General features: G+C 42.6%; 3 protein-coding genes across 4 annotated transcripts; 2 read left to right on the top strand and 1 right to left on the bottom strand.

Annotated features, from left to right (window-relative positions):
- Positions 1-39,082: 39,082 nt before the first annotated feature.
- Positions 39,083-153,891, top strand: ARID5B (AT-rich interaction domain 5B; the record flags this gene model as incomplete). Of its 2 annotated transcripts, XM_082286662.1 has the most annotated exons (10): positions 39,083-39,136; positions 39,317-39,577; positions 52,341-52,566; positions 85,742-85,972; positions 118,259-118,371; positions 124,604-124,808; positions 127,134-127,186; positions 134,452-134,549; positions 146,832-147,030; positions 150,927-153,891. In XM_082286662.1, the coding sequence occupies 10 exons, from the start codon at positions 39,116-39,118 to the stop codon at positions 153,075-153,077; spliced, it is 3,558 nt and encodes a 1,185-aa protein (XP_082142788.1). In that variant the 3' UTR covers positions 153,078-153,891. The 2 variants fall into 2 exon arrangements, with proteins under 2 accessions (XP_082142788.1, XP_082142787.1); XM_082286661.1 differs by lacking the exon at positions 39,083-39,136 and having other exon boundaries at positions 39,287-39,577.
- A 25,310-nt stretch (positions 153,892-179,201) lies between these two features.
- RTKN2 (rhotekin 2) lies at positions 179,202-227,186 on the bottom strand (the record flags this gene model as incomplete). Its single annotated transcript, XM_082285814.1, has 15 exons — positions 179,202-179,755; positions 181,727-181,834; positions 183,766-183,931; positions 190,548-190,679; positions 191,698-191,804; positions 193,301-193,395; positions 197,978-198,178; positions 199,565-199,682; positions 200,608-200,661; positions 204,244-204,302; positions 206,129-206,328; positions 207,600-207,633; positions 208,732-208,912; positions 209,249-209,448; positions 226,957-227,186. 15 exons carry the CDS (start codon positions 227,184-227,186, stop codon positions 179,202-179,204), a joined length of 2,439 nt encoding a protein of 812 aa, XP_082141940.1.
- A 304-nt stretch (positions 227,187-227,490) lies between these two features.
- ZNF365 (zinc finger protein 365) lies at positions 227,491-242,602 on the top strand (the record flags this gene model as incomplete). Its single annotated transcript, XM_082285915.1, has 4 exons — positions 227,491-228,215; positions 237,226-237,406; positions 239,422-239,459; positions 241,911-242,602. 4 exons carry the CDS (start codon positions 227,491-227,493, stop codon positions 242,155-242,157), a joined length of 1,191 nt encoding a protein of 396 aa, XP_082142041.1. The 3' UTR covers positions 242,158-242,602.
- Between the last annotated feature and the right edge of the window lie 17,626 nt (positions 242,603-260,228).

Here is a 260,228-nt window from a genome sequence, read left to right as displayed (position 1 = left end):
CTCGTGCACCGAGAAAAATTCTTCCCCTGGTATGTGATAAGGAGAAGTAAGGCCTGTAATGATTCCCTTCCAAGCTCTCTTGATTGCTCTTTCCAGTGCTGGCCAGCAAATTAGTGAGAGCTTCCTTTCAGCTATTAAAAGCTGACTGTTGTGCTTTGAACATTGAAGGAATTTGTGAAGCATTATTAGTTTTACCTTTAAAAAAATATTTTGATTCCTGATTATGTTCTTTGTTGTTTTATTCCTATGAAATATGACTTTTTTGTTAACAAAACTTTCTGAAATCAAAATGTCCTTTATTTCGATACATAAATCCATCTCCCAAGACATTATGCTAATGTCACCATTTCCCTAGTTTTGAACTCAAAGGTGAGAACAGAACTTTTGAAGAGAGCTGTCCATATGACAAAGAGTATTTTAAATACTTTTTAGTGAAAATGTGTTATTGGCAATTTAGCATTGTTTAGCACTTCAGACCTAAATCTGAGGGCTGCAACATTCCTGCTGTAGTGCTAAGCAGAAAGGGACTAACTGTGGTTTATATTAAGACCAATGCTAAACAAAGACTTTTGCCCAGAGCTCTTTCTCCCTCTCCCAGATTTTGTAGAACCTCTGGGAAATTTTAAAGTGCTTTGAAGATGAGAAATAGTATATGAACCTCAAGTATTACTGTGATGATTTGTTAGCAGTCAGTCTTTGTACATATGCATAACAGCTGAGGTAGTGCAGAAATCCAGAGTGAAGTCCAAATCCCACAAACTGTGTTTGTAACCAACTGAACTAAATCATGCTACCAATAAAGAATAGAGCCTGGGATTTTTTTGGGAGTGGGAAGGAGGATGGTTTGGAGCCTGAGGGAGGGAAGATGAATAAAAGGTAGACATAGCATCTCTCTCTAAGCAGTCAGAGTGTGAGTTCTGACACAGCATATGAACATAGAATTGAAGAATCCTTTAATGTCTTCAGAATGTTAATATGAAATGCAAAACGTCATTCTTTGGATAGATGGGTAGGAACAAAATGTTCAGATGCAATATGGTGCATTAGGAACAGTCTCCATTCTGCATTCCTGGCTTTCTCATTGGTTTAAATCAGGCTTGCTGTTTCTCCAGTCTCTCATGTCATGTTGAGTTACTGCTATAGTCATCTCTAAAAATAATTATGCTGTCATTCCTGGGACCTAGAGTTGAGGCTTTGGTATTACTATCTTTGATTTTTTTTTTCTGCCACACTGTGGATTTAACAAAGTTCTTTACAATGCACATACATAGCATAGTTCCTAACAGGTTCCCACCCTATAGAGCTCTCAGTTTAAAGCAGATAGATCTTGTAGAAATGACAGGAATAGGTGTTGCATTCTACCTTGTCTGCCACAGAACTGGTGGTTTTCCAGGGCCAAAGGACAGATGAAACAGTATAGTTTCTCCTATTTAAGGTATAATATTGGTGCTTTTTAGCATCTTCATGGCAAAATCCTGGTCTTTACTAGAATTTTCTAATGAGACAATGAACAACTAGTAATTATCCTCTGGTAAAAGGAAAGCTCTATTTTCAGGCAGTGCTTTTCTGCATTATACTGACAGCGTGATGGAAGTTTAGATGGAAAGCAGCTTTTCTAGTAAGAAGCTGCCTTGAAAGTGATGGGATAGGAGACAAAAAGAGAAGACAGTTTTTTACCTGTTTTGTAGTGTTTTGTCATGACCTTTTCTTCTCAAGCCTTGCTTCTCTTCTTTTGCACCGAATTTTGATTTGAATTTGAAAATTGCCACACTGTTTCCTTCCTAAAATTGTAACTGGCATTCCTAGAAAAATTGTTTTCCCAGAAAAGCCACTGTGCGTAGGCTTCAAATTCTGCTTTTCGCAAGTGAGAATAAGACATTTTCTTCAATAACCTACACTGCCAACCTGACCACAAAACGTGGGCAAAGTCAGCACTGGCCTGTTTAAATCAGGCTCTTCAGCACGTGATCCAACTGACCAGTCAAACACGTCCATCCAGATGGGCATGTTGTACTTACCTGAAAAGCCTCTGGAGCACAGATTTGGCCATGGGCTGACCCAGAAGGGTGTACAAGAGAACCACAAAGTTCTGTCAGCTGGCAGTCTAGGGAGGGCTATGTTCAAGGTGAAATCTCCTCTGCTTCTCCACCACCCTTCGCAAGGAAGTGACAGCAGTGACAAAACACTGTGCTGCTTGCCACGAGCAGCTCCAAACTAAATGTTTGGAATGAGCATTTCAGCCCATTTTGTGTGGCACTTTGAGTGTGCAGAGCAAGCTTCGGGCTCCAGCAGTTGTGGATTCAGATCACATGTACCAAAAAAACAAAAAAAAAATCAAAAGATGTGGTGACTCATGTAATTGAGACTCCCATTCAGATGCAGAGCCTTAAACAGGACATGGAATTCGTAATGCTGCAAAAAGAACGGAATGTAAAATATTTGCCGGGTAGAAACAACCTGACATTTTACACAATGGACTGCTTTAAACTCAATAGTGCTACTTTAAAGCCTGTGCCTGAGTCGTTAACTCAACAGAGAGTGCACTAAACGGGAGGTTTGTTCATGCAGAATTCTTCACTCACAGAGTTGCCTAGGCCTGCTGGGAGTTGTGTGTCTTTTGAATGTGTTTTTGAATGTTTCTGCAGCTGACTCAACAGAAAAAGAAAAGGTGAGTTGCTACAAGCACCCCAGCCGGGTGGGGTAGGGGGGAACAAGAGGGGAGACCTGTGGCCTTGACATCAGCAGGCTGTGAGGAAGAATGGTCCAAAAAACTTACTCTCCTAAATGAGCATGGTACTTCTGTGTTCCTGGAGAAAGGCTGGTGGAGCTGTATCACTTTAGGATGCCGATGTGGATGGTCATTCATGGTGGGAGCCTCTGGAGGTTGCTTGCAGCACCTTTTTAGGTGAGCCTGTTCCTCCGGTGACTGCAAAGGCGGCATCAGGATTTTGCCTCCCTTCACTGAGGTTAGTCTACATGAATATCTCAGAGTTTTCATTTACCTCTTTCCAGCCATTTCTGAAGATCTTGCATACAAGATTTTCTTGACATTTGAATCTTACATCTTTTAAAGTTTAGCCAAGACAATTTTCTTGCTTATTTTTATGATTGCCTTGACTGTTGCATGAAAAATGTCATATCTGGACAGAGCAGGATCCAAGTATCCCAGGCTGCTACCTTTGACATTGGCTGTGGGAGATGCTTAGGAAGAGCATAGGAACAGGGCATTCTAAGGGCATACCCCTTCCATGGATTGGTACTTTAGAGACTTGTGGAGCCAGAGTATGCACCCATCAATTGAAATTGAAGGACATCATCAAAGTCATCATCTCTGTGAGTTTGTCTGGTCCTTTTTTCACCTCAGCTGTGCTACTTGCCCACCATACTATTCAATGGCAATAAGTTCCACACTGTCATTCTGTGTTGTTGATGAACCTCAGCTGCAGTGGATGCTGAAAGCTCAAGTTTCCTCAGCTCAGAGGCTTCCAAGATCCTCAGCTGTATTGGTGGCTTGTGTATGTTGAGGTGGTGTGAGTGGATAACCAGGAAGATGCTGACTTTTTGCATACAGCAGGAGCAGCTGAGATGCAGGTAAGAGAAAGCATCTGTCAATTTCTGCAAGACTCAGCCAGAATTTATGCCCTGTTACTGTTTGTCACTGCTTTTCATGCCATATCTAACTTGGATTAATCCTCCTGAGCAGAGATGCATCATTCAGTCTTTATCTGTGTGTCAAGGGACACACGCGTGGCCCTGCCTGAACAGAAAGATACTGACAAAGGGAGGAAAAATGACCATCTTTGGTCTGCCAGGCAGACAGCAAATAGTTTGCTATTCTAATCATCAGAGCAGCAAGTTTCTTTGGAGCATGTAAGTCATGAATTACCACGCAGCTCTGAGAGGAAAACTTTGCCCTTTGATTGTTTTCCAAAGAAATGTTCTCAATTTCTTTTCTGCCAAATTCATATTACAGATCATGCTAACAAATTTTCCCAAGCCTTCTTGACCTCCTCCCTCCTTCCCAGTAGTAAAAGAAATTTCACTCATGGCAGGAAGATGTTGAAGGTTGTTAAATTTTGCTGATTTAGGAACTGAGTGAATGAAACAAGCTTAAAAATATGTAGATAGCCCATTTCAGAATGCAGTTAGCTCCACTGGTAAGGAAAATGGAACTTGTTATAATTCTGCTCTTTGACAGTGTGTTAGAAAATTGCCTGCTAATGGGTTAGTAGGTAGGGGGGCTGCACGTGCTCCCTTGTGATGAGGGCAGAAGTGTGTGTATGGCCCTTGGGAGCCCTCATTTGGGAGGATATTGGTTTTGGTTTATTTTTCTCCTCCTTTTTCCCAGTAAATCTGAGCCTGCTCTTGCCAAAGTAAGACACGGTAACAGCAATGCTTTGCTTTAAAAAGGTGTTTTACATTGATTGGAGCATGGGGTGCTCAGTGTTTAGTAGCACCACTTCCTCTGTTACTGACTCATTTGTAAACATCTGAGTAGTGAGCCTGAGAGGCCTCTAGCCTGAGTTAGGATTTTGGGGTGTTTTCTGAATGAGCAAGGTGAGAGGAAGACAGTCTTCCCTGCTGTTCACAGTTGTGGCGTGCAGTTGTCACAGGGCAGTTTTGGTACTAATCCAAATTTTTCACAGAGTTTTCTTACCAGGCATCTGTTTGGATAAAAGAGGGATGCAGATTTTTGTGTTGGTTGCTGTGAGATCATTCCAACCTTTTTTTGAAATGTCACATTTCAACTTAACAAATTGCTGGATCATGCAGCTCCGATGCCCCAGAAACCATTTCCAGTGACATACTACAAAAGCAGGACTGATACAGGTCTCCTGACTGCATTTCAAAGACATACCTTTGGATTACAGGGTTGCAGATGAGACTTTAATTCTGTAGAACTCAGTGGAAAGATGTTCATTTGCTACCAAAGGCTCTCACTTTAATTTTTTTATCTTCTACTCTAATTTTCTGTGAGTAATATAGATAGGGGGCTGATCTTCTATTGAAGTAGTGGAATCAATTATCAAGTGAAGTCTGTTACTATCAATGCCAACAGTTCTGTGAAATTATTATTATGTGGGGCTAGATGAAGGTATGTCTTTGTTATATATGTCAGTTTTCAATGCCGTTTCCCAAATATAAATTATGAGGATGATTTTTAAGCCCTCAATCTTAGTTTTACTAACTCCCTACTCAGATGAAATGCTTCTTGATCTCACTGGGCATATTTACCATGGCGTGACTCAGGTGTGACAGAGCTCGGCTGGGGCAGTAGCAGCAGCCCATGATGAGCCAGGGCAGCTGGGCAGGAGCCAGGACAGCCAGGATAAACCCCTGCTCCTCCCACACACTGAAACGTGGGTGCTGGTGCTTCCACACCACGGAGGAGCCTCACTTCTGCTGGGGGTTTGCTCGGAGTAAAAACAGAGTCTTAAGCATGAATCCATCAGGCTCAAAGCAAGAATTGGGATCTGTTTGCACATCCCTGGGATGCGTTCCGAGCAGGTTAAACACGTGTGTGTGTGTGACGTTATTGAGAAACAGAGTGATTTAGATGGATGCACATTATTCCTCAGCTCTGTGTCAACAATCAAAAATGAGCTTTTGGATTTATTAGTTCCCAATCCTGCACCTATCTTAAATCATTACCATATAATAAGGACTCTATATGGTGCATTGTCAATAAAACCTAATATTGAGAAGATTACTGATCGTCTAGTGCAAATGGAGAGCGCTGTAAATGATTTAGAGAATACGTGTCAAACGTTAAAGCTATCTAATACCTTCTAAAGTAGGTTGATACTCATAAATCTAAGATAAACGACCTGTAAAACCACTTAAGAAGAAATAATACTCATTTAATCAGGCTTCCAGTGGAAGGACTGGGTAGCAGACCAATTCATAAGGAATTACGAAATCTCTTCTATTTCAGGACTTTGTTGATAGAGAATGCAAACATACATTTGATAAGCAGTTTTGGTTAGTTGAAACTACTGTTGTAATAGCACTAAATTATGGCCCCACTGAAAAAAGAAAAGATCAAAGGGCATTTCTTTCATGGTTTATTGAGCTCTTATTTTTCCAGATTCAGCACTGTGTGTATCAGATGGAGATATAAAGAGTATTCATTGGAATTACTGTTTTGCTTAATCACAGGGATGTGGTGTTGGATTGGCTTCTGTCAGTGTGGCTGTCCGTGTTCACTGATAACAGTACGTCCATTATTGCATTTCCCTGGGAAGAGCAAGTCATCATTTACTGGGAGAAGCCTGGTAAAAATTATGTATTTTCACAGAGCTGAGTGGTAACTTGCACAAACTTGTTGAGTTTAGTGGTATTTTCTGCACTTTGATCCTGAAGAAAATTCTGTTTCCTTTTCTACTTTTTTTTTTTTTCTCCCAGACCCATTTGAAAGGTTGCTAAATGTGTGTGGTGGAAAAATTAGGTCATGATTTTCACCACCAAAGGTCTGATTGTTCAGTTCTTGCACAGACAAAACTTCCATTTCTCTTCAATATGTGTTTAAGGCCACTTGTTAATTCCTGTTCATTCTTTTGGCTTTATGAGTGCCCAGAGCTCAGCGTCACCACCAGCATTTATTAGAAGTTGACGCAGAGCTTTTCTTGAAGCGACTGTAGTGGTATATTTAGCCATCTTTCCAAAGAGCACTGTGCTGTGACTCATGTGACTCCGCTGCTCTGCTGACCCTACCAGACTTACTCATCGTTTACATAGTGGCAAACAAGATCAGCTTCTGGCTTGATGCCTGATTTCCCTTGATGCAATAAATGTGCTACTTGCACATGCGTTTTACTTCAGTTCACATTTTTTAAGATAAACTGGGAATCAAACTTTTTTTCTCTTACTGTGAAAAATAAGGGCGCTTAACTGCTTTTCTGAGTGGAACCGGTGAATGAAATGCAAATGCAGTTTATCCCTACATAACTCATTTGTACTGCAAAAATAACCAGGAGATGGCATGGTTATGGTTAAAATGCATTATCCATCACCTTCTTTCTTCTTCCTTGCTCTCACAGAGGGCAAAACAGATGCAAGCACACCTATGCAATAGCTGTAGTCTCAGCCAGTCAGAGCAGTGGTGTTTGGATTGGTTGGGTTTGTTACAGGCGGGGGGGGCAACCTTGGCAGCACATTCCCACTGGTGAATTTCTGAGATACTGAAGTCTATCTGAAAGAAGAGCTTGTTGATTTACTTTCTACTTTCTTTTTAGCTGGCATAAAGAGTCATTTTACTAAAATACCAGTTAAACCGAGCATACGTTAAATAAAGATCATTTCAGAAATCTGTCAGCCTTAAGAACATTGCTTTTCCATTTCCTGAGAATACCTTGGAGTAACTGGCTTTGCTACTCTGAAGCAGAACAGCTGTTGCATGTATGTATTGTATTTGCATTGTGTGTGGGAGGGTCTTGGTTATTAGTTTAAAAACATGAAAAATCAGAGGCAACAGCTGGAGAGACTTTTACCTGGTGGTTACAGGAACTGTTGTGTTTGGCTGTTGACAGAGAGCAGAGGAAAATTCACACATGATTGAGAGCTGGAGAAGCCTCTGAGAACTGGGAGCTGAAGCCTTCAATCATGTAAAATGGCTTGTGAAGGGTGAAATTGCTTGGAGCTGATCAATTTTTATTTAGATGTCAGTGCTTTTTAAAATCGATGGGTTTTTTTAAACAAACTCTAAGGCACAATAGGAGGAGGGTGATGCCAGATAACTGGTTATTAGTTATTTTATTGCAGCCCAGTAACAGTTATTTTATGGCAGTCAGGTAACCAGTTAACCAGTTATTTGATGGCAGTTAATCTGGTCCCAGACATGTCTGGGAGATGCAGATGGCTTGGGATTGGATGAGGTATCAGTAGTTTGTGTTGTTGAACCATGAAGGGCACCCAACAGGCAGCTGGGCCATGGGCTTTGCCCCTCCTCTGGCACATGTGGGAGACCCCCATTCCTCACTCATAAGCAGGCAAATCACACATGCACTCCTCAGTTATAATTAAATTAAAATCTCACTAATTTGGCAGCATACCTATCACGTTCTCTCCTAGCAAGAAACTATTATTTCTTCTTTTATTCTTTTCTGCTTGAATCCCAAGCTATCAATGGCTTTCAAAGAAAAAGGAGGTTTTTTTCTTTAGAAAAAAGTCTATTCAAAATATTCATGATTTATATCAAGAAGGAACCTTTCCTCTTTCAACTAGCAAAAAAAAGGGAGAGTTTGATCTTCCTCAAAATCATTTGAGAACCTTGTACGTTTCTTTCCAGAAGTAAAACTTTCTTACAAAGCTTTGGATATTCAGTGGAATAATGCCTATTACATAATTGAAGCTCAATACAATACCTTGGGGCTAATAAATGATCTCCTGGTTCTATAGAAAATGTAACAAATCATAATAGTACTTATTGGGACTAGGCCAGGCATAAATGACAAAGCTGCTTTTGAAAGTGAGTTGTGGCCAGAAATACTCTTGGACCAAAATCATTCTCTTGACTGTCAGGGGGACATTTACTCCCTTTAATTTTCAGCCCAGATTTTATGTTGATCCTGCACACTGAATAAAATCAAGTCCGACAGAGCTGCTACTGCAGCTGTTACAGCTGTAAATATGAAGAAGGCCATTTAAGACAACTCTGTTTCACTATGTTACTTGGAAAGTATGCAGATTATATTAAAAATGGCTTAATATGTCTTTATTGTGTGGCCTTTGTTTTTTTAAAGGAAGCAAAAGATTCTGCACTATTGAGTAGTTTATTAACATTTCTGATCACAGCTCTTTTACTTAGAAAATAATTGTTCTATTGTGTGCTATGAAGCTGCCTGTAAACAACTGGCAAAGGAGTACACTGGTTTGTATTCTCCATGAAGAAAAAATCAAATTCAATTGATTAATCAAAGGGGACATTCTTTGATGGAAGGGAACCTTTTCAAACTTTATTAAAAATATTGAATAAACCATGAGTGATCAAAGTTCATAATCTGAACTCCTGCTTCTACCTGAATACAGTAAACCTTCAAAATAACTCATAAAGCAGGAGATGAGATGTCTAATAAAAAGAAATGCTCAGAGCAGCCTATTTCCAGACCTCTGTCTTCATCTGGATCTTAGCTACACCATTGCAGTCCCACTGATTTTACTGGAGTCACCCTGTGTTTCCACTGGAAAGACTGGTAATAAGAATTGAGCCTTAAACCTTTTTTCTGTGACTAATTCAGAAGTATCTTTGCACTCCCTGTCTTTTCATGGAGGGTTTTTCCCTCATTCTGAAAGAAGAAATGAGATTGCAGTCAGCAAAGCTGCACAGTGATTAAAGATAATCTAGGTATGACCTGCAGGCTGAATGACTGTCCCCTCTGTTCTAGGAGGAAAGCAATCATATGGCCAAATGCAGGATGGCTGGTGGGAGTGAAGACAAGTGAAATGGAAATTCCCAGAGCTGCAGAGAAAACAGAACTCGAACAGGTGGGATAGCATGGCTCTGTCCTGCAATCAGCACCTAAGTCATGGGCCCTGTGTGAAATACTACTTGTAAAGCAAGCTCAGGTGTGCTAGAAAATAAAATGCTCATATTTAGCAGCAGGAAAAAGTTACTGGAATGCTTCCAGGTATTTTGATGTTAAAAAAAAAAAAAAACCAATTGAGGATAATAATAATTGAAAGTATACAGGCAAAGAGTGAAGGAGAAGAAGCAAACACACTGATTGATCAGGGCACAATAACCTGATGTCATTTTAGTTGGGTCACAAGGTAGAGCACACTCAGCACAAGAAACATTGAGACAGCAATCAGGTTTTTTTTCCTGGTACCTTCCTTTATTGTTCATTTTAGTTGGGTCACAAGGTAGAGCGCACTCAGCACAAGAAACATTGAGACAGCAATCAGGTTTTTTTTCCTGGTACCTTCCTTTATTGTTCCTCCCCATCCATATTCCAAGCAGAGGTGGAAGGATGGGCTGGACCTCACAGGGGGATTTTCACAGCCACACCAGACAGGGAGGTGGAGGTGGGTACCTGCTGCCTGTGGTACCCTCTGGCTGGGAGGTGGGATGGAGGGCAGGGAGAGGACACCTGATGGTGCCCAGCACAGCCTGTCAAAGACCTTTGCAGTGAAGGGGGCAATTCATAATTTTTAAGAGTAGCATCCCAGGCCCAATAGAGGTGAAAAAACCCAAACCAACAAAAACCCAAAACAAACTCCCAACCTGAGAGCTTTTGGGGGGGGTCTATCACAAAAACCTCTGTCCCTTGTGGGTTTGTCCTTTGCTCTGGAAATAAAGACTGCTTAGAAGCAGAGAGATTTGCAGTGAAGACCCTTTGACAGTCCCCAACCAGGGTAAATATAAAACCTCTAAAACTCTTATTAGTTGTTTGGGTCAAAAGAGATGATACTCTGTAAAAAGCTGCCTTCTTACATGTCATCCCATCCTGTGCAGCACTGCTGTTGAAAGGGCTTATCCTAAATACTCCATTCTGATACAGCAGCACATGAAAAAGAAAAAAAGACAGTTTATTAAAAAAAGGAGCCCTTTCAAAGAGTGACAGATGAATGTAGTGACAGATTAATATAAATTTTAAAACCTGAACATTATCCTCTAAGGGGAAAAAGCTCCTAAATACACATGCAAAACAAAAATGGCAGAGCAAAACCTCTGACAATGCCTTGCACAGAATCATTTATTAGGTCTCTGTAAGTGATCATTTACATGAAACTTGCATTTAATCTAGTATTCAACCATTCCCTTTTATCTTCTGTCTCTGTGTGTTTGTGGGAGACAGTGGTCCCTCAAGCTGCTTTTTTTTCACTGGAGTGAATATGCAGGGGACATAGGGCAGAGAGGGGAATTTGAATAGCCCTGTTTCAAGCTCATCTCTCTGATTTTAGCTTAGACCAAAAGAAGAAAATTATCACCTCTGCTTTAGAGCTGAGCAAATTTGTTCCAAACCAAATAAACCATCAGCTGTCCTGTCAGCAGTACAGCCCTTTGGGTCAAAGCATGGGGGAGCAGTGTGTGAGCTGGAGTGGGGTCAGGGGTGCACAGAAATATAACCTTCATTTCACTGTGTGGAGATGCTCTTTCTGGGATGTTGGCAACAGCATGTGGGCTGGCTACAGCAATTATTTACTTGTGCTTCTACTGCCAAATCACCCAAGCAAGGGCTTGCTAAACTAGCCCCGTATATCTGCCACACAGTGATGTGTGGCCATCACTGACATGGTTGCACTGTGAACTCAGCTCAGTATCCTGGATTTCTGATGAAAACTGTTGTGCACCTGGAGTATCATCTAAAGCCATCTCCTTGACCTGCTCCTAGGACTGCCTTGCTCAGGGAGGTTGCTGTGATGTGAAATTGCCTCCCCTCTCACAAGAACGTAGTTCACTGCTTCTCTAGGCCATGTTGACATCTCTTGACAAATGTGGGTTGATGGCACAAGTATAATATTCACTTTGGAGGTGTCCAGAACTCTGACTGCATTTTTCCCTGTGTATCCCCTTGTGGTGCATGCCCAGCTGCCCTGCCAGGCTGCACTGCTGATTTCATTTGACTGACAAAGGCATTTCAAACTGAAAGGAGGTATTTTAAATACAGTCAGGAACAATATATAAAATGACCTCAAACAATCCCACATAAAGTCCTTTGTTATTTTCAAAGCACTTTCCCAGCTTGACACTCTTGCTTTTTTTATAGCCAATATAAAATTCAAAATGTTTTATTCCAGGGCAGTACATGGATATAAAATATAAATATATTGAACCTCAAACTACCTTTTTTGTGCTTCTGCTTTGAAACAGGATCTGAAGTAAACTCAGTGTAAAGATCCAGAAAATTATCCAGAAAATTCCATTTCTCAAACTTTTGTTCCCTGTGGTCTTGAGCATATTTAGAAGAACTTCCCTGAAGCAAGCATGAGGAGTGCTGATAGCAGTGAGGAGCAGCCTGGGTGTGCATGGCTGTGGGCAGCAGCTCAGGACTGCTCGGGGATGAGCACGCTGAGATGCCTCAGGTGTCCCTTGCATAGCTCAGAACAAGTCAGCTCTGCTGCTCAGGAGCAGGGGAGAGAGCTGGAATGAGGAAGCGCGGTCCCACCTCCCAGAAAATCACCTGGATTTGCACAGTGAAGGCCAACACAACCCTGCAGGGCCTGGCAACCCCTTCTGTTTCCTGACACCTTTTTCTATGATGCAAAAGGTCAGTGGAAATGGTCTGTTGTGGTTCTGTGCCCAGGAGGTTGATATCTGGTTTCTGCTTTCTCTTCTGTTAATTGCTGTTATTAAATGGCTTTGAAATTACCTCACAGTAACTGAGTGGAGGTTTGGGGCCTGTGTGTACACAGAGAAGTTGAAGTGAATCAGCTCAGAGATGTTTGGAATAGGCATAGCTGGCAGCACGCAGCAAAGCAAATGGCCGGGTAAATTTGCATCTTGTTTAATACATCAAAAAAAGTTTTAAGCTGTGACTTGTAGAAGTCAAGCCAGGAACAATAAGCTTGCCTGGAGAATTCTGGTCTTAGAAACGAAAGGATACGGAACCACATCCAAGGTAAATATTGACATGACTCAGGATGAACTAGTAAAATGTTTAATGAAGCTGAAAATAAGGCATCTGGGATAGATGTTTATTGTTAAAAATGAAACATTCGAGCAAAAGTAGCATAGTGATGATGGAGGTTATTCATAGGAAAGCCAAGTTGGGGAAACAGCATCATCTGAAAGAAACTGACTCCAGCTATCCGTGAAACATGGAAAAAAGTTAGAATTATAAGAGAGCTAAAAATGTAGGTGAATAGCAAACAGTTATTAAGGATATTCAGAGTGGATTTTGGAGACTGAATCATACCAAGGGACGAATTACTCAGGTGTCCAGAATAACTCTATTGGCTTTGACAGATTTCTTGGTATTTGCCTTCGTGTAATTGAGAGTTTACTCCCTTATGCCATATGAGGACTGAATATTAAGAAACTTGGAGGAAAAAAAAGCACTTTTTTTCATTCCAGTATCATTCTCTTGATGATAGAGAATAAGTCACATTAACGCCACAAGGCATTTTAGGAACACATTAGGAGCTTTTCTGTTTCATGCAGCAGGAAAAGAAACAACCCTTGCAGAATGCCATGAAAATAATCAGAAAGGTTCCATTGAACTGGGCACGGAAATGAATTGTGCTGCTGTTTTGGAAGTCTTACACCTGAGTCTGTGGTGTTACTGGAATGCTCTGTGGTGAAATCCATGGCTGGGTGAGGCAACACTACCTTCACATGCTTACCATTGGTGCAGATACTGGGGAAGAGATACCAGGAGTTGGAATTGCCTGCTTAGGTGTGCTCTATAAACTAGCTTTTTCCTACCTCAGAAATGTAACCCTAACACATAAGAACTGATTGTGTGCAAAAGGTACCTTTGATCTCTTCCCAGGTACCATGCCTATAGTTGCAGTGGGACAAATCTCAGTTCAGAGCTATCTGGCGATTATGCACACGCAGCTGCAGTCCCTCAGATGGCTTCATAGTACAGTACAAGAGCACACATTCTCCTAGCCCCAAGGCACAGGATAATGCACACAGCTGACCATGTGGCAGGAGGAGTAGAGGCAGGGACTCAGGAGAAGCAGGGAGGCATGCCTGGGGAAGACAGCAACGGGGAAAGCCTACTATGCTGAGGCACTGCATGTGCCCTTTGCTCCTTTGGCTGCTTCTGATGGATTCAGGAAAACTGTAATTGTAGGGTTTGGCTCTGCACCATCTCTCAAAGCCTTTATCCAGGGATGAAGTGAATGCTACAGTCTCTCTTAGTCCTCCAGGCAGTCTTTTGGAAAGCTGCGGTCTAAAATAATTGAAAACTTTTAATCATAATCATCAACTTCTTGGACTAGATTTAGAAGATCCACAGTCAACCCATCCTCTTCCTTCATCTCCTATTCACTGAGGAGGTTTCCTTTGGCCAGCCTTCTTGTTAAGGCCACAACCAAATAGTAGTTGATGGTAGATTTTATTACTAACATAAACAAATAGCAGGTTATTTTGTTATTGTCCCAAGCTTCAAAGCTGGAGCTGGTCTTTGCATCAATAGGCTCTACCAGTACTGACATGCAATTGGAATACAAAGAGGATGTCGATAATATAAAACATATGTTGCTTATGCAGATCATTCAGCGTCACTTCAGTGTTCTCTGCAAAGCACCTCAGCCTGTTGATCCTCCAGCAGCCTCAGCCAAAATAACTCAAGAGCTGCACGTTCTCTGAGCCACTGCACAGCGGCACAGGATGCACACCCTGGAGAAGGATGTTGACACAAGCAGCAGATACCAGTAGGATCATATGCCGGCATTGCTGTCTGAAACTCAGTGCAGAAAGGTCTTCTCTGGGCAGAGCAAGAAAGATTTAGTGAATATAAAAGCACATCAAAAGCAAATAAGGAATTTTTATTGTCATTTATTGTCATTTTCTCCCACACCATTTTACTGGTTTTGTGCTCATAAAAACATTAGCTGATTAACTCACTATCAGAATGGCAAAGCTGCTAACCAGAAGCTGCGTGCAAAACCAGATACATGCAGTGCCTTGATAGCGGTAGGGTGAGATTTTTCTTTTCCTGCTTCCTTACTTTTAAAGCCTGGCCAATATAACTCTTTTCTGTCATCTTACATTTGGTACTATTCCCATATGTACAGATTGCAACATCTGCAAGTTTTAAAAATTAATATAAAGTTCCGTAATTGTGTAAGCCTTGCTCGTTTTAATGGCCCTGAACGAGCAGCTTTGATGCAAGCGAGACGCAGTCAGCAGATGAAGTGCTCTGCTTGTACCGAGCAAGCTGCTCCAGTGGGGCAGGATGTCCGTGTAGTCGGTGCTCGTGTGGGGATGATCACAGTGTAGGATTGTGCTGTGGAGGAACACAGGGTGGGCTTGAGTTGCTGGCACACAGAAATTCAGTAAGTTACCAGTAAGTGCAATCTTGGGTGCCAAATTGCAAAGCAATCACATTTGGTAGAGCTCATTTCTGTCACCCCCCTGTCCATGGAGATCCAGCATAAAGCTGTGAGGTTTCATTTTGTCCATTTCAAAACCACACTGTACATGGACATGTACTGGACTTTTCACAGATCTTACTGAAAGCCATAAAATGACTTAGTCATTACCTACTCAGATATGTTGGAAGTATGGTTCAGTATTTCCAGGTTTACTGAAATAATGGTCCCTTGTTTGTTTTTCTAGTGGCAGGCAAAGTAGAAACAGAGCTGTGAACAATAACATAAACCTTGCTGTTACCAAGCACTTGGCAAGGAGTTTTAGGAATGCTTTACTTTTCCTATGTGTATATAAAGCCTTAGAGAACTCTCTGATTGTGGCATATTTCAGCATAAAGGAAGCAGAAATAAAATCAGGCCCTATAATTCATGTGTTCAGTAATGGAGGACCGAAGCAGGAAGAGACAGGTGCTTTTCTGAAAAGAATGAAAGATCTGAGCAGCTGATTCATGGTGAAGTAATATGCTTTTAGCTGAGAACGTTTATTGTAGCTGAACCTCATGCCATCCCTCAAGCCAATATCTTAGATGAATCAGCAACTTGCGAGCTTTATCTCAGCTGTACCAATAGAGTTTATAATATTGTTCTGTCAGTGCTATTTATACATCATCACATGGCTGACTACTCCAGGCTGTGCTTTTTTTACACAGCCTTGGATGATGTCACTGTGGAGTAGGCAATTGTACTGAACAAAGGCTTTCTTCAGAGCAGCAACAATTAAAGCTGATGGCAGAGTACAACACCGGAGCCATGGAAATACAGAAACAAGCTCCCCAGTTTTAAGGTAGCTCTAGACAGGGCTTTCAGTCCTTCAGTAACTGGTCCCACTGGGAAATTACTTGAAGTGGTGTCCTACAGCTGTCAGTGCCCACCTGGCCTTGGAAATGTGTAGGGAGCAGTGTGGTCTGAAGCCTGGGGCTGCCAGGCACAGAGCACTCACTAACCATGTAATTATTTGGGGGGTTGGGGAAGAAAGAAAGCTCCTCCAAGAAGGAAGATCTGTGGATCCATTCTGCATCAGTCATTGACTAAGAGAAACAGAGTCAGCCTGGAAGCCTGCAGCCATGCCATGTCCCCTAAAAGCCAGGGGACTGATGGCCATTGTAGTATGAGGCAGTGAAAGGATCTACAAATGATTTGTAAAGGAAGAATTCAGCATCCTCAGTTGATTGCCCTTTCATTTGTGATGTTCCAGTGAGCCTGAAATTCTTCACTCTATCCCTATTCCCCAGTGCATCACGTGCATTTTCAGCTGTTTATCATCATTCCATAAGGCCAGCAACATGTCAACATCAACAGCTGTGTTCTTCTCATCTGCTACTTGTACTGGAGCTCTCGGAGTTTAACCACCGACACTGTCGATCAGCGCTGTTCGGACATGGCGGCTGTAACTCTTCCCTAGAAGCTGCTTCTCAGGAGCTCCCTCCCTATGACCTGCAGCCAAGCCGTGACAAGCACGTCACTGGGTCACAGATGGAGGCAAGGAAAAGACAGTGTTACCCCCCGCCCCCGCCTGTGCTTTGCAGAATGACTGCAGTAACTAAGTGGTTTATTTCAGAAGTACTTATAAGTTGGACACAATTACTGGCTACCTCAGAGACAGAGCTGGGACATGCTTATGCTGTAGGTTCTGACCTCTCTTGCTTTGCAGACCTCTCTCTCCATTTTCCAATGGAGGTTCAGACTCAGGTGTGGAAAACTACTGTCAACGAGGTTGGTTTTTCCCCATTAGGTCTCACAGACTCTCCAAGTTCATTCCAGAGACCCTCAGGGACCTACATCTCCAGGCAGGAGAGCACTGGCCTAGTCCTAGGGACTGGTCCATTTGCCTTTTTGCAGTTACAATGGTCACCCCTCACTAGGGATTGGCCCTTCCCAGAATTCTAACATTTTAAAATCCCCCCCCTTAAAATGACTTCTTTCCAAAGCCTCCTTCCAAAGTTTGGCTCTGTGCAAAACATGCCAGCATCTGATAAAGGCTCAAAACAGAAGCAGAATGGCATAAATAGAAATTAAGTAAATTAGGAAGAGATGCCAAAACAGCAAAACCCTAACGATAGCTGTGGCTGCATGTGCATGTGCCGTGCAGCTTCCAGCCCCTGCCAGAGTGCCAGGCTGCCCCTCACTATTCCTGGGAACATATGTATCCACTGTGTCACTGGCACCGCCTGCTCAGCCTTGGACCGCATCTTCTCGCAGACTCTTTAGAAAGCTGGGGTTCGTGCAGAGAGTTGGTGCCAGAGCCCCAGCCAAGCCAGCAGCAGCCTCTCTGTGGCTGGATAATTTTTCCTCACTTGGTAAACTGCACTTGTGCCATCTGGTCAATGCAAACACAGCCTTATCCTCTATCCAGCCACATTTTGTGGAAATTGTGGTCTACCTGCGTCGTCAGCTCAGCCATGATACTATATGGTTTATTTCCCTCACGAACCAGAGGAAACCTGGGCCAGATTCCCAGCTGGTAAAAAGCAACATGACTAAGGTGAAGTAATTTTGGACCACCTGATGCTCTTCGTTAATGGCCAGGGCTGCAAAGGTAGAGCACATCTTTTGCTACTTACTCATTATTGATGCTGTTTTTCCATAAGACCATTGACCACAAGTGAACAGGAGATAAATATGTGAGAGCTGTTCTCCTAAGCAGCATAACAACAGTGGGTTCCAGGCTGAAGTCTTTGCAGAAATGGCTGTGTGTGGTGCTGGCTCTGCTCAGGTAGCCCTGAATCCCTCGGCTGGGCTCCTGCCACTCTAAGCTTTCCCACAGAGCACAGCTTGCAGCTTGGTCCCCCAGAGCTGTGCTGGAGATACCCTAACCCAGCCTTATGTTGGTCTTGGTTTTGATCCCTGGTCTCTTTATTCCACAAATTAGGACATTCTTAGTTTGAAAATACAGGCAAAGTTTTAGAAAACTTTTGGAATGAGAAGAAAATGTGGAGCCAGTTGAGAAGGGATGTAATAACATGTCACTCTTGGGTTGCTCTGCCTATGCATATGTTTTTGGCCTTGCTGTATATCTAACTCTGGGGACCTGTGCTTTTGAGGGAGGAAACCTAGAAAGAGATATTTAACAGGTCTTGTGCTGAATCTTTCTTGCCTTTTGCTGAATCCTGATGCCCTTCCTTGCCAGCTTGGCTTGCTGGTCTGTAGGAGGGGAGGTTCTGAGGCAAGGGAGAGATAAAATTTGCACTTCTGCAAAGAGCTGTTGGTCTGAAGCTCACAGGAACTCCCAAGTGTGAGCACAGTCAAACTGGAGTTGTTCTTCTGTACCACAAAACAAATGGTGAAGCTCTAGTGCGATGATCTGTTTACCCACTGCTTTTCTGATCCTGTATTGTTCCCCCCTTCCTCCCAGTTTCCCCTGCTTCCAGCCCTGGCCACTCCCTCGGGCTCTCCCTATTGGTTCCTGTACTCCAACCCCGCCCCTGAGCCCCTGACAAAACCCCCCTGCACCCAGCTCATGAGGTCTCTCTGCCTCTCAGGGTCATCGGGACAACATGTGATTAAAGTCTTCTTAAGCCCTCATAGGAGACCCTTCTCTTCCTCCTTTGCCATCACTGGTTGTAAGGCTGATAGCTGACCAGAGCAAAACCACGGAGCCATCTGAAATGGACTATGGAGGGCGAAATGATTGCACTGCCCTAAGCAGCCCCGCTGAGCTCTCAGGAAAGCTGCAGCCTGCTAAACTAAATCTAGTGATTACAGCACTCTAGAGTGGTGGTTTAGAGAAAGGTAACATCTCCTGTCAGACCAGCTGACATGCTCAGGAGAAAGGGGATGAGGTTTAGGGCACATGGGTCTGAAGGAGTGCACTGAATGAATGGGCCTGGAGCAAGGGAGGTAAAGATAGAACCAGCCATCTGTCAGTGCACTCCAGGATGGCTAATTGGGAAGCCTCAGTGCTCAGCTGCTGAATGTCCTGCCTGGTTTCCTCACAGAATAGAGGTGGCTGTAGCAATCTCTCCTTGCGGGCTGGGCACAGCTCAGATCGATGGGGCGTCTGGGTGAGCTCCCCCAGTGCAGATCTACAGCCCCTGGGGCTCTGTCCTGTGTGCCAGAGGCATCTCTGTCCTGAGGATCACCATCTTCCTGTGGGCAGGCGACAGGAGAAGTCCTCATGGCAGAAAAGGTAGGGAAGGACTTGAGGCAGGCTCCTATCTGTTGTCTCCTCCTGCATGGGCAGGAGAATTTCCTTCACAGCGAACAGCCCAGCTGCAAGGGCTGGAACAGACAGGAGGCAGCCCAGCTGGGGCTGTTGCATTTATCCGGAGGAGATCCTAAAATTACTTTGAGATGTTACCTCTGCAAACGGTAGTCGAACATTATAAATATATATGTTGCATGTGTATATAATGATTGATTTCATAGTCACCACGCAAGTTGGAAACATTGCTAATGTGATGCTTATAGGCAGGAGTTAGTCCAAATTAAAGGCAGGAAATTCCAAGGTATTGTTCTTATGGAAGCTGTGACAGCTGAATTATATGGGCTTGTTGAGGAACTAAAGATAACCTCATTCAGAGTAGATAAAAGCATTATGTATGAGCAAGGAAACTGAATTACAATTGCAGTGGGAGCCATAAGTCTGAATATCTTGACTGTTGTGTGCAGTAAATGGAAACTCCACCGTGCTGTTATATTAATTTGGTACTTTTTATTTAGGGACAAATCTTCAAATTCTTTATCTTAAAACTCCAATGAAGGCAATGGAGAGTTTCAAATACAGAAAGATTCAGACATGGGGATTCAATGCCTGGTTCATAAAGGTAGGATGAACTTCCATCTTGATTGTTTCTGCTGTCATGATTTGGTGGTGGATGTAACTGTGGGAAGCATCCTGCGTTGCCTTCAGACTCACGAGGAGGAGATTGTAGAAAGTAAACAAATACTGGAATTCATTTCTTGATGATCACAGATTTTTTTGGAACAAAAACCATGGTGGGATCTTGGAGAACAGAAGCCTGATCTGGTAATATCCCTGGCACCCCTCAAGGCCCCAGTACCCCTTTCCCACCACAGCACGTGTCCGCTGACCAGCAGGGGCACTGACAGGCTGTGTCCCACTGCCCGCAGCTCTCCCTTGGGATGAGCACTGGGGTGAAGGACCAATGTACCTGGCTGCCATCAGCCATGTGCCTGCACTCTTGCAGCTGCCAGGCAGTGGGCTTGGCAGGAGATCTCGGGGAGCCCTTTGGGCTGAGGAGAGCATCCTCAGTCGAGTTCACTGCTGCCTTTGTTTGGGGAGCACTGAAAGATGCCCTGGGGTTCTGTACCTGCTGTCCTTCATCAGTGCCCATCCCAAGGGAGCATCCTGGCAGACACTAACCTTTGCTCCAGGCAGGCGTAGGGAAAGCACGTCTCTGCTGGCAGGTCTGGGAGGGGATGCTCTCCATTTAGCATCAAGCTGAAATTTTACAAGATGAATATCTGATAAAAACCCCCATATTTTCAGTTGGCCTTTCTTCATCCAGTATTTGTAACCTGGCATCTGTGTGCAGGCTGCACTTCTGAGACCCAGTGGAGCAGCTTTTTGGAGATGGGTCGGGGCTGGACTGGATCACTGCCCCAGATCGGGCAGAAAATAGTGGCCGAGTTTTCCAGAGTGGCTATCAGAGATTTTCTGTAATTTTATTGCAACATCTCTACCTTGCCACTAGTTTTCCTGCTCTGAGACAGTAATTGGTCTAGGTTTTGTTGCCACAACATTACACACCTGGAATTTGAGACATTTTGCTTCTGCTTTGCTTTGTTTTAATCAGACTTGCTTGAAATGTCATACTGAAATGAGAAAAGCAGCAAGGCTGTAGAAATCTCAGCCATAGACTGCGAGGCAGTAACTGCATACAGAGCTTGGCAGGAGGCACTGGGACTACCTGAGAGCTCTAATTGCCTCCTATAAATATCAAATATCAGTATGTGTAGAGAAGGTGAGTGCAGAGGACAGAAAATAGTTTTACTGTATGCTGTAGTATGATTCATGCTTTTAAGATCAAGATTAAAAGTCTCCATTAGGTTCCAGAGTATGATTTTATTTTCATTTACATCAAAGGATTTAAGAGCCTTCAAACCCCAGCATTTTTAAAAATAACTTTTAAGCATACTGTCTGGCAATGTGAGTCCCAGTTAGCACAGAAGAAGCCAGGCTCTCCTCATATAAAGCAAATAACTGAAAAATCGGAATTAAAGAAATACCTTGTCCTCAATTTAACTCTGACAGCTTGTATTGTATTTTGTGTCAGGAAAAAGACTTTATGAAGTGTGGGCCCTTGTAGACAGGACATAGCCCAGGGTGATTAGCCCTACAGATCAGCAGAAACCATGCACCATAAAAGCTTCTGGTTTTATGCAAGGTTCAGAGCCTTAATTTGAATTTTTGGGCTTGTTTGTATTTCAAAAGCAACAGCTACTGAATTGCATCTTGAAAATCATATTTCAGGGCAAGTATCCTCAAAACACAGCCCAGGTTTGATCAAAAGGTTCTCAAGTCTGCAAACCTTTTGACAAACCCAATGAATGTTTACACTTTCTAAGTAAACTCCAAACCATGGGCTGGCATGTCACGATGGAGTTTTTTTAGATTTTCTCTCTCTTTCCCCCCCCTCCCCCCTACTTCTTGCAAAAATCCAATCTGTCCTCTGGAACTGGACTTTCAAGATGGGCATTTTAATATTTTTATGAATAAACACATGAGCAGGCACAATAAATGAATATCTACATGCACGCAAAATATTGAGCTGTTATTTGTAAAATGTTAAATAAAAACCACTTTTGTGTTTTGCCTTTATTTAGTGTCCATTCCTGTGGATCAGACTGCACAGTGTTCACTTCTCCAAACCACTAAGATAATCCTTACCACACATAGAAATAGATTTTAATTACAGAGCAATAAATACTGTATCTCTTTTTTGCTGCATGCATTTTTCTATCAGCAGACAAAAGCTGACATTTATTTTACTGATAGCCCTATATTTCCCCTCCCGCTACCACCGCAGCAGAATTTCCCTTGCCTAAGGAAATTGAGAGGATCAGAGCACATCTGATGTTCCATTAATTTAAAACGGCTGCCAGGACTTGCATATTGTAGCAGCTTTAAAGTGATTGAATTTGGATTATTTCAAACTCTGGAAAGTCCTGCCTTGCCTGACAGAGGTGTCTCGAGTGACAAAATAAAATACGAATATGCCTCATCTGTACGTCCTCATCCTCGCACGCAGCATTGCAACAAGCACGGTAGAAGCCATGGAAAGAACAACCCTAATTTTTTCCCCTTCTCTTCTAATTTTTTTTTTTTTCTTTTTTTTTCTTTTTTTTTTTTTTGGTAGCAGGCCCCTTTTTTAAGCTGTAGCCCAGCTAAGTGGAGACACCTGGTGTTTGCTGCAGCAAGTTCACTAAAAATATGTGAAAGGGGAGGAGGAGAGTGGGGGTGTCCGGGGTGCCCTGCCTGAGGCACAGCCAAAAAATTCCTCTCCCCTGGCAAGGGCTCCTCCTGTGAATATAGCCGTGCCCTGACCACAGATGGGCTGCTACAGCTCAGCTCTGCGTGTCCTGGGGGGATACTTCGCCCTGTCAGGTGTTAAATAAAACACCAGCTTTTGGGCAATATCTGTTTTGTAATGCTTAGTGAGTAGCTTATGCAGCGTAATTCCAAAAGCAGAAAAAGTTTATGCACGGCCAAAGGAATATTAAAGTTTCACTACAAAAGAAATATTGTGGCTGCCAAGGCCTGATTACTCATAAACCCCACAGCATTATCACCATCCATCACTGCCGAGCTTTAATGACCAAACTAAAAGGAGAGACATCAAAGCGGGGGGGGTGGTGTCGTTGTCGTTTCTCAAGAGTAAGACTCCCTAAATATAGGACCAATAGTAGAGCTTGACATATTTTTTGACCAAAAAACTTGAAAAATCATTTGAATGAATCACAAAACATATGTTATGTTTTGCTGTAAAAGCCATGAAGTTTGTGCAGTGCGCTATTATGGTGACTGCTTGGCTTTTCATGCATTCCTAAATTACCATGTAATCTAAAACCTTGTTTTCAGCTGCTCTATATTGGAAAGTCCCTTGCAATAATCAGGATGATTACAGGCTAGTGCAGAGAACAAAACTTGTTTGTATTGTTGCAAATAGAAATGTAGTTTATCAGAAATTTTACCTTTCTAGGGAAAAATAAAAATAATAATAATAAACTTTCTCTTTTCCCTGGCTGGAAGTATTTTAAGCATGGGATTAATTTTGGCCACTATACAACTTAAAAACACATGGATACTTGGTATAAAAATATGTTTCTTTCCTGTAGGGACTTGACTCTAATTGGTGTGCCAAAACTATCTCACAGAGATTTCATTGTCTTATCTACTTACATCATCTTAATGCGATTTTATTTTACTTTGTCAAAGTCATATTAATGTAAATGTGTTCTTGATGGCAAACAGAGTTCTTTTTTATGCTAAACAGGATTCAGCTGACGCTAATAAAACAGCTTGCAATCCATTAGACTATAACTGTAATATAGTTATTTTGTTTCCCAAATAAAGACCGTGTCAGAAAGCTGTATAAGGATTTTTGTCTTGTTTTTCCACAATAATTGCTTGGGTGGGGTTACATTCTGATCTTTAAATGAATAGTATCGCTTGGAACAAACACTTCATATATCTTTTATCTTTCTCTTGCAATACAGTTCTGAGTTTTCTTTGAAAATGCAAAGCTACTTTTCCAGATAAGTCATCAAAATGTTTCCAAAGTATTTTAACTGCCAGATTAACTATATCTTGAATACAAAGATAGATGGCTTACATTCTTTATGCAGAAATCCTGCCAATGCATAGCAACTAGCAACAAATTAATTTCTTTTGCAACAGTGGGAAGGAAATAAAAAAAAGAAACCCTGCTTTGCTATGCAAAGCTCAAAAAGGTAAATAGATATTTAAAAAGAAAATAAGGTTACTTGTTCTGAAAGGGTAATCTGTAAGCAAAGAACAGAGGATTAAACATACATTTGCTCTCTTTATGGAATCTGTGTTCCAGCCTTCTCTTAATGTATTCAGCTAATTAAGGACTGCGGTGACCCTGTGGCAGATTCTGAAATCTAGGAATGTCTATTTTTTAATTTTATTTTATTTTTATTTCTTTTAATGCTGCCTCCCCCACAGAGCCTAATACAATCTGTTTCAGGTCAAAGTCTGTTTATGTCAGCAATGTTCATACTACGCAACTAAAATGTTTTAGTGCATTTATCAACTGAAAATATTGCAAACATTTCATTTCCTTTGATACAGACACAAAAAACCCTCTGCCTTCACTGCAAATTCTTGTTCATATGAATCACTCTGAGTAATATTTGCTTTAACTTTCGTGTGGTTCTACAAACAGCCTTTATATGGCTGGACTTCAAAGCTGGTAGAAATAAAGGTTAGAAATGTGATAGGAGTAATCTATTATTAGGCATGAAACATTAAACCACTTTTAGTTATAAGCCTTAAAACCTGAATAATATAGATTTTAACTTGCTGCATATTTATTGTGTTTTCAGTTACTTAAGTCATTTAGCATGGAGGGACTGTTTGGAAGAGAAATATTTTCCATAGGAACACAGACCACAATTGGGTTTAATTTTTCCTAATATTTAATTTAGAAAAACTGCAATATTGTAACAGACATCTCATATGTCAAAGCTGAAATACTCTGCTTGGTGTTCCTTGCGGTGTAAAATTAATCTCTTACCAGCATGCTGACCTGAAAGGCAGGTTTTAGTGGAACTGGCATGGGGTGACGGGAGGGGTGTGGGAAGGGAAGATAAAATCTCCTTCAAATAGCAGGGAAGGGGAAAAAATTAACACAGAGGAATGTCACAGAGTCTGCCATCGACATCCAATGACATGAGCTGATCCAAAGGTGTGTATGTGAGGGGTTGCTTTGACCAGTGTGCCCCACACTGGTGCATCCCTGTCACCCCGCAGTGGTTTGTGGGGTGTCAGATCTGCAGGGGGATATTGCTGGGGAGGGATGTGCCCATGAGCTCTTGTCTTCGCCCCGTCCCTCCCCATGATGAATTCATGTGCTCGTGGTCCAAGAGGAGCTGGACAGGGAGGTTGCCATGGCTTTGGGAGACTTCAGCTTGTGCAGCCAATGGGGGCTCAACAGTGTTGGTAACGTCTTGTTCTTGGTTAGGTTTGTGTACTAACACAGCAGCATAAAAATAAGCTGAAAACATGTAACAGTTCAAGCCAAACAGGTCAGCCAGAAATAAAACACCATTTGAAATCCAGAATTTTAAATCTTCATGAGCCTGGGAAAGAACAGGCAGGCAATCCTGTTCCCACCACTACCAGTGGGAATTTTACCACTGACAACATGAGACACATTGGCTTTTTCTAAAAATCTGATTTTGTTTCCTTAGGTCCAGCTCTGCCAGCTTGCCATGGCTGCTGGCTGCCCTGCACAGGTGGGACGAGGGGATCTGCCTGCCCTTTCCTGGTAGGCTCAGCAACAGCACGGGGACATCAGCCACCTCTGGTTACATCGCCAGGGAGACTTCAGCAACGTGAAAAAGGAACCCATTGCATCATGAGGAGTGGGTGATATCCAGATTTACAGCATGTGAGTGGGGCAGGTGGCATCTCTGAGCTGCCCTGCTCTCCCCTCGGTGTCACGGGGGTTTGAGGGATTTGGTGGCTTCTCTTGCAGCTGCCTGCAGGGCAGGCACAGGGGCAGAGCCCAGGTCCCACCTGCGCCAGCTCTGAATGAGGCAGGGGTCTTGGGACCTTTAGACCAACTGAGCAAAGTTGTGAAATGTGTGAAACTGGAGAAGCCAAGTGAGACCCCTCCGGCGTGGAGTGGGGAACGGCTCACTCAGCGTCAGGGAGTGGAAAACTCTCACTGTTTATATTTTGTCAGTGGAAGAAAGGGTCACACCCATCCATCTCATTAGTATGAAAAGGCATTGACAACACCACAGTCCCCACCTTTCCTTCTCCCATGCTTCTCCAGAGCACCTGGTCCTATGCCAGAGGGTTTAATAGGTTACCCTGCAAAGCCTGGGACTGCGGTGCCACGCAAGGTTGCACATTCCCGGGAAGTGTATATGCACAGAGCTGTAACAGATGCAGAATAAGGAGCGATGGCCCTGGCTGGCAGGGCAAGAGGTGTTAATATTGCTGGGGAAGGTGAAAACATAATTGAAACCGTTTATTTTGGGGGGCATGCAGGACACAATGAGGCAATAGCTTCTGAGCAACAAATACCTGTAATTTGCCTATCCTGGTCTTACAGACTTTTAATTTGCTCTACAAATTTGGCTAGTCGGAGAACGCATAAACACCCAGAACTGTATACGGCAACCTATTAAACATTAACTTACTGTCGACTTAAAAAAAACCCCACTCATGATATTAAAAACATAAGGGGAAAGAGATGCCAAGCTAGTGAATGAAGCCAGCTGACTGCTGAGAAGAGGCTATGGGGTTTGCTCCATAGCTTTGCTGTTTTCAGTAATCTGACTCACCGAGATATTTTTAGACACAGTAACAACTTCCATTGTTAAGTAATTTTTCATTTGAATTTTTCTCAAATTATGCTGTCCTCTTGGCCTGCAAATCCCTTTCTTCAGCAAGGCAGTGCTGCTCTCCACACCCCAAGGAGGAAAGGGAACTGTGGAGGACTCTGATGATTTGGACCACATGGTGGAACAAGATAGATCTCAGCGTCAGGTTGGCAGGATATTTCCCTTTCTTCAAAGGTCTCCAAACCCAGCAAGATTTTCTTTGATACCTCTCCAAAGGGATTTATCAGCATTGGGGCATACATTTGTTTAGATTGTTCCTGTAGGGTGGGACTTTCAAAGGAGCAAAAGGATGCCAAGTGCCAAATTCTCACCAAGTTCTCCATAAAGATTTCCTTAACTTCCTTTGAAAATGCTAGCTGTGCTCCCTATTGCTCTATGCATCCCTGCTGGAAAGGTGCCCAATGGTACCCTCACAATGTGGGCACAAGGGATACAGGAAAGATTGTGACATTTTAAAAGACAGGAGGAAGAACTGGCCTGAGAGAGAGGAAATGCATGAAAACGTGGAGGTTGGGGAGGAAACAAAGAGGGAAATGGAGACCAAATTCCCTAGACCCATCATTGTTTGGTATTTTTTTTATTCATCCTCTCTGCTTATTATTTCTCTCAGGTTTTCCCTGATGTGTTTTAGTTGAAACAAGAGATGAGCATGTATTGAGAGCATGGGCAGAACTCAGGCCCTGCAACCAACTTGTGCCTGTGCTCTGGGCTCGAGACAGTTGGAACAGATGCAGGTGACCTGACGGCGCCAGGCGTTAGTCTGGTCCCTCACAGGGCTCCCATGGGAAAAGCAGAGGCCGTGCGCTAGGACAGGGCCAGAGGGAAGTTAGAGGTTTGGCACCTGGTTGTCTTATGTACTTTTCATGAAGCAGGTGCTAAGTCCTCCCTGATGGTAATGCACTGCCTCAGAAGTAAGCAGGAGATCTACAGGGAGCTGCAAAGAGACATTCAGGCCAGTAGCTCCTGAATAACAAATGCACTGATGCCCAGGCGAGGACTGCCAGAGCAATTTGTTCTCCTGCCCCGGGGAAAGGGCCTGATGGGGGCTGTTTGGAGAGGATGCGAGAAAAGGAATTTTTATTTTACAAGTAAGGAGATACAGAGGCTCTTTCTGATCTGTTATAGGTGTGTTAATGATTTGTGAGCTGCAGCAGGGCTTGTGGTCCTCTGGCTATTTTGCAGACTGAGAAGATCCTTCCAAGTTCTCTAATACCATATTTGTAGTCATGTACCTGGCTGTTTTTTTAAAATGATAAGTACCTAGAGATTACTCAGAGCCACAACGCATCTTAAACCTAGTTTCTCCTTAGTGCTTGTTGGTTTCCAGATACAATTTAAGATGTTGATTTTGCCCCCAAACCCCCATGGCTTGGTGTTGCAAAAAAAAGTTGTTCTGTTAAAATTTGTCTTACATGACAAGCTAAGTAAACCTCAGCACATCCCTTCTCATCCCATGTTGATCCAAGGATTAGATGTCAGCTCCCTAATTCAGTGAGGGCGGGCACAGACCTGCTGCAGTAGCTCTGCCTGGTGCTTCTGAGGAGAGTGAGGGCAGCAGGATACTGAGGCAGAGAGGGTGCAGGGGCCCTTGAGTCTTTGTCTTTTGCAGAGAGCTGAGGGGCAGAGGGAGGAGCCTGGAGAGACTCCCAGTTTGTCACTGGGGCACTGAACAGGGCCAGCAGCCACCCTGGGAAATCCTCAAATCGCAGCCAGGAATGGTTGTTGAAAGGAGCTTCATCAGGCACTCCTGACTGTAAGTTTTGGGAAATCAGAGTTTTACTTTGATTTATTTCAAACATTCAGCTACCAAGAATAAAATAAGAACCTGTCATATGTGTTTTGGAGAGCTAATAAAACGTATTTACAGGTCTGCGAAGTCCTCTGCCATGTGCAATTAAATCAGCATTGCAAATCTATCCGAACATGGTGCTCTGGCACCAGCCTCCAGATGACATGTAACATGTTTGTGGTTTGATGGCCTCCACTCAAAAGGCTGGCTACACTATTTTTATATTTAGATTTATTTTTGGAGTTTATGGTTGAAAGATTTCAGCTCTGGGCAGCCTTTCACATGGCTTTTAGCAGCAACACTTGCAGTTGTGTTTCACATAATTAAACAGCCAACAATACTTAATGAAGAAATAAATAACATCAATAAAGTAGTAAATAATTATATGCAGGCAAACACCAAAGACATTACCATCAGGCAACAGCTGTGAGCATTAGTTTTGATTAATCAATAATGTTGTACAATAGGAGCAGGAATGCTGGCCAGGCCTCTGGGGGAATCACCTACGCTTTTCTAAGCAGCAAGCATTGTGATTTTAAGCAGAACTTTCAGCAGAATCTTTAATTAAATGTAACAGCCAAGAGCTGTACCAGCAGCAATGCTGCACTTCTCAAAGCCCACCGAGCAGCTGGAGTTTAACCAAGACCCATTTAAGGAATTGTCTGTAGCTGGGAAGGTTTCTTGGTACGTCTGTGTTTGGGGATGCCAGTAGGGTACCACGTCCATCGGTGAAGGCACCGTTGGGCCAAGGGTGCTTTGGGGAGGTTTGGTGACCTCCCGGCAAGGGGCCAGCAGTGCCTGGCTTGTGCCACCTGGGAAAAATGAGCTGGAGCTTTTGGCTCTGCCTGCAGCAAGGTGGCAGCAGGGCACGCCTGCCCCGCCTGCAGCTGGAGCCCACGGGGCCTCATCCCGGTCTGGGCAGCTCTCGGAGCAAGCGCCTGTGCTGTATTTTGTTTCCAAATGTAAATATGGCTGAAATTTCCCAGCCATGCTGCGGCTCCTCGGGAACCTGATGTGGGCAGGTTCATGACAAAATTGGCGAAGTCTAGTTCATCTTTATCCGTACCTCCTGGAAGAGGAGCCTTAATGAAGCTTCCAGGAGAAGTGGATCTCCTCCCAGGCATACCCCTCTTCCCGAGTGCTCCTGCCTCCAGCCCACTGAATTCCATGGCACCACTGTCTGCTCAGGCAGCATCCCTGGATTGTGCTGAGAGGTTCCACTGCAATCAGCCAGCCAGAGCATGGACTTCTTCCTTTCCTTTTTATTTTTCCCCTTCTTTAATGTATAAAGAGCTTTAAAAGAAGGTAAACCATTGAGAAAGGCTGATCACGGCACCAGATCCCAACTTAGACAAAAAGCACAAGACTTTATAGCCCTTACTCCCTTAAAAGAGAAAGAGGAGAAGGGGCAGGAAGGGTTTCTGGTGTGTCAGGGACAGGTTTCCAGAGCCTGCACTCACATCTTGATGGTTTGTTCCTCATGAAACCAATTGCTGATGACTTCTTGGCATCTGAATAAGCAACAGCACCACGTTGCTTCCACTGTGAGTCCAATGCTGGGGACACCTCCCCACCAGCAGAGACAGGAGCATGAGAAGGGAGTGAAGAGAAGGCTGTAGCTTGGCTTGACATGAGCAGAATAGATGTGCAGACCCACTCCTGAAGGGTTACTTTAATTCTCTGAGATGGCAGATGCACATAGGAATTTTGCAAGCATAAGGCACATGGGTTTGTTGAGCTAAAAATGGCAAATCTCCAGAGAGGGATGGACAGGGAAAGCCCTTGGCTCTTGTTTGAGAAATGGAGGTTTGCAGAAGGCAATGGGGGGAACATCCACATGGCTTAAAAACTCAAACAGTGCCCAAAGACCAGTCTTGAAGCCTTTTTTTCCAAGCCTTATCAGCGGGAAAACCAGGAACAGAATCTCGCATGATAATTGCTGATAGTGCAACAAACCCCAGAGGGTTTCCTTACCCGCTTCTCAACATGCAGGCACTAATAAACTCCTGTGTTAACATTAATATTCCTGATAGTCTCTGTGGGCTCCTTCTCCCAAACGTGAATCTCATTAACATCTGCAAACCCAAAGTCAATTGTGGGCGTTTAAAGGTGTATCCTGTAAATTGGGGGGCTGCTGCCTGCTCACAGCCCCTCAGAGCACCTGCCAGCCAGGTATGGTAGCACTGACTGCACTTCTGGGGTCTGGTATGGCAAATGGGTACTGCCAAATCTGCACAAATCTGGTTACGTCCCAGATAATGCCAAGTGAAAACTGCTCACATTTCTCCTTCAAAATCAGCAGATATGATTATGGTCTCCTCTCTCGCTGTGAAGGATATGTAGGGTGTTCCCAGGGGCACAGAGCACACATGTGCATTTCTCTGTGGATGCTAAGGCTGATGAGGACAAATTGCCTGTGTTTCTTGCAAAATAAAATCTCAGTTTTGTGTTGTTAAATAATTAACACAGTGTAGGTAGCCTATAAAACTCGTGGCTTTTCCTTTCCCTAGAAGACTGGAAAGCATATAAATAAGCCACAGGTAAAGGCAGGGTTTGGAGTTCTTTTTTTAGTGTTGTCACATTCTTTCACAGAGTACCCCTATTGCCTTCTTCAGGAACAGTATTTATGGCAGATACTAATTTGGTCAATGTGATAAATTAAGAAATTACACATAAAGAGTAAGTTTTTGGTACGGTATGGACCTCTCTCCAGAAAAGCAGCAACTTAATAACAGGTAAGATGTTGAAATGACTTCAGAATAAAGACTTATTCTAGGTCCAGTTGTAAAGTACCTTAAATACTACTTTTTCCTAACTGGAATAAGTTTTCTGCAGACCTTTTCTTCCCAAGCAGACAATACTTGACATCTTATGCACTGCATCAGATAAGACAAGTGGATGATGTTCAGGTATTTCTCTGCAGTCCTGTTATTCCTGCTTTGTTTTATTGAGATGAAGCTCTGGATTCCTAAACCTGGGAAGTGCAGAACTCATCAGGCCTCCTCCTTTCTTGCTATGCTGAGCCTGTGGTTGCCACTGACTCTGCTCAGAATGGGTTTTCCCTTGGTTTGCTGTTTTCTGGTAATTTTGGTAGGGGTGGACGCACTGCTGCCAGGCGCAGTGCCCAGCAGCCAGCTCTGGCCTCCCTGTGGCTGTCACCAAGGATCACACTGTCCTCTGGTTTCACAAAATTCAGGGCTTGGGAGTGAGCTCTTTTTGAGGACTGCAATTTTTAGATCCCTTTTTATTGCTAAGATAGGTAAAGCACCTCTCAAACTCATTATTCAAATGTGGCATATGTTTTGCTGTGACTTTTCAGTAGAACTCTTTCCAGTGATTTCCAAAATAAATGAGACTTTGCATAGTATTTTTTCCGTATTTAACATTGCCTTCCTGGCTTTGCAGCCAAGGCTTCCTTTTAAAGGCATGTGCATGAGATTATGCAATCATAGTATTCCGGATACCCAGAGCAATTAAAATAAATCAGGCTAGGTATAATGAAGATGAGCCAAAGCATCTGTTTCTCAAGAGGATTTAAAAAAACCCCACCAACACTATCATCCCCAGGGGCCTGAATCCATGGTGGTTAGACCTCAGAGATTCTTGTACTTCACAAATGTGTCCAACACTCACTTGGATAAGAAAAGGAGGAGCTGCAAAGGAGGAGAGGACTCTCTGGTATGGCAACTATCCTGCTCCCTGCAAACAGCAGCTGGATAACCCCATGTGTTTGGCAAAGCTGGACTTGCAGATTAATTCAGTTTCCCTTCTAGTGTTTTAGTTTGATGTGTGTACCTGGATGGAGAGGAGGAGGAATGATTTCAGCATCCTCTCCAGCATTTACCATACACATCTTGTGTTTATAACCTGTAGTTATTGATGGTGGTGCCTCAGCAGGAGGTACAGAAATGTCCATCCCCCCGATGCCAGTGAGAGGAATCACAGTGACCTTGGGACACAGGAGCAGTTGCTTATTGGGCCACTTGTCCTGCGAGACAAGAAGGAGCCTTCAGGCCATAGAGTTGAGGTACCAGGAGCTATTCTGATTTGTTTTCCCCTCCACAGCCATTTGGCACCAGATGCCAAAAGCTGTTTTCAGGCAAAACCAGGAAGGGGGCAAAGTGTGGGACAGTCCCCAGCAGCTCATCTGCTGAGCTGCCTTGCCTAGGTAGGAATGGCTCAAAGACAGCTTAGCCAAAGGTTAAATGTTGCTAAACCATACCAGATGATTGACTCATCAGTTTTGTGACATTTGTAGCTCAGGTAAAGGATGAAGACGTGGGAATAACTGCAGAAGAGACTGCCAGCGCTTACTGGGAACAAATCTGCATGCAAAGGGAAGAGCAAGTCATGGTGAGGGACACACCAGCCCTGCAGGTAGTCAGGGGACCTCAGGAATCCTTTCTCTGTGTCACTGCATCTCATCCTAGTGCTGGCAGGAAAGATCTCAACAACTGGGAGGTCAAATGTCCTTGCGCAAACCAGACTGGGGAAAACAGAAAAACTCAATCCCAAAACAGGTGAGCAAGAGTTGTCATAAGCACTTAGGCATTAGGAAGGCAGTCAAAGTCAGTAAGGAGGTGGAGTCCCCTGCTTTCATATGAGGGCAGGGCAAACAAGGCAAAATTTGAGTTTGGCTGGTGCATCCCCCTGCCTGGGAAGCCCACCTTGCCCTGACTTGCTCCCCAGCAGCACTGGCTGCTCCCTCTGAGACAACTGCTTACCATTATCTGGGGCCCACCAAATTTCTTAAAAAAAAGGAATTTTCTCAGAAAAAAAAAAAAAAGCCATGATAGCTCAGACCTGCTAAGTGGAAAGAGGTCAGCTTGTTTACTTAAACCGATTCAAATCCGGCACATTGAGAATAGCAACTTGCTTTGACCACTGACTTGGGTAAATATGGCCTGGCATTCTTACGGTGATATTTCTAGCCCCAGCTATCCCCATCATGCAGGGATATATATATATACACACATATTTATATTTTCACTAAAAACAGTTGAGGTAAATTATTTGACAGGAGTTGGATGTGAAATGGCTGGTGTGCGTTTCCTGCGTGTCGTTCGGAAAGTGAAGCCCATCTAAAGTCCTACCAGGCAACATCCCCTTCCAAGCTTTATGATTATAAAAGGAATAGTTTGGTCACATTTAGGAACATTTCCAATGACATTTTATTCAGGATTTGGTGAGGAGGCAGCTATTTTTAGCAGATAAATTTTTTCTGAAGCGATCCACACAGGAAAGGATAGCCAGGGATTGCTCGCTGGACAGTATCAGCGTTTCAGCTTTGAAATGACAGTTCAGCCCTTGTGACGTGAGATGAAATGATCTCCGTGGCCTCAGCTCCCTCTTCCTTCTGCAGCTGTCCACGCTACCACCACACGTAACAAGACATTATTTTACATAAGTAGAAGACTGTGCTCTGAGTCAGTATACAAGTCGTACCTGATTGAATATTGCCATTTCAGAGCCACCATCTAATCACATTTTTCAGGCCGTGTGAGCAAAATAATGTTGTTATAATTACACAGAGTGTTTGTGTGTATGCGCGCATGTGTATTATATATGTATAATGACATTAGGATGATAATATAGCTGTTTCTATTAGCTCTGTGGTATTAATAAGGTATGACAGAAAGTTATTTGATACCATTTGAAATCCCACTTGCATTTCATATTGCTCTCAGATGTAATTCAGGGACTTGATTTTTATGAGTTATGGCTCTGATGTCACTCGTGTTTTTGCGCGTAATAGGTCCCACTGGAGCAAAATTCATCAGACTCAATTAACAGCCTCTGAAAAGTATATCTTGGTTAGCAACCGATCAGGCAGAAATGGCGTGGGCTCTGTTTTAGCTGACCCATCACCCTGTGCCACTACATGAAACCGGTTTTGCAGGCAGCAGTTAGCAGCCGCTGCAGCTCAGTTACTGTGAGAGTAAAGCAATTATTTTGGGGGCTGCTCAGCTGCTGGTTCTTCCCATCCCATGGCTGCACCCCTTGTTATGGGTCTCAGAATACTCTGCAACCATCTGGGCACCCTCCTATTTTTCTGCAGGTGCAGGTGATCCGTCCCACCAGTCACTATTTTATTGGTGAATATCTTGCTACTCAGTGGTGATTATTTTCCTTAAGCAGCCTGATCTGGGAGCCCTGGGGCAGTGGGGTGCTCGTTCCAGGCGAGCTGCTAGCAGTGCTATGGGGGAATTAAAAACACAGTGCCAGGGCAACAAAAAGAAATGCAAGGTAAATAAAAATAACTCCAAATGCACATATGAATGGAAGAATGGGGTTTGAAAGCTGATCTCACGTAGGGTTTTCTGCTTGGTTTGGTCACTTATTGGGGCTGGTGAATCTTTTGAAGGGAAGATAAATGCTCTGACTCCTGGTATTATTAATGCTTTGAGCTGGTGATTCGAACATGTGATCTAAAGGGCTCCCAAAGTAAGAGACTGATCCCAAAACCTGCTGAAGTGAAAATGGGGCCTCATGGCAATTTCACAGGGCTTTGCATCCCATCCTGTGTGCGGAGCAGGAGCAGGGGCTGGCATCACCCTCACAGCCCCGCTGTGACTCCATCTCCCACCCTGGGCACTCCGCATAAAACTCTTCCGTGTCTTAAAAGCCTGGAAGGGAAGAGCTCCGAGCAGAGAATCAGTGAGTGAACTGGAGCCCCCCAGCACTGCTGGCTGCCCCCCCGTGCAGGCACAGCCCCGTCGCAGCGTGGGTCAGGCTGCGTTCCCTTCCAAGCACAAAGCCGGGCTTGAAGACTCCAACTGCTTCCTGTCTCCCAACATGCCTGACCACAACTATTTTTAATTGTAAGGCATGAAAATAAAGTTATTTAATAAATTAACACTTCAAATGCTTTTTGGTTCAACTTTGGCTGTTTATTAGGACCAGTCTTATTTTGGCTTCTATGCAGTCATTTCCAGCTACCACTCTGTTTGATCCCCATCTTATTTCCTTTGTAATCTACTGATCTTCTGTTGTTATCATTGCTGTGTTTTATGGTTTTGCACTACTTTATTGACTCAGTGTACTGTAGACTGCTTTTTTTTTTTCCCCCTTTTCACTGAAAATAGTCTTTTATGAGAAGCTTAAGCAAAAGCCTGGAATGTCCAAGGAAAGCACAGAAACATTACAACATTTTGCACATTTCTTTTGGCCAGAGAAAGTTACAAAATATTCATATGAAGAAACTTATTCAGTGCCTGGAGGACAAAATCCAACTTTTGATAATATGAGGAATTTCAATTTCTGCCATAAACAGGCTCTGTATTTTTTTTTTTTATTTATTATTTTGTAGTATAAAGAGTTTTCCAGGGGGAGGGGAAGGCTCTTACACAATTGATGTCAGAGCAGTGATGAGTATGCATACCCTCACTGCTGGGAATATGTACCCTTCTGCAGTGCCACAGCCTCTGTTGCTATCCCATTCCAAATGCTACCAACATTAGAAACTCAAACAGGATGCCGATGGTCCTACCAGCCAGCAGCACTGGATGAAGCAACACCAAGGGCTGGGGGCTGGAGCCATGGGGGTAGGAGGTGAACCCTCCTTTTGTTCACACTGGGCCCATTTTCCTGCCCCACAGACAGTGAGCTCCTCTACAACTGAAGGTTAGGTGGGGTCCTGCAGGAGCTCAGTGCATGGAATAGTGACTTGGGTCATCCTGCATAACCACTGCCTCCCAGCGTGCTGCACGGATGGATAATCATCCCTCCGCTGAGAGGACCAAAGCATACCCTTGCCTGGTTATTCAGCCTCACCACCTTCTTCACAGTGGTTGTAACACCATGGTTTGGAGGGATGCTTGGAGGAAGACTGTGGCTGGTGGGAAGGATGGGGCTCTGCAACTATCAGAGCTGTGAGTGATGCTCCCTGAAGTGGGGAGGAGCTCAAGGCTGGCACGGGGGCCCCAGCTGCTGGGGTACAAGCAGAGGGATTTGGGCATAAATGGAGATGGGAAGTTCTCTTTGATACTTGATTATATATTGTGGGAAAGGAGCAGCCCTACCTGAGATAAAGAAAATGAATAAACAACTAAAAACCTGTTTGTGCCCAATATATTGTAACAATCGTTTGAGGACGTTTTTTCCTGTGTGAGAATAAAACTGATGAAACATGCCAAGGTCAGTGAAAACAAAGGTGAATTGCTGAAGAAATGCGTGTTATTCCAGCCAGGAGGTCACTGCGCGTGAAACGGAGCAGCACTCCCTGCTTTGCAGGGATGTGTGGAGGTGCGGGTCTCGCTTGCATCACCTCCCATACCTGCCCAGTCCCTGACAAACATCCTCCCCCCAGGGGACTGAGCTCCCAAGCACAAAGTGACAATACTTTAGTGGCCAAAAGTGCTGCTATTCGCAGCTGTCTTGAGCTGTTCTGCTGGGTTTGCCCATCCAAGCCGCGCTGTTGCTGGGTGGAAGCCCAAGCACTGGTACCCGCTGCCTTCCTGCCGTCCTGAACAAGTATCCCAGCCTGCCCTCGGTGCTCACAGCATTCTCACCGCTGTACGAGCCGTGAGGCCGCAGACCGGACAGGCACTCGGAGCATCTCAAAAGAATATAAGGGGGGAAAGGTGAAACCTCTTACAAACTGTAAGGATTGGTAATTCCTCAAGAGGAACCAGCAGGAAAGCAGCCTGCCCCCGGAGAAGCACCAAGCATCCCAGCCAGGTGCGGGCGCCGAGGATGTCAAGGTGAATCCCTCACCCTCATGGCACCGGTGCGAGCCTTGCCCAAATTCCTGTGCCTGCTCCGTTCCCGCTGCCCTGGGCCAAGCCAGTCCTCGCCTGCGCCTCACATAGGGGTGCCCGTCACCGAACATCACGGCTTGCAGCGGGGTTGGCCTCTCGTTCCCAGAGGGATTTGTGCACCGGCCGTCCCCCGCTGTCCCTCTGTCCGGCACCGCTGTCCTTCTGTCCCGCCCCGCCGCCCGCGCCACGGCCGGGGCAGCATCCGCCCGCCAGGGGGCGCCCCGGCCGCGGCTCCGCCGCCCGCACTTGTTGCTGCCCCCCGCGGCGCGCGCTGTGTCGCGATGCACGCGGCGCTGACGTCACCGCTGGCGTCATTATTAACGATTTCATTCATTTATTTATTTATATGCTCGTTTGTTTATTTGCTTATTTAATTATTTTTTTGTTTCCGTTTCACGGCGCCCCGCTGGGACGGCTCCGAGCCTGTGCCCGCCCTTGCCCCCCTCCCCCTGGGATCAGGACCCGCGGAGGGGGCTTGGGAGGGGAATGAGCCACAAATTGGGAAGAAAGTGCCACTACTGAGGAAGGCGGGGGGCCTGGAGGGGGAAAGACTTGGTACCCGCGGAGCCGCTTTGTAGTGCCCCCTCCCCTCCCCGCCCCGCGGAGCTGGGTTGGCTGCGCTGGCGCGCAGTGATGGAGCCCCCGGGGAAAAGGGCGAGAAGGACAGAGCTCCCCCAGAATGACCCGCCCGTCCCTGTCCGGGGCTGGGCGGATGTGGGCTCCGCGGGCGCGGGGGGCCGCGCAGCCCGCTGGCCGCAGCGGCATCTACCTGCGGGACTGCAGCTCCCGGGGCCCCGATGGGAACTTTCCGTGCCCGGCACTGCGGGCGGCCCTTGCGCCGGTGCGGAGCCAGTGCGGAGCCGGCGGTGCCCGCCCCTGTCGCCGGCCGGGGCTCTCCGCGGCTGAGGCTCCCGGCGGCGCCCCGAGCTTCCCGCGTCAGGATCGCGGAGGCTGCGCGGGATGCGCAAAGCCGGCGGCTCTCCCCGACGTGCGGCTCCGCCGCAGGGGGCGGGCGGGGCGCAGGTAAGGGGCCGCCCCCCTCCGCGGGGCGCGCAGCCACCTGCCCGCCGCCCCGCGCCCCTCCGCGCCTGCGGAGCCATTGCCCCGGGCCCCGCAGCGGCAGCACCGGCACGTCCCGCTGCGCGCCCATGTCCGCGGGCGCGGAGGGAGCGCGCCCATCGCCGCTGCCGCGCTTCCCCTCCCCCGGCTGCGCTGTCTGTTCCGGCCGAGCCGCGTCCCTCCGCGCAGCGCCATGAATATTGATATGTTTATATAATCGATAACCCACTTTCCATCCTTTCCCGGGGAACAGCGATAAATAAATTAGGGACGTGCCGCCCGCCCTCCGCGGGCCGCCGGGGGGGCGGCGGCGGGGGGTGCAGCCCCTGGCGTGGGCTCCGCGGCTGCCGGCGGTGGGAGCGGGAGCGGGCGGTGGGAGCGGGAGCGGGCGGTGGGAGCGGGCGGCCCCGCCGGGCGCGCGCGGACGAGCAGCGCCCCTCGCGCCGCAGGAAATGGTCTTTATATTAGACATATACGGGCAGGTCCTGTCAGATCCGCAGCGCGCCCGCCCGCCCTTTCGGCCCCCCAAAAATCGCCGAGCGTGGGCAGAGGCCCCGCCGCCGCGCCGCCGCCTCCGCGCCGCCCCTCCGGGGCCCGCCGCCGCCCCGCGGCATTTTTGCCGGGCCGGAGCGGGCGTCGGGGGCCCAGCCGGCGTCGGGTGGCGCCGGCGGCGGGACGCGGCGGGGCGTCGGCGGGGCGGCGGAGCGGAGGGCGGGCGGCGGGGGGGGGCGTCGCCGCGCGCGGCGGGGCGGGAGGCGGCGGCGGCGGCGGGGCGGCGCGGGGGCGGCGGCGACGGGGGGCGGCGGGCGGCGGGGCCGGCTTTGCCCTGCCAGGACCTGCCGGGCTCCATTCACGCCAACAAGTTTGGGAGAATGTTGAGTTCAATCGCGCCGGAGCCGCGATGGAGCGCAGCGCACTGCAGGTACCGCGCCGCCCCGCGCCCCCGCCCCGCCCCGCGCCCCCCGCCGCCGCGGAGCCCCCTCCCTCCCTCCCGCGCTCCCCTCCCGCCGCCCTCCTCCTCCTCCTCCTGCCCCTGCGCGGCGCGGCGCGGCGCGGCGCGGAGCCGGCGCTGATGCCGCTGCCGTGTTGTTGTTCCCCGCAGTGGGTCGGCGCCCCGTGCGGCTCGCACGGCCCCTACGTCTTCTACAGGGCGTTCCGCTTCCAGCGCCGCGGCGGTGGCCGGGCGCGGGTCCTCTCCCTCGGCGACTTCTTCTTCGTGCGGTGCCGCGCGGAGGAGCCCGCCTGCATCGCGGAGCTGCAGCTGCTCTGGGAGGAGCGCACCAGCCGGCAACTTCTCTCCAGCGCCAAACTTTATTTTCTCCCCGAGGACACCCCCCAGGGCAGGACCAGTGACCATGGCGAGGTGGTAAACGCGGCGCCGGCCCCCCCTTCCCCCGCGCCCGTCCCCACCTGCATGCCCGGGCTCGGCTCCCCCCTCTCCTGGCTCCCCCCACCTCGTCCCCCTCCCTGCGGTGCGTGGCGGGGCAGCGCGGAGGGGCCGCGCCGTCGGGGCGCACCGGTGCGCGCTGCCCGGGAACTTGTGCGGGCGAAGGGAAGGAGGGAGGGGGTCGGGGTGCGGGGCGCCCCCGGCCCGGCGGGCAGCGGAGTGTGTACGGGGCTCGCCCAGTCCTTCCCCGTCTTCATTAACACAAAAAAAAAAAAAACCAAAAAAAAAAAAAAAAAAAAACCAAAAGAAACAACAACAACAACAAAAAAACCCCACCAAAAATTAAAACACACGGAAAAGCGGGGAAAAAACACGTTGGGGGGATTTCGATATTGTTCGGGGCTTTTTTTAAGTATTCGATACGTTTAAGAGGGCGGAAATTACGAAATGGAGGCAGAGGGAGATCAAACGCTCTCGAGCTGGCAGGGACGTGTTGAATAAAGTGATAAATGACAGGTACGGGAATAATACATTCAAATAACTTGCAGATATGCCTGGGCGTATTTCGGAGCCGCCGCGCTCCCGGCGCAAATACGCTGCGCGCCGGCACCCTCCGCCGGCGGCCGCGCAGCCCCGCGCAGCCCGGGATGGGGCCGCGCAGCCCCGCACCGCCCCAGCCCCGAGCCCTCCCGCTATCTGCTTTTCAAATTCACTGCTTCAGTCCGTGTTCTGGGGCGGGGGACGGGTGAGGTCCCCAGGCAGAGCTGCAGGGATGGAGAGGGTCCCCGAGAGGGGCTGGAGATCTGGCGGGAGGAGGGACGAGATGTTTTGGGGGAACTTGTGTTGGAGATGCCGGGGGGTGGGTCCGGGGGGGGCTGTTTGCGGAGGCACGCGTGGCTGTAGGTGCGGACGTAGCCGTGTGCCCGCACACACGCGTACACAGCCGAAACGCGTTTCAGAGCCACCTTCGCTCGCTGCCACCTCTTCACTTTAATTTTCTGTGCGTGCCGCTGAGATAAGGGAGCCTTTTCCTAAGAATCAGGGAGATGACAGTGAGCAATGGATGCTCTGAAATTGCCCGTGGTGACTATTTAAAACTGTGCCTCTGCGTGTCTCGAGTGTGTGTAAAATGAAAGATATTTGGAAGGGAGGGGGGTGGGGAAAGGGACACAAATCATTTTAATACGCCTTAATGATCAGCTCATGTTACTGTGGTAGGAACATCAGAGAAAATTAATCCTACCATTACGAGTAAAACACTGCTCCGGTACGAGAGTTTTCAGCTGCGTGTACCTTCCTAATAATACGCACAATTTTATTTATTTTTACGTGCAAACACCGCCAGTAATTAGCCGTGTGATTATACTTGTGCATTTCATTCGGGCTTTAACTGATGTCATTCTGCATTATTCAACCATATGAAAACAATTTTCAATTAAGATAATGGCACGCCTTGAAATTATGCAAATGCCGGCCGTATTGTGTAGAATAATTATGACAAATGTAAAACAGGTAAAAAGTTTCCTAATGCAGTTGTGTTTTACACCCCGGTGATGTCATTTCCCCTCTGGCCTAAGTTAGTCATTCATTAGCAGAGTAGCAGCAGCAGCAGCAGCAACAGCAACAGCTCTGAGTGATACTTCTCTGGCAGGGAGCCTACAGAAACCGGCACTGAGAGCCAGGGCCTAGAGAGGGCAACATAACACTCCCATTAAGAAATGTACTTTGTTTTCACTTACTCCATTAACTTGTTTATAGACATAGGAATGATTTTTTTATGATCGATTTTTAATAGTTTGGAACAATCCGAATGGTGCTTGGGGATGTGCAGGCAGCAGAGAGACAAAAGGCTGGGTGCTGGCTGGGTGGGGGTAACCGCTCTCACTGGGGCGCACAGGCAGCTGTTTACCCTAAGCACCCCGAGATCCCGGTCCCTTTGGTAAATCACATCCATATCGGTTCCCAAAGGGGCAGCAGGGCCTCCTCTGGGGTCACGGGGCTTCCTAACTGTGGACTGGGCTCCTTCTGCGGGAGGAGAGGTGGCTCTCGAGTCAGATGCACCTTATAGCTGTCAGGGCGGACCTTATTCACAGTGTGGGACTGTTGATGGGGTGAAACACCTTGTCTTGTGTTCGGGGAGTGGGAATGGAGTGAGCCAGTGCTTAAGCATGTATTGCAAATCTGTGGTGTCTGGGGCAAAGGGGGACAGGACTCTTGCTGTCACAGAAATTGGTGGTGAGGGGAGTGAGTGGCTGAATTGCAGGCTTGCAATTGAGCCCACCGGAGATTTAGGCACAGTCTCCAGCAGCTACCTGCGCTAGCGGCGTGATTAATAGAAGCAGCTGGCTGCCTGTTTTCCGTCATGGCAGCACTGACACTGTGACAATATTCAGCTAGTGGCTGTGAGGAGGGAGGAGAAGCAAGGAGGGATGTAATGCTTCTGTTACTCAGAAATTTCTGATGGCGTATTTTATCTGATTGCCAAATGTTTGAGCTAATCAGCAATAAGTGTAAATATAAGTCTTTTTATAGCTAGCTGAATTCATCATCCAGATTTAAATATAACTCCGATTGCTGCTAAAACCGGATGTTTCTGTGCACTGCCCAGACCCAGGGAAGGTTCAAGCCCAGGTGTGCTTCTGCTGCAGTACCCTTCCCTCCACCTAAGGCTCAGCATCTCCATCGCCACAGCGGAGAAAAACTCCCTTTCAGTGCCAGGAGCTGGCCAGAGGTTGTTTCCCAGGGAGTCTCAGTGGATGGTGAACATGGGATGGGGCTGCTCACATGCAGCAGGTATGGTTACTCCTGGCCCTGCTGCTCATTGCATCCCAAAAGAGACACGCATGGAGAGGCTGGGACCACCTCTGGCATCACACTCAGACCAGGAGTCTTGCTGCACAGGAGCAGTGAAGACATTTTTGTAAGAGCAACAGTACTTGTGGGGCCACTGCTAGGTGAACTAGAAGAGTTTTGTGCTACTTCACTGAAAACTTCGTTGCTGCTTTTGAAGCACAGTGGCCTGGGCACGCTGCTTCCCACCTCACCATCAAGCCCAGACACTGCAGCAGGTGCAACACTGGCCAGAGAGCAAGAGCAGCCTTCTCTCTCTTCCCTCCAGCAGGGAAAAAGTGATTCTCCTTCATCCCTGCAGGGCCACTGCCAAAACGGAGTCCTTTGCTGGAGGAAGTCACCACCTTGCCTTGATTTTCTCATTCACTCTGGTCCGGCGCAGTCCCCTGTGTCACCTTGCGCATGGGAAGATGTCCTTGATGTCACACAGGGGTCAGAGCAGGATGCTTGGGGACCTGCGGAGATCCAGAGGGAGCGGCTTTAAGGGCACCCCATTGTATTTGAAACAGTTTCATGTGGAAAGCAGCCCCCCAGCTTTGCTGGCACCCAAGTGTGAGAAGCTGTGTGCCATCAGAAAGCGGCTACCCAGTCCCCTCGTGAAGCACCCTGCTCCTGTGGCATTCAGGGGGCACAAGGTGGGCTCACTCTCCAGCCCACAGGGTCTTGGCCAAACCCTCCTCCAGCTCATTTACTGCTCTCTGCTCCAAGAGGTGGTGTGGGGTTGTGGAATGACTGACCTTTGCAGAAGCAGCTGTAGAGTAAAATGCTTGTTAGTGCCTTGTGTTTTCATGTTTTTAAAGGTGTTGGCATTAATTAGACTAGGCTTAAAAATATATTTCAAAGTTGGTACTCATTAAATCCAGGAATGGTATTTGATGTGATGCATACAATTCCTAAAAACCCTGAACAAGCAACTAATTCATTTTGCATGGTATGACATTCCCTGCATTGCCCTGCATCGTGGTGAGTGCTGCTTCCATTGAGGCCAGGCTGTCAGTGGGGATCTGCCTTTGGTTCATTCATCAGCAGCAAAGTTTACTACGAACTCATGTTGATTTCATCTCTTCTCCCAAACTGGGGGATCTGATGCAATGCTTTTCACTTTGCAAATAATCCTTACTCATGCAAGTAATTTACATGAGTAAGCGTTGCTCATACAGAGGAGAGGAGAGAGCTAGTTTCCTGTAATTATTTCCCTAGAAGTATTTTGCATCTTCAGACTAATTGGGGGAAAGGAAAAAAAAGAAGTCACTCCATAAATGTGTGTCATTTATAACTGCAGAAGAGATTCTTCCAGAAAGTTAAAGGAGGCAGCGTGTTCGTTCTCCCTTCATTTTGGGATAGGTGCTGACAGCATCCCTTGAAAGCCTGCTTCATTTTATAGGGCCTCTCCACATGTGGGGGTCCTACCCCAGTGCAGAAAGGTAGCATAGGCTGGCCTGGGCATGGTGTCTTATACCAACAGTGCTTTTTTGCCACCCCCCTAGAAAAATGTGCTGCTCTCTTTGCACAGTAATAGATGTTTTTTTGTTTTTTTTTACAGACGTAGGAATCTGTACACTCTTATTTGAAATGAGAACAGCCCCGTTTTAGTCTCTACGGTGTGTGCCTTATGCTCATATCTGTCAACACTGGTAATGGCAACACGTTTCAAACATGCAGATTATGATTATTAAAGGGTGCTTTAAAAATCATGCTAATAGCATCAATCTCCAATGTACACTTGCTCAAATTAATTCAGCTTTGGAAATCAGGCACACTGTAATAGCAGTGTTAGGGAAATGGCATTTGTCATAAAATATCGTGGGTTTGGTAATTGCATATCCACTCTGTATATTTTTATCTCTCTCGCCACCAGTAGCACATGCTGGCAAAGGAAGGAGAGGGCAATGATGTTACTCAGACAAGCCACATGTTGCTAGCCATTAGCCTGCAATCTGGAATATCTGGTCATTTAAGGCAGATTCCTTTAAAAAAAAAAAAAAACAACAACTTTTTATTTTATTTCCTCTTTCCCTCCCCTTCCCTGTGCATTCAGACTGTAGAATACACCCACTGCTTTCCAGAGTTGCTGTTCCTAGTCTGATCAGTGGCACTAAACATTAAACTCTTGTCTTTGGAGAATAATAGGCCTCACATGGTACACCCTCAAGCATGTTGAGATACTGTGCAGGCTGGAAAATAAAAATGTTCTAATTGTGTCTTTTAAATAAGCATAGGAGTGAATTAATTAGACTATATTTTGTCTTTAGTTGCTTAGTTACACAATAGTATTCCTAAGCGCAAGTAAGATAAATTGGCTCTTTTTGTGCTGCTTGTCCCTTAATCATAATTACTGTATTGCTCAGGAGAGTAACACATACATAGATTTTGCATTTTTAATAATATTCAAACAATATGCGAATGATATAGAAAGTATGTTCTGATTCAAGCTCTCGTATGCTTTTATTCGGGAAGAAGTTCTACTGCTATGGGAGCAATATTTGCATTAGTTGCTCAGAGATGTAGTTCTGGGAAATACATAATTGAAATATTCTTGCAATGCTTGTTCTGGCCCTTTCATTCGCATTCAAAATAACAATGCCTTAAGTCTCTGAACAGTCATCCACTCTTGATTTAAGAGCTTTTTTTCTTTGTGTGCATGTGTGTGTTTGTGCGTGTGCAGTGTGGGTTCACACCCAGCATTAACCCTGCACAGCCTAGACGCTCGCGTGATTCATAGTGTCGGATCAAGTTGAGCTTTTTATTTGTAGCTAAAATGCAGTCAGAAGGTCAGATGAACATCGGCATTTTATGGCATTAATCCAATGACCTTAATGCTTGGCAGGCGTCCATGTTTCTATGCGAAGGTGCCAGGGTTATAGATAATAAAAGAGTTTGTTTTCATTTTCTGGATATTTTAATCTTTCTGTGCAAAGCGTAGCCTCGGGTTTGGGGGGCTTGAGGCTACTCCCAGGGGCCAAAACTTTAATGTCTTACTGGGTTGTTGAACGTTAGCTGCTAATGATGGGCAGATTGATACACATACTGAACAATGGAAGGTTCTGGCAAGAAACCCTCTAGACATGCTCAGTGGATGTATGTGAAAATTGGCTCCATTGTTCTGCTGTATGAAAAGCAAGTAAATTATTTACAGATATTTGCTAATTAAAGCACATATTGTTTTACCAGCACAATAGAACACAATATAACAAAAGACAAAAGAATAAGCTTGCATAATTTAAACCTGCTAATGCCATGTACTCCTTGTTAAGAAAAATATAATTATGTAATCTATGAGGAAAGCTTTTCGTACTGTAACTGTAGTAGGCAAAATTAGGAATGAATTGCTTGTCAACTTGCCTAAACTAAAACAGCTCTTTGAGATCTGTGAGCTATCTGATGGGAAAACATTTTGACTGAAGCCTATTTTCTCTTTGGTCAGAACTTCTATCTGCAATGACAGATATAAATTCAATTTGAACCTCTGGTTGTGAGTGGGAGGAGGGAGAAAAAAATACCCCAGTCACAAAGGAGGAGGCTCACAGTAGAAATGTCACGTCTAACTGCTCACAGACGCCCCTCTGTGCACCCCATCTCCACCCTCCTTCTGGCCTTAGTGTACCAGTACCCCAAAAAGCATCCTACAGAGTCATGGTGCTGTTCTGCCTCAGGTCCCTTTGGAATTACTGAATCATGTGGAAAACGCTGCTTGCTAGTACAAGGGAAAGCAAAAACCATAGGACTTCACGTGCTTCATCTGTGTCCTTTAACGTGGTCTTTTCTCTTGGTTTTGGACCCTGGCAGAAGGGATGAACACATCAGTGTGAGTTTCAGACAGCTCTGTGCAGCTGTGCTTAGGCTGGGGAAATACCTGTCACCTGAATTTAACAAGATCATTATAGCCCTTTAAAGTAATTAGGAAAGGATTAACAGATGAAAGGTTTTGCCTTGGCCTCTTTAAAGTTCTCTGGTGTGCCGGGTAAATTCCTGATCTGTGCAGTGTTTCCCTTCTCAAGGCTCTTTCCATATGTTCATGGGGGGAGAGCAGTGGTCTGTGTAGGTCCCTGTGTGTAGGCACCTCCAGGGAGCAGGTCCAGACCCCAGTGGTCAGCTGTGCTCCACGGATCCTTTGGGACGCCTGTCTGCCCTGGGCTAAGGGATGCACGAGGAGATGGCACCAAATGAGGCACTCCAGGCATGGTCAGGGGGAAATGAAGCTGTCGCTGCCTGTGCCAAGCTCTGGAGCCTCTCGTGATCCCACCTGCAGAACAGGAGGAGAGTTCCCACCTGGCAGAGGTGTGCCCTGGTCCCCAGGTCTGCATCACGCTTCCAAGGGTTCTGCTGGAAGAGCAGGGGAGTGTTTGGCAGGAGAGTCCTTTGTGTACCTTGTAGGGAGGCTGAACAGGACACATCTCAGAGCCAGGCCTTTTCCATGACACAGCCACAGTTTTTCAGCCAGTTTATGATCCTGCAGTCTTAAAAACTGCCATGTAGATTCCCAGCCCACTGCTGGCAGCAGGAAAACAGGACCTCTTTTCTCTAGAGGAAGTCTCTGAGAGCAAATCAGTCCTGTACAGATGCTCTTTGCCTCTTTAGAGCTGGATATGGTCCCTGGAGGAAGTGTGGCTTGTAGGAAGTGCTTCTGGAGACCTGGGTTCAGGTTCCTGAGTGAGTGGGTTAGGGCTGAATTGAGATGACCTGGTTTCTGCTGTTGTCCCAGAGCCCTGGTAGCATCTGTATGGCAGAGAAGAGCTCTGGACTAAAGACTGTGATCAGGACCTTTTGTTTTGATGTGCTGTCAAATAAAGCTGATGGTACTTCCCTCAAGTATCCAGGTAAATGCATTCCTACAGGAAAGGTGCTTATTGGCAACAAGCCCCCTCCTTCCTTTCTCCATGTCTGCAACATGACCTCCTGCTCCTCAAAGGGGTCTAGAGCAGGGAGTGGGATTCCTGAGTTGAGAACTGCCTTGTTACACACGGTACGGGAAGGTCCTTCTCACCTAAATTGCAAAAACACTACAATATACATGGGTCATAAAACCAGCCCAGAATAAGAGAGGCCTTTATGCCCAAATGCAATAGGCAGTTCTGTTATCCCCGCTGAATGCAGTCCCTAAGAGTCACGCTGTATTTTTTGCTCCTGCAGATGAATGTGTTTTCATCAGCAATGTACTGGGTTGTAAAATACGCATCCCCAGCTATCTACTGTGCTAAAGATTTCACGGAAAAGGCTTGAAGATGTTTTCTAATGCAAATCATACTGATCAGATAAATGATATGCAGTGTCTCCTGTAATTATCAGCAAGAGTTTTTACAGTACATCTCCTGTTTCTCTCTAGGCCACATATTTGATGTTAGGAGACAACCAAGCAGGTGTTTGACTCGCTCGTGCCCTCCAGAATTCCTTAAATGACCTCTGGAAGCACTGGAGTGAAAACAGTCTCAGGATGTGAAAGTTTTGAGATATCTCAGTCGCTGTAATTCCTTTAAGTCTGCCTCAGTGTCTCTAAAATATAAATCTTTCCTAGTTACTGGCAATGAGTAAGAAGTTGTGATGTACCATATGCGGGTGTGCAGTCAAGATGTACGACCTCCCTGTGCTGCTCTGTGACTCCCTGCCTTGTAAGAGTTAATATTTCTTCTAAAAAATAATTAACTGCTTTAAACTATTCTAACTACCTGACCTCCTTCCCTGAATGTAAGTATTTCAGCCATCTGCTGAGTCAGGCAATATAGCATTCTGTGCTTTCACGAGGCTGTGATGGTTGCTTAGACAACAGTGACATAATATTTAAGCATAACGGCTCTCGAGAAGATGCTGTCCCCTTCTCCCTGGATGACTTCTCTGGAAATGCAAATCCAGTATGCTTTTAAAAAAACAAGAGAGGGATGAGAGGGGTTTGTGTCACCATCTTTCTTAACCATCTCCCCATTTTCTACTTGATAGGTGAAAGAATTGTACTTTGCTTAGAAGTCTTATAAGACATGCTAAAATTATAGGCTGACTCGATAACTGTTTTTATAGAAGCAGGGGAAAAAGTGCCTCTTTCTGTAGTCAGTGCTTATTTTGAGATTTGGACAACACTGTGGCCGGGACCATTGGCTCATTGGCCCACTGACCATTGGTTGGTCAGTGTCCACCCGAGATAAATCTCATTCCTGAGCAGAGCTGAAATCTGTGCTGGTTGTTCTTTCTCTTCTTGCTGTAGCAGGAAAAAATGGTAATTAAAGACTTAACCGTGCAATGGAGACCTCATAAACACATCACTTCAGAGCATAGCTAATACATGATGAGTTGATTTTTGTATAGGTAGAGATATATATGCACTATTTGCGACGTGGGTGGTTTTCCATGTTTACAGAGAGATATAATTATGAATGACATGAAGGTTATACAGCAGATTTCTTTAATCTTCTAAAGGTTTGTTAGTCATGTGTCACCGTGTACTTGGTTTTTATTTTTTCAACATCTGTATTCTTTTCATGTTGAAGGGGTTTCTCTAGAAGGGCTGCAGCAGTAGATAGTGATTGATACCAAATGGGTGCAGGGGCTCCTCTGGCTGGCAGAGCCCTGCGGGTCTCCCAGAGCAACTTTTGTTGTGACACAGGCCTTAACCAAAAAGGAGAGGGACCCTTTTGTCACCTGCTGCTCAAAAAAAACCCGCCAAACCCCACAGTAGTTTAGGGCTGAGCACTTGGAAAGATTGCTTAAGGATGTGTGAAAGCTTGGCAAGCACACTGAAATTCCGGAGCTAGTGAGATAGTTGGGTGACCTCTGTTTGGGTGGCATGGCAGAGGGGCAGATGACCTCTTGTGTCAGCACACTGCCAAGATGTGGGGAAGACAGCCCCTCTGGAGCTGCCTGTGGCTCAGGCTCCTCAGAAAGCGGGGACTGGAGGCACCTACCATGCCTTGCTGGGTAACAGTGTTTGTATGATGAGGCACCTAGGTGGAAATGTCCCTGGAGATACAGTCCCACACCAGCGAGATGTGCATTGGCAGTGGCACTCAGAGGAGGACTGCAGTCTGATCTCCAGTATTGAGGAGTGTCTGATAAGTTGGGAAGGACGTGGACAATTCTGTGTGAATTGGGTCAAAAATGAGTGGTGAGGGAGGGAGCAGGTCTGTCCAGTCCTGCTCTGTGACAGGCAGAGCCACCCAAGGCAGGCCCTGAAAGGGTTCAGGTAATTTTTCCATTTCCCGCCTCAGAGTGAACTAGGCCGTGTTTCCGTCATGCTGCTGTGGTGATCCCTGGCAGTACAAGGGGAGGACAGGAATTTGGGGGCCAGCCTGGTGCCCTTAGGGAGAGGGATTTGGGGGCCAGCCTGGTGCCCTTTGGGACGTGGGCTGCAGGGGTAACCAGCTGTCCTTGGGGACAAAGATGGTGTGGAGGTGACTGAGTGGCCCTGACAAGGGGCCATCAGCTGTGGGGGTGGGGGGTTCAGCCCAGAGCCCTTGTCACAGCACAGGGACAGCCTGGACTCCTTCTGTATTTCATATTTGTGCTGGGCTGCTCCCTGGTGCCATCCTGGGCACCCCTTTTCACACTGTGGCTGTATTTGGAGTCTTGGTGCCATTTTGCAGAGGGCTGAGGGGGATACGGAGTGGTCTTTTCGCGGTGTCTTTCCCTGGCCCCTCACATCAGTGTGGGGATGCTGAACACCCCATGTTCCCATGGCTGGAGGTACTGCTGCCACAGAAAACTCACGGCTGAGGTGTGCTTTCCCCAGCTCCCCAGAAGGTCCCCCTGCTCCTGCCTCTGCAGTTCCCCCTCCATGGCAGCCTGGGCAGAGTGCCCCAGTATCACTTCACCCTTGGTACAGTAGGGCTTTTTTTTTTTAATTCCTTTTTTTTTCTCCTGTGTACACATCATGTGCGTGTGTGTGTGAAGGTTGTATTCTCAAAAACAAGTTTATTCATTGATGATGTAATAGTGATTGTACTTTTCTTTTGGTTAATAAATTGTCTGCTCAGCTTACTTTGTATGCCAGCCAGAATTAGTCATACCAGTTCTTGGAAAGGATATGAAGAAACTAGTAATTGAAATCATAATCATTTGATCATGAGAGCTATTTGGAAAATAATATTTTAACCAGAAGCATGTCTGATCTCCAAGTCAGGTTTTTGTTGGTTTTTTTTTTTTTTTTAACTGCTGCTTAATATATTTCTCTGGTAAGGAATATTAGAAATTGTGCAGTAGCTGGTGATGGTATTCAACATCCTAAAAGAGAACTTCATCCAGAAATTGCTGAGACTGTCTGCAGGCAGGCTGATGTTTATATATATGTATTTTTTTTTTCCATCCTGACATTTAATAATCACCATGTAATAGCTATAAAATGCATAGCAACTACGGCTTTTTTATTTCAAGTGGATAGTGTAATGAAATTGGGTGAAACCATCCATTGAAATTGTACTTCGTAGTACCCAGTGCTTGTTTACAAAGTATTGACGTTTGTCATAAACAGAGATTTAAAGCATCACTGTTATTGTTTGTTGTTTGGTGGAGGCTCTTACGCTGTGCAGTGATAAAGGAAAAGATTTTATTACAAGCTTGCTTAGCATATAAGCATGCTATTCACTTCTGACCAAATATTTGTTATTGCACTAAATGTAATGAAGGTGCCTGCTTATGAAACAGTTTTGTATTGTATAAGGAAGAGTGGAGTATCAGATCTGTTTTTTTACTAGAATTACTTCAGGTTTTGTATTGTGTGCAACTTGTCACAATAAAGCTCTTTTTTTTTTTTTCCGTTTAGCAGTATTTTATTTCCTGAGGAATGTGTTCAGTGGACAAAAAAAACCCACACTGAGAGAATCAATCATGCTTTTCCCTTTGTTTAATAACTCAAAGAATTTCTCTCTCCTTTGCAAATATTTGTGTTTATTTGAGAGAAAAATTGGATTCTGGTTTATTTATTTCAAGAACCTGTAATTGTATTTAGCGTTTGGAATGTGTGGTGAGCAAGGTGTGGTGTAAAGCCAGCTCTCATTACAACATAAATTATTTCTGCTGTTCTAACCAAAAAATCTGGAGTGTATCTTGCTGGATATGTATGTTTGTTTGTTTATTTTTTGAGGCTTTCTTGATCCCTTGCTTGCTGGAGTCAGCTGTAAAACATTCTGCTTATTCATCATGACTGAGAGGAGTTGATTGTTTCCTGGAAGGTTAAAATCCAGCAATTAGGACTGTTTAATTTGAGTATATGTTCTAGAGGCTAAACTAAGTGTAAGTGCTTTTCTTAGAATGTATGTTTTAGAAGGGGGAAAAAAATTACAGTTCTGATCTTGAAAAAGGTTTTAAGAAACATGAGAATGTGCAAGTTTCTTTTGGTGGGAAGCACATAACATTTATGTAGTATTTCTTTTGGGATTACATCACAGTTTTATTTAATTTTAAGGACAAAAGTTAAATTCAATATTTGTGTATAAGCCAAGGGAAAATGTACCATAAACATAGGAATTTTCTGGTGAGTCAGAGTTCCAAGAATCTGAGATTTACTTAGTCCATTTATTTCAGGACTAGCTATAACCATTAGTCATCCAGCCATGAATTTTTACATTTGCAGCTAATTGCACCTAAAAAACAAACTTTCCCTCAAGGCTTTGGGTTATACAGAATGTGATTTGGCAACCTGCATTTCAAATGCCTTTTAGGATCATTGCCCTGGTCCTAGAAATTGTCTTTAGATCGTGTATATTTGCTTCAAGTAAACAACTAATTTTTCCACTTAGGTGGCAAGAGGAATAAATTAAGCGCTAGCTATTCTGTGATACAAAAAAATTACTCAGCCTGCAGCAAGATAGGCTTTTCCAGGAGTCAGTGCAGGATGATATTACTGTTTCCTCAGTCATCGGGGAGCCCAGAGTGACATGTTGTGTTCTCATCTGATCACTGCTTTCAGGATGAAGTTATTGCTGTTTCAGAAAAAGTTACTGTGAAGCTTGAGGACTTGGCAAAATGGGCACAGTCCGATTTCTCCAAGTGGAAGTGTGGTTTCCGGGCTGAGCCGGTCCAGCCTATGGATGTGGGGAAGAATGGGCAGAAAGAGGCCTTGACAAGATACAGACAATCCACACTGAACAGTGGCTTGAACTTCAAAGATATCCTGAAGGAAAAGGCTGACCTTGGTGAGTATCCCTTACTTTCTCTTATGGGAAGGGGCCTGGGGGTGAGTGTCTTTTGAAGACAGATGAGCCTAATCCTGCCATGCCGTGTCAGATTCCCAAGGTATGTCTGAGCCTGGGGCAGAGGTGTGGCGATGAGATGCCTGCGTGGGGTGGGTGGTGGCAGTGAGCTCATCTCAAGCTCCTTGTGGACTGGTGTGGGGTAACACTGTGATACCCGTCTACATGGCCTGGAGCTCGATGATCAAGCCCTGAAGATGCGCATACAGATAATTGTCACAGGCTCTGCCTGGGGCTCTGCTGGCTGTGGGATCAGGTCAGAGCTGTACACTGTGGGGAGGGGATGCTGGCATGTCTTCTTGAGGCCTCCTATGACAGGCAGGGATGAACAAAGGCCTTTCACTTCTCGTGTCCCATCTTCCAGAAGCTCAGAGATGCTCCTGGTGGTTGCCTTGACTCTGTATGGTTGACTCTGTCTCTCGTTCAGTAGGGATGTGTCCCTTCCATAGTGTTTCCTTGTCAGTTGTATGTTGCTATAGAGCTCTGCAAGCACCCCACTGTTGTCTGCACGCATAGACCTGTGCTTTCTTTCCCTGTTTGTTTTCAGAAAGGGAGGTGGTAGCTCTGCTACTTTGGATGGTTGCAGACAGGCTTGCATGTGGGGCTGCTTTGGGTGCACAGGCATTCACACCTCTAAAACCTGTGGTGAGTTCCCAGGTCCAAGTGAGCTGGGTCTCCTGTTGGTAAACGTGCCTGTTTGTGGTATTAGGACCTTGGATGTGTAACAGCTGTCAGAGATGGCACTTTGAAGTGCATACCAGGGACATTTCTCTCTTCTGCCAAGTTTTTAATAAATGGTCTGTGTTTGAAGAGCATCACGTTTAGGCCATAATGTGTGAAAAGGTAAGAAATACAAAGCTAAGCCTGATGCATTTGAGGACATGCTTTTGTATCTACATGAACAGGAGTGCAGCGCCAAGTTCAGTTTTATAGTGTCATGACTGGGTTGGCATCGAAGCCAAGTTACATGAAGCTGAGGATCTGTCTTGGAAAATTTATCTTCTGCATCTCATTTTTCTGATCTTATTAAATGGTGAAGTGATTTTGTCAGTCTCATGTTTTACCATTAGATATGTAAGTTGGAAGATTAAAGTACAGTTGGAAGTCGGCCTTATTTTTCACTGCATGTCCAGGGAAAAAATAATCCATGTAATTCTTTCTCTCTTCCTTTGCTTTTCTCTGTGGTTTCTTCTAGTTCGTAATTACATGCAGTAATTTTCTCTGCTATTGCCTTGGTATCTTCTTTACGCACTACATTTATTTGCATTTGTTTGTTATGTCAGAAGAATCTTAATGTTTTTCAGACAGAACTTTTGTGTGCTAATGTTTTCTTGTTTTTGTTTTCAACAAACAAAAAAACCCTTGTGGTAAGTTACGAAATTGCTATTATCTACCCTAGGAGCCAGAGAAAATTATCTTTAAGCCTAAAGCTTATAGTTGCATGTTAAGCCTTTCAAAGTAGGGGTTATACTGAAAACGCTCATGAAATGCAAACTATATGGTATAATTTCGATAACCCCACATTCTGATGTTGCTCATTTTCAGTTGGTGGCTCTGACTTTATTGTTGGGTTGGGGTTTTCTTCAGTAGAAAAGGGAGTTTTGGCTTATGTTTGATTTTGACTGCCTTTATCTTCATAATGGCTGGCTGACAGGAGTGAAACCAAAGGTTCACGAAGACCTATCGCTGACTGGATACATTGATATAGACAATTGATGCAGCTTATTAAGGGAATCAAAGAAATTTCCTAAATCTAGTACTGAGATGATTTTTTTACCATCTGAAAGAGCCAAGAATTTAATCCTCTTTTGCTTCCCGGATCTGACAAAAACTCAGAAGAGTGGTGATCTTCAAAGCTTGTGAAGCAGCCCTAGTTGGTGTCCTGTAGGCAGCCCATGAGCTCTGGTGTTTGTCTCAGCTGTGGCGTTTAGCACCCACGAGATGAAGATTTACTTCTCTCCTTCTGAGTGGTTGGTCAGGGTTGACATTGCTCTGGGAGTTGTCATGTCCCTAGCTGGAGGCAAAGGGAGGAGCATGACGCGTGGTGTCCGAGGCATTTGAGCTGCTGGTGTTGTCTCTTCTCTGCTGGCAAATGGCAGCTTTACTGCCTGTTAGGACGTGTGCCCACAGACCTTTTCCAATACTCAGCATCTTGCCAACAGAGCAGCACTCGGCTGCAGTGATCAAAAGATTTATTAGCAATAACTTCTGCAGCAGGTCTCCAGCACAATGGTATGGGGTAGTTTTTCCTCTTAAAATAGGGTTGTGTACTGTAAAAGGAGCACAGCGCGCTGTCATGCAAAGGTCCCTCCGGTGATGCTTGTGTTTAACCCTGGCTGTAGATGAGGAAGTTGCTGAACCAGGTGTTGAAAAGGCCTAGATAAACAATGTGATCTCCTGGACCCCTTTTTTCCTGTGAAATGGCATGTTTCCATTACAGAAAAATCCCATAAAAGTGAGTAGATTCTGCAGCTTTTCCTACTAGATGTTTTTGAATCAAGCTCTAGAAGGTAATAGGAAATTATATCCCTACCAAAGAGCTCAAAAAAGCTTTACAGAAGAAACAACATCAGTTTTCTTACAGTATCCAGGAGTGGTGAGGAGTGAAATAACCCGGATGAAATGAAAACATGGCTGATACAGAACCAGAGAAGTGTCACTGTGCAAACATACTTAATTAAACACGTTGCTGCTGGGAGCAGGGCAGCTTCAAACAACAACCAGGCAAAGTGAGAGCTCGTGTGAGCAGTGTATACCTTGTGCCATACCTGTGTGAGCAGTGTGTACCTGTGTTCAGTGGCGCTTGCTTAGCCAAAACTAAGGCAACACCTGGTTAATCCACAACCTCTAGAACCTATGATTGAGAGTTGACCCTAATTTGAACAAGGTAGTTCTGTCTCCTTTTTTGTTCTCTCCTTCTTCTCTTTTGTTCTTGTCCTCCTATTTTCTCTTTTTCTTCTTCTTTTTTTTCTCTCTTTTCTTTTCTCTTTGCCTTTCTTTTCTGCAGAAGCTGTTGGAGGTTTTTTTCTGTAAAATGCTGTTGTTTTTATGACTAGTGAATTATGCAGAACTTTTCCTTAGGACTGTATTAAATAAAAGATCTCGAAATAGCATTTTTTTATGTGAGCTTCAAGATTTCAGGCTGAAAAATGATTTTTAAGAATTATTTCTTTCTGCCTGTTGAGATACTTATGTTATACATTCTGTCCCTTTCTACAAATACGTCAATATTGAATGCTAGCAGTTTATGTCTTAAGACTATTTATAGCTTTCTGAATATTTCTTTCAAATGTTGAGGAAAAATAAAGAATAACAACAATGCAGCATATAAAAATAGAGTTGCTCAGGAATGTATTATTCATAATGAACATGAGAACCTGTTTTTCCAGAAGAATTGGTCTGATAAAATCATTCACTACTGAGGCCACTAGTTATTTATTTTTGTCTTTAGAATTATTTAGGGGATTTTTCTTTGTAATAAATGGACTTGTATACCCATATTTGGTAAACCAGTGGAAAGTCACCAAATGAGGAATTATTTCATTTTACAAAATGTTTAGCAACTAAGCAATGTAAACACTATCAGTTAAATGTGGCAAAGTTGCATATTTGTATTCCTTGGGCTATAGTTCGAAAAAAAATTCAAATTATTTTATATAACATTGCTTCTTACAGACTTCCTTTAAGTGAAGTATGAAAGCTGCAGTGTAAGCTTTATTGGCCTATAAATATGTCATTATAGTTGGACTACATTTATATGCTTTGGATTGTTGTTTAAGCCAAGAAAATATGTCTCTACAGGTTGACTTTTTATTGAAACCCTTTGAGGCATACAACAGAATGTATTTTAGGCCAAGGTTATTAAAACAGCATTTTCATTTTTGCAGCAGACTCATTGTCAATTATGCTGCCACAAACTGTCTGTGGATAGGCAGTTATGAATGGTTTCATCTCTAAATGTGTCTTTAGAAAAAGAAATAAAAGATAGAGGAGTCAGAGCTGAAATTGAGAGAAGAGACTGAGGGAAAAATGACTGAATTTAGTGCTCACCAGCTCTGTTGGTTTGGGTTAGGCTGGGCTGCAGTGCTGCCTGGGTTTAGCCAAGGAACAAATGGCTCCTTTGCCTGTGCTGGGCCAGGGAGGTGGGAGCTGCTGCCACAGCCAGGCAGTCTCCAACCCTCTGGCTCTGTCATGACAGAGGTCTGGGTTTGGTCCCCAAACTGGCATTGCCACTCTTTTTATCCATCCTCTGTGAGTATCATGCCAAAATGGGCAGTTGAGGTTCCTGCGCTGGCAGTGTTAGTAATGGGATGAGCAAGTTCTGGTGAATTGAAGGGGTTTTGCTGCACGCACTTCTTGTTTGTTCGGGTCCAGCGAGGGGAAACCCAAAGAAAATTTAGCAGTCAGTCCTGTCCTGTCTTTTCATTCCTCACAGCCATGTATTTGAGGATACACAATCTGGATCTTTGTTCCCTGTGAAACCCGGGAAAATCAACTACTGCTCCTAGCTGAGGTGTGTATTCTAGCAGTCAAGCTTTTCTAGTCCGTAGGTGGTTTTCCAGCAGTTGTTTCCTACTTCTCTTGAAGTAGCTCCTTTGAACTCTGCAGTGGAGCTCGCTGGGCAGGACTGGGTGCTGCAGGACTGGGTCACCCTCTCGTTTTCTTGTCTTTACCAGTCTCATGATTTGTATATCTTCACTTGGATTGCAGCTCTGTACTGTATCTTGTGTTGCCACACAAATTGGCCAATCCACAGCAGATTGCAGTGAGTTTGGAAGGACAGGCAGAGCAGGGGTGAGCTGTCTTGTCAGAAGGTGCCAACCCCACAGTCAGTGTCTCCAGTGGGCACTGGGCTGTTGCATGGCCCTTCCAGTTTCACTTGCCAGTGGCCTCGCAGCAGGCGTGACTTTTCCAGATGAAGATTATCAAGTCATAATGTAGTCAAACTATGACATTATCAAAACTGATAATCTGCAGCTGTAGCACGTTCAGACACTTGTGGTGACTTCTGATCTGACACTGACTCTCCTTTTTCATTGTTTGTCGCGTGCTGCTCGGTTCAGGCTCGCCTGGCTTAACTTGACGCAATAGTTTTCTGACCAACTAATTGTGTTAGCTATTTAGAGTACAGCCGCTTTGGATACTTTGTGCCTAAGTCATGCCTCTCTTCCCCTCCCATTCTTCTCTGTCTTCACTCTTTGCCTCTTCTTGTGCCTTCCTGTCTCCATTGGCCTAACTGAATGCCATTCTGATCTTGATAAAGCTCCTCTAAGTGTCCTATTATCCCATTTTCCCCTCTCTGCCCTTGTGCACCGTATGTTGTTTTTTGTCTTGTGGGTCAGAGTGACCTCTCTAACTCATTTTAACTAACCCAGTTGATACAGTTCTTTTGCCATAGTTGAGGCTATTACATGGCTTGTCTGTTGTGCTCCATGGAGCCTGAATGGAGAAGGATGGCTCCCTTGGGAAAAAAGAGACTGCGGCCTGGCTTTTTCTTCTGTGTTTGTGCAGCTTGTAGCACATGCCAGCAGTACTGCAGCAGGACAAGAGCACCAGCAGGCTGTGAAGCAGGAACCTCTGTTGGGATGACTGTTCAGAGAGGCTGTGGAGCAGAAAGGCTTCACTTGGTTCAACACCTTCTTTTAGTTTAATTACTGCTTACCTTTGGTGTTAACATATTTAGGATCAGAGATAACCTGAGGTGCTGAGCAGACAGAGATAAATACTTACTTTATTATTGGTCAACCAGCTGATTTAACAAATACTTGTTGGCTTGTTGGCTTGTTGGCTTCAGTTGCTGGCTGCCTTTTAAGTGCTGAAAGGTAGTGCTGTTGTTAAGTCCGGTATCCTTCCAGTAATTCAGTCCTCGAGATGACACTATCTCCAGTAGCATTTTGGGGCTCTCCCTCCTCAGTTGCTCCTCTCTCTTGAGCCACTGCTGCTCTCCTCTGCACCTTCCTCCTCCTCCCTGGAAGGAGATTGGTGGGGTCTGTCCTTCTTGAGGCCAGCTATTTGCCTGAGCAGTGCTGGGATGATTTGAGTTCTGTTAATTTCTTCCTTTCCCTGGAGAGAGCCTACTTCATTACAAAGAAAGCCTATGAGGGTGACAAAAACATTTTAATATGCAGTACTGGCTATGGAAGCCTTTCACTCACCACTGGATTGTGTCGAGCCTCATCTATTTGTGACTCTTGAAAGGAGTTTTAACACCACACACCTCAGACTTAAGCATGCCTTATCAAAGAGATCTGGATTTCTTATCAAGCTTTGACCTACTTTGACCAGCTTTTATAAAAGGGGGTGAGAGTATCACCCCTGGAAATTGAGGATGTGGGTATTTTGTTCTTTGAAATGTGGAAGGTATGCCAAGAAATGTAAACAAAATTCCAGGTGACTTCCGTCTTGGTAGCCCCTAACTCAGAGTGGCTGTTCATCAGCCACCCCGTTCCTGCAGCAGGAACAAGCTAACATGATTATCAGAATGGTGCTGATAGCAGTTGTCACTGCATCAGGCATTTTCAATTATGTATTGGTATGACCGGGCACTTTGCCGTTGGTGTAGAGCACAGCCATTGGCAATGGCAGTTCTGGTCTATTCAGAAACATCAGAGAAGGAATCACTGCTGCAAAACGAGAGGAGGAAGAGTAAAATTTTACTGCCTGTGAAGCTAGAGAACTGCCCCACGTTCTCTTAAAGTCAAAGTTGCAGCAGTTTGCACCATCAATAAGAGTTTTGTTGCAGCCTCTGGCTGGAACAGGATAGCCTACATAATTACAAAATAAGTAGATAAAAAATAAGGACCATTCACAGACAGTGTCAAAGCAGCCACAGTGTCCCTTTAAAGGGACACAGACAGTGCCCCTTTAAAAATGTTTGAAGGCTTTTGTTATTTTTGTCTGGTTTTAGCACCGGGATTGACCTTGCCAGGCTGTGTAATAACCCACATGTGTCTGCTCTCCAGGATTTTTTCCCTTCTAGTCACTGTTGGATCTTGCATTTAATTCTTACTGACCATGGGGTTTTGTTCCAGTAACTGGAAACGTGTGTGTCCTGGTGCAGTGCTGCTGTGCTCTGAATCTGACTTTATCTGTGTCTGGTTATTTTTTCTCCTTTTTCCTTTTTTTTTTAAATTACTGGTTTAGAGGGTGCTGTTTTCCTCCCCAGCCTTCCTTCTATCTTCCATTCCTGCCCATACTGTTTCTGGGTCCCGGGGGACCCAGTTTGGGACATCTATTGTTTTGTGTTGCTGCACTTTCCTTGCCCAGCACCACTGGAGGGAGGTGATCAGTGGTCTCCTCTGTGTGCCATGGTTGCTAGTTAGACATGTTGATCCTTCATAAATCACTGATGCCTTTCTCCTTCATTGTATCCTTTCCACACAGCCAGCCAAAAATTGGGTGAGTACTGAGATCTGTAAAACCAAGCACCTATGTAATGTTGTGGTATAGTTGGGTGGGCCCCAAGGACATCCTCTTTTTCCTGCCTGGCTGCTTTCCTGTGCTGTAATTCTGTGCTGCTGGAGCCCAGGACTTTGAGTCCTGCAGTCATCTTTGACTCCAGGCGCTCCATTAATCAAGTTGGAGCTGTCTTTGTACCAGCCCATGAATCATGCTGGCTTGTGACCTGTGCAGCCGTGCTGAGATGCTCAGGCTCTTCTGTGGGTGCTGTTGATACCATGGCCAGGTCTGGGTGTCATTTCCCTTGTAGGGGGAAGGAGAAAAGCCAGACCCAATTTATTCACCACCTGCCTTCCAAGTCTTCTTGCGTTGCTCTTTGTTACTCCCATGCCCAGAAAGGCAACTGGCCCTTTGTTTGTAGGCACAGTGTGATGTGTCTGGCCTCTCATCATCTGTATTCCTAAGTATCCTAGTCCAGTTCTAAATGTGTCACTGCAGAAAGGCCAGTACTTTTTCTCTGAGATACAATAGTCATCTTCTCATAGATGGCCTGTCTTGTGTCATGGGAGGTTGTCAGAGAGAGCATCCTTTGTGCATCTGAAATTGAAAGTGGAGAGTTGTTTTTTATTCCTTTTCTCTTCTTTCTGCAAAATTGTTTGGTGGGACAGAGGCACACAGGAGCAAAAGCTGTCAGTGAATGGCCATGTCAGCATTTATGGAGATCTCAGCAGCAGCAGGACCCTCAGCTTGCCAAGGCAGACCTTTGCTTGGGCCAGCAAGGGGAAGTGGGAGGTGGGGACACTAGAAAGAAAAGGAAGGTGTTGGACAAGATTGTGGGAAGAGGCTTGGCTGCAGCAGCTGAGAGGGCAGTAGCAGATGTGCCTTCCCAGCAGGGTCAGCCCAGGCATCTCCTCCAGCACTATCACCTTTGTGAGCACCAAGAGGGGCTCTGTGGGTACACAGGAGAAGACTGTGGTTCTGGCAGCTTTGCCTTTGTTAACTGAGTTTTAAGACTCTCAGTATCGATATTCTGACTGCTTAATCCCTTTTGGTTAATTTAGGTCATGCTTGTCTTTGCTGGCTTGGTGATCCTTGTGTGATGAGAGTATTGATAGATGAGAATGCTTGGGAAGGGAAGGGTTAAACCTTGTGTGTGTATAAATTGGAGTGCGGTTTGTGGGAGTGGGTGATAAAGCATATATTTAAAAACTGTAACAGCATGAATTGTAACTTACTGGGTAGGTTTTGTATTGGAGAACCTTGTGGCATAACCTTTGTTTACTTCATTTAGTAGAATCTGTACCATGTAAAATAAGTTCCTTCTTAATTTTACTGCTAATAATAATTCTCTTGTAAAAATGAATCCTCAATGCTGTAAACCTTCAGCTTGGGTCTGTCTTGCTCTGTTGCATTGTGAAGGGCAAATAGTTAATAGCATAAAGAAGCTTTTGTTAGTGATAGATAATGTGTATGATTTTAGCAGGAGTATATTTTAGCAGCTTGTGAAAAATCAAGGTGAATTTTTACATCTGTGCACTGCTGCATAATTGATATATGTAGAAGCTGAAATTCAAAATAAGCTTCTAGGAGAGCCCACATTTGATTTTCCTAAACATTTAAATATATGTATCACACCCTCATTTTAAGATGCCGGTTAATGACTTTATGAGCATGTTGGCAGCCAGAGCATTACATGTGGTTTGAAAAATGTGTCTGGATATGCTTGGTAAGCAGTATTGTTCTGACAGTGTACTAAAGGCCATCTTCAATTTGACTGTGCTCTACTTTGTTATGCTGTGAAAGAAAAAGATAATTCAGCAGAGCATTGTGCTGTCGGCTGGAGACGCCTCACTTCAGAATACAAATATTACTAGGGATAAATGAATCATTAAAAGAACACTAGCATAAAATATCTGATGAATGAACTCCAGGAGTCTGTGCTGGAATAAATTTAGCATTCACGGACAGTACCATAATATGTGAAATAATAGTATCAGTTCTACATTCAGATGCCAAAAACATTTATGGACCCAGAATAATTGTGAATTACAAGGCTATAAATACATAGAGGGGATTTGGTGATATCATAATAAACCATGAGAAATTCGCTAGGCTGGTTTCTTATGTTACCAGAACCTTGAGATATATTTACAACCTTGTTCACACTCCTGCAGTTTTAGGGGGCAATTCTCCTCTCACAACACGTTCGTCATTCGCATTCGTGCCAAGGGGAGTTATGCATGTGTGTCATGAGTGAAATAGATGCCCACACAATTCAAGGATCCTATAACAAATATCCAATTTAAGAAAAAGGTGGGAAACATTCCCTCTCATCCTCCTCCAAGTTCCCCCACGTCCTGTTCTGCTCCTGTGAACGAGGCTAATGAAGGGAATATAGGTAAAGGATGACAAGGTAGCTGCTGTGTTCCTGAACATTTTGTCCACAGCTGCATCATTTTTTCCACTTCTTATTACTGAGAAACAAAACAACCAAAGCCCAGATGTTCTGGTCCCAGGTTTCTTTAAAGTGCAGGCTAATGCATTTTAAAAGCCTGTTGTAAATACCCAGGGAAGGCTGGGATCGTCAGCCTGTCCTCCAAAAGGAGGCTTCATTGTTGTGATACCAGATCCATGCCTGATAAGAACAGTTAATTAGGAACTGGGGCTGAAGCTGAAGTGATATTTGAGAGCATGTTCCGCTTTCAGCATGTCCCACATCACCTGTTTGTAATTAAGCCTGGTGTCCCCTGCCTTGCTGAGTTGGGGTGGTGACTGTCTCTGCAGGTACTTAGTGTCGTTCACACATCCCAATATTAGGTGGGTTACAGCTGGGTGCTGCAGGACCCCTTCCCCTCCTGGCATCTCCCCCAGCCAGCTGTGCCATGTTACCGGCCTCATCCTTCTCGTAAGTCATTGGCAAAATATGCATGTTCAGTGTGGTGCAGAGCAAGTCTGCTCAGTAATTCCACATTCCTTAGTGTTGCAGGAGGTCTCTTGACTGACCAAGCTGCAGTCTTTCTGCTCGTCCCTCTCCTGGCTGTACCTCCCTGCCTGCCAGGGGAACATTTACGGTATTCACAGTGGGAAGCATCTGTGGCTTCGTTTATGTCCTTCAACGTGGTTCCTGTTTTACTTTTTGGGTCTTGGTAGACTCACCCTATATCAGTAGATGAATCACATCCTTGAGATATATCCTGGACCTTCCATCCTTGTCAGCTGATGAAACAAAGAGAACGTAATTACAGGATCAAAAAAATAACAATGGTGAAGTGGTCATCAGCAAGAGGGGGGTCCTTGGCAGCCTTGTAGATTTGTAGGCTTTGGTGTGTGTCAGTGATAGGTCCTCACCCGGTTAGTCACTGAGCCTCGCTTTGCTTTGATCACTGCCAGTTTATTTCATTGTCTTTCTCTCTTGAATTCTCGCATGGTTTTGCTATGGCAAGGTCATGGGATTATTGATTATATGTTTTTGTTAATTACTAGTGGCTTTAACTTGATATTCTTTGTAATATCTGTGCAAGCTCTTGTGGCAAACCCAGTAGACAGGGTATAATGCAATCTTAATGCATGTTTTTCTCTTTCATTATTGTAAAATCACAGTCTCCACTTGCTTTCACACTATTTCCAAATTAAAAGCTTTGTGGGATGAAAATTAAATGATAAGTTACTATAAAATTCTATTTCAAGAATCTTGAATGCTTCAGCTCCATCTTTATTTTTAGTTTTCTTACTGCCTGAATGACCCTTGCTTGTGACAGTGTTTGTCACTATACACTTGCAGTTTTGTTGCATAGAGAAAATAGATTAAAAAGTCCTTCTACGCTTGTGTTTTTAATCCTCTGTTCAGATATATAAAAATTTGGCCCTGTAAGTTCTGTGGTACAGTAAAAAAAATTAAATAAACCAACCCAAATAATTTTGGCAGTTCAAACGCAGAAACTAAAAATAATTTAATCTGCAGTGTGAACATAGTTTCATATTTATACTAGCATCTGGCCTCAGGAATTGAATACTCCATTCTTTAAATAGCTTCACTCTGGCTCTTGAATGCTTTGTGACTAGAACATTACCCTACAGTCATGCACCTTGTTTACATACTTCTGTTAAAAGGCAAAAGAACTTACAGTACTTCAAAACATTGGTACAAGCTCCCTCCTCCCCTCTTGCCTTGGAAAAGAGAAGTTAAAAAGAAAAAAATGCGAGTGGTCTGAAAGTGCATTTTAAATTTAGTTCTCTCAGTTTGCTGCTGGGTACATATTTTACTGTCATTTGTATGAAAAACTGGAAGAAGAATTTTCCAAAGAAAATGTGTGCCTTTCCAGATGCCCAACAGTAGTCAAACAGAGATTTATGTACACTTTATTTGTCTCTATGTTTTTAATCTGGCAAGTGTCTTTGTCTTTAAAAACACTTTGCCTAGAGAGAGTGGGTCTTTTTTTCTTACCATATGGTAGAAATAAGGAGTAGATCCAGGTCCCTGCAAAGGAAAAATATCAGAATAATGTAATAAAAAGGTAACCACTATAAACAGGAGGCTAATGATTAGCTTCTTACAGTCTTTAGGGACAAAGTATCTTTTTATAGTTTTATGATCCTTGCCCAGCCTGACTTCAGGAGAAATTGCATTTTCAGAGTTATATATTCGTAACTTCACCTAACTTTTCAAATTTAGTAGATCCCTATTTAGTGTCTATTGGTGAATGTAAGTCCAGCCTTATATTCTTACTGCTATTTTTTCATTCACATGTCTTGAGGTGAACCTAGGAGCAGTAGAGAAAATACCCCATTTTTAAACCTTAATCCAGAATCCATTCTTATGAGTCACTAAAACAAAATCATAGTGGTTTAGCTAAAAAAGGCTTCATGTCCAAAGAGAACGTTCCTTAGAATGCTGGCCCATTTCCCACAATGTTTCTTGAATGTGTTTTATATGTCGTCTTTGTGCTATTGTAAAACATCAAGGATTAGCTGCTGTACTTCGGTGTGTGGGAGGCTCCTGATATTTCAGTGGACTGATCAGTTTGAACGAGGGCGGGGGGCTTGTCCCTTGAGAGGTGCTCAGCCCCCTCCTCTGCCTGTGCTGCTTCTCCTGTGGAGGAGCCTTCTACCTTAGGTAGGGAGAGCATTTCTCTTTCTTGTGGTAAGTCTTCCATGCTGCAGCACGGGCTTAGGCTTGCTGCTGTGGTGTTCAGAAACACCCTGCAGCAGTGTGAGAGGCAGAGAAATCAGGCCCTGTCTGCCTTTGTGAAAAACTTTGAGAGTAAGTTGTTTTGTTTATCCTACCCAGCTATTAGAGCCCTCAACAGGAAAGAGCCTCTAGAATAATCATCCCACTCGGGTTTTGGGAGTTCATTCCTATAGGTTTCAGACTAGTTTGGGACACTGAGAACGTCAGTGCCAAGGCTGTACTCCACCATGACTTCCAGCTTTGATCCTCCAATGATGAAGTGAGAAGGGGGTGGTACAAAGCTGGATAGGAGCAGGGGTGAGGATGGCTGGAGACAGCAATAAGGGCAGCTTCTCTACGTTGTCACTAGGATTTTTGTTATCCTTCTCTGCAGGGAGGGTTGGTGCTCATGTTTTACTTTATTTTTCAGAGCTCGGCCCTCTGACTTGCATATAGTGAATGCGGATGGTGCAGGATTTAGCCTTTGGTGATTTCAGATACCATGTGATTCTAAGGCACAAAATATTTGATTCATTGGGTAAAGCCTATTTAATATCTTAAAAGCATAGAGTAGGAGATCAGATGTGAGCATAGCAGCCTTAAAATACATTCCCTGACAACATACTTAAGAATGTTTAGGTCTATATGAAATACACAGGAAATGGGGGCAATTTTATCCTTGCAGTTTTGATGGCAGGGTACACAGGGGAGATGGAGAGAGTGTGGACAGGAATTCATGTGTTTGATAACGTGAGCCCAGCATATTTGCACAAATGGAACAGGACCATTTTTCACCCTCTGCAGCAGAAACTATTGGTAGTTCCTCTGCCTATTTGAGAGACTATGACTGATCAGATATATCAGCAAATCCATGTAAGTTAACATGAAAAGTCATTCCCTCATCCCTGGCCAGTTGTGTACGGTGTTTGCACAAAGCAGTGCCTCTTTGCCCTTTCTGGTGGCTTAGGGAATCACAGAGAGCTGATTCTGAACAACCAGAGATGAAGAGAGGCTGCTGTCCTCTATCAGACCCTTTTCCCCTCATTGCCTTGTAGATTGAGTCAGTCTAATAGTAAGAAAAGATTTATGTACATTTATTCTGAGAATACTTGTTAACTGTTCTAAAACAGAGGCTTTAATGAACAGCAAAGCAGAAAAGCAGTTGCCAGAAGGACTTGTAACGATTTCTGATCATGCTGATGTCTGACCATTGTCTTGTGCTGCAAAACTAAATTTTCTCCTTTTTTTCCCAAGAATGTCGGACTGCTTAGTGTATGGCTGGTTTTCGTAAAAAGCACTTAATTTTCTACTTCTTAGGAGAAGAATGCAATTAAAGCTCTTATATGAAGAGGAAGATTGTGCCAACAGTGCTTGGAAATTGTATTGTCCAGGCTGTAAAAGCATACTGAAGGCATTGTTTATACCTTGCTGGGCATGTGACAAATTTCCTACTTAAAGTCATGTAACATTTCTTGAGCAGCAGGTATTTTTAGTTGGGCAAGTCACAAAAGTTTTGCAAATGTTTGTTTGGGTGGGTAGAAACTTGGAAAATACACTGTGGTTCACTTTTCTTTAGTTATTACAGTGGTTTTGTCACTTAAGCTTCTTACGGTTGTCACACCTCCAGCTGCAGCACGAGCTCTCAGGAAACAAGCCCTTGATGGTGCAAGGAGTGCCCTAAGCTCAGTGGGGCTGGCAGGGCCCTTTGTCTTCATCACTGAAGGTTATCAAGACACAACAGAATGGGATGGCAGTCATAGAAAAGTGGGATTCCAGTTTCCATTGTGCTCCTTTTCCCTCAGAGCATGTCTGTCTGGACTGCATGTGGGACAATTTTGTCTGTGCCTCCTTGAGATCTTTGCCCCAACTATCCATAAGAATTTCTCACCATGTCCATTTCTCAGTCAGTTCACTAGCCAGGTTGCTCAAATCAAAATAGGAAACAAGGCTCCTTGAAGGAGCATTCCCTTTCACCGGGTGAAGTGACTCCAGGTCCATGCCAATGCTGGCTGACTCCAAGGGCAGGGAACCCTGTTTTGTGTGATAGCCTGGACATGGAGACCAGATTTATACCAGAGTGGATCCTCAGTTTCATTTGGTGCTAAAACTTCAGCCAGAATCTGTCTTCAGAAAGGCTTCAAGCTTTTCTTTTCAATTGGTTTACCTACCTACATAGCTGGTATCGGAAGTGCAGTTGCACATATTAGTCTTGATTTTTCCTTTCCAGGATCAAAACGTTGAGGTGACAGTCACTGCTAGGCACTCTGAAGCTCAGGCCTTCCTTTCATAGTGTCTCAGAATTAATGTCCTGGCTTATCATTCTGTGTAGCTGGCTAAGTGCTGTTTAATTCCCGTTGAGCTTGGAGACCCAGTGCAGCAGAGCTCAGGTGATGTGCTCTTCCAGTGTCAGGAATCCACAGAGCAGCAAAAAGAGCAGCTTCTCCAGTACTGTTGCTAGACTTGACTGTGAGGTCGGGAGTTTGGGAGAGCATTATTTCAGTCGCTGTTTAACTGCTAGAGATAGTCACGCTGAAGACTTGCTGTGGCACACTCTGGCTTTAGTAAGAAAGATTGATTTTTTGCCTTTTCACTACTAATTGTGACTTTTGTGGATTTTACTTTCTGGATACCATCCCTTCCTATTTTCAAACCCTCTGATACTCCAGGCTTGAATTGCAAGGGGGACTTAGCATCCCCAGGCTTGTCCTCATGCTGGTGCAGGAGGAGGCAGCCCATGGGCCAGGAACAAAGTGCTTGGCATCTCTCAGAAATTCCCATCTCACTTGCATCTGGTATAAATGCACCCTGCAGTTTATTGAGTTGCTCATTATGAACACTGTGGTTACTGTGCAGTGACTATTCTGTTGCATATTCTGTTCTTCCTGGGTATTGTAGGCATTAGTGCATCAGTTGAGTACTGATGAGAATGATTAGATGAGAGTGAAATGTTACAGGTCATTAGACAAACAAACAACCCCACCTTCATTTTATCAAAGGTACCTATAAATCTCATCAGTTTTCTGCTTTACAGCCAGTTGACCAAGGATCTGTGTGAAAGGGCAGGCTGTTAGCTTAAGGCAACTCAGACTGCTTTAAGCAGCTGTGAACTACTTTTATAGTGCTACCAGTCTATTTCATTTCCAGAAAGTGAAAGTTCGAAGTAGGTCCTGAGTCTGGTTCTCACATGTGAGATCATTTGGCTACCCATGACCTAGAAACCAACAATGAATGTGTAAATTACAGAGAAGAAAATTCAGAATTGACTGTAAGGTGAATGGAAGTTGAATAATTCCCTGAACTTCAACTGTGAAAAGAAGAAAAGATCACTGAATTCTAAAACAGGCTTCAGTATGGACAAAGAAAATGTTATTTTAGTATAGATTAAACTCATGACTAAGATATAGAGGGATTATTGTGTCTGTTTCAGATGTAATTTCATGCCTGAGAATTTACATTGAAGGCAAACTGGTCTGGATCACATTAGCAAAGGCCCTGTTTTGCTGTCAGTTTAATTAAATGGAAACTGCTGGCAAGGAGACCTGAGTAGGTTTATAGAAGCAATACTATTTTGTATGTTGGAGCAGGAAACTGTTAGGTCTTCCAGTTTTAAAGGGACACAAAAATGAAACCTGTGATTCATTCTTGTTTACAAACTCCCATCTAGTATACAATGACCTTAGTGATAAATTAGCTGCAATTACATGTTATATGAGGTGGGCTTTACAATAGCTGCAGACTTCATGGTTATGAGAACCATGACCTTTGACAGGGAGGTTAGAACATGAAGTTTTTCCAAACAGTGCCTAGATCTTCAAAAGTATTTGTATTTCCTTCCCTGTTTCATGTGAGTAGATTGACAAGATGTGTGGTGGGTGTTCTGTTTGCTCGCCACAAAATTGTTGTCAGGCAAAACCCCCCCCCCCCCAAACAAAAAAGCCCGCCCTTCAGGAACATTGATTTATCTGTTAACTGTGTCTGGCATGTTGCCTTTTGGCTTTGATTTCAGAGAGAAACATATTTGGTTACTTTAATAGGCAAAAGCACTGAACCTGACTTGTGGGGGAAAAAATTATTTTCTTTCCCTTTTTCAGTTCTATTTATTGGATCCTGACATTTTGTATCGTAATTGTGCAACAGTTCCAAGTTGGAGTAAAGAAAAGTAGAACTGGATGTCAGGCTCCATCAGCCTCATTATTTGAGAGCCAGCTTTTCTGGGTGACTCAGTGGGACTGAAAATGGATGTTTATGCCAGTTAATAACCACCCTGTGACACCAACTCAGATGATACCAAATGCTTTTTTGTTCTTGAGAATTGTTCACATCACCTATTTATATCTCCTCTTTTTATTTATGTTGGTTTTTTTATCTTAGAAATTTTTGCTGAGCTGGAGTTGACTTGCCTTTTCCCCCCAGATCTGTTTGTTCACTCTTTTTTGCTTCTTTCAGATATACTAAAAGATAAGGATATTTTTTTCCTGTATTCTTCGACCAAGGAAATCCAGGTCTTACTATTTTCAGCTACTTCTCCAATTTGATGTCACAGTGTGCAGCGGTCAAAGTTGAGAATTTGAGAAAGTAAGGTTTTTAATCATGTTACAGTAATTGCATATTTTATTCTTACGTATACACAAACAGAAGGTGATCACACAGACGTATGCTGATGACGACATAGTCATCTCTGGTGAAACTGCCCATATCTCCTTGTGTGTGTACATGCAAATGTATATACTGCTGAGCTCCAGTACCCATAGAGCACTTGGCCAAAAGAATGTATTTTTGAAAGGCTTAACATTCTTCACATAAGTATCAGAAGTAATAAAATACATAGTTTGAGACCTACAAAGATCAAAAGAGAGAGAAGGAAGAAAAAGAGTTTTTAAAAAAGCTGTAATAGCCGCAAGAGAAACAGAACATGGAGGTTGTTGGGAGACCTCCGTCCCTGTAAATGCAGTGTTTTTTTTCAGGGAAGCTGTAGGAGGAATCCATGTTTTAATATTAACTTCAGTCATGCTGTAGCCCAGTGCCTCCAGTGAGCATGAAGCTCTGCATGGCTGGAAGGTAGGTGGAGATGAGATTTGGAAAATGGTTGCGTAACTGTAGGTGAGGGGAGGGAATAAACTCTTCCACCACCATCAGTGCTTTTGCCTCTCCCAGTAACACAATGCAGTCCATCCCAAAGCATCTCCTGGTGTTATCCTGCATGTGTGCTCATTTCTGCTTGGTCCTCTGCCTCAGCTGGGCAATGATCTCCCGAGGCACAGCTCCCAATGGCATTTGCTTAGCAATAATTAAAAATGAGCCAACAAGCAACAAACTCTCTTCACATCCAGGGGCCGTCCATCAGAGCTGCTCCCCAGGTCTCACTTACGGATGCTAGGGGTAGAAAAGAGAGGAAAGGGTCGGTTGGTTTTGATCCTGAGAGTGGTGAGGTAAGAAGTGCAGAGAGGTTGGGAAGGAGTTAGGAAATTAGTTTGTGTGGGTAAGAAGCAAAATTCCTAACACAGTGGGACAGAAAATGCTCAGCTCCATTTACTTCCATCACAAGGAGGGACTTCAGCTGTCTCCCCCTAGAGCTTCCAGCAGGATGGACTGCCCTAGCAGTGATGGGCAATATTTGGCCCCTGAGCCCCTGTTCTACCAGGCATTTGGCTGGCTGTGGGGAGCTTGTGTCACTTCGTCTCTCTCAGCCTGTCTCCCTGTTAGCCTGGTCTCAATAGCTGCAATGCAGGCACATACTTTGTACTATGGAATTGCGGGATTCCTCAGTGGAGCTCTGCCAGTTGTGTTGGAAAGCTGTAAGAAAGCGAAATCTTTGTGGAGGAGGTGCCTTTCAAGGCAACTAGAAAGGAGAAAAGACTTTCCCAGTTGTAGCGGTGGTAAGGCTCAAAGCCGGTAAAAAATTTCAGTCTCGAGAAAGTAAAATGAAATTCTTTAGCAGCTAGTTTATTTTAGTTTTTCTTTCCTGTTCTGCTTCGTGACAGAACTTCAAATAATTATGTTGATTTATGATTACAGGTATTTTAAAGCTGTAGTATGCTGAAACAAAGCAATGCCAGCTTATTGTTTCTGGCCCTATCCAATTAAACAATTGAGTTTAGGCATGTAATAATGTTACAACAGAAATATCCATCATGATGGATTGAATTTCATGAAGTACAACACAAGAGTATTTATAACTCCATTCTTAAAGCCACTTTTGAGTCAAAATATGCCTCCTTGGTATGGCCTTTAAAAACAGGAGAAAATCTGAAACTTTTTTCAGTCTAGCCCCAAACATACCACAACCCATTGCCTACACAGGAAGAGGGGTGTAGGTTGATGATAAGCAGAAAATGATAGAATAGAGTAATTATTTCCGCTAGAAAATGAGGATCCGGCATTATTTGTACAGTAACACAAAGTCATTATTTGGCTATGCAACTGTAATGAAACAATAAAGATCATACTTAATTTAAGTATCAATTCTGAAGAGACTTCTTGCTTTCTCTCTAGTGTTTCAACTATTAAAACAAATTTGAATTGCTAGTCTAGTTTCCTACTGTTTTTTAGCAAGCAGAGTGGGCAAAACCTCCCCTCCTCCCATCTCTGTTTAAATGTAGACCTTTGGCATTCCAGAAATCTGACCTTGTTTGTAGGGAATGGCTCATTTTTCTATAATGTAATATGAAGCACTCTTGTGTTTTGATTCCATGAAGTAGAGAGTTTAATGTTCCAGCTTGCCATGATAAGGATATGATCTGGTTAGAGATAGAAACACTAAAGGAAATTAGCTATTGTACTATTCTTTAACATATTGTTTGCCTAGCAGTTTCATTTAGAATCATTTGGAATAATCTTGGAATACCTTTTTTAAAGGATTCTTTTTTTTTCTTTTTCGTTTTCTTTTTTTTGTTGTTGTTGTTGTTGGCCTGGATAAAAAGTGGGGCTTTAAGATATTTCTCCTAAAATAAATGTGAGGCCGCCTCATTTATAGTCAGCATGCCTTGATTACTTGCAGACATGCTGGAAATTTACATGCGCTTTTCTCCATTATAAAACACTGATCTGTTCAGATCATTAGCTCCCTCATGACTAGAGTTTGGCAGCAAGCCAAGGCAGGCTAAATCTGTAGCTGTAAATCGTGAGTTGAAATAGCAGAAAGTGGATTTGTAACTTAAAAAGTGTAAACAGTTTGGAAAATGAAGTAATTTTAGAGTATGATTGATTGCCTTAAGATTGCACTTTAAATTAGCCCAGGGTCTCCACTGCAGATATAGGCACTAACTGCTCATTATATATTTTCACTTTTCTTTGGAACAATAGTATTGTTGGTAGGCTTCGAAACAATGTATGTTTCTCCTGGAGTGACCTTTGAGGAAATGAATAGTTTTATTGTGTGTCCATTACTTTGCCTGGAACAACATTTTTGAGTTATTAATTTGCTGTGGTCTATAAATAAAGGAATCAAAATGCAAAGCAGCTGTATTATGCTGCATATAGTTCATGAAACTTGTATTTAAACATCACCATTTGAGATTGGTAATGCACTGAATAAATAATTTTTTCCCCTCTGAAAAAGAAGTACTGTTTTGCCTAGCCTGGAGATTGGTCCTTGAATCTCATAGAAGCAAAAATTATTATTTTTAGCACAAACAATTGGTGAATGTTCTGGGGGGCTGCTACACTGCATTCCCTCTTTCAAGGACCCTGTTTAGCTAAGTTGTGCACCCGTGGGATTTGGGGCTGTGGGCTGAAAGAGAAGGAGTCATTGAAAGGTGCATTCAGGAATGTGGAAAACATTTGCTGGGTTTGGAGTGTTAAAAGTTTAGGGCATCATCTGCCCAGCTTGGTCTGCACTGGTCAAGAGCAGTAAGTAGGGGGGGGTGAAGCAGCCTGGTGATGGAAGAATGTGATGCCAATGTAATATCTGTTGTCTTGTGAGCTCTGGCTGTTCGCAAATGGTGGCTGAAGCATTTGTCGCTCTTTCCCAAAGAGACACAAAACCCATTGATAATGTTTCTGCCTACCCAGGATGTCTGAAGTCACAAAGGTTTCCAGTGTGGAACAACACCTCAGTGTAACTTTGTGGGTGTGTATGTGCTAAGCATGTAGATTGTGTGCAGCCAGGACTGCGTGCTTTGACCATGCTAGAAATTAGGAATGTAAAGCTGTTAAACTGACATTAGTGGTGGTTGCAAATCCCAATAAATAGCTCTGACTGCTTGAATAGAATGTATAATAGAAACTCCTACTGTTTTGTATCAGTGTGGTTTTCATCTCTTTCCTTGTCCTAGATTTGGTATCTAGCATTCAGTAGATACGCAGCTCTGTTTTGTCGTTTTTCTGGAAGCTCCTTTCCCAGAGAAAAATTTTTCCCAGTGTTATCACCCTTCCTTGATCCTCTTTCCTTTCTCCCTCCACGTATGAAATGAAGATTTGCACTTGTGAAAGAGGTATGGCTGAGGTCTGAGCACAGGTCTGGGAGGCAGGACCTGCTGAGTGTTGAGCTCAGTGACTCATTCAGTGGCCTTAAGCAAGTCAGAACATCTCTCATGAGGTTATTTCATATGTAAAACAGGGGAAATAATACTTATCTGTCTACCTGCCTCATAGGAATACCCTGAGGACTAATTAGCGTCCATTAAGTGCTTTGAAATAGACAGTGCTATCTATTATTAGAGCAGGTTCCAGACTAGCAGATAGTGTGTTAGGATTGTTTCCTACTTGGGAGCCTTCCTCTCTGCTGGGTGTGGGACTGAAGCCCATCTGGAGCAGAGCACAAGCCGCCTGGTGTTCTCTGGAAGATTGGTAGGGTTCTGCTGGGCCCTTCCTAGGCAGGTTCACTGGAGACTTGACGCTCTCACTGAAAACTTGGAAAGGGAGTTTGCCTAGAGAAAAGAGTGGGAGGATACTTGCTTGTTCTCCTCAGCTCATAGGCATAACTTGTCCTGAAATCCTTTCTCACCCTGCCTCCACCTGAGGCCTTTTCAGATAATTCAGGTAGCATGGCTTCTCCTCTTTTCCAGGGATGGTTTCCTGGTCGTGCAGAAGAGGAAGAGAAATCCTGTATTGGTTCTCAGGCGGAGCGTGGGGCTGTGTTGGTGTGTTCCCATCACAGGGAGCCCTTTCTTATTCAAAAAGCCATTCCTCTTTCTTGAAGAGCAAATGCTTATATATTCTTTCTCTTCACTGGATAACAGACTCCTCTGCAAAGTCCTTAGAAGGCAAAATCTAATTTTGGGTATAGGATCCTAAACTCTGCAGGTGTGTGTCTGCCGAAGTCTGGGAGTCTTTTCATCATCATAACGAGGTGGGTTGTCATCTGACCGGCAGCGCCTTTTGTTGTCTGGTGCATCTTCTCTCACCGTATACTTTTGTACCTCTCTTAGAGATGCCATAATAATCTAGTTCAAAGAACCCAGCCCTGTTCTCACTGAAGCCCACAAGCCTGGTCTTTCTACCAGTGAGACTAGGACTCAGTCCAAATTAACTGGAGAGAAGCTTTATTTCTCTCCATTTGCTCCTCACACGTCTCTCAGGCCGTGAGTAATTTGCAGTGAGATGGGAAAGCCTGTGTGAAATTTTCCAAGGGAATTTTCTCTATTTTAATAATGTTAATGAAATTGCTTAACACTTCATCAGCTTTTTCAGCATATGTTGCTGGGGTTTTGATGCTTTCTGATTTTTCTTCAGTACCAGAAGGCCCCTACCTTAGAAATGGGACTTAGGGCTTCTATGAGCATTTGGACCCATTGTTGAACCTTGGTCCTGCAGAAACATTTTTGCACAAGTATCAGTAGATACCATTTTGAGGAGGTTCTCTGCCCCTCCTCTTGTGCCTGCAGGAAGGGGAAGGGATCAGGAGCAATCATCCCACAAGCTCTCACATGCCTGCAACTAATTCTTTTTCCACAGAAATGAGGCTTTGCCCCAGAAATATCTAATGATAGGACCTTGGTTACACAGGAAGTCCCTGGCATTTCTGAATTTAAGCACAGTTGGTTTGTTTGTCTTATCCTGCATATCACTCAGTTTTTGGTCCTTGTATCCTAGACAGGGGTATAAGTTAGCTCCCTTTACTTTTAGACCTTCTTCTATTACTCCTTTTCAGCTCCACTTTACTTTTTTGTGATGCAGGATAGGATTAAATGAGCAACCACAGACTTACTTATATGCCTGTAACAGCTTTTAAAGCTACATTTGGGTTGTTTTTCAGAGCAACAGTTTGGGGGTTATTTGGTGCAACATGAGAAGTTCAGTTAGGAGGTGAGGGTTTCCAAGTAGCTGGGGAAGTGTGGTACAGGGCAGTTAGGTCAGTGGCCTGGAGTTTGGCAACTCCCATCTAGCCTTTCCTCACAGTCTTCATATTGAGTTTCAGCTCCTCACTGGGAAGGAGGGGAACCTGACTAAGGTTCTTTTGGGGAGCAGGTATGTGCTACGCTGCGATGAGATAGAAGACAGCAAATTCTTGGAAAAGTATGTATGACACTAGAATTTTTGTAATTGCTCTTTTTTGTTTATAAATGGCATTGTGTTTCTAATTCCAATTCTGTGCCACTCCTGGATTTAAGCATTATTACACTGCAGATGATAACACGAGTTTATCTGTGAAATTCTTAAACTGTGGGATTTTTTTCCCAGCTTGACTTCTTTTTCTCTTCTTGTCTTTGATTGGTTTCCAAAAAAGTTATTAACATGTTGCAAAACAAATACAAGGGGCCACTGAAGCTTATTAAAAATGGTTTCTTTTGTTCATATCTGGCGGTTGACAAATTGTCTTGTGCTCTATCTTATCTGCTCCCGTGTGAAAGGTTACATGAGAAAATGGCTGCAAATAAATTGCTATTGAATGTTGTTGAAGACTAAGCATACAGCTTCTCTATTAAGGACCTCTTTTAAAGCTCTCTATTCAGACTCCCCTCTGCATGTCTCTCTAACACTTGTCTGTTATATTATGTTTGGCACAGAAGGAAACATTAAATAGAAAAGCAACGTCTGACTGTGGTGTTTCTAGACCCTATTATCCCTCTGTCAAATGTCCACATGAGCAGGGTACAATTTTTGTCTATCTTGATGATGATTTTTGAAGGCTTTATGAACTGTCTTCATGGTGAAATGCTAGAAACAAATGAAATTGAAAAGCATATTTTTACAGCTTTGGAAATCTTACTTAAATCAGTGTAATGAGACGCACTCAGTAAAATGTAATTATTCTCACTTCTCCATGTGTCAAAGAAATCAGCAGTATGGTTAGGGAGCGGAGGGTTACAGTGAGCTTGTTATTTTTATACAGAGCCAGATACCGCTTGTGTGTTGTAAATTGTAAATAGTAGATAATGCAGTTTTTATGTGTATTAAATACCCTGCAAGAATTAACAGGGTTGTTACTTCATTAAGGGTTTCAAAGAGGGCATAAATATCAAAAGCAGGGCTTGACTGTTTAAATCACTGGACCATTTCAGCCCTCCATCCCTCATGTCACAGCTCTGGGACCGGCAGCTTCTGCTGCTGCTATTTTGAGGAGGGCGCAGTTCCTCTGAATTTTCAGAATGATAGTGAAAGAGCCCCGTGTGAGACACCAAAATAAGGCTTTTGACTCATACTTCTGCGTGCAGTGGAAAATGAAGGCGGTTGATTCTGCCGCATGGAAGAGGTGGTGAATCAGTCCCTTATAAGTAAGGCTGCGTTTCCTTGTCTGTCATTTATGTTTGAATGGTGCGCGGAGGTGAAAGAGAGAGGAGATGGCAGAAGACCTGGTTAGTCTGATATTAAACCCAGTAACTCAGTTTAACTCACAGCAACTTTCCACTTCTTTTCATGCCACACAAGTATGGATTTGTCATGGGCCTCTTCTGCACAGGAGACAAATAACAGACCATGAGTTTAAAATTCATCAGACCAGAGACTATCTCGAGGAAGAAACAGTTCAGTCCTGAGCACTGGGTTGGGGAATCTGTTACATTTTTGAGCTCATTGTTCCGATGGTTAATTATCACCACTGAAAAAATGTGTGCCCCTCTCTTGCCAGGGGCTCTAGTTGCATGTTTCTCCACCAGAGTAGAGTTTTTCATTCTCCAGTATTTTCTCTGTACAGTGCTACACTTCAGAAAGGGGAACCAAGACACATGATCGTAGAATTAATAATACAGCGGATGAGAAGGTGTTGTAGGGAAAGTTAGTGGATGTGAGGATGCAACACCCCCCCCTCACAAGGGTGCTGTAGGGAATGTGTGACTTCAACTTCAGCTGCAGTACTGGTGTTCATAGCATAACCCCCATGCTCAAGTATTTGCAGGATCAGGCTTTATGTGTAAGTACTGAAGTGTAGTTTGGTGGTATGTTGGATGGTGTTCAGAGATTGCTGAAAACGGTGCATTAAATAGCACTTTGAATTGCAAAGTGCTGGTTCAGTTTTGTCTATGAGAATGATAACACTTATTATCTGATTGTTCCCTGTGCAAATCTCACCTCAGGAAAAATTAAATTATGTTTGAATTCAGCTAAAGCAAAGTATATCATTATTTTCTTTCGTTATTAAAAGGGATTTTTACTGTTTGTTTGTTAAAACTGAAGCAGCTGCCATGTTAGAGCCTTAGATGATTTAAAAGCAAATACAGAGGCAGAGCCATTTACAGTACAATTGGCTTGTTTAATGTGATTTAATTCCTCTTGTTGGCTTCGTCATATTACCAAATTATGTTTTCAGCTCCCCTCCCCTTTTTAATTCTTTCTTCTTTTTGTTATCAGCAGAATTGAAGCTGCTTATCAGTAACCACGACAACCAGGATAAATACTTGTTTTAAAGCTGATGCACATTCAACCTGAATGGTCCACATGACCCAGAACATTCAAGAGGACAGGCAGCATGTGCTCCCTTCTACAGTCTCCCCCTTCCCCCCATCTCCATCTGCTTTAGAAAGCTAATAGGGCACTTCAAAAACCTTTTGTATCAGAGCGGTTTTCTGTAGCCATCCATGGCTGCTTGGACATGGGCTGGCCCCGGCTTGTCACCTGAGGAGTAAGGAGAGAAGGAAATTTTGGGAGGCAGGGAGGCGATTTCACAGCCACATCCCCAGTGTTGGCTTGCCCTTCGCGGGTTCCTCCAGCTGCCGACACGGCAGTCACCTGCCTTCGGCGGGAGGGTGAACTGCAGCTCTGCAATCCCTTCGTGAAGGGGAAGATAATCCCGGCTGGGCAGCAGCTGAATGGAATGAAGGAGTGACTGGAGTTGTGTGGGACAGGGAAGATGGTTGTGGTAGGAGAGAGGCCCCAGCACAGAGCCACCCGTCCATGCCCCGTCTCTGGTGGAGGCAGGCACGCTGGCTGGGGTGGCCAGAGACAGTCACTTCCCTTTTGAGGAAACTTAAGGATCTCTTGCTTACCCAGAAATTTCCCAACAAGAATTTCTGCCTGGCCTCTTTGCTCTCTCCCTTGCTCTCTAAGTTGCTTGATGCTGTAGAATAAATCCTTTAAGCCCTCTCTGTCTCAGTTTCTCTCCCTGTGTAATGGGGATAATAATTTTTACTCATCTCCATAAAGCAGTTTGAGGCCTGTGGATGGAAGGGTTATATAAAAGCTGGAAATGACGATTGTGAGTCACTTTTCTTTTGAGTCTAGAAACACCTCATAAGGTTTATGAGGCACTTCCTAAGGTACAAGAGGATCCGGGGAGTGCAAGGTTGGAGCTGCAGTTATGAGAAGATGAGTATAGGATTAGGGTCTGAAAAAGGATGTGAAATGCCTGGTTGGAAACTTTTTCAGTATTAAATTTCTTTTGTCTTCTTCAAAAATTGGATTTAGGATTTGAATTGCAAGTGATTTAGCGAGATAAATATTACAGAAGATTTGATTATATGGACATACTGTCAGTAGTTGATCAACATACTTGGGTTTGTCCCCATTAAGTAGAACAACTCTGATCCAAATAACTGAGTGTAAAATGTCCTTCAGCCATGTGCTCTAAGTATGTATTAGATGATGCTGTCTTTTTTTCTTTTTTTTTTTAATGACTGTATTGTTGTTCAGTGGAACAGTAGTTTCAATCTCCAGTAGATTTGTAAATATTCTCTTTCTTTCAAATACTAAACTAATCTTAGGAATTCTTTGAAAGGCTGATGCTCTGCTGGCACTGTGACAGAAAATGGAGGGCTGGGGAAGAGGCACGAAATTTTGAGAATTAGGTTGGTCTCCTCCTTAAAAGGGGAGAAGTATCTGACACATGCAGAAAGGCTGCATATTTTAGTCTCAGTATTGGCAGAAATGACTTTTGCATTTTGATCAATTTAAAAGCAGAATCAGACAGGCAAAGGTCCATGTCAGAATTACAGGCAACTTGTTAACATCATCATTATCTGGTAAACAGAAATGTAATCACTGTGTTCGTATCCTGCAACACGTTGCCTTTGTTCTTGATTGCATTAGCATTCAAATAGAGGGGGGTTCTTAAAGCAAGGATGAGTAGCATGGGTCCTACCAACAAAGAAGTATCCCTGTTGTGTCAATAATTTACCCAAATTTATTTAAAACTGAAACCACAGATTTCCTGTCCCATCTCATGTGGCTAAATCATTACTGTATTTGCATTTATCTGTGAGAGAAATAAGATTCTTAGATTAATATTTTTAGGTCTTGTGATTAATTAGCCAGCTGAGGCACACCAAGTGTCTTTACTAGAGTGAATAAAGACCGTGGGAATGAAAAGGCAGAGTGGATTGGAAGAGCTGTGTTTGAGAAGTCTTTCCTAACCTCTGGAGAGAGAGTGGATCGGTGTGCTAGAGCATGCCTTGTGGCAATGATGCAGCTACCTGAACTCCTCAGCCATTGCTTGTAGTCCACAGCAGATTCCTACTGTGCGGTGTGGATTCCTGCTGTGGTTCTTAGTCCTGTGTCTGTTCAAAGAATTCAGTGTTAGAAGTGGTCAGGCAGGAGCCAGGCATAATCCTCCCATGAGGGTTATTTCACTGGGAGAGCTGTCCTTTCCCACAAAGGAGTACCCAGAGGTGTAGCTGATGACTGTCATTGGTGCTTGGCCACCTGCAGTAACCTTGGAAGTTTGGAGGTGTTTGGCAGGTTGTAGTGGACTATGATGTGGGAAGGTGTTCTCATTGCATCATTCCTCTTAAAGATTCCTCTTGAAAATTTTGAGGTCATAAAGACCCAGTTTCTTATTCCTCCTTGTGGTTGTTCTTTCATTGTTCCTCTGTTTCTGTTGCTTTTGGACCTTTTGAGAGATTCAGGGTTTTTAGGTAGTGTAGTAAGTTCATTTCTGTCTGCTGAAAACTGTCCTCTCTCTCTTTGGGTTTTTATTAGAACAGGCAGCTCTGAGCTGTGTAGAGCCTGTCTGACCTGCAGATACTGGTTTTGAAGGGTGAGCTACACATCTTTGCTTCATCTACACCTGTGTTCTCATGTCCATACTGTAGAAAGTCATTGCCAGAGAAGAAGAACAAGAGAGGGAGAACTAGGTTCTAAGAGCTGGAGGGTCTTGGGAGGTCAGTGGCACCAGAACCCACTGCCCTGCAATAGTCAGGAGACCTCCCATCACGGGTGTCACAGCCATGTTCATTCAGCACTGCTAACCTTGCCATTCCCAGTTCCTCCAGACATTCAGATGCATCCTCCACTACCTCTGTATCTCCTGCATACTGATGATAATGGTCAAAGCCGTGCATACAAGCAATGATAATCTAATTATGATATGTGAATCCTCTGGGAGACCCCCTTAGTAACTGAGGGTTGTGAAAGAAGGCAGAGGAGTGAGGGCGCTGTGCGGGAGAGGAACCTGATGGACAGAACCCTGCAACTTCCTTCATTTTCTCTCTATATTCCAGATAATTCCCTTGCTCAATTTGCTACCCACACACCAAAGCATTGTCCCATTTTATCTGGTTCCCCTGATACCTCCATTGCTTATCTTATGAAGATCTGTGTCAACATTTATCAAAACAAATGGCAAGCCTGGGACCTTTTAAGTAGTTTTTTTAGTTAATAAAACCAATCTTCTACTTCTGTTATGTTAAAAGTACATTATCTTTTTATTACAAACTCTCTGCAGCTCTGTCTGTTTTCCTTCTTGGCAATTTCATGACTGCTCCAGTTGATTGCTGTATGGAGAATTACAAAATCATTAAGGGTGGGGTTTTACCAGCTGACTTACAGTACAAGCCATTTCTCAAAATAACCACAACAGTGCAATACTGATGTGTAATTTACGTCACAGTATGTTTTTATGAAATAGTTTGTGGCTTATTCATTTAGATTTAGAACTGAATATCTCTTCTCTCGCTTTTTAATCAAGCCTGCTTTTTTTTTTTTTGTACTTTTTTTTTTGTACTTTTTAATATTTTCCACTCTGAGGCTTGGCTTGCCTCCAACTTACCAGCTACATTGAGGAGGAAAAAATTGATTTTTTTTTTTTTCTTTTTTTTCCTTTGCCTGCAGTTAACTGCAAGTGTGTTTCCCCTTTGATGTATACATTTGTGTTAACTGCCTCAGAAGAGATGGTAGATGTGTGGTAGAATATATTGCACAAGGGTAGAGCAGAGAATTGATAAGAGATGTAAAAGTTCACAATTTCAAACCATACCAAGTAAGTGTTTCTATTTAGCCTCCTGCGCTGGTACATTTCCTTTTTAAAAATTACTTTCTGTATAATGTCATGTAATTAGAACAGGAAATCATTGAGTAACTGTAAGAAGAAAAAGAGCACTTAAACTGGAAAGAAATTTACCTTCTGAGAAATTACATTCGCCTTTTTTTTTCCCTTTAAATTTTTTTTTCTTCCCTTCACATTACCGAGTTGTTAATGATAGTAACAGATGTACAGACCCTTATCTGTGTCATTGTTCTGCTTGTGTTTTCTTGGGGGGAAAAAGTCATTTTCAGTAATACAAAAAATGAATGGACAGAAAATGGGAAAAGCCTAATTACAAAAAATATTCTGTGTCACAACAGAGTAGCAATTAAATTGAAACTTCAATATAATTATCAATAACAGTCGAGCCTGGAAGGGTGCCAGGCATGTAAAGTTGGTGCTCAGCCTTTATGTGGTTGCTAGGAGCACGGCAAAAAGTATAAAGCTTAGAGAAAGGAATGTCTAATGTAATAAAGTAACAGAAGGTAGCATAAATCATTGTGAGAGCAGTTCATATTGACATTATTTTACTTAAATTGGGTTGAAACTAGACATTTAGTCTTACAAGAGGCACAAATTCGTATTTCTTCTGCAGGAATAACTCTGTGCTTTCTGGGAAGAAGTGGAGTGTGCTTTCATAGCACCAGCCTCATACATATTTGGAATCTTTTAAGCAAAAATCTTTAAATGTTTGTTTCTGTTGGCATCCAAATGCATTTGCACTAATACGATTAAAAGAACTAAAGGGCAAAATACTTGGCAGCTCTTGCAGTTGAAGTAATTAGGTACAGGAAGGAACATGCATAGTTTTTCCATCAAGCTCTATAAAATCCTGGTGTGAAGGTCTTTGTAATGAAAAAAAATGCTTACTGATGTTGAGGGTAGATTATGGCAGTTAGCAATAACATTATACGCTGATGTTTCTGAAACAAGCAAACAAAAAGCATGTTGCAGGTTTTTTTTTTTTTTTCTCTGCTCTCTCTGTAAATAGTTCTGGCTCTAGATGGATTTGTTAGGAATTCGTGCTTTTAGCAGGCTTTTTTTTTTTTTTTTTCTTTTGGGGCATTTAATTGTCTTGCCTTACATATTAAAAATGGTTGTGCTGATTTAAAAAGTCAGTTCTTGCATAGATTCATTGTGTTTGGCATTTCATGCATCTTTTACTTACAAAGACAACTTGAAGAACATGTAATCCAACATAAATGCCAGGCTGTGCCAAATCCCAGCTCTCTTTACCCCTCACAAAGGGAACTGTTGGATTACATCTATGCATATATAGGCAGTGCTCGGAAGGCAGGGGTGGAACCTTGCTTCCTAATTACAGTTTCTCTGTTTTCAGCCCTGAAATATAAAAATAAATGGAAAGTTGACGTTGGAGGGGGTTATTAAACCACACAATTATGATATAAGCCTAGGATTTGAGTAATTTCAGTTGAGCCTCACAAGCAGAATACTGTAGGTATTATCTTTTACCATGTTCTGTCTGTTGAAACTAAAAAGAGACTCAGAAATACAGGGTCTTGGTTTCCTAATATCTCAGTTGTATGTTTTTAGAAGTCATGTTGTTTTTCTTCATTTTGATGGAATGTGATCCACATTTTGAGCTCTGCTTCTCCTAAGAAAGATTAAACTCTTTCTGATTGTATTTCTGAAAAATACTTGCAGTATTCACTAAGTCCACCATTAAATGGCATGTGTTAGATTTTGATAGAAGCAAATAATAGTTCTTTTTCAGGCTTGCATTTTATTAGGGATTGGTCTGCTTTGATTTCTCTTTTCTCACGTGGGCGTGGTTGAGGAAAAATCTTTGTTCCAGGAACACTGTGTTTGTCTTTCACTAAACAAATTTTCAGTTTATTCAGCCTTTGTTCATTTGTAGATGTATCTATTGAACCTGGAGTGAAAAAGGAAGGGAAACAAATGCATCATAAAGTACTCATTGGAATTGCACAAGCATGTATGGAAGTGATCCTGTAAAAAATTACTTGGTTTTAATTTATGCCAGGGGGTTTGAGTTAAGTCGTCAGTTGTCAGGGGTACAAAGTTTGTGTAATTCTGCGCAGGGACTTAACAGCACATTTGTCTAGAAACTAATGGTTTACTACAAAGGCACGTGGGAGATACATTTATATACACCCTGTTTAAAAAGCTGACCACATCCTGGCATAAGAAAAGTGCTGTCAGATCGACAGATTCAGCTCGCTGCTATCTACACAAAGGTATAAAGTAGTAATAACTGTCAGGCAGGCATACGTGAAACTCTCGAAGGAGCTAAAGGACAGATCATGTGCTTGTTAATTCCTAGAACAGTTTTCCTGATCTGATTTTTAGAGTTTTCAAATAAAGAAGAGAGAGCCTTATTCCCAGGAGCAATTGGCTCAATCGTGCTGTTGTGCAGGCTTATGGGATACTTGTTGAAACAAAGAAAAGCATGACTACATCCTTATCGGCCAAAAGAGGTTTTAGGGCCATCAATTTTATTTTCTTAGAAAAGTAATGGCAGTGCTGTTTACCAAAATGTATTACTCTTACTTGGTTTTTCTTTTTTTTTTTTTTTTTCCTTTTTTTTTTAAACATATATTGTTTTATCTGCTTACCTATGTCAGGATAGTGGTGAGAGTTCTTGAGTTTTTAACAGTGATGACTTTCAGGAGCTGTAGTAGTAAAGACAGTACTTTGCAAGTCTGTCTGCTGTGTTGATTTTTTTTTTTTTACAGAATTGCATTCATCTGTAGTGATGACATTCTAGGTGATATATCTGCTTCCAGAGACTTCTTAAAATTTAGCCTTTTATGTGTCAACATTTCCATTGCCTCACTTGAATCCAGATGAGTTGTGCCATCGTATTTAGTTGGGGAGAACTGATCTGCCGTTTCTTTCAATGTCTGAAGTGATTTTTACTCTAGGAGCAAGAATGATGATTTCAGTATTGATAATGGGATTAAATAGTAGACCTTTTGTCTCTGGCAGAAGAAATAGCTGAGTTATTCAGTAATCAGAGTACAGCAGAAAACATAAAGTGAATGCTGTTGCTTTGTCTTCATTGGCATGCCTGGAAAGCCATGTTTGGTTATGTACCTGAGGAGATAAATGAGAATAAAAAGAAGTGCTGTTAAGTACTGGCTGCATACCTGCAAATGAGTAATTTCTCATGTTTGCATCCCTGGTTGAGGGTTTTTTTTCTTTTAGGTTTCCTTCCGGTTGTATGATATTTTGAAATCTGCCACCTTTCTATGTAATATCATCTAAGCCATGGAGGAATGGAAAGCTTTGAGCTCTAGATTGCTTTATATTTTGAGCCCAGCAGCACAAGCTGTTTGAAAATTCATTTGCCTGTTGTGCTCTGTAGGAGTTTTATTGAGTCCTGCTGCATTTGCAGTTAATGTGAAGAAAGTTGCTCCCACCAGTTGGAGTTTAGAAGCAATGGCCAGGTCAGATCAGCCCACCTCCCTGGCCGAGGGGTCCTTCAGGAGCTGCCAATATCAGATACTTCAAAGGAGAGTTAGTAGCTGTATGCTCTGAGGCTTGTATATTATTATTTTTAAAATATGTTAGCTGATGTAAACATGCATGCAGTAAAGCTATATGGGGAACTGAATAAAAATTGCAGATAATATTTCTATCGAAGCAGCCAAGTTGGCAAAGTATGGAGAACACTGATTCAGGCACTTGGCCAGCTTCTGCAGAGAAGTGTTTTCTTGCTCATCCAGGTAGTCCTTGTGAGTAAGCATAGGAGAACTGAACAGAAAGGCAGAAAATAAGCTATTTTAATAAACTTTCTTTAATTTCTGTTTTTAACCTTTCTTTCCAGACCCACTTGCTATAAAAGTTGTGTCTTGAGAAAAGGCTGAACTTACGGGTTTTCTGAAGTACTTGAGTTACAGCTCTTGTTTGTACTTTTCTGGTATACTAAAAGTATTTTTTTTTTTCTGTTTTTCCAGGTGAGGATGATGAAGATTCAAACCTTTTAATTCTCAGCTACCCACAGTACTGTCGATACCGTTCCATGCTAAAGCGCATTCAGGACAAACCCTCTTCAATACTAACAGACCAGTTTGTTTTAGCCCTTGGAGGCATTGCAGTAACAAGCAAGAACCCCCAGATATTCTATTGTCGGGATACATTTGATCATCCTACCCTAATAGAAAATGAAAGTATATGTGATGAGTTTGGTAAGTCCCATTACAGCTATTTTCTTTTTCTCACAGTTAAAGACATTTTTCTTCTTTTAAGTGTCCACCGATTTCCAAAGGGAAAACTTCCTTTGAAGTGAACCAATGCTATTTATGATTGAAATGTTAAGTACCAAATATGCTCTTTCTTCTCTGAGACTGAAGGCTTCTAGCCACTGGTGATCTCAGTATTGCAACTTGAGCTCACAATCAAAGATAATGTTACACAGGTAGAGTGTAGCACAGTGACTTGGTCTAAGTGAAACGACACCTTGCCTGGGTTTGAAGTTCATCTACCTTAGTCATTCGCCTGTAGTCTGTCTTCCAGAAGCTTTACAGCGTGTGTGAGTTTTTTAAAGTCGTTGTTGGTGCAATATGCTAAAAAATGGAAAACAGGCTAGAGTCCTGGCACACCCCATTGCTGTTGCAGAGCACTCGGCAGCCGTGCTCCCAGGGCCCTGTACGAGCGTCAGCTGTAGGTGGTGTGTTTCTGGTCATCTTGGAATGTAGGCTTGTTCAGCATGGGCTTTGCCAGTGCTAGAAGCTTGATTTTGTGAGTGCAGAGGTACTTCTGGGAGGTGGTCTCTTAATTCAAAAGGCATAGAGAATATTCTGCAGCTCTAAAGGACTATGCAGCCCCTTACAGCTGGGGGAGAGAATGGCAAGATTTGACACCTGATAGCAACCAGGTGATTTCACACTGGGTTTTCTTGGTGTCACATCATCCCCAGGACAGCAGATGTGCTTTGAATGTGTGGCAAAATGCATGTTGTGTAGACACCCAGAGTAACTCCAGTAATGGGTCCGGTGCAGTTTCTTTAGCAGTGTACAGAATTAAGTTTTATCCCCCGTATCACCAGATGGATGAGTTCTGTGGCTAGTACTTGAAGAGTCTGCATGGTGGTGGGTACACCTTTGCTTGCAAGACCCCCACATCTCTGCAAGGAAGCTCCTGTGGTCTCTTAGAGAAAAAAATTCTGCTGATGCGCTCGGACATGTAATGAGAGTGAGTGGGAAGGGCTTTAATAATGTTTCTGATGGGAGAGTCATCTACCTGTTTTTCTGAACTTGAGCTCCCTGGCTTTGAGCTTGGTGCCCAGCTCAAGCATTGTGTCAGCAGAGAAACCCTGACTCATCTGGTGGCATTGGGGCATTTTGTAAGGTAGTGCTCCTCTGCTGCTCTGCCACTCCATTCCCAACGGCAGACAAGATCCTCACATGGTGTTGTCACTGGAGCACATGACTGCTGGGAATAGTTTTAGTTTTGTGCTGTCAAGATTTTTCAGAATCAGGCCCAAACTGTCAAGTCTGCTCACACTCACACAAAACATTACAGGCTTTGAATGAACTATGAATAAAAGTGTTGGTTGCTCTTAGGAGTGGGGGTGGTTAAAAAAATGAATGAAATGCCCTGGAAGTTTGGTCCAATAACACACACAATAGTATCATGTTGGTTTTTATTTACTCTGAGCTCAAGCTCAGAATATAAAGTTCAGTTTTAATTGACTCTCCTTTTTATATGGGAAAGGTTATTTTAGGCTTGAAGGCGTTTGATGAGCCTACCATCTGCTTTCTGTGGAGTATTTTATTCAGGGTCATTCCTTGATTACAGGTTTGTTGAAATAGTTGGATCCATAATGTAAGTGTATCATGGAATATTAGTAATAGATGAATCAAAGAGATGTGGAGTGATGCAGAAACTACGCTTAGTGAACCATAGTGAGTGCTTTGTTCAGCCTCTGAAAGCAAACTGTGCCATTCTCTTGACCTTTGCGAGGCAATTATCTCATTATCAAACCAGAGCCACAGAAATCTTAGCCATAGAAATTAATAATGTGTACTTAAAATTTAGTTTGATTTAAGAACCAGATTTTTTTAAATTCCTATTAAAAAAAAGAGCCACCAAAAAATCCCAAAAAAACACTGTTTAAAAGTATTTCTTATGAAAAGAATGATGTAAAACTTGTAAGCCCTGCTGTTTTAAGAAGAAAAAACTGGCCAGTGTATGGTTCCATATCTGTACTGCAAAATGTATGGTGTCAATTATACTACCTTTGTTGAAGACAACAGGCAAAGTACTAGTTTATCCTTTTCTTTGCTGGCAGGACAATAAAATGTACAACACTTCATTGTACAAACAGTTTACATTGATATCATGTAGATTGATGTCACGTGTGGAGAGTGATGACTGCTAAAGCTAAACAGAGGCAGGGTGGTACAGTAGATAAATAGATTACTCTAAGGCACTGGCATTTATCAGTCAAATCTGAGGGGATACCAGATTACAGAAATGTGACTAAAATTCTGAAAAGTTGTCTGTAAGGAGATCCAGACACATTTAGTTTGAAGGTTTTGGCTCTCTCTTACCTAGCAAATGAAATAAGTGTGCAGAAGGAACAAGATAGGAGTGCGTATTTCACCATTTTTACCTGAAATTCTCCTAACTCTTAAGCACATATGAAAGTTGAGAAATACATTCTGCTGATGTCTTTGTGTGGGAAGCATTGGTTTCTGCTGTGGATGCCAAGTCTTCTTCAGAAGCATTGCTTTTGAGGCAAGTCCTACACATTCTCTGTATGTTGAAGTATTGTGCAACAGATACAGCATGTCACAGATGAGACACTAGAAACACCTTTACGAAGAGCCCCCAGCATGTAAGCTGTTGTCCTTGTTTGGCAATTTTAATAGAAATGTTTTTCCTGGAAATATTCTCTCTACTTTCATTGTAGATTTATAACAAAAAAAAAAAAGTTTTGTTGAGCTCTGACTTCTCCTCATACTCCTTGCCTATTTTTCCCTCTTCCGCAGGGTTTAACAAAAGTAGATAAAGCAGGAAATGAAGAAGAAGAATTAAGTTTTGTTGACAATAAATAATGTTGTTTTGGTTTGGGACTTCTTAAAGCAGAAGATGTATGTAGATGCTGTCTGTGAGCTCCCACAGGTAGGGCTGGAAGGGATGTGATGAGGCTTTGGGCAGTCCTGTGTGGATGTTCCGTGTTTCCATAGAGCTTCTGTGAGGCTCAGGCTGTGCTAAGCTTCCCCTCCAGCTCCAGCTCAGGCTGCCACAGGTGCTACCAACACCGTGGCTACCTGTGCTTGCCTCTGCCGTGCCTGTCCACTGCTGTATGGCATGTGCCCGAGTGGTTTAGGCAGGAATATTTAGGACCAGTTTTCTTTCACAGTCCTTTTCTGATTCTCCTCTGGCTTGGTTCAGTGGGACAGCATCCCACCTAGGAGGCTGCTGGAGAAGTGGGCTGCTGAGGAATGGGCCCAGCAGCTGGAAGGCTCAAACATTTGCATGTATTTCTTTGCAGCCTGCCAGGGAAGGACTTGCTCTCCATTTGCAGAGGAAAGACTGCTGTGAGTGGGAAGCCTCCTGCTCCCATTCTTGTTAATATAACTACTGATTAGTTAATCCAACTGCCTTGGAGGGTTCCCCTCCAGAATGCAAATAGGCTCAAAAGCTTGCTTCTGTTCAGAAAGCAGAAGACATAAACCATGCTTGGATGTCTTGATAGCCAAAGTTCTGGCTATGACCACAGTCAGACTGCACATGTATTCCTCTCCTGAAATAAGAGCAATTAGAGGTCCTCACCAGCATGAAGCAGTCCAGGTGGATAATGAAATGAACATGAGCAATGAAAATGAACAATTTATTTCTCTTCAACTCGAGACATTTTTCAAAATCTTTTTCATTTATCAGCCTCTGGGGTTACTGTTACTGAATAACTTTTGTAAATGCATATCATTTACTGGCATCTGCTGTGTGGTCATATGTGCTGCAAGAGAGAAGGAATGAAAAAATTAGGTTCCTAATAATTTTCATTATAGACCAGAATGATCTAGCTGGAGGCAAAGCTGCCTGTGAGTGTTCAGAAGGTGTATCTGAAGGTCACTGGGCATAAATCAGTGCGCGCTTGTTGCTAGAGCAGCACATGTCCTCTGTGTGTGCTTGTCCAAGAAAGGTGACTTCAGTTGCCAGGCTTCAGTGTGCCAGCTCCATGGCACAGAGTGGCTTCCAGGGTGCATCAATGAGCTGGGATCCAGCTGTGGTGTGAGTGATGGTGGGTTTCAGCTCCATCAGTCTCACCAGGTGAAAATCTCACACAGAAGGATTTGTCATGAAAAATATTATACATCCTGCCTGCTAAAGATGAATCCAAAGGCTGTCTTTCATTCTGTGAGGATGGGCTTGCTCTTTCTATAAACAGGAGTGTGAGAGAAAACTGAATACCTTATTTCTTGTCAATTTTAAAAATCAATTTGGTAAATTTTAAATCATTCTGGATTATTTTTATAGCACGCTGGGTCCAATATGGCATTAAACAATCTCTTTGGTCCCTGGAGTACTATAAACACATGTTCAACCCCAAAAGAGGGTTAAAAGTTTTTGGGTTTGCATGTAAAACCCAATTTTTTAATGAAACATTTCATACCAAAAAGTGAGAGAACTACAAACTACTGTGATATAAATACAGTTTTTGCTCTGAAAAATTAACCATCTTCGTTTGGCCATAACATGAGCAATGCAGAGGGAAACTGCTCATTGAAAAAAAACCGTGTGCAAAAGGGCATTGCAGGCCCCACTTACCTCCTCTCCCCATCCCCCAAACCAAACTTAACAATATATTGCTTGCTAGGGGAAAAGTTATCTACATTAAAATGCAAACCTCAAAACCTTCAACAACTCATCTCTCCCTATAAAACAAAGAAGAAGGCAGTTTGTCTCACTTCCAGGGCTGGCAGGGAGTGGTTGGGAATGAGGAGTGACTTACCAGTCCTGCCAGCTGCTGGAGTTTCTGAGCCAACAATTTCAGGGCTTACCCTCCGTCTTGTCATTGGCCAGGGAAGCCATGGAAGAGCAGCATTATGAAGGTGAAAGGACTTTTTAGGGATGGGTCATGTGCCAGACAAATTCTGTGGCATGGAGGCTGGTGACTTCAGGGTATAGAGTGCTACCATTAGTCCTGGTGTAGCTGAAATTTGGTCTTTGCTCTCATTATGCATCTTAGTTTACAGAAGTTTGTGACTCAGATAAAATCAGTTGTTTGAGGGGAAAACATAACAAAATAAAACCTTGGCAGAGAATGAGTCTTTAAAACAAACAAAAGAAAGGATGGAAGAATGTTTCCAGTCTAAATGAAATACAGTTTTCCTGTTGATGACTTATTTTATTTGCGTGAGTCAAAGAGTCAAAGTTGGCTTTTCTTTTTAAACTAGCTCTAGTACAAAAATTGTACTTGGGCTGACTAGGTGTTTTTTTAAAGTTTTTTCAGCTGATGTAAAGTATCAGCATTTTTGCTGTTGTTTCTTTTAGCTACCTGCAGGATAATTTATATTAGTGAAATTCAGAAAAACCTGAAGATTCCATATAGATGCTTCAGGCTTCTTTGTTTTAATATTAACAAATATGATATTAGAGTGGAATTGGTGTTAGTGCTACTCTGCAAAGACTGGAATGTTTAAAACATTTAGAACTGCAATAGGAGGAGTATGGAGACTTTTTATTAGCATGGATACTGGAAGCTCCTTAGATGGAGCTTTACAGTGGCATCTCCAACAGTCTGAAAAATATGCAAATGTTTTCCAAGGTCCTGGGCAGGGTGGCTTAGCTAAATATTTCAAATTTTAGGTCTCCCAAAACAAAAACAGGACATAGCTGGAGGGGAAGTAGTGATTAATGCATAATAGTGCTATATACAATATAGATAAATGTACATTTCCTCTTCCCTCCCACCCCACCTCTGCAAACATAAGCTTTTAGCTTGAAAAAGCAAATCTGGAAATGTTCTGGATTCTGGTCAGATTTCTTTCGTATTTTGTTAATTCAACTGCAGAGCAAGATATTAATGATCCCCAGATGTTGTTTATAATGATTGATTTTTCAGTTGTGAAAAAATACTTGGAGTTTTTTTTTTAACAATTGATATTTTCTAGTGTGCTCTGCAGCATTTGAATAAAATGTCTGAAGGCAGAGCTGTTTATGTGCCCAACATAATTGCTTCTGTTAAGTGATTTCTTCATTCTTAACATTTTTAGCTCTAATTGCTTTTTCCCCATACATCTAAAAATAAATATTTGCAAGTTTTGCATTCTGTCACTCATTGAAATGCATAAAATATTTGTATACTCATAGCAGAAAGGCACTGATAAGGGGTCACATTCTGCTTTCCTTAGTGGCGTAAATCCAACATAACTCGATCCACTTCTGTGGCTGTTACTCAAGATTTTCACCAGTTAACCAGAGACAGAATCTCACCCAATGTTAACAGCAAGCTGTTAAGTGAACATAAGTAATGTGTAGTAAAGTAAGATAAAATACCTTCCTGTCTGCAAGAACTTCAGTAGAAACAAATTCTGTTAGCTTCTACTGCTTTTTATGTTTTTTAGTGCATTTTCACTTGCAACCATAGTTGTAACCAGGATAAATACTAAGATTATTTTTCACTATATAATCAAAACTCCTTAATGGAGAACACTGATTTTATTTGGGTTGCATGTTCCCGCTGCCCTTAGGAAGGCAGCAGATGCTGAGTGGAGGGGCAGGTACTGCCTGAAAAGCTGCTTCTGTCCATTCCCTCAGGCCCCTCAGCATCCCTTCTCAGCCGGGGCTGGTGGTGGCTGTCAGCCCTACACAGAGCAGGGGAGCCGCCGAGAGGCCTGTGGCAGCTGCCGGTGTCACTTCAAGACAGCTGCTCCCATGGCAGGGTTCTTGGGAATTGGGTGTGGCTCCTTACTTCTTCAGGTGCCATTGGGTAGCAGTCTGGGAGAGAGGGGGCTTATGCCATGTGCTTGCAGTGACTGCATGGGGCTGTGACCCAGCTGCTTGAGAAGCATCAGGGCTGTGAACCATGGGGTGCCCAGTATGTCCTGGGCTGGGAAAACCCTGGCTTTGGGGCTCTCGCTGGACAGGAGGTGAGAGATCCTCACTCCTGAGAGTGCCTGTGGCAGACTCAAGGGCCTGGATGTGCCCACAACTTCTTTTTATTTTCTAGCTTAGTGATTCTGTAAGGGTATTGTGGGGTTTACATGTTTTACCAGGCAGAGTTCAGCAGAGAATTAATGTGTAGTTCCAGCAAACAAGGGGTTTGTGAGTGAGCTGCTCTTTGCCTGATAAATGTAACCCATTGCCTGCGTTTTGTCATCTATTACACACACATTTATTGGTGTCCATTCAATAAATGATTGTAGGTGTACATTACTAATTCTTCCTGTATAAGATTTCCACTTGATGGCTGGTTTTACAATTCAGCTATCAAAATCATGTTTTGTGATCATAGCAAAAAGTAAGCGATGCTGTGTTCACCATATTTGTGAACCATGTCCATCACAGATAGTCTCATCTGGAGCCATCTCTTTTGCCTCATATGCCTTCGTTAGTGCATCCTTGTTTGACTGTTCCCCTGGTTTCAGTGCCTCCCTTGGACCACCAGGCCCACTCAGACTCTGAAGCTGTGTCTCAGAACTTTGGGCCTGCTGGCATCCCAAGCATCATGAGCAGCATCCCTGAGGTGTCGGGACTCAGCAGTGGCAGCGAGCAGGGGAGACCTTTATGGCCAGGGAAGGGCCCCCATTCCCGTACAATGGAAAAGTGGTTTGTGTCAGAATATGGTCACATTCTTCTGATTAAACCCACTCAAAAAAGACAACATTGTAATATTTTCCAATGACTGTTTATCATGAATTACGTCAGCCTTAGTTTAAATTGCTATTATTTCTCCTTAATGCTTCTTGGTGCCTGCATAATTTACAGCATTGGCAGCTGCGGGACTATGAAATAACCTTTCACAACCACCATACAATAGTAAAGAACATGAAGTTTTTGTTGTTAATTATTATGGGACTCCTTTAACTTTTTTACAAAGTGACATAAAATATTGTTGAGGTATTTATGGTTAAAGCTACTTTTACGTGGATCTATTTTGCTTCTGGCTAGTTCTTAACTAAAGCAGTCATTTGTGGTTATTATGCCTAGGGAGATATTATGTCAGAACTGGTTTAAGAGTATTATTATGTATCACATGTCATATATTACATGTCAGCACTTGAGGCTGTCTTTCAATAAAAACAAATGTAATTTTAGTTAATGGTCTTTTAGGTATAGGCCATTTGTAAACTTACCTGAGTTCATTCGAAGGTATACTAAAAAGCTTTGTTCTCAGGGAGTGCACTTGGGTAATTTCATTTTGGCTTGAGATGGAATTACCAAAATATTTATCATTATTTCAGAGGTGCTGCCTCTAAAGAGCGAATAGTTTCCCAATACCGAAGTTAATGTACGCATTTTTAAGGAGCTGTAACTGTTACTCATTACTTTGTTTACTTTTCCCCCCTTTGGAGCTCATGCTTCCCAGGTTCCCTACTGGTCAGGCTGATAGGAGTATCCCGGGCAACTAAGCCACCTAATGATGATACTTCACTGTGCCGCTTAAATTAATAGCTTATACCTTCTACATAATCCGTGGGTGAACGGGGGGAGAAGTTAGAGGTTGAAGGTGAGTTCTGGGTTTCCTTGAAGTTGCATTTCAAATTTGGAAAATGCAAACTTACACAAAGCAAACTTCGAATTGATATGTCATTCCCCTTGGTTCCAAATACTATGCATATTTTCCAGTACTTATTTAAAGCAAGAAGTGAAGCATATAGGGTGTGCCAGAAAGTTTACACAAAGAATGAAAACACATAAATGACTCATGAGAACTTTTTCTGTGGTTCTTTTTTTTGTTATTGTTCTTAATGCATAATTATTTAATTACTGGTAAAAGAAAAGAAGAAAAAAAAAATCATGATTTCTCTCTTCCTCCCTCTTCCCTCCCCCCACCCAAATCTGTGCTTGAGCACCATAAAAATGATCAAAGCCTCTATTTGTCTCCAGTTGCATTTTCCTCCATGGGATTGCTCGTTTTGGTGACTCTATTGTAAGAAGCTGAAACTCTGCTGGGGGGAAAAAAATCGGTTTCTGTCCCCCCATAAATGCTTGGGCCAAAGAAGTGAAGATGCAAACATGAAACTGATAAAGCAAGCAAGGAGCAGGGTGAGGATTTTATGTGTTGCTAAAGTGAAATTTAATAAGGGGAACATAAACTGCAGCTAAACTTGCCTGGATGCCATGAGATTTTTTAATATTAGGCAGCATGCTTGATTTCCCAGGAAATGAGTGAGCAATCTGAATTTAGAGTTGTCTGGCAGGGGGAGGGGGTGTTTCGTTCTCTTTTTCAATCAAAGGCATTTCACAAGCCGATTGCATGTGAAAGGGGAATCTATCATTACGTAAGAATGTAACAAACTTTTCCGTTTAATGAATGAATATTAGGTATTTCAGGAGCCCATAAAAGATGGTAAAAGAGAGAGACAGAGCTGACGTCTGAGAGATTTTAATAAAGATTGAAGTTAGAAGTGAAAAGGTCAAAGTGCCATTTGTTGAGCCCCTGCTTCTGGCATGGTTTCAAAGCTCGAAGTGCTGACTGGGGGGCTGTGATGTGTGTTAATGAACAGTTGTGGCACTTAACTGAGATCATGGGTTGGTCACATGAATATATATAAAAGATATGAGTGAACATTTTCCCCCTTTTTGCAGCAGTTGGGCTCTTGGAAGGACTAAACAATTAAAAGAAATGTTTGAAATGTTTGAACACCACATTAAGTCCCCTAGTCTGTAAGGAAAATGAGCTATGAATAATAGAATACTGCTCTAGTTAAATATAGTTATTCAGAATTGTTTTTAGCTACAGATGTTATGCCATTTTAGAAACTTAGACTAAATAATGTCAGATCTTGTTTGCTTTTTTAGTATGTTATTCATTTATTGGGAAATTCAAAATTTAAAACAGCTGGGAAAGGGTTTGGTGTTCACTAAGTAATCTTTAAAATGTGTACATTTCAGTCTTACTCTTACAGTGCTGTTTAGAAATGACTGAATTGTATATTACAGTTACAAAGTTCTGTAAACATGCTCTACCATGTAGATGACAGGGAAATATGAAATGGGAAAATGAGATAATTTTGGAGCCAAATTTTATGTATTACAGACTTGATAAAACAGCAAATGGCTTTCTCAATTTAAATAATTTGTAACTTTCCAGGAACGTGCGTGGATGTTATGAACAGTATGTCTAAAATAGCAGCAGAAAAGAATGTTCATTCTCCTTTAATTCTCCCTTTGATGTTTATGTCAAAACGAAGGAGTTAATTTATCTAAGAGTTTCACTGCATGAGTTGGACTGTACAAAACCAATCATGTAGAAATAATAGACTACCATTGGAAGTGCTGTACTATTGCAGTTTTAATAGCTCTTCAGTTCTGCTCAACAATTAGTCCATACATTTTATAGCTGTGTCTTTAAGAAACTGGCACACTCAGCAAAATCACATTAATTGGGAGATGATGCAATGTGGAGAGAAATCAAAGTAAGAAAATTAATTGAAAAATAGTGTTTTGTTCGGGTTTGGGTTTGTTTTCTTTTAAAATTTTAAACACTGCAGTAGTAATTGCTGGTGGGTGAGACTTGTGCAGAATTTAAATTCCACGTGGCTAGGTTTTTGTGAATTTGCTTTTAAATCAAATTGCAGAAGAGGCAAAATAGGTCATTAAAATTCTTGCTATAGTTTTCTCTCTCTGAAATCAAGTGAGGGTATTAAGGGGGATCCAGAGTAGGGCTTTTTCTGTCTATTGACACTAGTGCTGTTTAAGTTCACATTACCTGTCAGCATCTTTGTAAACCTGATCAGACAGATCACGGACAATTAGTTTATCATTTACACAAATAGCTTAAGAGACCTCAGCAAACCCTTTTTCCTTGTGTCTATAGCCAGTGGATACTGGTAGTTTCTTTCTAGGACCTTGTTTTTATGCATAACTCCTGAAAGTGAAGGCAAATTTTAGTACAAAAAGTAGTGTTGGGTTTTTTGTAGGGTTATCATTGGCAATTATGACTTTTTTGTGATTTTTTTTAAAGTTAATTTATTGTCCGTGATGGGCTAAAGGTGAGTGGAGCAATGATAGTTTACATTTCAGCTGAAGTTTGGGCCTCATTATTAGATACAGGTGAATCTTGGTCTTTCAGTGATCTGGCAGCATTTCCATGTGCCGCAGGGCTGTTGTGTTGGTCTTAATGGCATAAATTACTTGGGGATAATGATAGATAACCAGTTGATTGGAGTAAGAGAGCAAACCTGGTTCTTGGATTAATAAGCAGGGAATAGAGAGAAGAAATAGAGAGGTGTTACTACTCCTGCCTCTAATGCTGGAGGAAATCATTATCAACCCCCTAAGAGCTAACATTTTTGGTTAGTCAGTCAAATGATGATGGCTTGCTGCAAAAAGGGTGGTACAATTTCATGGAATAACTGCACTACTAATACTCAAATGTATTATTCTGAATTATGGGCTTGTAGAGGAACATGGAAGAGCAGGAAGTTTTACTGAGGAGGTTTTTCCCTACTTTTATCTTTGTGCCTCATTCTGATGCCTGTGCTTTGCATATGCAAATACTGGACAGGGTTAAGGAAGGACCCAAAAAGCAATTCATGGGACAGAAAACTTGCTTTTAAGTGGAAGACTGAAGAATGTCACTCCATTGAGTTCACAGAGGAGAAGACTAAGAAGGGGCCCAATCACAGTCTGTTAGTACTTCCATAAGGAGAAGACCTGTGGCAGTAGAGGGCTCTGTAATTTTGCAAACAGACACATAACAGGACCCCATGCTTCAAAGTGGAAGCAGATAAATTAATGCTGAAACTAAGGCACAGTTACCTAGCAGTGAGGGGTAATTAACCATAGGAACAACTTAGCTAGGAGTAGCATAGATTCTTTATTACTTGAATCCTTTAAATCAAAACTGCTTTGCAAAAGACATGACCCTTACTCAAGGAAGAGGTACTATCTTCATCCAGTAGTCACTCTGCTGTATAGGCAATATCTGCAGAAGGTAAACAAGGCACTAATATCCTACTAATTCCTTTCAGGCCTTAAAAACTGTAATTTTATTAATGTATGTAATTTATAGCCTCTAGGCCAGTAGAGGCTAGATTGTGCTGGATCTTGTGTCCATTACATGATAAAACAAACCTTCAAAGATTTTCTTGCACTCTTAATTAGATAAGGCAGAGCTTTGCATCTGTTCTGTAGATGGGAGACTGAGGAACAGGATTATGGAGGAAGCTGGTGTGTTAGGAGTGTCTTCACTGATCCACACTGCTGGCTGTTGATAGCCTGTGTCCTCTGGTTCTCCTTGCCTTTCCCCATCCACCATGAGCAGTTGCCTGCCTCAGAGCACTGACCAGGCAGTGTGCTCCTCTGCTCTGGGGTCTGATCAATCCCTGGCCTGTTCTCTCTTTGGGAGATCAGCTCAGGGAGAATTTTAGGTCTATTTTAGGCCACTTTTAGTAACTTTGCAAAGGGCTGTCTCCTCAGGTGAAGTATGGAAAATGTAACTCAGTAGCATCTCATTTAAATGTGTGGCAACACAGTGCAAGATCATCTGCAGACTTACAGTACCTACTTCATGAGTCTTCCCCGATGGGTCCCTCACAGACATCTCTGGTCACCTTAGCCTTGTAATAGCTTTAAAGAGATGTTAACTAAAAGGAAGGTGTTAGAAACAAGTGAATAGTAGAAGAGAATGAATTTATTTGAAATCACCAGTTTCAGGTCACAGAAAGGGTAAGAGAATACGTGAAAACACTAATGGTGGTTATCCTCCTAACATGGGTGATATTCACAGACAGTGCTGCTGCTTCAAAAGAGAGGTACTGTGCGATCTTCCAGCTCTGTCATCACCCTCCTGTGTTTCACTCTGGATTTGCAACTGTAGAAGAAGTTGAACTCCCAGTGAAAAACAGCTCTATGCTGTGGGGTGGCATGTTTACTTTAAGTAGGTGTTGATGATTCTGCTTCTCACTTCCCTGATGAAATAAGTCCCTTCACCTTCAAGTCTTACAAACCTCAGCTGAACTTTGCTGAGTTGAGCCTGTGTCCCATTACATACTTCCACAGAGGTAGAGCACAAGCTTGAAAAATGGAAAAGATTGTTCCCAGGGTCTTGAGCAGCTCTTAGCTCAGAATACCATGTTCAAAATTAGTAATATAGTTGCCCTCATTCTTTTATAGCATCCCAATTTTGCAATGAACCATAATCGTTCTACTCATCTGCCAGAAAATGATGGTTCTTCAGGGGGTTTTTGGTGCTGGTTGTTTTGAAAGGCAGCCTGTAATTAAGATGAATACATGTACATTGTGAATGTTTAGTTACGGTAGAGATGAGGTTTTTATAAAACAACCCCCCCTCAAAAAATTACCTAGCTGCAAATCCTTGCAGTTACTTAGTTTAGAAGTTTAAGTCAATTTATGGAAGTCTGTGTTTACTGTCTTTAGAGCTTGATCATGACATTGGAATGTATTTTGGAAAAAAAGACCCTATAAAATGAAGTCCACATTTATGGGTAAGGAGCACAGAACACTCAGGATCAGCAGTGAGACTACAGCATCTCTTTGAAGTGTAGCAAAGAGGAGTACTTGCTGGAGCCATGTTTGGTTTAGAAGGTACTGAATGGATACACTCCCTGCCTTCAAACACAGTAACAGCAGCTGGACCCAACGCAATTAATTTCATGAAAATGTGGACTGTGATATCCCAATGACAGCAGTCAGAAGATAAAACTAGATCTGAAGCACTTAATTTAAAATAAAACTTTATTATAAAGTCAGGTCTGCTAAGATGCTGCTTTTGTGCTGCGCTGCATGTGAGTAATCTGAATGACTCATCTGGCCTCTGACACACTGCAGCCTTCAACATTCCCAGCCACAAGTGTTGCCCTTCATAAAGGAAATATCCTATTTTTGGTATGGCAGTGTCCTCAGTTTTAAAGAATTTTCCTCTTTTAAAGTGCTCATACAATTAATGCCTCATGCATGTATTCAACAATAGTTGCCTAGCAACCATCAGAAATATTCGGGAGAGCAAAGGAAGCCAAGATGAATGAGCAGTAACATCAGCTCCCATTTCAGGTGAGCTGGAGAAGGCATCAGGGCTGTGCTGACTGGGTCTAAGCATGCAGATCCATGAAAATCAGACAGTCTCAAAGTAGCAAATACAAGCTCCAATTGGCATGTCAGTCAAAGGCAGAGAGGAGGTGGGTCATGCAGCCAGATGCAGTTGCAGGAGGCTGCAGTTGGCTGGCAGTTTTCAGAAGCCTAGACCAAAGCAAGGTAACAGTGGTTAAAATACATTACAGAGAGTCAATAAAAACTCCTTAGTGACTGAAGAGAGTTTTGCCACCTTGTCTTGCATTCCACCTGCAGCTAGAGAATGGGTGAGGTTTCTGCTTCCTTTGGTAAGAGCATTTGGCCATGGGTATAAGCTGCAGGCAAACCCCTTGGTAGGGCTTGGCTCCAGCCCTTCTCTTGCATTGCCACCTGATTCCCACTTCTTGCTGCATTTTAATTCTGGCGTAACTTCTACCTCACACAAGGTTGTCTCATTCTGAGACAACTGAGTCAAGTCCTTCATGCTTTTTTTAGCACTGGAAGATGCCATTTAAATGAAATGGAAATCTTTTCCACAGTAACAGCCCACAGCCACTATATGTCTGTTTGGATTTTGGTCTTTTTTTCCCTCCTTTTTTTTCATTAGAAAGGTTGAAATGAAATGCTTAGTCTCGGATTGGAAGGACTAGGTTTTATCATGGGTTGACATACTCTTGGGGCCAACGCTGTCACAGCTGGTGCTAGTGTGGCCATGTCCTGGACCCATCCTTTTCTCTGGATGAGTTTTGGTGCTGTTTCGCAGTCTCCCCAGTGGCTGTACCATTGTAGCAGCTCAGGGAACTCAACACTTGCTGTTCAAGCACAGGGCTTTGGGGCCCACATTGAGTGAGATGCACTGTCTTGTCAAAACCGTTTGAGATGAGAGTTTTAATCTGTAGAAGTATTTCCAGTTGTTTTCTTTTCATTAGACACATTAAAATTAAAAAGCCTGTTAGTGTTGCTCAGAACATTTTTGACTGCCTGCCCGATTTGAGGAAAGTTATGAAATTCTGACATTTTCCTGTTGGATAGGAAAACCGGATTTATGATCATCTCTACTTCAAAGGTAGAGGTTAAGAACAAGATTAGGATCTCCTTTCCACTCATGTAAATCCACAGGAGTCAATTACTTTGTATTGACAGTGCTGTGATTTAGATCAGAATCTGGCACTAAAGTTTTTTGGGGTTTGCTCTTATACCCATCGGCTTCAGTGCCACTTGAGTGCAGACTCTGCTTTTGGTGTGTGGTTGGTGGTATTTGCATGTGGAAGTGCCTCAGGGGCCCCACATAAAACATTGCTTCACTAGCTTTAGTGGGATTTTTTTAGATTAGATGTTAAAATGTTGAAATCAAAATATGTAGGGGGTGGTCGGGAAGTATCAGGCACACAATGGTAATCAGAATAATGTGATTTTTGAATTGGGATATCTCATGACTTAGCTGAAAAAAATCCCTTATGTATCTTGGAGGTCTGAGGCTTTTTTTGATTATAATAGGCATTTTATTTCTGGCCTTGATGGTTGATGAGATATCAAACTTAAAATATGCCATGATCCTAGAGTCTGGTAGTGCTTTCTGGCACTGGTCAGTGACTAAATATAGCCAGTTTTGAACGGCTGTGATAAACCTGGAAATAATGTAGAGCAGAAAATTCTCAGACAATTCCACAGACAAATGCGGAATATGAAATGACTTTTCTGAATCGCATCTGGTTTTTAGTCTATATGTTTTTGTGCCCTGTGTCTCTTATCCCCAAGTTTTCCAACTGCTATCCTACACATGTTTTGTGGTACAGATAAATCTTAACTAAGGCATCTCAGTGGTTCATGTTGGTTCATGCTAAAGCAAAAAATAACATTAAGGGGTTTTAAACCCCAGCTATTTCATGCATTCCTTTGGGCTTTGTAAACCATTTTCCTTTGTTTTTACAAAAAAAAGGTGTATTTAAAAAAAAAACAACCATGCATTTCCAAAAACCACTGTTTGTCTTCCAGTGAGCATAGTCCAGAAACATGCAGATTCTTGCATTGTATTATGGGATTAGTGGTATTCATCTGTCATGCATAATGTGGAGGTGATAGGGGAGGAAAGGAGCCTTTTAGAAAGGATTTTTTTGTTTGTTTGGGTTTTTTAAATGATTTGTTCACATACATTTGTTTCCTTTTCCTTTAATTTGTCTTTTATTTTCTTTCTGGATTTTGTTGTTGTTGTTGTTTGGGTTTTTTGTTTTGGTTGGGGTTTTTTTTGTATTTTAAACTTCTACCAGGCTATGTTTAATTTCAAGATGGTGTCTTTGCTAGAAACATAATCAAATGTAATGTGTTCCACAACCTCTTCATATGCATGACTGCATAAAGCTTGTATAACAGTTTATTATTATAAAATTAGTATAGCATAGCATAGAGCAAACTGGGCCCCTGGCCAGATGAACTAGACAATGAATAGTTATATAAGGTTTTGAGGCACATGTATTAGAACACAAGCGCCCTGTATTTTCTTCTCAATTGTCTGCTGTTTGTTAATGTTTCCCTTTCAACGTGATTGCATCTCAATTTAATAGCACTTGCCATTTCAGGGTTTACTGTGCCAGCGCTCGCATAGTTACATCCCCTCTGTGCTGCAAAGCCTGCATGTATATTAAAACTGAACTAGGCATGGTTGCCTAATGGGTACTTTGAGAGATATGCACTTATAGAATTAAGTGATGTATGTAATTGTTAATTTGGTGTCAACAAGTTTGAAAAATGTGTTTCACCAATAATTGTAATGCTCCATTCTGTGCAAAGTGTGACATTTTAATTCTTGTTGAACAGTTTCCTACCTCTGCTCTGTGTTTTCATGGCAGGGGTATTATTTTGCAATCAAGATAAAAGCATTATTTATTAAAGTTCTAAAATATTACATTACTGGAAGCTATAAGCTGCAGATCAATCTTCTCTTTCATAAAAGCATTTCATTGATTTTATTTTTTTTTAATTGGTCTTTGAACTTAAACATAAGTTCCATATTATGGATTGCATATGATTCCAGAAGCAGAGGACTTTTAGTGGAGACTTGATGCTGTTTTAAAGCAACGATGTACCTGTCACAGAACTGTGGGAAAGGCTTGCATTTGGCTTATGCAGCTTTGGGACTGTCAGATCCCAGCCTGCTGCATTTTTGGCACAGGGAGCCCATTGACTTGGGCTGTGGGAAACCTACATTCAGCACTATTGGTCCTTGTGTCTTTCTTTGTGCGTCCAAAGCAACTTCTGTTAGAGACTTCCCATCTTTGGGATTAACAACTCCTCCATGCTTTCAGCGGTGTGGGACAGCCTTTCCATGGGGAGAGGGTGCTCCATAGCATCTGACTGCAATAGCCCGGGTGTCTCTTGGTGACACTTTGACCTGCCTGGATTTAATTGCTTTCTGCATGTAATCCAAACAGTCCAGAGGTCTGCATCCCCCTAGTACCTATTGCTTCAGTCCTTCTGTTCTTCAGTTCCTCACCTTTGCCCCCCTTGCCACATGGTCCCATCCCCATCCTGGTTCCTTTTGCCATGCCAGGGCCATTTCTCCTGTGGCAGCCCTTAGTGGTTCATTCATGTCATTGCAAATGTGAGACCAAACCCTGCCTATTATTTATTCCCTTTTGCAGTGAGTAAATTAATTCTTCCACCCCTAGCAGGCCTAACTATGAAACTGCACAAAGCAAGGCTCACATTTTTCTTCCAGACAGCAGGGATTTAGTTCATTTGGCCCTTCTGTGTCATCTCATCAGTGCAGTCTGACCTTGTGCAGCCTCAGTGGTTGTCAACAGTGAGGGAAGGCAGTTGAGAAGGGGAGACCATCGCCATCCTCCACAGAGTTTAGGAGTTTCTGTGCCTAGGATATGATTTCCCAGTGAAGCCAGTTTTTCTTACTTGCCAGTAAGATAAGCAAAGGGCAGGGTGGGAGGAGCATATTAGGCTTAAAACACAGTAAAAATAGCAAAGGAAACAAACAGTTTGTGCCTAATTTGAAACCAACAGATCTCCATGGTGATGGCAACAAATCCACTACGTTTGACTGTTTAGTGAAGACAGAAGGTTAGAAGTAGGAGTTCACCAGCCATGCTGGACTGTTTGAATGAACACTGGAGTAGGAGTGCTAAAACCTTCCCAATGACTGAGTGACTGTGTGAAGGTGCTGAGGGGAGTTCTGGGAATAACCTCATAGAAAATCCAGAGGATTCAAGTGTCTTCCTTCATAATGCATCTTCAGAAAAATCAGCTTTTACAGGTTTCCTGGAATTTTTGCTTTCAACAGTGCTGTTGTGTGGAAAAGAGTCCATAGCACTGTGGCTTCAGACAAAAATAGCATGGTAGAAGACCTTCAGAAAGCAGGCAGTAAGCTTGAAACCTTAGATAAATAATAGAACTAATATACTTGCCACAGTGAATAATAGGATTATAACTCCCCCAAAACTCTTGACTGGCATTCTACCAGGGTAAATCTTTATGTGAAATAGAAGCCAGAGATAAAATTTCCGTCTTAATCTACAGATATTTGAGACATAGGAAGAAGGGACTGCATTAATCCTTACCAAAGAAGAAATTCCTGTTCATAGTAGTCTGAAATATTGTCATGTGATGAGTCAGAATTTTTTGTTGTTCACATCTTCAGAGTTCAGGGCTACTGAGTTTTGGCATGCAGACTGGGCAGATAACACTTGCAAAACAACACATCTCCTTTTGCTGAGGCCATTGGCACAGAATGTTTCCTATTTGCAGTAGGTGTATTTGAGTTTCTGGTTTTAAAATATGAATTTTGGAGGGGAGAAGGTACTTTTGTAGTATTTAGTCATAATGAAAAGATCTTCAGAGATAGCTGATGAAGACATTCAGAGTATATGTTACACTGCATCAAGATTTAGAGTTTTTTGAGTGAATATTGGCCAATTTGACCTTTGCTTTTCCTCAGTCAATATTTATCTCTTGGGACAATGAATCTTCATATTCACCTTAGCTGAAGTCCAAGTGTACTTAATAGTATACTTGGAAATCCAGAGAGGTGATGATTTGTCTTGGTGTTACTGTTATCTGTTTAAAATTAGGTATGTTGGTTTGGTCACCCATGTCATTTTGTCAGATTTCCTAAACAAAGCAGCTTCAGGTCATGGCTGACTAGGAGGCGTCTAGGAAAAACTTAAATCTGTCAGAAGGAGGAGTGGGTGAATCTGGGAGTGGAGCAAACTCTTTATTGGAAATAAGGATGAGGATTCCTGTACAGTGTCAGAGCCCTTCCAGATGCTGTCAGAAGGATGGAGCTTGCCAGAATTAGTCAGTAAAATTCTTGCTGTGTATTTCATGAAGTAAAGAAAAGAATTTTTTGAGCTTTGTGAACTTACCACAGTCTTCCAGCAGCCTAAGCCAACAGAGCACATCAGGTATTGTGCAGAACTATAGAAAGGCACTGCCCAAGAGACCAGGCAAAGCGGGCAGTGGCTTGCCAGGGGTCCCACCCTGTCCCCGAGATACGGGTCTGGGAGCAGGTGATCCCTGACATGGCCAGGTGGTGCTGGGACCATACTACCCCCTTTATTATTTCAGTGGCAGTTTCAGTATTTTAGGACTCTGGCTAGTTGAAGCTGAGACACAACCTTCCTCTGAAAAGTGGGGGTGCTGGGACAGCACATATGGCTGGAGCCACTGGGTCAGGGTCCCTGCACCTCCCTGCTGCTTCCTTGCCTGGATGCACAGTGTCACCTCTTCAGAGTCCTACGGCTTCACTGACTGCTGTTGGAAAAAGCCTCCTCTTACTGGTAGGGGCAACACTTTGGGGTAGAAAGTGCAATTACCATGCTTGTGAACTATGCTGTGAGAGTGAGAGCAAGAGAACTGGAAAGTGCTGTTCAAGCAGTAGAGAAAGGTGGAGCCTTACAAATATCTGCTTATGCAAATCAAATCATTTGTCTTCTGAAATGTTCATTTTGCCTTTTCCCTGATTATATTTTCTGAATTGCCATATGTACTTCTTGTGATATTTCAGTCTTGTCAAATTAAGAAGAGAAGGCCTTACAATTAACGTAGGATATATACCAAATAAAGTAATGTTTGTCATTCTTACTGTGTAGTCATTCGATAATATTACAGGTGGCCTGTAAGTTAAAAAAAAAAAGTGTAAACCGTTTTTGTAACAGTATAACTATCAAAGGTATTTGTTTGGGGAGAAGGCATTGAGAAAGAAGAAAATTTTTAAATTGCACAATTACAGTTAAAAAAACAGAGCAGGCAACGTCATGTGTTTCTGAAGAGCACACTGTTTAATTTTATAGTTACAGTATTTTAAGAATACTGACAGTACACAGGAAGGCAGTGAATAATTCTTATTGCAAAACCCTGATGGTTTGCTGTGTTCAAAATGTTAAGACTTAGTCAGCCCTGGATTTCTCTAAAGAGGAACAGGGCATTTATGGGGGAAAAAAACAAAAGCTGGTTGAAGCAGTAGTAATGTATCAAAGCAGCATTCAAATAAAATAAAAGTTTGGCATCCTTACTTAGAATAGACTGGAAAATGGATTTGTTTTCATGTACCTTTTTTTTTCCTGATGTGCCTGATTGACTTGTTTTAATACCGGTGTTATTTACATTTCAGGGATGGGCCTCTATTATGCAGGAAATTGTCCAAACCCCTACAGCTGTATTTTAAATTGAAATTATTTTTTTTTATGAAGTGATTGTGCCGACTTAATTTAGTAATCTATTATTAAATATATCGTTTCAGGCTGTATAAAGCCATTATATAAAACAAAAATGGGCACATATGAAGATCTAGGCTATATATACACCTGGTTCTGTATATTAAATCTTTTACATATGTTGTCCATTTTCAGAAACAAATAAACTGCTGCTTTTGAAAACTCAGCTTCTCTTCCATATTAGGGAATTCTGCAGACTCCCTGTGTTCCTTAGCTTCAGTATAATGCTAAATCAGTTTGTACATTAGTCTATTTTTAGTTATGAATGAACTTTATGGAGTGCAGCGCACAGAGTGATTTCAGAGATTCTCGCTCATAAAACCTGTGTGTCATGCGCCGCAATTACAGCTGTAAACATTATGCAAGCTCTGGGCTTCCAGGGCCCGAGCCCTGAAATTTCCAGGGATAAAAAGCATCCCCCTTTGCCCTTTTGTGCAAAATATTAGGCAAATAGTAAATCTGTGGGCATGAAATCAGGTTAAATAGTGTGACCTTGGCTGTGGCGGGCAGGCTGCCTGGCGTGGCAGCAGGGGGACACTAGAGGGCAACTGAGAGTTTTCTTTAAACCAGCCAAGCTGGAGATGGTTTTAATATCAACTAAGTGTTTAAACTCAGTGAGGATTTATTTTCCTGTCTGCAGATTTCACATAAGTAACCTCGGAGTTTCCATTGACAGCAAATAATAATCCAACTGAAGTTCTTTTGGAGGAAAATGCAGCGGGAGCAGGTCCGGAGCCTGCTTTTGCCCAAATAAGGCTTTTTTTGCAGACCCCATGTGTTAGATAATGATCAACTGACAGTCGGTCATGAGTTAATAATGCTGGATGCTGAAATATGCATACCATGTGGTATACAACAGTTCTGCGGGGAGAGACAAACACAGCTATAATTAGACATGTGAAACACAAGGAAGTGTGTAAATTGTTTAATAGTCCTCCACTTAATTCACTCAGATAATTTCCTAAGAACCAGTATTGACTGTGAAATAATATTGCTCAACTGACTGCATATTTAGTTTAAACCCTGCCCTGCTCAGATAATTTATGAATACAGCTCAGTTTTATTTGGATTTTTCTGAGTGCTAGAGATTTACTAGGGCCGAAATGCAGAGATGAGTTCAATTTTATTTGTGTTGATGTTTGGGATGATTACACAGAGTCCGTGGGGTTTGCACTCATTTAAACTGGGCACATGATCTGACAATCAGGACTTTAAACCCACCATTTTTGGGGTGTTTTGGGACTTATACAGATTCCCTAGCTGGTCATACACAACCTGATGAAATTGCCAGAGTTCCACTGCTGTGTTTTACTGGTGAAGAAGTGCAGATCCCTTCCTGTGCTCAGCAGTGCTGGGCAACGTCCCCTCTGCACCTCAGCAGTAACACCCCATGTCAGGTGTATGCAGATCTCCCAGGGTGCCAAGGCTTTGTTCCCAAGCTGTCTGCAGAAGCAGAGTTGTCCCCGAATCCCTTGTTGGCTCTGTGTGCTATGATGGGGGGGCCTGGCAAGGCAAGTGTTGCTGGTGAAGTTGGTGATGACCCAGAGATGTGAATGGGAGCACAGCTTAGGCTGTGGCTGCTGCTCCTGCCTCCACCTAACGCCTTGCGTAGTCCTCACGGTGGCAGCTGAACGTAGGCATCAAAGGGGGGAGCTTACTCTGTAGTTTCTGCTTGTCACTTTACTAATATCTTCATGCAGGTTGATTATGCCTAACAAATTTTGATTACTTCGCAGTGCAATGATCAAGTGCAAAGGGAAAAAAAAAAAAGGAGAGGAAATTACAATATTCTTACACTACAAAAAAAAAAACAACTGATATAATCAGTTCCAAATCAGAAATGCAAGAGATTATTTAAATAATATATCTGTCATTTTCACATTGTGCACAACTTGATGATCATTGCTTCCTTACCTGCCGTTGTCATTCCCGAAAGCAAGGTCTTGGAAACTGTCCATTTTACCCTTCTGGCATGAATTTCTGCCTGTTTATATTCGTGCACAGTGTCCATCAGTCAATTAGCTCATCTCATCTGTCTATCTATGTGGATACGACTGGTTACGTATCTATTGTATTTCTGAGGTATGTAGGTCATGTCTCCATTGGGTACTGCTGACTCTGCTAGACAGCAATTACACAAACGCTGGCTTTTACTGGAGAGAAAAAGAAACATTGTTAGGAAAGCTGCCTTAAGATTTGCCTTTTATTTTCTATAGCACTCTAATGGAAGGACTACCTTAAGTGTTCTGATGACTTTTGATCAGGCAGGCTGGCTTGCATGGGTTTGCCGTGCATTTTCACTTCTTGCTGCTGCATTTGCATTGCTTTTGTCTTGGCTATTACATAATCTGTTAGAACCTGCTCATTTGCTCACTTTCCTTTCTTTGCTTGCTTCTTTTTTTTTTTTAACCCACACTATTTTGGGAAGTCAGACCTACACTTCTTGAGTGTTGCTCTGACCCTCTGACAGAAAGTGAAGCCCCTGTCTGCTGGGTGCAGCTTCCCAGGAGGTGACCTTTGGGGATGGAGGGCTTTGGGGCTGGAGATTGACTGCAGATTTCTGAAGGAAAGGGAAATTTGATGAACCCATGTCTGATCCTGTGATGCTGCCCAAGCACATGGTGTTTCATGATGAGATAGGACGATTTCTTTGTTCAGAGCTTGAATGCTTCTTTCCCATTAGTGACACAGAGAGCCATGCTGGCTTGGTTGTGTTCAATGCTTAACACAGGCTCAGCCTCAAAGATGTGAATAGCCCCAGTGAGGTCATCAGAGGTCTTTGCATGCTCCAGGTCTTTACAAGTTAGGCATGTACTTTGTTGAATCAAGACTGCAGTTCTTCATGTTCCTTGTCCTGCATTGCTCAGTACTTCGCTTGTTTGGTCCTATATTCATGCAGTCTCTCACCAGAAGAACCACTGAGTCATCTAATCTGGTATGAACCCCAAGTAGTGGCTCATCAGCCAAAATTGCTGGCAAACTCTTTCATCCAGTTCACCACCTTTTTTCTGAAGGAGAAGGGAAACAGCTGTTTGAGCAAGGACCAGAGCCAGACAGCTGGACGCCTCATCGTGCAGCCAGCCAGGCTGCTGCAGCCGCCCGCAGCGGCCAGGCTCTCCTGGCAGCAGCATGGGCCCGGCCCTTGCCGTGCCTGAGGCGGGACACCCAGCTCCAGTCTGACATCTCAACCCTCCAGACCCTCAAATTCATGTGTTACTTCCTGCACTGTGCACACCAGCTTGTGTCTGGCTCAGGCTTTTCCCAAAGGCCTTGAGAAAGCTGGTTGTATGCGTGCCTCCGTATTCTGGCACTGGATCAGGTATGGGGACTGCAGTGCCTGGGCATGCCTGGTTATGCCTCCTCGCTCCTGAGTACCAGCTTCTTCTCACCTTTGAGGCACTCCTATTACCTAGTGAAGTCACTTCTCAGTCATTTTTGCTCAAACCCAGCACAGCTTGAGTTATTCAGACCTCCCTGAAGGCAGATAACCCGTTGGCCACAGCATCTTCCTATCAGGGTATGTTGAATTTCCAGTGGGGAGTGGCCTATAAACAGTCACCCTTGGCATGGTCAATGGGACCTGTAATCCTTGTTTGCAGGTTTCATCCTGGAGTTGTATTGAGGAGCATTGTGTTTTCCTGGTCTGTTTTCCCTCTGATTACTCATTTGTATGAGTTAGTCTTAGCATTGTGCCAGTCCTTGTGTCAGTGTGAATGTAACTGTCAGGGACTTTGTATTTATTTCACTGATGAAAATTTGTAATACTAGCAAGGCTAGGAGCAACCCCTGTGGAATCCCACCAGAAATTTTTTCATTTGGTAGAAATTCCCCACTGATGCCATTTAGCTAATTCTTAAACCATTCAATATACGCTTGAATAAAATGATGTAGTGCTGTTTTTTAATCAAAGTATTATCTAATATTAAATCAGCTGTCTTACTGAATGCAGGTAAGTTCCATGTGTGCAGCTAGTTTCTCTAACCAAGCTTATAGTTTCAAAGTGTAAAATAAGGTGCTTTGTTTGTTTTTCTTTTCTGTTGTTTTAAGATCTGGTTTCTGTAAAACCAAGTCAATTGACTGGCTTTAATTATATTCTTTTGCAAGCATATCATCTGGCTTCTTTGCAAATATGGAACAAATATTTACCAAACACCTCTGCCTCTTTTTGAATCATTAGTATTAATCCTGTCATCTGTAGCCAGCAATAGGCCTACACCGGATTTTTTTATTATTATTATTTTAATTTGCTCTAAGGTCTACTTGAATGTCACATATTCGTCAAGCATAGATTTTTCTCTGAAGTCTTCAGCTTCCCTTTTCAATTTGCTGCACTTCATAATTTCCAACACACGTATAGATTTTGTCCAGAAAAAAAAAAATATAAAAAAAAACTTTTCCATTTTTTTTGAACCCACATTAGTCAGCAGGACATAAAGAAGTCCAGATCAAGGAAAATTTTTAACATCCAGTCATGCTGAAATGAAGAAAAAGAGACTCCAGGCCTCATCCTGAACCTTGCCTCCGTCTTCCATGGAAAAAATAAACACTCAGTTTTTGGTGAAATTGGCCAACCTGATGTTTGCGGTGCCTCTAAATTTTCTGTTAAAAGCAGTGCTAGTCTGTATTTCATGAAAAATACTGGCATTTTGCTTTCTTCGGAGATTGTCTGGTTGGGAGGGGGGTCAGAACAACAGTCTGCAGCAAGTCATATGTCTCCACATTAATCCACACAAGGAAGTGTCTGTTTCACTTATTTCCAAATGGGGAATGTTTTCTTTAGAGAGGTAGCAAATTGATTTTCCCCACATGGAGCATGGGATATCTCATTTCCAAAACAAAACTTTCAGAAATGGCTACACAAGTCCGCTCTTTCTCCGTGTGGGTTAGAAAGCACATGATTCCTTAATGTTTCCTGCAAGGTTGTTCACTGCTCTGCTCTGGAGTTTCCCGGTCAGGCCTAGCATGTTCCGTTATAAAGAAAGGAATAAACAAGTGTTTTCATTTAGAAAAAGTCCAGTAAAAATAATTTTAATATTCAAGCTGTTTAATGTCAGCTTGAGTAAGCATGAGGGGTGTGCTTGTGTGTGTGCAGAGCGGCTGTGTGACCTCCACAGCTTGGTGAGAGCTTGAGTTGTTGGTAGGTGCTCATCATTGACTTCCATAGGTGTACTTAGGACCCCCATTGAGACCTTCCCCAAATTCAATTGATACTGTTTTTTCCTAAACACAGGTCTGGGGCTTTTTAAGCGTAGTCTGATCTTTTGCTTTATTTTCCAGCCGCTTTAAATTGTAACCTTTTGATGCAGTATTAGTTTACTTGCAGCTTGCTCCTCTTCAGCTCAGCGTGCCTGGGCAATAAATGCCCCAAGCCCTCCTTTTTGGACCCTGTTTCCAGGAGTCAAAAGATTTTAAATAAACTTTCCAGGGTGAAAGGAAAATAAATTAAATGTAAGGTCCCGAAGTCAAAATGCAGAAAAGGGAATGAGGGGAAGGAGATAAAATAAAGAGATGGTGGTGACAGGGAAATCAAGGAAGCAGCTGGGACTCCACAACGTATGCAAGGTTAGCTAAACTTTGAACAGTTTTTGAGACCATGCTTAAATCAGCAATATGCTTTTTGTAACTTCCAGATATTGCAGAATGCCGGAAGCCCCCTAGAGGGGTAAGTGTTAAAGCCATTAAACCTGTTAACTTTCTATTCATTACATTTTAAAAGGTGCAACATGTAACCATGCTTTTCAGCCAAGAGCTAACTTTTGCCAGGCTGCATTAGGGATGTCCGCAGCAACCAGCTATTTGCCACCTGCTAGGAGGCATGGTCAGTTCATGGATTTTGTGGAGACCTGGGGCTGTTCTTCTCACCTTGACTTCAATGGCCAGGCACCTCTGTATGCCACCTCCAGCTTCTGTTTGGCACCCGAATCATTCATAGCTCTGGAATCTGACACATCCTGCCATTTCCACTTCCCTAGGAGGGGAGATCTCCTAATCTGTTCTGTGTGTATTGATGGTTTTGCAGCTTAGGGCCAAGGATTCTGGTATTACAGCTTTTATGCATGTGTTTGGAAACCAGAAGATAGGTGAAGGACTGGCACAGTGTGGAAAGATTCTGTGTGGGGACATTGTGCAAGGTGTCCTTCAGGGAGGAGCGGTTGTGGATGCATTTGGCAGCTGTGCTGCCACCTTGCCTCACGTCTCTTCTGAACCCAGCACCACTGTTCATCCCTGTTTACTCACTTCTTGCAACTTACACCGCTCCACCTAAATCCTGGCTTATGACTACCTCCCTCTGGTACGCTCTCACCTCTACATTTAGAGCTCACCTAACTCTGTGAGCCCACCCTAAATGTAGATCCAGATCTTCTGCTGGCCCTTCTTTATTGATGGACATGTAGATTTTTAGAAGGTCAGTTGATTTTTCTTTTAATTGATTTTTGCAGTTGGCAAAAATGCTGTTCTTCCTTCATCTTGCCACAGAAACATGGTCACAAAAAACAGCAGGCAGCCAGAAGAATCTGGTTGGCAGTGTAAGTTGTAAGTCCATTAGCTATGCTGAGTACATTCCTCAGCAAAATATGGCAATGGCCTTCTTTTCCTTTTTCCTTTTTTTTTCTTTTTTTCTCCTACTTTTGAAGTGTTTCTTAGAAACTGGAGTATCAGCAAGCCAGAATCAAAAGTCGTATGAGGAAATAGTTACACAGGTCAGAGAGGCCCAGAAAGGCAAGAACTTTGATCATGGGCATTACTATTGTTTAGATGTGCTCTAGAGTAAGAAATATGGAGCAAGCAATTAAAAGATACATGTTTTAGGCATGAGTACAGTACTTGTTTACTTACATGGTTTGCTGAGCAGCCAGCAAGGTCCAAGGTTATTTTGGGCTCAGCATGAGTAAGTGATCCAGGTATGACAAATGAGGTAATGCATTCCAGGCTCATTAAAAACTCTTGGCTACACCACTGATTTTGACCAAGTGCCAACATAACTTGACCTCAGCTGTGTGAAGGCCACTATTTTTTTTTAACACCCTCCCTTATAACAACAAATCTTTTGCATCAGCCAAAATACATGCATATAGAGAACAGTGTTATTGGGAGGGTTGAACTCACTGGACTTCCAGTGATAATCAGACTCGTAAAAAAGAGGTAATTTTACAGTAACTGACCTGCTAAATTCAGGTACCCCAAAATCACACAGCCATTGTCTCTTGACTTATTCGTGCTTCTAGAAGTGGTTGTGTGTACACAGTACAGCGTGGATGTAGCTCAGGTGAGGCTGACCTGGTAACAGGGAGATGGTAAGCTCTGTGATCACTTCCCCATCCTGGACAGATAGGAAAAGAAGGTGGCAGGTGAATGTGCTGTCTTGTTGTGGCAGACTGTTTTTCCATTGTAGGTAGTGTTAATGGTCATGGCCGACTTTGGCAGCTCCCACTTTTGGGTACTTCTCTTTCCCCTGCATAGAACTTGCCTTTGGTGGGTTAAAACCAGAGCTGGGAGTTGTTCTCGGCAGTGAGGCTTGGAAATTCTCCTGTTTCTCATGTCCTGCTGAGCAGGCAGTGTCTGTGAAAGTCAAACAACTGAGGGTGGTAGTGACTGGAGAACAGTAGCCACAACCTTACGAATTTTCTAAGTGAGCAGGGTAGCTTCCCTCTCCCTCTCCTTCCGGCCTATCCCAGTCACCTACAATATCCTGATGTTTGCACATTGGTGAGAGTGCTGGAGGGGAAGATGTAATTTTTGAGCAATGATGCTGTTTCTTGGCTTCGTGAACAGAAAGAACTTCTGGCTTTGAGGAAACATCTAGCTAGCCTGAGCAGCATTAGCCTTGAGCTCCTCTCTTTTCTGTGTGGCTGTCTTGGTGGGTCAGAGCCTACTACTGAGCTTATCTGTAATTCCTGGTCTTTATTTCCCTGCTCAGATGCCTCTGGACTGTCCTTGTTTGGTTACTGTAGACTGTAGGCAGCTTGTGCAAGAACAGGCTTTGGGAGCATCGGGTCAGCTTCTTACTGGGATATGTTTAGGCAGCAAAGATTTGCCAGCCTACAGATAATCTAACTCGTTGTGCTATGCATGACACAGCGTTTGCATTTAACCTGTCAGGTGTAACAGTTTGCAGTAAAAACATGTAGGGCATTGCTGGTGTTTTGGCAGTACAGAGCACAGCCACGGTTTGGGGACTCCTCCGAGCTCGAGGAGTGTTCACTCTTACTGTGTGCATTTTGCTGCTAGCTGTGTTTTACCTGGCCATACCTGAAAGGTTTGCCAGGACTCAGCAGGTGAAAGGAGTGGGAAAAACCACATGCTGGCAAAAGGCAATCATGTTGTCAAATGCACAGGAAAGAAAGTTTTTTAACTGGTGCTGTGTTGTCTCTCTCATACTCCTGTTACAGGCACTCACACTAAAGAGGTGGCAAATAATGCAAACTTTTTTCTGTACTTATTTATTCATTTTTCACTTTAATTTTCTTTGCTTATGTTCTCACCTTCTGGGAATGTGCAAGTTATCAGGTCTCACTGCCACAAATGCTTTCAGAAAATGAATTTGAAAGCCATATGCACAAACACATGAAGAAATTGAACGATTTTGGATATTCTTAGGTAGTCATGCCAGATGTCCTTCTCCACTAGAAAACAGAAAAACCCCATAGGATACTCACTTAGCTGTCCAGTACATACTGAACATCCAGTGTCATCAGGAAAACTGAATGTGACTAAGCCACAAAATGTGTAAAATTTCTTTAAAGTAATTATGAATAACAAATTCAAGACATTTGCAGTGTGCTCATGAATATGTCAAAAATTAAACAAAAGATGACAAAATTAAAACATGACTGTGACTTGTAAATTCTTTCTTTGGTCCTAGTCATATTTCCTAGCTCACACAAACAAAACAAATGTCACTGAAATGCAATAATCTTCAAATAATGCGTTTATTTATACTGGTTTAGGGAGCAAATGTTAATGGCTTTGTTTCAAGTGTGACTGGAACTATGTCAAATGTTTTCTTTTACAGAGTAGCTTTTAGATGCAAGGACCTTCTCTTCTGATATTAATTCCTATTGCTACTTTCTTGTTAATTGTGTGTCAGATCTGGAGTGGCTTTAGGTGATTTAAAATCATACCATGGGGTGTGTGGGATGGTCCTTGTGTGTGCTGCAGACAGACCTTCCCTGCTGCAGCTCCTGAGCCACGGGGAGAATGCAAATACCCCATTTCATAGTGGGTTTGTGCCAGTTCTGCCATGGAAGGCTCCAATTCAAACAGTGTTTATATGCAAGCTCAATATACCTGGAATTTAGGAACAAATGCCTTCTTGCTTTTAAAGCTTTTAGCAAAACATTAGCAGCGCTTTATAGTGTGATACAAAGTACAGTGCCAAAACTCAGGATAACAAGTGTGTTTGAAAAACACTGAGCCTTGAACTAGTTTCTTTATGTGTTAAAAAGAAAGAAAGGAATGAAGGAAAGAAAGAAAGGACAAGTAATTCACATGCAGGTATATTTGATGGTAGCTCAGCCACATCCCTCTTTGGCCATTGGTTGAGCCAGGCCTGGGGATCAAAGGTTAATCTTTTAACATGTGTGCCAGAGTGTAGTAAATTGAGGGAACATTTCTATTTCCTTCAGTACCTTTTCAAAGAAGATGTGACTGCCGAAGCAGACCGTGGTTAAGGATCAGTCCATCCCATCCAGGTCATGTGCCAAAAAACCCCTGTAGGCATCAGGAAGACATCAAAGGTTGAGCGGGGTTTATAAATAAGGCAGGGCGGCGTGGCCAGGGCTGGCGGTCTGGCAGCCGGCGCTGGAGTCCTCGGAGCTCATCCCACGCTCCCGCCGAGTCGCTCATCTCTGTTTAGATGAGTAATGGAGCGGCTGGGGGAGGGGATTTGGAAGCACGGAGCAAATACTCTTAGTGTTCATTTTGTGTAAGGCTGACATCCACACCAAGTCGAGACTCCCAGCGACGTAGTGTGCAGTCACATGCTGTAGCATTCATGAGTACAGATATAAATCAGGCAGATGTTTGTCGACTGGAATGGGTAATAATTTCTTTCTCTCTTTGTTTGATTTTGCATGTTAGCCTCAGATGACAATTTCAGAATTGCTTTCTGCAGTACTTTTCAATAAGCAGAATGTGCTTCACTGGAGATAGATGGAGATATTTCTGTAGGGAGATAAACATATTTTTAGATAGACACAAATATGGGCTTACACCCATATGCACATACACATATATATACACACACACATATAGAATTTTTTTTTTTTTACCTTACACCAGTGTTGGGGGAAGAAAAAGGATTCTGACTTTTTATTTTAAACCCACAGCTTTTCTTTTTCTCTGAACAGACCAAATATGACAGTGTTACTCAAACTATAAAATCAAATTAGCACTCTTTATTATGTTTGCAAACTAATTAAAATGTAAAATGTCCTGAAACCACTGGCTTACTGTGTGACAAATGTAAGATTAGAAACAATTAGAAGACACTCAAGAGGTTTGTGATGTTTAGATTTCTGACATTGTTCTAATCATCCCTTTAAGTAATGAAAACAATGGTTACCTAGAAATTAAAGGTTTAAAGGAAATTATCTTATTCGGTACAGTCATTAGTTAATGATTGTTTATCATTATAAATGTTGCCATAGTAGTCAGAGGCTGATTTTTAAATCTGAAAGCAGAGGGGACATGTAATAACGAGCAAACATCTGTTTCATCTGTTATTTCTATATATGATCATAATTTATATTGTAATACCACTATTGAAAGATGAGTGTGATATTTTTTATGATGATCCATATCCCATTCCTCGTATGGCTCAGCACAGTTAGGATTTAGTCACTGTGTTATTTCAGAGCTGTTTTATCTTAAGAATTGGACAAAACTGAAAGTGATTCATGTTAATTTGTATGTGTGGTATGTAACCCTTATGAAACAATCAATCACTTATTTCAGTACTTGTCAACTTCCAGAACTAGTTGTTAAGGGGTTTTTTTAATCCGTTTCAGGACTCAGGGGTAATTTTTTATTTTTTTCCTAAACTTTTTTAGAATAACTTTGACAAGAATGACAGGATATATAAACATTTCTTGGAGCTGTAAGGAATTTCAGTATTTCAGAGCATTTCCAAAGCCAGATGTTTACCAAAGTTGGAAATAGCAGTTAGTACTCTTGCTTGAAGATTAGAAATAAAGGCAGCAGGGTGATTAATGCAAAGTTACCTATTAATATTCAATTTTATTCTTTTTTGTACCATGAAGAAATATTTGTGCTTTCTCTCTGAGTCCTTGGGAGACCAGTGTTTGACTTTATATTAATTAGTTATGTGAAAGTAGAATATATTTGCCTTGGGGGATATTCTATAGAAATGTATAGTGTGTCAAGATGTAACCCATAGAGGATGGGAGTCTCGTAATAAGCATTTACTGTAGACAGATGTGTACATTTCTGTGACTGATTGTAGTGGAATTATTTATTATGCTTTCAGCTATTAAGAATCCAGTATAAGACAATGTGCTCAAAGTGTTCTCCATTAATTTTCAGCGCCAAATCTTAAAGGCAGACCGCGCAAAAAGAAGCCATGCCCACAGAGAAGAGATTCATTAAATGGCATTAAGGATTCCAACAACAATTCTGAAAGCAAAGCTGTTGCCAAGGTAAATCACTTAATAATACTCTTTTCGGTACTCTCTTCTTTTTTAGGTAGAACCCTGCCTGTTTCCCAGCATGCGATTTCAGAGTTAGAGTGTAACTTATTTTCTTGGAGAGATAAACATAATTTTGTTTCAATAGTTTTATTTTTCACTTTAAATCATGCCTGTGTTCAAAGTTACCAGCAACTATAATCACCTAACAACCTAATGCTATCAGCTTGTTGGTAACTGGTAGTGCTTAAGCTTTCTTGGCACCTAGTGTTAGTTTTCACATTCTGTGACACACAAACATAGTTTGTGACAGTATCTTCGAATTAAAAATAAACCTGGGAGCAGCTCACCCTGTTACAATGTACTGCTAAATATAAGTTTGAAGATAAACAGACTATGAAACAAGAGCTGCCTCAGTAATGGTTTCTAAGAAGCAAACACAAATGACATTACCCTGATGTTAAGATCTCAGCATTTTTAAATTAAGGAAAAAAAAAAAAGATTAAGGCAGAAACTCAGTACGAAAGCTTAAAAAAAATATCTGGGCTGTCTCTTTAATACTTACTGCTGAGCTGCACGTTCCATGGTTTGCTGAATAGTGCATGCTTTTACAGAGTCTTCTGTATATGCTGCAGTGCTTAGCCCATACTGCAAGTAAAAATTGGATCACTGATTAATGTCTATAGACATAATCTTTAAGATATTTATGGGTTTGTGTCTTTTCCCTAAAATATTTAAAAATGGAGTTTCTGTAGTATAAATTGCATCCTATTTTCTATGTTGTCTGAGTGGTTTTAAATAGGAATTTGGTTTTCTCTTTAAAAAAAGAGAGCACAAATGGCTCCTTTCAAGATGATTTAATTTGAAACTCTAAGGTGCAAAGATGGAAAATTACTTAGAGCTATGCTTGATTTTTATCTGAGGCAGAACTTTGTCACTGGATACTTTTAAGCTGAAGAGCTAATGAGATTTGCATATACTGAATTTCTACACCAACTCCTCCCAAATCTATTGTTTCAATAAATTAGATGGATGTGTATCTGAAAAATGCTTCCATTGTTGTGACCATCTCTTTAGGAAATACAGTGAATGTATAGATCCATTTGCGTTGGTATTGTTGTACACAGTGAATGTCCTGGGAGATTAGGAGGTTAAAGAGGTCAAGTGGAAGTGTTCTGCTCTCAGTTTCTCATAGGAAGGCAAATTAAATTCCACCTCCTCCTCCTCCCTAGGAGTTCAGTTAAAATTGTGCCTTCTGTTGATGACGATAAAAGAGGCTGAAGTTCATGATGAAGCTCTGCCCTTAAGTCACTGTTTCTCTTCTTTTTGTGCCCTATTGTGCCCAGTTGGAGTCTGTACTATCGTATTAGACAGGCATGGTAAGAGGTGATGGAGCCTGGTGTGTTGAGTTGCGGGGTCCTGCCAGATACTATAGAGTTTGTCTGAATGTTTTCTCTGTGAAAGAATGTGCAAAATCCGTTGTGTGAAAATGTCTCAATTTCCCTCAATTCCCCCTTCCCCCAAGCTATTTTTCATGTTAAATATTGCCAGTGAACTGCGGTATAGGCCGTATTGTCAAAGCACCCCAGACTGTTGTATAAGTTTGTAGTATAAGTAGTTCTGCCTCTTCAGCACCTGATGTATAGGTGTTAGATAATTAAAAACAACAGTAACACTTCATACTAAATTGTTATCCTCTCTGTTTATATTTGGGTTCCCATTACTAGTCAGATGGGAGGATATTTCAGATAAGAAGTAATTCCACCTATTTATCTAGTCATACTGTGCTCATCATTGTGCAGATATTAATAGCATTAATTATCTTGGCCAGCTTAATTTCATTATAAATAATAGACATGTTCATGATATAATGTCCTTGCATGTAGTCACACTGACTTCACTGTGGCTCTTCACATCAATCTGTGTCTCAGGGCTGTGGATACACTTCCATGAGAGGAGCACAGCAAAGCAAACCCTCTACAGCAGATGAACTGCACTTTGTACAGATCCTGCCAGTGGGTTACTAGGGAGGAAGGAGAAGGTTATTTGGGGAAGGGGAGGAATAGAGATCCACCTACTGTCTTCTCATTGCTGGGAACAGTTGGGATGTTAAGTTGTCATCTGAAGCTCCATGTTGGACTTCACCATTGGTTATCCTCCTCTGTGAGTACTCCACATCCGACTAATGCTGACAGTGGGTCCATGGAGAGCAGGATTGGACACTGCTCATGTAAACAGGACAAATCCACTTGTGTGAGATGCTGAAGCGTTTAGCAGTCCTGTCCATATTCTTGTTCCTGATAAAATCCCTTCTGACCAGAAGTTGTGCTGCTTGCATTCTCAGATCATGTCACTCAGTGTCTGGCAGCACCCCCATTTCTCAGTGGTGGGGTGATGGCTCTGACAGAGTTGCAGTGGCTGTATGGTTTTGGGTTGGGAAACGGCACAAGGGGCATTCTGAAGGCTGTGGCTATGAGCCTATCAAGACCAATGCAAGCTGCATAGTTGTCATGACTTGCTGAATTTCATGTTCTCAGCTGCCAGTGACTAGAAAGCTAAATTCTTAAAATGTAGTTCTCATTAGGCATGTTTGCCTTGAACCATCAACAGATCGCTTTGAGGGTATCAGTTACCTGACAAGGAAAAGTGTCTGGTTTGGTAGGAGCAGCTCTGGGTCAATTCCAGTATAGGTGGCTTGTTAAAAAGAGAGTGATAGTGGCACAGACAACGTGGTCCTGGACCTAGCAGGTGCTGCCAGAGAACATGGGCTTTTTATGTACTGCTTCTTGCTTTTGATTTCTTTGGTGGTCGCTGCATCCATTTTAGTGCCTCCTGAGGAAGATCCAAGGGGAGTTCCCTCCCAGGCTGGGAAGGGAATACAAGGCCATCTACTCCTGCAGGATCAGCTCTCCTGGAGAGGGATATATCAAGCTCTTCTCTTGAAACACTCCCAGGACTCTGGAGGCTTTCATACTTGATGTGCCATCAGTGCTGGACAGGCTTTTGGAACTTGCAGGCTCCAGCAGATGATCCTCATTGTACCTGCTTCATCTTCCCAGAGAGTGTTCCCAATTCAAAGTGTGTTCTAACGCTTGTTAAAACTGGCTGATCTGACCACTTTGAGGAACTGAAAGGATTAACTTGTTAAACACGGAAATTGTCCCCAAATGAATCCGTTCATTACATCTCCTAGTGCAAATGCTAAAGTAAATCTCTCACTTCATTTTTACAGCAAGATCTGGGAAATTAGTTTAAAAGTTGCCAGGGTATGCTTTTCCTGTGGCCACAGGTGGCCTGGCATGCTCTCAGACCTGGAGATTTATTCCGAGTGCCTCGGCCATTATCTGATGGAAACTGTAAAATGCAGGTCTGTTGTGGTCTGTGTTGTGTGTGACCTCTGGCAGGAGAAGACAAACACACATGTGTACCCATGAGTGTTCACTGGCCATTTGGTCATGGATCATCCACCTCTGATGGAACACACAGCAGGAGGTGGTCAGATATTCCAGAGCCCATCTCAGTGCACCCCCATCTTTTCCAGCTTAACCCAGCAGTGGCACTGGGTTTGTGTTTTGAAAGAGGAGGGCAGTTTGTGGTGCTTGGTGCAAATCTGGCATAGTTCTCACTGATTTTGGTGTGTTTATGCTGGATTTACACTGGTGTTACCCAGAATGGCATTTGGCCTTTTTGGTTCTCATTAATCATTAGTCATGGCATTCATCCGTATTGCCCGTCTGATGGTGGGGAGGTTCCAGAAGTGAGGCTTGGGCCTTAAATGCTGAGCAGATGAAGCATTGTAGCCTTCACCAAAGCGTTGTTGAACTTGACACTGCCTGGAGTCCACACATTGTATTTTAACACCTCTGAGTTCCACAGGGACTTTGACCTTGCTTCTCTGTAGAAGAAGGTAGAAGAGAGGAAGAGAGGAAGGCTGCGTGTACCACGGGTTTTTCCTACTCCCGGTGGCTTTCTAAATGTGACTTTGTCTTCATGAGGGTAGTATCCATTTTCATTAGTTTGCTTGCACAGCAGTGAGCTTTGATTTCACTTAGAGTTCATGCCCAGGTTGTCTTTGCAAACGTTCTGAATTGTCCAGCTTGAAAACGAGAATCCAAGCAAGTGGGTGAAAAACTGAAAAATTGTTCCCAGGTCTAGTGAATTTGTTCCAAATTCGCAGCTCCAGCTAAAAATCCTAAAATTATTGAAGTCATGCATTCCTTTTGGGAGTGTTAACCCAGTCTTCGGTGAAGCATTGAAACCTATGACAATGTAATCTAAACTTTATAAGCGGAAGCTGTTAAGTAATTTTTGTGACATGCCAAAGTAAAAAAAGTCAAGGAATTACAGCTCTGACCTGAAAAGTGGATGAGGAAGTCCAAAGTTCATTTAATAGGAAAAAAATCCTGTTAGCTCCTCTGACTTTTGGATGAAACCCATGATATTTACAAAAGTTTAATCAACAAGCAGATCTATTACTAAAAGGCAAAGGATGGTGTCTTGTGCTATAGGAAGACAATATCTCTTTGAGCTGTGCAACTGGAGAATATCAAGCAGTACACTGGACATACTTCAGCAGCAAGTGATCAAGAAAAATCCGGCAGGAAGTCCATTTCCCACTCCCTGCTGCATTTCCTGGGAGGAGTGAGCCTGTACCCTGCAGTGGCCAATATGGAGGTTTTTCAGTAGCATCAGTTGCCATGGAAAATTGTGACCACTTGTCCACTCTGGTTAGAAGCTGCCATTGCTTTGTCCTGCATCTGTGGAAAACTGTGTAGCAGATCACCTGAAGTCAGTACTTTCTTCAAGGTTAATACCTGAAGGAGTATAAAGATTTTGCTTTCCCTGAGCCTGAAATGCCAGAGTATCTCTATTAAGATAAAATAAGCATATTGTGGTTGTGATCTTTTCAGTGATATGTTTGTTGTTTGTTTATAAGCACTTATGTGATGCTCTTCATAGCAGTCGCTTCCAACCTGTCAACAAGTATCCAGAAAGCACCTGGTTTAGGAGTGACGGTTCTGAAGGAGGGTCCATGGGTTGCTTGACCAAGAGCTCCCGCCTTTCTGCGCAGCAGGGATACCCTGCTCTCCTGTGGTGTCCTCCTAAAATACCAAATACTGGCTCTTAGAGTCTCCCTGCTCCCTCTGGGAGCACAAAGGACATGACTTGGATGGGGTATGGAACTGCCAGAAGGCTCCTCCTGATGGCACTCAGAAGCATTGAAGGGACAGTGCAAATCCAAAATACATGTAACCATCTCCACTACCTTATATTAGAGAACTCCCAATATTTCATTGGAAATGTATTGGATCACATGGTCCCAGTGTCTTGGTCATGGAGAGCTTTTAAACATCAGGTTTCTGCTCTTTTTTTTTTTTTGTGTACATACCTTAAGTGAATGCTTGATTTGTAATTTGCTTGATTCGGTGAGAGGATTATCTTCAAGAGGGGCTGCAGGATTAAGCCAGTCTCACTGGCTGTTTTTCCCCATGTATGAATACTGAGGAGAGGTAAAGTGATTCCAACTTACTGATTTCCTGACTGGCACAAATCTGCTGGGCGGTCCAGTGGGAGATCTGGAGCTCTGGGACTGGTGATGCCAGTGTCTGCCAGGAAGGGCTCCAGCTACCAGCCTCTCCCTCCTGCTAAATGCTTAAGACTGTGCTCAAGTTTAAGCAGATGCTCAAATCCACTTGACTTGAATGCATGCTACAGCAGAACCTCCACTCCTTTGCTGAGGGCTCTGCCTGGGGTAAAGCTTGCCAAGGTTTGCATCTATTTTGGTGGGCCAAAGGAGAGAAAAATGTGTCATTTCAGAGCTGGCTGCTGAGCATTCCTGGAAGGGGCTGAGCACCCTCAGCTCCAAGGGTTGTCTACGGGAGCTGACAATGCTCAGTGTCAATCCTGGAACGAGGGTTATTATTAGACTTGCTAATGGCAAGTGTATGTGAGAGATGGAAGCTGTCTGTGACATAGCAATGTATAGTCATAAAAATGCAGATCTGGAGAGCATTACCAATGAGTTATAATGATTTAAAGATGTGGCTATTTAAAAATGTTGTGACTAAGATTCAGAACAAGACATTTAGCTCTATAAATAGCTTCCTTTGTTTCCCCTCAAACACAGTCGCATGGTTTGGCCTTCATTTTTTTCAACAATCCATTCTGCTAGGAGAGGGTATTTATTCCTTAAGTGAAAATTAAAGGTTACCCAGATCTGATATGACATCTTTTCTTTTCCCAGGTAAAATGTGAGGCTAAGTCAGCTTTGCCCAAACCCAAGAGTAACAACAGCAACTGTAAGAAAGGCTCAAGTGAGGATAAATCAAAGATTGCCGTAGGTGAAGAATGCAGAGCTGATGAGCAGGCTTTCCTTGTGGCTCTTTATAAGTATATGAAAGAAAGGAAAACACCAATTGAACGAATACCCTATTTAGGTTTTAAGCAGAGTAAGTATCCTTTTTCTCACTTTCTTGTTGACATTTTAGAATGGTTTGGCTTCTCTGGAGAAAGCAATTGCACACAAAGCCTATTTTAAAGCCTTATGGATTGGGAGGGACCATGTTTATCTCTACACATTTTCCAGTCCAGGCATTTCACTGTCTTATGCCTAGATTTGCATCTCTTCCTTCTGGGGTAGTTGCTGCCGGATATTTATAGGTTTAAATCCGCTGATTATGACTAGAAATAGGCATGTTGAAAACTCTCTAGTTTTCTGTTTTGTAAATCTGCAGCGTCTGTAATGCCTTTCTTCTGAGTTAATAATATGACGTATCTTTATTGTGCCCAGATGTTCTTTATGAAAGGACAAATATTAAAGGAAGACATTTAAAGGTGGTCAAGAAAAACACAAAACCACAATTTTTAAGCCCCAAAATGTGTTTATAGTTAATAAATTACTGACTTTGGAGAATAAAACCAGACTGTATCTGCTTAATACAGAATGCAGTGTTTAGAATTGCTTTGGCATGTAGAGTTTGTAGTGCCACAATCTGTAAATTAATTGTATGTGGAGAAGATACAGTTGAAACTGAATTTTGCATAAATATTGCAGCACAATGTAGATCTTTCACGGTTTCCAACAAAAGCTGTAAATGGGGGTATTTTTCCTCCATATCTATAGATTAAATGATACTTTATTTCCTTAAAGGGAAAACGCCATGGATTGAAATATTATTTACTCTAATTTATCTCCGAGATTAAAACCATGTGTTATTTTGATGAAGAATGTCAAACCTGTATGTTTTACATAACAATTTACATACCTAATAGCAATTGGCGCTGATTGCAACAGGCCTCCAGCAGCCATTATAAACTTATATAACTCCGAATGATTACAGTGTTTGTCTGAAAACTGGCTGCTTGAAATGGGAGTAAAATTAATGTACTATGAACAGCTTCGTTGCATTATGCATTGATTCAGATTAAATCAAGGCCTAAGCAAAGCTCTTGATAGTTTTGAAGCAGTACAAGGTTCAATGAGGCTTTCAGAACATTTTGTGTTGAAGAAATTTTTTTTTCTCTCCCCTCCCCCCCCATTTTATTCTGCACTCCCTCAAGCATGGGGACAGGGTGGGCTTAAAAGACAAGCTAAAGTATTATTTCTAAAATTGCCCACTGGGGTAGGACCCACTGCTAACATTTAGCTGGAATACATTGAAACTTGCCTGACGTTCCTTATGAAGTAGGGGCCTGATCCGGCAAATACTTGAATACCAGGAGTAAGTACGCTGAGAAGAGCAGAAATGTTTGCAGGATGGGGCTCTCTATTTGTCCAGCAAGGCTTGTGCAAACATTGCCAATATAAATAGGCCGGTGGGAAGAGGCAGTACGTACGCTACAGCAGAGCATCCCTCCGTGGAGAAAGATCCCGTTCTCCGTGGTCCACAGCATTACTGCTGACCTCAAGTATTTGTAGTGTGTCTGTGGGGATTCACTGCTGGTAGAATTGTGCATACATCTTTGATAGGGCTGACATGAGTTTTTCTTCTAACAATTAAATGAGATAAAATTAAAATAAAATAAAATAAAACAAAACAGACACCTGCAAGCAGTGGCCTCATGGGACAGGGGGCCGGGATGAAAAGCATGTGAAAGGGGAGAAGTTCTGCAGGAAATAACAACTCTCTCCCAACACATCTTTTGAATTGAGTTGCCTCTGTGCCTCTGACCCCACAGCCACGGGCAAGGCACAACCAGACACAGCATAATTATTCCAGTAATGCTCATTCGTGCTCCATCTGGGTTCATTCACGCAGGGCCCGCTAGAACGCAGCTTATTGTTCATTGATTATGGAGCCCATTATCTGAGCTGCAGTAAATATTCAATATTGTCTAATCGATAGGCCTGCTCTGTGTGGCTCTTGCTTGCTTGCTAATGAAACCAGTATTAAACAAATAATTAAAAGTAACATTCTTCCCAATGAGTAATTTTTATTATCAAAGTTATGGAAACGTGCTACAGTCGTTATACCATGTCTCTTATCAGCAAAGTCAAATGAGCCCATTACCTTTGTCTCAGTGTATTTTTCCAGTCCTGTTAAGGAATCTGTGTGTTCTCTTATATGTAATTCAAAATATATATAGTATGGGCTAATATTTACTCTTCAGATTATGTAAATACCTCTTTGGAAAATGTTTCACAGGAGTTTTTTCAGGGGCTGTGAGCTTTTTTTTCTCTATTTTCTTTTTTTTTTAAACTGTTTAATTTACATTTCTTTGAAATATGTTGGCTAATGCAATGCTTATCTAAATACTTATTGTCCCTCTAACAGTTAACCTTTGGACTATGTTTCAAGCTGCTCAAAAACTGGGAGGATATGAAACAGTAAGTGTTTAAGTAACTTAAATGAAATAATTGTGCAATCTAACGTTTCCCTGCTAGAAAAAAAAATGTAAAACCAAACAATCATTTGCTGCATTTTAGGCTAGCTGTACTCATTGTGGGTTTATTGGACCATTTTTGGAAACGGTCCCAATTAGTTCCAGATTTGGCAAAATTGTAAACTTGTCGTAAAAACTACAAGTGGAAAACATATGTAACTCTTCCCTGTCAAGGAAATTAGTTGGGTCTGTAATTTTTTCCCATGTTGAGAAAGGGCTATTATTGTACAACAAGCCAAGATTGCATAAAAGAAATTTCCCTTGGCAACATCCCTGACATCTGTTCATGTCTAATATGGGAAATGTATTAAAGGCTTTCAAAAGTAATCAGCATTGTCCATTAAGGAATAGTATGCTGCAGAATTTTCTCTTATTCCAAGTGTAAAAGATCTTTATTAGACAAGGGTCAGTACCACATAAACAGGAAGTTATCAAAGTAATTCAGAAAAGTCTCTGACACTTTTTATCAGCTAACCGTATCTGACAAGAGCAGTTTATTTTTAGCTCACAGGAAAATTTGATGGCCACGGATTTTACAGCATGTATTTTGAAGCAATAAAATATTAGAGCAACAAACTTAGATTAAAATCTTGAAATGAGAAGAAAGAACTGCATTAATGTGGCACATTGAGATGACATCTGTAATAAAAAAACAATTGGCATAGGAAGATGTCGTCACTGGAAATATTTTCTTTGCACACAATGATCAGATTAAGTTGTTCAGTTCCTGCCGCAGTTGGATGAAAGAAATTATTTTTGCTTTGTTTACAAAGTAATCTGGGACATATCTGTGCTGTAGAGAAATGACAAGAAGAAATGCACTATCAAGAAACTGAAAGTCATTTGAACCAAAATGCAAAACTCACTGTTTTCCTTCCATACAATAAAACACATTGTTCTGTACATCAGCAGCCTGGGCTGGTTAGCAAGGGTGTGCCTGGGATTTTGTGAAACGTGAAATCTAACATTCTTAAAAAAAATATATATATACGCTTGATTTGGCTTTTGTTGTTGCTCTATCTTTCATTAATCAGCACATACCATGGTTATGTACAGGGGTGTGTGTAGGCGTGCTCATGGGTATGTATGAATGAATAGCTGCCATAGATAGATCGTTACAGCAATTATGAGCCAACAGTAATTGCTTGAGTTGTAAAGTGCAACGAAAATGAGGGCTAAAATCTTGAACTTGATCCAGAGCACTAGGGAAGGCCAGGAAGGAGATTGAAGGGAGAGTGGCATGTTCAGAGTGCTCAGGGAGGCGAGCAGTTTTCACAGCAATGTTTCGGGTTTGCTTGAGGGGACCGAGTACAGAAGCAGAGATGTCAAAGTGGTGGCTTGCTGGAGAGACCTGAGTTTTAGTGTGAGAGGCAGAGGGATGGATTTAGACGTGCTGGAGCAGGTGAGCCTCTGTACCTGAGGCAGAGCAAGAACAGGATTGTGAATTTGTGACCACAAGGCCAGAGAGCCAGGTTCGAGAAACATGACAGGATCAGAGGGGAAGGATCACATACATGAGAATGTCAGCCAGAGTAGGTTCAGTCCACACTTGTCTGAAAGCTCCTGTCCTTTTCTCGATGACAGATGTTCTCTGTTGTGCAGGGGCATTTGTCACCTTGAATGAAAACGTACCGGCAGTGCTTATTCTTCTTAGAGAGTAAACTAAGCAATTGCTTGCTGTTCAGTAAATGGCAAGGCAAGCACAGCTCACACCCTCTGACATACCCGCGAGCCCAGCTTTGGTTGGAGAGTGACTGTGTCCGAAATGATGGGCCTGATCCTGTTTCTGTGATGTGAGTAGCGTCTGTACTCTTTGCAGGCAAGCTGAAGTTGGGAGGACTGTTGTGATGCAATTTAAGTTGTATGTGGAGCATGAGGTTTCCTAACCTCATTCTCTTCTGTTAACAGTCTCATCCTCAGCCTGGATCTGCCTTTGCTTTAAATTCCCTGAGTATTATATCGATAGCTGTTGCAATACTTTGACCTGTGCTCACCCTGGGTTTTATCATTTTATGGCCAGTTGATATTAATTGAGTTTGCCAACTGCATTTGTTTGTATATATTTTATAATGGCAAGCACTGTGAGAAGCTTTTGTGTTTTATTTGTTTCGTTTTTCACAAGCCAGTGGATGGTGGGGGTGACATGGGCCTCGGTTATCAGTTCTAGGATCTTAGGCAGGTCTACTTAGATGCAGAAATTTCAAGTGAATGCTGTAATTCAGTGTTGAGCAGAATCCACCTACTCTTGTACACAGAGCCGCCATCTTTTGATGAGATGTCGTGGAGTGCACAGGCTTTCTCAAACCTGCCCTGTTTAATATGCATTTATCTCTATGGCTCCTTCCATCTGACTTGAGCAAACCACTTGTCCATTGCAAGGGCTTCATCATCTTTAACTGGTTTTAAAATTGCACAAGTTTGTGGTTTGTGCATTGAGATAGAAATAGGTCTTTTCTCTTGGAAGTATTGTAAAGAAAATGATATTTGAAAGTTGATATTTGACTTCAACATGTGACAGCCATTTTATGAACAGGAAACTGATAAAAGATTGGTTAAAATGACATATGGAAGCTTGAAGTTGTCAGATGACAATTTTTTTACAAGCATAGAAACTTTCCCAGTTAAAGCAGTTGCAAACTTTGCATCCTTTTATTTGGCAGAACAATTATAGTCTGCCCGTTTTTAATTTTATCCACTTTGCTTTGCCCACTTTGTTCGTATGTAGATGTTTCAATGGAGTCTAAAAAACATTTTTGAGAAACAAGCATGGGTCATATGCAGTGTTTTTCAGCTTCTGCACAGATTCACAGAAGAGTGCAAGATTTTTGAGTCCAGTCCTGTCAGTTAAGGATCTAAAAGTGACTGAGAACAGCCAGGGATTGGATTTGAGATGCAGAGAACAACTTTCTTAGCCATCTGACTTCCTCCTATCAGGGCCTGGAATGGATCCAGTGAGGCTTGCCAGAGAGCATTACCTTTGCATATGGTATATACATACGGGATATCTAATACTGTCAGGTTGTGATTGTATGTCATATTTAAGGGCTCTCCATTTAAAGTACTTATGAGAGTCATTTCTCCTCCATTTAATTACTAATTCTTAGTTAGTTGTCACCTGTAACTGTGTAATACCATGCTCCCTTGTGCTTCTCGTTGAACATAATACAGGCTTAATAAAAACAGCGACCCATACAAACTGGTTTAAAGCCTTAACAGATGAAGCTGTCTCTTTGTAGTTGCTGGAATCATATTTCTCTTAAACAAAGATATGTGAGATGAGCATCTTTGTTACTAATAATAGGAGAGTGCATTGGAAAGCACTCTCTATAGCAGACCGTCACAGTATGAATGCTATAAAATGTCCCCAAATCACTGGATTGAAATATGAAACAATGCCATGTTGTAGGGGGCTCAGCTGCAGTGGCATTTAACAGCCATTGCCTGGAATTCTCTCAGTCACCCTAAGTCAAGTGAGTAAAAGGTGCAGATGTCCGTAGATGGGAAACTTCTGGGACTTACCTAAGGAGTACTCCTTGGCAAGTTATGAAGCAGCATTTTTTCCTTTTGAGCCAACATAAAAGGAGTGCCTTGGCATATTTGTAGAAGGCTGTGCTGCTGAATGGACTCTACCTGGAGATGTCTTAGAAAGATAAAGGGTAAAAAGAAAGTTAGGTGGAGCTTAACCTTCAGTGCGTAGCAGCTTAGATTTTGCCAGAGGTCAGTGGGATGCCATTCAGCTGCTGCCTCCTGGAAGCAACAATAAAGTGCTTTAGTTTATAAAAATTAGTGATTGACACATACAACAGTCCTGTGTCTGGGCAGGCCCGAAGAAACTGGTATATCAGTGGAATGCAGAGCTAACTGGGTTTGTTTCATACAGAGCTAATACCCAGAGCTCTGAAGAGAGCTGTGAACATCATGTACCATGACCAGAAAATCCCCCATTATGTTTGCAGCAGGAAATAAGCAAGAAGCCTTTCACAAGGAAGGGAGCTGGGAGCTGGGATTGCAGTGCAGAAGACCTTCAGATTTCTCAAAGCAGAAGACACCATTAAAAGCATGTGTGTAAACGGTCTTCTGCTTTTATAGATAAGATCATTGCTTTTATTTGTTTTTTTCTTGACTACCAGACACTGCATAATACTGTGCTTATAGGAGCCAGATCAGATCTTCTCTTAGGTCCCTGGACAGGCCAGTCTCTTGCTTAACTCTGATTTCTGTTGGTTGGGAAATATGTCACAGAGGTTTTCAAAGGTGCTGGCTTCCAGTAGGCCCAGCTTAAGGATTTTGAAGCTGTAGGTTGGAACAAATTACAGGAGGGCTCTGCAACCCAGAAGGCCACTTTAAAACTAAAGCCAGCATTGGAATGTGAAGCTGTCAGAGATGACACTTGCCTGTGAAATTGTCTTGATTAATGGGTGAGCGTGGACCATCCTGCACTTCCAGAAACGTGGCAGGCACAGGGAGCGATGTGTATGGTGTTAGGAGTGAGGAAAAACAAATCAGAAAACTAAAGCAGCAGAGGCAGATATTTTTGGTAGGTACCACAACCATAAGCAAAGCATTGCCAGGCGTTACCCTTTCCTGACTCCTTGGGAAGTTTGGTCACTGAGGTGAACCTTGTATTAGAAAGGAAGGCAGTCCTCAGTTTGGATATGGTCAGCATAGACATCCAGCTTGAGCAGTCCTGCCCTGCATGACAACAGTGCAGTTTCCTCAGTGAAGCATTTTGTTCAGATTGTTTAAGGATGTAATTAATCAGTTCCCTTAGTCCTTTGAAGTTTATTAAGCATAAAAAATAAACTTTCCAGAGCAGGGGAAAACTCAACCCCAGGCTTTGTTAGAATAACAATTGTTTCAGGGAATGTCAAATTTAAACTTAGCTCTGTATGTGGGAGGGCACAACTCAGCTAATTGCAAAGGAGCTCTGGTCCACTGCAGATGTAGAATTGGATAAAGCTGGGCAAATGTTTGTGAAAATACTATTATTCTAAGCAGCTTAGAGGAAAAAGACACCAAAAATGATCCAGGGACTTCAAAGGGATTCACTTTTCCCCTGAAAGTTAGTTATGTTTACTAGTGTTCCAGCTTGAGTATGAACTCTTGAGTCAGCTCATGGTAAATGAGACTAAGGCTCTAAAGTTTTCTTTTTGAAAATGGAGACTATGCTTCTTAGTCACATCAGGATGTTTATAAGGGGGACTTACAGTAGCCCTCCTGCTAACTAATCCTTGGCTTTCATTTAAAGTTTCTGCACAGCATCACTGTTCTTAGCCAAGGCTTCAGGTCCTGGACAGCCTTGCAAGCCCAGCCAGGCTGTGCTTGTCAGAGAGCCAGAGCACAGACCCCAGAGCAGCTTTGTGCACCTTCGTTCCCTCGTCTGTGAGCCTGCCAGAGGCTTGATTGCAGCATGATCTATGATTTTTTGGGAGCTACAAGAAGGAAAGGGCTGTCTGGCCACGCCTCTGTCCTCTGCATGTCATGAGGACCAGTGGTATGTGGGAGGCAAGACCAGAGGTAGCTTCCCATCCAGGCATTCCTCCACAGCAGGGTACTTGGTCCAACTCTCATTTGACCTCTTGGGTTGCATAAGGAGCATCCATTCATATTCTCAGGATGTGATGTTCTTTGTGGCTCATTAGAACTCTCGTTCTTCAAGCACTTCAGTAGCAATTAGACCTGTGGGTAGCCTGGGGAAGAGACAGCATAAGAACTGAAACAAAATAGACTTAAGATGAACCTTCCCATCAGATTGATTTGTATTTAAATAATTTGTTTGTGCAGAATTTATCCTTGAATTGCTTGAATCCTTGTGCTGGTAGTCTTTGGGTTTATTATAAAAGACAGAAAATAATATCAGTGAATGAAGTCAGTTCATGTAGTTTTATATAAGGTTTAAGATAAAACACCTTTTTTTTTTTTTTTTTTTGAAGTATTTATAGGTGCAATCTGTGCTCAGGTGCTAATAGTGAGTTAAAGCTGCTGCTGTTTTCTGGAGAACTCTGCAAACAATAAATTTGAAGAAATTGTAACATGATCAAATGATAAAACTCCAGCCATGCTTTTGGCTTTGGAGACTAATTTCTGCAGAGGAAGGATTTTCCCTTTATATTGAGTGAAACAGAAACACCTCTTACCCCGTAGCATTTAATGATGGTAGCTATCTCCCCTTGTTTAGATTAAAATTACAGGCCTCAGATTGCAAGTTGTAATATTTGTTTTCTTCTGATTTCTGCCTTTAGCTCCTCAGTAAACGCCATTGACTGTTCTGTGGGTAGCTCCAAAGAAGCCTCCAGGGCTGAATATATTAAAATCCATGGCATTCCACAGAAAATGACAAAATTCTCCCCAAATTGCCCCCACAGTTTTCTACCAGCCTTCTTTTATGAGCTGCAGGCAAACAAGGGTGATCTGTTGTGCTTGTCCTATTCCTGTTTTTATTCCTGTTTTAAATATAGCAGAATATATAAAATAATGAAGTGGTATTCAGAAACAATCCTTTTGCCAGGTCTTCCATCTGTTATTCTGTATAATCCTAATTTCTGTACAAAAAAACCAGAACCGTGGTATGCAACTCAATATGTTACAAGATGTTTATTTTCATCAGCATGGTCCAATAAAGTACATAGCTCAAATATTAACATTGGAGTATGTTAAGATTTCATTAGTATTTGATCTATATATTTCACAGACATAAATGGATGAAAGTAAACAGCTTGTAACATACAGAGTTACGGACTATGGTTTTGTGGATTTACAGAATTCTGTGGTGGATTTGGGTTTTGCAGCAGATCTATTTTCTCTAATTCAGTTAAAATAACTATGTAATCATTATTTGTGCTGAGTATGGTTTGAGCTTCATTTTCATAATTCACCGTGGGATTTGTCTGCGTAACTTCTGATGGTTAATGACCCTATATTGATTGAGATTCTCTTTTGTGAGTCTGTATTGCTTGTGACTTGATAATGAATCAGTTAGATCACTCCATTTTAGAGAGAAAGAAAATAGACATAGTGTTAACTTACCAAAAAAAAAAAAAAGGAAAGACACCCAAAGCTCTGTGTACTCTATATATTCTGTAGGGGCTTTTATAGTGCTTGTAGTACATGCTGTTCTGAAAGTGTCATACATGCATTTGTTGTTGTGAACTCAAATGCTGTAGAATCTGTAAAGATGCAAGATTAAATTTTCCATTGCCATTTTTACAGATAACAGCCCGTCGACAATGGAAACATATTTATGATGAATTAGGTGGTAACCCTGGAAGCACAAGTGCTGCTACATGTACTCGCAGACATTATGAAAGGTAAGATAACAAATCTGAAATGCTTGTTTAATAATGAAAAAATTAATTTGGAAAGCCTTCAAAGCTATAAAGAATTAGAGAAAAAGAGAGAGAGTCTTCTTAAAGATTTAGTAAATATTCCCCCAACAGTTTAGTCAGATAATCCATTGTAATTTAAACCAGAGTGTCTGTCTCCAGTGACTAAATAAATAAAACAAGCATCTGATTTTTCTTTGGTATATATCTTAATTTTTGCAACAGCTTTCCAGTTAAAGAAGCTCAAAAATTGAGGAAAACATACTCAAGGAAAAATAAGAAACGGCAGCTAATTGATGCAAACACTTGTCTTCTGTCATTTTTTAGGAATACCAATTAAGCAAATTGTGGTTTTGATCAAAATAATGGGGTGGCCCACAATGCAGGGTGCTGTTAATGTTGTAGGTCATGCAGAGCAGTGCATTCCTCTTGTTCATGGCATTCCTTCCCTCCTCCCTGCCTGCAAGCTGCTGCCAAACACTGTTTCTCTGCAGCCATTGTTGCTGGTCAGAACTGTTGATTTCTTATTCTTCCCATGTAGATAATAACTTCCAGGGCTTGTGAAGCCAGCACACATTGAATAAAATACTGGAGCTGGAATGTTGTTTTGGTTTGGTTTTTAGAAACAACTCTTGGGGCTTTTTCTTCCTTTTCTTTCTTCTTTTATCTTTTTTTATTTCTTTTCCTTCTGTTTTTTTTTTCTTAGACAAGCAAATGTGAATAAAAGCTCAGCAATTTTTAGCTCAGATAAGGAAAATTCAGTCTCTTGTTCCTGGGCATAAACAAGTTACTTTGCTAGGCTCAGGAAGGGATCGTACTTGTCTGTGCAAAAGGTGGCACGGCAGAGCTGTGTTCAGTGGGCAGTTTCTCTCCTTATCTTAGTGTCGGCCTCTCCAAGGGAGATACTGCCATCCTCCTGGAGGGTGGGGGTTTTGATCGTGCTCTTTACGGGAAACATCTCCAGCAGAAGGACTTGGGTGCACAGAGGAGTTGCATGTAATGAATGCCATTACAAATAGTAGAAGCTTTCTGGAGATTGAGCCAAGCAGCAGAGCAAAGTGAGCGAGTTGTTGTGCATGTCAGATGGGGCTTTTCCCTGCCTTTGTGTTGCAGTCAAATGTTATAGATTCTTTTATTGACTCATCAGATTGTGGGTATTCAGTTCTTCCCCCCATCATTATAGCTCTGAGTCTCAGAGCTTCCTCTTGCACCCACGCCAGCTGATGGGTTTCCAACTGGGAGTCTGGCTCTTCCCTCGCCAGATGTTCTTTGGGGGATGTTATTTGACAGAGGAGACCCAGGCACACATAAGCATTAGGTCCTTGTGGGTTAGGGCTCCAGAGGGAGCATTGCTGAGCTCTGTGCTGAAACCCTAGAGTCACTGAGAGAGCACATCTCTTGTAGTTGTGGAAAAGTAAGTGAGCCATTCACAAATGTTCTGTAAACCCCTGTCTCTCTCTTCTGCTTTCCTGACAAGGTTTAATGCTAGTGGTGTATTTTTTTTATAAGCAAAACCCTTGCATTGTACTCCCATGCATAGAGACTCATGTGTGACTGACTCAGCAGTTACTTGGATATGCTGTGAGGTGCCACCAAACCCATTGTGCTCGCTGGAAAACCTGAGCGGACTTGTGATGCCTTCTAGATTGAAAAGCCTTTCCAGCCTACCCAAAAGCAGTTCTGCTCGCCTTGACCTGGTCTGAGGAAAGAGTTCTAGTTTATGGTTAGATTGGTCTTAATACACTGAAGAATTCAAATCTGAGTTCATGGATGCCAGTCTATCTTGTAGTTCTGGGTTAGGTCTGATACGAGGCAGCACCTATTTTCCACATCCATGGCAGTCTATCAAAATATGGCATTTGGAGAAAAAGTCTTGCAGAATTTTTAGGTTAGCCCTGGGCTTACCTAAAATGTGCTTTACTAAATGTGGTCTGAAAAACCAAAACACGTATACAAAAAACCTCTGTGACTCATCCAGTCTCTACTTTTCTAGTGTTAGAAGCTTTTTTTCCACCAAAGGAAAGCTGTATTAAGCCTCAGACTTGAAAAAAGTAAATGAAATTGTCATGGTTTGTTTCAGCTGGTAATTCTAACTACAGCACCTGTAAATGTAATGCTCATTTATAGCCAAAGTGCTCAGATGACATTTAATCTAAAACTAGAACAGCAGTGCAGGAATACACACGCTCATCATTCAGGACACACATACATTTTCAAACTTGAAGGTGAGCTGTACAGCTAAACTGGAAATTGAATTAAACTGGAAAGCAAATGCTGAGTAAATCTCATGATTTTTCCTTTCTGAATCCCACTGGCCTTTCCTTGCTTACTGGAGGCAGAACAGGCAGTGACTTCACTGGCCCTGCTGCTGTTTGACTTAGCCTTGCCATTCATCTCTACAGCTGGATCTCAAGGGCATCCATGTTGTGTTAACCAGCTCTCTCCCAAGAGAAGCTACTGGTCATTTGCATCAGCTTTAGCATATCGAGGCTGTTCAGGTGGCAGCCACCTTTCAGTGACATCCTTAGGAGTGGAATGGCACGTATGTCCCAGTTCAGGCACTGCATCCCAGCACTCTCCAAGTTCCCCTTTGCAAGGTGGAGTTTTACACACAATTTCAAAGGGCAAAAAGAGAGAGAAAAAAACTCCATTAACAACAAGCAAATAAACAAAAAAAACCCCAGGCACAAAATACAAGCATTGGAGAGGGCAAAATTGTCTGTCTAGCAAATCCAATGAAGAAATACTGCTTTCTCTAAAGGTGTTTATAACCTCTGCAAAGCCACCATGTGGCTGCCGATTCATGGTACCGAGGATGGCAAAAGCTGCAACAAAGCCAGATTTAAAGGCTTTGGGGAATGTATTGCTCTGTACCCTGCTGTTTGGAGCAGGGCTTGGGGTGGTAGCTGCCGGTGTGCTATAGGTAGGTAGAGTGCTTCAGTTGGGGCAGTGTTTGCTTTGTTTCCCTGGTAAAAGGGAAAGAAAGGTTTTGTGTGCAATTTTAACTGATTCATTTATCATGTAATACAGTTCGTGTTTCCAGTAACTGTTTTCATTTTAAAATAAGGCAGGGCTGCCAGTGTTTCATTAAGTGTTATTTGTATATTAGTTAGACAACTTTTGTTTTATTAATGAGTATAATAATGAAAGTGCAGGTTTCTGAGTAGAAGCAATGGGTGTTTTTACTTAAAGCATAGCAGGCATCACATAATGCCAATGAATGCGTTATTGTCACTGTAGGCATGGCTGGTCTGGACCTGCCTCTGATTGGGTTATTCCAAATAGGCCCAAGCACTTCATAAAAATGTCTTTGTCAGCCTAGTTTTCCTTCCCAACCTATTCATCTCTGTCAGTTTTTAATATTAGTACCAGGCTCTTGGCTATAGTCCATTAGTACTGTACTTAATTGCTCATGTTACAGATGATTACCAATATAAAAAGCATTAATGTTTTCCCATCATGGGGCTGTTGCTCTGTGCACGACTTGGACCATACAGAGCTTATGAGGTGGTGTTGTTTTGGTCGTTACTTTCTTCATTTGTGCTCCTCTGATGCACTTACCTTTCACAATCACAGCCAGCTAGAGGCGTGTGTGGTTTGGTATGAGCTGATTCAGCCTGCACCGCTCCTGTGAAACTCTTACAGCCCTTGTCAGTACCCTACATCTCTCTCTTATCAAGAAACCCTCAGAAACGGCTACTTTTCTGTGAAACACTCTACTCCATGCAGTCTTCCCCTCATAATGCAGATGTGGTTTTCACATGCAGGGTTTGAGGTTTCTTTTCGCTTTTACACAAAACACATGATAGGCAGCTTTAACTTTCTGGCATGAGCAGTAGGCTGTATTTCTGCAGTGCTGATGATGTTGTTGTTAGGGATTTTTTGTAAATATTACACCACTGTCCCCCCCAGAAAAAAACCAAACCAAACAACCCAACCTGCTAGTTCAGTGTGCAAGGTATAAAAAGTTCCCAATAAAATGCACTGAACAAAACAAAAATACTAGTAATTGCCTGTTGGGGCCTTTTTCTGTCTCCAAGTCTGTCTGTGATTCATCTTGGTTTCCTCCAGAGCAATTCCTGTGCACGAGCTGTGCACAAACATACATGCAATGGGGATTTGTGGTGTGCAGTGGCATGCAGTAACTCTCCTTGGCTTCTCTGGTGTCGCTGTTGGAAGGTGTCGTGGCAGGCATCTGGATGGTACCATAGACCAGTAGCTTCCTGCCCTCTTTGGGTGCTGCAGGAAGCTGGGCTCCCTTGGGGTCTCCAGCAAGGATGGACCCAGAGAACCCCATGGCCCGAGTCCTGCTCTTCAGCAGTGTGTCTTGTGTGCTGGCCCTCATGAGTTTACTAGCATTTTGAAAACCAGTCTGTCCTGGTCAGACCCAGCTGGTGAGGGGTTTATTACGTGCTCTCACAAAATTAAGGGAGCTGAGTGGGAAATTATTCTGCAGAGCCACAGCCACCTGGGACTTGAGGAGGACCAGGTAGGTGGGATGGGTTGTAGTTCTTCACAATGGGGCAGGGTGGCTGTGCCCATGCTTCGGACGTAGACCTGCAGAGGGTTTTATTCTGGCTGTGAGTGTGGCCCCTGGGCACTTGCAGAGGACCCTGCACATCTGTCCCTTAACAGGGGACTGAACTTCAGGAGATGCAGTGTCTTGTACAGTTCAGAGCCCATTCTGCCATTTTTCTTTCTAAATCACCCACATAAAAATTATGTATTATCGAAACACAAGACAGGTTGAAATAAGTCCCTTACACGGTTTCCCTTTAACAGCCGTAAAGTCTGTCTACCCTAAGGATATTGTGCAGTAATTCAATATGCAGGAGAGCCCTGTGTTCCATGCAAATGCTGTTTGGTTTTCTAAAGCGTTCGGATAACTTTCGTAACGTGTAAGCATTTCAGTAGAGTTTTGCAGGAAATAACAGCCAGTCTTTAGAGGGAACAAAAAGTAGGGGGCTAGTATAGCATCTACATGAAATTGCTTATGGTTATCTTTTTATACACATTGTAATTAATAGAAGGTTTTGATTTACACTGTTAAGTGTGAAAACATCCCCAGGCAAAAATTAATCAAATGTTATGTCATGGTGTAAACTACAACTAGCTCTTTGTTTGACCCAAAAAAAACTTGCCAAGCAACAGTTTTCTCTCCTTGTTTTATTTTTGTCTTCACCCCACTTCCCTGCCCCCCCTCACACTTCAGCTACTCCCAGACTCCCAGAAAACTTCGCAAGTTGCAAATTGTCTCAATAGTTTTCCATCAAGCACAAATTTAAGCCTGAAGATAGATGAGGTGTCTCAGTTCTCTTTTTTTCCCTGGGTTTTTGGTTTGGTTTTTTTTTTTTCTTTTTGATAAATAACAAGAGGTTTCTACTTATGATTTTCTGCCCTCAGGGCTTTATCATTAAGATTAAATAACTGTACTCTCAAGCATACCACTGAACAAACATCTTTTCAATTATGTGAGTAACAGATGCTTTAACAAAGGAACTATTGAAAATTCAGAAAGCCTCCCCCCTCCCCAAAATTTAAAAAGTATCAGATGACAGAGGAATGTAATTGTTTACCATTAAAACAGATCCCTAGCTGTCCATTCAAAACATCTGAGAACATGCAGTTTTTTCAAAATTTCTGGGGTTTCAGCCTCAGAAACTTACTGGCCAGCCCTGGAGTCAGCAGGAGTCCTTGAGTGCAAAGTGCTGGACAGTCAGGCTGCCTTTAAGTGCTTGCACGCAGATGGTCTCTCTCGTGGTGGGGAATTGTTTTCCCACCTACATCCTTCCTTTCACCCAGGAGTTTGTCCCAGCAGAACTGGGGCATGCTGTGTGCTGCCTGGTGGGTTGTCAGCCAAGCAGAGAGGCCCTTGCCAGGCATGCCCACCATGCACACGTGCGTGGCACTTACTGGGTTCTGAGGCCCTGCAGTGCCCGGGGCTTTGGGGTCCCAGCGCTCCAGCTCAGTGCTTGGAGCCGGTCAGTGTCACGCATGGTAATCTCATTTCTTGACATCCAGGAGTAGGGACAGACTTGACACAAGGGGACAAGCCCCTCTTCCTTGCTGGGAGCTGAGTTGTACCAGGAGGGTGCTGCACAGTGGGAGGTGCGCCATTCTCTTTTGCAGGAGCAGCACCAATGATGGAGAGTAACATCTTTTCCCTCAGATTGCCCAGTGCTGCTGGGAGTCTCCACCTCATACTTCAGGATTTTGTTAACATGAAAGAGAATGCCCCTAGTTTGTTCAGCTTTCTGCAATATAGATATGACTCAGAGCTCCCAGGGAGGGTCGGCAGGATTTTGGAGTCCTGCCAGGAGACCTGCACCCCACAGGCAATGCAAAATTGCATCTGTAAGCTTGTTCTGCGCATAGGGACCAAGCATTGCAGGCGCTCCATGGACCTACCAAACAAAATGCATGTCTGTCATGACTATGGCCAAACCAGAGTCTGGTAGTGGTTTTGGTAGAGTGACCTGGGGAAGCTGCTCTGTGCTCACCACCCTTCCTTTAAGTCTTTTCCTTGCAGTAAATCTGCACCAAAGGCAAAAGACTGGAGTTGCTCATCTCCCCCTGCTGAGCCCTAGGATCAGGAGTGCCTGAGTTTGCCTCACTGGGCTGTGCAGCTAAATCAACAGCTGTGTTTGTAATGTCACTAATTTCCAGTTTACTTAAAACAAAGTGTCTTTGAATTCTCTTAGAGCAGTGCCGTTCCCACCTTTCAGCAGTAAGCCATTCTCATTACCCACCAGCACTCCCAGTGGGCTGTGAGGAAAGTTGTTGTTGAAAGGATGAAAGAGCCATTTCTTTAAGGAAGGAAAGTTCTTTGGAAAGAAAATTGAACTCCAACATATTTTGTCTTTGCTGATAAAATACATGCCAGTTTTGTACTTCACACAAATGCAAATAAAACCATTGCTATTGTGTTCTGCACAAAAGCACGTGAGGCTTGCTTTCGTAACCCCTGCATTGTACAATGCAATCCGGGGAAATCAGACTTCAGGAACACACTGCTTCATTTCCTCAATGTACTTTATATTTCCACTTTGTAAAACCGGCTAAGACCTTAAAGTTTGGGTTATTCCTCTCCCGTCTTTGCTGGGAATGTGTTGCTGGTGCCCAGGAGAGCTGCCTCCTGCTCCTGGCTATCCCCACCAACTGATCGTTGTTGAAGGTTTCCCTCATTGTTTCCCTCACCTACACTGGACCAGTGCTCTAAGATTTATCCTTTTGAAAAGCAACAGGGTAAAGAAGACAAGACTTCTCTTGGGATCAGAGCTCAGGCATTCCTGCTGATCCCTTAAAACAGCTGAGTGTTTTGCCGCTGACTTTCTAGGGGGAAAGAATCAGGTTTCTCTCACTGAGGTTACTCATAGGGACCCATTTGCACCACAGGGGCTGTCCCAGCCCTGCACTCAGACCCTCTGGCTGCAGGGGCTGCGGGCAGCTCTGCCCAGCTGCTGTGTGGATGTCCTGGAGCAGATAGATGGGTGCCCTCTTGGACTGGAAAAAGCAGCTGTCTTGTCCCCCAGTCCTGGTAGTGCCTGCAGAGTGAGGAGCTGGAGCCACCATGGCCTTATTTGCTCAGGAGGAAAGCGTTTTCCAAATTCCTACCACTAAAGAGACCTATTGCCTGTCCCTTTTCAGCATTTTTGAAGCTTGAACAGCTTAATGTTCTCATGATTTACATTAGCATCTAATCCTTGCATAATCTCACTAATCCCTTGGCCCCAAGATATTCATTGGCAGTGAGTTCCACAGGTTAACTGATTGCTGTATGTATTTGGTGGAGCAAATTTAAATCATTTTCCATTCCTGTTGCAATTAGCCTCCTTAACCTGGCCAAGCATGAGAATGGGGCAGCATCTCCTAAGGAATGGACTTTGGTATTTTAAGTCCTTCCAAGATTATTCGTGTGGCTCAGAGGCTCCAGTGCATCCTATTTTGTGTTGGGCTTGGAGCCCTTGAGAAAGTACAATGATGTCAATGGGAGACATGCTGAAATACTTTATTCTGCCAGAAAGAAAACAAAAATAAACACTGAAACAGTGATACAAAAAAATATTGTAGGGGTTATGCTGAGCTGCCTCCTTCTCTCGCATCACCCTGTGTGTCCTGGGCATATGGTTCCTCCCCAGCCCCAGAGCCCCGTCATATTCATGCACAGTAGGAAGAATTAAAGAGGAAACTGTCAGCCTTAACATTTAATTTCCTTCCTCTTTCTGGGCTGGTCAGATCCTTTGCATTATTGTAACTACTTTTTTTATCATGCCTATAAATAGATGTGCTCTCATGTGTCCTGTGAAGCAGTCAGGCCAAAAAAGTCATTCATTCTGCATAATCAATACATGTAGTGGTTACTGGCTCAGATGAGATCTTGTATTGTTAGTTCTGTAGCTGGGAAAAAAAATGTTGACTAATAAAGATTAAGGGCTTTTTTTTTTCTTTTTATGAAATGCTAATGATGAAGACATGTTTGATATACTGTGAAATACATTTCTCTAATGTGAAGTTTCTGCTTTTTGTTGGGAAAGAGATTTAGTCCCTGGAGGATTTTAGAATTTGTAAATATAAAATTATCTGCTTCAGTGTTTTTTAAAAAAAAGGTTGGCAGAAAGCCAGATTACTTACATTACTGTAATAGATTTGCTGACCTCTGACATCTGCCGCAGAGAAGTACATTGAATTTTTCATAATATCAGATGATGCAGATCTAAAAACTCAGTACACTGCACCATTATTTAATTCAGGACTTACTAAAGGAAAATCTTTTTTTGAGTAGCAGTTCATACGTGATTAAACTTAATATTGCCGATTGTAATAAATCAGGATTAGTATAGTACTGATTTGTTAATCTAACTTGTATTGATTTTAAGTTGTCTTTATTTTAAAAAAATAAAAAGAAAAAAGGAAAAAGACTGGCTTTTCACAGTGACTGAATTTAATAAGAAGCCCTGTGATAGCAAAGACTCCCCTACTGTTTCTGCTCTTGGCTGGAAAATGTTATTCTTGTATTATTCCAGGAAAAAAAAAACCTCATGCTGCTAAAAATCTGCTGCCTGTGGAAAGATTTTTTTAATACACTAGTGCTTACATATTCTATTTATGTTAATTGACTTATAAATAATACATTTTATTAATCTTAATATTGGAATCTTGATCATGATAAAGACCCTTTTATTTGGTCTTCTCACAGGCTTTACAAGTAAATATTCTTCAGACCACAAAATATTCCCTCTCTTTTTTTATGAATACTTTGATACTTCCCCCCCTGTCGGGAAGTACAGCCACAGTTCAAAGCAACTGAAAACATGGTTGTTGTTTCCAGCATATGATACATTCAAGGTGTCTGGATCCAGTTTTTTGGACGTTGTCTTTACCTCTCTTTGCTCAAAGATTGATTAAATCTTACCTGCACTGCAAATATTTGACCCAAAAAAAAAAAAAAAAAAAAATCTCGTGCTGGTTTCAGACATGTCACATTCTGCTAAAGTATTTGGCTAACAGCAGATCGCATTCTTCCGGTGTTGGGCAATATTGACCTTAAATTGGCTAAGCCGGCTGCTTTCATGGCATGTGAGCCGGCTGCTTACATGTTCCGAGAGCTGTATTAGCTTTATTACTCCCGCGCTATAAAAACTTCTAATAATCAAATGATAAGATCATATCCTGTGGGTAATTGTGTTGTACCATGACAGGATAACTGAAAAAACATTCAGTGAAAATTGCAACCGACGGAAATCTCTACATGAAGCGGCAATTGCTGGTGTTGCTCAGCTCGGTGCTGCTCCCTGGGGTCTCACAGCCCGCGTTCCTGCCCGGCTCCTCGCCAGCCACCCCCAAAAGCCACCTTGGCCTGCCCTCCTTTGAAACGAGGAGGGGAAAATCCTAGAACAAGCCATCCTTGTGTTTTGACTCAGTTTTACCTTAGTCATGCCGCCTCCCCGATACATGAAACATTTAATTCCAGATTTCCTGCCGCTGGCTCCAGGCCGCTGACCGGCTATGTGAAATGTATTTTTACTGCTGTCGGCCTGCCAACTGCTGAGCTCAGTGAAAAATAACTAAAATGAAAACCTTGTACTCCCACATGAACCCTTAAGATCAGAAAAGGAAATTTAAGCCACAGTTACTAATTAGCACCCAAGCTAATGAGTTCTGGTGAGGTGCAGAGGCAAGAGGAGGAGGAGTTTGAGTCCCGCGTTACCCTACAAGGCTCGGCGGAGAGCACGCGAGTGGTGATTAATCGCGTCGGCCCGGGCCTTGCTCCTGGCCCAGCCGTAGCCACCGGGTTAATCACTTGGCATCTTCCAAGGAAAGGCTCGTTCCTGGGGCTGGGAGCATCTCCATCTCCCATGAGGCACCGGACAGTGTCTGAAACCTTTATGGATAGAATATGTAGATTTTTAATGGGCGACACGTTCCCATGGAAACAAAACAAAGTCAAACACTCCCCTCGCAGTGCTAACAATTATTGTAATAAAAAGTGTTTTTATTAAAAGTGATTTTAAATATTTAACACATGGCAGAGTGGCCTTGGCACTGCCCTGTGTGAAACCCAACCTTGCCTCTAGTGAAGTCCAAAGTGCTTTGTGCAGCACGGGGAGGAATTCGGTGTTTTCACCAATATTTGCGCTTTGCGAATGAAATGTAGCAGCCTCAAGTATGAACAGGATTATTTTTTTCTTCTTCTGCTTAGTTATGCTTTTTATTATATAAACATTAACTGTAATATTACAGTGGGAAGCAGGTATTTGGCAACTATGTATTATTTTGCTAAGTTTGCATAGAGGGAGCAGTTTCCAGTTTTAGCAGCTGTAACATGTTTAAACTCAGTTTGTAATGGGATCTGAAGATGAATATTCCCTGTGGGCTCTGCTTAGCTTCATTACTGGAGCCCTGCCAAATTCAGGGCTAGAAAGTATTATTCACGCCTCTTTGCACATACCATGTCAGAGCATGCTCAGTTAATGAATTTTGTTTCTAATATAGCATAAATTAGGTTTATATTTTAACATAATTTATGTTGTATTTTATTAAAATGTAAAATATTATGATCACGAGCAATCTAATTTCTGTTCTCTTAAGCCCAAACTGTGTTTGAACATCTAAGTATGTAAATCAAAATTGCATGCTTAGAAACTGATTCTAGGATAACAAACGAATATCTGAACCAAAGAGGTTTCTGCCTTGGAGTCTTAGATTAAAGATAATTAAGGATTCCTGGTATTTGAGCAGATTTATGTTGTTTATAAGCAAAGTACATTTTCTTCGTAGAGTCAACTTGTCTTTTTTTTTTAACAAATTATGTTTGCTGTATTAAAGTTCATATTTTTAAAGTCTGAGTCTCGTATTAATCCCACAGTGAGTCATTAATCATACCAAAGTGCATTATAAAAACTTTAATCACTGAAGTTGAAACTGAGATTGTAATGCAATCCATCCCTTTTAATTATATCAGTTATTTTTCCTTTCAGATCAAGAACTGCAAAGGGAAAACAGAGAGATTAAAACTCAGTGTGTTTGATGCTTTCAGGGGAGGATGTTTTTTGTTTGTGTTTCTTCCTTGTGTTTTTAAAGCGATTTCGTGCACTTTGTGGCAGACAGTTTCACAGTGAAGAATTCCTTCATTTTTAACTCTTCTCCTCTCCCCTTCTTCCTTAAAAAAGGCTCCCTGGCGAAGGCAGGGAGCGTGGTGACTGTCACTACATGGGTGCCTTGCACGGTGGTGCTGGGCTGGTGCTGGTGACGGTGAGGCGGGTGCTGTGCCCACCCCTGTAGGGTTCCTGCTGGCTCCTCCCATGTTCCTGGCACTGCCCTTCCACTCAAGGGAACCACCAGCCTGGAAATTGTGTAGCTGTTACTGAGTTGGCTGTGGCTTTGTAGGTGTTTTCCTGGAGTTTGCTGCATGCTGTTAAATTCAGGGAGGGAAAATAAAAATAAATGGTGGATTTTTTTTAAAATCAGTCTGAAACATAATGGCTGATATTCTCATCTGGTACAAATTGGTGTAGCCACACAAACCACTGCAGAGTTACTGACAGCTGATCCACACCAACTCCAACTCCACTGAATTTATGCCACATGATAATCTTGCCAAATAAATTGATTTCTTATACTTGGATTTATAGATGTAGAGTTTAAACTGTTGCTTTTGTGGCATGGAAGAAAATGGATTTGTTAAGTAAACTGCTCATAGTAGATACACTTTTTTTTCTTTGCTAGAACAGCAAAACCTGATCAATTATTTGTTCCTTAATCCCCTAGATTAATCCTGCCATATGAAAGATTTATTAAAGGAGAGGAAGATAAGCCACTGCCTCCAGTGAAACCTCGAAAACAGGATAACAGTTCCCAGGAGGGTGAAGCAAAAACAAAAGTGTCTGGAACAAAACGCATCAAAAATGAAAACCAAAAGAGCAAGAAGGAAAAAGATAATTCACAGAAACCCCAAGATGCATCTGAGGTCGGTTGCTTCCCTGCTTTTCAGTTTTTCAATTAAAAATGCACAGTTTTAATCACATGAAATCCAGTGATAAAATATATGATTTAGACTGGAGAATTCCAACCAGTTGGCCTTTTAGTTTGCTCAGCAATGGAAATTCAGCTGTTGTGATACTGTCTGTGCTGGGATTTTTCTGGGCTGTGAATGGCAGCCAGTTTGCTCCATATTGCGCAGCAGGGATGGCAGAGGACCAAGTGCTGGATCTGACTAGTACCAGTTCTGCTCATTGTATTATACAGTGGTCACCACTAACAGATCAGCAGCTGCCAAAGGGAAACCACACAACTACCACAGTTATTTCCTAATCTAAGTATAGGGTGCGGGAACCTCTAATATTGTTGATAATACTGTGGTAACTGTTGGACACAGCTGAGTTTTATAATGGTAACCTCTGGATCAGCCTCCTGTGCTCACAGATGTATGCATGACTGTCAGAAAACATATTACTCCCTAGGATTTTTATTATATTATACTAAGTTTCTTTTTGAACTAAAAGGTCTCATTTTGAGGAAACCAACTTCCAAGCCCTGAGATTGACTTCCCTCTCTCAAGCAGCAGATGGCTTTCAGCTGAGGTTCCTATTCAGACATAATAGGTTCCTATCATGTCACGCTGCTTCACATGGGCAGGCCCCAATTTCCACATAGAGCCATGTTACTTGCAGGCATAGGACAGCCCTCAGGGAAGAGATTTTATGTTCACAGCACAGGGTAAGATAGATGGTAGAATTCATATTTGTCTGCAAATAAGTGTAAATTTCAAGTGTTGTTAAGTGATACAAAATCAGTGGGGTTTTTGCCACACTGTTACTTAAGCACGTTCCTTTGCACATCCTGCCCACTCTCTCCTGTGCCCTGCTTGCACTCTGTGTGAAGGAGATGGTGAAGCTGCTCACACACAACCCCTGCAAAACATGTTGCTTTTCCTGTCTCAGTCTGCCAGATCACAGCAGCCTTCAAGGCGTTGTAGTGAAAGTAAGTATTTAAAGAATGTCGAAACACATGACGTGCCCAGCAGACTACAGCTGCTCCCTTGACTTCATTGCGTCTGGCAGGTACAGAAGTCCTGTTTCTAAACTTGTTTGGAAACTTTATTGAGTCAACTATCAACAATCCTCCTCCTCGTTGTTTTAAAAAAACAATGCAGGACCTGTAAACAAAGATGCCTCTAAGACTCCATGTATCCAGTTTTGACAACAGAAGAGTTTGGGTTTCATGTCCTACTACCTCTTTAAGTTGTGCTTACGAGGACAATTTAATCTCCCATGCAAAGAAGAATTTGTGTTTTAAATGGCCTTGATCAACAGTACCATTAATATCTAATTTAAGAGCAATCCCCAGAGAGACTTTTTTTCTCTGACATTGTACTTTTAAAGTAGGGGGAGCCCTGTTTGGATAAAATAAAAAAAAAAGCACATGGAGAGGAGAGTGCGCACAAACATTCTTCAGTCACTGGAAGGTTACAGGACAAATTGCCCAAAGCCAGAAGTGAAGTGAAAGCTTGTGCTCCCTCTTCCCTTGTCATTCCTTCATCCCCGGTTATTTATTGAGGGTCTTGGATCAGAAAGATACATTACACACTATCTGTACTGCTGCTACTAAGCCCAACATAAGAAGTCAGCAACAGAGCAACAGCCTTACTTTGAATTTCCTTGCTTTTGTTGTTCCCTATCTCAAACTTCCTGCTGTTTAAACTGAAGTTATTTTTGTATGGTTTGCAGGAAGAGTTCCTAAGCTGTGCTTATCGGAAATGTAGGGAGCCTAGACGAGACAATAAAAATGTACAATTACAGCAGTTCCCTATTGTAGAATGGTAGCTTTTATAGCAAAATTATTATTTCCTCCCTGACTGGGGAGGAAGACGTGTCCTGCCCCTATTTGATCAGGGTGGGCCATTAAGGACCTTAACCTCCACATCAGTCACCATATGAGTCGGTGATCACACAAGCTTGAGCAGTGAAGGGGCTGCAGGGTGGATGCTTCACCTCCAGAACTCATCTGTACTTTGCCATATGGAGGGCTCAATGCCCAGGATGTGGCGCTTAACAAGGGTAGCAGGCAGGAGATGTTCAGCTCCTTTGGATGGAGCAAAATCCAGGTCTGCTGGAGCCAGGCAAAAGGTTGCTTGTCTCTCGCACCGCAGCCATGCCCTGGCAGTGCAGCCCCATTCCTGAGGCCTCATCCAGGCACAGCAGTGATGGGGTATTGCTCTGAGGGAGAGCCCTATGGCCACCACATAAATGTGTAGGCACGTCCCCATCCAAGCCACCGCTTAAGTCGTTTCTTCATGTGGCCTGGAAGCTGTGAGCTGGAAAAGCATAATCCAGTTACAAATGTGTGGTCCTCTCAATTTCATGTTCAACTCATGCACCATTAGAAGTATGCAGGGAGAGAATATAACTTTAATTTATTAGGATTGCATTTGCCTTTGTGCTCTTCACTGTTTTCCTTCCATCACAATGACATTGTCAGTGTAACAAGACACCAGACAAAATGCTATTAGCCTTAGACTGCACATTTCCTCACAATAGCTGAAACTTCAATCAAAGTATTGCTTAACAGAAACAAAGAGCAGAATGTACAGTTATTAAATATGATTCTCTTTTTTTTCTCCTCCTTGCTTTGCTCATCTGTCTGGTATTTGCCTGTAATTTTATAAGCTCGAGAGACTAGCGATGGTTCTTTGTAAAGGACCTAATGATGGTATTTGGCTGCAAAAGAGAGCTATGAGTTTAAAAAGAAGAAGTTAGGATGACTAACAGACACTGTAACTAATAGGCCAACCAAACAGACAGGAATATTTAAAAGCAGCTGTGAAGAAATAAATCTCTGAGAGGGTTAGATTCGTTAGACCGTCTCCGATTCCCCGCTCCTGCGACAGACCATAAAGCAGCATTTAGATGATAACTTTCTCGATGCGTCTTATCCTTACAATGAAGGAAGAAAGAAAACAATAATAATAAAGGAGTCTCACAATGCTGCTGGTTTATGACTGTCTTCTACCACAACATGTCAGAGGAGAGTGACAGCAGTTTTGAAAAGGGCTGTCAGTCAGCTCGATCGCAGATGGGATGCTCTGGTGACCTCTGTGGGTCACAGTTCAGCCGGCTACATAATGGGATGAATAGTGTGAATTGTGCACACAAGCTGTATTAATGGGGGAGCAGAACGAGCCACGGTCCCATTGACGAGAACATATAAAAGCCATGTTTGTAATAGCGGGCACACACACTTACTGAATGTTGACAACTTCATTTTAATCTGGTAATAAAAAAATGTGTGTCCTAGTTAAGCTGTGGCAGTGATTTGCTGCCTACAATAGGGTTTTCTAGTATGCCATTTCTATCATTTTCACACTTTAATGCAGAACTGGGTGTGAATGATCTCCTATGTGATTACTGAATTTTAAGATAGCTATGCTGGAGAGACTTTAGAGAAGGGAAAGTGTAGGAATAGTGCGTTTTTCTTGGGTGAAGTTGGCTAGCAGGAGAAATTTCTATAGCCTTACTGTTTGTGTCATGAAATCTGCTCTTCTGCATTTGCCTAACTAACTTTGAAAGAGTATATACCTCAGCATTTAGGTATCTGATCAAGCCACCAGTGCCTCTCATCAGGTTACAAACATCTGCTGTTTTGAAATGCTTTATTGTGACTCTGACAGGGATGGTGTATTTTGTAATATTTCCAGGAGATACTTCTCTTTGTTTGAGCCCAGTACCTGATGTTAGAGCCTTCACGTGCCAGCAAGGTGGTTGGCAAGTCCTTCTCTAAAAGTAGCTGTGTACTGTGCATAACCTTACAAACAGGCTGCTGGAACATGCTGCATTCTTACTGCTGTCTGTTGAATCATTTCATTAGGTTTCATCAGAACAAGAGAAGGATCAAGAATCAGCAGACCAGAAAAACTTCCCCGAACACCCTACAGTGGGAGAGATGAAACAACCTGTGCAAGGCCCTCCATCTCTTTCGCCAGAGACAGCTCGGACACTGCCTCTGGAAAAGACAGATGTGACAGAAAACAACACCAACAGTGAGAAAGCCAAGGAGGAGGTTCAGCACTCATCCTCTTTCTCAAGTGTATCCGTGTCCCCAGAAGAAGACACTGTGCTGGATGCCACTGTCACAAAACGATTACATCCCCCAGCAGATGCCCTGGAAGACACAAAGCCTGAACAAAGACTACACAAAGCTTTTACTGACAACCTAGAAAGTGAACCTCCAGAAATGCCCTTCACAGCTTTCCCAGTTCATCTGCCCACTCAGAGCGACATGGAAGATGAGAAGCTGCCAGAGATGGCCGATTACATCGCAAACTGCACAGTGAAAGTGGACCAGCTGGGAAACGAAGATATCCACAACGCACTAAAGCAAACGCCCAAAGTACTGGTGGTGCAGAACTTCGACATGTTCAAGGAGAAGGAGCTGCCCGGGTCCGTGAACGATGACTCCACTTTCAGTTACACACCGCTGCTGTACTCAAAAGGTAATCCAGGTATCATGTCACCCCTGGCAAAGAAGAAGCTGCTGTCACAGGTCAGCGGGGCTGCGCTCTCATGTAACTATCCTTACGGTTCTCCTCCACCTTTGATCAGCAAAAAGAAACTCAACAGCAGAGATGAACTGTCCTCAGGCATATCGCAAGGTCCCCATGCCCCTAATTCTGATCCTGTAGCAATTAACAGGCCCTCAGTCATACAACATGTACAGAGTTTTAAAACGAAGGAAGAAAGGAAGTCAATTAATGATGTTTTTAAACACGACATGCTAAGTAAACCGGATCCTCAGCGCTGTGATTTTTCAAAACATCACCTCAGTTCTCTTGCCGAGTCGTACCTACCGAAGTCGGATATCCAAGACTGCAAAGATAAAATGAGTGAGAAAAGGGCACTGCAGCACTCCCATGTGCCCACTTTCTTGGCAGATTTCTATTCATCACCTCATCTGCACAGCCTTTATAGGCACACAGAACACCACCTTAATAATGAACAGACATCAAAGTACCTCCCCCGGGACATGTTCAGAGAGTCTGAAAATATTTCTACTTTTACTCAACACAAACACCAAGAAAAACTAAGTTTAAATTATCGCCCATCTTTGCATCAGCAAGAAAAAAAGGCAACAGTGGAGGCTTCTTCAGATGATCAGCCAACAGATTTGAGTCTTCCAAAGAGCATACACAAACAGACTGCAAAGGCTCCGGGCTCCAGCCTCCCTCACTCATCCATGGCCCAGCAAGAATGCAAAGGTATCTCCCCGTTCCAGGCTGGAAGCAGCCAGGCGGTGAGCCTAGACTGTAACCCCAAAGCTTGCCGTGTGTCCCCCATGGCCATGACAGCCCCGAAAAAACACAGTGAGTTGCTCCATAGGTCTGGGAAGCAGCAGGCCCAGAGGCTGGAGAACCTGAGGAAGATGGAGGGGATGGTGCATCCTATCATCAGCCGCAGAACGAGCCCTCAAAACGTGGGGGCTGCCCGGCCTCTGAAACGGAGCCTGGAGGATTTGGACAAAGTCATTTCTGAAAAAAAGCTCCGAGCTGTCTCTCCTATACACTTACCAAAGGAGACTCCAGCGAAAGACAAGGTTCCCGACCCAGAGGGGGAAGGCAGCAAGTCAGTGCATGGTCTCCACTCTGGCAGCATGCTGGAAAGCCACAAATTTCCCCTGTCAGCCCCCATCTTCCCAGGCTTGTATCCGGGAAGCCTGTGCACAGGGCTGAACAATCGCCTCCCACCCGGGTATTCTCATCCCCTGCAGTACTTGAAAAATCAGACCGTGCTATCCCCACTCATGCAGCCTTTGGCTCTTCACTCCTTCATGGTGCAGAGACAATTCCTCACGTCCCCTGCAAACTCCCAGCAACTGTACAGACACTTAGCTGCAGCAACACCTGTAGGAAGTTCCTACGGTGACCTTTTGCATAACAGCATTTATCCTTTAGCTGCTATAAACCCTCAAGCTGCATTCCCACCTTCCCAGCTATCCTCTGTACATCCCAGCACAAAACTGTAAACCCCCTCGCTCACAAAAAAAAAGGTCTGAGGAGAAAAATTCAGTTAGCAACATTCCTCCCCCTGTGATGATGTCTCGCAGATTTAGCGATCTGTATTTTTGTCAACCAGGATGCAGTCGTATCCCGCCTAGAGGAGCACCTCGGAGTCTGATGGAGACAGGACTGCTTCTTTAATTCTGGCTCCCACATCAGCCCCCTCACCCCTTATCCCTGCCCTTGCAAAAAAGAAAACCAAACCAAAAAAAAAAAAAAAAAGAGAGAAACAAAAACACAGGAAAAAAAAAGAAAAAATAGTTGGATTTTGCATATGTGTTTTCTGAAAGGACTTGAACATGGTAAGAGCAGATGTTCAAAGGGAGCCTGTGGAAACACAGGCCCAGTCCTGAGCTCACTGAAACCCTGGTGAGGGCTGCATTTGCCTTTCGCTGAGCCAAGGACCGGATGCCGTGCATTGTTGCAAATGAGTCAAGGACTTCAGATGAACCTGGAAAGGAGAAGTGCACCGAGAATCTGTACAATCAGTGGATGTGCTTTTTTGGGTAACTTTTCCTGACTTTAAAGATTCGATCAATGCAATGTATAGTAAAACGGCAATAGATTTTTTCATTTTAACACTATTAGAACAGAATGGTAAACACTGTTTAATTTGACTGTACATATCCACTTCGTAAACTACCAGTGTCACATTTGGTCACAATAATTTATATAGTTTCGTTTGTCCAGTATATTCTGTGCTCTTTATGTTTGTTTTTTTTGTTTTGGGTTCTTTTTTTTTAAATTAAACAGTATCATTTTATCTGCAACTTTTTTAAAGGCTGTGGCTGTCCTAATTTCTTTTTTATTATGTGTTTGTAATTTTTCCAGTTTCTTTATACTTTTGAGCAGCGTTTTTGTTTCGTTTTTGTGGTAACGTTTACTGTTTACAAACTGAAGCAACTGGTTCAGATTAATCTTAATGGTTATAAACATACTGTAGGTGATGTTATGGTGCAAGGATGCGAACAAGGTTCCTTTCCCCACGGCCCACCCCTGTGAGGTGCTGAGCACCTCTTGCCCTCCTCCCATTGTTGTGATGGCTCCTACGCCGCTTCTCCCCACCCACCGAGCTTTGCTTTCCTGTATCGTGGTCTGTGAATTTGTCGAGCGTTGTACTTAATCTTACCTAGGCTGTGAAACCCTCCTGCCTACCAGAGAAATGGTCTAGAAAACAAAACCTCCCTAATAAGCTGCTGGATGACAAAGGAGTGCAGAAAACGGATTTGTGTTTTGTGAGGATGTTGAGAATTTCAGAAGTCGTGAGAGGAGCCAGTGTGGATTTGAATCAGAGGCTCACAGGTTGGGTCCTGTGCCTCATGATGGGTAGGGGGTTCTGTGCAGTGGTCGGGATGGTCCTTCCGCACTCCTACAGGGATCTCGGCTTCTCCCTGGGCATCCTTTTGCAGGGGGAAAGCCCAGGCATGGAGAGGCTGGATTTTCCTGATGAAAGAGCTTCCCTGTGGGTGTATGTTCACTTTGCAGGACGTCACCACCATGCAGCTGAGCACAGACATTGATAAAGCGAAGTGTCACTTGGAGGCTTTATGCAATGTGAAAATTGGTTGTGGTTCAAACCATCTCAGTTACTGTTCAAAGACAGCGTACTCGATATGAAAAGAAAAAAACAGAAACTACTAAGAAACACTTTGCATGCTAGGCATGTCATTAAATTTTCCCATGATATGAAGCCAAATACAATATATAATGTATCATACTTAATATCCAAAGGTGGAAACCAGAATAGTATACTCGTCTACTGTTAAAAATCCAGCTTCTTCAATTAAATACTTTATATTCCTGTGGTAAAACTATATTTAATTGATTGATAAACAGACTAGTAGAACTTGGAACATGAATGTGCCAGTGCAGAGTATCCTACTGCTCCACAAGTCATACAGGAAACAGAACCGCAGGCTCATCCAGGCAGAGGCCACAGTGTGGAGGACATCTCTAGTAAAGTTGCACTAGATTTGAATCACGTAAGAATCAGGGGTTTGGGGACAGGGGGGAGGAGGGCGGGGGGAAAAGGGGTAGAGAATATAAAAATCTACAGCAAACACAGAAGCTTGTCGTGTGTTTGGCAAAGCAAATGTTTCTCCTTGTTTTGGTTGTGTGTTCTGGAGCTGTGCATTTGTTTATGCAAAGTGTCCAATGTCCTTTTGGTTACGTCCTGTTGGAGTTTGCTGGTAGGCTTTTTGGAGCCATGCTGAGGCAGCACAGGGCTGGGGGACAGGGAGAGCGGAGGAGGGCTCCTCGCTTGCCCCATGGGGAGACTGGCCACTGCCGGGTGGGGAAGCTCATAATATACTGGGCAAAACATCAGGGCTGAGGAAAAGAAATGGTGGCATAAACCCCCAACAGAAGCGATGCATTATTTGTTTAAGAACTCTTTTAACAGAAATCTTGGAAATCTTTCAACAGACTGTTGAATTCTTCATTGGCTGAAAAGTCGTCTTTTTTTTTTTTTCTCAGTGTCTTAAATGGGGCTTTGTTTGCATTGTTTGAGTTCAAGGGGCCTTATTATTGAATGAAATTGCACAAGCCTTTCTTTGTGCAATCAGACCATTGTTATTGGTAGGTTTGTAAAGGAAACTGCAGAATCTAATTGCCAATAGAGTCATAAATCTATTTGCTAGGAGCCAGTTCCAAGAAATGTTGCAATTCAAACGCACTATGTCCAGGATGCATTAGGGATGCTAAAGGTTGAGAGATCCAAAGGAAAAGGCCCAGCAGCAAACGGCTCGTGTGTAGCTTCTGGCCACACTCTGTGCCAGGCCTCACCAAGCACACGGGAAGTAGGGCCTGATTCCCAGTGTGATCGTGCCCCTGGCCAGGTGGGGTGGGAGCAGGCCAGCAGTTTGCAGCAGGTCTGTCGTGGCTGCGAGCTGGCCTGGTGCAAAGAGCTTGCCCAGTGGGTTCGTGCCTGGGAAGTAGCTTGTCCCAGTAGCAGAGAAGGTGGCTTGGCAGCAGCTGGAGCTCAAGCAGGGCACAAGTGCCGTGCTGCCTCTGCCAGCACCTCTGCCCCGTTTGGGGAGACGTGGGGCTGCCGGCTCCAGAGACCACGATGGGGGTCCCTTGCCCCCACCGCCTGCTCGCTTCCTTTGCAGCGATCAGTGAGGTCGCATCTGGTCCAGTTTTGCGATTGTGGTGATTTTGATGAGCAGTGGGACTTCCTGCACTGGTGTGAGGCGGGTGGCACTGGCAGCGCTGCCACGAGCGCTGTTTGCTGTACATGTGGTTGATATTTCGCTAGTTCTCTTCCTCCTCCTCCCCTCTCCCCCCAGCCCCACAGTTTTAAATACGTTCTAATAATGGCAGCATAATCTACTAGCTGTTTATACTTTTTTAACTTTCTTTTGTTGTAAATATTGTATACTTTTTGTGATTCAAGTTATGTAGCCTATATGCTCTGTAAGGTGATGATTTGTATATATAAAAATGGCCCAGTAATATTATATAGTTTCCCATTTAAAAGGTTATTGAGTAACCTTTGCGTTAGTTTAAACACTACCAGAAATAAAGCTGAGCCAACTATAAACACTCAATTTTTGTATGTTTTCCAAATTGTACTTATTAATGCTTTTGATACTGTATTATGTGCCAATAGTTTCCCAATCACATAGCAGGCAAAAGATATTTTGTACTTTTTGATCCACTGTAATATTTAATAAAAAATGTTACTATCTGTTCCCTTTTGTGTTTGATTAATAATTCTGTAAACAGCCCTTATCACATTGGATTACATATTATCCCATCCGACCTTTCAGCCCTCCTATATTGGCTTTTCTAGAGAAAGTATCTCCTGCAAATGATTAGATTAAAGAAATGGAAGTTTGCAATTTCCTCAAGGAGGGAGAGACAAGATCTTCAGTCAGTGCCCCTCTATTTTTGCGGTGTGCTTGCATTAAAGTGTGGCTGTGATCATGCTGACTATAGGAATAGCTTTTGAGAGGATTACTTCCATGCTTAGCCAGTGGCTCCAGTACCAAATTTGCTCCATTTGCATCTCAGAGTAGGATTTTTTCTACCAGTACTGCAGGCTTGAGCTGGGATCTGAAAATCGCCCCCTCTTCTTCCCAGCTCACACTTGGGCAAGGTTCTGGAGTCCTGGAGTTAGATGCTCACTGGTAATTCTGCTGATGATGCTGAACAACCACCAGACAAACTTAATTTTTACTGTGTTCCTTGGTGGGTCCAAAGATCCCCCATAAATCTGGGAGCCCTTTGAGAACGCATTAGCACAACAAATACTGTTACACTCCTGGTCTCCATACGTGGGAAAATCATTTGGGTGTGTGTAGGTCAGGCCTGGGTACTCCCCTTGCCCAGAACAGCTCAGCAGCAGGACAGGAATGCCCAGTAGCCAGCTGCTAATCCCACATAGTTGCTTAACTCCATGGTTCTGGGGCAGGTATGCAGCAGGGAAGTTTCCCTCCCCCGTCCCTGGTGGTCCAGGATCTGAGGCCATGAATGGTCGTGGAGGCTGCTACGGCTTTGTGCTTTCTCCCTGTGCTGGGTGCATGGCCAGGCAAGCACAGAGCACTTTCACAGCACTGTTCGACGAGGCTTTCAAATACATGCTGTGGTCTCAAAAACAACCATTTCCTCCTCTGTGTGCTGGGAAATAGCAGCTTGAGGAGGAGAGCCAGCCACTGGGCATGTGTGAAGGATGCAGCGCTGTTGAATCATAGAATCAGAATATGCTGAGTGGGAAGGGACCCATCAGAATCATTAAGTCCAGATCCTGGCCCTGTGCAGGGCACCGCAAGAGTCACACCCTGTGCCCGCGAGCATTGTCCAAACACCATGAACTCTAACTTGGTGCTGTGATCACTTCCTATATGTGAAGCTATGGGGGGAGAAGATGGGGCCTTGTAGCAAACCTTTGTCCCCATCCACTTCTGTCTTTGCCAAGCTGAGGCATCTTCTTTTTTTTGTGGTGAAAATACAGCCGACCGGTGAACACCTGAAAGAGGTGAGGGAAATGCAGACACGTGGATGCTGGCCTTTGCAGGAGATGCTGAGATGGCCAAGGCAACCAGGTTTCCAGCACCATGCTTGCTTCCTTGGCTTTTTTAGCCCTTCCTAATTTGTGGATTAATATATGCCAGCACTGCCTGTTCCTGCTGTGCCAGGCGTGCCTGTTGGGCTGCCCTATCCACTCCTCAGAGTGTGGCCAGGAAGAAGACCCCAGGAGCAGCACCCTGGAGTTTTTCATACCCAGATCAGCCTGGCCTGTGAGTGGCACTGGGGCACAGCAGACTCCAATGGCTGGGCTGTGCACTTCCCAGTGAGTTTGCTGGGGGTCACTTGGGGGTCAGTGCACCCACACCTGGGCAAGCAGCAGAGCACAGTAGTCTCTGCAGGATTCCCCTGCCCTGGATGGATCTCAGGGAAAGTGGCCCAGCAGCAGCTGCATTACCTGGCAGCCTTTTGGGGCCAATCATAATCTCATGGTGATGCCGGCCTGTTGGGAATGGGGCCCTTCCTCTGTCTCTCTGCCTCACCAGCAGTGTCTCTGCTCCATAAAATTTCAGGAACGTTTTTTAGCAAAGTTTCTGCTGCTAGGAGGAGCTGATCACACACAGACATCACTGCTAATCCTCAGTGGCACTGTAATTGCTCTCAGAAATCCAGTGCTCACCCACAGGCTTTCCAGGAATATCAGACACCTTTTGCTCTTCCCAAAGCAAAACCAATAAAGCCTGTATGTTTGCCTTCCCAAATTCGGGCACACTCACAACTGAAGTGCTATGGGTATATATCGCCTCTGCAGCTGAAGAGAAACATGGGAAGATTGGGTGGCCTTGAGGAAAACAAAAGGAGTGGCCCTCAAAGCATCCCCAGTCTGCCTGGACCTGTAGCTGCTAAGGGTTTGTATTCCTGCAGGAGAACGCTGTGTCTGTGGCCAGGCGGCATCCCCTGCTTCCCCCTGTGCAGGTGCTGCGTGTCCAGCGAGGAAGCAGGGATACAGCTTAATCTGTGCTTTCATTTAGCTTTTCAATTTGTCCTTTACGGGATTAAAGAAGAGTATTCGCGATGTCAGATGCTCCATCTAGTGCTCACCTGAGGAACGAGCCCCCCAGGTCACAGGCCAAGCCTGGGGCCGGAGGTGCCCTGTCGTGGTTGTTGGGGCATTGGGGATGGGACCCTCCACAAGAGCCAGGAGACTGGGGACGAACATGCCCAAAACTGGGTTAGACAAATTCATGAAGACTTTCGCGGCTGCTGAAAAAGCAGTAGTTTGGGTAAAAGTACTGCGTTCAGGAGACCCACCAGTCCTGAGTGGTGGCAGCTGTGAAGACCTTCCTGTGCTTGCCAGGGTGAGGGGTGCCTGTGGGGCCAGCACGTGTGCCCTGTCCTTGGGTGCTGCACCATAACATGGGCACAAAAATCCTGGTAGCTCCCTCCTGCTGCTGCTGCTCCTGGGGACGGAGCGGCTCAACAGCTGCTTGGTTTTGGTGATGAGCATAGAAGCATTTAACAAATTGTCTTGGGTGTGAGGGCTGCTCTCCTGGGAAATTAGGTGGCTGAAGATGCCGGGCCTATGAGGGGCTACTTTAATAAAGGAAGAAAGAGGGGGGAAACCCACTGAACTTGCAAATGTTGCTCAGTTTGCTCTGCAATTTAGTCAGGACAGGAAAAAAAACCCACCCCACCCATAGTTGAGGCAGTCCCCATCCCCTCCTCTGCTGCAGGCCATGCCCCAAGGCATGTGAGATGCCCTCCCGTGAGGGGCTGCCATCCCATGACGGGACCCTGTGAGGGGCTGCCATGCTGTGAGGGGATGCCGTGAGGGGCTGCCATGCTGTGAGGGGCTGCTGTGAGGGGCTGCCATGCTGTGAGGGAATCCCGTGAGGGGCTGCCATGCTGTGAGGGAATCCCGTGAGGGGCTGCCATGCTGTGAGGGAATCCCGTGAGGGGCTGCCATGCTGTGAGGGAATCCCGTGAGGGGCTGCCATGCTGTGAGGGAATCCCGTGAGGGGCCGCCATGCTGTGAGGGGATCCTGTAAGGGGCCGCCATGCTGTGAGGGGATCCCGTGAGGGGCCGTCATGCTGTGAGGGGCTGCTGTGAGGGGCTGCCATGCTGTGAGGGGCTGCTGTGAGGGGCTGCCATTCCATGAGGTGATCCATGAGGGGCTGCCATGCTGTGAGGGTATGCTGTGCCATGAGGTGATCCTGTGAGAGGCTGCCATGGCGTGAGGGGCTGCCATGCTGTGAGGGGCTGCTGTGAGGGCACTGCTATGCCATGGCATAGCAGTATGCTAGGCTGCAATGCAATGGAGTAAAACTTCCCATCTTGCACAAGCTGGTGAGAGCTGCTCTTTAGCCATTTTGGTGCCAAAATTGTTTGTTTGTTGAAACAGGTGTCTCATGACCTCCAGGGGCTTGGGCACACTGGAAATGGCCCCCCCCTCCCCATGCTGGGAGACACCAGAGGGCTGAGGAACAGCCCAAGTTTATTTTGGGGCCACCATACAGAGGTGCAGGAGCTGCAGTGCTGTTGGGCAATGCCATGTCCCTTCCATGAGGCAGGCACCATGACGGGGCTAAGCTGTGGAAGTGCTGGGATGGGGAGCAGGAGGCAAAGATGAGGGGCAGCCATGCTGCACTCCCAGCAGACGTTCCAGCTACTAAAGGAAACACAATGGACACAGTGGGGTCTCACACCATGAGGATGAAACTACTGCACCTCTGTTATTCTGTGGATGATTCATGGATACACCTAAACACAGGTAAGTTGAATTTGCAGGCAGCCCAGGTGTGTGTAAGCAGGGGAGCAGTGAATATCTGCAGTGATAGGTGCTGGCTGGTGTTGCTCAGAGCAGAATTCAGCTCCTGTAACCTAAACACTATGTGTACACCCAGCTGGGGTTCAGCCAGTGCTGGTCTGGGGAGGGAAGCCCAGGGAGTGCTAAACCCCTCAAGTGCTCTGCACGTGGGTGTCTACACCCCATTGAGTGGCTGGGACCTTGACATGATCAGCTTGTGTGGTTACATGAGCAGGTGATGGCCATGTGGCTCCCCTGGGTTGGTGTCCTGCTCCAGCATCTCCAGTGTCCAGTACCAAGGGGAGGAATTACCAAGCTGCTGGCAAAGGAGGCATGCATGGGGGCCTCATCCTCCCCTGCCACTGCCCCCTGCACCTCTGCCCAAACCCTCCATCCTCTGCAGGGCTCTCTCATGTTTTTTGGCAGTGATTTTGTCTGCAAGCTCCCCAAAATACAGCCAGGCAAACCAAGCTCTCTCCCTCTGCCCCCCGCCAGTGTCTGTGGAGCTCTCAAATGAAGAATAAAGCCATTTGTTTCTAATTATATTTGGCAGACACTCAGAGAATTTAGGACTAAAGCATGCAATTTTTTTTGCTCCTGATTAAAGTACTTGACCTCATAAGCAAAAAGCAAAGATTTCAACACACCCCCACAAGTAGGCTAGGAACGAACTGCAGAGAAAAGACCAAAAAAGAAAACTCCCTTTGCTCTAGATACACAAAATAATTCATTATGAAACAAAAGGCAGAATATTTAGTGCATCGCCCAAGCTCGCCTAGGGCTCAGCTAACCGCCCAATTACTGCTTTTAGAGCTCTTACTCCAAGCAAAGGCACACACAGTGAAGTCCCACATGCCCCATTGAGCCCACGGCATGCGCATGGCCAAGTCCCGTTTGCTGCCTGCAGGAAGAAAGTGCCTTTCCCGGGACCATGCCAGCTTGCCTGGCTCTGGTGCCCAGCTGGCAGGACACTGGGATAGGGAAGAGTGACAGTGGGCACGTGAGTTGTCATCATCATCTTTTTTTTCCTGTATTCCCAGGCTGAAATAGTTTTTACCCATCCAGTGCAGCATGCTTGGTGGCTAATTTCAAGCAGCAGCTGCCCTGGGGTGGCCGGGAGCGGCAGACCCTTGTTCCTGCCTTCCACACAGCAGCATCCAGCTCCCATCTTTGCTACTTTTCCCGGCTTTCATACAGCACAAGGATGTGTCGCAACTGCAGAAGATTCAGTTGGCTCCCAACCAAGAGTAATAGCAATGATCTTGATGGCATCCTTTAAAATAGCAGAGAAACCAGCTCAAACAGAAATTAACTACCCTGTGAGGTTCCGTGGTCCATAAAATACTTCCCCCGGCTCCATGGTTTTAAAATAACATGAAAGAAATGCGTTCCATAAAAAGTAGTTAACTAGCATACAGATTTTTTTTTAGCCATAATTCTGAGAGTCATACCCAAACAAAATAGCTATACAGGCATTAAATTATACATTAAAGAAGGCTGATAAAGACAGTGAATTACAGAGCTACCATATAAGATTTCAGATATACAGATAACAGCATTATTAACATTTCTATTAAAGGTGACCTACAAAAAAGGGACAAAAATAATCTGTGATGCTTCTGATTTTTCATGATGCAGGAGAAATGGCTCCAGCCCAACTGCCACCTAGTCCCTGCTATCATCCCTCCTTTCCCTGCTATCATCCTTGCTTCCCCTCCTCTTCCTCTCCTCCAAAAATTAATGGAGAACAGAGGGCTGCTTTCTGCTGGGACAGCAAAGAGCTAGGCTGATGTTTCACCTGAAAAACTTCCTTAGAGGACATAAAATGGATGCTTTTCTCAGTGCTTACCCAGAACAGTGAGATGATGAATTTTCAGTGGAGAGATATTTTTTCTCTCTGACAGGTACCAGGGCTTTGACCATGGCAAACAAAGGCAGCAATGGGTACAGGTGGCTGCAGTGGGGCTGGGGGGGTGGCTGCTCGTGGAGGGCTTATTCTGCATCACCCTCCAGTGGTTCTTTCCCTGAGGGTTCCCCAGTTCCTCTGAGGTTGGTCCTCTGCTTCAGCTCTCCCTCGGGTGGGGGTACCACCTGCCTCACCCCTCCAGCCACCTGCAGGATTTCATATTGCCTGTGGGCAATACAAAATATATAATTAGAGATATCGTGAAATGTTAAAATTATGTTTATTTAGGTAAATATAAATACAAAAATATAAATATTAAATATATTAAAATAATTTCTATATTTGTACAAATAATATATTTTTTCCCTGTAGGTTTAAATACTTATACAGATAACTATATACACTTTCATTGTATAAATATGTAATGTAAATATATAATTACCTCTGAGACTGCTTCTCCTCTGTCCCTGGTGGCTGGGATTGTTTATCAGGTTATTTGGTTGCTCTTAGTTTCAAAATTTATATGTAACTGACGAGAGCACCCCAGCCCTGCAGCAGTAGCACATCTGTAGGGTGATCAGGCTCGCGAGATGGCGATGCCCAACGTGTTTGCTTTTCCTGCCGCCGCCAGGTTTGGCTGTTGGGGCACTGCCACCACCCTGTTGGGGTCCCCCTCAGCCACCCTTGCTGTTTGAGGCACTTTGGCTGCATGGGAGCTGAATTGCTGGTGGAGAAAAATAGTCGTTAAGGAGTAAAAAATATTGATTTATATAAAATACCAATGTGCAGAGAGGGGGAGAGAGAGTTCATGTGTGCATGCCCTAAAGTACTGAGAACTCAGCATTTGTCATGAGAGCAGTGGGGTTAACAGGACCACTGGCATTTTTGCACCAGAGTGGTTTCCACGAGAGCTGGTGATGGTTTCTTGTGGCAATACTATCCAGAAATTAAGAATTTGGCTCTGTTTTTCCTGATCTTTTGGTACAGTTTTCACAGGCTTGACAGAAAGCAGGTGAGGAGGATTGGGTAGAGGTGGTTTACTGTGTAGGGCAGCTGTCAACAGAGCCCACCCAGCTCCTGCTCTTGCCGTGCCCTAGGATTGAACACCAGCACTTTGGAGTAGCACACCCATCTGTGAGTGGTGTCTGCCCCGCTCTTTTGCTGCAAACTGAACACCTCTTCCAGCCTGAAGCTGGAATCCCATTCTGGTGCATCATTGTGGCAGCAATGATCCTGCCACATCCACAGCCAGGGTTAGGGGAGCTTGCCAAAGTGTGGGGGCTGGGTAATTTTGTAGAAGCTTCTCTGTGAATTTGGGCTTTAGGTTATTAATAAACCATGACTCCAGGTTTCCAACTGTAGCCTGTTTTTCTATATCTTTATTATCTGCTTTGTGGTAAGCAATGGGTGACCTGAGAGCCAGGCGGCCCAGGGTGGTCATGTGGCCCATCCAGCAGCCTGCCTTCAACAGCCATGAGACATCCTTTGGAGAAATACCCTGTGAAGTGTTTTGTCCAACACTTCTTTTAATACTTACAAAATGTGTCCTCCATCTGCAAATCCAGAGAAGGCTGCCATCGCATGCCGCAGCGGGGCAGCCGTCTGCTTTGCCACCACAGACATCTTGTCTCAGGACATTATAATCACACCATAAAATCCTGGTCCCTGCTGAAGGGCAAGGGAGGGGATGTACAGTAAAAACTGCTGTTTGGTTCTCTTTTCATTTACTGTAGAATTAGACAAAACCCCATTTCATCTGGTGTGAAAACAAGAAGCCGGCACTACATTTTCCCATCTGGAATGATACTGCAGCCCAACCAAACACTACCCATATGATATAAAATAAACTTGAAATAATAAAGTCTGACAATAACCCATTACATTATGAGTTTACCTGTGTGATATCAGGCAAATCTCTTTTGGTGTGGACAGGTTTCTGATCTAAACCAGATTTCCTACAAGGCAGCTGAAGATGCTCTTCTTCTCCAAACTAGTACAAAACACATGAAAATGGTACACAAGAAAAGTCTGAACTGCAGCAAAGGAGCTGGCCTCTGAAGCAAGAATGGGAAGGTAGAAGTGCCAGTTCATTAAGGTGTTATGTATGTCAATGAGAAGGGAGTTTTGCTCCTACTAAGTTGGAGTGTGACATGAAAGGCATTAAGGTTTCACCTCCTTAGAGTACTGCTGTCCTGTGCAGCAGTAGACTCTGACCCCACCAGTCTCCAGCCACCATGCCCTGAGCCACCAGGGAACGGCGGGACTCTGAGAAAGCAGCCATTATCCCCACAGTCTCTCCGTCTTCCCCTGCATATTCTGCTTTCAGCTGCTAATGGAGATGGAGGAACAACTCCAAGAGTAGAGCTACCAGTTGTATTTTCCACTGGCTGCAGTTGGAGTGTGTGTTTGTTTATCCCCTTCTCTCTTCACTGGTGTGCAATAGCTCTGCTCAGAAGCATCTGTTCTTCATTTAAAGCCAGTGTTAAGCTGCTTTGCTACAGGATTGATGGAGCCAGAAGGAGGTCAAATGATTTATCCAAGTTCGGAGAAAGTCCCACTAAATAGCTCATCTATAGCACCTATTGATTATTGGCCCTCCTCCGTTCAGAAGAATTATGTCAACCAAAGAACTGAAATCCACATGATAGGGAACAGCAGTTCCCTACTCAGTCTAGATTTGCCTTTTTGGATGAGCCCTTATAAGGCTTTGGATTGAAAACCCCAGAGAAGGCCAAAAGAGCTGTATGCTATTAGAATAAGGCTACATCTCCATATGGATCAGGCACAAAGGAATTACAGCCACATGCTGGATACTTCAAACAAAGCAAAAAGGTTACCTGGACTAGAAATCCAGTGGCTCCTCCATCTCTGGTAGGCTGGATGGGGGCTCTGCACTCCTGCTGCCATCACCACTCTTCAATGCTGCTCTCTCTCTGATGGAGCAGGGTTTGGATATGTTACTAATTTTCATTTTTATTATTTTTTTCCAAAACCAACTTTTATATATATATATATATATATATATATATATATATATATATATATATATATATATAAAAAGCTCTGCCTGTGTCAATTAGGCCTCTTGGAAGCAAGTTGTATTTGCTGAAACAATGCAATATAGTACATGATGCCGTGATGGCTGCACTGCTTCTGCCCAGGCTGGTTGCTCCACAGGGCTATGGTTATTCCCATGTGCCAGATCATCCAGAGCTGGATAGGACAGGCCTGTGCAGCTCCCTGCTGTAGCATGTGGACACTGCCTCACCTGACCAGCACAGAAAATGCAGCCAGAAAGTTAGCACCAATGGGCCTCAGCCATGTGAGAATTGCTTCATCAACACAGCCATCATCACCAGGTGAGCAGCCCACAGCTTTGGCATTGGGATAACCAAGATAGAAGGTCATAAGAAATGAAAAAGTTGTGCTCATGCCATTTAGTTTCAGTTTCCTTATGTAATTCAGAAAGGAGGAAGAGAAGAAAGAATGAACATGTCACTTCTTGGATTCACCCAGCTGAGAAGCAATGGGCAGATGCAGAAGTTGGTGTCACATTTCACAAGCCTGACTGTTTGGGCTCCTGCTGTGTGTGCCTTAATAGGTGGCTGGCAGTGTTAAAACTTATGCATACATGTATGCACACAATAGATGGCATAAACACTACAATTTCAGCCTCAAGTTAATGGTATGATTATTACCTGGAAGGAGTATGAATGCAATCTGTTCCTCCACCCCTCCCGTTCACAGGCCCTGAATTACATTCTATAACTGGTGTGGCAGCTTCTCAAACACTCTCTTTTAGATCATACTGACCTGTAACAATTTGATCTGGCTCCTGAACCTGTTCAGAAAGGTTTGCAACCTCTGGAAGGTTGCACTGAGGAAAGTCACCATGCTGCACAACTCAGCACTTTGGAGGAGTTCAGGTGTGATTTCTGTCTGCAAGCTAAGACATTCCATGCTCAGGTATCATCTCTGCCCATCTCTTCTGATTATAACCAATTCTTCTGTCAGTTACCCTGAACCACATCATGCAGGAGAGCTTCTGTGATCCATCCTGGGCAACTGCAAGCTTGTGCTGCCTACAAAGGTGATCATGTAAGAACTGTGCTTCGCAGTGACCTGGCTTCTCCTGGCTTTTACCATCCAGGTTAACCTGGTGTTTAACCCCCTTGTGTTAAAGGGAGTTTGGCAATGAGGGGGCTACTTTATGGAAAGGATATTATTCACATCCAGTATTTAGCATGGAGACAATTCATTGCAAATGACAAATATCTCACAGCTGATCCAGGCACTTCTCTGCTGGACTCTGTCCAGAGAAAAAGACTTGCTAAGGTCTTCCAATGATTTCTAATTTCAGGCAGCTTGGAGGCCCCCTCAATGCAGTTTGGCTTGTGCTCACCTCTCTAGGAGCACAGGCCCCACCCCACCTGTCCCCAGCCACAGTGAGAAATCTGATCAGAGTCAGCCTTCCCAGGAAAACTTGGATTCATCCAATTACTGTGCTCCTGGAGTTGTGGAAAACCAGATTTCACTGTAGTGCCCTGGTATGTGTCCCCACTCCCTGCCTGTCCCTGTGCCGGGCGCTGTTGCCCTTCACGGCCCCTCCAAGCTGTGCTGCAGGCAGGACCCACCTCTCGCAGCCAAAACCCCTCCAGCTGGTCCCGAGTTACACAGGCCGGGCTTTCTGTTTTCTTCGTACGTGTGTGAACAGGCCTCGCCTGGAGCCTGCGGCCATGGGGGCGGTGTAAATGAAAGCTTAAACGCGGCCATTCTCATTAAAGGATGTGCCGAGTGAGGTGTGCTGTGGCTTATGCAATCCTGCTTTGAACGAGTGCGAGGAATTCATAGAATTCTCATAAATCTTGATCGTTTCACTTTCATTAAGGGCTTTTATTATCCTTTTTTAAATTTTGTTTGCTTTTTTTCTTTCTCCCTCCATTAATCATTCTCTTGTTCTGAAGTTCCTCTCTCCAGTGAGGGAGAATTAAAAAGCTCTGCTTGGCAGAGCCAGTGAACCGCACCAGCTGCATACTAACAAGGATGAGGATGGCTCTCAAGCAATGTGTGGGCAAAGGAAGGATGCATCCACTCAATGCAGCATGTAGCCTTCCAAGAAAACTTGGATGCTCCTTATGAGCTGTGCAATCTGGAATAACCTGGTCCTAACCCCTGTCTCATCGGGTTGGGGGATACTATCATGAGCTTCGTGACATTTGGCCGTCTATGTCATGCTCCGGCTGCTGCAGTCCTGCAATCAGCCATGGTTTTGTGTATATGATCTACTGTCTGGCTACCTTGATCACTTCTAAAAGGTTGAGTACCTTAAAACACTCTCTTAGGAAACCACTGTCCTTAATTACTACAGCAGGAAAAGCAGAGGTGGGGGAGGGGGGGGAGGCACAGGGAATCAGGGGAGCTCACTGTGATACTAGGAGCCATCCAAGGGAAAGAAGAGTGGGACAGGCCCTGAAGTAACCCACAAAGGAGATGGGCTTGGAGGGATGCTGGAGCAAAACCATGGGGTAAAGTTGCAGCTGTGCCAATACTGAAGCACGGCAGGTTTTGCTTTAAACAGGCAACTTGTGGGGTTGTGTCTAAAATCACCTTATTCATGGGGCTCAGCTTCCATTACAGAATAGTCTTGGAGGAGAGAAGCCTCCAAAGTGTGACCTGCTGGACTGAACAGCCAACATGTCAATACAAATCATATTCTATTACTTTTTTTAAAGGCAGCTGCCTCAGTGTTAGAATCTGGAGCTGGCAAAGATCAGTTTTCTTAGTTTTATTTATGAACCTGCTTTACTAGCACATATGTGGTAGCCTGTAGTCCTGGTCAAATGCTCAGCTTGTGAAAACCATTGAGGAAGGAGCGTGAAGCTGGAGTCCTGCAGAAAGCCATTATCCCTTATGGTGACAGGGCACCCCCAAGGGTGGGAGCAAGGCTGCAAGGGAGCCTCTGGACCACAGCAAGCCCTGGGGCAAGGATCCCAGGGGTCAGGAGAGTGTCAGCCCCCTCTGGAATTGCTGCCTTCGGGTACGTGTTGCCACAGGGATGGGAGGACTGGGAGTGTGCAGAGAGCTCATCCTGGCACACATCAGAGGAGATGCTCAACACTGAACTCACGAAAACTTTGACTCCCATGCCCTCCAAAAAGCAAACAGAAAACCAGCAGGTTTGGGCTACAAGCAGCAGTGACCCCCACAGCCTCTGATCATGCAGCACATCACCAGTGCAGTGGCCTTCACGGGTCCATTGCCTCAGAATTATGTACCCTGATAATCTTTTCAATAGTAGTTAGGTGGTTAATTACGTGAAGGTTGCAGGCTGAAGTCTTATTTTTCATACATGACTTAGTAATTAAATTACCCCTGTTGCTATTACATAATGTAAGTAACAGCTACTTGATTTTAAAAGAATAGTCAAATTTGGCAGACAGTTCAGAGTAATTTCATTTTATATTGGAGCCTAATGCTAAGAGATTTCACAGAAAGCAGAAGGCAGCTGCCTGGAATAGTCTGAAATAAGCGTGTGGTAACCAACAACTATTATTATTTTATTACTGCTTAAAATTCCCAAATGGAGAATTAAATTTCTGTAAGAGATACAGCTTTTAATGAAAATAAAAATAAAAGTATTTGCTTTTTCTGTCAAGGAAAACTCTTTTAGGAAATGATACCACTGAATGTACATTTCCCAAGGGAGGGGGGAAGGAAGAACCCCCAGCCTTGCAAGATTATTTTGCACAGGGCTTCTGCTTTCCACAGATTCCACTGTAGGATTGTCTCAGATTTCTTCTAAAGGGCTGGCAGAAAGATAAATTTATTATTTAGAGATCAAAATGAGCTAATTAGATTTTTGAGCTATAGTACACATTCTCTGTAACTGCATTTAGATTGGAATTTAGCATTCACTTGCCAAAATATTACATTCCCTCTTCCCCACAAACCAACGAGCCTGGGTGCTCCATTTCTGCCTCCTAACGTGTCTGACCAGGAATAGTACGGCAAATTACAGGGCTGGTGAATAGGAACATAGGATCACATTTCAGGCTCTGGGAGCTTAATATTGGCCAGTACATTATTGACCTTAACAGGCTTTTACTTCTGCATGTCAGTTTATATGAGAAGGCTGACTCAGGCATGGGGACCTGGGCACTAACCTGGTCTCCTGGCCAGACATAGAAGTAACTCAAACTATCAATGCATCTTTAATTTGAAATGATGACAATCTCTTGTTTTCTTCAGTTAATGATTTACTGTTAATCATTATGAATGGTAAATTGTCTATTTCAGCATCGATAGGGAGAGTTCCAATGGGAAAATGTTCCCCTATAGCTTTAATTTAAATATGCATTTTTACATCACACTTACCATATCCTTACCTTTATGCTATCGCATGATTACAGGTCCATTAACTAATCACATTTGACAACTTGTTTATTGAGGGGAGCAACTATTTTACATCTTTGCCTGGGAAAGAAAACACTCTAACAAACAATTATTCAGCAGCTGCAATCATGGAGCACTGAATTAATTGCTTTGAAGATCTCAGTCAAGATCTTGATAAAAAATCAAAGAAGATGTTGTTTGACAGAATGCATGAATGGGAGTGCCAGGAGGGACTTAAGCTTGGTAAGCTGCAGCCCTGCTCCAGGGAGCGCTCCATGAAACACTGCACTCAGTGGAGGAGGAGGCTGTGGTAAAGCTCATTTGCTTGTTTGTTCTTTTAAGTTTAGTTTATCAGAACCAGAACTTACACATATAATTTGATTACAGGATCAGGATGCTGCTAAAAAGGGCCAAAATCCTGAGCACAATCAGCTCTATAAAGGCTGACATATGGATATTTCCTATGTGTAACCTCCATGGATGACTTCTCCTGCCATACAAATAATTAACTTGAAGGGTACTGTGAGGCTTAATGATTATAAAGCACTTAGAACTTTCTCCCAATGGGAGCTGCTGTGATTGCATTGGAGTGGGATAAAAAGCAGAACAAGGTGTGTGGGGATCTCAGCTCTGGACCTGGCTGGGCAAAATTGTCTTGGTGCACCTTGGTGCTGGGGAAAGGCAGCAGTGCCAGTGCCTTTCACTCCCTGACACATGTCCAGGAGGGCATCAGGAGAGTTTGTATCTTGAGTGTACAAATTGGTGCTTCGTTGGAACTAGAGCATTGTAGAAAATAGTGGGATCACTGCTAAAGCTTGATGCAGGCACTGAAGACATCAGCTGAAAAGGGGTTTCTGATCTCCCCAGCTCCTTTGTCTGTGACTGCTGCTCTTTCAAGCATGAGGAGGACCAGAGTGTCTCACAAGAGACAGTCCCAAACTCTGCTCCAAGTCACAGCCTGCAACACACTGGCCAAACCCAAGCCATGCTTCCATCTTTCAGCTGCTGTAATCTTGTGTGCTTTGCAAGTCAGCTGAGATGAAATATGTTTTGCCAGATAAGATTAATTCCTACAGTGACATTGGAAAGGGAGGGAGAGCTTAAAGGTTCAAAACTCTCTGTAGTAAAAGGCTTCAAAAGTGGTGTATGAGGATTAAACAATATCTTCTCTGAATATTATGTCACTATAAAAAGCTGAAAAAGTTGCCCAGTAAGCTGAAGGGCACTGATAATGTCAGGTGGCTTCTCAGAAAACATCCTGATTGGGCTTTTGGTCACATCCCACTAGTAACATAGTCAGCTTTTCAAAACTGCCCTGTTCTTACATTAAAAGCTGCTGACAGTTTGCTAGCATCATCTCACTAGAAACAGGGAGAAATAAAATTCTTTTCACTTTCCTGCATGCCCCAAGCTCAGAAGGTCTGTAAAGATAGTGGTATTGAAGGCAGTCATGAACACTGCACTCTTTTGCCAAACCCAGCACCCCTAAGGACTAATGCCTCAAAAAGTGTGATGGAAACTTCTGTCACAATGGTTCATATTTAAAAGTGAGGGGCAGAGAAGCTGTGGCGTCTCCCTTGACTCTTGTTTAATATCAGTGAGAGCCCAAACTGAATTTATACACTTGTCTGTACCCTGACTCAAGTAATTGTTTCTGCAGCAAGCCCTTGGCTCTCCTTAATGCTTCAACATGAGACAGATGGAGCCTAACTAAATAGTTGGCTCTGTCTTTTCCTTTTCCTGTTTTGGCTTTTTTTTTTCCTTTTTTTTTTTTCAGGTATGGTTGACAGAATTTGCCCTGCCAAAGGAAATGTAGAAAAAAGCAAATAAATTGCTGCTGATGTTTGTATTAATCATTCTAGTAAGCTATAAAGTAGCTGAAGACTTACATGTTCTGGTTTATCCTCATGAAAAATGTAAATAGCAGGTTACACATTAATGCTTGGAAATCACTAACTTTACTTGCCAAGGAACTATACAATTATTTTAAATGAATGAATGGAAAACTGTACATCAGGCTGTAGGCTCAAGTGGTTATTGCATGAGCTGGGTTAAACCTGAGGTGTTACCAAGACAGCAGACCTTTCTCCTTCTTTAGGATAATGATCAAGCAAATATTTAAGAAACTTTCTAATGAGGTCATGAGTAAAATGTGATGTATTATTAGACACACATTTGAACTCTTATTAAAATAATAGAAAAATCCTGACATATTAAAGGCATGGTATAATAAATCCAATTTGACCTGGAGCCATGTGTGGAATACTATTATTAGGATTTGTCTTTAATAAAGGGCTTTCCATTTAGTTAATAAAATTTGAGACTCTACTAATTTTGAGCAAAGTTTCTTCCGTGCTTGAAGGGCTGGTCTGCCCCATGTCAGGTGGTCCATGCTCTGTGAGAAAGCTACAGCAACGAGAAGAGTGTTCTCATCCTCTACATCCAGTCACTAGGCCTGGATTCTGAAGAAAGAACGGCAAAGTTGCCACAGGCCCTCGATTTTCCTACAAGCCAAATACACAGGCTAAGAATCTGTCAGCTCAGTGCTTTGGCAACTGACACTCCAGCTGATCCATGCACATCGTGGGAAGGTCAGTTAAATTGCTCTCAGTTTATTTCAAAAGCCCTCAACCCTTGCATACAGACATGATGGACTGAAGAGTAATGACCACTCAAAACCAAAGGAAGTAAAGCTGCTGTTGCCACCTGAAAAACAAATGCTGTGAGGACAAAGCAGCTCACTCTTGCCAGCCATGCAATTATAACAATTTTTCCTGCTATTGAGAAATTTGTGAGATGTTAGGCAAGAGAAGATCTTAGTGCTGTTATGGTGAGCTTAAGTTAACGTCTTTTTTAAAGTACACACCATTCTGGCCACAGAGTGATGGAAACATTTTTATTTGTTTTTTGCTAATGCAGAACGAGCAGGTAAAATGGAGGCAATATTAATGAACATATTCTGTTCTTGTAAATCAAGAGTCCCTCAAGCGAGTAGTGCGTGTTCAGCTCTGGGCACCCAGCTCAAGAAAGATACTGTGAAATACATGTGGGATTTTGAAATAGACACTAAATAGAAAATGGAAAATATAATCCAAACAAAGATGGAAAAGACTGGGACCTTCTTTCCTTTAGGGTGAAGAAACTTAATCAAAGATATTTGTATTTTGGAACCACTTTTATAGTCAAAGAAAGGAATGTGATGAACACTTGCTGACCCTTTCCTTCTTAGCAAAAAAAAATACACAAATTTTAAAGCTTGGAAGAAAAACTTTTGTGGCATATTACCAAGCTGCAAGTGCTACAAGACAGCAGTGATGCCAAAATTCAAGTAAATTAAAGAATACAATTTTTTACTTTTAACTGCCACTCTGAATTCATGTCCAGACCGAGACACAAAGTGAAACTTTGACAGACTAAAAGGCTTGCCACCTCCGCATATAAAAAAGTCTGTAATTATTAAGGGCTTGGGAAGAGGTTGTGTATGAAACAACTTCTTTCTGTAAGTACTCCTGCATCACCACCTAACACTGGACAAGAGCCAAAAAACCCCTTCAGGTCAAACAATGTATATTACAAATAATATCATTTTCTAACTATTTTGCAAGAAGTTTATAGAAATGTGAAGAAACACTGTAACAGAATAAAAGATACTTCACTATTTATAATTTTTCTCCCTTTGGGGAGGTACATAAAAAACCATTTAGAAAGCTATCTTGATACAAAAATCTTGAAAGATTGTTCTTTCCTCATAAAAACCAATTTATTTTGATGTCTCACAAACTGGGTTTTTTTGACTATATAATACATATATGGAACAATTACAGTTTAACCATTTGCTAATGGTTATATGAAGAGATCATAATATCCTACATTCCCATGATCCCTTAAAGCAAACTGCAGCAGCTTTAGCTGCAGCATGATTTTCATTAAATCACTCAGCTGCACTGTGTCTTGCCTTGCAATTGTCAATCCCACTTTGCTTTTTCATGGACTCTTATTCCAAAATTAAAATGTCTAGCAATTCCCTTTGCATTTATTACAGTAATTTCATAACTGGGCCAAAAGAACGCTCTACTTGAGCAGCTCAGTTAGCTCTAAATTAGCAGTGCCAGACCCAGCTCTAGGTGGTGAGGAGGATAGGAGTTCCCCTTCAGCACAAGGCTGCCTGTGAAAGGAAAAACAATTAATGGATGGATTAATTAATTAATTAATGGATGTCAGTGGCTCATTTATGAAGCCACCTTACAAAGCAGAGAGCAAGATGTAAATCTGCTTCATGGCTTGTTTTCCTGCAACACTATGAGAGAAGGAAGATGAAACCTAAACCAGGATGTTTTGTTTTGGCACATTTGTGGAGAAAAGATGCATCCCAGATAACATTTCTAACTTTACCTACTCAAACAGGATGGAGTCCACTGGATTCACTGGATGGCAGATAGCATTGATTTAACTTGAAAGCCAGTTAAATGGCTTTTCCTCCCTTCATCCAGATCAGAAAACTGAGGCTGATACTGTTTGCTGTTGTCAGTATGAGCCCACAGGGGTACATTCATGGCAGGCCCAAGGGAAAAGTAGCTGCCCCTGAGCTCACTGAATTTACAGCAGCCATCAGCCATGGTTTATGCACTGGAGTAAAGCTTCCAGGGTGAAGAAAATTACACCAAAACCCTTTTATTCTAGAAAGGTTTTTAATTTCACTTGCATATCTTAACAGAAATACAATATGCTAGCAGCAAAAAAAGATTTCTATTCTAACATTTCACAATACATTAGTGTCCAAATCTCCATTTTTCTATTAAGGCAGTCTGCATTAATTACAAATCAACTCTGAATACTCTGACAGTATTTCCAAATACGTACAAGCCACCATAAAATAACTATTAATATTATTACCATGGGAAAAAAAAAAAATCACAATACTAGTAAAAATGTAAACATTTGAAGGTAATGCCTTTAAAACCACAGAAGGTACCATCTACCATTCCAGGACCAAGTAAACAGCTGAAGATATTAGGTAACTATAAAAAGCTAATAAATTAAGTCTTTGTTCAGTCAATATTTCAAAAGTTGTTCATGTTCTGTGAAACTTTATATTCAGGTTTGAACTAGCAATTACTTTCAAGTTGTACTTCCTAAAAGGAGAGTTCAGGCTGACTCCTTGCTCTTCCCCACATCAAGATGGCATCCGATCACTTAATTCTGGTTTTAAGCAGCATTAATTCACCCCAGCAGAGAACAAGCAGGAACAGTTTTCAGAGCAGGCCTGATGTGTATCTCAGAAAAGTCCCTAATCCCATGTGTAGTTCAGGAGGTGCCACCAACGTCCTCCCTGTGCTACACTGGATCATTTGAGCCATTCATCCTGGGAGCAGCGTTTCTCCATGGACTTCCCTGCCTGGCAGTAGCATTCCAACTTGCCTACACAAATGTGAACACAAGGGAACGGGACACAAGGGCTGAGAGAAGCCACAGGCCTTCTGCTGTCCTCCAAGCCTCATCCCAGCAGGAGACTGCCTAATGACTTTTGAGTTTTGATCACTGATATTTTGAGTCCTGCAATTAAAGCATCCTCATGATCGAACAGAGCCGCTAAGACAGTGAAACGTCACATTCTCTTCTCCTGCCTGGGAGCAGCAGCTCCTCAAGGGGCACTGACTTTATTGTATAGCTGAGCTCAGTGTTTCCTGGTAGCCTGCAGGTTTTACTGGTTAAATCAACTTGCTTAACAGAAGATGCAAAGGCAATAATGGCAATACAAAAGGGAAAAAAAAAGAAAAAGTAACAATAAATACTAAAACCTGAAGTCAACTCTTGCTTCGTAATAGGGATTATATAGTTCTGAAGCAGATTAACAGACTAATTAATGGCCTTGTTTGCTCAGACGTGGTCACAGCAATATCATGAACTGGCCCACATGAGTCTAATTTAAGGATAGATACAAAATACCAACACAGTTTCATGGAGAATAGGTCTTGAACAACAGGTTGCATTTTACTCTTCTATATACTAAGCTCGGCTTGCAAAGACACCTGCACTGAGGTGTTACCCAGAAGATCCCTGAGTAACCTTCTGAAAACAAGATGAGCATGTAATTTTCTTTAAAAATCATAATAATTTCAAAATACAATATTAATAGGGATTCAGCAAGAAATAGAGCTATTTTCCATCTTACTCAATGTTTTAAAGGCTTTGGTATAAAAGGGACAGAAACTCAACGGCCTGTCTGTTTGCTTTTCCCCACCCCCTACCCATGTCACTGATGTAATAAAAACTTATCACTGCTCTCTACAAACCTTGCCTTGCATTCAATTTTAAAAATCAATGATCTGGAATAAACTGTAAAAATCACTTGCAATAAATTTGCAAAGGAAATGCAGACTGCTGGAGTAGTAAAGAATGAGGACAGGTCACTTATACAGAGCAATCTGGATCAGTTCATGAGCAGTATTTTAACGCTGGTAAAATACAACGTGTATTTCCAAGAAAATATAAGGTAGGATAATAAGAGAATGATGTACCGCATTCTTGAGAAAGACTCTGAAGACGACTTGGCCCATAAAAGTCAGCATGCAAGGCAATGCCTCCACAAAAAAAAAAAAGGACAATGCAATTTTTGAGAGGAGAGGGAGGGAGATATTCATCAGAGTAAGAGGATCACATTATGTCTCTATACAGTCCTGATGGATCACTATTGACATATGGCATCTAATTCAGATGTCACCCTTACAAATATTTCTATACATGAGAAATACAGAGAAGAACGTGAAGATTAATTAGCCTTGGATAACATTCACTGCCATAGGAAAGTTAAGGAATTCAGTACATCTCATCAGAGAAAAGGTTAAAAGGGACATAATCATGATTTATAACTACACACAAGCAATTAGAAAAGCTGATACTACAGAGATCAATATAAGCAATCAAATGCATAAAAAGACCAAAATAACTTAAGGTGGAGCTAGAAATGCAAATAGAAAATCAAATGAAAAATGTACCTGGGGTAATTAAGTATTGCAACAGGAGGTATGAGTGAATTCTCATCACTTGAACACTTCAAATTAATATTAAATGCCTTGCTAAAATATGTATGTTCAGTTCAAAACAAAGCCACTGAATTTAATAGAGAAACTGCTTGTTGAAATTCAATGGCCTGTTGAATTTAAAAATAATTCCTCATTATGGTGCCTTCTTGCCTTATATATTTATGAGATTTATTTTTAAATATATATTTCACTAAATGAAAGGGGGTTACCAAGAAAAAGGTGGTTTTTTTCTTTCCAAGCACAGCAACATTTAAGGCTAGATTTAAAGCTAAATAAACTGCAGCTGCATTTTGGAAAATATGTTTTTTCTCCCCCCCATTTATTTTTTCCATTTTTTGTTCGGAGTTGTACAGTCCACTTAGTCGACTGTCTGATTTACATAATCATGTAGTTATTCTTCAGTTTTTCTGTTCCTATTTATAAACCATTCACAAACCATCCACTTAAGTAACAGCATGATTTATTGTAAGAATGATTATAGTTGTTTCAGAGGGAAAATGGAATGTGATTAAATGAAGAATGAACAAGGACATTCTAGAACAAAGGGCTCTAATCCTGCAAAAGGATTTGTAAATGAAACCTGCCTCTCAACCCCATCCCAAATAGTCAACGAACTACTGAGGGAATTCAGCAGATACCTTTATAGCTGTGCAGCCAAGAGCTTAGCTGAAGACAAAAATTTAGATAAAATAAACCAACCAGCCAACCATGCCCACAGTATCTTCTGGAGAAATGGTAAAGCTCCCAGAGCCATCCACACTTTGGGGAAAAAAAAAAAAAAAACCAACAAAAAATGAACTATTTATACAGTTGCTGATATGACCCTCTCAACACCAGTCTGAACACCAAGGCTCCAGAGGAAGAACTGCAAGCAGACCTTTGCCCTTGGATGAGTTCCAGCATCTGAGATAAATGCATGAACCAAGGAAATGGTGGGGTATTTAAGCAGTGGATCCAGGAGAATGCAGCTTTTCCTTATGCAGTAGATGTTTTGCAGGTGCCACAGGAACCTTAAGAACCCATGCTTCTTATGGAACTGGTGAACAGTCTGATGGAAGAATATCAAGGTTCAGTATCTTCACCTGAAGTGCTTATTCTCTGCTATTGCAGAAAGAACAAGTGGTGAAAAACCCTGTTTGTTTACCAGTAACACTGCCTGTTTACAAACCAACTCCCTACCAGAAACAGCTGAGAGGCTCCACGAAGGACGAGCTGTGTTACAGAGCCACGTTTGTCAGGAAAAACAACCATAATATGAGCACGTGCTCATACCTGGCACTGCTTTTAAACACTCGTCTTAACCCAAAATAAGCAGCAGTGATGGATCATATCCTTGCTCAAAGACAGATAACCCTGATCCATTTAGACAGCACATGAACCAGCAGGAGCTTGGGAAATCCCATGCTAAATTGATAGAACTGCCTCGGAAATTCATATGGAGTTACAGAGCCATTCAGAACAGCACAAAAGCTTTTCATACTTGATTACCATATAAGCAGTGTTTCCTAAACAGTGAGGGAGAGAGAGGGATATTTTAGGTGAAGCCAAGCATGGAGCCCAAGAAAATCAGCTTTGCAAGATCTGTGCTGAATATGTGTGAATTCCCACTTAAGTAGTCTGAGGAGCTGTGGATGGGCTAAGCTGAAGACTGGTAGAAGGCACTGGTTACATTCCTGCTGTGGGGACAGCTGAGGTTAACCTGAACACTGTGGTTTTTTCAAGAGGAAAGTACCGAACTATTGTTTTCAAAAATAGCACCGTTACTCCAGAGAGAGAAACCCCCCCACCCCATTCTAGTGCAATTATTTAGATTATTATTAGTGAGCACTAATGAGTACAGCTGAGACTGCAGCTAGCAGTAATGCCCTGGCTTACAGGAAACACTTGAGCTATATGCTGAAATCTACTTTTACTGAAGAGTATTAGGAGAAGGCTGAGAAAATTCCAAGGACTCCTCTAAGCTAAATATGATGCCTACGGATGCAACCAGGACCTGGGGTCTAGTATTTCTGTGATGCCTTTCTGCCTAGGGGTTGGTACCGGTTTGGTTTCAGACTTGGTCTTGCTGACTAGAGAAATGGGATTCCCCGGGCCAGCTAAACCACTTTTTCTACAAGGACCAATTCTGCGAGGAGCAGCAATGGGGGTTTGCAGCTGCTGCATTTTTGTAGCTAACACTGACTCAAAGGAAGAGCTACTGGCAGATGGGGGGTCAGGCTTCTCCCAGTTTTCCTTGCCCAGTTGCTCTGTGTTCACCTGTGCTTTTGCACTGTATGGTGACTTATCAGAGGGTGGAGGTGGAGCTCTTCTTTTCTTTCCTCTGCTGTCATTAGGACTTGTAGCATCTCTTTTTGGGTCCAGATGCGTGTTTTTCTGAACAGTCATCTCATGAGATCCATCAAAGAGCGAAGCCCATAGGGCAGATGCAGACTCTTCTTGCTGGCCAAGAAGGAACTCACCATGACTCTCTTCAATTTTCCTTTGTATGATATCAGCTAAGCCCTCATGCTTCACTGGAGAATCAATGCCTGTAATTTTAAGGGACAGCAATTAACCCAGATTAAAACACCACCAATGATTTTACTTCTATCTATTTTGTTATTGCTGCTCAGAATACAAAACTGCATTAGCTATGTCTCACCAAGTCTAAACTAGTAAGAGTATTAGTGGATGAAATGGAAAATATTACATATGCTATCCAAAGGAGAACTGAGGTGACAGGAGGGAACTGTTTTTGTGACAGCTGGCATTGAGGCAGCAGGGTAGGCACTGATACTTCTTTCCAAGTAAAAGCAAAAATAATGTACTACTGGGAAACATGTATGTATTAGATATTAAACACATTTTGTTGTATAGTGCTTTGAAAATTTCGTTTCAGGGGAGGCCCATGGAAGTCTGTGACTAAATATTCTTGTGCTGCCAGCCTGTAGAAAACAGGACATCTTTACATGTATCATTTTTCTCTATGTGCTTTAAGACTGCCTTGCTCCATTTCTTATTCTTCTTACTGAGCTTTCCCTGTATACTGCAGTAGTACCAGCCTCAAACAGCAGCAGAATCTGATTTTAAATAGAATCACAGAACAGTTTAGGTTGGAAGAGACCTTCAAAGATTATCATGTCCAACTGTTAACCCAGCACTGCCAAGTCCACCACTAACCCATGTCCCTAAGCACCACATCTGCACGTCTTTTGAACACCTCCAGAGTGGTGCCCCCACCACTGCCCTGGGCAGCCTGTGCCACTGCTTGACAATCCCTTCTGTGAAGAAATTTTTATCTAATGTCCAATCTAAACCTCCCCCGGGGCAACTTGAGGTCGTTTCCCCTTGTCCTGTCAGCTGTTACTTGAGAAAAGGAACTGAATCCCCCTGGCTACGCCCTCCTTCCAGGGAGCTGCAGAGAGCCATAAGGCCCCCCCTCTGAGCCTCCTTTTCTCCGGGCTAAACACCCCCAGCTCCCTCAGTCACTCCCCACCACACTTGTGCTCCAGACCCTTCCCCAGCTTCATTGCCCTTCTCTGGACCCACTCCAGCCTCTCAGTGTCTTTCTTGTAGTGAGGGGCCCAGAACTAAACACAGGATTTGAGGTGCCTCACCAGTGCTGAGTACAGGGTACTACAAATACTATAAATAAGCTTGGGAAAAAATGGTGTATTAAGAGTGAAACGAAGTTTGTGTTCTGCCCCTCACTGAGGTACATGTGTATCAGTGGAACGATGCTACCATGTTACCTTTGTAAAGCTTCTGTGTGGTTCATTTACTGCATTTCTGCTCTGCATTCACAGCTTAGATAAAACTTGACTGTTCAGTGCTCTGATGCACGGCAACTCAGTGACCCACATGGCATTTTGAGCATCATCACAGCTCCATCCCAAGCAGCAAGCAGTCAGGCATTTAGAGTTGTACAGTGTTTCTCAGTCAATACTGCATTAGATCCAGTAAAACAAAGTGACCTATTTTTCTAGTCTGTAAATATTATTTCAGTAACAAAACTATTAAAAAAATCCTGCTGCATACCATTTTTCTCTGCAGAAATACAAGTCCCAGATACACTCTAGCTAGATTTTCTGAGCATATTTTTCAACATCATAACCGAAGACTAAACAATTAGGTGAGTTATGCTAGGTAAGCCCTAAAATAGCTTTAAGAACAGCAGATTAATTTCATGCAACTGGTTTCCAAGCCGGACTACTTTACCTTTACATTTTCTGAGCTTTATAGTACTCTTACTATGAGTGTTTATTTCTAGTGACAGCGTTTTTGAGTGTGTTCAGGGCAGACTGCAGATTTTTAGCTCAAGGTATAAAAATGTATTAATTATTTGCACTATTACAAATTCAGACTTAATATTAACTCCTTGGTATGCAATTATGTTGCTCTTTCACTGTCTGAATTGTCCTTGAAAAACTCAGTGTTTCAACACCAACACCAGAAGCCATCTGAATTCAGACAATGTTGTTTCTGTTACTCTGCAACTTGAAAAGGCAAATCCCACTTACTCATATCATGGTAGACGGAGGTCGCTTCCTTTGTCAAGAACAAAGGTGGTTTCCGTGGTGACATAATCTCAATTTTCATAAGTTCCTCACAACAATGTTTCCACTGGCCTGAGAGAGAAAAGAGAACAATGACTGGAACTTAAAAAACTTCAGCCTGGAAAAAAAAATGGAAGTTATTAGTTTGTGTTAGGAAACTACCTCCAAAGTAATGCTAAACAGTGAGCATTTACTTTTGTTTAGCTTGAATGCTCAGGATGCATTTGTATTTTCACCTCTGTACCCACTCTCTTAGCACAAAGGTCATAAGATCCTACCTGTAATTTAAGCACCCCAGTATTACTGTTACACTATGATAGGTAAAGATCATAATTTGCCTTCAAATCCCCAAACAGTATAAATCCAAGGGGGAGGGGGGGGAACAGAAAAAAATTTAAGGTTTGGGAAGCTTCATGAAGTAACCAGGGACAAACTCCAATATCCTTCAAGCCGGATGCTATACAGCTATGTTACAATGTTATGGCAAAGGAACAGTCTGTTTTTAATAGAGGATAACTTGCCTTTTATCCCTTAGCAGACAAAGAAACCTCTTTTACTATTAATAGATTTTGACCTTAAGGAAAACAAGACACAGTAAAATTACTTTGTTCATACCAATCATTCCAAGTTTTCTGAGCACATTAATTTTAAGAGAATTCTAGAACCAGGGAAGAAAAAACGCATTTAAATGCCAAGTGACCCATTTTTTCAGAATCTAAGGAAAATGTCTCAAAAAATCCGTGGGTAGTATTCTATCTATAATGAATAAGAAGTAGTTCTTTTACCCCACTCTACAGATAATTTAAAGAGGATGCCCTAGTTTTTGCTTGGTGTGTTTCTTTAATTGATAGTGCCTTTTCTCACTGTAAGTCAGAGCTAGAAATGACTGGAAATACAACTACGATACCGAGTTTCCACAACCTCAATTCAATTATCTTATTGGTGTTGTCTCTGACTAAAGACTGATTTTTCATTAATTGACCTGGTTCTGTTTTCTGACCTGATAACAATGCCTATCAGGAAGTAAATCTACCTTGTCAATAGCAGCATAAAAACTGACAGTCTCTACTCTCAGTAAACCTGTAAGTCAAGCAGGAAGCAGAGAAAAAACACACAGGCAAATTATTCTATGCAGTTTTTATAATAAGTATTTGGTTATAAACAAGGAACACAATATACTACTTCAACAATGTTTCACACAATAAATGAGTTCCCTCTGCCATGTAAGATCAGTGTTGTTCCAGAGGTTTGCCAAAGGATCAGGGTAACACTTTATCACCTGTTACAAAGGCTGAGGTACAGCTTTTACCAGGCCCAGGTAAGCAGTGTGTATTTGCTTGACTGGATGGAGTGTGGCTGGGTGAGCATATTCCCATGTGAAGAGGGCTACCAAAACATTTGAACTACAACAGAATCAAGCAATCCCTGTTATAACAAATTGTAATTTAATTCATCCATATAACTGCTGGGCAAAGAAACTCCATGTTTACTTATGATTACTTGCAAGAGCTGGCCGAATCCACATCGTAGCCAGGGCCCCACATGATTCCAGCATCCTCACCACTTGTCACTAAGGTTTCTATACTAAGGTTTCGTACTTGCAGGATCTCATCAAACCAACACACCACTGGTAGGATGCCCAGGCAGAGGTGGACTCTTCCCACTACAGTGGGGAGGAGGAAGAGACAGTGAGAATTTAGCAATCTTTAAAAACATTACCTAGAACACTGCTAAGAGAAGCAGTTTTTTTGAGATTAATGGATATATTCTGCCTCTGGTTTCCTGCAAAAACACAGACTGAACACATGGACTCTGGTTTAGTCAAATATTTGCCTTCCAACGGCTTAGACCACCACCCAATATTATCCCAGAGAACATTTTCTTTTCGTTGTTGCAAACAAAGGCATATGAGGCAATTCCAATTCAAATTGCTCAAAGATCCCTTTGATGTTACATAACGCCCCAGTCGGAGGGCACACTGCCAGCACTGCCTGCTTACTTACTCAGATCATAAAAGTGCTGCCAGAAAGCCTCCATCCACTTATGAAGTTCATCCCTACTGTCAGTAGCAAAACGTTGCGTCACAGCCTCTCCAGACACAGGGTTGATAACAGAGAAGTTATTAGTTCTTCTCTTGGAGTCCTTATCCACAGCTCGAATCCTGGTTTCCTAGGAACAATAAACTGTGGTGATGAGTTACTGCTTCACACTGGCATCAACTTATGGCCAATGACAGTGCAAGGAAGGTAGAATTTGGCTTTTTGTCTACTCCAGATTAATACCCAATTAAAAAAAAAAAGATGAACTAATGTCAGGAACTTATTATAAATTTTTTTTCTCATAAAACTATTAAAATGACATAAAATACAAAAAATAAGGGAATAGAGCACAATTACTGCAGTTCAGTCCTGAATAACAGAATGTACTGTAATTCTGTGTTACCCCTCCCTCTACCTTCACCAGCTAATCTCACACTGCTCACTCTTCTCCACAGCAGTTTAGGGAATAATCTACGATAACAGCAAGCAGTTCCTTTTCTCCAAACATTCAGATGGACAACCACTTTATTACAGCTACTATTTACACCTCCTACTGTGCTTCTGTGGGCCATTGTTTACCCACTGCATTGTAAACTTGTATCCATTTTGTTTTCATCTTAGTGAATCAGGACATTCAGGGCTAATACAGTAGTGACAGGAAAATTAAAAAGAAACTTACCTAGGCCACCTTTAAAGGGGCATTTGGAGCAGTAACCCATACAGTTCTACTAGAACACAAGATTTTGCTCTAAGAGAAAAAACCCACCCTATTTGCCATTTAAAAATAGATATTTTAGTTTTACCTTAATTAGGGAGAGCTACGTAGAAATAATTAAATGTGTATATATATCTCCAAGAAGTGTAACAAGTCTATAAAATCTCTTCAGCTAGAGTTAGAAAAGCTCTCAGATTACACAGCAGCACTGTTAGAGCCAAGGTTTCTCCTTGTGTTCAGGGACATAGTTCAATTGCTCTAGACTAGATCCAGTGGTATTTTCAGAGTATTTACTTTCTTTGTTATGGCATTACTACAATTTAAAAAAAAAAAAAAACCAAACACTTATCCCTAACAATTATTTTTGTGAGCGTGTAAAATGCTAAAAGTTTTAAGTCTGGCTAAAACACAACTAAAAGAATTCCAGAACACAACTGGGTCAACATTGCTGCTCACCACAACATGATGAGCAAATTAAAACAATTAACATCACTTTATTTACAGAAGTAAGGCAGAAGCCCTGGGAGTATCTTTGCACATGCAACTCGACCTGACTGAACAAGCAGCAGCCCATTACAACACTGCTCCTGAGAGGTTTCTGGCATGCCCAGGAGAGCACAGTAATGAGTTTTGGTGCCCAGGTGCCAGCTGGCCCCCTACAGCTGGCTAGCCCCAGAGCCCTGGCAGGACATGAGGACACCAAACATGCAGCAAGACCGTGCAGTGCCCCCCTGCCTTGTGCAGGAATACACAAGGATATTCCTGGCATGGGCAGTGCCCAGGATTTGAAGGAAGCCAACAATCACAGCCAGGGCTGTGTTCGAACATCTCCTGTCTGGATGGACGGTGAATCTGACCACAAAGGTGGCCTCAGGGCATTCCTCAAAATACAGTGGGGACAGAACAACCAGGTCCCTTTTACACAACTCAACCAAATGTCAAACATCTGCTAAAGGCATTAAACATACAACTACAGAAATTAAGTTTACGCATGGGATCCCATGGGGATAAGCCTAGTTCCGATACTCAGAAAAACAAAAATTATTCTACAGACCATTCCCCAGATTTTAAATGCATAACTGAAGTAACCATTTGAAATACCAACAGCTGCTTGTAGCATATCTGATGGATATGCTCATTTAAATTCTTCTGTCTAAAAATAGGAGATGAAGTAATTCATCCATAAGTGCTCTATATCCCATTAACTCAGGTAACCATAGATACCAGCAAAAAAATGAAATCAAGTAGATTAACATTTGACAGGTAAGAACTTCAAGCATACCATACACACAAGTTTATTTAATGATGTTTGCTGCAGGTTTTATCCCACAACTGTGGTATTATTCAAAGGAGATAAATCCTCAAGCAACAATCTATATCTGATGCTTGAATATTTCAGGAGTCATACAAGATGCCATTACAGCAATAGGCTGATGAATTTACCAAGCTTGGGTGAATTACACGACATGCCCAGTTCCACTTAATAAAAACAAAACCCAAACCAACAAAAACCTATTAAAACCAAACAAAAACCAACAGAAAAACCACCCCCACCCCCCCCCCAAAAAAAAAACCACAAAAAGTGCTTTATTTTACCATGTTGTAATAATATCTTTCCCAGTCTTCTAAAAAACCTGAACCAACTCTGCTATAGCAATTGTAAAGACCAGAACAATCGGTGGATGGCAACAGGAAAACAGCTGAATCTTGAACTCAAGTGACTCATACGGGGAAGCTGAAGCCAGTTTTATATTCTTTACGCAAAAGATTATTTCTTTGAAGACAGGGAAAGACTAAAAGGGAAAAATACATGGTACAACCTTATTCTATATTTCTCCCCACAAATAAAATCTCTTTGCCTGATAGCACCTCTCTAGAAAGCTCAAATTTTAAGCTAAGAAGACACAGAGATAGAGAGAGAGAACTTTTTTTATTGCTGAGGTACAACATTTTCCTGCTAAGCCAGTCCTGACACACTAAGAAGCACTGGTTATAAAGACCATTTTAAGACATCAAAACAAATTACAGTTCTTAAGAAAAATATTGAATAACCTAGAGACCCAGTTCTGTGTATCTATTTTAAGATTAAACAAATCAAATATAACAAACTCCCTTCATGTTTTTAGTCCAAAAAAAAATAAACCAAGAAAAAACAGTACGACATTGGAAACAAGTATAACCTGTTCATGTGTTGGTTTCTATTGTAATGTTTAATAATTTCCATGACGTTTGTTTTAGGCAAGCAGGGAATTATGGTTCAATTTGAAATTATGGCTTTCAAGCACATTAATGCAGAAGACCAAATCCAGTCTATTAGCTGATATTTTGTCCCTTCCTTGTTTTGTGAGCTTGTACTTATGTGACATCCTCATGGCCACTCGCTGGTCAGTACAATGTGTGAGTATGACATGGACAAGAAATATTAGGATATCTGTGCCATTGATCTTGGGAGCAATGCAGCAGTTGAAAATGTGGAGAAGATGATAGCAATATATGACCAGCCAGCCTTTTGTGAAGCTTCAGGGGGCCAATAGAGCAGCTTTCAAACTGCTCAGTTTGAGTATGTGTGCTACAAGGATCTGGGTGATCTATCTGCTTCCCCTGCCTGCATCCACAACCTCTTTCAAGCAACTGCAGGACTAAACTCTCTGGATATGAGATACCAGACATTTGGAGGCCCTTAACTAGTCTATGCTTTTCCAATATATTTTCACAGGTAGGAAGGCTTTTCTAAGCCAACCAGTGGGACAAAGTCCTTACTACAGGGAATACGGATATTTTCAGGGCTGATCTCATTCCTCCATGCTGGAGTTCCCCAACATGTACAGTGAATATTGCTCATGTTGCTGGCTCCCTAAAAGCTCAAGAACTCATATCCATATTCCTCTGCTCCAGCCCAAGGAGGAATTCCCTGGTTCCCTAGAAATATGTATGGTTCCCTTGAATTTGTGCTGCTGCAACCATCGCCACATTTTCCAACAAAGTCTGCTCCCTGACCTAGCCAGAACACCTGCACCAACAAGGACTGTCATTAAAGGTAATTCCAGATTGATTTTGTCCCTCTGCTCCTGCTGCACTGCTCAGCAGTGTTCCCATGAGCCCTGAGCCTGTGGCTGCAAACACTTGCTCCTCACCCTGCTCCCCTCAGCAATCAGCAAAAGCACAGAGAGAGTCCTGGGCTTGCTGACTGCAGGGTCCCAGGACAAATACTGCATGGGAAAAATATGCCCAGGACTACAGGCAACATCCCAGAATTCCTGAAGTTTCAGGCACCCATGGCACAAAAAAACTTTTGTAATCTATGAACCAAACATAATAGATTATGAATTCCAAACACTGAACAACTAGCATGAACTGCTGGCACATGCACCAATTTGCTAAGCTATCAGGTGTAGGCTAGGCCTTTATTTTTTATTTCCAACTAAAGAAAACTTGAAAAAAATTCAGGAACTGGCCCATAAAGAATATTTCTTCAAATTGGATTCCAGTAAATTTTCTTTGCTACAGAAAATATCATTTCTCTTTTCCTACTTAGTTGTGCAATATAATACGTTATAGTCACATTTAGCTGGAACAATAACAGTAGCACTTGCATAATAGGAACTGCAGAACCATTCTTGCTCAACAGCAGTAGCAGTGAAGTCATCTAAAGTTGAAGTAATGACTTTGCTGGTCTTAATGGCTTCTTCAAGTCTCAATTCAAAGGGAATGGGAAATACGGCTATCAGTGTGAACATTTTCCAGAGAATTTCTCATAAATTCAGATGATTTCATTACTTCTCAGAAAGTATCTTTAAATTACATATAAAGGATCAGCTTCACATTACAAATGAAAATGCCACATATACAACCCGAAGAGGTTTTAGTTAGAATGTCTAGAGTTGATGTTCGATCTCAACTTTCACTTCGAAATTGCTGTTTCTATAACAACATGTAGCAGACAAGCCCATATGATTAGTCTGCTTTCATTTAATCCGTAAGAGAAATTTCATAACAAAGGAATCAAAAAATATCCGCAGGCATTAAGTTAGTTTCAAGAGAAACTGTTTAAGTAGTAAAGTATCCAAATATGTTTTCAATTGCATTTTCTTTTTTTCTAGTTTTAATTTAAATTGAAGAAGGATTCACAGTCATTCTCCCACAGTCTGACATTTTCGTAAAATGGTGTAAGATACATAAATCATGCATCTTCTACATGTTAGCTTTAAGGATACCCTGCAAACATAAGGACAGTCTCTCACCAAAGGCTTACCAAACTGGATTTCAGGTTCTAAGTGCATTGGTTACTTGGAGGAGCAAAATATCTTAGAACAATATGGTTATTTTAAAAGGAAAAGCAGAATTGGAATTTAGACTAAACCAGAAAACTCTAAGGAAAGATATGAGGCAGCTTGATAGATACCTTTAAAAAATATTCCTGTCATGTTTTAGAATGATTTAGTCATTCTATAATTTACTAAAGTTTACAATTTCTTAACTGATACTGTGAACAGCTGGAAAACAGAATTATGGCAGAGGCTGACTAGTGAAATTGAAAGTGACTGAAGAGGTAAGCAAGTAAACCTACTTAAATATATATCACAGTATAAATATTTATTTAATGTAAATGTATGAACAGTTGGGAGAAAAAAATAGCACTAGGAAAAAAGGTACTTTTATTTAAGGAATCAATTTCAATCTTATTAATTAAAAAACATCTTAACACAAACAGGTCACATTGTTATGACCCATCTAAATGTTTGAGTTCTACATCAGTCTCACTCTGAAGGAAAATGCATCTCTCCCAAGAACACTCAAGCCACCAAAAGCTGATACTGCTGCTGTAAGAAGCAGTTCTTTGTCACCCCATGCCCCCTCACGTTCCCAGTCATAGCTGAGCCCGTGCTTGTACCACACAAGCATTTGTGCAGCCATGTAATGAGCTGGGTAAGAGAACGGATTAAAGGGAAGCACAGTTGAAGCCAAGCATCCCCCTGCCCCAGATGAAGTGACTTTAACCCCCATGAGTTGCCCTGTGCAATCGCTCCGTCAGCTGCCCCCGTGCCTGCCCTGGCACGGCACAGCAGCAGCTGAACAAGCAGCCGGGCCCAGGAACGCTTCTGTCGGAATTAGTGCTGGCACCGAGCGCTCACGGCAGCACAGCAGCGGAATCCACAGCGACCTGTGCTTAACACAGCTTCCAAATGTGTCTATTTGCTTATGTAAGATGAACTCAGCTATGTGATTGCAAATAACATTCAATTCCTCTGCCCATCCTTATGGGATATTAACCCTTGATGCCTGTACCAAAACCAGTTTTTGAGAGCATCTGTTCTCTCTAATGCTTGCCACTCTAGAAGGTCTTTCCAATAACGTTCAGATTACTTCAGATTAATTACTGCTTCTTTGGCCAAATAGTAAGCAACATTTTAAATTTATGTTTTAAGCCCAGGCTTTTCAATCAGGGCATGAAAAACAGCAATAATGTCATCCTAGAGAACAGAGCTTCCAAAGTTATTGTGCCCTGGACAAAACCAGCATTAAGAAAAGCAGCTTATTTTAAGGCACTGAAATATTTTGAAAAATTTTCCAGCTCTCCTTCTAATTAAGACTGTGGCTAAATAACACATAACAACAAAAAAGCTTTTGTTGGAATTCCACCTTGCTGAGGACAGAAGTCTACCAGAACATTGCTAGGGGACTGTAAGCAATACATTTCCAAGGGCTGTCGTACAGAACTATCATATAAAAAGTTATTAGTTTTTCTATAGAAAAACACCCTCCTTTTTGCCTCTATGCTAACCAGTCTAATGCAACAGAAGGAATTTACATCCACAGCTAAGGAATGTTACGTTTCTGCTGGGGGACTGCAAATTTCACAGAAGCACATCCCACCCTCATTTCACCTATAAGGCACTCTGCGTACCAGCAGCTTAGAGCCCAAATGACTGCACATATTTCTTAAACCAAAAAAAAAGTTCCCCAAAATAATCCAATAAATTAAAAAACGCCAACAACCAAAAGAAAAAAATCCCCACACAACCAATTTTACCTTGTTGATGGAAACTGTCAATGCCGGCTCCAGTTTAGCCTCAATTTCTTCTGGTGAGTAATAACAAAAGAGTTTGCCACCTCTCAGTACACAATACAGCCTCCTCCAGCTCATTAGACCTCCTACCATTTGCTAAAGGGAAGAATAGTCAGAAACTGCCAAACATAAACCTAAAACAAAACCATATTAATAAGGTGTACACGTATCAGCCCTGAGTGATCAAAACTTAGCCACACCAAATCCATTCCTACAACAAAGACTTTCTGTTACAGAACATTTCAGTCACTGATTTCTGAAACATTAGCAGTACTTCAAATGTCTTCTGGTGTTTTACAGTTTTTGCAGATTTATTGCCATGTGACACTAACAAGTACAGAATCTGCTGGTTCACACAGAACGACATCTAGATCTGGTGTCTACTGTAAAAAAGAAAGCACCTTTATTAGCTACAGCAATTGCACAATAATAGAAATAAAAAGAGTATTACAGTTTGGGAATACACAGTACATTCAACAAATGTCAAGCAAAGACATTTGTCTAGAATTCCACTTTCTCAAATGAATTTTCTGAACAGCTTTCATAAAAACATAACAGTTTCACAACCAGTTTAAAGCCTGTAATTCAGCACTCCTGACAAATGACCCAGACCCTCTGGTGCTCTACTATCACCTTCTCATATGCCTAGTTGTGCAACGAACCAAAATAGAGAAGTAAAGTGAGTTCAGATGAATAATTTCTGAAGGGATGAGTTTGAATATGGCTCGGTTCACCAGCCTGATTCACCATGCTGTGATATGAACTCTTGTGCCAGCACAACAAGGGCTATGTACAAGGATGAGAGCCACAGGATTATTAGGACTGATGCCGTCAAGTACCAGTGCAAACCGACTCTGAAACAAGAGTTGCACTTGATCTTTACTAACAACCTATATCATTCGTGCCAAAGAAACATTGATTTCTCCATGCTCAGCCACTGAAGGCACTATTTGTGAATGCAGCCATGAGAGAGTTTCCCCCTTGCTCTAAGTAGAACAGGAAAAAACACCAGTTCTCAATAAACCACTTCAGGTAAAAGCAAAGGTTTTAACAATTGACTCTTAGTGACAGCTATTAACAGCCCAGGATGCAAACACAAGCAAGGTCTTCTTACCTGCTGGTTTAGAAATCCTGCCATCATATCCCTGGCCATGCAGGAGGGCTGGACAACTAAACGGCAACACATGTTTCCATACAGGGGCAGCCAAAAAGAGGATTCCTCTGGGGGAAAGAAAAAGGCAAAAGGCAGACAAACACTCAGTTCTGATCAATTGCCCTAAACTTATAGTTCAGCTTTCTACATCTGTTTTTACATTAAGATCGTGAGTGTAAATAAGCATATTTTCATATTTTAAGAAAAGAGATTTAATCCTGTAGGATTAGACTAAAACTAATTTTTAGTATTCAGGAAGCGTTTTTTAATTGGAAAAAAATAGTAAATTCCAAAATAATTTCAAGTAAAAATGGCAATATTGTTCTGCAAAAAAGAGTTGTTTTTACATAAAATACAGATAATTTCAGAGCTAAAACACTTTGAAAGGTAAGTACACTGACACTCTCATCTAGTATGATCCCTGAGCCCATCCCATTGTGGCACACAGCTATATTTGTACATGAGCACTTTGCTCAGATTGTTTTAATAAGGCTTGGAATTTGTATCTACTTCTGCCTTCAGCACTAGAAGAGCATTTAGGGTTCCAAGGAGTTTCTAATGAGTTGGAATCACTCAGCTCTGCTATGCTATAGGCTCTCTCTTCTGTAATTAAAAGTAGGTAATGCAACATTCCATTAATGTGACTCTGTCTTTGGTCATGGTTTAGAAGTGCTTGTGATGAACCAAAATATCCAGATATGTCCTTTCTCACCTGACAAAATTCTGTAAATAATGTCAGAAAAAGGAACTTCGAGAAGAATATAAAGTACTAATAAAGAAAGGCTTACAAATATCAAAGGTGCTCAGAATTATTCATCCAACACTTCAAGAAATAAATGCCCCATAAATCTTCAAATCTGTACTTATTCAGAATTACTGAAACGTAAAGAAGGAAATTCCCTTTGAGGTCAAGTTTACCCCAGTAAATGATTTAAGTTCCCAGAAGCAACAGTGAAAGTCCCATGCCTTAGGTTAACAGTTGGAGCATGGCTTATGGGAGGGACTCTCCTTGCAGAAAATAATGGACAAAGTACCAAAAAGTGAAAACACCACCATCAGTTGCAGTATAATCAGTCCCCCATGGTGTTGAATTGCTCCCAACTGGTGCTGCCCCAGAGCTGAAGGACAGCAGTCAGCACAGACTACAAGCACACACACTTAAGTCCTGTGTTAAATCTGGGCCTTGAACAAACCTCACCAAACTGAAGTAATTTTTCTTCTGACTACAGAGGAACAAGCTGTTCTTCGTTCTGATACTCTACCTTGGCTGTGAGGAAGGGGAAATAATTTGTATATAACTACAACTCACATAAGACGGATATGCAAATGACAGAAGAAACTCCCAAAAGAATTACATTTTTCATCTGGACTTGAAATTTTACTCAACTTATAGTTTATTCAGCTGTGTACAGATGCCTGCTTTAGAGCCGTTAAATATTTTATTAAAGTTGTTCTATATTGAGTATCAAGAAAAATAATCTCTTTAAGCTCTTTAGTTTACAAGAGTTTAATGCAAAATGTTACTGGTTTTTTATTTCCTTAAATTGGTACCATATGTACTTACCATTTCCTGTAATGGTAAGGCTGTGGGTCCTGAAATTGTCCTCAGCGCTTTCCAGCCCCAAAGTGGTGTATGCTAGCAAACTGTACTTTGCACCACTAAATGTGAAAGAAATGGCACATTTAGGACATTTCTGCTTCATGTTGCTCAGGTCTAGACATGCCTGAGATACCACATTTGGGTACAAGGGAACACCAAGGTGCACGGCAGCACCTGTCAGTGACCGCAGACTGCCACCCCCCAACCTCTTCCCACACAGCTCCTGTATCTCTGGTTCTCTGTTCCGCAGTCTGTTCACCTCCTGCCTCCACGTGTGTATCTCCAGTTCCTCCTACCCCACAACTTCCAGGCCAATGCCATCATTCATTACAACTCTTTCTGTTGCCTCCTCTCTGGGACCTGCTGGCCAAGAGACTTCTCATGTGGCCACTGCCTACGAGCTGGGCTCGTGCTTCCTGGAGAGCCAGGAGGGGCCAAACCCAGGGGTAAAGGCTGCGCTATCCAAACCCTCTGCACCCTCTGGATGCTCAAAGCACCTCTCTCCTCTAGTCAGACACCAAGTTACTTCCAATAGCGTTACAGCTCTTATTCCTAGGCCTAAAGCAATAAGATTTGGCAATAGGTTAAAAAATTCCTATAGTTAATAGAACAACGGATGACAAACTTTATCTGAAAATACAGGTTAAAAATTAAAAGGCTTTATACTGCTTCTGCATGTTGCCCTGCTCTTTTGCTTTGCCTATGCAGACTACACTTTATAGACCAGTTGTTTATAATGTATTTTGAATAGGATCCAATAGATTGATTATTCACATGCAGAAATCTGTGCAGAAATCCTACAGTCAGTTTTGTAGCATAAAGGATTTTTTTTCACTTATTGGCTTACAGGTTTCAGAATGTTTTATCTTAGTTTTGTATTTTGCCTAGGGAAAAAAAGTATCACTCTTACAATTCAGCACAGTGCAATTGTGGAATGCAATTCTTGGAATAAACTGGTATAAATTTAGTACGTTTAACCTTTTCCCTAAAATACTCATCGGACCGAGTAACAGATTTACAGTCCAGCAATGCAGTAAGAATTCCACCTAGCTAATGGCAGTTAGAACAAAGTCCACAAGAAAACAAACCCCTCCAAATCACTAACTACTCTCCCCAACAGGATCTAGCACAAGTTCCTCAACATATCTTCAGCAGAACATAAGAAATCTTGGTGGTATAAAAGCTGAGAAGATGCTATTGAACTAAGATCACCAAAAATAGTTTTCCATCTTAGTATTTTTCAAATTTTATTTTTCTTACTGGCACAGTGGAAACATACAGTTTTCGGACCTTTGGCTCTGCAGATAAACAAGGAGAATGTTTACCTCCCCCTAACCCTAATGAAAGAGGAAAAGTAGGAAGTTTGTTAGAGGGGAGGTCTGTTATGTATCTGCCTCCAGGGAACAGAAAGAAAATTAAATACAGTATCACGTTCTGGGTGAAAAACCACTGCTGTGAAGCACTTCAAGAGGGCAATCTGAACAAAAACTCATCAGCATTTGTATATATTCCCTGCTAGACTGTTCCCTAACAAAAGGTTCTCCACTGATTATGTTTGACCATGCAGTTGAGAAATGCATTACCATTCTATTTAAACTGTACCATAAAGTTCAGTTTCTTCTCACAGATAAAACTGCTGTGCTGATTCTAAAGTTACTTTTTTTTTCTAAAGCATGACTAATTACCACAACAACCTTGCCAAAAAAAATAGCTACTTCACTTTTAAAATATGCTTCACAGTAACATTTTCATTCTAAAATACAAGTCATTCCTTTCAGGCAGCTGCAGTATAATTTAGAAAAGTTTTATCTACAAATATTTTTCAGATTTAACTGGCTAATCAGGATTGTTGACTGTATTTTTCCTTTGCATTTCACAGAATTAGCTAACCGCCTTAAATGGCAGTTTCTTTGTATAACAAAGAATAATCTGCCTGCTGCATCTCATTCGGTACTTTGCATATCTATAGTATTTTACCATGTAACAACTTCATTAAAAAAAAAAATCAGCTCATCTTCACAACATGCCTGTGGCAAAGGCTCATTGTTTAATCTGTTTACTGATCAAAAGACAGAGGCACTGAAGTTTCCACACAGACCCCGGTGTGGGAAGGTGTAACTATAACACTCTATCAATGTATGTTAATTAAAACATCTTCAATTCCAGAATCTGTTGCTAAATATTAAACCCAATGTTAGAAATCCCAATCTTAGTTCATTCATTCAAAGCGAGTGAAGGAGTGAGTGGCGGACTTGGGAGTGGAAAAAAAAAAAAAAAAAAAAAAAGAATTCAATATGCTCACCTTTCAATCAGATCTTAAATAATAGACAGTAAAACCAAATATAACCTTCAGGTACTAACAAGAACCCAACCATAAAAGTGAGGCCACCAGATTAGACTGTGTACTTCCAGCAAAATACAACTGGGCATTTGCCAACTCAAACACAGGACACAGAAGCTGCTGCACCTTCAGCCCAGTGGAGGACAATACATCAAACACAACCACCAGTGCATGTGTAGGCCAGTTCTGCAAGTGAATGAGCAGGCACTTGAGGGAGACTCTTCAGCGACTTATCCAAAGAGCAACCTAGTTACACTGGCATTTAATAGTAAAACTGCACTGAATATTTTTTCTGCTATGAAAAATGTAAAAAAAAAAAACAAAAAAAACAAAAAAAACCAAAAACTTAAGCTAGAATTGAAAAACAAAGCAGGCAACAGACTGTAAAGAAACTAAAACAGGGATAATTAAGAGAGAATATCAGTATAACTCAAATTAACCAACCTAAGCAACCAATCAAGCCCTTTGTGACTGTGTTCTTTCAAGAAGTTCCAAGTCTGACAGTTTCCTCACTAACTAGAGAGGTTTCTAAGCCAAGAAGTTTGGAACAGAGGGATCACAGAGTTTTTGGGAAATGGAGAATATCACTCATGTGTGCACTGAAAAGAAAAAGGCTTGTACAAATGAAATCTACAGAGAAAAGGTGTTCGCATAATATAGAAAGTTCACTTTTTTGTTGCAGTTTAATTTCCCCTGCTGGACTGGTAAAACTCTCAGGGAATACTTGAAAGATCTCTTGTAATCTTGCAGTCTCTTCCCCTTTATAAGGGCTACATACCACGGTCTAACTAATATAAATCCTAGGGGAAAACCCATTAAAAAAACTGGACAACTTATTTTCTGCTTATAATAACCCATTTCTTTCCAAACAACTATTTTAATCACCCAGCAAAGCCATCATTAAACACTTCATTGTTCATTTAATTGTGTTAAGAAAGTAATAGTCGCTGTGAGATGATTATCTACAGCAGAAACAACAAACTTCCAAGATGGAGGAAAGAAAAAATTCAATTGAGAAACCAAAAGCAAAACCCAGGGGAGGAGGCAGCTGTTTAAATTGTCTACTGGTACTCCTTCCTTAAAAGCCAGGCAGTCTATATTCAAGCAAAGAAGCCAGTGGTTATATCTGATTCAAACTGTGTCTAATGATAGTGTGTCATGGCCCAGCTGAAGCTGGTGGAAAGCACAGCCACCTGACATGATGCAGATTGAAAAATACATTGTCATTAGGTGGAACCCACTGGAAAGTTAGTGATAAAATCTGTTTTGCTCTGTGGATAAGATCTCTCGGATGTCTATTTTTGAGTCACACAGCAATATCAGTTTACAGTAATATCAGTTCAATGAAGACAGAATATGCTTGAATGTTTCCTTTTAAAATCCCGGGAAATAGATATATGAAGCTAGACTAAGACTACACTCAACACCTGGCAAGAGTTAAGCATTGATTCTTTATTGTCAGCTGCCAAAAAAAAGTAATTTCTTGAAAAAATTTCTTTCTAAAAAAATATAAATAAATAAAATAAAGAAATGCTATTAGTATTTTCAAATTAGGTATTTGGTCTGCTTAAATCCCAATGAAATTAAAGTTGCTGGAAAATATTAGTAGGCAGTTAATTTTTAAAAGGACACAGGTAAATTATTGGGAACAGCACTTATGCCTATGAACACTGAAAACTTCTGTGCTAAAGTCAATTAAGAAATCTCCTGTTAAGCAGCCCGTAACCATAAAGTGCCTTTGGCAGTCCAGTTTTACTGAAAAGCTGGCAAGTGGAATTAGGGCAGAGGGTACTGGAGTGGTTTCTCCTGCCTACATACACACTTTTTGTTATTTCACACAACTTGTAACTTTTAGACATATCTACCTGTCTCAAGTACGAGCAACACTGGCTAGGTGCAAAAATAGTATGGGGAAGGAAGTAAATGGGGAAGGGGGGAGGAGGAGAAGTAGATGGACAGAAAGACACAGACAGACCGTACAAGCTCAACTTCCTCTAGAGATCAAACTAAAAATATTATGGAGGTTGGAAAGAATAGTGGATTTACCAGCTGTCTGGCTGTGGAGCACAAAGATAAAGGCTGCTCGTATGTTTCAAGATCAGAACCAGGCCCCAAGGCTCAGCGACATGGTTGGAATTCACACCTACTTTCCCATTTCCTATTTAAAATGTAAATTTTTTTTCACATGGGCAACTAGAGAAAGAACCAGTTTCTTGGCAGTTTGCCAAAAATTTACAATCTATTTGGTCTACTTCTATTGTAAAAGCTATAAAACCAGAATATCAATATATGTGGCTTACTGGATGACTGGGTCAGCAGGCAAAAGGGGTTCAATGCTGTCTTCCTCCAGTGCAGCTTTGAGTTTCTTCCCTGTAGCTTTGCTGAGGGACGTTTTAAGTTTCTTTGCCAGTTTCTTAGGAGTGTTTGTTATATATAAAGACTCCTCTGTACAGCAGCTATACACTTCAACCTTCACCTGGAAATCTGGGCTTGCTTCATCACTGAAGTGGGGGAGGAGAAGATTTCAGAGCGTTTGTTAACAAACTGTGCACGGAGCCAAGGAATGTTGCTGCTACTTTATAGATTAAATAACATATTTCTAATCAAGGGAAGCAATGCCATAAGATTCAGGCACAGACACACATTAATATGGAATTAAGGACTAGAGTACACAGCAGTAACTTAGCATTGAGGTCATGAGATGGATGTTATAATTGCGCCATAAACAATTACAAACAGGAAATTCAACGTTTAGGTTAAAAACGGAAAAAACCCCCATGTTATGGAAATACACAGGCAACACATTCAAACACACTTAAATCTGCCCTCTACCGTTACACAAAAATCCCATGATTGAAACCCTGTGCCTGCTTATGGTCCTAAATCAGATTGAACTGTTTGAAAGATATCTTAGCTGCACCCCATCCCCTTCAGATTACTGAAAAAAAAATGCTATCTAATAAAATCTGTCATTCACAACTTAACTACCTACTGCTGCATCATCTGGCCCACAGTCTTTCTCAGTTTTCAGTTCTACTGATTCTTTTGTTCTCAAGCTTAGTCATCAAACCAGAAGCCTAACCTCATCTTTCAGGTACAAATAATGTCATTACACAGATGCCGTAATAAAATCATCCCAAAGGCTTTTATATCAAGTCTTTCTATGCCTTGGGGGATAAAACGCAAGTTAGGGTGCCTTTTCTGCTTTTGTTCCAGTGTTCCACAGAAAATTATAATGGTCAAGTCTCATATCTGTGAAGAAGGAGATTTGAATCTTTGTCCCCACTCTTAACTTGAACATGTGTTTAGGAGCGCTTAAAATTTGACTTAAACTCAGTTTTCAGGATCCTGATTTAAAGCTTTTGGTAGTTCTAGCTTTCTAGCCAGTCCTCCTCAGGAGACAGACTCTAAATTGTTGATATAAAAAAATAAAGGCAGGGAGTGGAGTCAAGCACATGCTCAGGTAGGTGTAACAGAACATGAGATGTTACATGAGGATAGAGACTGTAACCTGCTGGACAGAATAACACTGAAACACTTGGTACAACATTTACACCTATATTGTCATAATGCTTTCAGGTTTTAGCATTGATTTAATGCTGTCCTGGAGATGTAAGTTTGTTTATCTCTTTAGATAAAGAAAAATGATTCAGCAGGGCAAAAATGAAAAGAAATACAGATCAACTAGCACATCTACAACCAGCCTCATTTTGTACACAAAAACCAGCCTTCCAGATCCTCCACCCGCTAAAATGAACAGAGCCTCTACTGATTCCTTTGCCCACAGCAAAACCTAGTGGACCTCAGCCAATCTTATTCATAATCACATCCACCTTCAAAAGAAAACAATATTTGTACTTCCTTCGACAGATGTAAATTATACTCACAATATGGTTACATTTTCAAAACAGATATCTGTTATTGCTTTATCCACAATAGTCACCTCAGTATCAAAAACCTCAGCTCCCATTCTGAACAAACAAAACACTGCATAGCGCTGTGATTCTGGAGAGAGCCAGAGAAAGCTTTTATTAGCCACATTGCACATCACAATACTAAACACTTCCAGTAAGCAGAACTATACAAAATGGTAATTCAGACCTCTAAGGAATTGCCCTCAAATTCTTCCCACCAGAAATTTTTATCATAGGATTTTATGATAATTGACCTATCAAAGCTGCTGTCTAGGTAGAACATACACAAAGGGAAAAAATGGCTACCTCTATTAAGAAAAAAAAGTTGAGTAATCAGGTATAGTGTGTGTTAGCAACTTCAAAAACATTAGTAAAAATGTAATTTTGTTTAGTAAAATTGACTTTACACCAAAAAAAACCCCAAAAAACCATTTGATCCAAAGTCTGTATCATTTTATGAATGTGCTACATAGGATTAGACTATTTTGCCATGCTTTGCACCTCTGACCCTATTGAAAATCAAAGTGAAATCAATGCCAGGTGACAGCTGGAACAGATTTAGGATTAATCTCCATGACACAGCAAAATGCATGTACTTGAAGGCTATCCAATAATAAACTCAACACCAACAGTCAACTTTCATTTAAATTTCCCACTGGAAACAGCCTCCAATATACTCTCTCAAATGCAGACAAGACATAGAACAATGTGTTTAATCAGAAGTTTCTCAGTTAACCATTTAATACAACATTTTTTTGTTGCTTCCTCTGGAATTCTTCCTCAGGAGGGCTCTTTAGAGAGTAAGGCTTAAACACACAGAACCACAGGACTTTGAACTAACTCAGCTTGCTACAGCCAGCAACTTCAAATTACGAGCATTTACACAACAAAGAGTAAAACATGGACTTAATGGAAGGTTAAAAAATAGGTTGAAATGAGTATGAACTTCCTCATTCAGTTTAAATTTACAGGCATAAGCAATTGCTTATCAGAGTAATTCATTACATCTTACATACTTTCTTTATTGCTGAAGTGATCAGAGCCTTTCCACATTAATGGTATTCGAATATCTAAAGGGGGGAAAAAAGAAGGTAGGGAAATTAAGTTATAGTCAATACTGTAGATCTGTGATCAAAACAAATTACAAAAAGTTTGGTTTTTTCTGATGTTCTGGTGGTAACAGGGCCTTCCACCCAGAGAACAGCATAATTATTCCAAGTTTATTATCCACATCAAAAGAAAATTCAATAATTAGTTCAACTTGAAGTGTCATTTCGGTTTAGAAATTATGCTAGAATAAAGAATATTTTAAATCTCATTTGAAAGTACCTGAAATAACATTTCAGAGAAGCTGTGTAACATAGTTCTGAGAGGTATTCTTTGAGCCCAATATTATGCATAGATGCAAACCAAAACCCTGCTTGCCTTGTGCTGGAAACCGCTCATCCCACTCCACGAGGAAAGCCTTCCTGTTTTAATGAAAAGACTGGGATACTTATGCTGCAAGCACTTCAGTCTTGTTTTGCTAACCACAGAGAAAATACCACTTGTAATCACATTCCCAGTGAAAATTGTCTTAGTCGGCATAAAAAGAGTTTAGAAATCTTTTTTCTCTTAACTTGAAAATATCCTTCTACATCAGAACCATTGTAGAGAGGCAATTACAGAACCATTATTTTAAATCATGCCTGTCATTTTAATATTAGGAAAGTATTTTCTTCAATAAATTTTCCAATTTATCTACTAAACCCAACATAGTATTAAGTGACATTTTCCTCCAGCTTTGAGGGCTCAGGTTAAGATATAATGTTTTTTATTAGTCCCCTGTTAAAAGAAAAATGCTGTGGAGGCTTTATAAATCCAAAGCTGGTTTCTGAAGTACAAGGGTGCTGTTTAAAAGTATATGCAATATATTAAGTGACACATGATGGCAGCAGCAACCAGCACCAGCTCAGTTGTCTTGTGACAAAAATCTTCAATATTGTTATAAAGAAGCATTGCTGACTCCAGTGCTGTCGTCATATGAGGCTGATGGAAAAATCCAGACATTATGCTAAGATGCAAAATAGTGCCAGTATTTTGGCATCAGATTGTCATGCATTCCTACAGGGGTTTACCCACAAAACTTCTTGTTGATTGAGGTGAAACTGCATATAGTCACTCTGTCTCAGATGTTAAATGAAAAATTCAAATTTCAGTTAATTTTTATTATGAGACGTCTTATTATAAAAGCTATTTCAAAACTGAAAGTTTCAAATTAATCTATTTTTGAGTGTTCATGAAAACTACTGAACTTTCAAGTGAACTGCCAGCATACAGCTTTAGACTTCTAACTTCCTAAAAGTCAATACATCACCGTGTACTGAAACTGCTTTTCTCTTCTAAAGATGCATTTGCATAGCAAGCATGTCTAAAAATAGGGGGTTTTACATAAAGAGAAATAGTTTCATTAAAATCATTACAGAAGTCTCTCTCAAACTTTTTAAATATATATATATATTCATCTCTGTCAGAGACAAAGCACAGAACGTTTCTTTCCTAAAATACAAAGGTCTCAAATCTACATTCATACGTGAAAACAAATAAAAGCTTTTTCTATCTTTAATCATAGCAAACTCTGAATGACAATTTTAATGCGCTCAATAGACCTTGTTAGCAATTAGAGTACTAGATTAAAGATTACTTCTGTATGCCGCTTTCAATATCTTGCTAGCTGAAAAATTTACACCTTAGTCAGAAAATCATGAGTCAATCCTTGAACAATGATTGATAACATGATACTTGTAAATCAGCTTTCAATTCATTCTTGGACTGAAAGAGCTGTCATTTATCAAAAACAAAGATCAATTTTCACACACCTTAATTTCAGTTACCATGAGCTGTAAATCTGTGTGGATGCAAATCGGTTACATTCAAATACTACAATTAATCAAATTTAAACCCAATGATTCCTTTATAAAATTACTTTAAATTATAATTATGCTTTTTGATAAACATCTGATGTATTGTCTTCTGACAAAAAAATCAATTGGTACAATAACATAAATAACATAATTTATTCAAAAATGTGGGAGATAAGTAAAAATGATAGAAGTGTGAAAAACTGTGGATTAAGGAATGCACTTCCCACACAGTATCTGACATAGTTGCTTTCTGTAGGAGCATATTCCTCAGTAGTCCTGCATAGCTTTTCCCGAACTTTTGGTGTTGGTCACGACTGCCCTATTTTTTTGGTAATCATCATCAGGCATGTACTAACCATATGACACACTAATAAATTTGTAAGTGGATGGATTACTGAGGGTAGAAAATCAGGAGGTAATAACACATGACCTATAGAAAGAATAAATCAGCAGAGGCCAAGAACAACATTTAGGCTTTCCTGCTGTAAGCTGGACCTGGCCAGGCTTCTTGGCGCGAGTATCTGAACAGGGGCAAGGCACAGCAGCATCCAGCACTCCCAGGCTGGGCTGCACAGGGAGGCAAGTTGGCTCTTCCTTCTCTTCACCTTGATCTGTGCCACACTTCTGAGGACATAACCTCCAGTTTGAGAGCCACTGTGCTGGTAACAGGGCAGAACCATCAACAGACAGCACCCAATACAAAGTGGTGTATTTCACCCTTCCATGGTCTTCTCCCACCAAAAGAAACAAGCTAAATCTTTCATATCCTGAACAAATTTTTCATACTAAAAACAGAGTTCTTAAAAAACTCTGATTTTCTAAAGTTAGCAGAAGTGTATTATATGACCCTAAAGTCTTCACTGCAGATAGCTCTCCAAATGTGAAAAAAGGTGCAACCACAGCAGACAGGCAAACAGATGCTTTCATCCAACTACCATAAGGAGGAAAGACAGATACACATTCTGCAAACAGCTGTGCTGGCAGAAAACATTATTGAACCATGTACTCGTCAGTCTTCTTCTACTAGAAGTTACCTTGCTTAAAGATACATCAAAATATGCAGAATTAACTGAAACAGTTTCAGTAGTGAACTGTTCTACATTATTTTATTCTTAATGAGGCAGGTCGGGGAGCACAATCAGATCTGTTTGCAAAGCTGGCAGAACAGCCACAGGAATGCTGAACGTAGTAACATCCACTGTTGGTACAGGCAAACGAAGCAATAAATCCACAGTGCTGAAGTTTGGGAACAGGCTAGAAAACTGTACCAGCCCACCAGGAATGGTTGTTAAATATCCTTGTTACTGGTCTGCATTGAAGCCATACCACTGTACCTTTGCTGTAGTAACAGAATCTGCATTGCCTAAATAGCATTTGCATACTAGTTATAATTCTGCTCTCAATTTGTTAGACGTGCCCTGTACTATCACTTCAAAGTCTGCTGTTGTGAGGAGAAAAAAGTTTTTAGCACACTCATACTTAGTTTTGAAATGCTTTCAGTGTTCAGTGGCAAACAGAAAAAAAAGTATTTCCCGCTGTGGAAGGCCGTGTGAGTAAAATGTAAACAGAAGGTAGGATCTTCAAAAGCCCATGTGAGACTTAAGCACAAGTCCCCTTGAAGCATTAGAGGATTGATACCTCTGAACCACAGACACACTTAAAAAATACCAACTTGTTTATATAGTTTGTATTACAAGCCACTGTCCAGCTAATTAGCTCCTATAATTAAGTGACTACCCAGCCTCTTACCTGATATAGCAACCTTTGCTCTGCATGCCATCCTGTCTTTTGTCCCATTTTCTGAAAACCTGCCAAAAAAGAAGAAAGGAAAAAAGAGATTTGAGATCTGTGCATTTAGACATCTAAAACTCAACCCTTTAAACACTAAGAAGTGTCAGGATTTTCATATTATAGCTCATTTCAAATGCTTTTCTTTAAAGTTAATTTTGGTATCTCTGGTTTAACACATGAGTCATTAATTTCTTAAGCATAATCTGGAAGGAAGGTACACCACCATTTTTAAAAATTCCCTAGAAGATTTTACTCCAAAGCTTATGTAACCTGAGTATTAAAAGACAAGTAGATTCATCTTCCTTGTCTTTTCCAGATCCTACAGGATCAAAAACATTTATCAATTTTTCCCTTCTGTACACGTCAATGAAGATGCAACTTAATTTACTGGTTCTATTATTGTTTAAAGAATTGCCTCCTCCTCTATTAATGAAATGAAAATTTGTAGCTGCGACCAGTATCATGACTTCCAGAGGCAGTTGGTTTATCTTCAGAACGCACGAATGACAGACCCTAGAAAACCCTAGAATTTTCTCTCTCTGCCACAATGAAGCCTTAAACAAATTTCGGTCTGAAGCAAATATCAAAAGAAAAGAACTCCAAATGGACTATCAACTACCAAAGACACAATTTAAACAATAGAGAAATAACTTGTGCACCTCTTCTAACGACCTCCACGGACACCTCAAGGACCCCTGAAGACAGAAATCCAAGCAATGCATGGCAGTTACAAGTCAAACACACAACACAGCTGTTCAGAGACATGTCCAAACAGCCCTGCCCTGTTCTGGACATGTGCCATCACCATTCTGTGCACGCTGACATCAAAGACAAGGAGCTGAGTAAATCAGCACATATTCACACTTGATATTATTCCATCACTAAAAGCATAAGATACATAAGATCATAAGACTAAAAACTTAAGATTCATACAAGATGAATCACTACAAAAGTCCTTATTTTAGTAGGAAAAAGCAGTACAAATGCAATAATTACAGAATACCACACGTATCGTGCTAGTTTTTAAAATCAGCTTTCAGAATAGTTGACAGAAAATGCTGCTCTTTCCTCCAATAAATTTCTCCTATAAGGCAACATTTCTGAAAGCAAAAAGTAGTGGAACTGCTCCTACAGATACAATTAACTGGAGCTAAGCGTGTACTCAGAGAGTTTCTATGCCAAGCTGCAATACAGTATTTCATTAAATTAATAACCTGAAAGCAACAGTGTCTCTGCACCACGATTCTGAACATTGCACCTCAAATAAATTCCATTTAGACCGAAAAAACCATTATTCAAATAAAACACACATACTTCAGCTCCTTCAAGAGTTATAATGTGAGAATATTTTCAGCTTCTTCCCATTGAGGGTTGCATTTATCACTTCGCTGTAGTTAACACAAGTGGCCAGCAGAGGGTACCAATTAACCATGATGGGGCCATCATTAAAGGACCCTTGACAACAATACAAAGAATGAAAAATACAAACAGCTGTATACTGACTTGGATAGCTTTGTTTTGTTCCGTCGCACTTGGCTAGGTACCTTTTTGTATGCTAAGGGTAATCAAGAAAATATGTCTATTGTGTTATTTGATACTGAATTACAGTTTAATGTCAAAAATAAAATTTATCCAGGAAAATAGGACTTGTATTTAATTTTCTAAAGCAAAAAGAAGATAATGGAATTATTTTATAAATTAATGCTTTAAGGCAGCAGGAATTTGTTTATATGGGGGAAGAAATAAGGAAGGATTTAAATCCACATTTCTAGTCAGACTGCTAAAAACTCATGTAAGTAAATGCCTTTCATCCTGCTCCCTCTGAATGTGAGCTGTTACTCACTGCTCTTCAGTCCTGCCCGGGCTGGGCTCCTCCTTTGGGCCCTGCAGCTCTGCCCTGTAGGCCCGGATGCGAGCATTGCAAACCATCAGGTTCTTCACCGCACGCAGGAGCTGCTCCTTCTGCGTGCTCGCTGCAAGCAGTTTGCAGATGCCTTCTCGCATGCGGACCTCAAAGTTGATCTTCTCTTGGATGTCACATTCCTAGATAAGCAATAAAACCAAAGGATTAAACAAAAAACCAACTAACAATATTCTCCATTTTTTACACGCTCTGCAGCTGGGATAGAAAACTCTAGGTTTTAATTATGCACAGCTATTGCAATGGTTACTGAATGTAGAATGGTAGTTCTCTCTTCAGGAACAAATGAGTAAAACATGGGACATAACAGATTTACTATATCCATTATACATGCAAATTCCAAACCAAGATTAACTCACTGTACCATCTGAAAGTTACTAAAAATTTATGTGCTTCCATGTGTCATTCACAGAATAGTAACATATGGTCCTAGAGAGGGCTAACTGAACAAAGCTTATAAATTAACAACCCACGTTTCACAGTGACCCCTACTAAAAAAAACTTTAAGATGAGGAAAATGTCTGAAATATTTTAAATCAGAAATTCAATCTCATTATCTCTTTGGCTGTCTTCAAAATAGTGAAGAAAATATGGGGTTTTTTCTTACGGTTGATAAGAAATTCAGGTAACAGCAGAAAGAAAAAAAAAAAAAAAGGAGACTATCCCAATACTTGATTCCTTCAGCCCATAAACTGAAAGTCAAACAGCTGTGGTAGCTTCAACACTATACAGGAATCATGCCAGACACACTTTTCACTCAAAGTATGAAATAAACTAAACATGGCTGGCAAGTCACTAGAATTCACCATCACTGTTTTTTGAAGGAGTGGGCTTTTTTAAAGGTTTTATAAAAACTTCTGGGAAGTCAACTTTTTCCTGCCTGCTTTCACGTAAAACATTTATAAATATGCATTATTCCTCACTTGAGACTTCAAAGAGGTCAATCCACACCAGGCCAGAAAATAATTAAGGTGAAGGATCACAGACAGTTTGCTGTCTCCCAAAGGCCTGCTAGATGCCACTGATGGTTGATACACATTACCTTGTTATGTGGCCATCCCTGGGCAAACCAAATATTTCTGACATGTGAAGAACAGAGTGAATAACAGAATGTTGTCATGGTATTGCAGGGTTGCATTGCAAATACTTTGCAAGTCAGTCAAGAGTGACACTTCCTCATTACTAAACAAGAGTGCCCCAACTACCTCTGAAATTAACAAATTCATGGTTGTTTGGTGGTGAATAGCTCCCAAAGCTCACATCAGAGATATTTTCCATAGAGGTTCTGCTGGTATTCCCTACAGAGGATATATGAAAGCCTGGGACCCAGTATGGCACCACGGACTATCCCATTTTTACCCCTCATGGGTTTTCTTTTCGAAGTTTCACTCACAGCCAGAGCAGGATAAAGTAGGGCACCAACACCTCTGCATTCTCAGCACCTGTCTCTCTATTCACACTTTTCCTTAGGGCTCATCCCAGGAGAAAAAAAAAAGAAAAAAAAGAGCAGTAAATAGCTTTCATCAATCTTCTTTTCTTCTGAGTCAAATTTTACACAGCTATGAAAATCTAAGCAAGGCCCACACCTCTCCCTAAGAAATAATTACTTATTCTTTGAGCCTAAACTAATAAATCAGCTGCTACAAAGCTCCAAAGAATGACATCGTACTTCCCCCTAATATTTCCCAGGACAGCAGGCCTCTGCACTGCCCCGGCTCCTCTCCACATCTATCACCTGGTACAGAACTACAGTGAGGAAATACACACTCCTGTTTGGGGCACCTGCATGTATCCACACTGGGGCTTTCGGAACTACAAAGCATTCAGTCCACACTGTATTTCAGCCAGGCTCACATAAAATACTCTGGACTAGCAGTAAATAGCTTTTGGGCCACAGTTTAAATAACCACATCATATAAATCTCATCTGAAGGAAGAACTTAGGAGCCTGATCTGAGAATGTATGAAGTTCTTTGTGCCTACCAAAAGAGATTGGTCAGCTTTCTCCCCCCCCATTCCTTCTAAAAATACAGGCACACCATCTGGACTCGGAGGAACGACACAGCACTGTTTTGCCATATGCTGTCTACTAACGCACCATTTCCCTCGTGGGGTCCATCTTTCCCCACCAGTGGCAGCACAATCCAGACGAGATTATTAACAGTTGCTGGGATTTTCAGCCCCACACTCAGGAATTACCTAAGCAACACTTCCAAAATGTGTCTTTGTATTCCCCACTTAAATATACTTAGTATAATAAATTTCATGTACTTCTAGTATTACACAGGTAATGCAGTCACAAAACAAACAAACAAAGATAACAACAACAGCCAAGAAAAATTATATAGATACTGCTGAAGGAAGGACAGGTTGAAATTTTACTTCATTTAATTGGCATCTTAATCACAAGTTTTCAGAATCTTATGCCAAGGTACACTTCTGATTTACTGCCACAGTGGTTCACATCGAAACCCTGTAAGTCTAGTGTATCTATTTAAAGTAAGCAAGTAGCCAGGCAGTAGGTACTCTTCTAAACCAGGGGCTGTGAAGCCGAGACACCAGCTTGGGCACTTTGTAGCTAGACATAGGAATGAGCGTTTGCGGCAATTGACAGCCACAGCTTCAGAGACGCTCCCGAGTTCAACTTCAGAGGGTTTGAAACCAACTGGAGGTGCACAAAAGCTCTCGTGAATCGGAAAACCAGGGGCTGAAAGATTGAAGAGGTGCAAGGGAGCACCTCCGAGAGCCTGCGGAGGGTGAGCAGGGGGCCCAGCTCAGAGCAGCAGCTCTGCCGGGGCGGCCGCCGCGTCCCCCGGCGCGGTCCCTCAGGAGCGCGGCTACACGGCCGCCCCCCGGCCACGTTGCGCGGGCAGCCCGCGGCCACCACGGCCCCGCCAAGCTCGGACACAGAGCAGCTCCCGCCCCCTGGGCCGCCCGCAGCCGGGCACTGCCCGCCACACCTCCCCCGCGGCACCGGAGTTTGCGGGCCGGGTCTGCCCTGCCCTGCCCTCCCCTCCCCTCCCGGCCCGGCCCCGGCACTCACCGGCCCCACGGCGCCCGACCCGCCCGGCCGCTGCCTCCTCATCATCATCCTCATCCTCCTCGGCGGCGCCGCCGTTCAAACCTCCCGCCCCGACAACGGCCGCGGCCGCCCCGCCCCCGGCCCGCCCCCAGCCCCGCCAGCGCCCCGCGGGACACCGGGCGTGGGGCGGCAGCGCGGCCGGCGTAGCTCGGCAGGGAAACCTGCAGAAATGCCTGGGTGCCTGCCTGCGGACTGTTACTGACGGCAGCGGTAACCCCCGGTGTTTAGCCACAACAGCGAGTGCCAGTGATAAAGCCCAGGAGAGTACCTTTCTTGGCTTCTTTGCTCCTCGTTAGTTTACTTTCCCGAAACAGGCCGGTGCCACCTCTTTGTGATGAGTACTCTTACGGGGAGCGGGAGGGAGAAGCTCACGGCAGCTTCCTGACGCCTGCACAGTGTGCAACCACTGCTGCTTCAAAGTATGCCATCAATTTTTAACCATGTTCTTGGTTTCCTGCAGTTCATCTAATTACGCATCTTTAATATGATGGTACTTCAATAGCTGCACTAGTAGCATGTATTGTTAAAAGTATACTGTTATATATTGAATAAAAGTGCATTATTCACTGGATTGACTGGAGAGGAATGGGAGTCATATCTCTCTCTTCTGCTGCCAGTTTTGCAGCTCTGTTTGTCTTCGGCAGATGAAACAAATGAGCCAAAATAGTGTCTCCCATCCGTTCCTCATCCCTGATTTCTTGGCTTTCCTCTCTGAATTCCTCCTTGACAGGTGATGGTCAGAAGCACAGATCCTCATTGCTTCACACAGGGTTGTCAACATTTGCGGGAAGTAAAATGTGCTGGAATGAGTGAGATATACAGTGTTGCTAACAGCTTTCTACAGAAGACAGAAGTCTCCAGGCTAACATATGCTTATTTAAAATATAAGAAAATGCAGTTAGAAGGGAAAATTTTAAAAGTCTCATCGCTTCATCAGGATTTCACATAGGTGCTCGGCGGCTCTGCTTGACCCCTGACATTTACAACTGGGGCACAAATGCAGGGGGCGAGCCTTGAAGGAAAATCATGAACTTCTGGACCAAAGGTATGTATTCCTTGGTGCTAGGCAGAGCATGGGGAGCTCTGCTTCTCTCCAGAGTGCTCAAGTTTCACCTGGAGGCAGAGATGGCAGAGGCAGCTGTTCAGCAGTTCCTGTCTCCATTTTGGGCCACATTTCTTAGGGCAAGGAGAGGCATTCAGATATTCATTAAATACCTTCATGTCATCCTGAAGTCCTCTGCATACCACTGGCAGGGCACATGCCACAACTGGGAAGCCCTACTCCCAGTAATATATTTATAGATGCTACATTTCTTCCTGTTGTTTAGATACTCCTGTTCTTTAGGTATTGTGACTTTCCCAAAAGAAGTCTTTGTCCAGTTTGTTCAATGGAGAAATCCCATCAGGGAGCCAAAAGGCTTTTGTTTAATCAAGGTATGATACTTAGAGCTGCATATGGACAGCCAATATATCTAAGAGTGGGCTTGAGGAAGGTTGATAGGAAAGTCTCCACCTTATTCTGGTGCTTCATGCATCCCAGGATAAGCCTTTGGTTCCTGTCTCTGCTGCAGAGTTCAGGATTTCAGATACAGCAAAAGCAATCCACCAAATGAGGGGAGAACGTGAGATGACAAATCAGTGCCCTTTTGCTTTACAGTATGGCACATCTCTTAAAGTGTGGTCTGGCCTCTCCTGAATCAGTCAGGGATGGGATTTATGCCTCAAAAATCTCCAGATAATTTTCTAGGCTACAGAAGAAAACTAGAAACAGGAACATGTCATGGAGTGGAATTGAACCAAACAGGTGAAAGTCTCAGGTTAACTGAACTGCATTATCATTGAATCAATGCTTGACCAAAGTTGAGTGAGGCTACAGCCTTGACTGAATGGCTGAAACTCATTGATGAGTTTGATGTAAACTGTGGGAGCAGCTGGAAATAATAACATTACTGTAGAGATAAACAAATAAGGAATGAATTACTGTAACTCTGCCTTGCCAAAATCCCTTCACCAACTCACCAAACAATGCACTACCACAGAAAATTAATACAACCTGTGAAAACGACACACCGAAACACTTCCCACCCAGCATCATCCCAAGCAGTTCAGGTTAGACTCAACAACAAACCCACTGGTTCAATCTTTCCAGAAGCACTGCCTCCAAAACTCCTGAGAACAGCTCTCAGGTATGCACCAAAAGAGTTTTGTCAAAAGCCAGAGTGGCTACATGGATACAATAAAAATCACTGCAAAAGGACTAGTTATGCCCCAAATTATTTCAGGCAATCAGCATCTCTAAAACCATTTTTGCTGGTGGTGTAGACAGCTCCCAGGAATCTGTGGCAGTTGTCCAAGAACTTTAGATGCTAATTAGCATGGTTTTGCAGTACAGTCTGTTCAGCAAATCTGAGTCTTAATAAAGTCCCAAACTGTGACTGCTAGTAGCATAAAGAGCCCGTGCCTGCAGCCCTTACACACTCCTACTGACACTGACTTGAATTGGAGCCCTTAAGAAATCAGTGGGAGTTAAATGTGTAGGACTCAGCCCGAAGCAACACGAATAGTATCTTCTCAAGCTCAGTGCATACCTGCTCTTCAGCTGATTCAAATGTCCAATTTTCCAGTACATTAGGAACATGTTTCTGCAAAGTCTGGCTTCTTACATTCTTGCACCTGCTTCTGCTTTGGTCCTCTGTTGCATTCACTGTCTAGAGATGTTAGGTTTTTTCATTATAAAATGAGGCTTCATAATTCAGTGGATCTGTCAGATGCTTAATTAAAAAATTAAATATTTCACCAAATTTCTAGCACTATCTTTTATGGGAACGTGCAACTGAGGCTTTAAAAGGCATTTCTACAGGTTTCGAAGGAGGTGAGATGTTCTTTCCACACTTCATATCTAACTCCAACAAAGCTCTCCTGCTGGTACAGACCACAAACTAACTTGAAATGAAGAAGGCTTTATGCCGTCTACATTATCCAGAGATCTGGGATTCAACTAGTAACTATTCTGCTTGCTCCCTAACTGAAGAGTAAATTCAGCAGACAGCAACTAAAAAGGGAAGCATTGTAACCATGTTTTTTTCTCCAGCCAAACCTCCACTGAATGGCAGAGAAACCCAAGGCACAACCTACAAAACAAGGAAAATCCTGCACAGTCACTGCTGCTAGTGCAGAGAAGTCAGAAGAGGGTAGGGTGAATTAAATAGGGGATCTATATCCTGCCTTCTGGGGTTTCTTAAGTGAAACATTTTTTTCAGATGAATCACACCATCCTTTTATTTGCCATTCGTTTTGCATTGCAAAGCATTTGGCTTCCTTCTAGTATTAGGGAAACTGGATAGCAGAGAAAAGATCATTGTCTATCTAAATCATTGTTCTGCTCAAGTGTTAGATCAGCATATTATTTTAAATGTTAGGCCCATCATTTTGGTTTAGCAGGTACAAAATGTCTACACCTACTCTTGACAGCACTGCAGTATTTTTCTTAATTTCTTAGTTCCCACAGCTTGCTACACCTACTCCTTGAATATCATCAGAGTGTGCCAGTAGAAATCTATTCAATTCCTCTTCAGATTTATCCTAAATGGAAATCTATGAAGATTTGTAGTGGACATGTGGGAAAGAATTTGCAAAAGCTTTTTATAACTGACTACTTATTTAATTTTAAACTGAAGAGCAAACTGTTCCCATTGATTGCCCCTGACTTTGATTGCCATAGTATGTGACCACTATAGATTGGTGAAATGGGCAGAGACTCTGGAATTTAAGGTGCTTACCTGAACACTTACTGGAGCCTCAGTAAGTCATTTCTTCATTTCAGCCTGCTGGAGTCTGTTGAAGTCTTTCCATTCTCTTAGCTGGGCAGAAGGGCAACATGTAGTCCTAGAAAACAAATTAAATATGGGTAACTACCTTATTGTAATGCACTTTAGGTTCAGTTTTGATTGGATAAGGTGAAAATTAATCATCTGGCTGACAGTGAGCTAAAGCCTAACCCTATCACGGTGAAAATTATGGCAAGAGAAAACTTTATAGGCTCCATGTTAGCCAACTGGGCAGTGGGAAGTAGGTATCTTCTCTAAGGCAGTCATGGAGCCAGTCAATGAAGATGTCATCCTACAACATGCAGGTGCCTAAGTTAGCTAGCACGCATCATCCTTACCTTTCTTGGATAATTAGACAGGGAGGCCAGAACAGATTAGAATAAACTCTTACTATTTCAGGTGTTCTCAGATTAATTTTACCCTGAGGGCTTGCTCATCTTCTGCTCAAGATTTTTAATATTCTACAGTGCTCCTTCAACTGCTTTAGTGCTCCCAATGGCATCGGGGTCACATCTCTGTGTGATGCCATCAACTAAACATTGATACCAAGGTGCTTCAATGAACTATTTTGTTGATCATTGCATGTTCCAGTAGAATTTCTAAAAGAAACTGTAGAAGGTGGAGAAAGTACAAGGAATTATTTTTCCTTTTTCCAGAGAAGAGGCCAGAAACTGACTCTTCCCAGTATTCCTGATGTCAATCCTATATTGAAATGCCTCCAGATTAAATTAATGTAGCCTTTTTGAATTACCATATGAGATAAATGCACTCAAAATATATTTCATAACAGAAATAGTAAGTTACATAAAATCCATCCCCATATGAATTTGGAGAACAGTTCCTGAGATCAAACCTGAAAACTTTAACAATCAGATTAAATATTGCATGACTTTAAACTGCAGTTTGATCATCCTCTACATCTTAAAGTTGCCCATGCCCAAGACAGTGGATGAAGAGTGACTAACTGAGGAAGACCAGTCACATGTATTCTTTTGTTTCTGCTTGGGAGACCAGGGGCATTGGTTTTGAAGCCAATTCACATGTTGTTCCCACACTGGTACAAAATCAAACCCATCAAAAGTATCCTTATGGACAAGGATCCTCACAGGTGACTGACAGCTTCTCTAGAAGCCTTTGTCCAGCTTAGAAGATGGTGTGGATACACAGTGTCTAACACAGTATACGTTTTGCAGCCTGTCCCTAAGTTTAGAAATTTATGTGGTCTCTCTTTTCTATTCCACTTTCTATCTTCACAGCAGTTGCAGGAACGAAGTTATCTTTAATTCTTTTCAAAACCAAAGGTGGTTGAAATTGGCTGCTTGGATCCATTGCTAATAGGGGTATGGATACAAAAATGCTGTTAGCAAGGAATTTTCCTGCTTCTTCTAAACCGCGGGACACTTTTCTCTCTCATGGAAGATAATAGCAGAAGTTCTGTAAACTAAGAATACCTGCAACCTTGTAGAACTATGTTTATGGTACAGTAGAAAAATATTTTGACAATGGATGTTTTAGGATTTTGGCCAATCACCCCAAGGGGTGGCTGATCCTTGTCCAATTCGACTATGAAGAAGAAAGTCTATAAAAGGTTTGTAAAATAATTAAATAAATCAATCTTGCTGCACAATTCCTGCCTGCAGGATCTTCTCTCCTCTCCTCCCTATGGCTGTGGGACACGGTAATATTGACAGCGGAAATATAAGGGACATTTATACACACAGAGAAATGGTGACACAAAAATAACACTGCTGTTTAAACCCAGAGAGGTCCTTTCAGCTCCATATTATGGGCATGTTCCATACAAGGAGGGTTTCCTAGAGATTCTACACTGTCACTCTCTTACCATGCCTTTTACCAGGATTCCTCTGCTGGGTACAGAGTCCTGGTTTGATTTCTTGGGCATTTTCTGCGGGTGGCATTTGGTATATAAAATATCCAAGACAGTTGCATCCAAATGCTTGCTGGGCAGCATGCTGGTGAAGTCACCAGTTTGTGTCATGGGAGAATCTAACTGGGCACTCCATGTTCTGGTTTCAGGGTTAGGCCTGTTAGGAGTTTCCCAATTGATCTTGCAGAGGCAAGTGAGAAGTCACTGATCATTTAATGGATTGCCACTTTGAACTTGAAATGATGAATTAGTACACTGAGACTATCACATATCTAAAGATAAACTCCTATATGAGAAAATTATGTCACAAAATCATCTTCCTTTTGATAGACAGAGGACTTCCACCTACTGCTGTGAGAGCAGATGTAAGCCCACTTCTGATAGCAATTGCCCAGGTAAAAGGAGCAATTCTCCAGTTAGCTCTTGGGATTGGCTTTTTCTTTTTTTTTCTCTGAAGGTAGAGCCTTCAGAGAGTATTTCCAAATGATTGTCTCTTTGTTTTTCCCAAACAATGTAGATTATCTCTGCAGAATACAATACTTGGAAACAATCTCCATCTGAAATGACTTTGTAGTTTGGTCTAATATTTTCCAAGTACTGAAATACAGGTATCTAGGGAGAGAAAAATGGCAAAGCAATGAGCTCTGGAGACCAAGCAACATTAGCTGCCCTCTGTGCAGCCACCTGCACTCAAGTTCCCCCTGCACTGCAGCATTGCTAAGGAAGTAAATAGTGACTCGCCCTTACCATGGCACATCTTGAGGTGACAACTGTTGTCCCAATAACTGAGGCACAATAGCCCCGTGTAAATTAATTTCTTTGCATTTCACACACTATTTGGATTGTTTTGATCCAGTCTCAGGGAGGATATTCAAAGGAGCATGGATAGGGCTCTATACTTCACTGCAAACTCTCACTTTGCCCTAAGAAATGTTTCTCATTAGTACGAGATTGGTTTGCCTCTATAGTTTTCCCAGTCACACTTGGAGATATAACCATCTGTGGCTCCTTGGTTTTTCCTGCCTTGCCACAAAGCTGTAGTTTTTCTGCATTTTTCTAACTCCTTACTGGGGTTCCATCTGCATAAATGGGCATTTGTCATACAGATCAGGCCAAGAAAGAGTGAGCCAAAGCAAGAAGGATTAAGGTAAACGTTATTTCATGAAAATAGAACAGTAAAAAAAAAGTAATGTCTCATTACTATCAATCTACTTATTGATATGTGCAACATAATAACCATTTCTGGTTGGAAATTTCTATCAGAGATTTTAAGCCTCTGGTCCTTAAGGAAAATCTGGCTTGCAAATTATGTCCTGTTTCTTACAGAAATGGATACTGAAAAAATATTGAACAGTTCATCCACTCAAGTGCTTAGATTAAAGAAATACATCCATAGGGATAAAAGGATTTAAGTTTTTAGAACTGCCAGATAATTTTCTATTCTCAGCATCCCTAGTCCCTGTGCAGTCACCAAACTTCTCCCTAAATCCAATCTCCTCCTCTGCCCCTCAGAGAGCAATACCACTGTGAAATAACTTGCCCCCATGGAGCCTCAAAAGAGCCATAATGCAACAAGAAGTATTTGCCACAGCACAGCCAATACTGGGACCCCAACAGGGATGTAAGGCTGTTGCTGGGGAATAAGCCAAGAGTCAGACTATATCTTTTATACAGGTGATGCTTTTTTGCTGAATCACTGCAGTGTTGGATTGAAATTGTCCATTCACATGTAGGAGGGACTAGGGTATCATTTTCATTGGGAAGAAAGATCCAAGGGGAGAAGTTTGCTGCAAAGGACCCTGCAGACACCCCGTGGCTGAGGTGACAGGCAGCACCTTCGCTTCGAGTTCACCACAGCTGCACTGAAGGAAACCAAGCAGTCCAGCTATTCTTTTCCCCTACTCCAGTTCCCCTCAAAGTCAAACCATGGGGAGGGGATGAGACTGAGCTGTGCATGCATTCTCCTCAATGCAAGATGGAAACATTTCTTGCTAATGATAGTATTTTTTCGCCTAACAAGATGACCCGTTTTTACTCACCACTATGAAAAATCTGGGGTTGAGTAGCAAACATGAGTAACTACATTTTACGTGAGGTTCGTTTGTCAGAGATTTCTATCATCCTTCTAACCATTTCACAGCCTGTTAAATGAGCTGAGACAACACTTCATGTCACTGTTAGCATTTTAAATTATAAATTATGGTAACAATAAATAGCACCTCATGTTTTTACAGACAATTTCATCTAGATGAATAAAAATAACTAGTTCTGCCTGGATGCATGCACGACTTACACACAAGCACATGTTTACTTTCTTATTTAAAAATCAAATTGAGTTCTAGGAAGCTATTTCTAGCACCTGATTCTAACCGTGTGTTTGTACAGTGTCATCAAAAAGCAATCAGGATGTTTAAAGAAAAACCAACAAACAGCAAGTAAATTTTTTATAATTCAAAAAATTTAAAGGTTCTTTAAAAAGCTAATGCAGAGCCAGAGGGGAAGTTACCCAAGTCTGATACAGAGGGACACCTGTTTAAGATAATCCCCAAATACTTTTTTACTAACAGTGTTTGTGCACTAAAGCAGTTTTAACCAACAAGTTAAAATCTCTGCTTTCTTTTATTCCTTCCCTGTTCAGGAATGTGTTCCCTGTACATCAACAATCTCTGCAACACTGAGTCACCCTGCTTACATAGATAAGGCATTATATTTTGTGAGAGAAAACACCAGCAAAAGCAAGCCACTACCTAACATGAAGACCATTTTTTCTTAATTTATTTCATAGTGTGGACACTCACAACACAGTCTCAAATTTTTACAAATACCCCTGCTCTGTCTTACAGTCCCTTCCAGAACTGTATTAACTTCCATCTTTAAAACACCAGCCCAGGAGGGAGCTTTAAAAGATACAAGTGGGCTGTTGCTCCTCATCTGCCCTTTGTGTTTGCTCTAAGTCTCTCCCCAAAGTACATCTCTCTCACACTTCTGTAAGGGACAGGTTCTTTCACACACGTGTGTTGCTACATCTGCCTGCTAGAGACAATTGCATGCTCTTGCTGGATGGATTTAAGCAGCCAATTGCATTTAAACCACCAGGCACTGAAGCACCCAGAATTTCATTGGCAGCTTTCATGCAGGCAGTACACACATTACTCATCTGAACAGGTTTTTCTCATTACCACCCCAGCCACACCATTTTTTAGGCATTCCTTTCAAATTATCTTACTACATGGCATCGCTAGGTTGGTGGAGAACTTCTTTGACAATTTTAGAGGTAGTAAGTTTTATACGCATTTGGCACCTTAATGGTTTGTGTGCCACCGAGTGCATTTTACTGGCACTCATCTCAATAGCTGCCTAGAAAGTCATCCGTGGCAAACAAGCTTCTCCAAACAATCTTCTGAGAGATCAGATTTTTGTAAGGAATGAATCATTCTCTTGTTACTAATGGTTTCGCCTCTGGGCATTTCTAAACTAACCTTACTGATCTAACCAAATAGCCTGAGTTTGGGACAAAATGATTCAAAAGAGAATAGGCAGTTGACTCTAGTCCTGGATAGCATTGCAGCTTTCATGTAAATCTTGGAGAGAAACTGCGTGGGGAATTTTGCATGCTAGGAAGGCTCACCTGAGTTTAACATAGGCATTAGTCAGTCTGGAGATGGGACCAAGTCCCATTTGGATGAGATCAGTTTGGGCTCTGTTCCTGCTCTCTGTAGGAGGAACCTTGGCTGCAAGTTATATAAAGTTAGCAGCCATCTGGGGGCAAGTAATTTGAGGAGAGCACCATGGCACAATACATTTTTTTTTCCTTTGGTGAACACATGTTCTTTCAGTTCCCAGTCTCAGACAGAGATAGAAGTGTCTGGTCACACAGCCTTCAAGACCTACTGCCTGAGAGATAGACGTGTATGTGAAAACATCTGTTTTCAGGAATCTTCGCACATATTGACTCTTACCTATCTTTCAAATTGTATCTATGTTTCACTGCACATGTGGCAGTGGCAAGAGCATGGTATTTCCCAAGGACTGTGCCATTATTTATTCAGTTTTTCCAAGGATACGCATCTGTTAAATTATCTAGAGCACAGTCTGCTTATTTGTTTGCTACCTGCATACATACCTTTAGTTCATTGCATTTTTTACCTCCTGTGAATAAGAACATGTCATTGACGTCAGAGTCTTCTTTTGAGGAGAATCTGCCTTGTGCATAAAACTATTTGACAGAACCTTCTCGCATGCTCGCAGGCAGTGCCTTCAAAGTGATGAGTAATAAAGATGATCCACCACCTTGCTCTGAACACTACAGATTTAGCAATTGCAAAAGGTGGCATTCTTTATAACAACAGAAACAAAATTGTCCCTTGAAGGACAACGAACTCACCTCATTTTGCACTACACAAGACATTGCTTTAACATAGGCCATGTGGCACAAATTACCAGGTGTAAAAAAAGGCCCATTTCTGCAGCAAGACACTGCCTAACACTTCCACAGTGACTACCATTTAGACAAGATCAGGGCTGCAACAAGAGACAAACAATGCCTTTCCTTCGTGCTCAGGTGAATTTCACCCCATCTAACCAATTTCTGTCCTTGCCACATCCAACCTGCTGCAGAAGAGGAAAAGGACTCCAGAACAGCTGTGCAGCCATATCACTTTTCCTGCCCAGTTTGAGTGTTGCTTGGCTGCAACATGCAAACTGCACATTGCCAGCAAAGCTGAGCACTGGAGAAAACCAGGCTCTTTAATCTCATTAACATCTAGGAACTAGAGTGCTCTGTATTTTTCTTCTAAGTTTGTCCCCTTCTTGTAGATTGTGTCTTCTCTTTATCATATAGGAAGCCTGTTGGCTTACGTGAGCCCCTCTCCAGTAACTTTGAAAGCCTCATTCATCCCCCCATTCAGTGTCCTGCCCAACAGGAACCTCCAGCCTACTCAGTAATTCTCCCAGGACAGCAATCGCTGATCCCCCAGACCTTTACATGTTATACAAACGTGAAAGCAAATTGCTCACATGAATATGAGAAAAAAGAGGGAAGAGCATGAAGGAATAGAAGTAAATTGCACCTAAGCATCCAATAAAATCGATATACTTTCAGATGACATTAAAGACACAAGTCTGAACTGTCTTCTGTGTCCCTATGTGATACCTGGGATGCAGGTACCCTGAGCAGAAGAGAATTTAATTTACGGAATCATTTAATATATGACATCAATGTGAAAAGCTGCGGAGCCAAGTTTTCTTGGGGAATAGAAATAACTGCACTCAAGCTACAGAAAAGTTTGTAGCATTCCACTAAGTTTTGTCAGTATTCTTCTGAATCCAAGCTAAGGCTTCCCAGTTGGTTTGAATTTATTAGCACTGTATAATACTAAACAGAGAATAGAACACCTTTTAATGCTCAAACTGACATTTTATTTCCTTCCTCTTGTTTTGTTTTGATTTTCCTCCTTTCGAAAGAAGTGCTGTGTACTGTTTGCTTCATGGTCTGGGTATTTATCAGTATACTTTTCCGTTTTGTTCCTTCTGAGTCACTGCATTATCATATGTAGGAGAGTGCCCCAAATGTAGTGGTCCTTAAAAATCATATGTTAAGATTGTTGATATGTGACAGCAAAGACCAAGCAGCACATGCCAGCAGGAACCAGAAGCAACATGGCAAATTCTTAGTGGCATTGAAGTCCCTGGCTACAGCAACTGACATGAATTTGAGATTTTACTTAAGAAAATTTAAATCAAATAATTCTATGTCATATTAGCATGGATACTACATAGGAAATATAATGGTATTTTCTTCATGATTTAAAAATTCTTATCTGAATACGGAAAATGCCTAAAGGACATTTTAAATTGAATTGAAATTGGAAATGAAATTGAATTTGAGTTGAAAGGGCCATAAACACCTTCTGAGGTTCTGTCTTTCCAATGCTTCATTCCAACCAGCACTTGCCAATTGTTCTGCTAATTGAAACTTCAGTGGACACATCATTTTGCAAAAATCTATAGTCCTTCATATTGATATTTTAATTTCCAGAAAGATCAAAGATGGAAGAACTGTGGGCTTTGTGCAATTGAATCAATTTGTTTGTATGGCCAGATGTTGTGTGGAAACTTCTTTGCTTGTGCTGTCACATCCTGTTGATCCCAAATCCATTTCAGAATATGTGATACCATTACCTGGAAGAATATGGGAACAAGCAACATTTTCAAATAAACTAAAACTGAAATGGGATGAGCTGTGGATTCTTCTCTTCCATTACTTGGGATTTACTATCAGCCATGTTAGAAAGTGCTCCCCCCAAAAATACCTTAGCTTTAATAACACATTACTATCTGCAATGTATTTTGATCTTAAAGCTACAGAATCCTCATCCATGAGACAACCTCTAGTAATTTCTAACAAAAAGTGGATTAGTTTTGGGGTAATCTCAGACAGCATCTGCCCAGCTGCTGCTGTTGTTGGGTATCCTGGTGTGGCACATGACACCAAGGGCCACCAGCTTCCAATGTGAGCAGGACCAGGCAGGAGGGTGACTCAGGGGGGAAAGCACTTGCTTCCTTGGATTTCCTGAGGGTCCTTTGGAGGAGGACAGCCCTGGAAGTGGCTGAGCTTTCCTCTCCAGGGTATGGAGGCACAGATCTGAATGGTAGGAATGTGTTTCCTAGTCCCTGGCTGTCTTGGATGAGGTGTGATGTTCAGGTTACCAGGGTGCCTGAGGCCCTGAGCCAGGCTCCTGATGAACTGTGCCCAGAAGTTCAAGAAGGGGTTTTTAAGAATTGGATCTCAAAAAACAAATCTCTTGTCTCTCATTTGGCACCTGTATGCCTTTGACCCCAAATGACCTTAGACATTTTCAATGACCTTTGAGCTCTGGGTGATCTTTAACTTTTTCAATGACCTTTGGCTTTTTGTTACCTTTGACCCTTTGATAATGGTGATACTTATCCCTTCTTGTGACCTTTGACCTCTGTAATGACATTTAACACCAGGACTTCTGTAACCTTTGACCTCTGCATGACTTTGACCTGTGACCTCCACGTTACATTTCCCTGTTGTGACCTTTGATCCCCCAACTGACCTTTGGATTTGTGATCTTTGACCTTTAGATGACCTTTGATTTCTTGGGCCATGTGACTTTTTTGCCTCTCAGTGACCACTGAACTCTTGGAGTCCTGGCACAGATGCTAGGAATGCAGCAGAAAGGGGAAGCCCACCTCCACTGCTTCCCACAGGGCTTGGAGCTGCTCTCCCGCTTGCTGGAATATCCCAGAGGACTGAATTTGCCACAGCACCTTAACACTGTTCTTTTTATCTCTGTTATGTAAATTAAAAACTTTTAACACCCAAGCACATAGGATTAGGCACCAACTCAGCCAATAAGATAGAGATGGCTATTCTCAGGCTTTTTCTGGCCATTTGGGCACTTTTGCCAGTTGGGAAATCAGCGTGGTTTATTCTGCACATAGTCCTTCAAACGTGGAAGGCATGTGATACAAACTTGTAAAAGCAATGTTCCTTACCATGCAGTGCCCATTGCAGAAAGAACGCTGTCTGAATGAAATAGCTTGAAACTTTGCTTTAATGGCAGGCTTTGTGCTTTCCTTTTCTTTGGAGAAAATGTCTGTATTTTAATAAGTCCCAATGAGGGAAAGGCTTTGCCGTAGGGAGAAACCTTTCTTTAAACATAGTCTGACATGATTTTTGCCATTTTTCAGTCTCTGTTTTTGAGTGGGGCAGCTTCTTTCAAAAACAAATAACCCCCATTTTGCTGCAGATTACATCTCATTTCAGAAAAGATCTGGGAATAGCAACCTGGTAGCTAATCCCACAATTAATACCTAACAGAAACTCATGTGCTGCAGGGAGCTGGCTTACACCAGGCCAGTTTGTTGCAGCCATATAAAACATTCTCTTCGGAGAGCCATGCTAGGTTTGTCCCTTGCTGTCACCAGTGATGTCCTGACCCTCTTGAGTTGCTGTTACTTGTCCCAGACTACCAGATCTGAAAAACCCAGTGCTGTTCCCAGAGGTGCTGCTACACTGTGGCTGCTCACGTGAGGAGCAGGAGTGAGATGGCTTTGTTAAAAGGCAACAGTTTAGGCTCATGAGCATTACAACTCAGAGCTTAGACTTTTGACCTCTGAAGAAGAGGCACTGGAAACTTGATATGTTCCTCTTCCCTTTCAAAATAAGCACAGTGAAGAGTCACTTGGTTGGAAGGCAAGTCCCCCCAGCTTTTCCTCTCAAGAGGCGTTAGTTATATTTTATCCTCCTAACTAACTGAAGTCACTCTTTTGGAAGCAAAATCAAAATGGCTGAAGTTCCAGCCATATCTACTGCTGACACTTCTCCCCACAGCCTGTCTTCTCCTCTCTTTTGGAAAATATGCCCACAGCCTTCTCTCACCTGAGAACTCTCACCACGTATGGACTAAATGGTGCAAATCAACCCACAAGAGAACCCTTTATTCTCTATTTTCCTATGCAACAGTATGGATAGAGAAGAGGAAAGCTCAAAAACTTTCCAGAGTCAGCTCCAGCCAGGGGTTTCCTATGGGGACAGTAATAAGTTTGGAGAGCCTGCAAGAAGGCTGGAAGCTGACTGCAAACCAGGCAGGATAAGCTGCTGCAGGACCAAGGGCAGTCTTGCCGCATGCTGCCTCTCTTGATGCTGTGACAGCTCAAAAATCATAGACTTGAGTTTTTTTCATGATTTCAAAAGATGGTAGACTGACATTCAGTGATCAGATTGAAGTCCCCCTCAAAAGGAGAAGGCAACAACTAACCAGCACCAAATAGTCACAAACTCAACACATACACTCATGTTCTCCTCCTTCCTGTTCGCTCTCTCTGCAAGCAGGGTGCTATTCAATCAGTATGCTAAAACACACCATCAAAAGCTTCTTTCCTACTGTGTGGGTATGAGTGCCTGCGGCAGCAAAATGAACATTGTTGTATCTTCGATGATTCCTGAATATATCTGCAGGCAAAGGTAATATGAATCCTCATCTAAGGCACCACTACCATATAAATCACTCAAATACTTCTTTCAAGCTTCTAAGGTCTTCCCTTAGATTTTACTACTCACTTCTTACTTCCTCTCAATAAACAGAAAGATGGCAAGTATTAAATGCAGGTAAGCTTCAGCACCTCAAGTTATGTGCATTTGTAGTTCACACTCAAACACCAAGAAAAACACAGCACTTCCCAGCATACAAATTAACTGAACTGAATAGGGATACCTATTTCGGGCACAGCTTTACAGAATGGGGGGACTGTGCTACTTGCCAGAGCCAAACTCCCAATCCCATCTGTATGCAGTGGTAACGGATGTGCAGCTGTGTGCTTTTATATAACCATATACAGTTCAGGAAAACTTCCCCAACAGTAACTCCATGCAAATTAATGTCTCCTATGAACTGGCTAGATCATGCAATGAAGACCTGCATGGGGAGCATGGGCGTGGAGAGACAAAAATTTCTGACACCCCTTTTCAAAGCAAACCAGTACACAAACAAGGAAATCAGAGGCTGCTGAATGTAGCCAAAGTGATCATAGGGAATCCAGTTCTACACCACATAAAAAAGGCTCCCACAAACATGTCAGCATTGAGAGCCTGAAAGGCAAGTGAAAACAAAACTGACTCACCTATTTTCCTTGTTTAGAATGAGAAAAAAAATATCAGAAGATAAACAAGTACTGTAACTCTTGAAAAGCAAACTAATTTTATAATACTGCCTTTTTTATCTGCCTTCAGTAAAGTGAAATCATCAGCTTTAAGGAAGCTTTAACCTACTTAAAGGTCAGATGGGACGCTGTACAACAGATATAGAGCCCTACCTGAAAAAAGGCTGAATATTATGAATATTCCACCTTCCTTGCAGCGCTAAACAGGTTGGTACATGCTGTTTTCATTTAAGTAGTCTTTATCCTTCTGGAAATTATACTGCAGCACGTTTAAAAAGATCTTGAAAGAGAGAGATGCATACAAATAAACTGGATAACGCCTCCCCAGCAGTTGGCAGAATTTCACAGAGTTCTACATTATGGCTGTATCAATTTGGGCTTTGTGTAAGTGACAGTGGTAGATTCTACCCACTCACGGTTTAAATCACAGAGGATAAAGCTCAGACATATAATGGCTGATGCACATTCTCTGCTATAAAATGCACAGTCACTGGTATATTAAAGGGAGGCTGTTCCTCTCTGAATGCTGAGAGAATGACTGAACTGGACATCCAAATGGCAGCATCAGGAATTAAAAACTGAAGAGATGAGGAGCTGGATCCCAATCCCGCAAAACAAATACCTGGAGTGCAAGTAAACCCTGAGAAATCTTGAAAGAATTGAGAGGCTAAATGGTTGCCTGACTTCAGATCTAACTGACCAAAACCATGTAGCTTAGCCTGCAGAACAATGGGCTCCTTCAAAGTCATCAACATTTTCTGTTACTTAAGACCATGAGTGCTCTCATTACTGTCAGCTGGAGAGGGCAGGTGGGTGTCACCTCTTCTAAATGTGGATGAAGCCTCAGGTAGCATCCCACCATGCTAAGTTGACCTCATAGCATTCATCTGCACCGTGGAGCATCAGTACCAAGCACCTGTGATGTGGAGGAGGTAGGAAGGCAATAGGCACAACAGAGGGAGATAATGGACAGTAGGGGACAACGGCCAAGAAAATGGGAAACAAAACATGGTTATATTCTGTCAGTGTTGGCCTCCTACAAAGAAATAGTCAGGAGTCCCAAATCTGGAGGCAAACACGGTTCAAAACTATTCCCTCCTGACCGCCTTTCTGGGTTTTGGTACTGCTTGATGACAAAAGAAGGCCAAATCACCACATTATGCAAGGTAATAAAGGACAACTAACTCATGCAAAATGTTGCAGCCTGGATGGTAGCCCACACACTTTAGAGATTAGCTGAAGCTCTGAAATGCAATTTGAGTAACTTCCTTTGATGTGCCATCTGGTGAATAATTTACTGGAAATGTCTTAATCACATCAAAGGTATCTATCAATGTGCTCAAATTTTCTCAGTGTTTAAGACTCTGCCTGTATATTGCACTCAAGGAACAGACATATTAGTACAGAATTAAACGTTACTGCAGTACTCTCACAGTGAAAAAAAGAAAAAATAATCTGCAGCATATTACCAGTATGGCCTCAAGGACTAGGTTTAGAAAGAGCAATATTTCACTATTACCTCAAAAAGGCTGCTACTCTACAATCAGCCTTGCTTGTGTTTCCAAAAATTCACAAAAATAGACACGCATCTGTGGCATATAAAAAGTTTAGAAGCATCTCTCCCTATTCAGAGGACATACTGGCAGTGTTCTCTAACACCAATCACATGGGTTTAGATCCAGAGTAGATTTAGACTAGATATAAGGAAGAAATTTTGTGCAATAGAAGTGGTGAAACACTGGCCCAGGTTTCCAGAGATGTTGTGGATGCCCCATCCTTGGAAACATTCAAGGTCAGGTTGGACAGGGCTCTGAGCAGCGTGATCTAGTTGAAGATGTTTCTGCTTATTGCAGGAGGATTGGACTAGAAGGCCGTTGAAGGTCAACCCAAACCATTCTCTATGTCTATGACATCCATTCCTCATACTCTAAATGGAAGTATTATTATTATTACTGCTTCCCCTCCCTAAATACTGAGAATAAATTAGGGTCATACTAAAAAAACCCAAGCAAACTAACAAAAAAACCCACAAAACTTTCTGCCTTCTAAATACAGTTTTAAAGTCACACAGACAATTATATTCCCCAAAAGCCAAGGCCAGATTATACTTATTTGCATGTGCCAGTCCTGTCTTGCCGCTTAAGTGCTTTAAATTGCGTTATCTTTCAGCATCTTCCCAACACACACCGCACAGCTCACTCACTGCTCTGCTGTGTTGACAGGACCCCGCAAAGCCCCGCGAACACCCCTGGCCAGGTGCTCACGGCAGGCGGGTCAGGCGGAGGTCGCTCCGGGGAGGGGAGCGACTCCGGCCCCGCGATCGCGCCCCCGCCGGGTGCTGCCGCCCACGCCCGCCCGCAGCATCCCCGGCCGGGCATCCCCGCCTCTCCGCATCCCCGCCGCTCCCCGCTCCGCATCCTCGCCCCGCCCGCCCCGCCCCGCGGCGGCGCCGCGCCCGGGCTGATTTACGGCTCTGCTGAAAACGCCGCCCCATCGCCGCCGCCAGCAACAAGTCGGGTGAGTGCGGCGACCTTGCGGGCGGCCGAGGCCCGCGCCGAGCCGGGGCCCGGCGCCGCTCCGCTCCGGCAAGGCCCGGGCGGCGGCCGAGGCGAGCGGAGCCGCGCCGAGGCGAGCGGAGCCGCGCCGAGCCGGCGGGGCCGTGCGGCCGGAGCGCGGCGCCGGGCGGGCGCGTCCCCGGGCGCCGGGCGGAGATGGCGCGGTACCCCTGAGGAATCGCCGGGAAAGTTTCCCAAGTTCCCCGTCGGGCGCGGACGCGGGCTGTTCCCTCCCGGCGAGGAATGCAACAGACAGCCCGGGATGAAGGCGGGCACCCCTGGCCGGAGCCGCTCGGCAGCGTCAGCCTCCCCTTCCGCTGCCCGCGATGCGGCGACCACACCAGGTTCCGGAGCCTCTCCTCGCTGCGGGTGCACCTGGAGTACAGCCACAGCTTCCAAGAGAGCAGCCTCCTGGCCAGGAGCAGCCTGTTCTCCCCGCTGAAGGACGCGGAGCTGGTGTCTCCGCCGGAGCCCGCAGCCCAGGGCAGCCCGGGCAGCCCCGGCGGCTCTGCCGCGCAGCCCGCGGGGCCCTACCTGAACTTGGGCGGTGCGTCCTGCGGGAGCGGGAAAGGCGGGCAGCCGCGGGAGCTGGCAGCGGAGCGGCCCGGCTCCTACCTGGCCAACTATGTGTCGGCTGAGTCTCCCAGCGAGGTTTCCAAACCCGGCCTCCCGGCCACTGACTCCAAAGCCTCCTTCGAGGCACACGTCAGAGAAAAGTTTAATAGGATGGTAGAGGCCGTGGACAAAACGATCGAGAAGCGGATCGACAAGCTTACCAAAGAGCTGTCCCAGAAGACGGCGGAGCTGCTGGAGGTGCGGGCAGCGTTCGTGCAGCTGTCCCAGAAGAAGCAGGAGGTGCAGCGGCGAGAGCGGGCCCTGAGCAGGCAGGTGGATGTGGCGGTGGAGATGATCGCAGCTTTGAAGCAGCGGCTCAGCGAGTCCGAGGAGGAGCTTCACCGGAAAGAGGAGTAAGTGGGGAGGCGAGAGCCGATGGCTTGGCGAGGGCTGGCCAGCTCCTGCGCGAGTGACAGCCTTTGGGAGAGAAGAGAGGGAATGGCTCAGTTGCTTGCTGATTATGAAAGGTCCTGGACCTCACCAGCTTCAGATCGCTGTATTTCTAGAGTTGTAGCCCATGTGACCATGTCCCCTGCAAGGCAGTGGACAGCTCCCTGAGCAGGTGGCTTTCACACTTGACTCCCAAGTAACTAACAGGGCAGGGGACAGCTCCCTGAGCAGGTGGCTTTCATGCTTGGCTCCCTAGTGACTAACTTCTGCACATTCTAATGACTGTGTTTTGCCACTGGTTTCATGGGGGTAGGGACAAGTAGAAGCTCTCATCAGCATGTAATCTGATTTACACCGACACCTCTAATGCGTTGTCTTTTTAAGAAGATAGGGTGGATAAGTCTGGATGAAGTATGTGAGAATACCGAATAGCACCTTTTCCCTTACGCCATCCCACCGTGGTCAGCAGGCTGCCTGTGAAGTGCGATAATCTCCTGTGCATCAGTAAAGCTTTACTGGAGACAGTGTTGAAAAGGCCATGTAGTAGTTCCCATCTAGTGTTTTAGATGGACACAGAACTGTGAAACAGGAACCCCTTATATGGGATTGGGATGCAGATGCCAGAGCTCTGACTAACCTAAGCCATCTAAAAATACGTTCATGCTGCATCCATTAAAAATGTAGTGATAGCTGATATATAATTTATACATGAACTACTTGGTTTATTCAGCACTTACTGAAACCTTTCAGGCTTTTCAGAGCAACACAACTTATTTTAGAGAAATGGAAATAAAGAGCCTTAGTAATGGCATGCCTCTAAACCAATTCATCGGCTTACAAAGGGAAGATGAGAAGTGCTAGTTGCCATGACACTGATCTTACAAGAAATAAGGAAGGTGGTGTAGGAGTTCAGTGTAGGAAGTTTGGAGGGCTTTCATCATTCCTTCCTGTAGTCTAAGGACAAGAAAGAAAAGATGATAACAGCTCCCACATCAGTAGGAGCCATCTATCTTGAAGCAGTGCTATAGATTTCCCAGAAGAGGGGATACATAAAGGTGGTGGGATTTGAGCCTCTGAGATGTGTATCTTCCTTGAAGGCATATTCAGCAGAACCTCTGACTTTTAAAGTATCAGGTGATCCTCAGGGAAGAGAAGATTGAAGGACTCAAGGTGAGGCTGAAAATAATAGTGTAACTGAGGCAGATTTGAAAGTATGCTGGAGGGAAGCCATGAAGATGACATACAGTTTCAAGCAGTTTTGATATACCCATCTAGCCAGGCTGCCCTCCTGGGCTCTTTCATAGTGTGAGTCACACTATTTCTTCTAGAAAAATATCTCAGAGGGGGAGGGATTGCTCTGTGAAGGTCCTTCTTCCTTTTGCAGACTACCAGGAGACCTCAGGTAAGCAGCTGTCGTAGGCTAGATGCAGAATTTCAGGTATCTGAAGTTAAGTGGCATGAATCTTACCCCAAACTAAAGGCAGAATGTGTTTTTAAAATCAAGGCTAGGATCCCAAAAGGAAAAACATGACTGTCGGGAGAAAGAAACCATTCAGTGGAACAATCCCAAAGTTCTGCAATGCTGCAGAAGGAGAAAAGAGTTTGTGGGAAAAGAAGGGGGCAATTGAGTAATCTGAGTGAAAGAATGGGTATGAGATAGGAGGATGGCAAAGGACACTGATGTTTCAAAAGAAAAATAAAAAGTCATGACTTTTAACTGTATTAGGAAAAGGAGCAAGAGGAGACCACTTGCTCTTTGGCAGACTGCTTACCCAGCAGTGCTGTCAGGCTGGTTGGTGTTCTGAGGCCAGAAAAGACTGAATACAGAATGAGAAGTGGGAAAACATTGTCTTTCACACTAGGACATTGCCAGGCTCAGGAAAGGGGCAGGAGCTCAGATGATTGCTGTTAGAATTCTAGTCTTGAAAGGAGGAGGGTGAATGCATAAAGAAATGATGAGGTAGCTCCTAAGTTGGTGTTACAGGGAAGGCTGAAGGTTCTTGGCTAGTAAGAAACACTAACCAAAAGAGGCAGCTGCACAAGAGACTTCACAGAGTACAGGGTATTGCTCCTTAGGGTTTTGCTTCCACTTTCAACAAAAAGACTTGGAAGCAAGAGCAGCCAGAGGAATGAGTGAACAGCTCTTACACAGACTAGTGTGTTATTTTCTAAAGGTACACGTGCATAATGCATGCTAGTGGGTAGGATGGAAGAATTATCAGAGCTGTGTCTGTGCCCAGCCCCACAGCATTGCCTCTGAAGTTACTCTGAGGGCACTGGGAGGGTAGGCAGGGTGTAGGAATAGGTTGAATTCACTTAGGAAAAACTGGAAATGTGTTGGGTTTTCTCTCGTTCAGATAGTTCCTGCATTTCCCATCTTGGGGGATAACAAGGGATAGTGCCACAGAAAAATGCACTGTTTGGCTTTCCAGTTGAAAGATCATTGTATAAGTAGCAAATTGAGAACAAAGGTACGTATAGAACAATGCTTTGTAAGAACAGGGCTGATAGTTCTAGAGCAGCTTTTCAGATTTGATTCTCTAAAAATGCCTGGGACACTTAGCTTTACTCCAGCAGCAGGGAGGCACTGGGTGGTATGCAGTAGTAGAGGAGAGAAGAAAGGATGTTCATGACTTTGGTAACAATAGTGACACTTGTCTGGCTTTCTCATGGGCCGTTGGTAAACTCTGAGACCTGTATATATATTCAGTCCTTTGTGTGTTCAAAACTTACTTGGTGTGCTAAAAAGACACTGTCCTTCAAAAAAGGAGGATCTCAACTTTGGCTTTGATTTCTGGAAGAAGTCCAGATGATTAGAAAGCCAAACAAGACTGCTTAATGGAAATTGCAGAAACAGTTCTCACTGCAGATTGCAGAAAGTCAAAGGCATCCCTTAGGGACTGCTTTGATACTTGCTGACCTTCAGAAATAAATGCTTTCATCAGTTTCTTTGGATTTTTTTTTTCCATAAGCAATCTTGTGAATATGGATAACTTTTCCTAAAATTAGCATTGGTACTGAGCTAGTGTAGCTGAAAATCTTTTCCTCTTAGCAGGAGAAAAGAGAAAACACCTTCCCTGAAACACCTGAGAATTGGTTTAGACCATCAGCAGGAACAGGGCTGCCCATTTGAAGAGTTTGTAGGATCAGAAGGTTATTTCTTTAGACTTGTCAGCTGATTATTTTTTGTTTGTTTTAAATAAAGCCTTTAGCAGTCCAAGAAAGGCAGTGATGAAGTGAACATATCTTTTTAGTTAAATTTTCTCTTTGTTTCCTTACAAAAATGGCAGTGCCAATATGCATGCAGTTATGTGCTGTGATACTGGTGTGAGGCCCTCATGGAGGTGAACTGTGTTGAGGGGTAGGACAGCTGGAGGTATAACACTGACTGTACTAATGCATAATTGAGATAGTATTACTCTAAGCACAGAGCTGCTGAGCAAAGGAATGATTTAATTAGAAATGTGCCCTGAAAGGGATTATTCAATGTTTGATGAAGGAAAATGCAACTCAGAGTGAGTACTGTGATCTTAAAGATAACACTGAAGCATGCCCAAAGGGCTTAAGACTTTGTTGAATAAGATATCAAGGAAATCATTGAAACAAAAACCAACTATGAACTTAACTTCTGGAGGACATTGAGAGGCTTGTTTCTAGATGTTATGTAAGAAAATTGAAACTGGTAAACAGGATAAGCATTTGAAGTGATGGTCTTCGGCTGGAATCTACCTTTAGTGGTATCTTAAACACTTTCACTTTGGCTCCTAATCATAGAGTAAGATCATTAATGTTGTACCTTGCCATATCTCTGACAGTAATTTCTCTAACCAGTCTAATGCATTTGTTTTGAGACTGGTCATGCCTCTGCTCTGACATAGCCTGGAATGCAAGGATTATTTCAGAATAGCTGTGGTGGGCAGTAGTTATACTTGCCAGTGGCTTTACCTTAAGTTTGCAACTAATGAAATTATCTGTGCAGATAGCATCTTGACAATGGCATTAAGAGCTGGCTTTTAGAGATCACTGCAATTTGTGCTTTAAAACAGCTTTCCTTAAAATAGGAATTTCATTTGTACAACAAAACAGTTTTGATTTGCTTTAAGCAGAGTACAACTGCAATTACACATTGTTCTTCCACCCTCAGTTTTAGGTAATCCTGCTCCCTCTTTCCTGTTTTCTTTCATCTTCCTACTCGAGAGATTACTCCCCTCCCCCCATGCAGCTGCACAGGTTTAAGCCTAGCATGAACGTCCCACAGAATGGCTCTGTGAAATAAAGCTTTTAATCTTCAGTGTCACCCCAGTAAGTTCAGGGCTCAGATCTAGAATACAGCCCACTGAATGGGTGCAATAACTTTCTGAGGGGAGGAGGTGTGAACCTCTTAAATCAAATGTGCTGTTAGTGGTGTGGGAATGTGAAACCACAACCTAATGAATAACAGCAGCCTTCAGGCAAAAACACCAGTTGAGTGATGGATAAGGTCAGTGGAATTAATACTTAATGAATATATATATATTAAATATTTTGACAAATAAATGACTTTACTACTTACTGTGATAGGAATTTTCCCACCTTCAGGTAAAATAATGTGTTTGGTTTTCTATTGATTTTAGGCAGAGTTATGCTAACTGTAATTCTCTAAAGTGATTTGATACTGGGTGCAGAATCTGCATGGAGCCTCGTGCTTGTCTCCACCTACAGAGCAGCTGCAGGTGTCAGTGTTGCTGTGCACAGTCCTGGGGCCAGTACTATGCATCCGTGGGAGGGCTTGGTTGCAATGTGAGAAATAATTAGCCCTTCTTGTCAGGTGTTAAGGAGCTGGAGCTGTCCCACCCTCTGCATCTACTCAGTGTATCACATGCTTAGCTGCTGAAAATCATACAAATACTAAGCATATCCCAGTATCCATGTGCTGGCAACTGCTCCAGTAAACAAGAACTGCAGCTCACTCATCCTAAAGGAGCACTGAATAATCTAGTGGTAAAGGCAGAAGAGTAAATGTCACCTACTCAGGCTGTGATTTATAACTTTATTTACCATGAACATCTCCGGTTGTTTCATGGTTACAGCCTCCATGAAGAAGTTTTTGGGCTAGGCTGGATTTGGAATGAAAAATGCCAAACTACTTAAGTCTGGTTAACTGGAACAGGTTAACTTCCTGGCAGAGTCAGATTAAATTAAAAGCTTTGGCAGCAAGTTTTTACTTACAGTGAGTTCTTCCCCCTGCACTTGTTTTTTCAGCTGAACACATCTGAAGTGCCTGCTGTACTGCAGTAAATTTCCCCTGGACTCCTCTGGCTCTGGGAAGAGCTCCTCTCTTGACACTCTGGCAGTACAGGCATCTCCTGCTCCTCTTGGACACCTCCCAGGTTGCATCCCCCTTGTCTTTCCCTCTCACTTGCCTCACCCTGCTGCTGGCAGCTCAATACACCATTCCCTCTTCCTGAAAGGTTTTGTCTGACAGGAGCACCATCAAAGACAAAGTAAGAAACCTACCTTTCTCCCTGCTGCCCAGTCATAGCCCTGTAAACATTTTGCATACAATATACCTGAGTATTGGTATAGTAAGCTATGAAAGATGAGATTACAGAAATTTAAGAGATCTAAGCTGCACTGAGCATCATCTACACCACTCAGAAAATGTAGTGGCAGGATCTGTTGTTTACCCCTATAAGCAAGTGCCAGGGTGCAGAACTGGGTGAAAGGGGCAAGAGTCTGCTGGGCAGAGGAGCAGAGCAGTAAAGAGATGATGCTGAGAGCAGAGGTATTCACAGGGGGAGTTAGTAACTCCATGTAACCTTTTCTCAATATAACAGAAGTGCTCCAGATGTGGAATAGTCAGTGCAGGGTAGCAGAGACCTCTCGTTAGAAAGGGCAACACCTCAGATCTGAGCCAGGCTTTAACAAAATGATTCCTGTTTCAGGTGAACGCTGCTGACAAGGCTGTGCTGTCAAGACACAGAGCCCAATGGGCCCATGCTGCTGTGCTCTGGTTTATGCCTCTACCAAGTGGGCCCCACAATATTCACAGCCTCAGTTTCCCCGCTGACTTCATGAGGAGCAGTGTCAGACCTCTGTGAACACCCACCTTTCCACAAGCGTAAGAAAAGAGGGTGAAAGACAGAAATCTTATCACATAATCCTCAAAAGCTTGGCAGAGGTTCTGGAGAAACAAACTGAAAGTAAAGAACATAAGCAAAAAATCATCACAGATATCTAGAAATAGAATTGAAGGGAGAGGGTCATCAGCATGGCTAAGAAAATATCTGGGCAAACTACAAGAGACAAGAAGAGCAATTAGACAGATAAACAGCAGCTGCAGGAAGCTACATGAATTCTTTGAACCATTTCCCTATTGTTCACAGTGGGAAGAGGGTAAAATTTCTTCAGGGAACTCTCTTCAGGTAGCCAAGGCATAGCCGTGGCATGGAGTGAGCTCTCTGAGGAAGAAGTGTTGGAGCAAGTAGAGAGAGCTATTACCAGTCACTCCTCGGGGCTTGATCTTGTTCTTCTGAGAGATGAGAATGAAGTGGAAACAGAAAGTAGCTGAACTAACAGAAGTGCTCCTTATCAATGCAAGGCGTGTGACTGAGCCCTAATGCATGGGTACGTTCTGGCTCCTGTCTTTCCAAAGGGAATTTACAGAGCGTATTTCAGCCCAAAGGAAAATTTTTAGATTAAAGTTATTAAAGGCAGGTTCATAGGCTGTACAGAGGCAGCTAAACAGAGAGAAATTATGGAGATACTACTACTGCTGCTAATAACAATTCCTACAAATAATGGCATGTAGGATGCCAAGTTATCTTTAGCAGTCTAGAAAGCAAGGACAATACTAGGGAATTTATTGACATTAGGAGTTTCTTCTTCTCCTTCTGGTAGTCATCTAGGTCTTCCTAAAAAACCACTGCTTCCCCCTGGCCTCCTTATGGCATATTAGTGAAATATTTGTAGGAAAGGAAAAATCTGTCGGTGATTATTCATGCCATAGAGCAGACAATTAATGAATTCTTTTTAATTACCTTTGCTGAGACACCTACAAATGTTAACATTCTTGAAACTATCAACCTTTTTTTAAAAATGCCAGGTACTCATATTTGTGGCCTCCTGCTGCAGCAAAACTCACAAGCTGCATGTGTCCCTGGGAGGGACATCCTCATGGTGTCCCAGGCTGGTAGCTCCCCACTCTCCCACCCTTCCCACTGGAGGGTCAGCAGCCTGCCAGGCTACGCACAGATCTTCCTTACCCAAAGGGAGAGGGATTTGGAGCCAGCCTGCTGAGTAGCTGTGCTTTTGAGCTCCCTGTCCCCTGTAAAAGAGGAGCCTGATGAAACTCCAAGGGCTTCAGGTTGCTCCTACGTTAGCCCAAAACCACCATGAAATCAAAGAAGTTACAGTGCTGTTAAGTGCGGTGACAATAAAGCCTTAAAATTGACCTTAATGAGTTTAGATTGGCTTCTCCCTAAGTGTTCCTCAGTGGCTCTTTAGTATCAGGTTGCTCTGGGCAAGCTAATAATCACTTAAACTGTACAGAGCCTTGAAATGAAATGTAGTAGCTGAGTTTAACAAACAAGTTACAGGTTACCTCTTTGTTTCTTAAGCCAGATTTTGTGGGTGAGTTAATAGAAACTAATATTCATTGATGTTCATGGTCCAAAACAATATATGCTTGTTTTTACCTCATTCCTACCATTAGATCAGTGGGCAGGCACAGCCTGAATCCTAGGTGGTGAGCTTCCATGGCTGACCACTTGTGCCTAACTCAGTACAAAGCAGCTCGCTGGTGAAACAATTATACTACAGTAAACCAATTAACTACAACTATGCTGAGTTAAAACAATGAAATACAGAGAAACTTTGGATTTGTTATAAACAAACTAAGCTTTGAAAGGTTATTTCTGCTGCAAACTGTTTCATAGTTTGTACTTAAAATGCTTTTTCCTCAGGCGAGGTATTTCTACTGAGCAATCATGCCCTTTTTCATTTGGCAAGCACTGGTTCCCTCAACTCCCACCCGCTCTGTTTTGTACAAAGCAAAAATTAACATGGCTTCATTGGCAGAGTAAGAAATATTTATCCAGGCATTTATTAACCAGGGAAGTCCTACATGCTCAGATTTGTCTTCTTTTGTAATACGTGCTTCAATCTGTAACCAAACTTCTTCCACCCAAATAGTCCTCTGATATCAGAGGTCCAAATGGTGTCCTGATTAGTGATAGTAAACTGATAGAATGGAGAGAACTTAGGAATGAGCAGTGTCTCAGTACAGAGCTGGGAGCTTTCACAGCCACTGCTGCTGTTTCTTCCAGTTGTGTTACTAGACTAGACACACTCATAAACTCCTTGCCTAAAACTTGCTCTTCCCACACATCTACTCCTTGGTCTATAATCTGTAGATTATCTGTTAATCCCCCATGCTCCCACTGGCTCCAGATCATAACACCAAATTTGAACATACTTGTAGGTTTGCAGCCAAAATGAAGTTTAATGGTCACAGTAGCTCTCTTAACTTAGGAACCACCCCAGCAGCAACATTAAATGACTGTTGTAAGATTATGATGAAATGGAAAGATAAATTTGGGAGTTCATCTCTTCATGTTTCAGAACTGATATGCTCATGGTTAAGTAAAAAAACAGAAAGCAGATACAGCTGTTTCCAGATACCTCGAGAGGTGATGCTTAATGATATTTCTACCCTGTGGACCACCGAAGACTATTTCCAAGAGACCAAATAATGTGAAAAAACCCCACCCCAAACCCAGTGCCCATAAATTTCAATTCAGCATTCAGGTTTCCAGATCTTCACTTTGTCCACAAAAAAGTTGAAATCTTTTGACAAAGGTGAAGGACCATAGTTAGCCACTACGTGCTATCGCCATGAAAAACTGCAGAAACACCAGTAGTTTTTGAAAACAGCGAGACCAGAGCCCTTCTGTTATCTAAATGTGGCCTCTTTGCAATGTTTCCATCTTGCAGAGAAGTTGTTACTTTCAACCACTTCCTGGAAGAAGCAGCAGAAAAAGAAGTGCGGGGGAAAGCCAGGCTCCAGCACTTCATTGAGAACCTGTTGCAGCGCGTGGATCTGGCAGAAAGGCAGCTAGAATATTACCAAAACCAGCAGATGGTGTGCAACCACACCGACGTCAGTGAGCACGTGGTAAGCCAGCAGAGTCCTTCCCTTTACTGTCACCCTCCCCCTGGAGCCAAAGTACTGGAGTTTGAATACGGGTGGGCTCAGTGGCTCAGGCCAATCGCTACTGCAGACGTATGTGCATTTGTGAAATGTTTCTTTAGGTGTGTTTTATTTGTGTTTTAAACTGCCACTTTCATGAGAGAAAGGAGCAGGGAGCATCAGAGCAGCAATCGTCAAAGACGGTAGAGGGAGAGCAATGAAATATTTGATAGATATTTAAAATTTTTTCCAGCTTTGGCTCTTGCTGCTGTTGCCTTTGCCATGAACACTTTTTAAAATATAACTTGGCAGTCTTTTTGGTATGCCAAAAGATTTTCAGGAAAGACGTGGATCCCTACAGGTGGCCTATCAGCCTGCTCCAAATCATCTTGCTTTCAGTAGTTACCTATCATGGGACTCTTAGAAATGGTGAATGGATTCCCACAGGTCTGTACCCCATGGACTAGAAATCAAAGAACATTGCTTTTTAAAATACATTATTTCTTTAAAAGCCCACGTTTTTAATACATAAACTCAATATTTTTCCTACAATGCATTACATTTATATGACAAGTTTTAGGCACAGGACTTCCAAGGAACTTTTTAGTGTAAGTGAATACCCCATGCTGCCTGTGCTCAGTAGTTGCTCCCCCTGGCATGTGAGAAGAAGGCATTTGAGCATGCACAGCACTGAACAGGTATGCAGTGGTGGAAAGGAAAGGTTCCCAGAGCTACTTGGAAGACAACAAGCTTTAGGTAAGACCTGAATAAACGTAGATGAGCTGAAATCCAGTGCAGGACATCTGAGACAGTATCTGTGAGAACATTATGGGGCACCATACAGATGGGCCTCAAAATTAAATCATCTCTCTCTCTCTGGATGTGTTTATTGTGATGCCAGGCTCAGCAGTGTCCCTTGGGGAGGGCTCTCATTTTTAAGAGAGACCTTTTTAACCCTCACTCCACACAGCTGCCCTGCTTTCTGGGTGACTTCAGCATTCCTCTAAGGTCATCCATCCAAATATTGACCATCCTGACCTTCAGGAGGTACAGAAAAGTACACCATGAGATGGCTCCAGACTCCAACCAAGACAGATGACAAGCAAAGTCAGGCTGGGTAAAAATCCATCTGCAAAGTGTGGACAATACCAGGGACAGAGGGAACATTTACAAGAACATAATCATTTTCAGATGCCAAATCTGACTTGCTTGGCTCAGTGACTACATTAAATGATATTCAAAGGCTCAGTGTACAAGCTCTGATGAGAGCTCAATACAAAGAATGGATTTAGTACTAAGATCGATTTAAGCTGAGCTGGCATTGAACACCTCCTTTCTGACCCCCACCAAAAGAGGGACTAGACAAAGTGTTTCCACACTGTGAACCAAACTGTTGTAAAAAATGAAGTAATGCAAATTTGGGCTGGCACTGAGGCTGTGCTGTCCCTAGCTGGTCTCAGAATTTGCAGGAGGGGGAGAGAAATGTTTGTGTCCTCACCCTCCACCCTTCAGTGCAAGTCTGGCAGAGCCAAGGGCTTGTAGTTGTAGTTTCCTAGCCACTTGTGTAAAGGAAATGTATCACTGAAAAACTAAAGGATCTGAAAGTTAATTTCATACAGCTTATTCAGCCACTGCCCTTTATTAATTATCTTGAACGCAATAATTACTTCTCATTGTATCCATACTGTTTAACCTAATGTGAAAGATCTCTGTTCAGCTCACACTTCTTTCAATTTACTTTGATCATAGTTATAATAAAAATAATGGGAAAAATCCAACCACTAACAACTCACTTACTATGAACTTTAAAGACGTTTATAAGATGGAAGAGTAATAATCTGTAAAAGAGGAGGATTTTTTGGTTTCTTTTATGAGTGTTGTTCTAGTTTTAACAGCAGATGAGAATAGAAGTATGGTTTTAAAGATTGTGTACATTTTATCCTTGTACTTTAATTACTTGAAAATGTAATAGTAGTAACCTGGTTTTATTTTCATTGCAGTTTACAGACATTTCATTAAATAAGAAACCCAGATGCCTGTATGTATATCTCCTTTTTTTTTACTAAAATGCACCAAGTTGACATGCTTGCATTTCTGCTTGTACATTTTACCTTATAGGCTGGGTTTGGTCAGGTTCTATACCTGCACGTGGTCTATATTTATGTCATGTAATTGAGGAAAAACAGATTTCTACTAAAACAAAACTAAATTCAGATATTCTCTAAAGAAAATAAAGAGTACTAATTTTCTGTTAAACAAATTACTCCTTCGGCTGACTGTAATAGCCTATTGCAAAGCTACAAGACTTGAATCTCTTTGGCAAACACAGTCCAAGTTTCAGTTGGAAATATCTTTTAACATTCTATAGGTAGGAGAGACAGTTGTCATTTCCTAACTGACAGTAACACTCATATAACCAAACAAGTGCCCTGACAAAGCATGGGCACTAACAATCTCGGGTTACTCAAGCAGCTGTCATGGAAGCAGCAGAACTAATTGGGGCTGGTCTCCCATGTCTTTGTGACTTGGTCATGAGTCCCAGCAGGTGGCTTAGAGCACCACGTGCTGCTTGGCCAAGTGACAGTCAGGCAGTGCACCCTTTCCTAGTGGGGACATGAGCTTGGGACTTTCTCCCATTACACCATAGGCCATTCTCCATAACACAACAGATTAGGAATATGTGTAAGTAGAAGTTCAGACTCTCTCACAGTCACTTATGTTGCAGAGATGCTTCTTTTAGTGAAAAAGCATTTCCCACGTCTGGAGGGGGCAGCTTTGCATTTCACACGCAGTGACCTCCATCCTACCCTGACTGTGAAGTGGGGACAGACAGCTGTCTTCTCTACCATAAACTCGTTCCATTTAAATACAATTTAGCCCCTTTAGGTAGCCCCTCAGGTCATATTGACCTTGACCTTCTGGTTTTAATGGCATCATTCAGTGCAGCAGAGGACTGCCTAACATCACCTGCAGTAATGCCTGTGTATGCCTTGGGAATAAATGATGTAACTTCTTCACCGTAACAACATCTGAGAAAAGTAGAACGCTGCATCTTTTAACAACAACTGAGTAATGCACAGTAACAAACACTACCCAAGAACTGATGGTAAACCAGAGTGCCCAACACTTGTGCATTTACACAGGTCATTCCTAAACCCCAGCAAGTGGTCAGAGCCCAGGCCTGCACCAGGCCAGGATGACACAGTGTCTACAAGCTCCCAAAACTTCCCTCTGGTGAAACCTGGTTAGCAAAGCTGCCAACCAGGTAATGCTGTTATGTAGGTAAGGCTCAATTCCTACTATGTCAGATGGCCCTCACTACCTCCCACCAATAAATACAGGCTTTCATGACACCCTTCTCATCTTCCTAAAGAGCAGGAGAGGGTTTTCACTGTACACACCTGAATAACCACAGCTTTTTCCAAACCTGGCTTTGTCAAGTGTGCAATATCATTTAACTCCCAGAAGAAGTAATACTACAGATACATGGTTTTCAGAAATAACAAGCTATGGAAAATAGCCCTATGGGATCCCTTAAAAGATCAACTTGTACATCAGCACATCTGTTCTTCAGTCACAGGATCTGGGTAGATGTGAGCTGGTGCCTTATGTTCATAGTTCTGCTGTTACACTACATGTATCTGCTGTAAAACATTTCAAGATTATGTTAAAAGGGGGTATAATGATCTTACTTAGCTAAACTGAGGAACTGCAGTTTCAATGTAAAATTTCAAAGTGGAGTGCATGGTTCAGCCTTTGCAGCACTGGGCACTTTGCCATCACTCCACCTGAGCTCACCAATTTCTGCAAATCTTGCTGGGCTTGAACCATCACAGAGAGAACAAAGAATCCAGCTTACTTTGGCCTTGAAGCTTTCATACCCTTCTTCCCACCAGTTTTTGTATTCCCCTTTCTTCTTCTCCTGTTTTAAATTAAAGCCTGAAAGGGAAGCTAAACTTTCCCTAGATGGGCAATCAGCGCATGCATGGAGTTTCCTGAGCTACTGGCCATTAGCAGCAGCAGCTCCCTGGGGCCTGGGTGCAGTCCAGGGCAGCACTGAGATTCCACAAAGAAGTCCCTACAGTTCCTCCACCTACTTTCTGCTCTTATGGTGCTGTGTGGTCTTCCAAAGACCAAGGGATGTTCATTCTTTGCAGAAGGTTGATGTGAACATGTGCATCTTTAAAAATCCCGGCAGACCACCAAGTATAGACCTCAGTAAGGTCTCAGCACTTCAAAATCAGCAGAATACTGATTGGAATAAAAGTGTAGATGGACGTGCCTGAAGAGTGCACCAGAACACACATAGGGGTTATTTTAGTCAGGAATGCTTTTGAGTACTGAGAAGTGGCATTTTTAATATGCAGCCTCATTCTGTAAAACAAGACTATTTTTGTCTTCAGAAATGTATGGGTTTGGGATATTTTGGGGACCTATTAGTTTGCAAGACTGAATAATAGTTATTAATAATCATTATTACTAATTTCAGGAGCCGAGGAAGTCAACATGCTTCATATAACATCCCTGATGCAAAGCCTCATTCCTTTCAAAAAGGAAGGATCTTGTTGAAAAAAGCAAAGGATGAAAAAAACAGCTTGCAGCCAGTGAAATGCTTCTATGAACCTGTTGATTGCCCAAGAGAAATATGGAGAGCACAAAAGAAGGTTGAATCAGTCTGCTCTGCCAGGAAAGTGAGTGCAAAATCAAAGATGGGTAAAAAGGCCAAACCGCTATAGGGATGGTGAGCAATATACAGTAACACAGGAACTTGGCTTCAACACAACAAACATTGAATGAAGTTAGTCATCCTACTTTTTCCTATCCATCTGGCCATGCCAAAACATATCAGATATAATATATAGAAATATATACATATGGAAGATTTCTATTATTTAGTTATGCCATTCCCTCTTTGGGCGCTATAAAAGAAGTGACATTTTATTCAGTTTACATGGAGGTTTTTCTATTTATTCATGTATTTATTTATTTATTTATTTAGTCATTTATAGAGCTTATTTTAAATGACTGCAGTTATCTTGCTGGGCAGTACTGTGGCTGTATGTTTAATTATTTTAGTGGCAGCATGTGGCCTGCTAATTTATTTTCCATCTGTGTTACTGCTGAAGTTCAGAGGAATCCATTTAATCAGCACCTAAATATTCAATCTTTCAGCTTAGGTAGGTGTAAGATCAGTGACTAACAGACATACTTAGATGCAAAAGGCCTACTCAAAGTCACTTGAAGGCTGTTTACAGCAGTAGATTGCTACCCTGGGTTTTTGGCTATAAGCACATTTCCATCTTTTATTAAATACATTAAACCACTTGATTCTGCCAGCAGCCACATTGTCTATTGGTACAAGTTTGCGCTCCTCTGGTGTCCCTTAGCAAGGAGACCAGAAGCTGCCCTGGCAAGCACAGGCCAGATTGGGCCAGAGGAGGAGTTTCAGTGCCAAGTGCCAGCAGCAGGTTATCAGCTGTGGTGCAGCAAGCAACAGGCTAATGCAGCATGTTGTTGCATGGCATCGTGTTCAATGCCTGTGCTTGGTCTCAGGCATGAGAGGCCCAAATGGCCATGATTACAACCCAAATCCTTCACATTTTTATCTCTGAAGAATCTTTACAGGGCTGAGAGATCACTGACTTTGAACTAAGAACCCAAATGCAAGGCAGTTAGAGATGACTGCGGAACAGGAATGCCTGTGTTTACACTGGTTTGTCCCAGTTAAAAGGATCCTTATTTATCAGAGAATTTATTTATCAAGATTTTCTTTGTGTATACAGTTTTTTGGTAACATGAATCCTCATGCCATGTTTACAGATATGAACATCCTGATAATGTTACTGATGGGATTTGTTTTCTCAAGAAAAAGAAAGGATAGGTGAGACAAGTCTGTGTGATTTATTTTTTAAATGCTCATAACAGATGTAAATTGTTTATGTGGAAGGTGATTTTTACAGTATGTGTACAAAGATTTGTGAAAAATGTTTTTCATTTTTTATAACTATGTCTGTAAGCAGAACTGAGTATTAAAAGACAGTGTATCACTATGATTACTGCTGCAATAAGCACCCAAGTGGCAATATTTTTAAAGCAGAAGATGACCAATCAGTCAGCTAGGATCAGGTAACTACAGATGTCATATATTTGTCAGTGTACAGAGCTCCCAGAAAGTAGCAGAGTGAAGAAAGAGTATTATTCCTCACTTTTATTTAAAATAGTGTATATGGAACAATCAGCTATATGTTTAAAAGTTTCTCAACACTGTTTCAGTAGGAAGTCACAGTGTAAAACCAATTCAGGTACTTAGGTTGTAATGATATTTTAATATTTATTTAACTCTGTCACAAGGCCACACTTGGCCTTATGCTAGGCATTGTGTGTGGTGAAAAGGAGTTGTTCATTGTGTTGCATGGGCTTGGGTCAGATTGTGTGTTACAACAATTTTTGTAGGCAAGCTACAGTTGAAGCATTCTTGTGGTTTTTTTCTATTGCTTCCCACATCCTTCCACAAACCTGAAAAAATGACCTTTTTTGAAGATAATAAGGGTGAACATTAGAAAGATAATAAAGTAAAATATATTAATCTGTTTCTTTATCCACCTGACACAGAAGGGATATTTTTATTTTTATTTTTAAATGCCTATCTACTCTGTTAGTCACCAAAGTTAAGTGCAACTACTAGTTCACAAATGAGATGTTTATTTTATTATTTATCATGCCAAAATTTTGAGTGTAAGTTGTCCTTTTCAGGGAGGAAGAGGAAAAGAGTAAGAGAAGTTGCATGTTTTTAAACTTTTCAAAGCCTAATTTACACTAACTTGCCAAACAAATGCCAGTTTAGTTAATTAGAAAGAAATTGGATTGTACTGTAATCCCAGATAAAAGTTTTTAGAATATAAACATTCTAATAATAAAGATATATTTCTCAGTTACTGTGTCATTTAACTCTGTCAAATACATTGTTTCTTACAAAAGCCTCCGAAAGAGCAGAGAAAAAGCCAAGCAGCAGCAGCTCAGACTTTGGTTTATACCTCAGGTAAAGCACGTCAGTGAAGTTGGGTTGTGACCCTTCCCAGCAATACAAATTAACCTGCAGACAGGTACTCCATCCTGCCTGCACAGCTCACACGTGTCAGCTGCTGCTCTCCTACTGTAATCGTCCTTGAGGTGACCCACAGGGTCATATAACCTGCTCAAAGCAGAGGCAGGGCAAGTGGAGGGAAGGGTCAGGCAAAGGAAATTAAGGGCAGAGGGGCTCCCAGGGAATGTCAGTGATGGTGTCTCACACACACTGCCAGTTGCAGAGCCATCATTTCATCAGGCGTCTCTCTGGTTAGACTTGGAAAGAGAAGTTTTCCCATGGGGGAACCAGGTTCCTGTCTCATTAACAGAAACAACATTTGAGAGGAATTGAGAACCTGCACCAGGCTGAGTGTAACCAGCTTTAGCTTGTGGGGACTTCTGTCAATTTAAAAATATTTTTTAAATCTGGAAGTGTTCTGACAAAGTTGACCATTCACTTTTGAAAATGAATTTGAAGCACAGTTACCACATTTTGCCCTTTGAGACACTTTGAAGGTACCTTGGTGGGTTGTATGCTCACATCAAAGTGAATTTCATTAGGACCTGGATGCCTCATTCCCATATAAGTTTTTTAAATCCCACCTCATTTATAACTAAAAATATCTCAGAGCAGTATGTGTACTGGCTGGGCCTTTACAGGTGAGCTTTCTGCTTAAAACAAAATGTTCTGACAGACATGTGACATTATAGGCCAGGAAAACAAGAGACTAATTGAAACCCAGACCTTTAATTAGAGCTATACATAGAAAAAACCAATCACTTTGAGATGCTCCTGCCAGTTGAAGAGAGAGCATGTTTTTAGAGCACTTAATATCATCTGATCCCTCCCCCCAGTTCTGACTCAGTAGTAACGGCAGCCTCCCCCTACCCAGAGGAGATCTGAACACATTTGTTTTGTTTCGAGGAGAGTTACTGCAAATATTCAGTGGGATATTCATATTCAAAGAGATGGCCACCAATTAGAGCAGTTACTAGGTCAAACAAATTGTCACTTCTATCATCCCTAATAATCCTTCCAATGCCACTGGCTCTTTCAATCTACTTGAGCAAAATCCAGCTCTTCTCTCTCTTTATTCTGCGTCATCAGATAGTTGCCTCTATTTGTTCTTACCTCAGACTAATGCTGATTGTTTCCATACATCCTGTCTGAAGTGGCTGGAGTGGACTATTTTAGTGCTCTCTGCAGTGAGCATGGGCATTGTTTTTTATTGTTTTTTAGAAAAAATAATCCCAGAAGTGATTTTACTACATGAAGCTCTTAAAAATAGATCCTGCTGCGACACAAACAAAATGTCCTTTTCCATTTTGTTGCTAATGCCACCCTCTATCTAGCCATGCTTTTTTTATTCTGGTCTCTTGAATTTGCATTTGCACATCTCTCCAAGGAGAAGGAGAAACAAGCAGCGTAAATTAAATGCAGTCATGGGTCTGACAAGCCTTTCCCCTCTCACTGTCTCAGTCCTAGCATCTCGCACTGCAAGCAGTTGGCTTGAATTTTTAATAAAATCATGGAAAAAAATATACACATTATATTTTGAGTTCATTAGAATGTAATGAAAGAGGAAGAGGTTTTTCTGAGCTGGGAGGGAAAGAGGAAGAGAGATGCTCCACTTCCTAGAGAAGTCACTTTTAAAGATAAATGTGACAGGTTGGAGGAATTTGGTGTGTGCTGGTGTGAGTTGAGGGAAAGCCAGAGTCACACATAAGGCAGCAGTGAAAGGATGGGGGCCTCATTACTGCCTGCTGTTTCTTAGGGGTTTTGACCTACAGGACATCAGCATAGATACAACCTGACACATTCAGTCTTTAAGTCATGCTTTACACACATGTTTTGCAGCCTAATTACTAATTTCAAAGTAATAGACTTCAGCATTGGGGCTTCCAAGAAATTCCCCAAACTCTGTCCACAGTATTTGTTCAAGCCATGTGTATTTGCCTTACAGTTAGAAGCTGTGCTCGGGGGGCTTGTCAGCAGTGGGGGATTTCTGTGTGCTCCCAGTCCTTGCTCCCTCCTGTCTCTGCTCAGTGACTGATGGCAGCTGGATGGGCGCTGGCAGTTCTGCCGGACTCACCCCACTGAATGGCAGCTGGGTCCCCCAGCAGTGCTTTCCTTTACAGAGCTTTGCTGATTTTTTTGTCTGATTCCCTAGCTCCCTCCTTTCTACCAACCCAGTGCCTTCAACATGAGAGAAGGCTCATGCAGCTGGCGTGTTCCCTGAACCTCAGCCTACCGATAAGTCACTGAATTGCACCAGAGACACTTGGAAAATGCTTTCTGTGGCAGCCCGCGGGCAGCTGCTGCTCTAAGGTGGCACATTCCCACTTGTCCTGCTGGCTTTGCGCTGCCTGGCTGACAAGTCTGCCTGTCGCCATTCGTGCCTCTCATGCCTGTTGGCAAACAGGCGGTGGAGTGACCAAAGATCAGAGGGCTGTGTTTCTGAGAGGACGTCTGCTGCCCATCATCCCTCCGCTGGAGAACAAGGGTAACTTTGGCTGAGTGTCCTACACTTCAGAAGTATTTTCATAAAAAACGTTACACACATGGTACTTGCCCTTTGTTGAAGTACAGCTCAGGCAGGTGTCACAGATCTCTGCTCCTGAAGGGATTTCTGATCTCCCACCAGCCAGCATTGTTGGGGTACTTTTGTAAGAGAGGGGAGGATGAATATTGGTCATATGAACCACACACATACATGCTCAGGTGTGCACACTAGCAGAGGGTCAAGAAAACAACCAAAAGAAGGTTGGTTTTGTTTTGATTTTACTATACATTAATATTCTATCACTCTTAGAGAGAAACCCCAAAAGAAACTTTTCAAAATAAAACTACCAACAAGCTAGTCCAGGAATTGTATATATACCTTTCCCAGAAAATCACACTTGGCATCACAGAACATATTCATCTCTAGCAAATTTCCAGAAAATTCTCCCCCTTGCAGAAAGTAGTAGGCTCTGAAGATACTTTTAAAACTTCTTCTCATGGGGAAGAAAAAAAACAGGAAGGAAAATAGGAGTATTTTATCATGAACCAGCATTGCTCCAAATCCACAAGGTTTACACTAAGAAACTCCCCCAGCAGTAAGCCTGTAATTGTTTCTATGTCAGCCTGCCTTGCCTACCAACCCTTCTGAGATCCAGGCTATAGAGGTGACCTCCTAAATATGGCATGGTTTAATTATGCCTCCCTCTCGAGCTTTGTGCAGGCACCTGTTCAAGAGGAGCACGTGAAAGTCACCGGTTTTGCATGCTGCCAGGGTATGCCACGGTGTTCGTGCCAAGCTATGCTGGTGCCACCCCCGGGCAGAAGCCCTTTGTGGGGATTAGCCTGAGGAACCAAGGGATGGATCAGGCATCACCCAAAGCCTGGCAATGGCAGGTGAAGCAAATTGGATTTATGAGAGCTGAACCCGTTTCTGTGACAAGAGCCATGACTCTCCCATGGCTACCAGCATGGTTGTGCACTTCCCAAGCCTGCCTAGGTTCCTCACCAGCCCTAAGAAGAACTGGGGTAATGGAAGGCATGGGGGTAGGTTGAAAAACTCTCTTGCACACAGCTGCTTTAATAAAGGGTTTAAAAAGCACAGAGGGACCATCACAAATGGCAGTTTTTGAGCACACACAAGCTCATCCTACCCTTCTCTTGTCCCCTAGAGGTAGAGGACTATTTCAGCCATGCTGGGAGCCAACTAGTTCAGTGATGGGGCAGAAGGGAGATTGCTCTGCCAGCAAACACCTTGCCAATGTACTTCTTAAGGGCATTAAACATTTTATCCATTAGGAAATAATGAAATTAAAAGAATAATCACCACTAAATGGAGAAGCCATAACTCCATTGTCAGTTAATTGCCACAGTGAGCACACTGAGCTGTCGGTGACAAGTTTTATTGTAGTCCCTTTCTAAAGAAAATGTCGTTGCCAGACGTTACCCAGATTTCACCTGTAGAGTCCCCTCCAAGGGAGCACATGAGGGCAACAAGCAGAAGACAAAAGACTGAGTCCAAGTGAACAAGGAGGAACATTTGCCAGAGGACAGGCATAAGTTTAAGATTCCAGAAGCACGGGTGGGGAGAATGAAAATGAAGACACAACCGAGGCAGTTGAAATACATTATCATGGCCTGTGCTAAAGAAAAGACCAGGACAGCAATATAGTTGCTATTCCATTTTATTTTTTTAGTGGGCTTCAGTAACTTTTTAGTTTTTCTAACCACTTTTTAAGGCGGAAATGGAGGTGCCCTTCCCACGTCAATACCATATAGTATCACCACTCTCATTTTCTAGGGTACACCACGAAAGGACTTAATAAGAACCAGAATATCTTTTATTTTGGGGACAGGGGCTTCTATTCCTTTGATGCAAGTAGATGAAAACCTACACCATGGATGCCCATCTCCTTGGATTTCAGGATTGGTGCTGTGAATCTGGGTATGTGAGTCTGGGTGATGTCAAAGGTCACTTCCTGAGCAAAACGTAAATAAAACACTTCCCTTTTATCTGTGTACACACTCGAGGTGTCCAGGAGACAACATATATGAGCCAGTTTAGATGTCAGTTTGCAGTGGGAAGAAGTGGTTCTCTGCTCGGAAGGAAATTTTGCATAGTTATAAAAGCTGGTGTGAGTCCAGGATAAGACCGGCAAATGAGTACCCTATTTGAAAATTCGGGTTTTAGGCAAAAATAGCTTTTCAAGAGACACGTAAGCTGGCAGATGAATCTAGACGGAGCCGTTTTGCCACTAGGTGGTGATGGCTGACAATGAATGGGTGCAGGACGCTCTCAGCCCCTCTCTCGCCTCACCGGATCGTCTCACACCCTCCTCACTATTCCCGTCCTCCTCGGGGGCAGTGCGTGTTCCACTGGAACACGCCCTGCTGTTACCAGAGACAGGCCACTCCATCTAACCCCACCCTAAGGAGCACGTTAATTAGAGGACTTGACTAAATACATGGAAGCGTCATTTAATTAACTGGAAATGGTGAACGAAGAGGAGACCAGGAATGTACATGCTACAGTTGGTCACTTGGAACGGGATGCTAGCAACAAAAGTAGTATCAGTAGCTGAGCCAATCTCAAAATCACACCAACTGAACAAAGATGATCAAAATTTGTTTTTCTGACAAAGCCAAATCTGCACAACATCTACCCCAGTCCCCTGGCAAAAAGCAGGGTTTTTGGAACAGTGGCCGAAGGCAGAGGTGCCGGGCAGGCTGTGAAGTGGAAGGATTATAGGACGCGGAGGTGAAAGCCTTGCTGCCAGAAGAGGCCAAGCCACACCTCGCCGGCGCTGTTCCAGTGGCACCGGAGTGCAACTCTCCCCGCACAAGCCCCTTGGGCTGCGGGACACCCGTGCAGGGCCACACCCTCCCTACAGCATGCCAGAGCAGCCCCATCGTCCCTTCCACAGCCCATCCCCCTCCCTGAGCTTAGCATCTACTAACCTTCCTATTAAGCACGTGATATTCTGCTTCTTCATAACCCTAATTAAGAGGCTTTATTCTTATTCTAGAAATCAAGTCTACTTGAAACAAAATAGCAATTTTCTGTTACAAAATGATGGCTTTCTCAAAGACATAAGAGGACTAATGCACTCGACAGCAGCTAATGACTGCATGCCAAAAGGTCCTTTGCTTTTAGCGTGCACCCATCTGCTTCTTGCTGCTCTGCCATGGCCCACGTGTTAGAATTTACTGAAAACCACCCCAGCCAGCCCAGGTACCGCTGAAAAAGGGGCTCACAAGGACTCACCCCTTCCACAGGGAGATTGCTTCATCCCACAGCATGTCCTGCAGCAAGAAGCTTTGCTGCCAGGGCAGAAAGCCACAGGAAAAGGAAGGGAGAGGGAGAGCATACGGATCACACATGGGTGAGAACCATGGCAAGGGATGTTCCCTGCAGTCCTGTGCCTGGTGGGCTCCTGCTCAGGCCCAGGGGGATTTAGGGATGCTCAGGCCCAGTAGGTATTAACCTCTCCTAACGCTGAATTCAATGGCCCATTAGACCTCTCACTATTACATTGATCAGTTCAACATGTACAAGCCTGACAATTGGCTGCCTCCTGCCCTGAGGAAGGTCTTGGGGGGCTTTATGGTTGCAAATATATATTATAAAGGTCTTTTTTTTTTTCCTAAACAGCATTAGATGACCTAAAAAAAAAGTTGTAATCCATCTGGCATAGCTCCTCTTTCACTCCAGAAAGGACTCCCATTCCTTCTTGGATTGTTTCAAGGGCAGCCCTGCCTTTCTGTACCTCAACCACCAGTGCCCAAGGAGGGAGACAGGCCTGCCTGGCTGAAGTCACCAGTCACCCATGAGCAGTGCCAGAGTGACAAACTGGTACAAAAGCGGTATTTGCCACTCTCAGAGCAATCCACAAGCAGAAATTTGTTTTTATGAAACATTAGTCATTTTAGATAACAACAAATTGGTACAAATCCCATATTCACATAAATTACCAGCTTTGAATAGTTGACCCACTTTACAGAGAATCTTGGCACAAAATCTTGACTCTGAAATTTGAGGCAGATTGCTTTCAGTTTGGTCAACTTGGAAAGAAAGTAATGAAAAATATGTTAATACAGGGCTCAGAATGAGGGCTTCTTTTCACTTGAACTGAAACTGTCTCATTCTTCTTGCAGCAATACAGGGACTAAAATCTTCTGCAAGTGTCCTGTTTAGATTATCTGCAGGTAATTTAGGTTTCCATTGGAAATAAATTCTGGTGACGGACACAGCTCAAACCTGTCATTTGAGTACTGTCCTATGAGTGTGGCAAATGCTGCTCCCCCTGCTGCCGTACTCCAAACCCAGTATTTCAGAGCTCCATGAAGGGATTGTTCTACCCATTGTATGGCACAGTGCACACATTTCTGAGGAGAAAGGTTAACCACTCCACGTCTGCATATACCTACTTACATATTCATGATCTGATCTAGTGGGTGGAATCCCTGCCCATGGCAGGGGGGTTGGAACTATATGATCTCTAGGGTCCTTGACAACCAAAACCCTTCTACGATTTACACTTCTTGCACCTAAAACACTGAAGTGTTTCTAATGTGAATTAACCTACCGAATCTCCAGGACCACAAGCCCTTGCTGTTTAACAAGCCTCTGCAGCTGTTGCAGGGTTGTATGGGCTGTCCCACACCTTCAAGAAGCCACAGCAAACCTCACTATTGCTGGCTTCTCCTTGTAGAATTTGAAACTAGAGCCATAAGTTTTGGCTGTAAACCCTGTTTAAATACATGATTTCTTAATGAAAGTATGGGCTAGCAGGAAAGTTAAGCCATATTCTAGGGATGTTACAAATTAATCAGAACAGTAGATCTATATCACATGTTGGCCAAAAAATCAGCTGAGCATCTGAACATAGTCTAAGCCAACACCAGCTTGCACTAGAAAATAAAATTCAGTCTTCTGGAGACCAAACTCCAGTCCATCACCCAATCCTTCTCTAAACAGATACCAAGACCCATCATTGTGTCTTCCCCTCTCACCTCCAACTTCAAAGAAACGTGCCATAAAGTTGCAAGCTGTCAGCAAACTTTTACCTTCATTCTTGTGCTGAGGATTCAGTTCAAACCCCAATGCAAACTTTTAATCAGCAGCAACACTCATGCAGTATGTAGAAAACCTTTTATTTTTAATAACACACAGAAAGGGGACTGAGAGAAAAGGCATTGATTCACTGTAACAGAGCAGCATGTCTGTTTTACAAGTGTATAACTTCTGGTTGGTAAAGATTTGAGGTGACGGAATATAAGCAGACAACTCCCAGGTAACCAGAAAGGAGAACTACACACAAAAGGCAGGTCTAATATTCGGAATACCTGCAGACATTAACAATGTAATCCTGTCACTAATCATAGCTTGTAATGAACTGTGGCAATGGTGTTCTTGGAAATTGGATGGACTCACATAGCTTGTTATTTTAAATAAATACCATAATTGGTATGAAATCCCAGCAACTAACGTATGAAAAACAGTATGAACTACTAGTCTTTTATGGGACAGAAAGAATTATCCGTAGCTATCCGAAGGCTAGTTTGGCTTTCATATACTTATATTTGAATTTTACATCACCTTGCCTCCAACTCTTTGTAAAACGTAGAGGTTTTGTTAGTGGTGTTTAAGCTAACTGCAGGTATTCTAGGCTTAGATTGTGTGGGATGGAAAGAAATACTAGCCTTTTGCTTAAAAGGAGAGAAAAAGTAGATTTATATTGATAAAAGGAGAACAAGGTGTGGAAGCATGTATAAGCAATGGCATTATGAAAATCTTAAGATCAGATTCTAGAGGAGAGAACTACAGATATTTCTCTTCTTACGATAGACAGATCCAGTCCTGATCCGACAAGGAAGTTCAGTTGTCCTCACCCGCAAACGCCCAAGGAGGCTCTGCAGGAGCTACCCCTGCACCCAGGCAAGCCAATATCCTATAGACGTGTGCTGCTTATGAAGCTACAATATTTCAAGAGGTACAAGAAGACTCCTGTTATGGCAGTGTCCCTAATGCTCCTCCAGACTTCACGCCTGATGCCCTGAAGGAGAGGCAGGGAGTGTCAGGAAGCCTGGCTCCTGCCACTTGTTCCCCTTACAGGTCATCACCATTCTCTGTTTCACTTCCCCCACTCACAAAAATAGAATAACAACTTCTCCTTTGAACACTTTCAGCCCTTTTGATGGCAATTGCTACAATTACAACATTATCATTGCAGGATATTAGATAAGTTTCATTACTCTGTGGTGAAGCGTCCAGGTGAGCAATTTGTCAGTTTTACAGACAAACTGAGATATTGAGACACTAGTAAATTGCCATAAGAATGGGAAAAATAGATGATTCACTTGTGTTTTCCTCTCTTAGCATCTACCAAATTGCTCATGGGAGTACAGAGGGCCCATCCTAAGAGCTGCCTTAAATTTTAAGTGTGTTCACTCATCTTAAAGAAACTTATGATACTTCTCTGTTGAACACTGTATGCATTTAACTGACATCAACTCCAGTGCTTCCAGAGACCTGCCAGCAGCTGGCAGAGAGCTGGCTGCTCCCTCTGCCAAAGAGGATTAATGCCTACTAATGCTGACTGGAGGTAGAAGACCTAATTCTATTTCTAGACATACCAGTATAAAACCAGAGCGAGTAATGTTGTCTACTAAAGACGGGTGCAGTGGCATAAAAGGATTGCAGTTGGAGAGTATCAGGCTCAGAGGAATTGATGGCATATTTTTTTCCAAGGACACACATGTTCAGAAACTAATAGAAACATTATATTTGCTATAAAGATTTCCAATGGAAAAGAAACACTACTTCCAATAATCCTAGCTCACGTGAATAATGTAAGTAGGACATATCTAAATTTGTTTAATGGTTGTCCAAAAAAGTTATTTACAATCTGTAAGGTGGATAGGCCCTTAACCGTTAAGGGTAGCATGTGATTTCATTAGCAGCAAAACAGGCAAAATATATTGCCAGCCAAAATCCCTTTTTCCTCCCCACCAATAAAAGTTATCCTAACCCCTTGTATTAGAATAGCTGCAGTAGGAAAAGGCCTCTAGGAGGTTTATTTGGATTTTGCTGGTTCATTTTGGTTTTACAGAATAGGAGACATTTCCCAATCTACTGTGTATCATTTGTCTTTAGGTAACCAGAACCCAGCTGCACAAACCCTTCCAAAGCATGAGGAGGGCAGGCAGGACTCAGGCAGGTGCAGCACTCCCAGGGGTCTGAACTGGTCACCCCAGCTCCCCTGGCATGTTCAGGCCACAGAGCATCATCCTGACCCTTGTAAGTGTCTCTGTTACACAGAGCAGTTGCACTGCTAGTAGGGATGAGGCTGGGATGACCATTTTGGAGGCAGCAGCTGATGGGGTCAGCGTCTAGAATCATCTGGACCACATTCTCCGTTAGATTTTTTTTTTTTTCTGAAGTTTTTCAAGGAGAACACTGTTTTCTGAATTTACGAAGATTTAATTGCCTTTATTTGAACTGCTCCAAGATGAGAAGTTATCTTCAGCATTCCCTGGCCAGTTGGGAGAAGTCATACCCCTGGCCAAGTTCTTCTCTGACCTTCGTCCTTCCCCAGGGCAGGACAAGACACCCACAGCAGTGCTGACTCTGTGAGTGAGATGGGACTGCACACATGGCCACTAGGTTACAAATTCAGGCTGTTTGCCTAACACAGCTGGGGAGGAGCTGCTGTATGGGCTGAGACTGCAGGGACAGGGACTTCAGTTTTGCCTTCGCTGTGCTTTCTTCTGGTAGCCCAGATTTTGGGACAAAGCAGAACTAGCTGAGTGTCAGTCTGGATCTGAAGAGGCACACTGACTTGCCTGTAAACCAGCAAATGATTTGGTGGTACTTCACAGCGACCCTTCCCTACTGGTAAACTAAACCTAAATACTTTATTTCTTCAGTTTCTTCTCACTGATCAGTGGTGGGCTCAATCAAGGACAGATGACAGATTCTGTGGCAGAGCAGGGCAGAGGGCCTGATGCCAAATCTCATCCAAACTTCACAGTGCTGCCTCACAGACCTGCCATGAATGTGCTGATCCCAACACCCTGAGAGACTACCACAGAGGACAGAGCGTGGGATGTGAAACTTTGTCTTCCCTTCCCCACCCCCCCAAATACTCTCAGTATCAGGAAATTAATAAAAATGAGTAAAATAAAGGAATACACAAAGGACTACAAATATCCCCTTTGTTGTATCTGATTTGGATCTGGAGTGTTTCCCAGCTTCAGTCTAGCCACTCGATAATCTGAAGTGGGGAATGCTACATAAATTACTCATTATTCCCACCAAATGAGCTGTCAGAGACTGCGGAAACCAGTTCATGTTCACCTCACCTCTCTCTCCTTGCTCTTTGCTGTTACTTTCCACTCTATTAAGCTCTGTTGCTAAACAGTTCTGTCTCAAGACGCTAAAAGAGACGAAGAAAGAAGGAAAGAAATAAAGAAACCCTCCACGAGCATCATGTAGCTATACTTTTGAACAAAAATCCAGAAGGACACAATGAAAGCCAAAGCAATTGTTCTTCCTCCGTGAACTCATTATTACATCCCACAGATGTCAAACAGCCTTCACAGCCTCTGCCTGCCTGGGTTTACCACCAGTACAGACACAGGCATCCAGCCCAAAGACTCCAGGAAAAAAACAGGGTAAACTCCCCTCTTGTCAGAAGCGATCCCCGAGAAAAATAAAGGCAGCTCTGGGGCAGTTTGCGCATTTCTTGAGTTGCAGCTACTTGTAGTTATTTTCAAAGCAAATCACAAATGTCATAGTATTGCATAAATACAGAGTCCTACTGCTTTGCTGCAGCTTCTGCTCATCACATCTAGGAGTTCCATCCTCCAGGCCACTCAGCCCAGAACTTGGCACCACAACTAAAGTAACACCTCATTTTGATTTTTCTAAATTAGTCATTATTATTAGATGTTTCCAACCAGTTGCCAGAACCTATATTTCTGCCTGACCCTCATCCCTAAGGTTTCCTGTTTGTTGTTGCTTCCATGTTGCAGACAGCACAAGTGGCAGAGCACTATTGCTCTTGAAAAGGATGTTTTTACATATGGCTCTACCCCGAACACCTGGAAGTACTTGTAGCCCTGGAAAGGCAAGCGCAGATACTGGGTGGCCCTGGAAAGGCAAATGTCATTTCAAGTTAACAAATGCTTCCTGTCATTGCTTTTGGGCCAGACTAAAGCCCTGGAGTGAGCCATGCCTAGGGTTAGGAGAGACAAAATTCAAACCCAGGATGAAATCTGGAACCTCAAATCTCTCTTGCAATATCTTGATGTTTCCAACACACCGCTGGCTGGCACAGCTCGACACAAACCGCTGCTGGTTTGCTGTGCTGCACAACACCAGACAACACTTCCAATCTCTCTGCAACTGCAGCACAGTGCATTACTGTCTAATGCCATATGTTCCAGGCCCTGCAGCGAAGGGCATCCAGCACAGTCAGGAACCACAGCAGCCCCCTCCAGCTGGGAGGCAGCAAGAATCCCAGGACTCAGTGAAAAGCCTGGAGGCTAGGGGTTCAACCTAGTACTAAATCCCTCAGGGCAGTGGCAGTAACACCCAAGCCAGGAGAGAGCCCTGTATCTCCCTGTCTCACCAGCACAATTGTTGTAAAACACCCAAGTGATGGCTGGAGCTGCATTACTCTCTTTTTTCAGTATAGATGTGGTAGCCAAGTGTGGACACCAGTTTGCTTTGACTCCACCATGATCTGGCTGGATGTATGAGAGCTCCAAAATATGCAGGATCAAAGAAAAACAGGGTTGAAAAGGCCCCACAGAGACCATTTACTCCAGTCCCTCATCCCCAAGGCAGGATCAATTTTCCCCTCATCATTCTTGGCAGACTGAAAAATAGAGAAGAATAAAGAAACCAAACTTCAGGGAACTGGGGTTCAGCTAAGTATAACTACAAAATTGTAGTCTGAACAGGAATAAGGCTGAATGCAGTTATTCTAGAAAACCATGCCACAAAATCAGTGTCAGGAACTTGACTTTATTCTATTCTAACATAAACAAACAAATCTGGAAGCTTTAAAATCCAGGGTATGGGTTGAGAATTATTTCATAATCCTTAGTCACCTACATAGTCAACCTCTGAAGAAACACATCATATCACATCCTAATAAACAGTATGCAAGTATTTTTGCAGTCTAATGGTAATGATATCAAATATTAATATGTCATTTGGCACACTATTGTAAAAATTACATTTAACTATGTATTAACTGGAGTTGTAGCAAATGATGTATTTAGCTAATTGTATGTAATTAAATTAGAATTAAAAACGGGATGTTTCATAATCTTCTTTGCTTTTCACTAAAAATCTAAGCAGGGAATTCAATAAATGAAAGCTGCTGGAAAATCATGTGAAACATCAAGCACTGGAAGATTAATATAACACAAGGCATCATATGTTGTTCATCTAAGTTTATTAAAAACCACACCAAGTCTAAATCTTTGCACACTTCATACTGAGCTAAACTTAACTCCTTTCTGTCCTGATTCTTCATTCTATCTATTATATCCCCCAGGCTTAGATCTGTTGCATCATTACATCCAGAAACAAAACAAAAATAAAATAAAATAATAATTTTTTTTAAATCATGCCTATGCTGAAATGCCTGTATATCTGAACTGTGAAGGTAATGCAGATCCAGTACAGTACTTCATCTTGAATAATGTCTCCCTATAGCATCCATGTGTGCTCCTTGCACTTGTGTCAATAACTGGTAACACATATGGGCAAAAATACAAGTGTTAAAAACTGCAGCATGGTTTGTTTTAGAAGTTTGCTCTTTGCTGCCCAGTTAACTGCTTACATGGTTTGTGTAAATATTAAATGCCTGGATGTGCTCATGCTTTTAGAGAGAAAAACTGGGAACTCACCCTGTGGCCAATCCTTTTTTGCACTTAGTTATTTCAAAGATTTCTCTTCAGGCATTGCTCCAACTTAGTACAGGCAACTGTCCTTGCAGTACTTGTAACTCAGTAACAAGGACTTGTGAGTACAAATTTGGACACTAGTGATATAAATGAACAATTTCTTTGCACATGTAAACAAAGGACAAGACCAGTTGCTCATGCAGCACCATTGTCTTAATTTTTTCCATCGTTCTGGGCAGCACACAGGCCCCTCTGAACGCAGGGATGTACACCTGACCCTACTTGTGGAGGTAGACCTTTGCATTCACCTCTCTCTCTCTCTAATGGGCAGCCCTGCCCTGGCTCCTGCTGCAGTCACAAGTGGTATCATGCCCACTACAAAGGAAGTTGGATCAACTCTACCCACCACGCATTTCAGATCATGTACTTTCAGCTTAAAGCTTTGGCAACTCATCAGGACTTTTCTCCTAATGACTCTAGCTAACCCTAGCTGCTGTTTCTACTCTTTCATATAGGCATCCATATCAGTGGAAAGCTCTGATTTAAAACATTTTAATTTTCGTATGGGCATCATTATTTCCATCTACAGGGATGGAAAGGTCTGCAGAGGTCCACAGTCTGCTGGTGTGCGGCAACCTACAGCCTGCACCCAGGGATTTCTCCTCAGACCTAAGGAGCAGCAGAGATAAGCGAGCTGCTTTGTCTGCTCATAAATCCTTACTTCCAGCCCAAACTGATTACTTTTTCCATGTCTATACTTGCTACCTGCCAGAGGAAGGGGGTGTTATGAGGAGGTGAGAGGGGCAGGCATTTGCACAGCAGGAACCTGCAGAGAAGTCCTCTTGCTATCCCTGCCTCTATCCATGCCTGCCAAGGCAGTGGGCTCAGGCCTCTGTGCATGGGAACACAAGGTGCCAGGAAACGAATAAGCACAGAGACCAATGTTCTATCAGGTTTTGTCCCACACTGCAGGGAAAGCTTGAGGATCCCTTATTTTAACTCACTGCTATTTATTTAGACATGAGGGACCTGCATCTGCTTTTAGATGCTCATAGCCAGAGTGTTTCACCTAGCCCAGTGGGCATATCAGACAGTGAAAGTTTTAAGATCAGGTATCCTATCTAAACAGAGGAACTGCTTTCATACACCACTGCAGTTATCATCCAGGACCTGCTGGAGCCAGGGGGACGCTTCTATTTGCCCTGGGGGTGCTGGCTGGGGTCCCAGCTCTCAGCACTTCCTGTCATCCCCCGCCTCACTGGCGTGTTCTTCAGCATCCTTCCACCCAACAGTGGCAACTCAATGAAGCACTGCCACAATTTAAATACTTATTTGCATTTCATTAACAACGACAACATTTATTTTAATACAGTTAAATCAGAGTAGCATTTAATTTAATTTTAACAAGATAGTTATTAAGCTAACCAAATATCAATTGATTGCTGAAGAAACCACATTGTGAAACAAATAAGTTGAGAAATAAATCTTGTTGCCAGGCCATTAATGTAAAATCACATAAATAATAAATGTCTAATTAGGTTCCCTCTAATGAAGAGCTCCAACTGTTCACTGACATTCTCTGGGAGGGCTGGGGCCTTCCCAGGTTGGCCCTTAGGGAAGAGGGGCCTGGTCCAAGCACCCACAAAGCTGTACAGACAGACCCCAGCTGGGCAGCTGGGTTTAAAGAGAAGCCCAGCCTCACCATGTGCTGCCTAGTTGGGACAGCCTTGCTCTGCACCCCTCCAGGTACTGGGTGCTCACAGACCTGAAGCACCTCACTCAGGTGTGGGTGGGAATCCAAAGTCAGGAAGCAGGGATACACCACCAGAGGCTGCTCCTGTCAACACCATGGGGCCGTAGGGTGTGGGGGTCATTCCCCCAACAAGTGCCATATCTTAACATTGTCCTCAGCATGAACAGTTTACCACGTTTCCCTGCAAATTAGCCTGCATCTGGAATACCAAAATGGGTCAGTGACAGCAGACGCAAACATTTCCTTTTCTAGTATTGCTAAGGACTTGTAATTTTCATCCATCTGTATGTGTGGATATCACTTTCAAGGGGGTTGTTTGTTTGCTTATTTAAACACAGATCTCTTAGGGAGATCTTCTGACCATCTGCTCTGTCCAGCTGTACAAAACAGTCCAAAAAACCTCACTCAAGGCAATTGTGAATCAAGTCTGCAAGTTCTGCTTAAAGCATATCGAAGTACCTGCAGGCTTGATTTAAAGCCTTCAAGTGAAGGAAAATCCACCAGATCCCTACAAAAATTGCTCCAATGGCTAAATCTGCCCACTGTGAAGCATGTACACCTTTATT

The sequence above is a fragment of the Coloeus monedula genome (genome assembly GCF_965178545.1).
Source record: "Coloeus monedula genome assembly, chromosome: 8".
In the NCBI taxonomy this organism is placed as follows: Eukaryota; Metazoa; Chordata; class Aves; order Passeriformes; family Corvidae; genus Coloeus; species Coloeus monedula.
This window is presented reverse-complemented; position numbering and strand designations above follow the sequence as displayed.